The sequence below is a fragment of the Asterias rubens genome, chromosome 4, assembly GCF_902459465.1.
Source record: "Asterias rubens chromosome 4, eAstRub1.3, whole genome shotgun sequence".
In the NCBI taxonomy this organism is placed as follows: domain Eukaryota; kingdom Metazoa; phylum Echinodermata; class Asteroidea; order Forcipulatida; family Asteriidae; genus Asterias; species Asterias rubens.
This window is the reverse complement of record NC_047065.1, coordinates 7,774,996-8,040,052: the sequence shown is the minus strand read 5'-3', so window position 1 is coordinate 8,040,052 and position 265,057 is coordinate 7,774,996. Positions and strand designations below refer to the sequence as shown.

Genomic DNA, 265,057 nt, shown 5'->3' with positions numbered 1-265,057 from the left:
TACCAAGTAAGGTTTTATGCTAATAATTATGTTTTAGTAATTACCAATAGTGTACATTGCCTTTAAAGCCATTGGACCCTTCCGGTAAACAGTATTGTCCAAGGCCCACACTTCATGTATCACAACTTCTATATCAAATAACAAACCTGTGAAAATTTGGGCTTAATCGATCATCGGAGTCTGGAAAAAATAATGGGAAAACCCACCCTTGTATCCGCGCTTTTCGCCGTGTCATGACATGTGTTTAAAATAAATCCGTAATTCTCGTTAATGAGAATTGATATTGTTTTTACTGTTTTCTCAAAAAGTAAAGCATTTCATGGAATAATATTTCAAGGGAAGTATTTCACCACTACCTTCTGTATACCCTGTAAGTTATTTGTAAATCTGTACCGAAAGGGTCCAATGGCTTTAAATGAGCAAAAAACAAAGCTTTCGGCATGAAAATCTGCAGATTATTTTTAATTGAATATATGTACTTTTTGCCAAAAACAGAATTACCTCAATGTCTATTCATGTAAAGCTAAAATGGAAGCGGGGATTGTTGCTTACAAATGGCTGTTGGGTAGATTAGCTCGCAGGATTGACACAAGAAGATCAATATCATTCAGACCTTCTTGGCACATTTCTAATGAAGACCTCTGGCTCAAGTCTTTTGTGGTTCTACTCTGGCATCAATATACAACACCTGCAAATAGTTGATGAGCAAAGAAAAAAGAACTTTGATTCTCTTAATCTTGCCAGAGAATTGGGGGAAATCTTTTCCCCAAGACTTAATGCGGATGCATGTTTTTTCTTGATTTGTAGAAATGTGATTCGGAAGTAGGTATTTCCTATGCAGCAAGAAGCACCTGTTTTGAGTATCTTAGTCGTCTTTTGCCTGTGGACATTGAAGGGAAGAATTTGTTGTTGTGTAAGGAGGTTTAACACCTAAAACTACATCTTGGCTAAGCTAGCAGCATTTCTTAAATGGATGTAACTCTATGTTTAAATTTTCTTTTTATATCATTTATTTGTTCTTATATAGGATTTGAGGCATTGCATGGTGAGGTATCAATGTATATTTGGTTTGCGGTAACACCATGTGTGTATCTACTTGCCAGGTATAGACCAGCGGGCGTAGCCGATTATCGTGCAGTTTCGCGACGCATATCTGACATGAGCATTTTTATTATCTTGAATTGAGAAGAAAAATATAGAAATCAACGTACCATAAATCCAAAATCGATCTTTTAGCCAGTTTGCTTGTAATGGGCACTTTTAACTGCCATTTTTGCGAAGAAAAGTGCGAGGCTGGGGACAAAATGACCAATCAACGACGACTTAACAAGACCGCACGGCAGCGGTTGCGATGAATTAACCAATAGCGGTAGAGCTATTATTACGTTCACGAGGTCACGACCTCTGTACAACATTTGGAGACGAACAACAACCCAGACTCCGTCGTGGTGTGAGAAAAACATGTCACAAAAAAGTGTCTTTGTGCATTTGTCTAGGGTTGAAACGGAAGCTTTTCCATTTTCGGAAAAGAGTTGAAGACATTTCTTTGCATGTATTTGAAGAAGGAAAAGAATTAGAGTACGGTCAAGTGTGAAAATGTCATCAAAGCTGGGACAATCGCTGGCCCAAATTACGGACACGTAAAACACGACGATTGACAACTGTCACAGACGGAAGGTCGGTAAGATCCTCCGATCTTTATCACAGGTAACGTCAAGACAACATCACCTTTTTGAACTTAAATTTAAAATATTGGAACCTTATCGTATTTATGTTATAGAATTGATTAATTTCCTTGTTGTTCATTCGTAAATGATTGTTGTCAAACTTTCAGTGTGACTAGACTACTACTAGGATTATGACATGAGTCTTTATTTTATGACAATTTCAATCAGTCTCAATCTGTCAAAACGATTTAATGATTCTGAATATTATTTTGTCCGACATGTCCAGTTACTCACTGACTGTCTCTCTAACCATCTGATCATGCTGTTTTGGCTGTATAAAATACATAGATCCTGGCGATATTTTCAAGGAAAAAAAGGCTTATAAATTGTTACTAGATCTACATTCAAATCGGAAAATGAAACAATTTGTTGTTCAATTCTTTATTCTTTCTTTCATAAGTTTCAATCTGACACAATGTCAATGATCATGAAGCAATGGGCATGATTTATTTTTGTATTAACTCAAATTAAAATGATTTTTTGTTATTTAAAATATAACTTGTTTCATTTGTATTTATTTTATTTTGTTATTTGAACTATGGGGGGCCTAAGGTTGATTGTTCCCATCTGAGTGAAAACTTGCTTGTTTATCATATATATCCATACGATAACGGTGAGGCACCAATTAAAATTTGTTTGTCTGAAACACCCCAGTTGATTAGAAACCAGTTTAACTGTTTTTCTGAGGGTCGATGTCCATTCGGGAATGATGCAGCTAGAAATGTGTTTGACATGGCTGGCCCGCTGCCAACTCACGAAATGTGGCTAGTTTAACATTCTTGTGACAATACCACCATGGCTTTAATTTTATTTTTTCTCAACAGACTGTGTTCAGGTGAACTTTCAACTAAAAAGGTGTTCGACTGGTTATATTACAAGCAGAATTGATAATAGGCGACTGCGTCAAATGACCGAACATACCCACTAACTATACACTCAATGGATGCTGGCTGATGAGGACATTTTCAGAGTTGAGGCGTTTGTCCCCACATGTGTAAGGACAACATGATTGTGCTGATGTTAACATTGCCAGGTAACTATGAAGTTTTATCGGTGTTTTTATCTTTGATGTGTATACTACAAAGTATGCGTTCAATTTGAATAAATGCAAACCGATTCAACAAAAACTGGTCCAAGTTCATGAACTTATTTGTCGTTGCTTCATGATAGATGTACAATATGTAATTATTGGTGCAAAAAACAAACAGCTGAATTTCCATTATATAATTGAAAATAGTAATTTAAAAAGGGAATTTATTTTAAACAATTTTGTTTATGTATCTTTTAAAATGACAGATCGTAACCTCTTTTGAATGGGACACTTGATGAGACAGCATAGCAACGCCAACTAAGTAAGGATACAGTGCTGTTGAAAAAGTTCCAGATGTACCATCTCCCTACGTTAGTCGAGGCTGGAAGGTAAAGGATGAAAACATTGTGCCAACTGGACAAACCTACTCCAAGCGCTTGACAGCATTCTATAATAGTTACATGTACATTGCTCACGCAAAAGAGTAGATGTGGTCGAGGCAAACTTTGTTCGGACAAAAATCTACCGTCCATATACTTAAATGCAAGTGCACAGACTGTGAAAGTGTAAAAACTAAAGCTCCAATTAAAAACAGTGATAAGTCTGATAAAGAATATTATTTTTGGCAAATCATAATTCAAATTGAGATAATTATGTATCTTCATGTAAACAGATGAATAAAGCTATAGTGCAAACCTAAAACCACAAACAAAAATTAATAAACAATGTCGGTCTCTCTAAACTACTTACTTTCAAAGTTTACTGATTTTTTTTTTAATAGTTACAAAATATTCTTTGAAGATTCAATGCAAAAGCAGAAGTGAAAAAAGGGAAATTTTTCTTCTCTTGAAATAAATTTTTCACTGAACAAATTATTACTAGATGTGGATTCTTCATACTTGATGAACAGAGTATCATGTTAGGGCAGAGATTGTCCATGCAGACAGAGGACATGGAGTATTTGTTATTATCAAAACAGGATGGGAAAAGCCTGAAAAAGGGTGACCATGACGGAATAAAGCAAAAATTTTATAAAAAAGAAAATGGTGTTTTGCGTTAACTTATTATTTGTAGGGATATTAATTAAGATAAAGTTTGCATCCAAAGATGTTCTGTCATAGTAAACATAGTACATGTACATGTATATTCATATTAAAACATGTGGGAGAGATAGTAGTTTTGCATAATATGACCTGAACAATAATTTGTTAAATATTTAGATGGTCTCTAAAATGTGTTGACAGTAAATCTAACTGTGTTTGGAACAACAAAATTAAATGTTACAAAATAATACTTCTCTGTTTAAGGATAAAACATTTGTATTTTTGAGTAGACAGCATTAGATCCAACCCTAATGGGTCATTTTATTGCAACTCTTGACTAGGGGAAATCCTAAAATAGATCACCCCTTTCATGATAAATAATTCCTTGCATCAATGCTCCATTGAAATGTACACAGTTTTCTGGCCAATAGAGGGCGCTATTTTCATATTGATGCAAATATTAAAATGCAAATAACTTCCAAACTGGCTAGTTTGACGATTGTGGATTTATGTATTGGTAATCAGTATGTAATTGTCTATTAATTAAACCTGTTTCCACGCTCATGCAAGAGGCGCGCCACGAAACTTCATTTCTAAGCACATTTTCACTGCACACCCTGTGGTCTAGTAGAGTTGTTCTTAGAGAACTGTCTTGCTTTATTCTACTGCCGCGGAGTAGATAATCAGAGCATTTCTAGTCTAAAAGAGACAGGCTTTGCGCGGGTCTTTCTTAGCTAAATACTGCTAGCTTTGCCTAGTCGTGGTTTTCCTCTTGGTTTTTGTTTGCATTCCTTTTTTGTTTTTTCCTGTCATTCTCTGAGCGCTTTGTAACCTTTGGAAAAGGCGCTTTATAAATGGTATTATTATTATTATTGACCTGCAGTGGATCCACTGAACCCCTATAAATAAGCCCACTCTTCTCTCACCTCTTCAGTCTCCTGACGATGACTAGAGCAAGCTAGTCGAAACGTTGAGACCAATTCAGAACTGACTCTGTGGCAGTACAGTTAATTACGATCCTATAAGCTAAAGTAGTAGTCCAGTCTATTTTCTATACCATCCGCCCTGGTAACAGTTAAAAAGCAGGACAGTTCTTTTCAGAACTGAGAAGTCTCCCGAACCTCTGATTATCTACTCCGCGGCAGTAGAATAAAGCAAGACAGTTCTCTAAGAACAACTCCACCTGGCAAGTAGATACACACATGGTGTTACCGCTTACCAAGTATACATTATTTGTTCTTGTTGTGAAAAAAAGGACTGTCAGAAAAGAAAGCTTAACCACTAGCTAAGATCCCAATGGAGAAACTGGAAGCTTCAGTTTTAGATGTGGGAGGAAAACACCAGATAATTATTCAGTGAAAACCCACGCAATCAGGTAGGGACTGAAAACCCAATCCATATAGTGCCCCTGGCAGGACTCACACAGGGATCCCTGAGGTAAAGGGTAGGAAAGATACCACTTTGCCAACCTGAGTCCATCTGATTTATATTTATATTTTTATATTTATTTAATTTCTCAGGAAATGAGTACAATAATACACATTAATGAGGTTAAAAACATTGAAAAATACAGCAAAGAGCAATTAAAATACACTAGGATTCATCAAAGAGTTATTTAAATACAGTAAAGAAAGAGAAACAGCTAAAGGATTGCCTTAAAGAAACACAGTTCCTGTTAAGGCTCTCCTCTCCAGCTGATCCTTAAAAAGAATAATACAAAAGTAGAATAATACAAATCTAAAAATGTATAAGTATTCTATATAGCAGCAAAAACAAGCAAAGACGCAAAAAATGGTCATACAAGGGCAAACAGGCAAGGTCAAACCATACAATTGATAGTTGTATGTGTTGGGTATAGTTAGCCTGAATAAAGTACTGCGTACAGTACTTATATAGGCCGTGAAGAGCATCAAGAGGTACAGATTTTTCTGAGTGAACTAACCTGCAACTGTTGAATCTTAAAATGTAGACACACTATTCATAATAATATTTTTGTAGTTGACTGCAGTGTTGGGACATGCACACCATTCAATCCCTTATACCTCTTGCAGATGCATCACAATCACTCAATCCATCAGATGTGTTTCAAAATAGTGCTTCCAAATAGTGTTAGACTTGATGACAAGTCGTTAGGCGCTGCCTATTTGTCTACCGTTCATGCAACAGTCACAGTGCGATGTTGCACATGCAACTGTCGTAGGTAGCGTGAGATGTGACTGACTCACACACACACATACTGGGATTGAGGGTGTGTGTATCGTCCCCGTAGCTACGCCGTGCTGTAACTTACACACTGCGCTTAACAATTACCGTCTTGACTTCAAGACTAAAATAGTGTGGGCACTCTGAACTCTACACCCAGCCAGGTTCCTGTAAGTGTAAAGTACAAGTTTACACACTTGATGACAGTTTGTGCATTTGTGCATTTCAATTCCAAAATGTCATAGCAGTTGCTGCTGTCATTATTTGCAGAAAAGGAGTCTATGCTCACTGTCTGCGTTTCAAAGATTGTAAAAGTTCATACAGGTGGCTAAACTAGTGTATTTTCTTGTGGGTACATCAGGACATTAAAGCTTTATGATTGTTATGTTAGATTTCAAAACATATTCATAAATACCTCGGACAGTTTCGCTATTCCTGTTGGTGGAGAGCGCGTCACGTGGGTGTGTATAAACCTTTGTTTATGACCGGTAAAAAGTGTTAATTCATGGGCGTGACACCCGACCTTGCACCTGCTCTTATAAGACAGTTGTGCCAAATCACGTGATACGCGCGAGGCGCACAGCATTCCCTTATAAGGAGTTGTTTACCCGAGGGCGGCGGAGGGCTTTACCATTTCATAGTTGGAGGGGTGTTATGTTGAAAGAAATCATTTTTACTGAAATTTATTTTACTTTTTGACCAAAAAGTGATGATGTTTTGACCGATAGGTATTTATGAATGGGAAACAAAGTGTGTTGAATCGATTTTCAACTAGGCCTGGTTCTTGACAATTTTCCTGGACTTCGTCTCGGTAAAATTATCAAGAACCAGGCCTCGTTGGGATTAAACCACTAGTTGAAAACCTCATTGTTCCCTTAATCAATCTGATCCTATCCTCTAGTTTTCAACAAACACATCACACAGCAACCAAGTATACTCATATAAATCGTCAATGTGTGTTTTCTTGTGAAAATTTCAACTGGTTACATGATGTCAGTGCATCCAGGGGTTCAGGAAGGAGCACAAAGACTTGCGCCCCCCCCCCCCCTATACAACAGGGATGAGATAGTTCAGACATTTATCTGAAATCAGTCTACCTGTTAATCACGATGCTGTATTTGTTCTCCAAATTAATTAATGATGCTCTTGTATCCCGAAAGCTCGTTGGAATCTTTAACTCAAGGGTGGTCAAAAAGTACAATCACAGTCATTTCAATTTTACCTCCTAAGATCTGGATATCAGTTTCAGACTTTTTTGTCCGCAGTGACTCTCATCCTTGTACACACACCTACAGCAAATGAATTCAACGCCTGCCTTTATGATAGCACACTGGATTAGTTGCCGCCCAACCCCCTGGCATATCACCTTGGCCGCCCAGCATCATGGATCCCCCTCCCCCCCCTGCTCAGAGGGACAAACATATGTAACTGTTCAGTAGGTGACCACATGACAAGTCATGAGGAGAACAGACAAGTATAATGGGGTTAGGGTGTAAACTGGTCATATAATTATCAACTATCAGTTGGTCGTTGGAATAAGAGTTGTTACTGTGCAAGTTCAACGGCACTCAATCAAATCATCTGAAACAATGGCATATTGTTTCCTTCCTCCATGTTCTGATTAAAATCCTTGACGAAACTGACATTAACTTTGTTGTGAGTCTAAAATCAAATATATAAAAATAATGGTTTAATTTAACCTCTATTGTTTTCTACTTCAGCTTCTGGCCTAACACCTTTAAATTTGTGAACATTTCTGTTCAAAGCATTCCTTAAGGCAGGACTTTCTAATACAAAATAAACACAATATAAACAAAAACGATTGTCAAATGAGTTTATAACATAAATAGTTGTGAAAGCATGTGAATGGTGCCTGAGTACTGTGTGTGGGTTATGTTGGAATAACATGGCAAACAAGAATAAGATCTAAAAGAAAATTGGGTATGTACCTGACATACATCTGTAGCTCCATTTAATTGCTGAGATTGATATACGTGTGTTCACATGTTCACATTTTTCCACATGTGTCAAATGGTAGCCTGAGATGGAGTTTTTTAATCAAGCACTCACAAGTACATGATCACACTGGAGTCAAATGTCTTATGCTATGGTGCCGCTGGTTCAGAGTGTACAAGACAGAAGGAATTGAAATTGCAACAACAATTACCTACATGTCCGAATGAAGATTGAACAATAATTGCCGTGTTCCCCCTTAGATAAATTCTTCTGCAAAAACATGTCCTCAATCCATTTTCTTTATACTGTAATGAAAAATCAATGTTTAAAATTTCTGTAGTACAAATTAGGAGTAATTTTCTTAACCTGGGAGGGTTTTGTTCCCCCATCTAACTTGCTAAGATGCCGCTGGCATTGAGGAGTCGTCATTTTGTCCAGAAGTCTGGGGGCTGTTCTCCTAGCAGGGTACCCTGTATGCACAGCTGTGCCTCAATCAATCTCATAAAGGCATCTGTGTTTTGACAGGTTATCTCACCATGGCCACAGTCTCTGGCAAGGTTTAGGCAAGAAAAATTAGACAGGTATAACTGAATATTTAATATTTTGTAGCGTTTGCCATTTCTGTGTGTAGTTAAGAGGAAGAGAGGCTGGGACAGGTGATGGACTGTCAGTTATGAAGCTTCAGATGCTACTGATCAACTTGACGACAACGAATGTTGCACGTCACAGACTTCTTGGCTGAATTCAATCCCAGGATCTTCTGACTCAACTCAAAGTTTTTGTGTCATGATTTTTTTGGGTGTGTGTGGCTGAAGTTTGAAGGCAGCAAGAATCAACAGAAATTGGGATATGGCACCGTAAAATGAAAATATAACAGCAGTGCTAGTGTGATTCATTGTAATATAAAAGTCACTGTTTGTAACTCATAATGATTGTGCATAAAGCTGAATAACCTTCTGATGAAGATAAATCCGCTGCTGTTTTACCTGGAATCTGTTTAAATCTGTAAATGTTGACAAGAAGTGCACATGTCTACCCGCTTGAAGCATGACAGATTTGTTTTCATCTATCATACTTAATAGGTAAAACCAAATGGATTTGGGATTCTGGAAGTTTTGTTGAGTGTGTGACCCTGGGTCATTGGAAATATTATTACATCATTCATAAATACCTCAGACAGTTTCTATTGGTGGAGAGCGCTTCAAGTGGGTGTGTATTTGACCGGTAAAAAGTGTTAATTCATGGGCGTGACACGCAACCTTGCACCTGTTCTTATAAGACAGTTTCTTCATTCCAATTGGTCGGGAGCGACGGCTGAAACAGTTGTGCCACATCACGCGATACACGCGACGCGCACAGCATTCCCTTATAAGGAGTTGTTTACCCGAGGGCGGCGGAGCTAGGGCTTTACCATTTCATAGCTGGAGGGGTGTTTGTTGTGTTAAAAGAAATCATTTAACAATTATAATTGTTGCATTTATTTTACTTTTTGACCAAAAGTGATGATGTTTTTGACCGAAAAGGTATTTATGAATGGGAATCAAAGTGTGTTGAATCGGTTTTCAACTAGCGAGTTTAAACCTGCCACTACAAAAGGGCATTTATGGGAATAAAAGAGTGCTGACTTGATTTTGAATGACCAATTAAAACCTTGCAGGGTCTCGGCCATGGACGGCTCGGGCCTTTATCGCTTGGCAATGACCCTGCCTATTGTAAAACACCCATTTAAGAACCCGTTGCCTACTTTTATTCCCTTATTCAAAACCTTGCTGGCTCATAGCTAGACAATAGAGCAAGGCCTGGTTTTTAACGTACCGCCATGACCCTGTCGGTATTAAACTGTCAGCCCATTAGGCCTTTATTCAACCCACTCTATGTAGGAATCAAACGCCACACTCTTCCTTGAGCAAGCTTCAGCTGTCATGGAGTTAAACATGTGGAAGGTTAGGTTTAATACCCACCCAAGCTATTTGTTAATTATTCAGTTTAGAACTGAGTAGCCAACTTGATTTTATAGTTGGGTTTACTGAGCTGCAAACTCTCCCTAATTCTTCTGAAAGTTCCCTGAAAACGAACCAATCTGTCCATGTTCTAGTGAACACATTGTCCTTAACATGTCAAATGTTATTCCCCTCTGATTGTTGAACAATCCCCCAAAGATGCACAAAATTCTTGCTGGCATTCTCATGGAGGAAGGAAATCCACAAGCATGCAGTACCATACAAAGCCAAGAAGGAGTGATCCATTCTTAAATATGTTTCACACATAATCATAAATTCAAGAAGCACCCCTTTGTCCAATGCACGTACCTACCACATTTGGCATTAGGAGGCGCACATTTATTTGGGGGTAAGTTATAAATTTTGATTTTTTTTTCGAAAGTGGGTGTTTGAACTTGGGATAAATTTCTAGATAATCTTAATTTTATTGAATTCTATTGTAAACAAAAATAAATGTTGGTACCGAACTAACACTGGTCAAGACTGTAAATGAACTTGTAAAGATCTAGGACTACATATATAAGTGGGTAAATATTCTTTCAAGATACATTGCTAAAAAGTCAACCCCAGCCCACCCTGTGTCCATAACAACATCTCGAATTTGACTGCAATGCATGAAACAGAAGTAACAATATAAAGATGCATTGTAGCTGAGATTTAAAAACTGATTCTTAAAACAAGTCACACTTTTTAGTGCAAGCAATTTTTGTGCGGATCATTGCCACATATCTATGTGGATCAACCTCTGTCAACACAGAGCTGACAGTTCCTGCATAAAGGAACCTTTCTAGAGCATTGGATAGACCAAGTTCAGGGCCCAATTTCATAGAGCTGCTAAGCACAAAAATTTGCTTAGCATAAAATTTCTTCCTAAAAAACGGGATTACTAACCAAATTTCCATTTCTTGTTAGTGGTATTTAGCTGTTGTTTGCTTATCCTGAAAATCATGTGGAAATTTGGTTGGTAATCCTGTTTTTATCAAGGAAGAAATTTCATGCTGAGCAAATTTGGGGGCTTAGCAGCTCTATGAAATTGGGCCCAGGTCCGCAAGCAATCGTGACGCTAAATTTTTGATAAAAACATTATATGAAATATTCAACAGACATTTGAGGACCACATACGGATGACACTTTATCACAATTATCACAAACTGCATGCCTACTGATTGAACAACACAAAAACTTTCTTTCAAATATTAACACAATGTTATAGGCATCACCTTGAGCTTCAAAAACCAACAAACTTGAAAACACAACATCACATGTTACTTAATTGTTGAAATGAGAGACTCCATGACCGTAGAAGTCACTGAATTTGACCAAATCAGCTTGAAATCGAGTGGCTTCTACCATAGTCATGTCTCTATGCTTCTACCAGTTAAAAAAAATGACTGCGATCAGGATGCCATTTATCTACCAGTAAAGTAACCGGGCATGTGATTAATGTAAAATAGGTCTCTAAGATTTATTAAAGACTCTGCACTGTTTTTGAATACCACCTTTTGAAGAACTTAAGCTCATTACATTTTTAAAACTTAATGATACAAATGTTCCCCTAACATCTTCAAAGGGTGCAAAGTTTTCTCATTAATAATGTGTACAGTTTGTGTGTATATAACAACTGATATGTTTTCAAAGCCAAAGCTATTAGTAGGCCTATTGATTAGTTTTAATTTGAAACCAATCTTCTTTAATTTTGGGTAAAGTCATAAAGTCAACTGAATTAAATCCTAAATTTGTTTTCATTAAAATAGAAAAGTACTTATCTTGATAAAATAATGTACAATGTACAGCCACCATGTCAAGAACTGTACTTCACAAACAAAACGTGATTTTAATTCCCAGCGGTTTGTTTCACCAACTCCCTCTGCCGATAATTATCTGTAAATTCCCCCACCCCCAAAAAAGAACTAGAGCCTCTTGTGGTTGCAACAGTATCCAACAGTGACGTGTGAATCTTGGAGCCTATCTTGCAATATGTAATTCATGTTATTATTGCACAGGTGCCTCCAGCCCCAATCACTATTGGATTCCCTGCCTGCAAAGATAATGATTTTTCCCTGGGCCCGAGCTCATCAGTCTAGTGTTAGTTGGAGATTATGCCCAGGTGGCATAACACCTAAGACGAGACAGACAAACCAGGGTCCCCTCTACTTTCTTTCTATTGATTCTAAGGGTGGGTCTTGTCATACATGCATTACCCAGCCAAAAATTGGATAACGCTATACCCATCCGAGCATGTACGCCTTCTTATTTTATTAGACAACCATTCTAGTCCTGACAATGTACTTCCGAGACTTGTTTTTATTGACAACTAAATAATCAGTTAAATTTGATAAAGTGAAAGGAGAGTTGGTTTCATTGCATTTGTTTCAGGGCTGAATGATAAGACTTGGTGAGCTTTGCATCCATTTATTCAAATCCCTGTTTTCAAGAAGTAAATCTTTAGATATTCAGGTTTTGACAATAATTTTAAAAACTTTGCTTGCACATTTGTAATAATGGCTCTGTTTGATAACTGTTTTTAACAGTTTTCTTGTTTTTAGAAACCTCATAATATTTTGAACACAAAAGAAAGAAAGTAAGAAGGAGGCGTAACCTGAATGGGAGAAAATATGTAAACTTATTCCTTTTTTTACTTTTGTCAACACTCCAAAATGGCACTGTGTTTCAATTAAGGCGATCTTCATCTTCTAGACCCAACCCCATTTCTAAGTCACATAATTTTACTTTATGGAGTTTACAACTTGATAAAGTGGTATACGTAGTTCAGCCTTTGTGTGTTTTCTGGCAAATACAATGTATTCCCTTCAAGAATAAAACACAACATTTGTTTTTGGTTGAGTACAATAATTCCTACCATGCATCTATAGGCCTACAGTTTTTAAGAAATACACCGTTTAACTAATCTGTGACAGGTGCAAATTTAACATTTATATTGACTTCTATTATAACCTGTGACAATTTCATTAAATTTGGTGGTTGCGTTTATTGAAGACAAAAGTGCTTATGTGTTTTTTTGAATGCCGCTTTTGAACCCAATATTAATAGAGCACTGAGAGTGCCAGATGGATGGGGGAACTGGAGCTCTAGTATTGTTTGAATGAGAACTTCATATATTGGGCGCAATTTCAGCAAGCAAATGTTTGTTGTTTCATTTATAGCAATGGACATTGTTTGCATTGATCTATTGTTGCATCAAAAGAGTTCCTTTCTGGAATGGCGTCAAGTGTACATATCAGCTTGAAATCTCCATCTTGTGCCTTTGGCACTCGTTAATCTTTGTTTTGAGCTTGCAATTTGTGGGTTCTTTAAAATAATGTATTTTCTTGACTTGGTAAATTAAACGTGAAATGTCTCTGGAGGATTCGTAATAAACTTTATAGTGAGTGAGCTTTCAGATTGAAACTAATAATTTGTGTTCAACATTCATGCTTTTGAGAGAGAGGCTTCTTTTGTGGGGTGTTGGAGAGCAGGCAGCTGTAATCTTTAGAGGTGTTGGGCAAATAAAAACACTCCATTGATTGAGTAGACTTGATTGATATTTCTAGTCCTTGCATTTCAATTGGCATTCTTCATATTTCTTTGAATGTTCATACATATTCTGTATTTTGAGAACATTATAGTGAGTGCAATACTTGTTTAAAGATACTAGACACTATTAGTAATTGTCAAAGGCCAGTCTTCTCACTTGGTGTTTCTCAACATATGCATAAAATAACAAACCTGTGAAAGTTTGAGCTCAATTGGTCGTCAAAGTTGCGAGATAATTGTAAAATAAAAAACACCTCTGTCGCACGAAGTTATGTGCTTTCAGATGCTTGATTTGAGACCTCAAAATCAAAAATCTGAGGTTTCGAAATCAAATGGAAAATTACTTCTTTCTCGAAAACTACATTACTCCAGAGGGCCGTTTCTCACAATGTTTTATATTATAACACCCCTTACCAATATTCTGTCTTTTCATTGGTTTAGAGGGCATCACATGATATGTCTTAGTTTTGCTAGATGACAGCCGTGTGATAGTGCATCGGTTTGCCGTGCGCTAGTCCGAAAGACTAGCACACGGCGTGCAGTACCCAGACGTCCGTTGCGTGTACGAGGATGATAAATTAATAGTCTGTAACCATTTCGGATTACATGCAGAGCACAGTAAAAGTTTTCGCAATCTGTATTCGCGTCGGCCGTGGATTGTAGCATTCAGGTCTGTAAAGTCTGTACATTATTTAGAAATGTTTGGGGTGTTATAAAACAAATATTGGCTGCTTTTACTCGTGCAATGGTTTAAACTATGACTCCCTCGGTGATCCCTGGAGCGTTCTATTTTCCCTCGGCTTCGCCTCGGGAAAATAGAACGCTCCGGGGATCACCTCGGGAGCCATAGTTTTAACCATAGCACTCGAAGCAGTCAATATTTGTATACTATCAACAGCTCTCTATTACTCGTTATCAAGTAAGTTTTTAAGCTAAAAACTATTTTGAGTAATTATTACCAATAGTGTCCACTGCCTTTAAAGGTTTTGATCTAAGATTTGAAGTTATTTTATCCTTAGTAACTGTTTGTAAACTGTTTGTAAAAAAGCATGACAGGTATTTGTCAATACTTCTACATCATTTACTTAATTTGAAGGAATACTGACTCAGGTTTTACATAACTTGATTTACTTTTGTTTAAAAAAAAATATCTTTGAAGGTACTTTACATCATTGCTTATTGTTTTTATTGCAACACAATCAAAATAAGCAACTGCGAATAACGGGTGTTTCCCTGCTATTTCCCGTGATTGTGACAGTATTACAGACTGGAATATTTCCCTTGAGTATTATTACTTTTAAGGTTTTATAATGCCAGATAAAAACCTGCCTCGAGCACAAAGGGGTTGGTTCTAGACAAGCATATCTCATTTATGTTGTAAGACTGGAGGACTTGCAATCACAAGGTTGTTGGTTCAAATCCATACCAAGCTCACCCTATATAGTTTCACGGTGATTAGAATAAGTATTCATAAATACCTCAAACAGTTTATCCATTCTGATTGGTCGAAAGGGCATCAAGGGGGGTTGTTTGAACGGATGAAATAACACCCTTAAAAAGTGTTGAAACATGGGCGTGACACGCGACCTTGCACCTGTGCTTATAAAACAGTTTCTTCATTCCTATTGGTCGAGAGCAACGGCCAGAACAGTTGTGCCACATCACGCGATACGCGCGACGCGCACAGCAATCTCCTTATAAGGAGTTGTTTACCCGAGGGCCTTACCATTTCATAGCTGGAGGGGTGTTGTGTTGAAAGAAATCATTGAACAATTATAATTTTTGCATTTATTTTTACCTTTTGGCCAAAAAGTGTTGATGTTTTTTGACCGAAAAGGTATTTACGAATGGGAATCAAAGTGTGTTGGAGTAAGAAACTCTGACGTGCTTGAGCTCGGTACGTCCGTGTGTTGCATTGTTATGACTGAGACAACAGTTTCCGGATCCGTTCGTGCTCGTATAGTCTTGGTGCAAGACGTTCTCGTTTTCTTCTCACACACAGCGCGGCCAACTCACCGACAACGCTCGCATCGTAACAAGAAACATCTTGCACCAAGACTAGCATTGTATCCAAAAACAGCCGGCTATAAACAAAGCTCTAGCTGGTCATTGTCAACTGCTTAAAAACCCCCACGTGATGCTCTTTCAACCAATAGGAATATCGAAACTGTCCGAGGTTTTTATGAATGTATATTAATAGGTAAATCTGCAACTTATTTTTGGACGATGCTTGTATCTCCTGGAGAAGCTCCAACTTGCCCAGCATGCTGTTGCATGTTCTTTTGCATGTTCTGAACTATTAATATAACCCAAGTACACACAAAGCATTGTATTGGTTACTCGTCAAACAAAGGATTACTAACAAAACTGCTGACTGCAAAGCACTTCATTGTCAACCCTCAGCCTAAATCTGAGAATTAAGCTTCATTTCATCTGTACCCAGGCTATAGAATGATCTCCCTTAGTCCTATTGACTCAATACACTTGAATTTGTACAAAAATTAAAACCTAGCTCAAGACACATCTTTTTAAATCTGCTTACATTTTTGGGGGGTACAATTGTCATCTCCCCGTGAGACTCTTATTGACTCTTTTTGGCAAATTTTGTTTTCACTTCGCTATATGGCCCAGGAGTATAGAATAGTTGCGCTCCCAGACTGCCTGGTGACATCATTCAGGTATTTGGAGTAAGTTCAGTATTGTATTGTAAGAACAGCCTTGGAGCCTTGTCAATGCCTAGAACTGGTTCATACTGACAGCTCTTTTCACTCCATGGTTGGTGGTCAGAATAGCCTCATCTGCTCTACTGACAATGTATCAGATGGGACTGAGATTGAACATCACTGCAGGGATGAAAAATCCAAGGGTTTGCTGCAGTTTCAGTTTGAATAGACCCTGACCATTATAGCCAAAAAGGGGGAGAGTTAGTTACTATGCCAAAGCTTCAAATCGAAATATCAACTGGCCCAATTTCATAGAAATAAAAATGAAAGTGTAAAGCTACATGATCCATGAATAAACTTGAAAGGTAACATTGAAAACATGGATTTACAAACTATCAAATCAGCCAAAATTTGGCGATGCATCTTTAAAGTGACCTGTTGCCTTGGATTGGGCGAATTAGTCCATAAAAACTGTTTGAAATCATTTTTTTATCATATTGATATGATTAGAATATAATGATTCAGACAAACGTACCTCGAAATTGCACGGTTTTCCTTTTACTTTGCGAACCAACAGGGTTGGCATTTTTTACTCTATAACATGGGTTCCGTGTGAGTTCAAGACAAAAATGGAAAATCGTGCAATTTCGAGGCATGTTTGTGTGGATCATTATTTTCTACTTTTAAAACATCACCGGTTTCAAACGCTTTTCATAGACCAATTCGCCTGATCCAAGGCAACATAACCCTTTAAAAGTGGTAAGAGAAGTAGAGTAGCTGTCCCAGTTATGATTGACAGAAGGCAAACTTAAGATCCGAGGTTTCCGGCAAGACAGCGTTTGATTAATTTTCAAACAAAAGTCTTGCAACATGATTGTTATTTATTCAGTTGCTAGAATAAGCTGAAGATTGGATTGATTTACTGTGCACACCATTCTATGAAATCTTGTCTACTCTCAAGTGTGTTGTGTACTCTAAAGAAAGCTGTGTTTGGGCTGTACCAGTGTACTGATTGGATTATGTCATCCTAGCATTGATCCAACTGACAACAACTCATCTCACACTGGTGCCCGGATCCCATTTCATCAAGACTTGTATCAGTTGATGCCCGCCAGTAACACATTTGCATGAGGATAGATTTCAACCTTGTGGGGGTTTTGTGGGGGTTTTGTGGGGTTCGAATTTAACAAATGAGGGGGTAGGCTATGGATGCTGGTATTAATGTTATGCAGACTGCACTTCCCCTTGGGGGTGTGCTGCTTTATTAGTGGTGCCCTTGCATTGTTCATAAGGCTGTGAGTGTGCAACAGTTATTAATTAGAACCTAACACACTTCTAGGCAACTGAATCACAACTGCTTTATGCTGCCTTTGTCTCAAAAACCATCAGTTGTTACTACAGTTCAAACAAATTCATTAATAATATGACACACAACTTTCATAAGCACACAATTTTCACAGATAGTAAAAACATGCATACATCAACATGTTATTATCTAAATTTTTAAAATTCATGCTTTTATTTTCTGTATTTTTATAAACATGTATGTTTTTTGTTGGAGGGATCTTGGAGGGCACATCGCTTTGATGGCTTTGATGACAGTTTTTAAAACTTTTGCCTTACCCTGGACGGCCCTATGGGGGTGCCGTCTGTCAATTAATTGTTTGGCATTTTTAAGGCATGTTTTTACCGTGGTTTATAGCAATTAGATATGTAAACCATAGAAAGTACGGCCCCTGCCAACAAAGAATTATGTCCGAAGATTTAAAATAAAAAAATTTAAAATAAGTATTTGTCCCAATGTACAGCGCCCTCGCTCACACAATTGCCAACTATAAGGACCCTCCCCTCAAATATAATTGTAACCACCATCCACCCTGTCTGTACTTTAATTCCTGCACTAAGACAAACACATCTAAAAGCCAGGTGATGCGGGTGGATCGAACCTGCCTGCAATTGGCCACCCGAGGGAGCCGCTTGTACAGCACTGATTAAGCCTGTGTTGCGTACCCATTGATGCTATTTTCAGGTGATTTGTTGACTACTAGGGCATAATCACAGTCTGCAGCTGGCCAGCTGTACATACTTCAGCACCCCGTCTTTTCATCATCAGCGGACATGTCTCTGTCTTAAACAAGCCGAGCTGAGAGCAAGGGAATATTAACACACCTGCGGGAGGGGCCTGATGACAATCCGCTGAGTGAGTCTAAGAGATGAAATCTTTCCTGGATTTAGGTATAGGGGTGTGTGAATGCGTGCTTGGGAAGCAGGATGATTCAATTTACGACTTAATATCTCCAGAATGCTCATGAATAAATACATCCAATAAAGAGTAAAGATTTCAGTTCTCATTCTATGAATAAACTGCACGTTTCACAGATTGAATATTTCAATGACAAGAAAGTGTTCAACAGTAATAAAAATAAAAAAATAAAAAAATAAAAACAAGAGCTGTTTCGCTGCGCTACGAAAACAGCTAAACAAATCTGCAGATAATTGTCCCGTTATATTTAAAAGTATACGATGATTGTTTTATTAACTTGCATGTTTCTGTAGACAGGAACGTTCTTGATTTATTAAACAATGCTTTGAGCAAGTCTGGAGACTTTCAGAGAAAAGGACATGCGCCATCATGACCTAAATCAAATGTAATAGTACAAACCACAAATCATGACAACCTCCCCATCCACATATCAAGCTCAATTCATAAATTGTGCAGACAGCACATTTCTCGGTAGGGTCACTGCTAACTAGGGGGCCTGCACATTTCCCAATAATAACTTGGTGTGAATTTATTAAATATTGATCGAGTATTGACGTGTCATGTAAATTAAATACCTCAGTTTCTCCACAGAGCTGTGTACTTATTTAAGAGAAATTTTGAGGGAATTTATGTTACCAATAATCAATTTTCTTGTTAACATTTTGTTTGGCTTGTGTATGGCTAGGAAGACAAACATGAACGAGGCTTTTCTTCATTCAGGCTCAAGAAATAAGAGTGAAAGGTTTTCTAATTGCACTGATGGGCAGTGAGAATTGTTAAAGTGTAAGGCCACACCCATGGGTACACTTTTTGTAAATGTTTGTAGCTTTTTCTGGATCTTGTATTCAACACACTCACACACTTTTTTTTCATCATTGACACAGCGTTTTTAGTGTAGTGAGGAGGCTTTCAACTAGTAGTTTAAACCCAACGAGGCCTGGGGTTTGATAATTTTACCGAGACAAAGTCGAGGTAAATTATCAAGAACCAGGCCTCGGCAGGTTCAAACCACTAGTTGAAAACTGATTCAACACACTTTGATTCCCATTCATAAATACCTTTTCAGTCAAAAAACATCAACACTTTTTGGTCAAAAAGTGAAATAAATGCAAAAAATTATAATTGTTCAATGATTTCTTTCAACACCCACGTGACGCGCTCTCCACCAATAGGAATAGCAAAACTGTCTGAGGTATTTATGAATGGTAATAAACGTTGAGGTAACTGCCATTTAGTGGATTTCAAACTGTTGTTTATAAAATGAACACAAAGACATCATGTACCTACGGTGCTTAAATCTTTGAAGCCCAACTTAATTGCAGGGGTGGAAGATTGACATTAATTATTATTTTCTTTAGAGCCTGCAGCCCGCATACAAACATAAGTGGTAACTTTGAAACACATAGAATAAACTTACATATAATATGTTTTTATAAAGCCATTGGACACTTTCGGTAAACAGTATTATCCAAGGCCCACACTTCGTGTATCACAACTTATATATATAATAACAAACCTGTGGAAATTTAGACTCAATCGGACATCGGAGTCTGGAGAAAATGACGGGAAAACCCTACCATGTTTTCGCACATTTCGCCGCGTCATGACATGTTTTTACTATAAAACCATAATTCTGGTAGTTGAGAATTGATAATTGTTTTAATGTTTTCTCAAAAAGTAAAGCATTTCATGGAATAATATTTCAAGAGAAGTCTTTTACCATTACCTTCTGTAAACCCTTTATGTTATTTGTAAATCTGTGAACTTTTTTTTTCTGTTCTGAAAGTGTATAATGGCTTTAAGAAGAATCTGGTGTGTACTTTGTTGTGATGTGCAAAATGATTCATCTGTTTGTTGATGACGAGTGCATTGTGACAAACATTCACAGTGTACTAATTACAACATAACTTGTACATGACATTTGATTGTGACTGACATTTCCATGTGTCATTGCACAGTTGTTGTAATGTGTCTTTAAGCCAGAGAAACTTAAACAGCAGCTGGGGGTTTTCTCCCTTGTATAATGAGACCTGCTCTGTCCTTTATTGGATCAAATTAAAAGATTTCCTGAAGTTTGTAACTCAGTGTTGGTGAGAACGGCTTTCACTCCTTCGTAAAGAAACTGATCTTAACTTCCTGACCAAGTAATCTTCTTGACACTTTTGTCACTTTCAGCAAATCAGATCCTCTCTGAAACATTTCTATTAGGTCTCCTTACTTGTGAGAATTTTTTGAACCCGATCAAACATTTTTGTTGCATCATCCCATCTGGATTCTGTCATGGATATGTTTAAGAAAACAATTGTGAAAGTTGGATGAGTTGAGCAGCTGTATTGTTTAAATGCCAATGTTGCATCAATGGAGGAAGGACACTGCATAGTGGTTGTACCACCCCTTCATGATGCGACCTAGAGATATACAGATGTTTTAATTATATACTGGCTGCTTGTAGTGAAATTGTACTTTGTTACCAGGAAATAAGAAGGAAGGATTGAGGTAACTTGATCACTAAAACAGTTTTTTGGCACACTACTCAAAAAGAGATATCCACATGGTGTTATCCCAAACCTTACTTGCTGACAAGTACTTGGTAAAGAAAAATTGGTGTACTTGTATGACAAAAAGATAAAACTGACACAACACATGGGAGTAATTGAATCACAAATAGTTAACGGTATAAATCAAAGAGCAAGGACCAGCGCGCAGAGGTCCAAACCTGGGGTGGATTTCACAAAGAGTTAAGACTAATCTTATCTCAAGCTTAGGACAAGTTAAGCGGCCCTCTATGCTTGTACTAACTTAGGACTAGCCATAAATGGTGTTTTAAGCTTTGCATGGTGTGGAGAATAAGAGCAACTATAAATATAAATATGAATAGTCAAACTAGAGAGAGACCAAACCGGCTCTTTTCAGAGCCACCACTCATTCAAAAGAGTTTTTACCCATGGTTGTACCCGCAAGTTTACTTTTAATATTTATATTTATAGTTGCTTTTAGGACTAGCCGTTTAATACCTCCTAGTTATGACTGTCCTTGTGAAATCATGGAGGGAGAAAATCTATGGTGAAATCAACCCCTGGACAGGTTGAGAGAAATGCGTTTGGTCAAAGTTAGCACAAATCAGTCATGACCAAGGAAGAGTAAAAACTAAATATCAATGTTGGTACAAAACAACAAAGTTCCCCTGCTTTGTACAAAACAACAACTGCTTTGTACATTATCGCATTTCCTACCATAGCATAAGCTATATCTATTAGCTTGTATCGTGGGCAGAGCATTGTTCTTTCTTTTTCCGTAGCGTTTAAAAGTAATAAAATTACAATTTGTTTATTTTATTAAAACTTGCTCAAGTGAAGTAGTTTAAATAGTTTTCACTATGGTTATCACTGAAGAAGAGTCTTTCAGGGAATTCCAATATATCACTTTGACTGAAATAAACTGGTATTGTACCCCTTTCCCCCATAAATATGACTATTCTCATCTGATATGTCATCTTTTGACGCTTTGAGACATCACGCCAACAGACTACACATCATCATTTTTTTTTGTTAAGTCACTGCTAGCATTGTCTTACTGCCAGTATATTGTTGGCACCTGTGGGTTACTATAGTCTAGACCTAGTGGTAGCATTGGTAGGCGCATTGTACTATTCTAATTTTGAATACAATCCCCCAGATTAAACAACCATTGTGCAACTGTTAAACCTTGTTGCTGCTTACTCAGCATCCATTGTTTAAGCCTCTGTTACCATGGTGATCCAATCAAGAGACAACCAGACTGATGACTAGTCTACTGGCACAATTTTTTTTTTTTTTTTCTTGGGGGGGGGGGGTAATTAAAAGATCACACGTTATGGTGCAGGGCCCAGCACCTTAGGTGATGGGCCTATTATAGCGTTTTACTTGGCGCCCTGCTTGTGATTCAAGGCCAGTGCTACAGTCCCTGTGTGACTGGTACCCCATCACCTGTTGTAGTTGTCATATTTGGATTGGCTATTGTAGACTAAACACCTGTTATCATGGCATTTATCACAGCACTCAGCATGCCACTCCTTAGCGCCAATGTGTACTAGTCATCAGTGAAAATTGGCAATCTAGATTGGTTAGATTTGGAATATAATGTGTTCGAATAGAGGTGCGAAATTTAGATTTGGACTATAATGTGTTCGAATAGAGGTGCGAAATTTTGCACAGTTTGGCTCCTTTAATCCCATCATCAGAATGCAACAGAAGTGTTGCAATCAGACAGTCTTAATACAGATATAACACACTGATTACATTTAGCACCATGTTCTCTTTCTATGCATAAATTGCACCTCTTATGAAGGTAGTGTGATTGTGCCATCCTTAAAACTGTAATATGACAGTAAAGAACACATAATGGACCTCTATTATTACTGTACATGTAGGTCTACAGGTTGAGCACAGGTGAAATATTGTGATTGGTCAAAAGGTTGAGCAATACAGGATCTCAAAGTCTCTATCTTGTTCTAGGATATTCTTGTTCCAGGATCTTCATTTTTGGGTCTTGGGTGGTTGGTGGAGTTGGTCTTTGGCCTTCTGGGTGGTTGTCTTGCACTGTTCTTTGAACGTCATGTGGTGTATAGATTGTGGTTTTAGGCCTTCTGGTGATGGTCTTGGTCTTGGACATTTGTGCCTGCAGCCTTTTTGGTGGTTGTCTTTTCTTCAGACTTTTGGCCAGTTGTCTTGGTCTGCAGCCTTTGGATGTTGTGTTCTTCAGCCCTTGTGTGGCAGTATTGGTCTTGTACATTCTGGTGGTGGTTTTGGTCATGGATGTTTGGGTGGTGGTCTTGGTCTGCAGCCTTTGGGTGGTGGTCTTGGTCTGCAGCTTTTGGGTGTTGGTCTTGGTCTGTAGCCTTTGGGTGTTGGTCTTGGTCTGCAGTCGTTGGGTGGTGGTCTTGGTCTGTAGCCTTTGGGTGGTGGTCTTGGTCTGCAGCCTTTGGGTGGTTGTCTTGGTCTGCAGCCTTTGGGTGTTGGTCTTGGTCTGCAGTCGTTGGGTGGTGGTCTTGGTCTGTAGCCTTTGGGTGGTGGTCTTGGTCTGCAGCCTTTGGGTGGTTGTCTTGGTCTGCAGCCTTTGGGTGTTGGTCTTGGTCTGCAGCCGTTGGGTGGTGGTCTTGGTCTGCAGCCTTTGGGTGGTGGTGTTGGTCTGCAGCCGTTGGGTGGTGGTGTTGGTCTGCAGCCTTTGGGTGTTGGTCTTGGTCTGCAGCCTTTGGGTGGTGGTCTTGGTCTGCAGCCTTTGGGTGGTGGTCTTGGTCTGCAGCCTTTGGGTGGTGGTCTTGGTCTGTAGCCTTTGGGTGGTGGTCTTGGTCTGCAGCCTTTGGGTGGTTGTCTTGGTCTGCAGCCTTTGGGTGTTGGTCTTGGTCTGCAGCCGTTGGGTGGTGGTCTTGGTCTGTAGCCTTTGGGTGGTGGTCTTGGTCTGCAGCCTTTGGGTGGTGGTGTTGGTCTGCAGCCTTTGGGTGGTGGTCTTGGTCTGCAGCCTTTGGGTGGTGGTCTTGGTCTGCAGCCTTTGGTCAGTGGTCTTGGTCTGCAGCCTTTGGGTGGTGGTCTTAGTCTGCAGCCTTTGGGTGGTGGTCTTGGTCTGCAGCCTTTGGTCAGTGGTCTTGGTCTGCAGCCTTTGGTCAGCCCAGTTCAAAATTCCAGTTGAACCTAGTTAACTGGGGTCAACTGGTTCAACTGGAAAGTGATCAAACTCGTCCATTTTCCATATTAACCAACTGGTTTGGACTAGGTTTAACTGTGTTCAACTAGGTTGAAATTATAAACCAGTTGGTCTCTGTCCATTTTCCAGATTAAACTAACTGGTTTTAACTGTGTTTAACTAGTTTATCAACTGGTTTCAACTAGTTCCAGTTAAACCCAGTTTAACTAGGTCCAACTGGAATTTCGACCTGGGAGTGGTCTTGTCTGCAGCCTTTTGTCTGGTGGTCTTGGTCTGAAGCCTTTGGTCAGTGGTCTTGTGAAAGTGAAAAAACTTACTGAATATCTCAAAATGCTGGGATTACTGTTTTTGGCAGTTGTGTGAACAAAATATTGCAGGAAACTTCATACATGGTACACAAAACAAACAAAAATAATAAATGTGCAGGTGGTCTAAAGGCGGTGACTAAAAACCCGTCAACAGACCCCACCCTGTAGGTCAAAGATCTTGTGATCCAGATTGAATCTATTTGTCTGCCTTGGTATTATAGGAATTGGGAAGGGAGTGTTGCGGTTACATTTGGGGCATTTATGATTTGAGATTTCCTGTTCAGCTGACTTTTCTTATTGACAGATTGTTAATTCTTTTAATTCAGGTTGAGTAAAGAAGTTGAAAAGAGTTATATTTGGAGCTTGACATTTGGAAAGTGTGTTTAGTTACAGGAGCCTGACGGGATTAATGTTAATAATGAAAACCTTGATGCAGCTGAGCAATCTATTTTCACCAATCGTTGCTATTTCTATTGATAACAAAATAGTGCAATGTTTCTGAAAGTTGATAGTTAAAGGGAAGTATTGCTTTGGTTTTTGGGAAAAGTATCATTGTTTTAATCTTATGAAAATATACAAAGGCCTACAATAAAAGTAACTTATTAAAACTTCAGGGCAAAAAGTGGTCACTTTTTTGTGAAATCGCTGAAAATCTGGAGGAATTATGTCCCGCACCAGGAAGAATAATTTGTAATCGGAATACACAATTAGAGGCGTTGCTGTCAGTGGTGCTTCTCAGATTCAAATATTTTGTGATAATTTTTTTTTTCATAACCACATTTATGCTTAAAGTGAAACGATTTTCAAAATGCATTTTACTATCGAAAGTGGTTGTTCTTCTAACCAATTAATGCTAAGAGTGATTACCAAATACGTACCTTCCCTTGAAGTTCATTGTATGGTCATACATAAATGCTGCAAAGACTGAGTGTATAAACAAAAATTAAAGTAGATGTTGCCACTCATTAATGAAACAAAGCATGGTCAATGTTTTTTTTTTTTTTTTTTTTTTTGGGGGGTTGGGGGTTGGGGGGAGATGATCGTCCCATCAAGGGAACTCAGCAAATTCCCAAAAGGGGATACAAACACCTAGCTGGCAACAGCCATACTCTATCACTCTTACAAACATTTGCCTAACGTCTATGGATTATGATTTATGAATTGCATAAATCAAGAAATTTTGATTCAGTAGATGCTAGACGGCAATACTTATCCTTGTCATTGTGAAGTCAGCGGTTAGCTTGTACAAGTCGAACCCACAACGTTGCGCCTGCAAGACCTGCCTTCTAACCACTGGACCACAGTGATTACGGTGACCACGCCTATGCGTGTTTTTATATCTCCATGGGTTTAATGCAACATACAAATTGAGAAAAACAGTTGTGCTGTTTCATTACACGTCTTCTGAATCCGTGCCAATGAAAGCCAGTATTATTAATGTCCCTTCCTTTCCCAAACAGATGTTTGGAACTCTTTTTTCCAAAGAGAAAGTTGTTGATGGATTTGTTAGTGAACATTAGGAGTCCTGTTAGTCGTCTGTCATGAGGCCACCAGTGGGGGTTTATTTGGAGACAGGTGTCCACAGGTGCACCTCCCCAGTGCTTGATCCCCACGAGGAATCCTGGCCATTGGGTGGCATCCAGAATCAGGGCTTTTCTGAAGTTTGGGGAGGGGATCAATTTAAACTCAAGCGAGTGGAGGACTGGACGTGTGGTGTATAAAATGATGATCTCTTGCAGTAATCATGTAAACTATCGTGGATGTTTAAAGGCAATAGACACTATTGGTAATTACTCGAAATAATTATTAGCATAAAACCTTTCTTGGTGACGAGTAATGGGGAGAGGTTGATGGTATAAAACATTGTGAGAAACGGCTCCCTCTGAAGTGCCATAGTTTTCGAGAAACAAGTAATTTTCCACGAATTTGATTTTGAGACCTCAGATTTAGAACTTGAGGTCTCGAAATCAACCATCTAAAAGCACACAACTTTAAGTGACAACGTTTTTTTCTTCTTTCATTATTATGTCGCAACTTTGATGAGCGATTGAGCTCAAATTTTCACAAGTTAGTTATTTAATGCATATGGTGAGATACACCAACTGTGAAGGCTAGTCTTTGACAAGTACCATTAGTGTCCACTGCCTTTAATATACGAAATAATGATTGTTTTAATTTGAAAGAGGGTGGGAAGAGTGGCTTGCTCACGTCAAACCATGGCGGAAGATACTCAAACCAGTTGTTGGTAGTTATTCCTCTGTTTCTTTTTCTAGAAATATTTAAATATGATCCGTTTGTCACTATTGATCTTAACTTAGTGATCTGTTATTGTAGGATTTTATACTTGTATGCACAAACCCATTGACATCTTTAGATGTACTTTACTTTGAACTGACCTTGAATTGGTTTGTGGGAGATAGTTGTTAATAATTAACACTTTGCATTTTAGTTCATCTTGCTTCAAACGCAACTTTTCTTTTGAAAAAGCTACCTGGATCTGTGGTGGCTCACTTGTCCAGGGCCTAATTTCATGGCTCTGCTTACAGCCCAATTCTGCGCTGAACGATCACGATTCCCCGCTTCTGGCAAGCGCCGAATTTCCTTGTAAGCCTAGAATGCGCGCGCAGAAGCCAAAATTCGTCGCTAACCCGTGAAATACCCTTGCCGTAAGCACAGAATTCCCTGCTTCCGTAAGCGCCGATTCTGTGCTTATGGTAAGCAGAGCCATGAAATTGGGCCCAGGTAATGTTCTGTTTGGTGGCAGAGTGATCAAAATATCATGTGCACTGACTTTCAGCTGGCTTCATGGTGTGAATGAAGTGTTAGCACATATGTATACCACACAGGAACTTATGTGGTTGGAGTGAAGCCAAGTTTTGTTGTTTATCAACATTAGGTATGTCAATCACATGCTGGTGCAGGTGTTTGAACATTGTTCCTTTGTGTTGTAAACATTTGGTGTCATTTAAACTTAGACAACATATAAAACATTGTGTTTGGGAACATACCAGCAAACATCGGATTTCATTCTGATGAAATTTGATCTTGGGGTCAAGAATTATCAGGACACTGAGAATTTAAATTTTGGAAAGCTTTTGTGATCAATAAACTTTAGTCACTCTTATTCAAACTGATAGTATTTTTGCACTTACCTTGGTCTGTTGACAACTCCAACATTTTGAAATAATTTTTGAAATTTTGTTGGTTTTGAATTTCCCTCTTTCAATGGTTTAAAGCCATTAGACACTTTCGGTACAGAAAAAAAATTAAAGTTCACAGATTTACAAATAACTTACAGGGTTTACAGAAGGTAATGGTGAAAGACTTCTCTTGAAATATTATTCCACGAAATGCTTTACTTTTTGAGAAAATATTAAAACAATATCAATTCTCGATATCGAGAATTACGGATTTGTTTTCAACACATGTCACGACACGGCAAAACGTGCGGAAACAAGAGAGGGTTTTCCCGTTATTTTCTCCCAACCCCAATGACCAATTGAGCCTAAATTTTCACAGGTTTGTTATTTTATATAGAAGTTATGATACACGAAGTGTGGCCCTTTGACAATACTGTTTACCCAAAGCGTCCAATGGCTTTAAGCTCACCTTTTTAGTTTTATAAAGTTCAAACTTGAAAAAAAAAAACTAATAATTTTGAAACAAGCATAAACATTTTAAGAGGCAAATAAATAAAAGCACAAGAGTTAACTTGACCTCCTTGCTCAGCAATCCTGGTGCCTGGAACGACGTCTTATTGCCGGGCTGTCTTTGGTGCTTGATACGGAAGATAAATGTTGCAGAAAGAAGTGCCATTTGCTCATTCCATTATGACGAAACATCAATTCTGCATCAGCTCAGATCTATTCAACATCGGATGGGAATTACTCAATTATATTGTCGTGATTATTTGACTTTGGCACAGGAAGGGCCGGTGGTTTTACCATTTGGATATTGTGTGTTAGAGCAGAGCAAGGTATCTTGAATGATGAGACTAAAGATGCCTTGATGAGTAGAGTTCATAGAATCAGGGTGATTGACTCCGGGTGACAGGGACATGCTGCACTACCGTTCACACATTCCGCTACCATTATTCTCTACTCATTAAAGGCACTAGACACTTGGTTATTACTCAAAATAATTGTTAGCATAAAAACTTGATTGGTAATGAGCAATGGGGAGCTATTGGTAGTATAAAACATTGTGAGAAACGGCTCCTTCTGAAGTAACGTAGTTTTGAGAAAGAGATTCTCACTCAAATATCAAAGCCTTTTTAAGGCATCTGAAATCACACACATCTATGCTTAAGGGTTGTTTTTGCTATCTTCAATGACTAATTGAGTCCAAACTTTTACAGGTTTGTTATTTCTTGCATATGTTGGGATACAACAAGTGAGAATACTAGTCTTTGGCAATTACCAAAGGTGTCCAGTGCCTTTAAAGGATTTGGGTACTTTTTCAAAATGTCCATAGATTTACATTAAACTTACAGGGTTTGAAGATAATGATAGTGGAAAGCTTTCCTTCAAATATTACTTACTGAGGTGCTGTAATTTTTGAGAAATGAGTAAAACAATGTAATGAAAATACGTTTGTAAATGATTAAAAAAAAATTCGTCTCATGAGACGAAAAGGATTTTCATGACATTGTTTTACTCATTTCCCCAAAACTGCAGCACCTCAGCACGTAATATTTTCAGGGAAGCTTTCTACTATCATTATCTTCAAACTGTGTAAGTTTAGTGTAAATTCAATTCAATTCAATTTAACGAACAATTATTTCCACAAAGGGTAATCACTTAATAAGAAAACAAAACAATAAATACAATAAAACTAATACGTGGAGGCATTACCCAGGAAGCCAAAGCTTATAAACGGAATGCCTTAAACACACAAAAAATAGACTTAAGTAAACACTAAAGAACAAGCAAAACAAAAGACAAAAGACAAAACAAAACAAAACAATGAAACAAAAACAGACAGACAAACGGAGTGGACATAAACTGTAGTAGTCATCAGACAGACATATGCAACATTACTACACGGTTATTAAAAGAGGTGAACATTGTGTTTTTTTGTCCTACAAAAGTTACATAGACCCTTTAAAGGGAACTCAAATTAATTAAATCTGGAATATGCTGAAAATAGTTGCACACTGACTGCTTTGAGCACCCAATACAATGAGATTTGTTTATACTACAAAAAATGACACAATAATTTGGAGTTTGTGTTCAGCTAGTACAATGCAAGTTGTATTGCTAAGGAAATATTTTTGATGGTTCCAATCAAATATCCTATCAAATGGTGAGAGCAATGGTGTTGCATTCTGGAATTACTGTAATGACCTGTAATGAAATCAAGCAGTCTCCCAGTTCCTAACAAAACTCTGACTTTTACCACTGAATGCAAATTCAAAGTCATAAAAGCATGATGCTTTTAGTAACTTCTGTGTATATTTGTTTGTCCATGTTTGTCAGACTTAACGTCCTTTGACTTGCTCTATGGTCATATCATGTGTTGCCTGCATCTTGTCTGTCAATAGGTTTTAGGGTACACAAGCTAACCTTCACCAAATAACAAACAAAGTCTATACTGACCATACCATGGACCTATACCATCACATTATCATAAACAACTTTTTTTAAAGTATGTAATTCTGATTTTTTATATGGTATCATAAATGGTAGTTAATCAACTTACAATAACAGCATTAAAATAATAGTGTTCAGATGGTTTAAAGACAGTGGACACTATTGGTAATTGTCAAAGACAAGTCTTCTCACTTGCTATATGTCAACATATGCATAAAATAACAAACCTGTGAAAATTTGAGCTCAATTGGTCATCAAAGTTGCGAGATAATAATGAAAGAAAAAACACCCTGGTCACAAGAAGTTGTGTGCTTTCAGATGGTTGATTTTGAGACCTCAAGTTCTAAATCTGAGGTCTCAAAATCAAATTCGTGGAAAATTACTTCTTTCTCGAAAACTACTTCACTTCAGAGGGAGCCGTTTCTCACAATGTTTTATACTATCAACCTCTCCCCATTACTTATTACCAAGTAAGGTTTTATGCTAACAATCATTTTGAGTAATTACAAATAGTGTCCACTGCCTTTAAGGATTGTCTATGGCCCAATGTAGGGTAGTTTAATTAGAATAATGCGCTTTGATACGGGTGTAAAGCATTACAATTTGAGATACGATTGACACAAATATTAGAGGCGGATCCAGGCTTTTTAGATGTTGTCTAGCACTTTTTCTGAGGGCATCACCTTATTTTATCTAGTATTAGCTATGCAGAGCTGTGTTTGAAATAAAAGACCCATTCATACATAACACATAATAAGCTAATGGTTTACAAGATGCTGTGTTGCAATCTGCAGCCAACCATACCAATGCAGCCTGCAAAAATAAGGGGGATCATTGAGTTTATGTTAATTGTATAAATCTAGTTCTTTTTATCATAGTACCAGTTTGTGTCTAGGTAAAAAAAAGGATGTATGTAGTTTCATTTCAAGATTGTTCTAAGTCATCATTTGAATCATCAGGGCCCAATTTCATGGCTCTGCTTACTGCCAAACTCTGCGCTTGCGATCGCAATTCCCCGCTTACGTGCAAGCGACGAATTTCTGCGCTAGCCCTGTAAGCGTAGAATGTCTAGTAAAGTGAAGTACGCACGCACAGAAGCCCAAATTCGCCGCTAACCCGTGAAATACGCTTGCCGTAAGCACAGAATTCCCTGCTTCCGTAAGCGCCGATTCTGTGCTTACTGTAAGCAGAGCCATGAAATTGGGCCCTGTTTATGCTGTCTGCCCATGGTTAGGCACCAGCTGTCATATAAGCTGTCTACAAAAAGAACTAACTGCTGATTATGCTCATCTAACATTGGATATGTTTTCCAGGAGTAAAACCTGGCCGGCTTCATTGAGAAGTGCAGGCCCCTAATAAGGCAACATGTGGAGTGCTAATAAAAGAGTCATGACCACATTTACAAAGCTTTGGAAACGAGTACAGCGATCAGTCTCCTTTTGATTTCATGAAAAATGTCAAATGTCTTCTACTCACTTATTGAAACTGACCTAGATGTGATTTGAGATCTGCCATCGATTTCACAAACGCTTGGATTAATCTTATCGTTTAAGAACGAGTAACCCGTCCTAACTTAGGATTAATCTTAATGTTTACATGCTACAGTGCAGGTCTGGGACTCATCCTAAGTCTTAAGATTAATCTTTAGTTAGGAAGGGTCTTGTGAAATCAGCTCCAGGTACCAAATGGTTTTGAAATTGTCTTGGCGCAAGCGTCCATTTGGAGATACTCACAAGTGTATTTGATCTAAAGTATCAAACTGGGCATGAATTGATGATGTTGTGATGAGGTCATTGGTCCATCTTAACAATGACCCTTCTTCTCAGATCTTTAGCCTTTGAACTTAGAACAAGGCATTGAACCTGAACCTTTGACCTATTTTCAGTCCTGACCTGTTGTTACCTTTCAGGTGTACTTGAGAAAACCAGTTTCAATCGTATCAGAAAGACTGAGTACTTTCGGCATACGTCGAAAAAGCAATATCGTTTGCTACAAACATCCTGTAAACAATTTAATATGAGAGATGGAATACCTGGAATTCAGAATAATCATAAAGTATTAAGAAGACAGATGTACCGAGCCAGTGATTGACAGTAGGTCTGGACTGCATGGTACCATGGCATACAATATTAAGCTTTATTTCAGAGACAAGAAGAGTAGGAAATTACTTTTGTATGAGTGTATTGAAGGAGCCCATCTGGTACTCTATGATGAGAGTAAAGGGGTCCATGCCTTCATGAGGAGATAAGATACACACCTTAACCAGATAATAGACAATGTGCCAATGAGTACATACACTTCAAATGCAATACTGCCCTATATAAAGGAACCCTGCCTTTTATTTATAGCAACACAATTTATGCCAAACATTTACAGTCTAGATCAATAGTAGGTTGGGATACCAAATATAATTCTTTTGTAAAGAGTGAGCAAGTATTCATACATGTAAAGTGTATAGGCCTCTGGGCTATCTGAAGAAATTGGTGTAGTAGCCAGTGTGTTCACCAACTAATGATCAAAGGGACAATGTTGTGTTGTCATTGTCGATGATATCACTTACCGTCTTCTAATTTTGCAAATCGACAATTTACTTTACAACTTAAGCCATGTTCCCATTGGAGTTTTTCTTGAGGGCTGCCACGCGGATAGTTACAGTGACTGGCTTTGTGGAACTCTTCCGTGCGTTCCCACACAAATTTATATTCAGCAACATTGCATAGAGTTTTGCAGCGCGGGCGCGATACGTAGGTTTACAATGCGGACAAACCTACGCGGACGGAGAGCATGTTTCTAAGTGTTATAAAAGTAACACTATACAGGTGAACAATTAAGTATTAAGATGGGCCCCCTTTCTTCATCAAAAATAGATAAACACCAGGCCATGAAATCTCCATAAAATATCAGATTTTATGTTTCCTTCCTCATGTGTGTACAACTTGTGCCTGCGGGAAGTCCAGGCTCTGTGGCTCTTTTGTGAACGTGATGTGACAGGTTTCATGGTCTATAGACAATATCTTTGATTTGTTTTAATCCTGTATCTCAAGAGTAACTTGCTTGAATGCATTCACAATCAACCAAAGACCCTCACTCCAATAGCTGATCTGAATACCAATCAGTGGAAAGAGAAGATCTTCCTGTTTTCTACTTCTCACCCTTAATCCTAATTAAAACCTGAATACCGACATGAATAATAAGTCTCAACATAGTCTGATTGAAACCAGTGAGTGTTTAAAACATTCCGTCAGCCCATCTTTGCTCCAACCTGATATAGTGTCTTGTGATATGTGTAAACAATGTAGGTGTTAGATTGTGGCCTTAATCAATTTTTCACAAGCTAGTCAGTGATGGTTTGGCTACTGCACCTGAGCCCACTACACTTCCATGGTCCAGTTATTTGCTCTGATTCTGGACATCATAACAGTCGCACACTAATGCGAGAGGGTGTAGCCCTCCACATCCGACTATTTAATGTGCATCAAGATTTAAATAAATTTTAACATATTTATGAAAAATTTAACATGTAAATGACACATTGTCACAAAGCCATACTTGCGTGGGTGCTTAATTGCATGCTCGATAGTGTTAAACCGAAACAAACATTTGGTTTTAAACAAGATTCACAATAACCTTCAAACATCTTTCCTCCATTAATTATACATAAAATACTTTTGACAAGGAGAGAACTTTGTGTTCAACTGAAACATGCAGTCAAGTCGAAGTGGATCTCTTGACTCAAATTCAAAGGAAAACCTGTGATTTTATATGAGAGTTTGGAACCCCCAAATTGTATTATCCAAAGCTTCTCAAGTTTTCTACGTCTACAGCACATATAACACTAAATGTACTTTCTAACTTTCTGAGACTACTTTAAGAAGTTGTTTACTTGCAAGAGGAATATTATGAAGGCCTAAGTAATAACAACTCAATGGATAGAGCATGCTCTGCAAGATGTTTGCTGCCATTCTATCTTCAACGCACATGCTCTTGACTTGAATATTCCTTAAGTTTTGCCTGTTGAAAGGTGGAGGTGAACATAACATATTGCGAAGTACTCCACAAACCGATTTGCTGCATATGCTAAAAATCTCTTCTCAAAGTTATTTTAACGCTGTGGAAATGGGGGAATGTACATTTTTGATCCTTCCATTTGGAATATTGCTTTAATATTGTTTTGATTGATAATGCAGAACCAAGACCAGTACAGTAGATGTGCATCTTAGATTTTGATTGCAAATGAGATAGCTCCAAGATGTCTGGTGAAAATCCCCAAAGGATTTTTTGTTGTCCAGCCCTTCTTGAGGAGCAGACAATTACTTCCAGATGGGAATAGGTTCAGTAAGCTTTTGGGATTGGATCAGTGTGTGGGGTCACACATTGCTTGGATCAATGTGAGTGGTTGCCATTAAAGCGAGTTTTTTAAAACAAAACAGTCTTTGATTAGACCGGGTTTTCATTACCCTTAAAGACTGACAGGCAGGAGAGGTATGGGAAAGGTATTTCACTGTTTATCAAAACACACAGATGGCTTCAATGTGCGGGAATAATCCTGGGGGTCAGTTAGGTCACCATGTTCTTTCAGCTTGCTGAAAACAATTGACCTTGAGAAATAACCAACTGCTTGTAATAAACTGGGAAGGGGTGGGATGTACAATGTAGTTACCCACTTAAGTACAATTAGTTCAATTTCCCAAATATTTGATATACCCCTCTGTTCCCTACTACTATTATTATTGTATGCACTTTCTTAATTCTGGGGCAGGCTACAATCAGGTCTGCAGTTGGTAGGTAAGGAACTTAAATCCATAACATAAGTTAGTATATCCGGACTTGTTTATATTAATGGTCCCCCTCCCATATTTATTTATATTTACCCCATTTCTCTTGAGGTCAACTTAAGCCAGCAGACATCAAAGGAACCATATGTGCAACCAGACCAGATTGGTGTCACATCAATAAATAGTTAGCATTTGGAATTGATGAAAGATGCAATATGACATCACTTCTCTACATGACTTCAAAGGGGGCATAAACGCATTACTGCCCCATGATGATGTATAAACCTCATTTTGATGGTAGCATTAGCAACCTACTCCCTCCATGTTCAAATGCACATTATGTCTAAAGACTGTGCATTTGGGAAGGTGGTTTAGTATGCACATGATCTAGTATGATTAAGGATGCTTTTAAGGGTGACGTAGCATAGGAGTCATAATAATAATAATAATAATAATAATAATAATAATTAAAATTTATATTGCGCCCCTTACATACAAAATGATCAGAGGCGCAGAACACTTGTTAAAAAGCACAGAGCGGAAGAAAAAGACAAAGAAAAAAGACTGGTCACCAGGCCAGTGCCCAAACAAAAGTATGGGGGTACGTCTGTCCCACCAACAGAGAACTAATTAATTACTTATTACATAGGCCTATCTCTGCTGGCATCGGTAATGTTTTGACCTTTTCAGGAGACAGACGCCTCTAACCCTAACTATGCTAAAATTCTAAACTAACTGGCAAGGTGACCATAGAAGAAGACATAAAAAGCAAAAAAGCGGTATTAAAAAGATAGGTTTTTATATTACATTTAAAAGAGATGAGTTTCAGTCATTCAGATTTTATAGCTTTGTGTTTATTGGAAATGTGGGTTGGTTGGTGGGTCAAAATGCTTTTTAAAGATTTTACCATGGAGGTAGAAATTTCTACCTCCATGGTTATATTCACCTAGGAAATGTATTGCAACAGTATACAGTATACACTTTTATTTTATTTGTCTGATAGTGTGGCCTAAATTAACATCACATTGACAAGAACAATCAAAGACCCTACCTTTAAAGACTCTGGACACTATTGGTAATTGTCAAAGATCAGTCTTCTCACTTTATCTCAACATATGCATAAAATAACAAACCTGTGAATTGTTTAGCTTGATTGGTCGATTAGCTTGATTAGTTGCGAGATAACTATGAAAGAAAAAAACACCCTTGTCACACCAAGTTGTGTGCTCTCAGATGCTTGATTTCGAGACCTCAAATCTTGGGGTCTCGAAATCAAATTCGTGGAAAACTTTCTTTCTTGAAATATACGTCACTTCAGAGGGAGCTGTTTCTCACAATGTTTTATACTATCAACCTCTCCCCATTACTCTTTACCAAGTGAGGTTCTCTATGCTGATAGTTATTTGAAGTAATTATCAATAGTGTCCACTGCCTTTAAATCGGGCTTGCATGAAGAGACCCTGTGTGAACCAAAGGGAATACAGTTTTCAGGGAATTCTTTTAATTGGAGGTTCTGCTTCAGTAATAGAGTATCACACTGTCCTAAATAAATTAAAGAGATCGTATGCCTTAAATGAAAAAGTAAAATGGGAGTGGGGGAGTTTAAATGTTTAATTGTGGATAATACTGAATGGCCTCAATCTGCTTCATTTGTACTGATCTTGAGTATTCCCAGTTTAGTTTATATGAGATATAATTATTCTCTTTTGGTGAAATTTAATTGTTATAGTTTTTATTCCTCCTAGCATATGTATTATGTAATCTTGTACAGGGGACAATTTATTAAGAAATTTAGGTTACATACATGTAGTTCTGTTTTTTTTAAATGCTTCAATAAGCTTACATATAGAACAACATCAGATCTGATCCATAACAATCATGCGTATATACTTTGTGTAAGAAACTGATTAAAGTTGCATCTCGCTTGATGGGTTTAACTTCCTTCCTACATTGTATGTCAATTACATGTTAAGTAGTGATTGATGGAGCGTGGGATAATTTTAGCTTAATACAGTAATCTGAAAACCAGTTGCTTGTTGACAGCAAGGACATACTCATTGAGACTGCACTCAACTTGTAAATATTATATTGTCCCTGCAAACTTAGCACCAACAAGAAACAGCTATCTAATATTAGTTCTGCCGTAGATAAAGCCTTTCTCTATGGTTCTGTAGAGTGTAGGTCAATGCAGCACAGCTAGGGTAAATATACACAATTTTTTATATTCATTAAAGTAGCCAAATGTTTTTTTGGTTTTTTTTTTTTTCGTCTCATAATTTCTTTCACTTTGCCCATTAATCTGTTGAATCAGTTAAGTTGCATCAATATTTTGTGGTTGACGCAATGTGCAACAATTCAAATGTGTAAACAAAATGTTAAATCTGAAAAGTTCAGCAGCTTAAGCAGAGAAATTGACTGCATAGTTTGTCAACAAAGACAACAATCCATTTTAGAACATAGGCCTATACCAGTGGTGATATCCTTTGTCAATGATGAAATTTCAGATCCATATTTGATAAAAAGCAATATGATTATACCATGGAGGTAGGATCTCCTCCATGATAATACACACATCTTCTGGATCATGTACCTCTTTGATTTATTATCAGCCAGTATTTAGCTTAACCAAATGATTTATCTTCAGTCGTATTCCCGTAATGTAACCATGGGAAGGTGCTTTTGGAGACACTTAACGGCCATGTAAAGCATTTCATGGAACAATATTTCAAGAGAAGTCTTTTACCTTCTTTAAACCCTGTAAATTATTTGTAAATCTGTGAACCTTTTTGTTTTTTTCTGTACCAAAAGTGTATAATGGCTTTAAAGGCAGTGGACACTATTGGTAATTGTCAAAGACTAGCCTTCACAGTTGGTGTATCTCAACATATGCATGAAATAACAAACCTGTGAAAATTTGAGCTCAATCGGTCATCGAAGTTGAGGGATAATAATGAAAGAAAAAAACACCCTTGTCACACGAAGTAGTGTGCGTTTAGATGGTTGATTTGGAGACCTCAAATTCTAAACTTGAGGTCTCGCAATCAAATTCGTGGAAAATTACTTCTTTCTCAAAAACTATGGCACTTCAGAGGGAGCCGTTTCTCACAATGTTTAATACCATCAACCTCTCCCCATTACTCGTAACCAAGAAAGGTTTTATGCTAATAATTATTTTGAGTAATTACCAATAGTGTCCACTGCCTTTAAGGAGAGACTGGTTGGGTGGAGTGTCTATAAAGGAACTTCCAGGCCAACTTTAGGAAGGGGTTTTCCATATCAGCACATCGAGTCTGCAGACATAACCGGCATCATTAAGGCGTCTGTAAACGCAGCCATTTTGAAATAGAGAATATTCTGTGAACATTTCATAATAAAGTTGTACAAAATTTTCAAAAATCTACTTTTTGTAAAATACAAAACCATTGAAATGTAGTTTATGAGTTTTGATTTTTAGGCCTTTCTATGATTTCTTGCTGACTAGTGCAAAACCCCTTTACAGGACAAATCTATATAATTTTATGCTTTTTTAAGAAAAAAACAATCAAGGACTGGTTGGATAACAATTAGTCCTGTGTACATTCACATTTCCATACTCATAGGCCGAGTTCGGGCGGTGTGTTCTTGGATGCTCAAGAACAAGACAGATCGCTGTTCTTGTTTCATCCGCTCAAACGACGATATGATAAAAGCGCCACGAAAAGAGGTTCGGTACTGGTCATGTGACAACGTGGTTCGTCAGTTAAATATGATGTTTTTAACAGTTGGAAACCGGACAGTGGAAAAGAGACCACACTTTCATTGTTTTCTTTGGGATGACTATTAACTTTCAACTTATCAATATTAACTTTAACATTCTATTTGAGAGTCATTTTGCATCTAATTTACTTATTTTCTTGATGTTGTGCTGCCATTTTGTGAAGTGTTGTTCTCGAAACCCCCGATGAAAGGTGGTGTGTGATCTTGTTCCGAGTGAATCATTCTCGGGTCATGTTCTCATCGTTCGGGCGTGAGAACAGCCCACTCGGGCCAAGAACACACCGCCCGAACTCAGCCCCTGTTCCCTCAGTTCTTCCCGCCCCCTTCCACCCCCACAAGCTGAGAGTGCACTGTCCTGAGGGACAAAGGTTCAGTTTCCTGGAAAGCCGTTCCTTCTCATCATTTCTAAAGAAGAACCCTATTTACCCCCAAGGTCCTTACTCTAGAGATTACACCAAACAATGTGTATTCAAATATCGTAGAACTGAGGCAAATCAAGATGTTATTTTCACATTGAAAATATGCTTGGTTCTGGAAAGACAGAAAAATGTTTAGGAGCTACTCCCAAACTTACTGCATAATTTGTGCAGTTTCAGTAAAATAAGTTGTATGTAGCCATTCAATGTTGCATTTTTGGTCTGGAACCTATGTTGGAATATTGCTCTATGGTTTGAATAAAAATGTTGTATATGTTTGTTCCATGCCAGCACACTATAGTCATAAATACCATTTACCCCTTCAGACAGGCCACTCAATGAGGGAGCCTTTAGAATAACACTGTCACAATTTAGTATTGGACAGTGACACTGATTTCTAAAATCCAACTAGTCAGGGACCTCCAACTAGTCAGGGACAAATGAGCTAAAGGGGCAGTGTTGTATTGCGATATAGTAAACATCTACTCGTTGAAAGATTCAATTATGAAATTGCTTTTGGAAAACACCTTCAAAATACTTGCCCATGCATCTCAGTTAACATTACCAGTGAAGTACACAATGCTTTTATCTTTTGCAAAATCTTCAATAACTTTTTTTCATAATTTATTTCGGACATTAATCTTGATGAACAAGTTTCAATTGGCATTTTTAGTCACGTTTTTGTTAATGTTCTTTTTAATACAATCAGAGTTTCAAAACTTCTTAAAAGTTGAATGATATTAACATATGTCATACCTTTCCTTTAAGATGTGTTATATAGGGTTCTTGGAACCTGTACAATGGGTTGGTTATTTTGTTGAAGTATTGCTGTAAGCAATTAGCCTTTAGCCTTACCCAGGGCAGTGGTTTATTTAATTTAAAGGCCAGGTGCATGATTGAATTTCTATGCTGGCGGTCACTCAAATTCCTACATCTTTAGCTCTCGAACTCACTGGTATGTTAAAGGGATATACTTACTCTAAGCTCTAAAATGGGCCTCAATTAAACCCAATTAACTATTGGTAGGTGCTTGGTGGTAGTAAAGCATGGTAAAGCAAGCTGTTCCTTACTATATGAGAGGAGACAAAGTGAGAGCATGGCAGTGGCACTGTAAATGGCCTGGATGTGATTTCTCTACAAAAATGGTATGGTGGCTCACTTGGATGGATGTGATTTCTCTACAAAAATGGTATGGTGGCTCACTTGGATGGATGTGATTTCTCTACAAAAATGGTATGGTGGCTCACTTGGATGGATGTGATTTCTCTACAAAAATGGTATGGTGGCTCACTTGGATGTGAGATTGGTAGGGATATCCCTACCAATATCACATCGAAGTGCAATAGCCACCTTACCAAAATCACATATTCACAGTGTGGTGAATCTTATGAAATACACTGCCTTGGGTTCTCTGACCCATACTTTCGTGTATGTGAAGTGGTGAATGGAATTTAAACATTGAGGTCATTAATTCATGGTCAAACATTGAAGTACCTTTTTTACTGATCACAACAAGATGTTGAGTGCACTTCTCATTCATGATCTTAGATATGTACCAGGGCCCAACTTCATCAAGCCTGTAAGAACAGTAATTTGCTTAGCATGAAATTTCTTACTTTCTTACAGGATTACCAACCAAATTTCCAAGTGGTTTTCAGGATAAGCAAACAGCTGAATGCCAGTAACAAGCAATATGCACCAAATCAAAATTTGGTTTGTAATCCTGTTTTTATCAAGGAAGACATTTCATGCTAAACAAATGTTTGTGCTTACAGGCTTTATGAAATTGGGCCCTGCTGTGTAGTCTGTCACAATGATTTGTTGACAATGACATCATGCAACTTTTAGTTACACCAGTTCTGCATGCTAAGACAAATAACCATCTCTTATATCAACTATACAATACCAGTGTCTACCCAAACCCTGCACTTTCTTGGAAAAGCTTACCAGTCAGTTAATAGTGCTTAGAGATCAGTTCTCTATGTGTTTTTTTAACCGAATACTAAACTTCATTTTCAAACAACCTTGAAATCTCTTCATGTGTTGCTCAAACCATGAAGCAAACCATGCAGGAAAGAGAACCCTCGAACCAGAAGCAGATCCTCAACATTCAAAACTTTACTTCCAAACATTTATTACAAGTCTTCATTGAATTCAAGCCAATAATTTTAACTCAAATTCTACCTCCCTGTAGGAGCTTCTGGGTTGTTGTATTTACTGCCAGAGTCTCTGGAACCATAATTGAACCATGGAGGTAAAAACAGATCAGTGGTGTCACTTTTGTCTAAATCCTAAGGGGATTTTGAGATGTTGAGACAATTCAAAACTACCTTCATTCCCTGAGGGTGGTAGACATAATGCATTTATCACATTTGGGTTTGTGTTGTTGGGTCTGAGGTTGTTTACAGGCCCATTACACACCCTCCCCCCCCCCCCCCCAATATGGGGGAATATAAACCAGATGTGAAAGGAATTTGTCTGTACTGCCATTCCATTCCCATATGCTGCATGTGGCGCTCTATTTATTGGATTGAACTCTTGTAGTGTCTGCGCCATGGCTGAGGGATGGCCTGCGCCATGGCTGAGGGATGGCGTAAACATGGTAGTTTGGGTTTAAGTATGGCCAGTAGCTATTGGCAACTTTCTATACTTGGTGTCAGGATGTCACTATCCTATCTTCTGACAGTGAACATTTGGCAACTTCACCACTTCCAAATAATTTTAGGTAAATTCTACTTTGGGGCCGGTATTTTTCAGCCTTGCTTTGTATTTATTAGGTCCTCGTCATTAAATTAAAACATTTCCTGGACAGTCATTTCTAATTTCTTTAATTTCTAACACTGTAATTTTATACCTTCTTGATCGATATTTTGGGATGGATTTTTAAGTCAAGTACATGTAATTAGATAAATCGTTGGAAATGAATAACCCCTGATGAAAGGTTCCATGAATAACTAAGGGGAAAACATGTTTTAATATCAAGAAAGCTTACATACTTTTTCGTTTTCACATCACACTTTTGTTGTCCAGTGCTTGTTAACAACAGTTTTCACCTTTCATGTGACATCACAATGATATCATTTCTTTGTATGGTACAATCAGTATTAAAAGCCTTATGTGTTTTGTTCTATTACCATACAGTGTACATTTCATCATCATACCTTAGTTTAAATGTTGCATTTGGGCTGACACTTTGCTATACTTAGATTTACCATAGTTCAGTGTCTGAACAAGGACCCATGGGTATTTAGCAAGGGCAGTTTCTTTGAGAGGTTGTAGATTAGCCTAGTTGCCGGCTGGCATTTCCTTTCAGGGGGTTTATGGAAACCAGTTTGTGAACACGGTGACTCCCAAAATATCCTCCATCTTTTCCAAGACATACTGGTGCAAATTAGTGTGGATAACGGTGAAATTAGTTGGCAAAATGCCGTTGTAGTTGTACTTAATGATTTAGTGCTTCATTTGGCAACTGGGTGCTTAAGACTGAAAAAATAATTGGGATCCACCCACCTCACCTATCCACCACCCTGTGACTACACCTCCCCCCCTCCCTGAGACTACAGTAATAACCAAACCACACTAAGACCATGGAGGAAAAATTAGTGTGCATCCTCTGCCCACATTCTGCATAATAACTGTCTGAATTAGTTCAAAGAGTTAATCTATTTAAAGAGTGATTACAAGTGGCTTTGTACAAAGTAAACACTTAACCTACTTTTCAATAGGATTACTTAACAATAGTCAAGTGTGGCTTAAGGGGCATTCACTCTCAAACAACCATTCATGGCTAAATAAAAGATCTTGTCTGCATTCTACCTACACCAGGGGCATTGGAGCATGAAAGTCAGCTTTGTTAATGGTTTGGGTGTCCACCAAGGATAGGCTTTTCAATATAAAAATAGCACAAGGAGAATGTAGGCTTTAAGTCATTGATTAGTGTTTGTTGGTTTTCAAATAGCTTATAATTCGGCTGGCAGTTGTTGTTCTTCATGTTTTATTTTAGTACTTGTAAAATTGGAAGAGTAGCGTGCATTTAGTAGTTTAGATAGAACTTTAGAAGATGGAATATACTGACTATGAACATCTATCACCAATTCCTGTTCACAGTTGATGGATACCTATTGAAGTGGAATGGCAAGGTGGGTCATAAAAAGGTATGTGGTGTGTGTTTCATGTAGTGTTCTTGCCTATCATATTAAATCATGGTTCATTTCAGCAAGTATAATCAATGTGTAGTTTCAGAATAACAAGAAAAAGCATTTACTTACATTTCTGACAAAATTCTGAGCAGCTGAGTTAAATCTCAGCGACTGTTTATATTTTAAGAAGGGGAGTGGGGGGGGGGGGTATTCTTGCAGTTGTTTGACCTCTCTCAGTGTGAGGTACATGTAAAAAGATCCCTGTTCAGTATAAATATTTGGCTGCAAGTCTTGTACTAGGCTTTTGACATGTAACCTTCATGGTTTTTATACAAGGCGTCCTGGTTGTTCTCACTTAGTGCTATGTGTTTCTAATCATTGTACGACTGTCATTCGTCTTGTTGCCCAATCTCTTCCTTACTTTGCAAGGTGTAGAATGATAAAGGCCATGTACATGGGGCAGGAATACAAACCACTAAGGGAGGGAGACGGAGGGTGAGGCTAAGAGATAGATAAGATATGAATCCTTTATTGCAGTCTTGACAACGCCTGATGTAAGACAGCTTGAGGCAACACGTGTTCATAATAATAACCAACAGTCCCAATCTGGCATAAATTACTCTTATCCAAAATGTCATGTTCCCCTGGTCCATGTAGGATATATCCTGCTGTAAACTATGGTAACCCAGTTTAGAAACACACCCACACCTCAAGCCTACTCTGTAAATATGTCCCAAAATAAGGTTAAAAATAAAGAGAAACTTCATCGCAATTCAGACAAAGTGAACAATAAGCATGTACTAGGCTTAAGGCTTATTTGTTGGTTTGTCAGATTTGCAATGTTTTATTTTTCTGTCAAGTATTTGTGGCTGATACTATAGTTGAATGATACGAGCACTATCATGTCAATGAAAGAAACGTTCATCAGGGAACCCCGTTTTGTATTGTATACCTGTAGCCTTCTTGCATAAGTTAATGGATTACGACTAAAAGTCAATATAAACCACAAGGGAAACTAACTGGGTAAATTTTGAAATGATTTTGGGGGTTGAACAAAGAATTGACTAGAGTGGGATTCGAACCAACGAATCCGGATTAACGTGCAGGGCTCTACCAACTGAGCTATCTAGCCCTATATTGCCGGTGTCCCTATTTTGTCAATATCTTTGTTCGGGGGTGCCAAGTCAATTTTATATAACTGACATACAGATCCTTGTCATTTGATTGGTGGAACTTACTTCACGTGACATTCACTATTACTCCAATCCCGTCAGCGATCAAAAAGAGCTATTCTCCCATGGGGAATAGCATTTCCCATTCAACAGTTAGGATCATCCTTGTTCCCAATGTTTTTGAGCAGTACAGCGCCGGTTGTGCATTGTATGATTTTTAGTTGTCATCAGTAATTTGTGTGATTTTTCATATTTGTTATACTTTTAAAATACATCAAATGACAAGGATCTAATGTCAGTTATATAAAACAAAAATTGAGTGGCTTTAATTCGTGGAATGGAAGGAATATTATCGCTCAGTAAAATTTGGACTGTTCCATTTCACGAGGCGCAGTCCAAATTTTACCTTGCGGTAATATTCCTCCCATTCCACTCTGAGCCACTCAATATTTGTATACTAGTCAATTCTTTGTTCAACCCCAAAAATCTTAATATAAAATAGTGCACTTTTGACTGAGATTTAGGTTTCTTGAAGAACAGTGGTTTGCATGATTCATTGGCAACAACAGCATAGTATGAATGTTATCTAAATAATGTCCCCTAAATGCACCATTCACCCACAGAAAAAGCTGTATTCATACCTTTATACAAAGACCAAAGATATTGACAAAATAGGGACACCGCCAATATAGGGCTAGATAACTCAGTTGGTAGAGCGCCGGCACGTTAATCCGGGTCGTTGGTTCGAATCCCACTCTAGTCAATTCTTTGTTCAACCCAAAAAATCATTTACAAATTCACCCAGTCAGTTTCCCTTGTGGTTTATATTGATATCTGAAACAAAAAGTCGCATCCCCTTAAGGTGATCCCCTAGCTGCCGCTTCCCAGGTTGTATCGTAATTTGGGTGTGATCCCTGGCTACACGGCACTTAACGGTTGTATGGCTTCTGACTGGCACCCCCGAACAAAGATATTGACAAAATAGGGACACCGCCAATATAGGGCTAGATAGCTCAGTTGGTAGAGCGCCGGCACGTTAATCCGGTCGTTGGTTCGAATCCCACTCTAGTCAATTCTTTGTTCAACCCCAAAAATAATTTACAAATTCACCCAGTCAGTTTCCCTTGTGGTTTATATTCATACCTTTATATTGTAACATTTTATAAAGATTTTGCTATTTTATAAATATCATCGGCCCTTTTGAAGCTCCAGCTCTATGTCAGCTGCGTCTCTTCTGCACAGTCTTGGGGGAAACACTATCATTTTAGGCCAAATTAAAAAAAATACCAGTTGATCGTCCCCGCCCGCATCCTATTTTGGGTCCGCATCCTTTTTTTTACTATTTACTATTTTTCAATTAGTGTTAACACAGGTCCTCATGCAACTAATAGGTATAAATAAGTTTGTGGTTGATTCAAACTGAAGAATTGGTGGCCTGTTTGATTTGAAACACTTGGCGGCCATCTTGAAAAAAAAATAGTAAATAGAAAAGCCCTCATCCCCCTCTTTTTTGAAAAATCCGGACGATCAACTGGTATTTTTTGTTATTTGGCCTTAGTTGTGTTTTAGTGAATTCTCTTCCGAGGAAATTTGCAAAAATGCACATTTATTATCATGGTTAATGAAAGGTTTGTGGTCTGGTGCACATCAGCTTGTTGTTTTGATTCATTTCCCAAATGATTAAAATCCAATTTGTGCACCCTAACTTTTCATTTGTAACCATCACAGATGGCAAATCAAGCAGGAATAACAAAGTCCCTTGTGAGGTCTGTGAGAGACATACACCACCCCAGCCTTCTAAAAGGCTGGACATCAGCTGTGAAAAACCTAGAGTAATCAGACCATCTAATCCCTCTTGTTCACCAACTAAAGTTAGAAACCATCTGAAGTCTAATATTAGCATGCAAGGAATATGTAGAATTACATTACTTCTGGAAGTGCGTATAATGTGACCTTGCTCAGTAATGAACAGCTTCAGTTTTTTCCCCTGCTGACATTGTGTGTTATTTGCATCTTCTTTATACATTAACTTGTCATTTTTTGTTGGTCTGTTCATACAGACCATCCTGCTTTTTAGCTGTGGTAATTCTTGAGGGACGCGACATTGGTTCATGAAATTGCTTGTTGTTTTGCAGTGGGTGTAGGATTAATGCCAAGTTCAATATGTTAATTCACACAGCTTTTGTTCAACAAAGTGTCATTCTCTGTTAATTGGCATGGACCCTTGACTTTGAAGACTAGACTGTTATAGAAATATTCAATTAGTTTGATTGACAATTACCTAGTGTTTAGAATGTGCCCCATCTCATGTGTGGAATATGCGAGAAGATTTAGTATTCATAAAATGCGGTGTAGTATTGAAATAATGTATCAAGTTTTGGATGTAAACAAAAAGGTGTGCATCTGGATTGTCCATTCAAACAGGTTTTGTGTGTCGTAGGAATTCCTAGTTATTAACACTGTATGCATGGTATGACAAGCAGTTGGTGTGCGCTGCACAAAGAATGCTGGCTGTTTTCTTAAGTATCCGAACTATCTTTCCTTAAGTACTTTTCTTGGGAACAGTCAAACAATAGAACAAGTTTCCTTATTGAAATGATTTTCAATAAATTGGGGTTGAAAAAAGACACATTTACTTGAGTCAGTGGGACTAAACATGCCAGCACTCTGCCGTCTGAGCTATCTAGCCCTAAATTATTTGTTTGATTTTCAATACAATAGTTTGCATTCCACCAAAATGTGTTTGACTTCCTTGAGGCAACGATTTCACAGTGTTTTTGTGAGCAAATTTTTGGCAGCTAACATATGTAGCAAAATATTTCATGAAATATAACCCACAGTTTTTGTTTCCTGCATACCATTTCATCCAGCTTCCGGATAACATGGTTTGTTTGTTTACAATAACTATTGACAGGAAGGAAGGGATTGTTTTGGTTTAAACAAATGCAAGTACAGATAGATTCACAAAGCAAACAAATTCAATTTCTCTGTGATAATTATGATTTGTGTATTTTCAATTTGTTTGTGCATATTGTATTTTGGATTGTGGTTTGTCCAAAATATTTCTTTCTATAGAAGTAAATTCAGATCCTCTGACAGACGCTCTCCTGTCTGTTTGAGATGTCATACTTTGGGTGACCGTCCCCTACCGTACCCTCAAGTGCTGAATTCGAGCCTCGAGCTCTAAGGGGACACCCCTGGGTGTGTCCCTACATAAGGTGTAATTTTGCAAGAGTTGTTCTCATATTGCATATCCTCCTTGGTTGATACAAGATGACCCATCTATAATTTCATCATCTACTAGGAGGAGGGAAACAGGCAGGAGCAGATGGCACTAATCAATCAATTAACATCAGCCTCAAATTGCTTTGCCTGGCCTTCTTGGTAGTAGACTAGCCGTACTAGTCAGCAGCTGTGTACTTGTGGAACAGCAGTTGTGTACTTGAAGTTGTGGAATAGCAGTTTTGTTATTTAATATCATCTATGTCCATAATACATGCACAGCCTTTCATCTGTAATTTGTACCTTTTGAAATGTGTAAGAAAGTAAACTATACAAACCCTAAGTTCCATATCTACAACTGCGACAATTAAATATAGTTTTTGATGTTCCACTTTTTAGAAATAACAATTAGATTTTACTTGCATATTTACTTCATCATTACTTTGTTTACTTTTTTCCATTTTCTTTTTAAAACTCTACCATCGAGAAAAGAAAAAATTGCATCAAAATTACTTTAGAAATTAAATATTTTGTAATCCATTTGGAAAAAAATCACCAAATAACAACTAGAGTAATCAGAAGAAGTCTTCCTTTCATACATGTAGTATTAAGAATTACACTGCACTGTGAGATGCTTGAAGTGTTGGGTGCAGATGCAAAATAATAGGAAAAAAAAATCCTGTTTCAAGTTAAAATGAGTGATGATGCAAGGAAGCAAATTGGATAAGCACGCCTGTATCCTTTGCATGGTGATCACACAACCAAATACGCCATCACATGTGCAAATTAACCTTCACTTCTACAGTGATTTTTATTACAGATGATGGGCTAATATCTGCTCTGATTAGTTTCATTCACAAACTTGTTTTCTAGTTGAGGAATATCAAACTTGGCTAAGGCCCAAACTTATGTTTCCTCAACTATTGTTGTAGGTAATGTATGGGATCAAAGTACATTAGGGGAGTCGGGTTTAATGTGTCTTAAATAAGATGAGAGATGCGAAAATGCAATTATATACCCTGTCACCCATTGGGTTTGTGGGTGGTGCCTTTTACTTTAACATTCCTAGTGAGTTGACAGTGTATGCAGGGAAAGAAAAAAATAGCAGACATTATGACTAGAATGAAGATGGATTACATCTACATAATGAAGCAATTTAACTGCGAGTGTATTTAAAATTGAGTACACTTTTGTTTTTTAAACATCCCATTTTTCAGCCTGAGGAGGGGGTTGTTTACTTTTGCTGTCCACTGTATCCGTAAGAAAAAACAAGAACCAATTTCCAGTTTATGGTTGAGGATTTTTCAGTAATGAAACAGAACAAAACACTGAAAGTGTTCTGTAGCCACTGGGTTCTATTTTGAACTTGTTTAGGTGGGTACAACAAAAATCTAATATGATGACATAGGAACCACAGGCAGGGAGGATTATCAGAGTAAACTGTATGCGAGTGTGAATGACAGGTAGTGAGTTGGGAAGTGGAGAGCTTGCTAGCCACAGGCCAGCTTGAACCAATCACACTGAGTGGCCCCCACGCAGTGGATATAGATTTATCACCTCTGATTATTGCATAGGACAGCTGTTCTGCCATACTCCACACACATATCCAGCAGTATGTCATGTCACTGTATTATGAACCCTTAACTCGTCTAGTATAATGCATGGCACAGCTAGTCTGGGCTCACTCTGTGCATGTGTTGCCACAGTGTGTCATGTGTCAGTAGTGTAGTCTGCATTCCTCTGCATATGGAACATTACTGAAACCCCCTCCATGTGCACTCTGATGGTACAGTTCTGAACCTGCTGGCCAGTGATTCCACATTATTGAGACGGCACTGAAGAAGCAACAACCATCGGCACTGATGTCCAGACTCTGTGATGCGAATTTCTGCCACGTTAACTACACCGGAATTAAGCTGTGTGGATTAGATGCTGTTACTTGTGGGTTGTCTTAAGCATTCTGAGATGATAAACATCTGCATTGCGGAGACTGTCATGATCAATCGCACATGTATGGAACTGCCCTGTGGATTCTTCAGCTAACTCTTCACTAATATTGGAATATGTACCACTCATACCACTGATACACAGACCAATTTCCCAATGCAAGACAGCTTGTGTCGAATTGAAATCCAAACCACTTGATTGCAGTCAGATCTAAGTAGGTTTTGAGGACTTCTATGTTTTTGTTTCACACCCTTCTGGAATTTGTTGGATATTGACATTACTGGAATCAGCACCGATGCATGACAAACTGATTCACTCGGAGGCAATGAAGAAGAACACCAGCCCAAGTGGTGTCAACAGTGTCAGCCCCACTGGGGTGAAAATTAAAACAGAGTGTGACAGGAGCCCCAAGTCGACACCACCGCTACACGGTGGTAACGTAGGTGCTGCTGTTGACACAGATATTGCCGAGCAGAAGCCAATATCACTGTCTAAACTGATGCATGCACGGGCTCAACGCAGTGACTATTATCAAGGTACAGGTGTATTCAGCTTTGAACTTCATCACCGACCAAGTAAGATTTAGGAACCCCTTATCCTTGTCTGTCTGTGTTGGTTGGGCAGATCTTTGAAAAAGGAAAACATTCTTTTTCTCTTCAATCTGCTTTAAAGCCTGTTATTTTTGTTGTTCATCATTTGTTGTTTGTATTGTTTGTTTATAAGGAATGACTAACTCCACAGTTACCAGTGGAAGAGTGTTTGTGAAAAGACAGTAGTTGCGATAACATAACCCTCCTCCCGACGACCGCCAGCCTGGCGGAGGGGTACGTTATCGCAACTAAAAAGACAGTTACTGTGTATTGTGAATTCCCTTCCATCCCACCGAAAAAGAAATAGATAACTAAATAATAAATAAAAAAAAGACATATGTAATAAAATGAAATTAAAACCAATGTTTTTAAAGCCAACAATTTTAAGCAATCATTAATGTCATCAATGCGTTGCTGTTAAATTGTAAAAGAATAAGACGTTTTTGATATGTTCAATGTTGGCAGGCATAAGGCACCAAATACATTGTCTTTCAATGCAACTGGGAGTTGCTCAAAATTTTACAAATAGGCCCTAATTGGTCAAATAGGAAAATTATGTTGAATCTTCTTTCAAGCTTTTTAATGTAACCAACAACTTCATTTACTTCAAACTCTGTGAGAAATTTAAGTTCAACTTCTCAAAATAGTCTTTAACCAATAAAACAAACCTCATTTTAATGAGGATTAACGTAGTAAAAGCAATTGTCACAAAATTCTCTGATTAATTAATTATTCGAACCCAGGCCTGGGTTAGTTGCGATAACTTAACCCTCCTGCAGACAACGAAGCCTTCGGCTCTGTCGTTGGGGGGGGGGGGGGGTTACGTTATTGCAACTAGGCCTTAGGCAAGAAGAATGTGAGATATATCACAAAATGCAATGATATGGATGAACTTTTTTTTTTACTGACTAATATTGGGCAGCAACACAATCGTATATGAGTCTACAATAATTGCTGAGAAAATAACTTGAGTTGTTGGGCTTCAAGCCACAATGTCCTTCAAAACTCCCATCTTAGTTGCGTTAATGTAACCCTCCTCTGCGCCGCCGAGAGGAGAGTTACGTTATCGCAACTACTCCCATTCATGACTGGCCTACGATTTATAAAACCTCCTCCATCCAGCCTCCTATGCATCTTGCATTCCAAGTTAAAAACAAGCAATAGTATACAAAACTGTCACATATACCATTCAGAGCTAGAGCATTTCTTATACTCTTTTTTTTTTTTTGGGGGGGGGGGAGTTGCTCAATTCAAAACAAATTTAGCTTTCTATTCTACTATATTTATACCATGTTTATACCACACAAGAAACTGTGTCTTCTTCAGCAAACCTTGCACCACGTATCTCTAAAACATATTTTGGTGTCACACTGTGATGCAAAAAGCAGATGTTTTGTCACCGTCATCAAAACCTTGCCGCCGCCTGTTTTCACAAAGTGTTCCCACAGAACGTAGGAATGAGTAAAAGTTCATCATAACTTTATATAGCTGATCATCATCATACTGCAAAGCCAACACAATGTAGTCAATAAAAGATAAAAGATGTTATGTGCTTATTATGTAAAAAAAGTTTCACTTTAAATGTGTCTATAGGCATACAGGGGTTAGGTCACAGTGTTATACGTAAAATTAATACACTGCTTTAAAATGACCAGCCCTTACACCTGTCAGCGTGCAAAATATGATTAGATTGTACACATCAGTTATAATGCGTGTTAAAATTTGCATATTGCACAGGGCTGTGTCTACATTAATTGCAGCCCATCTGGTAAGGTAAAACATCCATCTGGACTGCTAAACCTTCTTATTGATTGGTTTATTTGAATGTCGGTCTCATTGCTAGTTATTGTTCTGTTTTTCTAGTTTTTGGTCCATGGGCAAACCATATGTTGTTCTGCTTACGTGTTTTGTTCACATTCAAATAATGACATGCAAGCGTTGAGCTGTGTAGGCAACGGATTTCTTGATGATGCTTGACATTTTCTTTCTCAGGGTGTGCGTAGTTCAATTATGTATGTAGTAGGCGTAGTATAGGCAGGTTGCAAGTGTCGGATGTTCATCAGTTCAGACAATACTAAAAAACGATCTCTTTACGTCGCTAGTGTGCTTACAGACCTGTATACATTTCCAGTGAAATGTTTGAAATGTTTGTAGGCATGTTTAAGTATAAAGCCATACAGTATGCACTGTACATAGCATTTTTGTAAGAAAACAAACTCTGTAGTCATTTTTGTCCTGTTAGTGATCTCTCATGTAGTAGTCTTCAGGGTGGAGTGCTAAATTTAGTAACTTGAAGCTTATCACAAGGTATTTTTAGAGCTTTAAAAAATAAAATACAACAGACATGTGAATCAGTCTTAAAGGTCTATTTTGAATCATTACAAGAGCTTGGAAGTGAGATTTTCAAAGACCTCTAGCTAGTATCAAGCACATCGTGTAGCTGCCATTTTGTGTAATGTAATGCATACCACACTTTGCACTAAAACTGAACTTACATGAAACGCAGTAGTAACATGAATTTTCGATCAAATTATGTAGAGTGGGTGGGGTATAAATGTCATTTATATGGGCTTTATGATGCCTCTGTATATTCCATCTGCATTATTCCAATAATTTCCTAACAAACATCTCAGATCCAGATGACTAGAAGTTAGAAGTAGAGCATAGGAAAGCTGCCTGCAATTTATCAGTCACAACTTCACAAGCAGTCTTTGCAGACACCACCTTTAGCCCCCAACATGAAGCTAAGGAACATGCCCTGTATTACTGTATTTCTCATAACAGGTGCTGTGAGTTTTACAGGAAACATGACTAGGGTTGACAAGCCACGATTTCCTAGTGATCCATGAACATAAAGCCATACCTAGCTTCATTATTCCCCAACCCAATTACTACCCTTAAAGGGTCTCTATACACCATTTCCAGTATTAAAACAAATCATGGAGGAAGAAATGTCTTAAAAGAAATGCATGGTCAATTTTAAGAAAACAAAAACTTGATACTGATTATTTAATCTGAAATGAATCATTTACCGTAGGCTGCAGGTTATACATTTATTATTTTGTAAAAATGTGTAGGCCTATATTGACTTGACAAACATAAACTTGCCTATATCTTTCTTTTTAAAAGACTAGCCTAAACAAATTGCCTACATATTTATATCAACTGAAATTTTCTTTCAAGGGTACATCGTTGGTGTCTCCATATCCAATGTGTAGCCGCCTGTTTGTTCTGAACCTTGTTGTTTGGATACTGTTGTCATTTTGGAAAGTGTAGCTCCTTCCTATTACAGGCAGTGGACACTATTGGTAATTGTTGAAGACTAGCCTTTACAGTTGGTGTATCTCAACATATGCATAAAATAAGAAAACTGAGAAAATTTGAGCTCAATCGGTCGTCGAAGTTGCGAGATAATAATGAAAGAAAAAAACACCCTTGTCACACGAAGTTGTGTGCGTTTACATGATCAATTTCGAGACCTCAACTTCTAAACTTGAGGTCTTGAAATCAAATTCGTGGAAAATTACTTCTTTCTCGAAAACTATTGCACTTCAGAGGGAGCCGTTTCTCACAATGTTTTATACCATCAACCTCTCCCCATTACACGTCACCAAGATAGGTTTTATGCTAATAATTATTTTGAGTAATTACCAATAGTGTCCACTGCCTTTAAGGAAAGTTTGATTTCATTGCCTGACCAATGTAGTTTGACCATGGAGCTATTTTGAAGTTTCATTTGTGTGACCTTAAACCCATTTTATCTGAGCAGCTGAGTATGATGTTAAGTTGTTCAGTGAACAGCAGTTAAAACTTTTGAATTGCTTGTGGTTGGCATGACAACTTCCCCCATAGTGTGGCAATCATTATGTTATGGCAGGACCATGGGCATGGCTGACCAAAAAGCCAAGTGTCTTCCCGATATTAAATTTTAATACACAAATCTACATCTGTTGGTACATCTGTTCAGCATTAAAAGTATAAATCAATGAGCAAGGAACCAATCCTTGTATTGAAAGAATTATCTGTACATGGCAAAGGTCATTGAACAGTGTATTACATGTGATGTCCCTTCCCTTACCAAGGACAGTGTGTTAGGACCAGATGGTGGACATGTTAGCTTCACCTTGGTACCAAGGTGTTTGGTGTGTCTTCAGTGTTCAGTAATTGACTCTTGGAGTGGGATGCTGAATTTATGATTCACATGTCACAAACAGCCACAAACCATACCAAGTTCCTGTTTTTATCAAAACATCTGGAGGGGGAGGGGGGTTGCTCTGCCCTCAGCCCATGCTAGATTCCAAGTTGTTTCTTGCCAAATTAAGAGATGAATCATGGTGCTCTTTACATCTGTCTCTGCTATGGTTGTGATGGTCCACCAATCCTGCTGTAACCAACCCCCCATGCAGGCACCAGCAGTCACAGGCATTTCAGAAAGAAGTCAGAGTGACTGGTTGGTTTGGCGACATTTGGCAGCCTAATTGGTTAAGTGTGAGCTTTGATGGCAGCTCCCAGTCTGTGTCCTGCACCTGGTTCCTTTACTGTCACTACCTATATCCTGAGCTGGCATTGTGCACATGTGTCATCATCTCTCTCGACCCTCTGTTGTTTCCGAACTGTTCTTTGCTTGAAATGGCTGTTCTAATTTGCTTGTTCCATGCCAGGGTATTAAGAAATGTATAGGCGTGTCTGTAAGGTGCCATGTTTAAATTTAGCAGCACCTGGCTGCTTGAAGAAATATGCTTAAGTGGTACTATGGTAGTTAATGAACATTGAGCCTGACAAAATAAGCAATTGGGTATATCTTGTTGGCTCTCCAGCATTCCAATTTGAGGAAACAAATATGATGGTTAGATGTTTTTGTGGTAAGTGAGTAAATGATGACACTGTAAACCTAAGAAAAATTTCCTCAGACAGTCGCTACTCAAAACCTACTCTACTAAGTCCTAATGTCAAACTGAAAAAATATAATCCCCTTTTAGATCAAAAAAATATATAATTTATTGGCAATCTGCCTAAAAGAAGCATGAACTGTTCTGTGTGTGATGGGATGATGTACATGTACTTGACATTTTTGTAGGTCATTGTTTTATGGCACATGCTGGATTCCATCCCTTGTGTACATTCTTGGAATATGGGCAACATGGAGCACCACATGTGGCTTGCATTTGGTAGTTCTACTTTCTCACAAGCCTTTCCTGATATGGATGATTGTGGTATTTCAATGATACCTGGTTTGAATTAGTAAGGGGAGATGTGTTGTGTGGTGTGGGTGGGGGGGGGGGGGGGCTGGATGTTTGAATCTACAGAGTGGATGCTGTGTTGATTGAGAGAGGGTGCAACAATTCTTTAAAGTCTGTAATTGATTAGGGTTTTCCTGCTTAAAGGGTGGCCATATGATCTGCCCAGATTCACTCATTTCTGTGTGATATGACTTAACAAATCTCACAGGAGCTACCAGGGTTTTCCTTGTCCCTCGGTTTTTTTCACTAGTCTATATTTTATGTGAAATATGGATGCTTTTCAACACTGGACTAGCCAGCAGGATTACATGGTGAATTTTGACAAGTACATTGAATTTTGACTGGTGTTTTTGAAGGGGTTAACTAGCATATTGCCAGCAGGCCACTTAGCGCTATTAATCAATTTGTATCGGGGTTAAAAACAATCATTTAACACTAATAAACAATATTTTGGAATTGTGTGTAGTTTTTGCAACAAAAGTTTCTGAAATTAAGCACTATGAAGAGCACCTTAAGACACACTTTGAACAAACTTTTTTCAGATGAAATTTGTTTTTTTATATACAAGTCATCAAAATTACAATGCAAAGCAACATGGTGACTCCAGCGAGCTTGAACTGAACATTATGCAATGTGGACACATGGAGAATCAGTCTGACCAGAAGTAGTGTATTATAAATAGTAACTGGAGATGGGGAGCATCTTGATGCTATCCAAACTGGATGGAGCCAACACTGGTACCAATATCAACCAGATGGCATTCCTCAAGGTTGAAGAAATGCCTACTGATGTTCAGCAGTCATGACAAAAATGTCAAGCGGTACAGCAGCCTTACCAGCTCATGCCATAGATATGATGCTATAGGACCAGCCCAGGCCATGATAGCTAACTCTTCCATTTGTGTTTTTCCATTCAACTTAGAATGACAGGGGAGTCATATGCTAAAACAATCAGAGAAAAGTTTCTGCTTGTGTCATGGTGTCTGAAACTGCGAGGAAACTCAGGAATGTTTGTCTCCATTTGAATGTGGAAATGGAATGATCTCTCAGTCTTAGGGCCAGTGAATATGTTTCATGGTTAACTTGAATGTTAGGAAATTCTTGTATTAAAGGGAAGGTACACGTTTGGCAATTACTCAAAACAAATATTAACTTAAAAACTGACTTGGTAACGAGCATTGGAGAGCTGGTGATAGTATAAAACATTGTGAGAAACAGCTCCCTCTAAAGTAACATAGATTTTGAGAAAGAGGTAATTTCTCACTAAAATAATAAAAGACTTCTAGCTAGAAGCTAGAAGTCTTTTATTCCTATCTGAAAGCACACAGATTCGTCCAACAAGGGTGTTTTTTCTTTCATCATTGTCTTTCAACTCCGTTGACCAATTGAGCTCAAAATTCACAGGTTTTATGCATATATTGAGAATACTGGTCTTTGACAAATTACCAAAGGTGTACCTTCCCTTTAAAAGTACCATCCAAAGTTTTTTTTTCTTTCTTTTTTTACAAATTAATCTTAGAAATTGCTTCTTCATTTAGGAACATTGAACCTCATGTAATATACATTTCGTATCAAAAACTCAATGTAGAACTAATCAAACTAAATAAATAGTTAGCCTATGGCTGTAATGGAATATAGGATTCAGGGAAACGAGTTCAGAGAAGCTGGGAGGATTCATTTTGCTGGAAAGCATTATCGTATAATTATAAAATGACTGTTAGTGTTGAAGGGGAGTTCTGTGTTATTCATCAAGGAATTTCCTGTACTCATGGTTTGTTGTTATTATTATTATTATTTATTCGACCAATACAAACAAACCAAAGTTGCAATAGCACAAGACAGAACATTTTAACGGAAAAATAGTTATAAAAAAAGCAAGACATAAGGAAAATAAATACCAAGTTAAATAAATTAATAAATTATCGAAAAATAGTACAAAAAAATCAACACTGTAAGAGGGCGGCTGAGGGCATAGTTTGTGATAGTTCTTGGAATCCGGAGAGCTCATGTTCATAAATTCAGAATTCCAGACACAATATTGGGTTCCCACTGTATCATTATAATGTACTTCCTCGGTATCCATCTAAATTTTACAAAGTTATTGTTGTGTAGTTATGAATGTCAGCATAGGAATGTCCTGAGTGTCCAAGAATGATATGCCAGCACCAATTACTCCAGTGCCTGTTTTGCTCATTACTTCATCTGTCTCTGTTATCCATCACTGTCTTGGAGATGATGATAATGATGAATGCTTCTTATTGAGATGACTTGAGAAATGCAGGTCCATGGTTATCTTATCCTACTCTAGTTTGGACTTCAATGGTCACTAGGGAATGTATGTGCATGAGATATTTTTTTCAACTCCACCCATTGCCCTATTTTCAATCATGGGCCATGGGATGTACATGACTGGTTATCATATTGACTTGACAAGTTGTGGTGAAGTTTATAATTGACCTCTATTCTATGAACAAAAACACAATAATGAAATTGATATGAATAAGGGAGCTGCAAACTTGCAACCAGTAAACTAAACAGTTTGTTCTCTAACAAGTTAAGTGTTTTTGTGCTGGACATGTGGACCATTATGAAGATAATGTTAATGTACTGTACCAGTAGCTACTGTATCATCTAATGGACTATTATAACTTTTAACCCCTCCTGCAAATTAATAGAATATTATCTTTTTCAAACCATTCAATTCAACATGTGGCTTTTAGGAAGATCTTTTGAGCTTTCTTAAGATCTTCTTGATTTGTGAGGACAATAAAGGGATGCATTTAATGCAAACAGATTTCTTTTACAAAGAAGGGCTATAGTTTAGGTGATGCACACTGATTTATTCGTTTATTTTTCTTGCTTAAATTGTTTTCTTACTTAAATTGTGTTTTAAAAACCTTATCATGGATGGAACTTGTTTGAAACAAAGCTAATTTTTCTCACAGGCTGAAGTACATTTTAACTTCGCTAAAACCACCTTTAAAATTTGACATGTTTTTTTATGTATCTAAAAAGGGCAGCTACTCAACTTCCCCTCTCACCTTGACATAGCTTTAGAAGTTCAATGAAAATGCCAACCATTTTGAAGGACGTCATTATTTAAGAGCATCCTATATAGAAACGGGTTTGAAACTTGTGAGAGGATATGATTTAATCAGTTACTATATAGCTTTAAATCCTATTCAAATGCCAGCGACGCCCTGTGTGACTAGATCCAGATGTGCCATTTTGAAACCACTGCAGTGGGTATTATTGGTCATTGAATCACAATCTTCTTGACACAGATGCCTTAAATCGGCAGCGTGTGCCTCCATAATTAAGCAGTATTTGGTGCATTTGAATATGCCGACCTTAATTGTGTGCAAGGTGCTTAAATACTGCTGAAAAAACATGGGGGAAATTAAGCCCAATCTGGATCCAGAGCTGGTGTCGTATTTGATAAAATAACGAAACATTAAAACATAAAGCAGACTGGATCTGGTGGAGTCAATGACTTCAAATTAGACGCAAAACCATGTCTGTAAAGAAAAGAAAACAATGTGAAACGTCACAGAGCCATTGTTACGCAAAAATATTATTGTTTGGTAAATGCAGTCTGTGTGAAGAGGTAATTTTTGAGTGGGGCCTTAATATTGTCTTCCTTATCACCAATCTGTCAGTAGATTGTTTGCTAGCCTTAGACAAGTTTAGTCAGCAGATTGTTTGTTTGACTTGTACAAGTTTAGTTCCCAATAAATCTACCCCTGCTGATTCTGTGGCAGTTTAACAGCAAGGTTGACACCTTGACAATTAACAGCAATGAACAGTGATTAGGTCACTGCTGTATCTCATTAACATCTTATAAAGCAGACATCCCTTGTCAAATTACATTCACACACACACATAGATTTTGACCTTGTAAGTTGTAGTACTACTGCAAAGTAACTCATGGTAGTGTGTGACTGTAATGCCTGCAAGGTTTCTTTATGTCTTCCTTGATGGAATTGGCTTGATATAGCAGAGAGTTTCTTCCAGATGTGTACATCCTTTTTTAAGGGGAGCACAGGATGTCTTGTGAAGGATGTATGAATCATACATGTGATTGATCCAAAGTGTTCTTGGCTCTACTAAAGACTGTCCACAATTGAAACATTATGTCCACTTCTCATGCACTTTTATTTCAGTTATGGGAGAAAATGCATATTCATCGGGCATAGAAAATTGATTAGCTGATTTAAGTTAAACTGACTCCTATCCAGAACTCGACACTTTTGATTTCACATTGTGATTGACTTCAAGTAATAGCTGCCAGTAATAATTTAAATGATTTGTCATTATAAACTGGTGTTTAATCTTAAAATAGAAAGAAATTTTAGATAAGACTGACATAAGTTACAGTTTATAAAGAACAAATAGGCATATGTAGATCTCTTATTTTTTTCGAAAGAATAAATATCATCGGCCTACTATACTTGCATTCAAAAACAATAATTTATAAAATTAGATCTAAGATACTTTTTGAATGTGAAACTTATGGAAGTTATGTTACAAGTCCACAGCGCCCTCATGGAGGTCAATGAAGGCCTACCATTGGTTGATAGCCATGCACGGCAAGTGCACGCTATCATCGGACCTCATTAATGCCGGTGGCCAAGTGCAAGGGTTCAATAGGTTGTCTAGAAGTCAAGAAGAAATAAATTACAAGTGTCACTCCAATATGAAATATGACAACAGATCTCACGATAGAGATCTTTTTGTCAATTTTTTTATATACATTCCAATTTTGTTTACACTATACTAGTACTAATTTTCAACATTTGTTTCTAGACTTTGAGTTGACACCAATTTTACAGCAATTAAAGTCCCTGGACACTATTGGTTATTGTCAAAGACAAGTCTTCTCACTTTATGTATCTCAACATAAGCATAAAATAACAAGCCTGTGAAAATTTGAGCTCAATCGGTCGTTGAAGTTGCAAGATTATAATGAAAGAATAAACACCCTTGTGACACGAAGTTGTGTGTTTTCAGATGCTTGATTTCGAGACCTCAAGTTCTAAACTTGAGGTCTCGAAATCAAATTCGTGGAAAATTACCTCTTTCTCGAAAACTACTCCACTTCAGAGGGAGCCGTTTCTCACAATGTTTTATACTACCAACCTCTCCCTATTACTTAATACCAAGTAAGTTTTTATGCTGATAATTATTTTGAGTAATGTAATTACCAATAGTGTCCACTGCCTTTAAGTTTCTTAAGATTTAGGTGTTGTAGTGCAAGTTGTAGCATTGGGATGGTAGAGGTCATTCCCAAATTAGTGGCTTTGACTGCAGTTGGATCACTTTCAAACATCTATATAGCTATAAACTACAACTAGCTCAAATACTGCCATACAAGAGGTTTAACTTTGCTATTAAGTGTTAGCTATATTGTGTCTGCTGCCCTCTGCTGTTGAATTGTTGTCAATCATCCATGAGGAAATTTGGTGGACATATTGTAGATTGCAATACAACAAAATATGCAAATAATTTTTAATAAGATAATAACTGAAAAGAGGATTTTGTTACGATTAAAGTGTAAGAAATTATGCATCCTTGTTGAAAATGTGAGAGTTCACCCCCCATTGCACTTACTAAGTTACTTGTAGCTGTTGTGTGTATGGAGTAAGTAATTGGCAGTTGTTTGATGTGTGGGCTCAGGTGTTCCAAACCTAGTGTAATCATATTATAGCTTCAATAGATGCTACCCCATGCTCAAAGGTCCTCCGAGGATTCCAAATTGAAATGCTGGTTTCTACATCTTATTATAAGTAGGTCTGATGTGTCAGAGTGTAGGTGCATGGACCTCTTTAGCTTTAGTTGACCTTCCATGCTGCATGTAATGCATCATAAATGGATTCTGTATTCACTTTATTACTTTTTACGCAAGTAATTTTGAAGATTGATTGCCAATTTATTTTCTAATGTTTAACCATTCCTGTAACAGTAACAAACAAATGTACAAGCGGTACCGACAATTCTTTTATTGCCGTCTCCTGCATCTTCATTACTCTTATTTATCCACCTGAAAAAATATGTTTGAATTCTTTTTTTATACAGCACCTCGGGTGTCTAGTATGGATGTAAGGCGCTTTACAAGCATTATTTATTACTATATAAAAAAACACATCAGAAATAAAACTATGACTCTATACAAACCCACAATGTAGATTTCACCCTCACTGCATGATTTCACTTCTGTGAATGTTGTATATATATAGACCCTATCCATCAAAAGTAATCTATGACAAATTAAATATTATGAGAGCATGGATTTCCTTTGACAAAAATGTGTTGAGATTTTCAAAATGGCATACATTAAGATAAAGACCCCCCCCCCCCTCTGTGTCCCAATCTTGAATTTGCCTCACATGCTGTCTGTTCAGCATGCAGCATGTGTTGGTGATTTGTCACTCAGATCTTGGATTCTTTGCCAAGCCCTCCCGGGGCTCCTGCACCTTGCTGCTAGTATACATCATTTACCCTCCTCATCCACCTGTGCCATTCTCACATACCTGGAGGTTGGTGGGCATAGCTGGCATGCCAACATTCCTAGGTTAGGCAGTACATGGGCAGTGTGGATCCTAAAACTGACAACAAGATTATTATAGAATGAACTCTCAATTGTTGACTATCCCCCTAAGGGCATTCATTCATACAACTTTCAGGATTCTACAACTTTACATGTCTGGTGTTAGTATCAATCATTGTTGAAGAGCTGTTAAGCAAATTATAAAGAAATTGGTATGTTACTATCATAACATGAACGAAGTCTTCTTTGAGAAATTGTTTGCATAATATTTTTCCTGATTATGTATTTTCCTTTTAACATCTGTATTTCATAGAATGCGACCTACCTTGCTATTGTCACATTTCCCCAAATGTGAACATTGGCCCCTTTGACTGTTCAGTGATAGACCAATCCACCTCCGTGCATGAATACATTGACCAATCACAACCGGAAACACTAAAGTCCTGACACGTAAAGAACTTTCTGCATTTGAGTTACTTTATGATGTCTGCAACAATGAGAAATTCAGTTTAGAGATTTTTTGTTCATGCCAAACAGTTTCTTGTGGTATGCAGTTAAAAAAAAAAGACTTCAAATTATACATTATTTATTGCTTCATTACCAATCATACCTTTGAGTGTAACTTTCATGTTCCCCTTTTCTTTGTTGGCGAGGAATGACAAATATCCTTGTTCAAGTTGTTCTATAGAGCCTTTCAATTTAGTGCTAATAAAACTACTTCCAATTGGTGTAGGATTCCTGATGTAGGGGAACTGCTGGAGGGGCAATATGGTCAATAGTGAATCCCCAATAGACTACCCCAAAACTTCTGTAAAGTAACATGTGTTGATCTGCTGACATGTTTAACAGGAGGTAGCCCTGTAAAGTCCATCATCGCACAGGTCTAACCTGCCTTCTGCCAAGGAACTCTCCTGCAATTGAAACTACTGGCAAAGTCATCAGGATTACCTTCCAAGACTGATGACAATTGGTGTATTCATTCCTGAGTGAAAGTGGCCCATAGTTTGGCTGAGCTGGAGGCATATTTGTCAGGAGTGCTCTCTACCATTCCCAGTGGAGAAAGAGTTCCTAGTCCTAGAAATATATCTTGAGACATCAGCATTTTTTAATGCCTGTAATTCAATGGCTTTAACATGTGTTAGATGTGGCTTTGGACCAACCAGGCAGGGTGAATTAACAGGCACAATGTACTTGGGTATTAAAACTGCACTCCTGCTGGAAATTTAAGTTATATGATTAGATAAATAGTTAAAACTTTATTAGCCATCATTAAAATGGCCTTAACAAAAACTGGGTAACATGTAAATCAATTATTAGAACACCTGAATGGTTTCTAGATGGCATATCAAAAAACAAAGTATTCATAGGAATTACACATTTTTATAGACAACATTCCTTAAAGATCATGTAGCAATTCCAGTTCAATTACAAACCAGGAGGATTATTATGTAATGAGGAATGTTAGGGAATATGCTCTGTTTGGCCAAAAGCATATAGAAGGATGTCCAATGATTGGGGCCTGCGGTCAACTTTCAGTTTGGGAAATGATTTATGATCTGGGAAGTGGGGGGCCACAAAGAGCAAGACAGTCTTCATCTTCAAGATAACTTTAGCTATTTGAAAGATAAATTTAATTCAAGTTAATTTGATTGAACTGAAAAAATGTGATGTCTAGAATCCTGGGTAGTTATTGTGCCTGTAAAACATATTAGAGATGTTAAATTTGCATCGGAGATAAAGAATATTAATTTTGGTTGTTTACCCATACACCGATGTGTGTTTACTGTTAGCACTGTATACTCAGTACTTTCCCGAGTCCTGTGAAACAAATATCACAGGCATGTTACTCGGGTGGGATTCAAACCCACGACCCTTGCAATTCTAGAGCAGTGTCTTACCAACTAGACTACCGAGGTTGCCCGGTAGCTAGAGGCAGTTCGAATCCTATGTTTTGGCAGCGGGTACCGCAACGATATAAAAGATGTAAAATTTGCATCGGGAATAAAGAATATTAAACCATGTTATGACAATGCACAGGTTCACCATAACAGGTGGAGGTTTACTATGAAAGGTGGATTTGCTTGGGAGGAGGTTGAGGGACGCTGACCTAGAAAAAGCTTGGTTGTGGTTTTTTTTTTGGGGGGGGGGGTGGGGGGAACACCATTAGGCCCTACTTCTTAGGTTGTTCAGGGCAGATCTAAATTGCACTTTAAATATATCAGAAATAACCACATTCTAAAAGAATTGTTGTTGTTATAACAACATGTATGAACAGTATTAATTTTGGTTTTACCCATACATGGATGTGTGTTAGCACTGTATACTCCGTACTTTCAGGAGTCCTGTGACAAAATATCACAGGCATATTAGTACTCTACCTCCATGCTTGTATGAACAAGATTTGTATAAAATAAAAATCACAAGATTAAAGGGAAGGTACACGTTTGGTAATTACTCAAAACAAATATTAACTTAAAAACTGACTTGGTAACGAGCTTTGGAGAGCTGTTGATAGTATAAAACATTGTAAGAAACGGCTCCCCTCTGAAGTAGCATAGACTTTGAGAAAGAGGTAATTTCTCACTCAAATAATAAAAGACTTCTAGCTAGAAGTCTTTTATTCCTATCTGAAAGCACACAAATGCGTCCAACAAGGGTGTTTTTTCTTTCATCATTTTCTCGCAACTTCGATAACCGATTGAGCCCAAATTTTCACAGGCTTGTCATTTTATGGTTATGATTGGATACACCAAGTGAGAACACTGGTATTTGACAATTACCAAACGTGTACCTTCCCTTTAACAGTTGGTTGTTAACCAGACAACATTTTCATCATTGAGAAGCCAAATATAACTGACCTTAATGTCAAGGTTAAGGTTGAAGTATGTGGGATGTGTAAGTGACCTACAGTCACCCAGCTCTTTCCTTAAACACAGTAACACAGTAGTACCTGGCTCTTTGATCTACATATCAGACGGTGTAGGGTCGAGAGTGTCACAGTTTTAGGAAGGATGTAAATTATCTCTGGCTTTTTGGGTAAACCTTTTTCAAATGGCCCTCTGTTCTTTGTATAGACCTATAGGAATGAATTCAACTATTGAAAACATTGAAAACATTGAATAACTGAGAATCATGAATGGTTGAATATAAAAACCTTGATAGGTGTTTGTCACAGTTTGGACTCATTAACTGTTAACTTGATTCTTTTACAAATGGCAATCAAAACATCCTACCCCCCCCCAAAAAAAAAAAAAAAAAAAAAACTCAAAACATTGACAACAAAAATATAAGTGCCCTCACAAGTCCTCTTTCTTTATCTGAAATTTTTGTGGTTGTGCGATCCTTATCTTTACCACAGTTTTTTGAAAGGATTTTAACACTAACAGGTCGATAGTGACCAGTCGGTGTTTGAAAGAGTTAATGGTAGTATTAACAGTTGTGTCTCAGTTGTGAATGAGATATTTGTGTGTTTTTAAAAAATTTTTTAAGATGGGCTTTAAGTATAAATAATCTAGATTTTAATTTCAGTTCATTAATAATTAGTTTTATTTGACTTAAAGTAAGTTGTTATGATGAATATTATGATGAAAAAAAAACCCAGTATAATTTTGCACATTCTAAAACAAATCTCCCGCCTTGTTCAGTTGTCAATTGCAGACAGTGCTGTGTTCACTTAACATATTCTTGATATATTCCTGTGAATTAATTTTTAAACGAAAGTTGCCTACTCCTGTTTCCTGATGCGATGCATTTAATAATTAATTTTTTTTTCAGTAGGAAAGACCCCCAAATCATAGCATATTGGACCAGCTGTAGCAGCTGTGCATTGTAATCAAAGATTGAATGAAAGCTACAGTTGAGTGGCCAGACGGAGACTAGCTTGTATCTCACACTCTGCTTTGTCCACCTAGTGACCTGATTTACTACTACGGGTATAGCATCCTTACCTTCCAATTTAAGCTTGAGGTGAAGTGAAAGAAGAATGGGAATTATCTTAAAGCCATTATACACTTTCGGAACAGAACAAAAAATAGTTCACAGATTTACAACTAACTTACAGGGTTTACATGAGAAGGTAATGGTAAAAGACTTCTCTTTAAATATTATTCCATGAAATGCTTTAGTTTTTGAGAAAACATTAAAATAATTATCAATTCTCGTTAGCAAGAATTACGGATTTAAAGTAAACACATGTCATGACACGGCGAAACGTGCGAAAATGAGGGTGGGTTTTCCCGTTATTTTCTCCCGACTCCGATGACCGATTGAGCCTAAATTTTCACAGGTTTGTTATTTTATATACAAGTTGTGATACACGAAGTGTGGGCCTCGGACAATACTGTTTACCGAAAGTGTCCACTGGCTTTAATTAGCATAAATTTGCATACGTATGTAAATAAAATAAATAAATCTAAACCATCATTCCCTGATAAAAGTTCAAGTATGTTAAAGCTGAGAGTGCATGGAGTGGGTTTAGATTGAAACTTGTCTCCATAAATATCTTCTTACTGCAAATTATCACACTCCGTCAAAATAGTAATTGGCCCACAGTGATATAACTCTTGCCATATTTGGATACTATTTGGAAGCTTTTTATTTGCAATTCATTCGAACTAGAATCTCAAAAAGACAATGGTATAGAGAGATAAATAATGCCCTGTTGTGTTTTTCTGATATTTTACAAAACCTATAACTCGTACATAAATGCTTGTCACTAGGTTGAAAATCACAATGAGCACAAAATAAACACAGAAACTCACCCGACTCACACTCACACAAATTCTATTTAAAAAACCCAACATGGATAACTCATTGTCTGCCATGACATGACCTCGCCTCGTTCTGATATACAGGCATGTGAAATAATTATTTTTCAAACGCAGCTGTGAAGTATCAAAATTATTGTACAATGTTATGATAATGCAAAGAAATTCAACATGTTTAATATTATTGTTATTAGGCCAATTTTAATTTGTTTATATAACACTACCAAAGTTAATCAATTTCTCTACAGAATTTAGTAGAGTAAATGCTATATAAATTATCAATATCTTCTTGCCAAAAGTAACAGACATTTAAAGCCCTTTAAATAAATAATATTGGTCATAAATTAGTGTGATATAGCCTGAATGTTTCATTTTCATGCCTAAAATGGATCAGGTCTTCTTTATTTTTTATATTTTTTTATTTTGTAGCATATCCAGCTGTTAAAATTTCATTGACACATTAATTTTTATTTTCACACAACAAATTAAAGACGGCGCAAGTTTTTGGATGTATTAGTTTTCCAGGCCCCCTAAACGATTAATTTATACAGACAGAGCCATCGGTATTGGCATGTTTACCAGCCAGTGCTTGTAAAAAACACCAAGTCCCACATATGTGTCGGTTCTCAGCCTGCCTTTAATAGTTAACACTCAATCAGTAATAATATCAGTTTGGGGCTGTCTTTTGTAAACAGCTAGCGATCCATTTTGCAATAACTACTCTTGCTTGTCAATGGATAGAGAGATGAGGGAACTCATTATGGTGTGTGTAAAGCAACACCTGTTAGAATTCACTGATCCTAGGTGGGGACTCTAAGGGAGGCAACACTATGCAGGCTTAAAGGCAGTAGACACTATTGGTAATTGTCAAAGACTAGCCTTCACAGTTAGTGTGTCTCAACATATGCATAAAATAACAAACCTGTGAAAATTTGAGCTCAATCGGTCGTCAAAGTTGCAAGATAATAATGAAAGAAAAAGCACACGTAGTTGTGTGCGTTTAGATGGTTGATATTGAGACCTCAAATTCTAAACTTGAGGTCTCAAAATCAAATCCGTGTAAACTTGCTTCTTTCTCGAAAAGTGGTCACTTCAGAGGGAGCCATTTCTAACAATGTTTTATACTATCAACCTATCCCCGTTTCTCGTTTCCAAGTGATAATTTATGATATTATAATTATTTTTAGTAATTACCAATAGTGTCCACTGTCTTTAAACACAGTATTTTTTGTCTTCTTTTTTATATATAAGGAGCAAATGTGAACAATAGCCCAACAGACATTGACATGGTCAATGAACAGAATGAAGTTGAATCAGACTGAAGGATCTTAAAAGAAGAACTCTGATGGGCTAATCAAATGGTCCACTGCAGCTCAGATTTACCAGAAAAGAATAACAGAAAAACAAAGATATATGGTATCAAGGAAACACTGAATTGTGTAAGAAGGAGGTGTCCATGCACAGGGCATTTAAATGACTGAATCCCTTCCTCAGTATTGTTGCCGGTAATTATGAAACCGTTATCAAAGTGCATTGTACTATCCAAAGCTGCTTGGCTCTTCATTTAGTTGCCATTAATTTTCAGAGTTATTATCTAATGTATACCTTCCCTTTAAGCCTACTTTTGTTGTCTGAATAATCCTTCCATGCCGCCTCCTTCCATGAACAACAGTCCCCTTTTGTTTCTCCTAGATCAATTTTTGCTTCAACTGGTATTTCCTATCCTTTCATTCAACAATCTTGCGAAACACTTACAACAAACTGCTAAGATTGTTCATGGTTAATACAATTGATCCATTTTATTCATATGGAAGTCTCCCTGCTAATAATAATGAATAGCTGAGTTGGTAGAACGGTCTGTTTTCTGATGATAAGTGTGGGGGCGATGCACCATGTTGATCGATTCCCCCTTCTACTATAACGATCCATAGATTCGATAACCATGTGTGATCAATGCTACAGCGTACATGCACCTTCATTAGAGGCAGGGTTTACACTTCTAGCGTTGATCAATAGTGGTGACAATACCAGCTGGTCTGTCACATGCCTAGGTTTCTGTGGGATTGAGCCATCTGTGGAAGCTGGTGGCTAGAGGATTCATGGGTAAAGTGTTCTAGGGACCTCTCTTTGCTGCTTAGCCACGTGCTTAGCTAGCTCTATCAGTTTGCTGTGCATGCTGTGTTGCCTTGTTTAAATGTAAAGCTCTTCAACAACAAAGATTAAATTGATACAAGAGCTTGACGGGAACTTGGTCACCATGTTGTTAAGGCTTAGGATAAAGAAGTGAGTAGTGACCAGTCAGTAACTAAAATACAAATCAACTTCATTTACTCTCTTATGCAGCCATATGTTTTCCAATGTTCACCACAACCTTTAGATGGTTTAAAATAAAATAAAAATGAAAATTTTGCAAAATATTCATCAATAAATGATTGGATATTAAAATGAATTGTGAAGACAAGACATAAAAGGCCTCAGAAACTAAGTTCTCAATATAAAACAAATTGTAACAGGCCTATCACAATGTCAAAATTTACCTAATTTACCACCATCCTTTATCCTTTCCCTGCACTCTTCTTTACTCATCCTTATCAATTCTCTATCGTTCAACTCCTCCATGCCACTGTCTACATCCTCCATTTATCAAATCAGCCAACCATTAACAGATCAGGCTGATTGGTGTACTTCATTCATCAAGATTATTAAGAGCAAGTGCGTTGGGATCTAAGGATGCTGATTGCACTGTGTTCAGAACTGCATGAATTCAATATATCAGACTTATGAGAAGGGTAGCCTATTTTTAAAATTCACACAGTTTGGTGTTTATGTAGTTGCTCCACCACAAAAAGTCCTTGATACTTAATTAGTGTTTGTCAAAACAGTTAAAAAGTAAACCATTTTAAGTGAAATAACATGTGGCAGTTGTCAGGGTTTTAGACCTTTTAGAAGTAGGTCGATTTCCTTGACTCATTCATACCTGATAGATTCTACCAAAATGCAATACTGGTCAAGTACAAATATTTTAGCATTTTGTCTTTCAGTGACAAAATTGAAACAGTGGGGTTTTTTTTGGCCATAATATTATGATTAAAGGAACATTACAGAAATGGTAAGAAACAAAAACAGTGAAGATCACAGATTTACATAAAACTTACACGGTCTAATGATGATGATAGTTGAAAACATCCCTAATTTTGCGTATGAAGTTTATCGCTCAGTGAGCGTTTTACTCATTTTTATTATGTGGCATCAATGCAATGCAAAACTTGTAATTGTTTTTTTCACTATTCTTTTGTTTAGCAAAAAACAGTTGTTCCTGTAAAAAAAAAAAGAGAATATAAAAATAAGTATTTGATAATTGATTGGTTAAGACCAAAACCAATTAGTAGGGGGCCTATTACTTCACTACACATGTGTATGCTTGAGGAATGGTGCCTCACTATTAAAAGTAAAAAAACATGAAATCAGCATGTAATGTAAATCTTACTGGCTAGCTAAGCTCAAGCTGTGCACTACTACTCTCATAGACATTGTTATACTCAATCCATATAATAATAGTTTGGTCATAATATTTTGTTCTTGCACCTGTTTTGAGTCTGCAAGAGATCTAAATAATCAAATGTATTATTGATTCAGTTCAAGTAATTGATTCCTCTTAATTAATTTTTCTTGCCAATAAGCCTCTCTGTTTATTTTAAAATGCCGATATTTCTGTATTTTATGTGGTCAGTGTTTGTCTGAAATAAGTCCATATGGTTGTAAGTGGTGCAATTTTAATTAATATTCATTGATTGAATACTGGCTTGCCCCCTGGCAGTAGCTACATAAGAAAGATAAAGTGTTAGGATCCCGATATGTGTTTGTTCTAGTGTGTTCAATGTGTGTAAACTGATGATATAGCAAAATTAGCCAGTTCAGACTAGCTTTGGAAACTCATGATTACGCCCGAGAAGTCTCCGGAACAATCTGATAAATCTATTCCTCAGCATTAGAATATATAGCAAGACAGGTCTCGAAAGAACAAACTCTATCTGGCAAGAAGAAACACTGATATCGCAAACCAAATATATATTGATACCTCACCATGCAATGCCCTTAAAGACACTGGACACTAGTGGTAATTGTCAAAGACCAGTCTTCTCACTTGATGTATCTCAACATATGCATAAAATAAGAAACATTTGAAAATTTGACCTCACTTGGTCATCAAAGTTGCGAGATAAATATGAAAGAAAAAACACTCTTGTCACATAAAGTTGTGTGCTTTCAGATGCTTGATTTCGATACCTCAAATTCTAAATCTGAGGTCTTGAAATCAAATTTGTGGAAAATTACTTCTTTCTAGAAAACTTGTTTCACACAATGTTTTATACTAACAACCTCCCCACATTAACTGTAACCCAAGTAAGGTTTTATGCTAATAATTATTTTGAGTAAGTACCAAAATTTAATCATATAAACTTCACTCATAACAAGGTAACTTTCACCGTCAGTTTTCCATGATGTATAAAAGCTTTGTCTAAACGGACCAACCATGTGTAATGTTTTTCAGCAAATAATTAATATTTTTATTTAGTGTACAAAACCTGATAAACTATGGTCTCACTGTATGGTTGTACTGCATCCATCCAATGGTGTGGTTATCAATGCGTTAAGTGTTAATTACCAACTGAATGATTTAATGAGACTGGCACAATGACAGATGGAAATACCTTTATTATTGCCATTGCAAGCTTTATAACGACAATTGCTTCATGATGATTGGATGGTTGAACTAGTATACAATACTGTTGAATAGCTTCCAACCTTGAATTTATCACTCAATTGTCTACAATACCATTATTGCATCAGTTCTAGCAAGATGGATACATCAAAACTGAATAGTCTATTTCAATATTTAGATGTTATTATTAGTCCCTGCCCATAGAATGACAGTTCTGAGAAGCGTGTTTCCTCTAAGGGACAGTTTTTCATTAACTATTAATTGGTGTGTTAATGAGCCCAAGTCTCCCTGTCCGTAATAACGTATTTATTTTTAATCACTTTGGCCTGATGAAAGAGCCTTTGCAAGACGGAGTGTATATTGCTTCACATATTATGTCATTGTCTGTTATTTGTATGCCCCGTTGCTCAGCTATTGTAACTAATAATCTGTATTCATAAATACCTCAGATAGTTTTGCTATTCCTATTGGTGGAGAGCCCGTCACATGGGGGTTTAAATGGTTGAAAATGGGGGTTTAAATGGTTGAAAATGACGTAGTGACTCATTCTTAAACTGCCGTTTAAAACCTTGCAGGGTCTTGGCGAGGGCCATTATCGCACAACCAGAACCCTGCCGGTTTTAAACGGCAGTCTAATAACTTGTCCCTACTCTTTTATTCCCTTATTTATGAATCTTGCCAACTGGCAAATGGGTCCAATAGTATAATGCCTTGAGTGAAAATTTTCATGTCAGTATCATCATAATATAGAAATGAATTTATATCTACCATTTCTTAAAAGGGAAAACCAAGTTATTGAATGTTGTTGTTTTAACGGCAAAACACTTGCACAATCTTAGAAAGGGCTTATAAGACTTTTGCTATAATTCAAACTATGCTGATAACAGTTCAACTGCGTGTTTCAATGTGTGAGAATTGTGAGCTCAAAGTTTAAGAAAAGAAAAACTAACTTGACCTGGGGTGGATTTCACAAAGGTAGTCCTAACTTAGGACTAGTCCTAGGCAATGCTAAGAGATATGACCAGTCCTAAGTTAGGATGAGTTACTGCTAGGACCAGTCCTATCTCTTAGCATTGCCTAGGACTAGTCCTAAGTTATGACTACCTTTGTGAAATCCACCCCTGAGATTTAATAGAGACTCTATCTGAACTCATTAACTTGACTGTTATCAGAATGTTACAATGTAATAAAATCTCACTAGCTGAGGTGTTGTATAAATCCCCATGTGGTTTCATGCATTACAAGTGACAAATTATGCCATTAATCAAGTTAAGTAGTTGAACATCCTTGTCTTGAGAAAATTCTCACCAAAATCCTGGAAAGGCCCCTACATTTTGTGTTCATTATTCAATGCGTGGGGATTACAGTCCCTAAAACAATGCATTTATCATAATTGAGATCAGAATGTGGATAAATGACTTTCTTGGTGCTTATTATAACTTTCTATGGATGCTGTTTAGTATCCTGAGGAGATGGCGATGGTATGAAGTAAATTTTGGAAGAAAATATTGTTGTTTATTTGTTCGTTTTCAATTCTTTTGAAGAAAAAGTGAAAGTTTTATACTTAAAATAATAACACAATGATGGCAAAGTTCCGTTTTACTATATATTTAATTCAGTACTGTAAAAACTGCTTCACGATTAATTGAATTATTTACACTCTGGTTTTTTAAGTTCACACGACTGGAATAATTGACACAACCTCCCCATGCCCTTCCCCCCACCCCTAAACCATAGATATTCAGGACTTGTGTTATGCAAAACCTTTGGACATGCCTAAAAAGCTTGTTAAGGAGAGAGACTCTCAGGGAATTATATGCACACAGTTGCATTTCTGGTGCAGGCATATTTTGTTTTCTCACAATTTTGTGGGTCATTGAGTACTATATGGTGAATGGCAGACATCGTTTTTTTGTCTATCCCAAAATATGAATACAGTCTTGAACTTGGAGATGTTATCAATCTTTAACAGTCTGGTGCAGTTCATGCAGGTTGGGCCAAGCCTGAAAATGACAAAAAAGCCCTGCGAAGCAACTAGTTCGAGCCAAGGCATTCGTGGCAGTTGTGCATGGGACGGCTAGTGGTTGTGTGCTTACCACAGGCAAATCGACGACATGATTCGCACACCTTAGTGGTTCGGCCTTTCCCCCCTTCACATAAGAAGCAATATCCGTTCTTCAGTCTGCTGTGGCCGAGTCGGTCTGTTTCGGGCAGCGGCTGCCTGTGGTGTTGGATCTCATACCCGACTATCTCCAGGGCTGTGCGGGTTCTACGTGCCAGCCTACTGGCATTGCAAGCCCGCAGCATGTATTGCGGATGAATGAGCTCCTTTGCCAGTTGGCTGAGGAACGCACTTCGAGCACTGCCTTTAGGATGCCAGTCAGGGTTTTTCAGTCCGTAGAGGGTGTATGCATTGATGGCGGCCAGGTTCATGATGTGGTAGAAGACGACCATCGGCCAGCGTCTAGTGATGCGGGCGACGTTGTAGATGCTACACATCTGGTCGATGGTGTCCACTCCTGCCTTGGTGTGCATGTAGTCATGGATCATCTCCGGTTTTGAAGTTGTGTTATTGATGGCAGAGTCGTGATGCATTGATGATAAGAGGAGTACACTCTTATTTTTTCTGGGCACATAAGAGACAAGGGTCAAGGGGCCAGCAAAAAGAAACTTTGAGGACCTGGCTTCTCTCTTCTTTGATGCTTCGAGCTTAAAAGCATCTGGAACTTCACGACGCAATCCCTTAATTGTGCCCAGCAAAGTGAGGTCCTCTTGTAGCAGTTCTTCAGCGAGCTCACAGCTAGTGAAGTGGTTGTCAGCGGTAATGTTGCGGCCGGTTTTGAATAGCGGACGGACCATATCCAAAACAACACGCTTACCTAGTTTAGTTTGGTTCTCCTTTCCCAAGTAAGGCTGAATGTTTGTGACATAGTTGTGCATACTGTCTGTAGAGACCCAAAACTTAATACCATAGCGAGCTGGCTTTTGGGGCATGTACTGCCTAAAGCCACAAATGCCACGGAAAGCAACAAGTTCATCATCAACGGTCACATTCTCCCCTGGATTGAAATACTTCTTACAGTTATTTACAAACTCATCAAAAACATCTCGTATTGGCGCGAACTTGTCAGTTGCCTTCCGTTGCTCCCGTGTAGCTTTGTCATCAAAGCGCATCATTCGGAGAACCTCCTGAAACCGGTCCGCTTTCATGGCAGCTTGGCAGACCGGTCTCGCAAACATGCCCGGCTTCCAGAAGTCGCGAACCTGATCGTGTGCTGCCTTACACAGGCCAAGGAAATAAAGGAGACCGAGTACGGTCAGAAGCTCCATCATGACGAGTTTCACCCAGGAGTGACCTCGTTCTCGAACACCCTGCTCGTTTGTGTAGCAAAGGATACTATCTAGGACGCGTTCAGGAAAGAACAATTTCCAAAACTCCAATATTGAAGTTGCCCCTCCAATGTTACGTGGGCCTGATGCCTCTCGCAAGATGTTTGGTCGTGTTAGCCTTGCAGGGGACGGCTCGTCAACTGACCAAGTGTGCCCTGACTTTGCCTTGTAGGTGGTTGGGAGAGTAGGCTGTGCAGGTGTCAACCTCAGTCGCTTAGCAGGCTTTCTTACTTTGCTATCTTCAGTATCAGCATTATTAGCAGTGTCATCTGAACTTTCATTGTCATCCCAGTTGTCATCACTATCACTATCATTGATAGTGATGGTGATAGTATCGTCATCACCTTCACCACCATCATTTCCACTTTCTTCATTATTGTCACTATAGTCATCACCTGCAGGTATTTCATTATCGCCATCACCATCACTAAGAATCTCAGTAGTTTCGGAAATATTACTGTGGATGCTTCCATCACTATCACCGTTGTCATCGTCACTGCTTTCCTCGAGAATGTGATTTGGAACTTTAGTCAGAGTCATTGGGATAGCCATGTTTGATCTCGGGTCTATTATCATCAAGTGAGTGAATGACTGCTGTCTGTTCTTAACTCACAACCCTATGTATACTACATGGATAGTGTGTGTATATGTTGTATACAACACCAGTCCCAACCATAACAACTGTACACTGTACAGGTACAGTGATCCCCAAGACAAGCAGTGATGGACTAACCAGCTGTTTTTCCCTGCATGACCCCAGGCTAAATTCGGCGCCAATGTTGGCAATTCAACATGTTGGCATTTCAACCTTGATGTGTTGACAGATGCCCCATTACAGGATAAACTGAAATTGCAGGTCCAGTTGTTTTTTATTCTAGGGGTGGTGAATTAAAAACAAATTGTTTGGGGACAGCTGTTCCCATTGTGGCGTGTTCAGTGTCTATGCAGTTGCTGTGCCTATGGTGGTTTAGTAGTTAGTTGTTCTTTGTTAAGTTTGAGGGTGATTTAAGTTCTTCCGAAGACCTCTCTGATGTACTCTAACATGGTCCAGGGGACTTAAAAATTTAGTTTATTGGGTGTGTGGCTTTTCTCCATGGGACTGGCTTTATACAATTATACCATACACAGTACACTATCCATAGGGTGTGAATAAGCCTTTTGCGTGTTCATTAGCATAACGGCGCAGAGCCACGTACTACTATACAGCAAATCAGTGTGTAGTGCGCCCGCACCAGACTAATTGTGACCGGAAGTCTCAGCGAGTCTACGTTGTTGTCACGTGATTCGGGGCAAGCGTCTTCCTAGAAACCAACAAAAATGCAGTGGTGCGTGGTCTGGCTCCTGGAACTACTAATGCAACAATCAACGTAAAATAGAACAGCAGTCATTCAATCACTTGATGATGATACCAGAGAGCAAACATTGCTAACCAAATACTATGAACATCCGCAGGATACTCATAAAAAAAAGCATAAAGAAAGTAATTTCTCCACATTCTGAACTCAATTATGATATGCAAGAACATAATGGGAGCCGCAATGACCAAGCAGCGAGTCAAGGTGTAGGAGGGCACTCTCTAGGGGTTTAAAAACGAATTGGTTGGGGGGGACAGCTGTTCACTTGGTGACTGGTTCCAGCGGTGTGGTTCCAAAATGGACAGTAAACGTTGATGTGAATGCTCAATTCTAGCTTTATAGTATCGCTCAAACATTGCTAAGCACACTGTTAAGCAGAAGTAGATCTCTTTGCTAAAAGATAAAAATATTTGTTTCAAAAGACTACTTGAGACTTTGTAGAGACACTCAGCTGGGCTTCATTAAACATGTTTGCTGTGCAAGAGATTGGGGCGGAGCAGAAGGCTAAATAAACATCACTGGAGTCAACAACAACTGAGATCTCAATCAACCAATCGTAGAAACCATAGTCAGTGCCTTCCTCATGCACAAGTAAGCATAATGAGATAAGACTGATAATGATACGTGCGTCCTGTTGCCGATATGCAATTTATAAAGTTAAATGCTTGGTGTGTGTGTGTTTCTTAAAAAGAAGTTCACAAAAACTATTGCGACAAAACCTTTTAGAATGCTTCCCAGATTTAACAATATGACTTTTATAACCCAAAATTCACAGCAAGAGGTTGAGGGCCTCATTTTATTTAACTCGGTGTGCTTAAGGCCTTACTTCCGAAATTGGGGTCCAGAATTCCTTCCCCCCCCCCAACCTTAATTAAGACAAATCCTGATATGAACCCTGATTGTTTTCTGTTTTTGCCATTGCAGTGTTCAAGGTATAAAATTGACATATGTAAATACTTTTATCACTTGAAATTGTCAATCATAATGGCAGTCCTTATTTATATGTTAAATAAAGAAGTACTAATTACTCATTAGACTGGTACCACCACGTATAATTGGTCTGAAGGCTAAATATAACAGCTGAGAAGCGAATGTGAGGGACGGAGTGAGCCACTTTAATTTTGATAATGACGAGCGTTGATAAACGCAAAATCCACCCACTGTCCCCCGCCCCAATGTGATATCAATTAGCGTGGTCTAAATTTTGACACTCTGACAGCTTGCATAATTTATTGAGACTTTTGTGTCAGAATCAGTATTAAGTTTGCTTGGGCTCAGTTTGTGCAAAATTGTTATAATGAGTTCTGAATTGCAAGCTTGATATTTCTGCTGATTCTTTTCAAATAAATGAACACTATTTTAACAAAACTGAGGAAATGCCCTGGAAGTGTTAAAAGCTGAGCCAGGGTAGTGAAGGAAGATACTATTTACTTAGGTGTTTGGCAATGTGCATTAGCTGGGTAAACACAAGTACTACTCTACTACACCCATAGGATGCTGGCTTCCTATCCCCCTGCAGCTGAGAAATACCAGGTGAATAAACCCCCTACGTTAATGACAGTGCATTACCTGGCGCCATGTCTTGCCATTTATGTGACCAGCAGGCAGGTGAACCGCCCGCTCTTACTCATTGTTCATGGCGCTAGCTTTTTCCCGCGGCACGCTTGTTACTGTTGGTACAGGTCGACAAGCTTTAATGAATTTCCATAACTCAAGATGTCCATTGATTTATTTTGTTCATCCCCCTCATCAGAAATTGCTCCGTATCTGATCTTGCCAAGTAAGTTTTTTTGTGCTGTGAATGTTTAGTCATAGGGGTACAGTGTAGCAGCTGGATTCAGGATTAGAATTGTTAAAGGCATGTGGAGCTATTGGTAATTACTCAAAATAATTATTAGCATAAAACCTTACGTGGTAACGAGTAATGGGCTGGGGAGAGGTTGATGGTATACAAAAATTGTGAGAAACGGTTCCCTCTGAAGTGACTAAGTTTTCGAGAAAGAAGTAATTTTCCACGAATTTGATTTTGAGACCTCAGATTTAGAATTTGAAGTCTCGAAATCAAGCATCTGAAAGCACACCAATTTCGTGTGACAAGGGTGTTTCTTCTTTCATTATTATCTTGCAATTTCGATGACCAATTGAGCTTCAATTTTCATGGGGTTTTTATTTTATGTTTATGTTGAGATACAATAAGTGAGAAGACTGGTCTTTGACAATTACCAAGTGTCCAGTGTCTTTAAAAAAAAGTCCACTGGAGTTTGCTACACAAGTGTTTTTTTTTTTGTGTAAGATGTATCAATGGAACAAGACAAATGTTCAAGAAGTAAATCATTTATTTCAAGCAATTTGAAGTGGAAACTCCTTTATTTTCCCAGGCCAATAAATTTCATAAACTGCCAATTCTTCCAGAAAAACCCAAACGTCATTTATGATTCTTTTTTGTGGCGTCAACTTTTGAAAACCTTTGCTTGAAACATTATAGCTTTGTTCCCTGTATTGATTTAATTGGACAATGAGTTTATGTAGGAACACATGATAAAGTTGACTGACTTTTCAGTGATGTTCATATCTTAGGCCAAGTTAACACAAACCATTTGTCAACTAGAGGATGGTCTTGTTTGGTTACCCAACACATGTTTTGGAGCATCAGTACCAGTTATTTTCGGCCATCAGTTGACAAATAGTCGTTGTGCCAACTTGGCTGTAGTTGTTATTTTCTTCAGCTTTATTGGTATCGGCAAAAATGATGAAAGACAGTTCAATAAAAAGGGGCTTGATGAATTTCAGGGTTGAAGATTCAGTTTTCTTTTTATCACAAGTGTTTTATCTGACTTCAGCGGTCAGTAACACTTCACCGATTGATATGGAACTGAAATGGGAAAAAGCATATTTTCTCTTTTAGGAACACCACTATGTACCCACGCTCGCTTCATTTCATTATATTTTTTAGTAGGCTACTTACAAGTCACACCATAGTTTTGGTAAATGTGTTTTAAAGTGATATCCATTTTAGAATGCACTTGTTTGACACTTCTAGATACTACAGCTGTTGTTTTGGACAGTCCAGACTGTACGAATGATAACAATTCTGATAACAGTTTTATATAACAGACCTGGAATGTTGGCTGAGGAGGAAGGTTATTTTGTAAGGATCCCCCCCCCCTTTCCCATCTAACAAATTGGTCTGTTTGCAAAAACATGCTGTTTCGAAATAGTGTTTTCTTTTATTTCTTTATATTAGTATTGGTTTCTTTTAAGTCGAACAGCAATTATAGGTTATCACTGTTAGATTAGGTTTTGATGAGTAGCCTAAAGCAGAATATTTTTTTCTGCCGAAGGAAAATTTAATATAGAAAAAGACATGTATAAACAATTGTCACATACTGTTGTGTTACTTCTGAAAAATGTTAAATTATTTATATAGAAAAGAAACCCCTATCTTGTTGAAATAGGCCTAACAGCAAAAACATTCAGATATTGAATTAAATTTTTATGGGTATGCATTGATGGACTTCGTATTGATAATAGGATGGATGGTAGTGTGTAGGGATGCCTTATGTTACACTGATCAGAAAAACATACAAAGTTGTATTAAGTCAAAATGTACAACCTTAACCTTGTGGTAACTTCATATTTGAGCCTGTATTGTCAAGAGATCGGATGATAAAAATAATAACTTGCAATCATTTGAAGAATTCATTTAATCTCTCTGCTACACTATTTATGCCAGCTCCCAACAAAAACAACTTATGAACGAAACTGGTTGGCGTCTTATCTGTTGCTTAACCATGTCAAGTTATTCTTGATGTCATTCAGTTAATTCACAAGAAGATTTGTCAAAAACTAAAGCATTGTATGTGTTGATGAGTTTTCTTGTCTATTTTTATCGTGTTTCACACAGATTCAGCTGAAAGATCTCTAGACCCATTAAATAAAGGTAAGTTTTAAACATAACATCAAGTTACTACAGAATGTTGGATAATGAAATGTTTAATTATGACTTCTCATAATGAGACACATGTGGAAGTCAAAGACCAAGACCAATAGTTAAAGACACTGGACATTGGTAATTGTCAAAGACCAGTCTTCTCACTTGGTAACACCTGTGAAAATTTGAGCTCGAAAAAACACCCTTGTCACACGAAGTTGTGTGCTTTCAGATACTTGATTTCGAGACCTCAAAATCTTATTCTGAGGTCTCATAGTCAAATTTGTGGAAAATGACTTCTTTCTCGAAAACTACGTTACTTCAGAGGGAGCCGTTTGTCACAATGTTTTATACTTTCAACAGCTCCCCGTTACTCTTTACCAAATAGGTTTTTTGCTAACAATTATTTTGAGTAATTACAAATAGTGTCCACTGCCTATAACACCAAACAACGGAGATGTAGGTCTGTGTGCCAGTATCAGGTCATAAATATTGATCACAGTTAACATTTGGATTATTTAGTACATTGAAATATAAATGGGAGAGCTGGACAGGTGTGGAGCACAAACATTTGTTTTACTCTTGTCTCGCGGTCATTACCCAGGTCCAAATTCCAGTTGAACCTAGTTAACTGGGGTCAACTGGTGTAACTGGATAGTGATCAAATTGGTCCATTTTCCATATTAACCAACTGGTTTGGACTAGGTTTAACTGTGTTCAACTAGGTTGAAATTATAAACCAGTTGGTCTCTGTCCATTTTCCATATTAAACCAACTGGTTTTAACTGTGTTTAACTAGTTTATCAACTGGTTTCAACTAGTTCCAGTTAAACCCAGTTTAACTAGGTTCAACTGGAATTTCGACCTGGGTATCAAGCTATATTACAATCAGCTCAGGCTTATAGTGCCAGCTCTGTCATCTTGTAGTACAATTATGAGCTATGTTTATGGACCATGGCTAAGTGAGTACACACAACTGACACTAGAAACCATCCATTAACACAGTGCACTTAAAATGATCATCTATACACCCATCAATTCCCTGTTGAGCTATTCCGCTTGATCACATATCGGGGCTGATTGTATCACTAATGAATTGTTTTTATGGAGGGAGGGGGCTGAATGAAAGGGTTGTTTAAATTCATTAACTTGTACCCGCTTTTCAAAATTATTCAACTAGAGAGTTTGCTGTGTAGGTTTTTTTTTGTTAATAGAAAGCATCCTTTCAGGGGTTATTATGTTAATACGCTGGTAGTGTTCTCTAATGCTGACTGATTTTAATTATTATTTTTATAATTTCAAAACCGTTTCAAGCAACATGTTTGCCTACAACTAATGCACATTTTGATATTAGGTCAGTTTTTCTGAAAAATTACATTTGGTTGTTCTCAAATAAGTCATATTTGAAGTCTTTTGCTTGGTTTAACTAGTATTTCTATTTTGTTGTTTTTATTTTATTACAGTTTATCATTCTTTAGATTTATTTAATGAACAGCACATACTTGGTTGATCCATTTGATGCCATAGGTAAAGCTGAGGGCTGGGTGTATATACAGCCAAATACAAGAGAGAAAACACCTGTATGATAGACCAGTCTGGACACACTAAGCAGCTAAATTATAATACCTCAGGTTTTCTGAGTATTTAAAGACAGTGAACAACACTATTGGTAATTGTCAAAGACCAGTCTGCTCACTTGATGTATCCCAACATATGCATAAAATAACAAACCTTTGAAAATTGTGCTCAATTGGTTGTCGAAATTGCGAGATATTAATGAAAGAAAAAAACACCCTTGTCACACGAAGTTGTGTGCTTTCAGATGCTTGATTTCGAGACCTCAAATTCTAAATCAAATTCGTGGAAAAATATTTCTTTCTCGAAAACTAAGCATGCCTTTTCTTGTGCTTACGGTTAGCAGTGCTATGAAATTGGGCCCAGGTGTAGTCCTGAGGGATATAGCAGCTGAAAAGAAACTCAACTTGGGTCCCATCTTTCCACCACGTCTCTGTCATTCAGATTCTATAAACACCCACAAGGGGCAGCCATATAGAGGCACAATATTTGTCCTGTATATAAACACTAGGGCCATGAATGACTTGCCCTTTTCCAGCCACAGAGGGTGGCCTGGTTCTTACACCAGGTGCTTGTTGTCAAACAGGATTGGAAGAAAGACTGGAGAGGTCTGTTCAATTGCTCTACAAATTGGTGGGATCCAGGTGGTTGTTTGGATCATGACCTTGATGGGGTCACCCATGGTGTGGATGTCATATGCTGAGTTCACATACAGCTTGGTTGCATTTCAAATACATTAACTCTCTGGTTATTTTTGGTACAATATTATGAAGTAGCCAGAGCGATACATATTTAATATTTCCAGATATTTATTGATCTTTTGATCCTGACCTGAAATGGCAAAATGTGTTGTGTTGTATGTTCAACACTTTTCAGCTAAAACAAATTAATGCGAACATTATCAAACAAAATCAAGTTGTAGAGTTTTAAATTCAGTTTTTGAGTTAGGCAGGTGTGTACCGTCTGGAACAAAAAACTTACTCTGTTTTTATCTGCTGTTCATTACTTGCCTAAGGGGACACCAAGCTGTGTAATTTAAGGCGGAGGATTCCTGTTGATGGGAAGAATTTAAGTGTTTGGACAGGCGGCTTGCAAGGTGTTCTAACAAGAACAAGAAAACAATTTGCTCACATGACACACATTTCCAGGTGTAGGGCGTCTCACAATGGGAGAGCAACCACAAACTTTGAACACTCCTGGGAGTTTGGCGAAGTCTCTGCAACCATGGTGCAACATAGAGTAGCCTTTACATAATTTTGTGTATCATAGTAGTTGGTTTTTGTGAACTTGTTCATCTGCATCTTAAAGCTGTTTATATAAAGGATTTGTTTAACCTTTTGTAGAAAAAAGATTGAGTGTAATATAATGTTACCTAAAAAGTTTCAGCTTCTTAGTCGTCAAGTTTTTGAGAGAAAAAAAAATGTGAAAACCACAGAGCAATGTTTTCAGGAGAGTCACGTTGATATGTTGTACATGCTAAAATATTTTCGGGGGGACGAAAATTGTTTTGTTTTTTGTGACATTATTTGAATGTAAGTCTATGGACATTTTGTTTTGTGGCGTACAGAAAGTACTCAAACCCTTTAAGACTCTGCGAGGCAGCTTGTGTAGTGCAGCTGTCTCAGTAAATCACTAATTAGTGCACAACTAATTAGCTAACCCAATCCTTCCAGATGGTATACAAATATTATATGTACATTGTTCCTTTTTGTTTTCTGTTCTTACATATGTAAAAATCTTTGTTAAATGCCATTCAGTGTAGGTTAGTAGATAGTCGTGTTTTTAGTGTAGGTTTTTTCAGTGTGAATCCCGCTCTAATCAGAAAGCTGTAACAGCATGAGGTCTAGGGCTCGGTTAAGAGCCCTTGGAAAATCATGAATGGGACATTATTTTGTGGGACATTCTGAACCTCAGTGTGTTGTCTCCTCTGGGCAAAGGTTTGAACTTATTGTGTTTTTTTCCTTTATGGCTGCTCTCATTTCAAAGGGAGTATGTTGAGAATGCAGAACAAAGCCTACTATTGGTCTGTTCTTGAGGCTCTGGAAAATATTTGAAAATAAATGTTGTTTATGTATTTCTGGAGCCCTATTCGCACGAGAGCCGAAGACCAACGTCCCTTGTTGTGGACGCCAGTTGTCTGTCACAAAGGTTGTTTGAGATTTCATGACTAACATTCACACGATCACACACATTGCATTTCCGACATATCCCTTGTAATAAACGCTACACTTTCAGCCGTATCATCACAAAGGTTGTTTGAGATTTCATGACCAACATTCACACGATCACACACATTGCATTTCCGACCTGCCTTGTGTAAACGCTACACTTTCAGCCATATCAGTTGATTCCTGCTGGAAAATCAACTACCAATAAGATTGTATCCACACATTTTTCGTCCGCCAATCATCTTTGGAAGAACTGTGTAAAGAATTTTGTTTGTTGTAAGTATCGATTACAGTACCCTTATAATAGTGCATTTTGATAACAATAGCACATGTATTGTGTTGTGTTGTATGTAGCGAAAATGGATGAAGTCAGTGCCTCAGCATTAGGTGGTCCTACTGATTAAGTATTCTTACCCTGACCTCAGTTGGGGTTAATGTTAAGTCCTATTGTCTGTGTATTAAGTATTCACCAAGTCAAGTGAGGCCTGATCAGTGCAAGAAACAAACATCGCATGTCCATTAATAGTCATTACCATAATCACATTCATAAGCTTCCAAGCTATCATCCAGTAAGTGTTCCTTAGAATTTGATAGAGGAGTGTGGTGGTGCTGTTTATAGCCTTGTTGACATGTTAATTTCATTGTCATGGATTACCTGCTGTCATCCATCAAGGCCTCTCTTCAGTACAAGTGACTGTATGTAGTTCATGGTCAAACAATAAAACCTTTCGAAGATTTCATGGTAGGTCCAGACCATTAGACTTCTACTAGGGTCTGGGTCTGTTTTTTTAATATTTTTTATGCAGGGAGTTTTGTTATGCTGGGGGTTTTTCTTTATGGATTGTTGCACTTTAAGCATTGCATTCCAACCTATGTTTTCATTGAAAGCAACTTTTAGGCAGTCCCAGGTTGTATGGCTTCTGACTGGCACCCCGAACAAAGATATTGACAAAATAGGGAGAGTGCCACTGTATTACGGCTAGTTAGCTCAAATTGGTTAGAGTGCCGGCATGTTAAACAGGAGGTCGCAGGTATAAGTCCTGCCCTCTCTATAGTCAATTGTTCTTTGTTCAACCCAAATTAGGTTTTATTATAAATAAGGGAATTAAAAAAAGTGGTGACGAGGTCTTCAAAGGCAGTTTAAGACCGGGCAGGGTCATGGTCAGAACGACCAAGCCGCCTGAAGGCAAGGTTAGGTTTATTCCCATTTATAAATGTCTCTGTGTGATAAAAGTGGTGTATAATGTAGTAAAATCCTTGAAAATGAAACTTGTCTTCTACAATTATTAAGTTACTCCTTTTATGCATTTTTTGGATGTGCTTTCCTCTTCATGGATTCGAGTGTGGGTTCGAACCCCAATCGTGACACTTGTGTCCTTGAGCAAGATACGTGTACAAGTTGTTTTGGGAAGTTTATGCTTCATATACGCATTGGGAAGTATAAATAGACCAAATACGCCTTGCCTGCATTCAAGTTGAAGGAGTCTTGCCCCCCCCCCCCATGTGTGTTTCATAACGTAAGAACTAAACAAACCACTCGCTTTACCAAGATGCAATGTTGTCCGAGTACTCCCAAGATTTAGGTATATAGCCCCCTGTACCTTCTGCATTCTGTTGTAGTGGAGTTCAACCTCCATGCATGAGGCCAAGGGAAGGAATTAAGATTGTGAGCCCAGAATTCTGTCTGGCCATCTTGGAACGGTGTTCCATCATGGCTTCGTTTATCATAGCTTCATATTTGTGGATTCCCAGCTGCATAAACAGCGACTAGCCACATGGCTCCCAAGTTTGGTCATTCCTTTAATGTTTTTTTTTTTCATGACCTTGCGCCCATATCCAGGTCTTTTCATGACTCTCATGTTTCTTTCACTGTACAATAACTCACTAATTTTGCACTTGTTTCCTGAAATTGTTCTGATGACATTTTTTGCACCCCACCCCCCCCCCCCCCCCCCCCCCAAAAAAAGAGGAAATTTAAAGTCACCTGGAAATATAATTTTTATTTTTTCAAACATAAGAGTATATGTTACGTAACAATAAAACAATTTTATTGGTAATTGCTTTTAACGATTTATTTGTTTAAAAAATAGATAAAATTGTTTGGGGGGTTGACTCCACCTAGCCCTTTTGTGACGTCAATTGAGGCAGACTTTGCCTTGATGCGTAGAGTAAACACATGTGCAAAGTACAAGCAAGTCCAACTCTTAAATTTGTAAATAAGATAAGAACTAAATTTTTAGAACCTTAGTTAACTGTTTATTCACATTCCACTCATCAAAGCACATATTAGTGACAAAGGCTTTATTGTGACAAAATACCACTTCCAAGTGACTTTTAAAAATAGTAGGATCAAACTCATCCTTGCTTTCATTATTGGCCACCACCATTTTGAAATACACACAAACTGAACTTCTTTCAATTTTACATAATTCTCTTGCAACTCCTCCAGGTATAGGTACCCTCAACTTATTCCATCATTTTGTGCTGGTATGCGACTGTCTCTTAAGGTCATCCGCTTTTTTATTTTACTATTGTCCTTGTTTTCCATTTACTGATACCATCTCAAGTTATATATTTGTACTGTTGGGCATGTGACTAAGCTTTGGTGCCAGTGAATCATAACTGTTATAAGCAGGTACCACCATCTTCCCAAGCAATTCATGTGAAAACAAAGTTTGGTTTGACAGGAGGCTCTTTACAATTGCAAAACAGTTGCAGGTGTTATAGGACATCAAATTGAAAACACTTGCTTTTTTTTAGGAATCAATCTCCATATATTGTGAAACCCAAAGGCTACACAAATTTCTTGAGTTAAAGGCAGTGGACACTATTGGTAATAACTCAAATTAATTATTAGCATAAAACCTTTCTTGGTGACTAGTAATGGGGAGAGGTTGATGGTATAAAACATTGTGAAAAACGGCTCCCTCTGAAGTGCCATAGTTTTCGAGAAAAAAAGTAATTTTCCACGAATTTTATTTCGAGACCTCAGATTTAGAACTTGAGGTCTCGAAATCAACCATCTAAATCAACGCACACAACTTTGTGTTTGTCAAGTGTGTTTTTTCTTTCATTATTACCTCGCAAGTTCGATGACCGTTTGAGCTCAAGATTTTCACAGGTTTGTTATTTTATGCTTATGTTGAGATTCACCAATTGTGAAGGCTAGTCTTTGACAATTACCAATAGTGTCTACTGCCTTTAAATGAAACGTACAAAATTGATTTCAACATTACACAGCAGATCGAGTGCTGGTATATTAACATTTGTGAAAGTAAAACGAACTTCCATGAATTGTTACTGAGAAAACCACAGACGCACCAACATCATACACGCTGCTATGAAAATATAGGGCTGTACTTTTTGAGATCAATTTCAAATTGATTAGCTGTTCAGGACATGGAACCAAATCCCTTATCAAATTTTTTTTCCCTGCACACCTATAGTGTTTGTCTGTTTTGTCACAGACACTAATTTTCTCACAGCAGAACTTTTTTTCAAAACTATTTGTAAGAGATGTTTTCCAGGCTGTTCACTTTCTCAGATGGTGTTTCGTACCATGCTGATTGGTTGGTGAAGATGAAGTTAAGTTGTACAAATTGTATGCTATACTGACTCTTCCTAGTAAAGCAGGTCTGGGCCCAATTTCATAGAGCTGCTAAGCACAAAAATGTGCTTAGCATGAAATTGTTGCCTTGATAAAGACAGGATTACCAATCAAATTTCCTCATGATTTTCAGGATAAGCAAACAATAGCTGAACACCAGTAATAAGCGATATGCAAGAAATGGAAATTTGGTTGGTAGACCTGTTTTTTTTTTTTCAAGGAAGAAATTTCGTGCTAAGCAAATTTTCATGCTTAGCAACTCTAGGAAATTGGCCCCTGGAGAATAACATAAAGTCCACTGAAGCCTTGGCTGGTCCTGGCCTACAAAGGAAAGTTACTGAATTGGTAAAAAAAAAAAAATTGTGAAGATCACAGATTTACATAAAAACTTACACGGTCTAATGATATGATAGTATAAAACATCCCTTGAAATATTTCTGTCTGAAAATTCATATTTGATGACAAATAAATAATCATATTACGTGTTTAGAGTTTATTGCTCAGTGAGCGTTTTATTAATTTTTCTTTTGGCATCGATGCAATGCAAAATTTGTTAACGGTTTTTTACTATTCTGTCATGACCCAGATGGCTGATCGATCTCAAACTTCTACAGGTTTGTCAGTTAACATATATGGAGGACTACATAAAGTGCTTACACTGCCAGCAACTTTTTTTGCTAGCAAAACCAATTCTGTTATGTTCCTTGAAACGCCTATGGGGATGCAACTTTATTTTAATTAGAAAGTAACAAACCTCAAGAGGAAACTGACTGGGTAAATTTTAATTCAATATTAGAAAACTTGACAAGTGCAGGATGTTCAAAATGTTCAGTGCCTTCCCTCTTTTTATGAATTTATAAAGCTATTATAAAATGTTGTGGTTTTGATAGACGTTGCCGTTAAATTTATGGATAAAGAGATGGTTACTGTGTTAATTAGAAAAGGCTTCTTTGCCCCATTTGAAAAACTAGACCACAATGTGAACACCAGGGTCCAATTTCGTATAGCTGCTAAGCAGACAAAATTGCTAAGCATAAAATTTCTTCCTTGAAAAAAAAACAGGATTACCAACCATTTTCCATTTGTTGCATATTGCTTGTTACTAGTATTAATTCAGCTGTTTGCTTATCCTGAAACTCGCGTTGAAATTTGGTTTCTATATTCCTGCTTTTATCAAGGAAGACATTTAATGCTAAGCAATTGTTTGTGCTTAGCAGCTCAATGAAATTGGGCCCTGGTCTTCATGTAAACAAACAATTTTCCAACGGCAGAGCTTCAAAATGGTGTACAGCATCATTAAAGATGAGCATTATGTGTTTTCTTCTGGTCATTCAAATTTGCTTAAAGTATGGATACATGCTTATTGTTGCACAGGGCCAGTAGTAACTTAACTAACCATCAGTCAATGAGAAAATTATTGGCTAGAAACCTTTTCTCTCTTGCCACCTACACTTGCTTGCACTTAATATGAACTGAATTCTGTGCTACAAAAGAATATATAATTGTTAAATTTGTAACGGAGAGTACTCAATAAAGTTGCTGGTACAATTTCCTTCAGTGTTTGTAAACACACATAACGTATACATGGTACATGATGTGTATTATATTTTAGTAGGGGTATAAATGTAATTATTGGGCCCCTGGTTGAAGGCAACGCCAAGCAGCTGGCAGAAATGGAGATTGTTTGACGCATCTGTTTGTTGTATTTAATAGATGTTTGGTGTTACTGATGAAGTGAGTGCTGTAGGAAACTTGGCATGGTTAAAGGAACACGTTGCCTTGGATCGGACGAGTTGGTCTATAACAAGCGTTTGTAACCCGTTTGTTATAAAATGCATATGGTTGGAAAGATGTTGTAAAATTAGAATACAATCATCCACACACATTTGCCTCTAAATTGCGTGGTTTTCCTTTTACTTTGCGAACTAACACGGTCGGCCAGTTATTTGACTCCCATAAATGGCCGACGGTGTTTGTCGACGAATAAAAGGAAAACCACGCAATTTCGAGTGATACTTGTGTGGATCATTATATTCTACTTTTGAAATATCTTTCTAATCATATGCACTTCATAATAAATGGTTACAAACGCCTTTGAAAGACCAACTCGACCGATCCTAGGCAACGTGTTCCTTTAAACAAATCCAGTAAGTTTTGTGGTTACACTAGTGCACATTAACAACAATTCTTGTTTGAATTTTTTTGGTAGTGACTGTGGGAGTTCTGAAATGAAATAATTTGTCTTTATGTTCTTTTTGAGTCGTTAAATTGTGTTTCCGTTTATTTCTCTTTTAAAGTGCCTTTTTAGCGATGGGAAGGCCTGTATTGTACTAGAAGGATTTTCTAAAATGCTGCTTATTTAAACCTTAAAATGTAGTTCTTGGAAGTAAGAGCAGCAAAGTTGTAGGAAATGGCTTTTGTCGTTAGGCGAGACACAATTTGGCTTTGAAGTTAAACTAATTTTTCAAACCTGTTACTCAGTCAATGGAGTTTTGTTAAACTTCTTAAACCAAAATTAGTACGAACTTGTTGAGAAGTCGGTAAATTTTTGTGCCATGGACGGCTCTCGCTCGACTACGCTGCTGTTGCGAGCTCCCGAGTACTTACTGACCTGCTTATTGATTTGCAGAACCGAAATCTGGCACCTTTATTTATATATTTACACGTGTAGTATGTAGATTACCAGTGCTTAAGATGACCAATGAGACTGCTTCAACGAGCCCATGTTGTCGGTTATTTTTGGGGGTTGTTGGATGAATGAGTACTGAAACAGTTAATTGGTTATGACTGTTAAAGGCAGTGGACACTATTGGTAATTACTCAAAATAATTATTAGCATAAAACCTTGCTTGGTTACGAGTAATGAGGAGAGGTTGATGGTATAAAACATTGTGAGAAACGGCTCCCTCTGAAGTGCCATAGTTTTCAAGAAAGAAGTAATTTTCCACGGATTTGATTTCGAGACCTCAGATTTAGAACTTGAGGTCTCGAAATCAACCATCTAAACGCACACAACTTTGTGTGACAAGGGTGTTTTCTGCTTTCATTATTATCTCCCAACTTTGATGACCGATTGAGCTCAAATTTTCACAGGTTGGTTATTTTATCCATATGAATTGAGATACACCAACAGTGAAGGCTTAACTTTGACAATTACCAATGATAGTGTCCACTGCCTTTAAAGCTGTAAAGACAACTCATGAGTCATTCCCTACTGCTGTGCCTATAGTTACTCATACATCTCCCTTAGTTGCTGGAAATTCTTGCTACGCAATAAGCTTGAACGTACCAGTATGATATCAACAAAGATTTAACTATATAGGCCTAAATAAAGCATGGGGCTATTTGTAAAAATTCTGTTAGTATCATAAGATCAAGGATGTGTACAAGTCAGTATGTAATGCAACGACAGTACACTTAATTGCTAAACCTTTTTCAGTCAGTCTTTTGATGAATAATTAGTAGTTAATTGATTGTATTTTGTAATTAATTCAGATGAATCCATAATGCTCAAGATCTTTATTTCCATCATTTTTTGGTACCAGCAATTTTTGAGGCCGTAAAATTGTGATCATTTAAAAAAGTTATCTTTTGTGCCGGGCTGTGTAATGACCCAGGAGATAGAATATAAGCAAAGCCGACCATAGAGGGTTTCATATAGGAGACACGCACAGACAGAATGGCAGGTGAGTGTTGAACGAAAGCTGTGAAAGTTTGAACATTTCATTGTGGGTTATCTTTTGATGACGTTCCATAATTATATTATTTGTTTGGACAATGTTGTTGAATACACCTGTAGCTTCCTGGATAATGCTGTTAAGTGGGAAACTATGGATAATAACAAACCAGCGTTAGAGTCTGGGTAAAGGCGCAGGTCCGACCATAGAGCAAGGACCAGTCACTGTATGCGAGGGATATATTGCTAATATAGACTTTATGTTGTTTTCAGGGTTTAGTGCTTATACGTAGTTTGTAGGGTTTATTGCATTCAATTTAGGTTGGAAGCAGTTTTTCTTCTCATGGGAAATTAAGTTCAGTAAATTAAGCATGGTTTTGTGTTCAGTTCATCATGCCAGTACGATCAGAAACTTGTTGTATCTATGTTACTTGATAGATATTGTGTCTTGTAAGAAACGGTGGTGTCTTTCTAAAACAAAATTCATATTATTCATAAATGTTTACAATATCACAAAGCCTGAATCCATTTTGACATGTTTTTGATATTTTATGACCAGTAACGTTGGACAAATCCTCCGTAGCCCTTTCCCCCTGTCCTTTCCCTACCTGTGCCCCTTTCCCCCTGTCCTTTCCCTACCTGTGCCCCTTCCCCCTATCCTTTCCCTACCTGTGCCCCTTCGCACTCCCCTCCCTAGCCCTTTCCCCCTGTCCTTTCCCTACCTGTGCCCCTTCGCACTCCCCTCCCTAGCCCTTCCTCCTATCCTTTCCCTACCTGTGCCCCTTCGCACTCCCCTCCCTAACCCTTTCCCCCTGTCCTTTCCCTACCTGTGCCCCTTAGCACTCCCCTCCTTAGCCCTTTCCCCCTGTCCTTTCCCTACCTGTGCCCCTTCGCACTCCCCTCCCTAACTCTTCCCCCTGTCCTTTCGCTACATGTGCCCCTTCGTACTCCCCTTCCTAGCCAAATTTCCCCCTGTCCTTTCGCTACATGTTGTCCCCTTCCCCTCCTGCCACTGTCCATCACAACATAATAACATAAGGTTACGCTGAGGTGGTGTTACAAAACCCTGTACACGTAGCATGTCTGTTTATATGGAATAAGACAAATTACTTTTTGTGCAGGTCCTTTGACAGAATGCAACTTGCTGGTACCTTATTGCCTCGAACCTACCTGTAGATTTTAGAGTTTGGCACATGTGACCTGTTGACAAATAGTAAATTTATAAAAATTGAGGCATTATTGTACTAAACTTGAAACTGTTGCCAAGGCCATTCATTATGTATATTTGCATATATGCATTGTTTGTCCTGCATATGTTTGAAAAATACTGGTACATCTGCACGCAGGAATAAATCTAAAAGAAGGGTCTCTCTCCTGGGAACTTTATTTCCCCTCTCTCCTGGAGAAGTTTGCATGCAACCTTAAAATAAATGAAAAAAATCCTTTAAAATCTTCAACTTCTGATGCATATGATGCACTCAATCATTATTTGTTTCCTTATGAGAAAGGCATACTTCTGTTTCGATAAAATAAGGAAGGTAGTGGCAGCACTTTAAGGCAATGGACACCATTGGTAATAACTCAAAATAGTAATTAGCACAAAAACTTTCATGGTAACATGTAATGGAGGTTATCGGTAGTAAACATTGTGAGAAACAGCTCCCTCTGAAGTGACCTAGTTTTTGAGAAAGAAGTAATTTTCATCAAATTTTATTTCAATACCTCGGATTAAGACTTGGAGGTCTCAATAACCATCAGAAAGCGCACAACTTCATGTGAAAAGGTTTTTGGGTTTTTTCATTATTATCTCGCAACTACGAGGACCGATTAAGCTCAAATTTCCACATGTTTGGTATTTTTTTAATATTGAAATACAGCAAGTGAGAAGACTGGTCTTTGACAATTACCAATAGTGTCCATTAAAGACTAACTGTTATGAAATAGTTGGTAATACGAATGTTAAGTTTTTGTATGGAATCAGTTATTATTTAAGTACTATCACTACCTATCTATCAGACTAACATGGCTATTTCTTGGTGTTCTCCGAGGATAGCGCAGGTTGCATAAAACATTTTTCTTTGCTTCATCATCCTTTGATATTTGCTGGTACCGGGGTTGTGATAGAGCACTTTAAGTTGTCACCAGCATTGTGGCGACAACGGCATCTTTGATGAACTTAAGCATTGAAGCTAAAGGCATAAACACTTTGGAAAAAGAAAAACGTAGTCAGAGTGTCTCATGCACAAGACTGTTAAGTTTTTAAGAGGTCTCCATGGTCAAATGCAGTTTAATGATCCACTCATTTTCCAATAGAATAGAGTCCATAGGAACATTATCAAACTGGAATTCGACTCTAAACCTCACGTTTGAAACGGTCCAACATGCTACTGTGCAATTTTATTCTAATCCTGAAAAACCTTTTGAGTGCAATTTTTGACAAAATCTGAAAACATTCTTTGACGACACATTTCGAATATAAGGTCTTTGCCTTTTTTTTACAGAGAATGTTAAAATTTCACTTGGCAATTTCTCTGCATTTTACAGAGACTTTTTCTCCACTTTCATGGGAACCTTATTTGTTGGAAAATTAGTGTTAACAGAACAAACAAACAAAACTTGAACTTCTCTGAGCCCCTCTTTAACTTATCAATTTGTAATCATTTTGTTGACACATGTTTGTTTCAAACAGCATTGCAACAATAAAGGTACAGCATTGGTGATACTTGGTGTGTTTGTTAATATTGTTCTCACTACTCTTTTAGATAATGATGTTTTCCTAATTTAAATGTGGGTACTTGCCGATTGTGTATACCCACCCTGTACTTATTCCATACTGGAAACTTTGCCAGACTTGCTGGTTGGTTAGAAATGATGAAGCTTTTGAATATTTGCATTGTTGATGGTATTACAGATCTCATAAATCATCCTGTCTAACAACAAAAAGGCTTAGAATACAAATGACAATTGACTTTTGTTGGACCAAACTTCTGCCCTTCACAAGTTATACATGGGAGGCAAGTTACACTATTGGTAATTGTCTAAGACCAGTCTTCTCACTTGCATAAAATAACAAACCTGTGAAAATTTGAACTCAATCGATCTTCGAAGTTATGAAAGAAAAAACGCCCTTGTAACACAAAGTTGTGTGCTTTCAAATGCTTGATTTTGAGACCTCAAATTCTAAATCTGAGGTCTTGAAATCCAATCCGTGGAAAAATACTTCTTTCTCTAAAACTATGTCACTTCAGCGGGAGCTGTTTCTCATAATGTTTTACACTACCAACCTCTCCCCATTACTCGTTACCAAGTAAGGTTTTATGCTAATATTTATTTTGAGTAATTACCAATAGTGTCCACTGCCTTTAAAGGCACTGTACATGTTTGGTAATTGTCAAAGACCAGTGTTCTCACTTGGTGTATCTCAACATATGCATAAAATAACAAGCCTGTGAACATCTGGGCTCAATTGGTCATCAAAGTTGCAAGAAAATGATGAAAGAAAAAAAACACCCTTGTGTGCTTTCAGATAGGAGTAAAAGACTTCTAGCTAGAAGGCTTTTATTATTTTAGTGAGAAATTACCTCTTTCTCAAAAACTGCGTTACTTCAGAGGGAGTCGTTTCCCACAATGTTAATATTTGTTTTTAAGTAATTACCAAACCTGTACCTTCCCTTTAAGGGACTTGATGTTACATGGTGTATATATATTTGGTTTGCGGTAACACTAACACCATGTGTGTATCTACTTGCCAGGTAGAGTTTGTTCTTAGAGAACTTTCTTGCTTTTAATTCAACTACCGTGGAGTAGATTGCTTGGGTGATCGGGAGACTAATTCTCTGGATAACCGAGTGTTATTTTTCTGGTCTGGTAGCAATACAGGAATACATGTCTACAGATTGAACAAAAGAGTTTAAAAGGAACGTCTGTTTTTGTTTTTTAATAAACCGTTCCTATGTAAATTCACAAAACCTTTGGATATATCTGGACCAAGTGAGATCCCTGCAAAAAAATAAAACCCAAATATTTTACAAGAGTCAACTTCTTTGAGAGTTTCATTCAGTACATGTATGTACATGTATGTACATGTACATGTACTAGTAATTGTTCTATAGTAATGAGCATTAGGCCGTGTCCGAAACGACGACTTCGGCTACAGCTACGGCTAGATCGCGCGCGTCTGCCTATTCTTCAACACTGGTAGACGCGCTGATCTAGACGTAGCTGTAGCCGAAGTCGTCGTTTCGGACACGGCCTTAGTTTGCACTTCAGTGGGTTGAACCTGATATTATGTGTAACCCAAATTAGGAAATCTTAGCTAGGTGTATTAAAACAACTTGTCATTTCCCCTTTATATTAGGTTTTTGTGATTACTGAATTCATCAATCAGTGCGTAATGCAGGCCCTTAAGTTTGACATGTTTAAAATCTCGGTACATTGTCCTTTCTGTATGGTAAAACCAACTCGCTAGACATGCAGAGTGCTGTGTAAAATGTGGCTCACTGCACTTGTTCCCAAACCGCATTTGATGTTTTTTGTTTGCGGTATACCCCATGCGGTCGGTTGTGTACTTGTGGTTATCCACTGCCAGGCAGTTGGTTTAATGGGCCTGGCTTAATGGATTGGTCTGTTCATACATTTCCATCTGTTGACCTTCATCTATGCACAATAAGCTGAATCCCAAATATGCAAGAACAATTACTTTGCTGGATTATGCCATCCTTGCTTCTTTCTTTCCTACTTTCATTGTGTTTAGAGCCTCAATATGCCACACAGCCCGTATTCATTGTTATGAGAAAATCGCTTTTAAAGGCAGTGGACACTATTGGTAATTGTCAAAGACCAGTCTTCTCACTTGGTGTATCTCAACATATGCATAAAATAACAAACCGAGATAAGCTGCGAGATACTAATGAAAGAAAAAACACCCTTGTCACACGGAGTTGTGTGCGTTCAGATGCTTGATTTCGAGACCTCAAATTCTAAACTTGAGGTCTCAAAATCAAATTCATGGAAAAATCACTTCTTTGCTCGAAAAATACGTTACTTTAGAGGGAGCCGTTTCTCATAATGTTGTATACTATCAGCCTCTCCCCACTACTCCTTACCAAATAAGGTTTTATGATAATAATTATTTTGAGTAATAACCAATAGTGTCCACTGCCTTAAAAGTTTAACTGTCGCGGAGGCAGCTTACTTACTACTCGGTTTTTTTAATGGTATATTGACAAATAGACTTATAAAGCTGACTTCCTCCCTAAAGCTGACTGTCAAGTTTGTTTTTAATTTTACAACTGTTTTGGTGAGTTCTTCCTTTTGGTAAATAGGCCTACTCCTTTAAGTTGAAGGAGTGCCCCGTAATGAATAGGCCTACTCCTTTCATAAGTGATTCTCCGAAAATAAGGAAAGCTCTTTTGCAGACTATAAAATGATATTGCCTTGATCGGAAATAGTTTCTCCATACTTCTTTTGATGGGAGTAGAGTCGGAGCATTCATATCCATTTGTTGATGAAGATGGTAAAATTTGACCCAGGAACAGACAGTCATAAACACAGTTTTTTTTTCTTTGAAAGAATGGTTACAGTGTTTTGGATTTTTTATCTGTAATCTTACTTTATATGAAAAGAAGTGATACTGCCTGATGGTGTCAAATGTCAGGACAGTTGAAAACCAATGTTATTGTTATGTTGACTTGTGTTGGACTCCAGTATGGTAGGCTACACTATGGATCCAAATGGTTATTGGCGAACATATACCCATAGCAGAAATGAATGCATGGTATTTTGTATAGTTATTCAACCAAAAAGATCCATTTCCTGATTTTAGTTGAATTTAAATTAGACGTATGATTTAGGTTGGGGTGGTATTTTGCTTGTTAAAAGATTTAAAGACCTTTAAATTTTAAAATTAAACATTTCTTATAGAATGTTTGTCTATTTGTTTACCAAAACACAATCATCATTGTTTTGTTTGTTTATAATTTTGGTTCCCTTGTGTTAAAGTTAATTTCTGTATTAAAGTAGAACCATGGCAAACCATGGAGGATACACAAACCTTATAAGTTACAATATTTCATCTGCAAACACCTTCAATAATGATGAATTCAACCTGAGCAAATACTTCATTTTACATCCTTGAAATACTCCTGATGATCATTCTGAATTTGGACGGCCATTCCTGCTGTTTACTTTTAACCCTTCTGTGTAACCTTCATCCAGCGTGTAACCTTCATGGTAGCATATTAGCTTTCTTATAAAGAAACCTGGCTACACATGTTCCTTGTCTATAAAGAGGCCTTGGTTTGCGTATGGTGTTCTAATCAGACATTTCTCCATGGTCATTACCACACTCTTCTAGTTTATATACTTTATGACAGTTAAAGCAAAACCAGATGTCAGTCCAACCATGTGGTATTTCCATCTGGATTTTTTGTCTCAAGTTACCTTTGGCAGACCAATGAAATGTCTTCAAATTACAGGAGCTCTACTTTAAAGTGAGAGGGCTGCATGATTGAATATTATTGATGTGGTAATATTTTGCTGGCCATAAATGTTAACTTAAAAACTTGCAACTGGTTTGAGATGGTTTCTTAAACATGATAAGCAGTTAATGATCAAGCTTTTCACGTTTTGTTTTACGATTTGAAAGAGCTACTTGAGATCCTATAAAGAGTTATTCTTGCCTTTGAAAGTTTATTTTGAATCGGTACATGAAGCATCAGGCAAAGTTAAAATAACATTGGTGTAGGATGCACAGTATCTGGATCCACTTTGTCATTGTAATGCCAACTTTGTTGATTTTCTGTAAGCTAAGCAGATATGGATCATTTGTCACTGGAACAACATGCACCTTCAGCAAACTATCTTTATAATAACAAATTCTGCATTTCACAATAAACCGTATCAATGCGCTTTACATTAGTCCCTAGTCATTGGGCCAATCTTGTATTTCAAAGAACACATCGTTAAATTAATCAAACAAGTTCAACTGAATTTTTACCAATGGTATACTATTTTTCAAGATATTGACAAGATAAATGAAACAAAAATGAAATCCTCTCCACATTAAGACAGGCATCTACCCATCCACTGGGTTAAACACATAATAGCGCTCAATGTTGTTATGCTTTGTTATCATACTAGGCTTTGTTATCCCAGTCTTGTAATTGACAGAATTCCTTCATTGAATATAACAGAGTTTCAAACAAATACTCAGACAACTAATCCCCACCTGGTTTTAACAGTATTTTCCTGTTTTAGTAAATAATGAATAATTGATGACTTGGTGATAATGATGCAGTACAATTGGTCTGTTGCTTTGTACTCTCCCCCCTCTTAACAGTGTTAACAAAGACACTAGTCATTAAACCAATGTCCTTTAGATGAACCACTTTGCCCTGGCAAATTCACTTGATATTGCCATGCCTAAATTGCCCATAGTAGACACAATAACTGTGGTAATTGGCAGATGCATTAATCACTGTACTGTATACATGAGTCCAATGGTGTCTTTGGAGTAAAAAATAGTATAAATCACCCACTGCTCGTAGTTCACACCTCTACCAATAGTGGAGTAATCCAGAGGGTGTCTGTGGCTAAATGGGGCAGTGCAATTGGTTGACCATGGCTTGACAAACAAGCGCTACCAATTACAAGGGAAACGCACTGCAGGCAACAATGAAGCGCATGGGCATTTAGGGCTATGGGGACAACAATGAGCGGTGTGGTTTTCTTTGTACCATATGTGCAGTCAGCGCTTGGCTTGTTGGTTAGCTGCACATGTGGCCATCACCTGGAAGACTAGCTAACTGGCATTGACCTGTCTCATGAAATTTTAGTCTTGTTTAGCCCGTGTTGATGTGTCTAGCTACAGTGCAATAAAACTTAAAGTTACACAGTGAAGTCTTATTTCTCCGTGTTGGACAAAAGCTTTATCAACCCAGTAGTAATTGAGTCACGTATTGCACTCACTCCTCGGCCAAAACAAATAGCATCTTGTTTTGTATTGGAAGATGATGTAGTGTGTTGATACTGAAGGAGCTCTATTCATTATAAACTACTACACCACTGTGACTACTGGATCTCTTGGATTATTTCTCTTGATTGGTTGATGTAACTGTGATTTCAGTCTTACTCATGTACGCCGTCCCGATGGTGGTGAAGCCTCTATTTAAGGAAATAATGAAAGGTAAGATCGATGATAGCTGATACTCTAATAAATATTCACTAGTAGTAGTAGTAGTAGCTTCCAGAAATACCACAGGCGGGAAGAGGTAATGAAACCAATGGATAATACAGGGATTAGGTGATGTAGGTGTTTACGGTTAATATTTCCTTGTACTCTGAGTTTGTTTGTATTTCCCTAACGATTTCACTCATCAAAATTGGAAGGGGGTACACTTATCTTAACAAGCTCATCGGTCTTTTATAGAACTTTTTTATTTTGTTGCCAGTGGACCCTTATTTACCCAACTTAGATATGCACTTCACATTTGGGAAAATCAATAACAAGCATACAGAAAAGTGAATAATCTTTGAAACTGTGATTGGTAGTTGTGGAGGATGCAATGCCGTTTTTATTTTTGTTTTGTTTACTTGTGTTCATTGAGATTATTCAGTGTAGAAAATTAGTACTTTTCAAAAGTTCACAAGACGCCCAAGTCAGCATGAATTAGTTTGAGTGAGAAGTAATTTGTTGATGGAGCAGATGATGTTTTAGATGGAGTGATATAAACAGACAATATTCAATATGACTTATTAGTTCAAGCTGGAATTAATCAACAGCAAGACTCCATAGTTGTTGCGGCTATATGAGCTGATTGTATGCCATGAGGTACAATTGCTTCCACTCCAGTTTTTCATTATTAACACAGACACCATGTGAACCAACCATCTGTTGCTAATATCAATGGAGTAGGCCAATATGTCTGCCATTCACTATCTATAATCAATGCCCGATGCTTCCTGTAGATGCTGTTCTTTTATTTCTTTTATCTGCCTCCTACTTAACAATAATGTTAGATGGGAGCGTGATATTGGACAATTTGAGTGGAGTATCGTGGCTTTGGATCTGTACTTTCGGCAATATCATTAGAGCACACTCAGAACGTTAAGTCTGTCCCATGGTAGGATTAATCATGGATTTAAAAAAAAATGTTCCATTTCTCTTTTAATGGCTCAAATTAATACAATAAAATGTAAGAATGCTTTTAGCGCGACTGTTAAGCATCTCTGAAGGGTTGTTGATTGTAAGACCTAAAATTGAAATTCTCTCTTCTGATGTAAACATAATGTTTCAAAATCTAAATAAAAATACTAAAAAGTTGGTGTCACATATTAAACATTTGTAGGCCTGATTTTAAATTAATATTTGAAGGTACAATGGCAACTGACATTACAATGGCAATACAAATAGGGACTTTACACAAATGTGTTGTTCAAAGTGGGAACAATGTCTTGACAAAGTATTCTGATGGGGTTGTCTGCATTTCTTTGAGTAAGTTTCTTGTGATCCGTTTCAACCAACTGTTCCCACATGGAATAACTATCCCAAAACTCTTTAAAAATGAGTTGGTGTGTACGTGTTAACAATTCTACCTGGATATTACTACTGTTCTTATAGCCACCCTGGTAATGTTTTTTTTCTAACGATGACGGATTCTAGAAAGTGGTGTTTGTTTTAAATTATGAAATTTTCTGCAAGCCTGTAAAATTTAAAATTGACATTTCTCTTCTTAAAGATATTACATCAGACCATAATTTTAAAGGAGCGCGATCGCGCTTGCGCTCCTCCGCGCTCCTTAATGTTTTCCAAGGAGAGCAAAAAAAAGCGCTCCTTACAAATTACACAAGAGCATGTTTTTTCAATACCCTAATTGTTGATTAAAATAAGCCGCTTGAATCTCGGAGTTTATAAGCCTGCTGCCATTGAATGTTGCGAGTTGGCAGTGGCAAACGAGTCCTATTATAGTCTGCTTTGACTGTGTTTGCGTGCGCGCGTGCTTGATGACTACCGCAGCCGGTCACACAGACGAATGTGAGCGATTCCACACTGGTTGTGTTTTTGCGCGCACGTGCTTGATGTTTACCGCAGCCGGTCACACAGACGTATCTGTGTGGGGCCTATAGAATTCCACACTGGTGGGCGGGCTCTTACACTAAAGAGTGGTACCGCAAATACACGCTCGTGATTGGTTAAGTATTTTGTCATGATAAAAGTATGCCGTAAAGGGGGGGGGGGAATCTCCGGCCACCTGGCTGGACAAACGCATTTTGGAGTAAAAACAATTGAAAGGAACTGGGATCATGCACAGTAAACTAAGAGCCCCATGCTGCTCGATGTGAAAATTTTGTTTGCTTATGCTGGATTATGACATCAAGATGTCAAGTGCTCAATTATCAACATTCTTGAGGTGGAATTTGGAAAGTTATGGTTACGAGACGGCACCAATAAATGACCGGGTCATGGTAACCAAAATTTGGTGTAAGGCTTGTCGGACATATATCGACAAAATCAAGCAGGATAAAAGAATTCGTGGACAAGCCCAAGACATGAGCTAGATAGAACGCCAAGGGACAGCCGACCGGAACTACTCCCATTTTGTGCATTTCGTCCGATACTTTTCGTGGATTCATGAAAACATCGTCAAATAATTATTCTCAAGATATACCTGCAACTTTAAACACTTTTACAACCCCACAGTGATAAAAAGGTACACTGCTTCGAATAATAAATACTTGTTGCTCACAAAAACGCTGTTTTAATGGCGAAAATGTGTGTCAAACTTCATAAAAAATGTCCCGCTGAATTACACACAAAATGGTGGCCATTGAGAAAGTTTTCGCCGTGACGTCGTGAGCTTGGGTCTCACTCACTCACACAGCTTTGACGTCAAAGCTAATCGAACGCACTGGGGATGGTCAGACCTGGGTTGACCCGGGAAAGCTAATCGAACGCACCCGCAAGTAATTGTATGCCCCCCCCCCCAACCCAAAGGATATTTTTGGCTCCAATTCAAGTCCCGCCTGCCCAGCTCTCGAGCCCAGCCCTCAAACCCCTCGTACATTTTAAATAGCGACATTGCAACAACTACTGCCAGCGCGCGTCCTTCATTCTTGGCGCTTGCAACGCCGGTCCAATCACAAGTCACATAATCGCGTACTGATGCATATGGAAGATCCCGCGTACTACCCATTGTATGCAGATATTATTCCAGACCAATCACAAGCACACATGGTGTTGTAGCTCATGCATATGGATAAGTTTGCACTGTGTGTAATAATTATGTACTGCATGTCCAGTACAAGTGTACAAAAGTATGGTCCGTGGTCGGCCCTGTGTGCAGTATGTGAAGCTGGCCGTGCCAAGGCAGGCTAATCAGTCGCGGTCATTTTGTGGCGCGATCGACGATCGGCAGCAGTCGGTGGTTCCCCACACCGATTACGCTGACGTACATGTACACACTACGGTGCCGATGCGCACATCCACAGACAAGAATGTTTCTTTGCTCTGGAGAGAGCTACAGACAACTACAGTATTAAACAAGCCCCAAGAAATAACAAAATAATTGAAAAATAGCGGACACAATTTTTTTTTTGACAGTTTTTCTGTTATCTTTAGGCAAATTCACAAAAGATAATTACTATAAAGTGAAGACAATTTCATTCTCTGCCATATTTTGTACTTAGGCCTATTCTTTTTTTTCTCAAAGGGTGGCAACATTAACAGCGGATAACCAAACTTTTTATTTTTAGGGGGGGGGGTGCCTGGGGGATATACATAATTGTGGGGTCTATTTAATTTATCGAAACATTCATTTTGATTGCAAATGTTGTTTCATGATTAAAGTAAACTCATTAAATTGAGTAAGAAAAAGTTAAACAACTGGTGAACTTTGTGTTCATTTTCTTGAGTACGTGTTCATTAAACTTGGGTTTTGTTAGCGAGAGCAAAACGCTCTCCTTAATTCATTTTCTTGAATTAAGGAGAGCAATTTACAGCTCTCCTCGGATTTATTAAAATGAAGGCCTGTTGCATTTGTTTCGATAAAAATATCACAGTTTATTTGTAGTAGTCAGAAGCAGGAGTTGGGTTGAATTTTGTAACTATTACCAAATTCACCCAACGACAAGTACTTCTGGCAAATATTTGTCAATATTTCATAAAAACAGAGTCAAATTAAACTTGTTTGACATTAACTTGTGTTCTTAAGCGGTATTTATGACTGAGAATGCTCGACATTGCATAATTCAGTATTTATTTGTATTGTTAAGTGGTAAGGTGTTGTATGACTGAGTGCACTGTAATTGATACTCTTGCATACTGTGGGTGTATAGTTTTGTGGTTTTCCTGGACTATGACAGTGTTCTAAGAAAATGATTTCTCATGTTATACAGTTCCTCTATTCACTTGGAATAATAATCTATTATTTCTGCGGTGGACATTTTTACTTTCCTTTTGTTTTTCTGGATTGCTTCTGGCTTGTTTTGTTCTGTGGTTTCTGAAGATCACACAATACTAGAATGTTAATAATATTTTTGAACTGCCAACACAAATCCCATGTATTGGAATTTAATGAACTCATGAGAGAAAATTGGATTTAAAACAGGATTGATAGTTCTCAGAGGGTCTTCTATGATTTTACAAGTGCTAACCCAGTCAGCATTTTGTACTATTCAGGTTGAATCAAGGAATGATTTAATGTGTTTTTGGATTAGGGCATCAGGCTTTTTGTAGCCTATAGGCTATACGATCGATATTAATAATAATATTAATAATGATAACCGTATTTATAACGCGCCTTTTGCCAAAGGATACAAAGCGCCAGGTATTACTGCTGCAAGGAGTGGAACGAAGTTTGATATATAAGACATAATCCTTAACTCCATAACACAAGTCCACTGCTACATAAAAACCTTCTAGAATATCTATATTCATAATCATAGTAAGCGAAAGTTGTTTTACTGAAACATGAAATATTCATACTGCAGTGCCTGCCACTGATTACAATAAAACTATAGGGTTTCTGTTCCTTCTTGGATTACATCATCCTATTTCAATATGCTATTTCCGGAAGCTGTGGAATTACCTATCCTTATCAGATCTAACCAGGTATTTCAAGTTGACCTCTATGTCAAGATCATTTACATATACAGAATGACAATGAATGTTAGAGTCATAATGCCGAAGGTTATCGTACTCTTGAGACAATTTGAAACCAAATGCGTCAGGAGGAAGTACGGTATGAAGCTCACAACACGCAATCACAACCTTAATTTAGAAACACTTTAATTGCAAATACATACGTTACTTTAAAAAATGTATATAAAAGACAAAAGCAATCCAGTGGGTAATCAGAGACCAATTGTTGTGAATGTGGTACATCTAAAAGGATCATTAGAATTTTCAACTGAAACGTATACATCCATGTTTTGTAACAAGCGGCTTAGAAGATTTGAAAAGAGTAGAAGAGGTAAGTTGAGTGCCATTTAGGAACAGTTATGATTTGTTAGTTTACAAACAATGTGTGAACAGTACAGTTTTTTAATCAAACTTGATAAGAAATGGTGATTTTTCTGTACTCTTGTAGATACAGTAAATAACGTACAAAGTAATGTTTTTTCTTATCTAAAAGTAATCAATCATGCCATAGAAACCATTTTGAGTGTAGGGAGGATTCGTACTCAGGATTTGTGGGTAGATCCCACCAAATCCTCTCTACCAGCTGCTGTGCTATCAATTAGTATTCAACCTAAAGGAAATCCTACAATGAAACAACTCAGGAAACCAAATCTGCAAGGCAAGGTTGAGAAGAGATTCCCCCCATAAATTGCTTTATCAGCTGTCCTGCTGAACTGCTAGATTAATAAAAAACAGCATAATGCATAAAGGTTTGGTATTATAGGCTTTCAGAGCTCGCTCGGTGCTCTTGGTTGTTCTGGCTAAGAGTTCTGTACAGGCTTGATACTTAAACATTATGATTAAAACAAAAAGTTAATTTCAGAAATATACCCTCTGTTGTTGAATAAGAACAATTGTGTTTATGTGGCACATTTGTACGGTTGATTAAAAAATTAGAAAAAGAGGTTATTAATGTGAACGTCAGTAAGAGTTTCAGATGTAGTGTTGTTAAACATGCTTGATCAAACATGCAGTGTAGCGCTTAGTGTAACTCACGTTGCATGGCGAGCTCATACTAAGCTTTAACCATACAGCTGGTCCAGACTCAACCATTTTACTGATGAAAGGAAAGCCTGATCTGCTATGCGTTTCCATGGTATTCACTCATCATTATTATCATACCAAATACGGAGCCAGATGGCTGAGATTAGAGTCCCAAAATTACCACTAATACGGCAGTGTGGGGTCCAAGCTGTTAGTGTATTGCAAGAATATTAAAAGTAACTGTGTAACTAAGTAAAATGAATGACAACTCAGACAGACCGACTGCCCAGCCAACAGATGTCATAATCAGATAATTATCCTTAGTCACAGGGAACAGGGTCAACTGAGCTTTCTTGGGATAAGTGGGAAAGTTGAAAGTCTATGTACGCGTACCCCCCTGTGGTTAAGTGCTACATAAAGGCAATGGGTTGGGCCTTGTGCTATTATCAGCTCCTTCATGAGAAGAAGGTAGACTAGGCTTGTCGGACCATGGTCGGACATAGTGAGTGTAGACCATCTGCCTGCTTCTAACCATTGGCTAGCATTCCCCAAGACATGACAGGTCTTTACCACTCTACTGCACTATATCACTCCGGGCTCTTTGTCACACCATTAATTAATTTGTATCCAGTCCTCTGTCCATTCCATCTTTTGGATCCAAACCCTTGCCAATAGCTAAACTAGAAATAGGAACTCTCCACTCTGTAAATTCACCCCCAGGTTTGTCAACATTTAGTAAATGGGTGATGGATAAATTGCATGGGTGTAGCCATTGATCTAAGTATTAGTAGATACTCATATTACATTAGTTTGTGTTACAACTGAACCAGCCTTGTTAATTTCCCATGTACGCTTTCAAAAATACAATCAATTTGTGATTAAAAAAAAGCATGAGTGAATGAACTTACTTTATCAAGATTTGTCAGAGACAATACTGTGCAGAAAATCCCTCCATAGCAATTACAGCGTATAAACTGATATTTGTTAAACATTTTAATTATACCCAATTAGCATTATTACCGCAGCTCTGTCCCATTGATACTCTTATAAAAAATTACAGTTGTCTGCTGAACAAGACAATTTAAACAGAGACGATAAATTAAGTCCAGTGCGCAAAGGAAAATTGATGAAAATTTAGGAGAGTGGGGAGGAAGGGGGGGGGGGGCTTTCCTTTGAGCTGGGGGAGTAAATTAACTAATGAGATACTAGAGGAAATGAAACATCGAATGCCCCTTGTGACATGGCCTGCCCAGCCCTGGTCTGTCCATTACAGTAAATTAATTGATGACAGGCTGACAACCCATCTGCTACACACACTCCTGCCTGCCTGGTTGTCATCTAAGCACTCATGCAGGAAGAGCAAGTCCACACAACTTAAAGGGCAACTCTCTCGCGTCTCTAGCATAGAAATAGAACCCGGAGAATGATGAGCTCGGCCACCCTCTGTGTCTTCTTTGGATGCGGCGTATCAATACCGCGCGATACGCGTATGGCAAAACTATCATTGCGTGAGACGCGTGTATGGCAAAATGGCAAGATGTCAGCGCACATAGACAGTTACTAGCGTTTTCATTGGTCAATGATGATGTCATTGTATGGCAAAATATTTTGCCACACACGCGTTTCAAAAAAGGCGTATGCGCGTCCGTAAAAATGGTCTCTCAACTAAACCGCACGCACAATGAGACACTCGGCGTTCTCCGGGTTATATTCCTATAGTCTCTAGTCAAAACACAAGGTATGGTTTATGTACTTCTTTTCCAGAAGTACAAACAGAGTAGCGTCACAGTCCCTTAGAAGATGGAAACACAAAGGACAATATCAAGGGTGGGAAGAAGTGGGAAAAAAGTAATTAATTAGTGAATGTGGCGCAGGCTAAAAGGAGGGATATCTGTGGGGAAAAGGTATATTTTGTGTGATGTTTACCTTTAACGGCTGCTAGAGAGGCAGAAGTACTAAGATGTCTAGCTGCTACTGATCATGTGTTATTGATAGGCCTGATGTCTTCAATTACACTTAGTTCCCCATCATTGAATCACTGGCTACTCACCCCATGATTAAAACCTTACCAATTTGATATGAAGGTAAACTCCTAGCACTAGGCTGGGCTTTCAATAAAATAAGACCAAATATCTTACATCTGTTTGGAAATGGAAAACCTTTGTATTATTTCCTTTTGTGCATTGTTTACATCTCAGTAGTTTCTTGAAGAGCCACTAAAGTATCTTTTTCCAGGATACTTCTCAACTAAATGCTACAATATACGATTTCTGAAGAAATAAAGCTAAATAATTTTGCATGAACCATGTTTCTCACATTTATCTTGATACAGATTGATACTGTATTTCTCTTTCTTTAATATTTATTTATTCAATTTTTAGTTCGGTATTTTGTCTCGTTGTACTTATTAAAATGATTTGTGGTATATATACATGTATAGTACAATTATTACATGTTATGATTTCACTAACACAACGGTAGTTTGACTTCACCTTTAAATAAAGAATTACAGCTGGCATAGGTCATATTTCCCCGTGGGAATTAACTGGTAACCAAACACTGTAATTGTACCCAACTTTTATTTCATTTGTTGTATTAGTCCATCCTTTGTAAGATACCTTGTTTGATTTCCAATGGTATATCGTTTGGAGTATAAAGCTGAAGCACTACTTACAAAGATGGATGTTTGTTCTGTGATATTGGAAATTTATTTAGGTTTATCAAGATTTCCGTTTTGTAACTGTGAATGCAAAGCCAGCAGTCCAGGGGTGGATTTCACAAAGGTAGTCCTAACTTAGGACTAGTCCTAGGCAATGCTAAGAGATAGGACTGGTCCTAAGTTAGGACCAGTGACTCATCCTAACTTAGGACTGGTCCTATCTCTTAGCATTGCCTAGGACTAGTCCTAAGTTAGGACTACCTTTGTGAAATTCACCCCTGATGCTGTCAGTCTACCCTCTTTAATTCTGTTGGCAGTTTGCCTACATGGTGAAGACTCTTGTTTTGTCTTGTTTTTTAAATAAAAAGGAAGCTTAACCATAGAGCTTATCAGAGTGTACTGGTTCTTTCCCCCTTGATGTTTAAATTTTAAATCATCAGTTTTGCACAGTGCTTACATGTACACAGTGCTTGCACTGTTTTCATATAGCCAATTCCTTGGTGTGTAAATACAAAAGGAGGAGAAGGTTGCAGTATGAGCACCTCCTGTCCTAGTTGTCACTTGTCAGTAGTGCCAGATATTATTGTGGCAGTCATGTCTCTGTCTCTAGCCCCAGACTGGAACATCTGTCCCCTGGATTGGATTGTTGTAGTCTCAGTGATACTCACTCTAGGTTATGTCAATTACCATGATGCGCAGTACATCCTCTACTCATCAGTTGATGTCACTTGTAAATTGATTTCTTGGTTCTTGATGAGGGAGCCAGCACAAAAACAAATTTTGTTTCTGATAACTTGATCTTAATCATTGAAGACCATTGAAAAAATAAGCATCAAAATAAAGTATTTAATACAAACATTTTCATAAACTTTTTATGTTGAAAAAAAAATGTGGCTTAAGTGAGACTCGTCGTAGTCTGAGTCCAAGTGTTTTACCGACAAAGTCACCAAAAACATGACTCAATCCAGACACGCTTGGACCAGATGTTTTACACTTCAAAAGGATGTGCTAAAACACTGCTTTTCAAATGCATATGAGATCCAGTCATAACTTTATGTTTTCCTGCAAAAGTCGTAACTGTGACCAGCAAACAGGTGATGAAATGCCATCGCATGAATATGGCTTTGCCCCCCCTGCCTCTCCAACCCACTTCTGGATCCCCAATCATTACATAAAGACTGCCTGTGGGTTCGCAAGGTAGTCGCATCAGTCAGAACTCATCTTTCAAATGATGACAAGTTGTATGTTCAAACCCATTCTATGTCCATGGCTGAAAGGCAGAGTTATTCTTCTCACACTGTGTTTAAAGGCAGTGGTGCTATTGGTAATTACTTAAATTAATTATTACCATTAAACCTTATTATATAACACCCAAGCAGATCCTTGTCATTTGATTGGAGGATTGTCCGTCACGTGATAGCAAATAAAAGTACCATTGCACGCTGAGTCACTCGCCATGCTTTTGCATTCCATCCGAAAAGTACCATTGCACGCTGGCACGCTGCCAGCGTGCAATGGTACTTTTCGGATGGAACGAAAAAGCTGAGTAAAAACATCACTGCGTGCGCGTGTCTTTGGTAACGCAGCAGGTGTTACTGCAAGAAGGCATAGTAAAATTACTAGCATTCGGCTTCTACAGTTGAAATTGTTTGTTTTGAAAGTTGTTTCTTTCAATCAAAATGACAAAGTTCTACTTGGATGTTATATAAAACAAATAATGAATGTTTTTCATTCGTGCAATGGTGCGAATATGTTCATTCGTTGAAAGCTGGAATGTTCCATTCAACTCGGCTCCGCCTCGTTGAATAGAACATTCCATCTTTCAACTCATGAACATATTCGCACCATTGCACTCATAAACATTCATTATGTGTATACTAATACTTGGTAACAAGTAATGGGGAGCTGTTGATAATATAAACATTGTGAGAAACGGCTCCCTCTGAAGTAACATAGTTTTCAAGAAAGAAGTAGTTTTCCACGAATTTGATTTTGAGACCTCAGAATTAGATTTTGAGATCTCGAAATCAAGCATCTGAAAGCACACTACATGTATAGTGTACTATAGTGCACTACTTAGTGTGACAAGGAAATTTTTTCATCCATTATTATCTCGCAACTTTGACAACCAATTGAGCTCAAATTTTCGCGGGTTTGTTATTTTATGCATATGTTGAGATAAACCAAGTGAGATGACTGGTCTTTGCAGTTACCAAAAGTGCCAGTGTCTTTAATAAATCCCATGTACATAGTTTGGGTGAAGTTGTTGGGAGAGATTTTCAGCAACAGGTGTTTTGGCACTAAGTGGGTGTGAATTGTGTGAGTAGTACAACTGTTACCTAACAGATGTATGCAACTCATTCTATTAACTGATTGCTTGTCATTCTACTTGATGACAAAGAGTGACACCATATGTGACATTGCATTTATTGATCGGTTCCAAAACCATTCATTTATTGGGAAAATATTTTGAAGAGAGGCTGCAACTTTTGTGTCTATGTAAATTGTTTTAATACCATTCTTGATTGCACGTAGCATGTGATAAGTTCTAAACCTGCAACCTTTACTGAGCATAACAACTGTGATTATTTTTTTGTAAAAGTCTCAATAAAGGTGTAACTCTGGAAGTGTACTTAAAGGGTGCTACCATTATTTGCAAGGTTTCTTGGGTGAAATCATTTGTCTGCAAAACTTAGATTTTTCTGCAAAATACTCATTTGAGAATTGGTTTAGGTTTGAACAAAGGAGCTTCTCAGTTTCTCTGAAAGACAAGTTCCTTTAAAGGCAGTGGACAAAATTGGTAATTACTCAAAAAAATTATTAGCATAAAACCTTTCTTGGTTACGAGTAATGGGAAGCTGTTGGTAGTACAAAACATTGTGAGAAAAGGCTCCCTCTGAAGTGGAGTAGTTTTCGAGAAAGAAGTAACTTTCGGTGAATTTGATTTTCGAGACCTCGGATTTAGAATTTGAGGTCTCGAAATCAAGCATCTGAAAGCACACACCTTTGTGTGACAAGGATGATTTTTTCTTTCATAGTTAGCTGGCAACTTCCAGGACCATTTGAGCTCAAATTTTCACAGGTTTGTTATTTTATGCACAGGCTGAGATGCTGAGATGCACCAAGTGAGAAGACTGGTCTTTGACAATTACCAATAGTGCTCAGTGTTTTTAAGTAATAGTTTGAACATCTTGGCCACCAGAACTGATGGACTCCTGCAGTAGATTTCACCCCTCTTTAAATCCCAAGGCCCTAGCTGGGGTTTTCTTTAGTGTCACTGTCTCAAGACAGAGCTTGGGTGTACAGTACATTGACCAATGAGCTGTCAGCTTGGGATCTTCATCAAGCGTTGAGGCTGAGCGATACGAAGCATTGATTTTAGATTTCCTAGACAGCTGCGTCTCTCCTTTGATCCTGCCAGGTTGACCATTTTTGTAAAAGGCGCTTCACCTTTCTCCCTCTTGATCCTTTATACCATCAGCACCTGCCGTCGAACCATGCTAATATCCGATCTGGTGGACAACGCAAGGGTGTCCTGTTTTCCCAAACACCGAGATCTGTTTTCCTTTAACATCTCATTTTCGCACTCTCATTTCCCGACCACCTGCTACGAGAGTGGATATTGGTATGTTGGATATTGCAACATTAGTTTTCAATTCGATATTCAGCCTCTCTCTCTATTTGGTTGTGTCTTTTCTGTGTAGATCATAGCGATAGCAGAATGCCTGAGTCACCCATTGAACAGAGTAGCATGAACAAGCATACTGCTCAGACCTCACCTAGTGCTGTAGCTATGGCAACACATCCGAGGTCCCTCTCTACAAATTCAGCATCAGGTAAGCTTTTTTGACTAACTCTTAGTTGTTTAGTTTTATCATCTTAAAACAGAAGTTGCAGACATTATGAGGTGGAGAATACAAACCATGTCACAACAGTTTGTGTTGAACACATAGAGCTATATATATTGACTAGAGCGCTAACACCCTGTTATACACGCACTAAGGTTTTGAAGCTGTGTGGGCGCATCCATGTTTATGTACAAACCAATGCAAAAGCTTGAAATTTTGTACGGCAATTGTACGGCTATTTGCATGATAGTGTGTTTGTTCTTTTCTATGTGTCATCGAAGCAAAAAATGCAGCAAATGTGAACGCACAATCTGCTGATGAGCGTACAAAACTGCGAGCGCCATGTACGTCATGTTTAAAAGGCGCGTATACTTTTTTTAGTACATCAATCAAGTCGAACATACGGTTTTCGTAGCGTGGACATGCGCGAATGGGCAGTCGCGTACGAAAGCGCACATGCCGAATTAAAAACAAATCGCGGCAATGTGTGTTCTCTTAAAATTAAAATCGTTCCGTAGTCACGCAACACATCAAACATGTCTGCGCTCAGGGTGGTTTCAAAACGCGGAGCAAGTTAGCGCTCTAGTCAATATATATAGCTCTATGGTTGAACATGACTTTTCATATCACCCTACATTGTCGCACTGCAGAACTGAGCCCAGGTTTCTAAGCTCTGCGTATCATGACATCCTACAGCCCAAATAATAGTTTACTGGGTGTTGTTTGCGCAGAATTCTGTGGTAATTCATTAAACGGTACCCAGTGTTGTCTTGGTCAACCATCTAAAGACGATGTGACCTGTGACATCATTACAAAAGAGCCACGGAGCCTGGACTTCCTGCAGGCACGATTTGTACATAACCTAATGGAAGAAATCATAAAATCTTTTATTTTATGGAGATTGCACTGTATAATTCTTGTCAACTTTTGATATGATGAAAGGGGCACATCTCAAAACTTGTCTAGCTTTTGCTTTTCATAATTCTTGGATTTACATGGAAATTGTGACACTGAATGTCAAATTTCCCATATGACCTGTGCAGTATTGTGCCTGCCAGAATACTCAAAGAATGTACATGGTCACAATTATTGTTACCAAAGTTTACATGGTCTATACAATCAGCTTGTTACATTTACCTGAGTGGTGCACTAAACACCCTGAAATTGTTGACCCCTTTTCAAGAGTTGATTATTTTGTGTAGATCTTGAGTCAACAAAGAGAGAAAGCATTGCAGTTCCAGAGAGTAAACTTATCTAGAGACTTTGCAGTGCATTGAGTGAGAAAAGTTTAACCAATGTGAAGATGGCTGAACTTTTGAAATCAATATTGAATTTGTTTTGGCCAACGTCCTGTCAGACCCGCCTGTCATTGTCTTGAGCTGATACCTCTTAACCATGCAAACGACCCTTCATCCTGTGACAGGTTCACTGGTGAATGGGATGCATTCACCACACAGTGTCAATAGCACCCCATCACCCCCTAGCAGTGTCAGTGGCATGACACCCGCTGGACAGGAGCTACCCCCAGCCTGTGGGGCCAGACAGCTCAGTAAACTCAAACGATTCCTCACTACACTGCAACAGTTTGGCTCGGATATCTCACCCGAGATTGGAGAGAGGGTCAGGAACCTAGTAATGGGACTAGTGGTAAGTCTTGATTGAAAAGGTTTTCAACTAGTTGTTTAAACCCGCCGAGGCCGGGTTCTCGATTATTTACCTCGACTTTGTCTCGGTAAAATTATCAAGAACCAGGCCTCGTTGGGATTAAACCACGAGTTGAAAACCTCTTCACCCCACATTGATTCCCTTTTTAAACACACTGGACACACTTGGTAATTGTCAAAGACCAGTCTTTTCATTGGTGTATCTCAACATATGCATAAAATAACAAACCTGTGAAAATTTGAGTTCACTTGGTTGTCGAAGCTGCGAGATATTAATGAAAGAAAAAAAACACTAAGTTGCGTGACTCCAAATGCTTGATTTTGAGACCTCAAATTGTAAATCTGAGGTCTCGAAATCAAATTGGTGGAAAATTACGTGTTTCTCGCAAACTACATCACTTCAGAGGGAGCCGTTTCTCGCATGGTTCTAAACTATCAACCTCTCCCTATTACTCTTTACCCAAAAAAGGTTTTATGCCAATAATTATAGTGACTAATGACCAATAGTGTCCACTGCCAATAATAAGGACTGCAAAGTCTACTAAAGCCTTCACCAGGTATACACGTACATAGGTATTAAGCCCTTGTACCAAATAAAATGTTCCTACATAAAGCCATTGGACACTTTCGGTACAGAAAAAAAAAGTTCATCGATTTACAAATAATTTACAGGGTTTACAGAAGTTAATGATGAAAGACTTCTCTTGAAATATTGATCCATGAAATGCTTTACTTTTTGAGAAAACATTAAAACAATATCAATTCTCGATAGCGAGAATTATGGATTTATAGTAAACACATGTCATGACACGGCGAATGTGCGGAAACAAGGGTGGGTTTTCCCGTTATTTTCTCCCGACTCAGATGACCGATTGAGCCTAAATTTTGACAGGTTTGTTATTTTTTATATAAGTTGTGATACCTGAAGTGTGGGCCTTGTGGGACAATTTTGTTTACCGAAAGTGTCCGATGGCTTTAAGTTATTACTTTGGTTTTTGGTCAGTAATCATAAAAGTATTTTTGTTGGTTTTTTTTCACCACAATTCATCTCATCTTGTTACATTAATATTATTAATTCTCTTTGATACATTCAGAATAATGCATTGACAGTGGAAGATTTCCACAACAAGCTTCAGGAAGCAACCAACTTTCCCCTCAGGCCATTTGTCATACCATTTCTTAAGGTGAGTAGAAGAATCTCGACTCTGAGCTTACAGCGCTGCCCTCTACTCAGGATTTGTTAAGTCACTGTCTTCTGTGATTTCCATAAGAACTATACACATTACCGAATAAGCTGAATGATTTCATGGGTTGTTTTTCTGTACAAATGCTTGTGAATAAACTCACAGACCTTAAACTTCACTCAGCAATATGCCACTGGTACTACATGTATAAGGGGCACCAGCTTCTACAGGGAAAGTTTTTGGAAAAACTTTGAGTTAATAGTTAACTTGCTGGTACAATCATGTGGAAATCTCTTTTAGTTTTAGTTTGTATTGGAGCCTTGCAGGGGACACCACAGCAAAAGCACAGGGCACCAGAGCAATAGACCCTTCCCATGAAATATGTAAATTGCACATAGCACTTGCGCACTAACGTTTTGGTTGGCAAAATGAGGGAACATCACGCTGTTTTGCACACAGACGCGATTGCGCGCCTGCTTAGTGCACAACTCTATGGCGTTTGCCAACCAACAGGGTCTGTACGCATGCGTGAATGTAATTAGCATATTTCATGGGAAGGGTCTATTGCTGTGGGTTATTTTTAGGCCTGAAATCAGGCCTTGTTTTTTTTTTTACTGCAGTCTGGCTGATTTTGAATGATGCTAGACAGTTTCCAGCTGAATTGTTAAGCAATCTTATTGGTTGTACTTTGCTCTTCCCATCAGGCCAATCTTTCCCTCCTCCAGAGGGAGTTAATACACTGTGCCCGCATCGCTAAGATGACTCCGTCCCAGTATTATATGCAACATGAGCAGCAGATTCTGGATGGTAAGACCATGCCGGTAGAAGGAGAAGCAGTCGCTGATATTAATGAGAATGGTAAAAGAAGAACACCTGATGATAGGTAATCAGCAGTCTATAGATCATGTCCTTCTCAAATTATTTTTATTTCTCCAGTTTGGAGTCAAGTGTTATGTGATTTTTTTTGCAACAACCATTACAACCGATAATGACCAATTAGAGAGTTCCTATTTGTGCAAGTGCGGTACAGTCTGGTAAAGACCGGATTGTTACTCAGTTAGCAATGAGTGCACCATTATTCGTTTGTTTCCGCTGTTTATACACACAAAATTTGCCTTCTCAAATTGTCATTTTGCAATTCATGAACGCGTTTGATGTTTGGGGAAAGATGTCTGTCAAATTGTTAAGATTTCTAAGATTACAACCATCAGTATATAATGTAATTGTAATACGAAAACAAACTAGTACCAGTCTATTTTATTTACAGCTTAAGTACATTTTCTGAGACCTCATTTCTCCAGTTTTTTTCTTTAAGCGAAATTGCAATTATAAGCAGGCTCATCTTCCAATTCCTATTTGTAAAGTTAAGTTAGTTGTTCACGGTCAAATATTGTATCCAGTCTTATTTCTCTGTGGATTTTTTCTCAAATATGGGTTTAAAAGTTAATATCATACTTATATTTAAATACTGACTTCAAATTGTTTGATGAGCATTCAATATTGTTTTGAGAAGATGGGACAGTGTGGGTTAACCTGTTGTGTGTATTGAGCGATTCCATCGTCAGACGACCAAAGTACAGTGTACTGTCAGGTTTGCGGAGCTGAAATATGATACCTTATAATGGATCATTCAATTCAAGATGATAAAGGAGTTCCAATGTCTCTGTACTTTATTTCCTATCTCAGCTAGATAATGTGATGAAATTCATGATTACAGTCGACAATGTAATGGGAATTTATTGCTAACATGCGGCTTCTTAAGCTTGATTGATGAAGTTCTCTTAAAAGGCATTGCATTGCCTCTCTTAATAATGATGTAGGCAAATGTACTAAATATTGTCGCGGATGAGATGAGAATATCTCCCTTCATTATTGACCAATGTATTTTTTTGGCCAATGTTCATTGTCATGACTATCTTGTAAACCTTTCTCTACATGTCTTTCCATTTTTGTAACTTCTGGAGCTGCAATTGACTTAACCCTGATTAAATTGTCTGTATCTACAGAATAATGGGTCGACCAAAGGAGAATGGGGCTGATCACATGACCGAGGTACCTCTCCCCAAGAGACACTGTACAGTGAGTCCAGGTAGTATTCATCTAACGACCCCACCCCAAGCCCCCAACCATTACCCTCCGGCTGCCATGCCTCATCATCAAATCCGTATGGAGGACCTTGCTCATGCTAGAGAGATGCGAGAGATGGCAAGAGAGAGATACGAGAGGGAGCGGGAACGACACCCTGGATACAGTGAGTAACGTATTTGCTTGTCACTAAATGAAGATAGTGTTTGCATAATCTGCTGACAACTTACTACTATCTGTACACTTTCAAAGTATTTCTTGAAAAGTATATAATAATAATAATAATAATAATAATAATAATAATAATAATAATAATAATAATAATAATAATAATAATAATAATAATAATAGTGGCTTCTTATATAAAATAGCGCTCAGTATGCACCCGATGCTTTCTTGAACAAGCCAGATAAGCTTAAAGGCAGTGGACAATGGTAATTGTCAAAGACTAGCCTTCACAGTTGGTCTATCTCAACATATGCATAAAATAACAAACCTGTGAAAATTTGAGCTCAATCGGTCGTCGAAGTTGCAAGATAATAATGATAGAAAAAACACCCTTGTCACACAAAGTTGTGTGCTTTTAGATGCTTGATTTCGAGACCTCACATTCAAAATCAAATTCGTTGAAAATATTACTTCTTTCTCAAAAACTATGGCACTTCAGAGGGAGCTGTTTCTCACAATGTTTTATACCATCAACCTCTCCCCATTACTTGTCACCAAGAAAGGTTTATGCTAATAATTATTTTGAGTAATTACCAATAGTGTCCACTGCCTTTAACATGTTCCAGTTTTTCTATGAGTTACTGCTGGAGTGTTACTAGGCTGACCCTACATTTCAGAAATTTTGCATATTTGGTATCTGTTGTCAAGGCCCCTCAAGAAATAGTGTGTCAAATTTGGAGTCCTAGCATTTCATCTGTGGGTGGGCAGGGCCAATTTCATTTTGAAAAGGGCACTTCCACTGGAAAACAAATCTCAAGTCTTTGGGGAACTTTTGAAGGGACACCAAGGCAAAATACCAGGGACAATCAGAGGTCATGACCTCAGTGTAACTCCAGGCCTGATACTTTGTGGGAGGGGAGAGTTTTTGTGTCATATAATGTAGGCATCTGTAGGCATTTCCCTGATTTCAGCATGTTTACAAAATCCATTCAAATGATCTGGAAAGAAGTATTTAAGCAGTCACCAACACAGATTTTGTCCAATCCTCATGTTTGGTTGTTTGTGGAGATTTACAGAACTTTCTTTATGCACAGTTTGTGAACCTCCTGAATTGAAAACATCTGGAAAGTTCCGAGTCTAGAATAAGGTTAACCCCAGGCCCCCAAAAGACACTTCTCGGGAATGTTAACATTCACACAAATATCATCCCTGAACATAAACCAGTGGATCAGTTTCAGTTTACATGTGTGTCTGGTTACAGACTGGATTTATGCATCCCTGTTTGGAAATCTGATACATGTAATTTTGTATTGGATCAATTGGCCTGGTTTTTGTACAAAGACCATAAGAGGCTGCTATTATTGGACCTGCCCTACATATTGATAAAGACCAGATTTGAAGTCTTTTATTCCTTGTTGCTGTATCCTTCCTGTGATATAAAAGGGAAGCTTGGGATTTAAGCTGGAACAATCCGCTCATATAAGTGGCGTGACAATTTTAGAACCAACAGAGTTCCATTTAACTTGAGAGCTAATCTAATTGGACCATTTAGAGCTTTTATAAGAATGGTTATTTCTTGATAAACCTAAAATTGAGTTAACAATTGAAACAGCCTCTTTGCAAATCCCGTTACTGAGTGTAAAAGTCCATTAGTCATCTAAGGGTCAAAGGTGATGTGTGCACGTGTGCCTTCCCATATGCTTGGCATGCATTATACATGCTATGAAGGCAATTAAGCTATGTTGATCAGGCAATTTCCTCTGCAGGTAATTCTCAATTATCTTTTTTTGCAACTCGTGAAGTATAAATTATCGGTATAAATCTTGAAGTGATATGCCAAAATCTCTCATTTCCGGGGTTGATGTCACAGCTTGTCATGCCGACGATGGACAAGCTGAAAGATTCGCAAAATAACGTCCAAGTTTGAGTGATTAAAAAGTGAAATTAAGCTCTCTGAAGTGCTTAAAATTCTAAATATTTATAAATGCAATCGCAAATTGCATTTAACAACCTTCTTTGCTCAGGTCAAAACAGATTTGTGCATGATGCCATTTCTCTAAAAACAGCCTCTTAATATGTTTTAGGAATGAATAAACAGTAGTTGAAAAATAGTTTCTGCTATTTCACCACATCTTTAATTGTAATTTTTGTTATCTTACACTTTCTGTTCAGCGCTTAGAAACCTTGTATTAAGCACTATATAAATGCATGTTATTAGTATTATTAATAGGGAAATTTCTGAGGATATTGCTTTCAAAATTACAGTTAAAGAGTTTAAGAAGTATAACTACACAATTGTTATCAACTTTGATCGTCTATGTCAACTGCGTACATGTATTTTGAAAGCATGTTAATTATTTTTTTAATTGTGCACAAAAGAACCCAAATTGTTGCCGCTATAAAAGCATTTGGACACACGGTGTCTAACAATACAGTATTATAGTAAGTAAATCTGTGAATTCATTACAAGCATATAGGCAGTCATGAATATATTGAATGGTTCCTTGAATAGACTAAGTTATAGCAGCCCTATATGGAAGATGTAACCGGATCAGGGGGGCTCAAATTAACAAGACCAGGTACACACCTGCAGGCTTGGATTCACAGCTATTCATGTGGCTATTCGCTGCTAAACAGCACGTGGCTTGCATGTCTGGAACCTCATACGCTGCTAAGTCCATCCATTGGATCCATTAATTAAAACACAGATAGCTCTTGGCATATTTTCTTGAAATGCGTTCATACGTTGAGTTAGGCTTAGTGAACAGAGCAAAGTGACTTGCTATTTGTATTGTCACTTCAGAAGCGGTTAATCACAATCACATTTAACCCTGGTGTTTCTTAATCCTTTTTTCCTTTCACTTTTTTTTCTTATTCGTTAAATGCATTTTTCATGCCTTTAGGCTTTTGAAAAACATAAAGACATTTCCATAATGACGGCGCATTGAAGGTAGTGATTGTATTACAGTAGCACATAATTCTACCAAAATAACAATAAACTATGCATTTTTATGATATTTCAGTTGTGGGCAATTTGAAGATAAGGAAAAGCTTAAGATGTGTCTATGGGTTGTTATGTAGTTTAATTTGTTGTTTTACGTACAGGTTTTCCAGCAAGGGAGCATGTCTACCCTGACCAAATGTTTCTCGATGATCGAATAGAGGATGACTGGAAACACGTTGACACGGTGAGTCAATTCTCTAGAGATTTCAACCAGAAGACAAAACGTTGTTATTTTGGGCTTAGTACGAGGCAAAACAATACAGATACTTCCTGTATGATGATCTGGTAAGATTGTAGAATCTGATCTCGCAATCTGTGCTCAGATTTCCCCTGTTGAATCTTCTGCTCGACTACATCAATTGGATGACGATGAAACGGGAACGGAGATACGCCATTTCATCTTTCAAGAGCCGAGGGAAGTGTCCTATTACAGGGAAAACCACTGTGTGGAAATTGTTGACACTGAAATTGAGCGGTGTAAATGGCTGCCTTAATACGGGGAGTTAATGTGGCTGAGTGTGTTTATAATGAATGGGAAGTGGTTGATCCCAATGGGTAATGTCATATTGTTAGTGTCTGATTGCTGAAGCGTAGAGGCAGGATATCCCACTACAAGTCAACATTACTAGACTATTTATTATCAATATTTTCATATAGGGTTACTAGATATCAATTAATATCCAATCCCTTTGGCATGGGTCAAATAGGTTATCATGAATATATGGGTTATCAGAGCTGAAGCCGTAGAGGTGCAGTATAAAGCGGTTGTTTAAATAACTATAGGGCTGGATATTCCTCATCTTACATTGTTTTCTTTTGTTTCTGATTTTTCTGTGTGGACATGAAGTTGATATGTGTAGTACTTGAATGTTCATATGTCTGACATAAACCAAGTCTGACAGTATAGTATTGAAGTGGAGGGTCAATGAATGTTTATTACAAGCATTATGAGATTTTTTTTATGAATACTCACGTTTGTAATGTTTATCAGAGCAGATGGAATTGATGACGAGAAATTATATTGCTTGAGAAACTTCCATTTGAGGGAAATATAATTGTGCCTAGACCTTGATTTTGGGATGGCAGTTGTACAAATATTTCATGATGAATGTTGGTGTTTCCACCTTACCTGTTATTGATTCACGGACATGTTAAACCATTCCATGAAATTGTATTTTACTATCCATGTTCAGAGCCTATCATTCAAGGTCTTTCTTGGAAAAGTAGAATCTAGCCTATAGCATCCATTTTGTATGGCAACATGAACCCCATTGTTAAGATTCCCGATTCATGAATGATTTTGTTTCAGATGTTACAATGCATTGTTGGCATGGTAGAAAAGACCAAGCGTGCTCTGGCTGTGCTTCACCAGCGCAGCATTCAGGATCGCGAGGAGCTCTCTCTATGGGCGCGCCGTCACACCGAGAACACAGAGCAAGATTTAAAGAAACGGGCTGGAGAGATAATGACCCATTCACTTCGGCAGAATGAGGAACGTGTCTCGGAGGTGAAGCGAAGGACTGGTATGTCCAGGAACACTCTCAGACTCGGTGATTGCACTTTCCCACATCTTTCATTCGGTGTGTGTCCTAAGAGACTAGGCTTCTTTTTCTTATGTCTGTGTCTGTGTTGATAAATGACGCATCAAACAGTGTCCTTTATACCCCGGGCTTTCATGATTGTGATACAGTTAGGACGGAAATATCTTTTGAAATATACAGCAGCACTTTGGTGTGTTCAACACGGTTCAAAATGTTTAAGAAAGAAGAACGTGATTCTAATAATTGATTTTTTTGAATTTTTTTGATTTTTTTCTTTTTTTCATGAAGGCATTGAAGGTCCATGACCCAAGTGAGTCTTTGAAGATGCTGTTAAATAAGGGATTTGGGGCACTATTTGATCCGTCAGAGCATGTTTTGTCATTTTTTCAAAGTGTTGTGTATTGATAATGGTGAAGTGTTCAATCATCGTAACCAGTGGTTTAATCCTTCCATTTGCAAATACATCTTGCATGCTGAATGTATTAAACATCTCAAAACAACTCAGTTCATCAAAACCTTTAGAAGATAACTTGTTTAAAATTGTATTAATCATCATAAAAAAAAGTGAATAATTAAAAACCAGCATTTCTGACTCCTTGTGGAGATTGTTCCCGGGGGTTGTAAAAGAGAAAAGAGTTATCCTGGTAGGACTTATGCATAATCCCTGGGTAACCTTGGGTAGATTGCCATATGGCACCGGCACCATACAATCAAACAGTATTATTTAGTTTTATACTGACCAATTTATTGCCTAATTGGTATTGGTGAATGGTAGACCTAGTTGAACAAAGTAACATATGTTATTAAAAAACAACAGCCATCAGTCCAGCCAGAAAATTAAACAGAAGCTGCGCTTATTAGATTGTCCTAATCGTTCCACAATACATTTAAAATACTTTATTAATCAGCAAATGTAAACAGAAAGGACAATTGCCATCGGTGAAAATTATAATTGTATCATTGACAACAATGTACATGTACAACACAATAGTTGTATTTTTTTATTTTATTTATTTTTTATTTGTTATGCAAGTCTCTTGACATACAAGGCCTGAAGGCCACTTCAAGGTGTGGGCTACAATTATTTTTGTCCAGAGGCTGTTGCCACCTACTCCTAGGGCTGAAACAGGGTTTCTCAGTCCATACAAATGTATTGTATTGAGCTTAGCATGTTACTGAAAATTGCATGCTTACATCATAACATGAATTAGTCAACCTTGAAATTTTCTAGCCTGAAAAATATAGTTTTTAATTCTGTTGAATCATCATTTGATTTTAAAAGAAACTGTGAATAAAAAATACTCTTATTCCACGTTTGATTACATCAACAAAGCACTCTGGCCAACAAATAAAATATATTAAAAAAAAATTAAAGTGACATCTATTCTGAAATGCAAATTTATGCAAATTTAATTAATTTTTGTTAATGCAAATGAATCTATTATCTTTTATTATGGACTAAGCCTACCTGCATATGTGCCACATAGGCGGTAATGCTTATTAATTTTTATTTGATACTAAAAGGTTGATTACCTTTTTGTTTCGCTTAAAATTTAAGGTCCACAAATATTTTCACATCTTGTAAGCATATTGATTAACACACTTTAATTAACCCAATGCTGTTAAATGTTTACAAAAATACCAACCTTTTTTAATTGATAATATTAAAAGGTGTACAAACACCAGAATGCAATGATTTAAATGCAGAGCCTTGGAACGTGTGCCAAAAGCTATTGCCTGGTTTCAACACGAAACACAAAAGAGCCTAAATTTGTCCCTGGTAAGCGTAACGGGGTCAGGTTTGTTTATCCAGGTGCAGACCGTACTAGTATGGAGCATGAACCCTATAACCCATACACTGCTTAGTCTTCTACCACAGCCATTCCTTGCTGTCGGTGAAATGAAACACAGCTGTGCCAGGCTGCACATCAACACTCATTGCTGTGCATTCAATCATTTTAGGACAAAATAACTTGAAGAGCTGACAGGCCGTTTTTATAGGCATCCTGGGATATGCCATACATCTGGCAGTCATTTCGCTCTGAATCTCAACATGTTATGAGTTCAGATGAAGAATGATGGATTGAAAAAAATAAAATGTTTTTTAGTAACAAAACACCCCACTGGCAATTACTGTAATGTTCCACAGATGACAACTGCCTCACGTTGTCCAGATTTCTTGTTTTTGGACCACTTGTCCCAGGAAAAAAAAATGAGGTAAAAAGATGAGGCATGTAAGACATATGGCTGGCAGGTATTTTGTTAGACCAAGCATGTTATGGCTGAGCTGATATGTGCTACCAGGCTATTCATAACACCATGCTTAAAATAGAAGCCATGTTTATTGGCAATATGCAGATAGTAGAACCATATGGTCCTTGCCATATTGGGGTACCCTGCTCCCAAATAGTACACACAAATTGGTTTTATTTTTATTACAAAAGTTGTATTAAATTAATGACTGAATATTCCCAAAGTTGCGTTTGTTAACTATAATTACTGTTTCTTTTAAAAGAAGAAGCTGTGAATGAGGTAAAGCGTCAGGCCGTCTCCGAGCTGCAGAAAGCTGTTGCAGCTGCAGAACAGAAAGCCAATGAGATGGTGAATGCTGAGAGGGCTAAGATTGACCAGGCTGTGGTGGATGCTCGCAGGCAAGCAGCAGATAATGTGGTTTCTATGCTCAATCATCAGGAAGATTCCAGTGAGGTGAGTAACGACCTCCCTCGCTCTGTTCCCATCCTAGCCCCCACCCTGTGGTGTCCCACCTCCCACCTCCTTCCCCCCTCCCCTCCCAACACACCATCATAGACTGGTTATGTAACACAAATATTGCTTGTCATTTGCCATGGCGAATCAGCCTTGATAGATGTTAGCTATGGATGTTAGCTATAGTAGAAAGCTTTTCCGAGTTAACTTACATTTGCACTTCTGACAAATTTCAGAACTGCAAAAATATGTCCATCGTAATTAGTCTTATTTTGCAAACAAAGATGTCATTTGGTTTAAACTTGTGTATTTTCAGCCCGAATCCTTCTCTAACCGCACTTCTCAACAGTTGAATTTTTTACTACTTGTTTTTTTTTTTTTATGGAGCTGGAATCCAATTATTTTTGTTTATCGTACATTATCTTAAAAAAACAAAATGTGAGCACTTCCCTTTTTAATTCTTATATTTTTATTTATTTTGTTGTATGTCTTTTAAACTCAATTTAGCCCTTGAGCTGCGATGATTGAATTTTTGACGAACCAATAAAATAATTATAATTATAATTTTGGTCGAGCATTGTTGATCAACAATCAAAGAATATAGCCATGGTACAATCAAGACAACATTTCCAAATCTGGAGGGTAATTTATGTGTACGTGTAAAATCAGCAGTTTTTGGTAGCATTAGCGATGTTACATCCTGACTTCACTTCCACACTACACATCAAAGCGGTTTTAGCAACATTCCAAATGCTGCATTTTATCTTAAAATTACAAGTTATTGATAACTGATAAGGATATCATTGGAAAAGACAGACTGTAAAGCTTGGATGTGGGAATTGGCCACCTGCACTGCATACCTAACAAATGATGTATGTTAACAGTGAACTATTTCACCTCATAATCTTGATAGCTGAGCTTAACTCGCTTGCTCTCATTCACAGTGAAATTGGCTGCAACAATAATTGGAGAACGTTGATAGATTGTGGATCTGTTTGTAAAAAAACATAATAGATTGCAAATCTTGATATTTGTATTTTTTGTTTGGCCTTTTGGAGTAACTTTTACTCATCATAGTTCCAAGAATTTAATATTCCACAGTGAAATGATTTCAAAAGGATTATTTGTCCCCGTTTATATTTAAGAGTTTGTTCAGGTTAAAGGCACTGTACAATTGGTAATTACTCGAAATAATTGTGAAAACTAACCTGGTAATGAGCAATAGAGAGTTCTTGATAGTATAAAACATTTTAAGAAATGGCTCCCTGTTTTAAAAGTAATTTAGCTGTTTAAAAAGAGGTTATTTCTCACTCAAATAATGAAAGACTTCAAGCCTGAAGCCTAGAGTATTTTTCTTTCATTCCTCTCTTGCAAATTTGACGACCAATTGAGCCCAAACTTTCACAGATTTGTTATTTGATGTATATGTTGGGCTACACCAAGTGAGAAAACTGGTCTTTGACAATAACCAAAGGTGTCTGGTACCTTTAAAGGCAGTGGACACTATTGGTAATTGTCAAAAACTAGTCTTCACATTTGGTGTATCTCAACATATGCATAAAATAACAAACCTGCTCAATCGGTCATCGAAGTTGCGAGATAATAATGAAAGAAAAACAACCCTTGTCACACAAAATTGTGTGCATTTAGATGGTTGATTTTGAGACCTCAAGTTTTAAATCTGAGGTCTCGAAATCAAATTTGTGGAAAATTACTTCTTTCTAAAAAACTATGGCACTTCAGAGGGAGCTGTTTGTCACAATGTTTCATACAACCTCTCCCCATTACTCGTCACCAAGAAAGGTTTTATGCCAATAATGATTTTGAGTAATTACCAATAGTGTCCACTGCCTTTAATGATGTAGAATATTTTTTGCTGATTGGTTTTTTTTTTTCTTCTACAGAGTTGTTGGAATTGTGGACGTAAGGCAAATGAGACCTGCAGTGGTTGTAATACCGCTCGGTACTGCGGGTCATTCTGTCAGCATAAAGACTGGGAAACACACCATCGTGTATGTGGACAATATGCAGCACAAGCTTCATCATCGGGTCGTACTGATGGTACACCAACACCAGCTGCAGCAGGTAGTAGTGGCAGTAAACCACCAGCAATTATAACAGCATCTTCATCATCAGCAGCAGCAAGTCCTGCTGGATCTAGTCATTCTAATATCTCTGCTGTTGCAGGATCACCTCCCGCTGCCATACCATCAGTTACTACTGAAACAGCACGGTAAAAAAAAAACATGGATACCTGACGCTTCATTGGAAGATGAGATATACGTCTTTGATGTTTGATGTACTCTGTGTATATTCCTTGAGACATTGCTAAGACTTGACTTTATCCTTTGTGGATCTCAGCATGTTTTTTTCCCATCTACTGCGCATTGTGTCTGCATTTTGTACTATGTAAATACAGAGAAATAACTAATATATATATATATAAATATATATATATGGAAAGAGTATTTTTGCTTTCTTGCCAGCTTCACCGTTGTGTATAAAATTTGCTGTAATCTCCAAGTCTGGCAACCCATGTAATGGATGGAGATAGGAGTGACCAAGTTGGCTTAATTTGTGTAGAGTTTTTGTGTTTGCTGTAGGCTGTCATTCACATGCTGTGCTTCAAGTATAACTCACCCTGGACAATAAATGACAACTACTCTAGAATGAGGGATTTGTTAGCATATCTACAAGACCACATTTCTCCTCCAGTGTAGCTGACCACACCCCCCATTATTCTTCTTCTTCTTCTTCTTCTTCTTCTTCTTCTAAGATGTTGTCTAAGACTGTTTTGACACTATTTCAAAACAGTTTACATAGAGCCATGGCTCTTATTGCATTGTTCCCTCTATAGACCTTATGCACATGACGTCATTTCAGTAGGGCGCCCTCACCTAGTGGTCAAAAGGAGGTTGTTCATTGGCCAATTATGTGCACCGCGCGTACAAATCTGTGCGTTTCGATTGTTTCATCACCGTTTTTCCACTAAGATGGTCGCGGGATGATGTTAATGCATGAGGTCTATTGGGGTTGGTTGTGTCCATATATATTGGGATGTAGTTCATTCTTGTAACTGTCGCGGGAGGGGTGGACTAAGGGGCGGGGCAGGAGGGGATGGGGCAGGAGCGGGAGGTCGGAGAGGGTGTTGTATGAAGCTGTGCGTAATATGGTTTGTATGGACTTGGAGACATGGCTCAGCCATAATGCAGGACATATTTCTATATAACACTATGGATATGCCTCATTTACTTCAGGAAGAGTGCTCTGCTGCTAGCACACACATAGAAATAGAATGATGGATAGTCAAATGACGTCTGCTAAAGTAACTCAATGGCCGGGGATAAATGTCAAATACACGTTTTTCATAAATAGGGATAGTGTAAAATAATGGCAGTGAAAAGGCAGTGGGTATGCCTCCATATTATGACATTAAATCTGCATTGTATGTATGTTAATTGGGTCCAATCTATGTTTGTTTGTTTTTTTTATGATTTGTTTTTTTATGATTTGTTTTTACATTTTAAACGTCTCAGCAGGTAAAAATATTGAAAAACAGGGAAGTTCATAATCTTTTTTTATTATTATATTAAATTCATTAAAACAAAAAATACATTATTTCTGAATTCAAAAGATTTGTATAGTCGGGAAAGGACAAATGAATTCAGGACTTAGACCATTTAAAAATCAGTATTTTGGTGATACATTTAAGTTGTTTAGAAGGGAAAAGAACAATTATAAAACTGTTATGCTGATGATTGGATAAATATAAGATTCTATTGATATAAACAAGAGTTATCTAGCCGACTGGTTCATTTCAGAAAGTTATTTAAAACAAGAAGTAGGAGGAATGTTCAGTATCAAATCAAAATATGTCAAAGTAGTTGCTCAAATGTCAATTGAGGGGACAAGTTTATCTTTGTACATTTAATATAACAGCACCAATGAAGTACCTTGCCTTAAAATAACAGATTATTCTTTGAAAATTTTATTGCACCTATCTTTTGGAATTGGTTACACATGTATTGATACTTTTTCATTCAGGACTTATAGACATATCAATTCAAGCTTAGTTTTGGAAGTTAAAGAATCGGGGGTTGTTAAAAAGCGCAGTTTAATACTTGAGTCCCTTTGGTATTATGCAGCATGTTGGTCAGTATTAACACATCTGTAAATGCTGCAGAGTTGTATGCTCTCTTTTACATCAAATATTGCTGAATATAATGAGGAGCACTTTGTATCACCAACAACCACTTTGTTGTTGTCTCTTAAATTGCTGCCCAAAATTATTTCAATTCAGAAAGGGTTTGTGAATGGGGGGAAAAAAACCAGGCTGTGCTATGAAGTGTGGGTGGACTGGAGTCTTGAGTATGTTCAAATAACACTTTAGCCAGAAGCAGTGATTGAACCAGTGCGCAGTGGAAGCTAACACCCTATTCTTCCATTGAAGGGATTACAATACAACCCTATGCCTATTCTTACAGGCCCCTCATTTTCTTGCGTCTGCGTTGGACCCTTTTGCACCTTACAGCAGCTGAGCAGAGACTCAGTCCCTCTCTGCCTCCCCACTGAGGCAGATGAGCTGCTTGCAGACTCAACGCCAGGCTAGTTTCCTTCTTCTTATCTACATCTTGCATACATCCAGGCAAGCGTAGCACACCATCACGTGTAAAGCGGTTAGATTGTGCCTTCTCCCCCCCTTGCCCGCCCGCCCGCCCGCCAGTCATTAGCTTACGTCTTCCTGTGCAGCTGCAAGCCAGCACCTGCTTCCTATAGCCTAGTCAATAGGCTAGTCACGACCCTTTGTACTTGAGACAGGTGCTGCCGTCACTGGGCCAAACCATTTCTCATACAATGTTATAAGCCAGCTTCCGTTTTTTTCCCCCGATATGAAAATATATAAAAAATGGTACACCCTGACTAGTCTGTAAGAGCCTGGGGGTGAGGGGGTGGGTTCTGTAGTCTAGGTCGTTAACCTTTGGATAGTTGCACTGACGAGGTTTTATATTAGAAGGTACAGCCAAGAACACACTTTAGTTTGAGTGCTTGTTAAAATATAATACATTGCATAGGCCATAGTGGGGTGGAGGGGGCTTACATATATAATGATATGCCTGATTGCTATTGAGTCATTGGTTTCCTAATAGTTGGAATATTTCTCTAATGCGGACTACAACTAGATTCGCAAGATAGGATCACCGGAAGCATTAGGTGATAAGAAATCAGCTTTTATCCAATCACTAATACGGATAACAAATTCCTTGAGTTATTTTCCCTGAATTTTCTGTTGATTTAGGTTTGCTCCCATAAATAAACACTGAGTTTTGTTAGTTTAAAGGAGAGGTTTCTATTATATTTAAACGGGAACAAGTGTTGTCCTTTTACTTAATGGATGTTAGCTGCAAGCAGGAACCCTTTCTAATGCAGTAAAACATATTTTTATTTATGCGTAGCTTGTAAAAGATTTGTTCTTTGTTATTCAATTGTCTTTTTTCTTTTGTCTCAAAGTTCAAAATGTTCCCCCATTCAAAAGTGAAAACAATCTTTATCACTTTTAAAACAATTCTTTTGCCATTCATAATAATTAATAATGAAATTATTCTATTGAAGTCAGTTTGATTTTGAATGTTGTTTATAGCTTTGGTTATTGATATAATTAATTTATGTTTAAAACCAACTGCCCCCAAGTGTAGTACGATGGTATGACCCATTCCTCTTGCAAAGCCTTCCTTGCCGCGTTCTCATTATAGACTTGTATGTCCTTGCTATTGAATGTTGCCATAACTTGTATTGTGTGTTTTGGAGGGGTTTTTTCTTTCTCTAAATTGATAGACACGTGAGGACATGGAGTTGAGCACCACCTGCTGTTAGAGCCAGCTGCAGACTGACCTTCTCTTATCTCTACATCTAACCCCAACACTAAGACCATACTATGCTGGGCTTAATCTTGGGCCTTTATTCACCCTTTACTAATGTTCCTTGCAACTTTTAACAAGAGCCCAGCTGACTTGTTGTCATGTCCTAAAGCAGTCCTCTGAATCTGGGGCTTACAGTTATAAGCATTCTTTATGTCTCTGTATGCTCTATTTTTGTTATGGCTTGTAGGTTTTTTTTTCATGGGGGAATGAACATGTTTTGTCCTATTGTGGTTTGCTTACAAACGATATTACAAAAATGAGTGAACTTCTTGTACACATCCATGAACAGGTTGTTTGATTGTGAGTAGGTGTCTGCCAACAGATGGCATTGTATAGAAGGGAGGTCATTTAACATTGTATTTGCATCCTATTAACATGATAATCCTTTAGTATGATGTCCAGCTGTGTTCCTGGTTACCAGGTGTTAATTGAGTGACAGCTGGTAGAGGCTATTGCTGTATAATGGTGAAGGGCATAAACTTGGCCCATATTGGGGTTCAATTAATTCACGATGAGTAAAAAAACACACCCTTTCCTGCTCGCTGCATCAAAATGTGTCTAGCATACTCTTCTTGATTAAGCACAATTTTATTTTGGTTTTTAGAATTTGGTCACAAAAATTATTATGTTTGAAATTATTTCATTTTGTTTTAGCTTTTATTATGTTTACGATTTGAAATTCTATAACTGAATGGTCAAATTTACCACTCTTTTTCTTCTTCAAATTAGAACAAACAATTTGTTTGGGAATGATTCATTCACACACTAGAAATGTAACTTCATTCATAGTTCACGATGTGCTGACAAATAGTGCAATATTTTAGCCAGAAGCAAAAAGAAGACATTGAAAACAGTTTTTTTAATGTACATTACTAATTTTGTTTTTTTTACCCATACACCGATGTGTGTCAGCACTGTATATTCAGTGCTTTCCCCGAGTCCTGTGAAAAAATTTCACAGGCATGAGTAACATGCCTGTTAAATTTTTTCACAGGAATTTTACAGGCATGAATAACATACCTGTGAAATTTTGTCACAGGACTCGGGAAAGTACTGAGTATACAGTGCTGACACACATCGGTGTATGGGTAAAAAACCAAAATTAATATTCTTTATCCCCGATGCAAATTTAACATCTCTTAAATGTACATTAGTTAAATACAAAAACATAACAAAAACTGCTCATGAATTGGTATTTTTGATGCACATTGAAATTACAAACGAAATCTCATTGGCATTATCATGCTATTATCAAGCATACAATGTCTGAATCACTTAAAAATACAGTCATATGTAAATAAAATATCAATCTCCATTTTCCTGTCAGACAAACTCATTTTGAAGCCTTTTGAATTACTCTGAAATAATTGATCTTGTTCTTGAGAAGCTTGTTATTTCTTGTTGAAAAAGTGTACAAGTTATTTTTTGCGATTTCACCAAGAAATTGCACTTATATGAGGGATTTCTTATTGATACTCAAATCATGAAGGACATGAAATTGGCAAACAAAAATAGTCATAAGAAACTGGGTTTATCTTCAGTATGTGTTTTGCTTTACAAAGTAAACGACGAATGAATATTGAAACAATGTCTGACGTGAAATATTTGTACTGTGGCTGCTGTGTTAATTCCCATGTGTGCAAAATATATTTTAGTAAGTTTTGCTTTTTTTCCTTTTTGTGAAGAATTAATTGCACATTTTATCAAGATATTTGAATTCAAATGTTGTTAATGCGCCTTATTTTTGACCGCGCGAGGGCGCTATAAATAGTATTTTTATCACTTCCGGGGGTATACGCGATTCGCCCTGCACAAATCAATACGCGTTCAGTCACTTTTGTTGCGCCGTAGTTTCAATTTGCTTTAGAGGTGGATTATAGCGGCTCCTTTAAAAGTCTAATTGTCTGTGATGGATTAGATGTCTGTGGTGGTAATGTGTTCCAATCTTTAATAACTGTTTTGGGTATGAATGAATATAACCCCGGAAGTGATTAAGAGCGCCCTCACGCGGTCAAAAATATGGCCCATTCAGTGAACACTGAAACAAAAGGGTATGGTTGATTAAAAAAGAGAGTGATGTGGATCCTTCTCAATAGGATTGTATTTCATCATCTGGCAGTATTCCTGTAAAGTTAATGATACATTTATTTAATTGTATTACCAACATGTGGAGTAAAATGCCACAATGTCAAACATTGTTAATGTACTAATCTTCACATGGCCAATGTGTCCACTATGGGGGCTTTTTGGTTAATTATTAAATTATCAAATGAGCATTGTTATCTACTGCTGTTTGAAATAAAACTATTTGTACATATGGTTATGCATTATACAAAAAAAAGATACTGTTTCTCTTTGCATGGTTATTTTAGTGTTTGGTTCATTTAAATTTAAAATTCATTTATTAAAGACTCTTCACTTAGTTGTTCACAATGTGTGGTGAAGAGGTTTTCAACTTGTGGGTTAATCTCAACGAGGCCTGGTTTTTGTTAATTGTACCGAGACGAAGTCAAGGTAAATAATCAAGAACCAGGCCTCGGCAGGTTTAAACCACTAGTTGAAAACCAATTCAACACACTTTGATTCCCATTCATAAATACCTTTTCGGTCAAAAAAACATCAACACTTTTTGGTCAAAAAGTAAAATAAAAGAACCAGGCCTCGGCGGGTTTAAACCACTAGTTGAAAACCGATTCAACACACTGTGATGTCATTCTTAAACACCTTTTCGGTACAAAAACATCAACACTTTTTGGTCAAAAAGTAAAATAAATGCAAAAATTATTAATTTTTCAATGATTTCTTTCAACACAATACCCTCCAGCTATGAAATGGTAAGGCCCTCGAGTAAACAACTCCTTATAAGGGAATGCCGTGCGCGTCACGCGAATCGCGTGATGTGGCACAACTGTTTCTGCCGTTGCTCTTGACCAATAGGAATGAAGAAACTGACTTATTTTATAAGCACAGGTGCAAGCTCACGTGTCAGGCCCATGTTTCAACACTTTTTACTGGCCATAAACAAAGGTTTATACACACCCACGTGACGCGCTCTCCACCAATAGGAATAGCGAAACTGTCCGAGTTATTTATGAATTCCTCATAAAGTTAGGTACAACTAGATTATACATATTCACTTAAAGACACTGGACACTATCGGTAATTGTCAAGACCAGTCTTCTCACTTGGTGTATATCAATATATGCATAAAATAACAAACCTGTGAAAATTTTACCTAACAAAAATTGGTCGTCGAAGTCGTGAGATAATAGTGAAGAAAAAAAAAACCTTCTTTCAGATGCTTGATTTCGAGACCTCAAAATCTAATTCTGAGGTTTCGAAATAAAATTCAAGGAAAATTACTTCTTTCTCAAAAACTGCATTTTAATTTAAATTACTTCAGAGGGAGCCATTTCTCACAATGTTTTACACCATCAAAAGCTCCCCTTAGGCCTACTTGTCACCAAGTAAGGTTTTATGCTAATAATTATTTTGAGTAATTACCAATAATGTCTACTGCCTTTAAAACCTGTATGGTTGCATCTTGTTAAAGGCAGTGGACACTATTGGTAAATACTCAAAATATTGATTAGCATAACACCTTTCTTGGTATTGAGTAATGGGGAGAGGTTGATGGTATAAAACATAGTGAGAAACGGCTCCCTCTGAAGTACTGAGTTTTCGAAAAAGAAGTAATGTTCCATAAATTTGATTTCAAAACCTTAAATTTAGAATTTGAGGTCTCGAAATCAAGTACTGAAAGCACACAACTTCGTGTGACAAGGGTGTTTTTTCTTTCATAGTTCTTTCGCAACTTCGACAATCAATCAAGCTCAATGTTTCACAGGGTTTTTATTTTATGCATATGTTGAGATACACCAAGTGAGAAGACTGGTCTTTGACAATTACCAATAGTATCCAGTGTCTTTAACCAATGTAGTGCACTTCTACAAAGTCCCTAAGATTTTTCTGTGCCTGTTACAGGTAACCATTTGTTGACAGAAAATTCTGAATCAACTAAAAGTTCTCTATCAGTGTTAAGTTGATTGACAGTTCTCCTACTGCAAACCAAATATACATGAATATTGACACCTCACCATGCAATGCCTCAACTCAGAAATTATTCAACTATAAGTTTATTATAATTACTAACACTGATATTTACTTTGCTGAATGACATAAAAAAGAACAGAATCACAGGCAAGACCTGCAGAGTGATTCGATTCCAGGGGGAACCTTTTCAGAAGGCTGGGTGGACAGCAAATATAATAAATACATGGGCAAGGGTTAAATTTAATTCATATACATGTACATAGATTTTTCTTCAAGTAAACTTGAATCCTTGAATCTGGTTGGTCAATCCATAGCAACAAGAGTCGGACATAAACCCTTTTTAAACAGCCCATATCAATTGTACTATTTTACATTTTAAGCTATGCCAAAAGTTTGTTTGCACATCACACATGAAATGAAATATGGAAAGATGAAAGTGTGTCTGGTCCCATATCCAATGAGGCAGAGAGAGGATGGGTCCCATAGCCAATGAAGCCGAGGATGTAGAAAAGCTAAATTTTTCCATTTACACTCAAGCTTGTAGGTTGTCATTCGATGTCAACTTGGTTCAAGTACCATTAACAATGAAAGCACTATGAATTCTCAGAAAAAAAGAAGAAGACAAAAACATTTTGGCTTGAATTTGTAGATAAGCTGTCAGCAAGTAACCCTTTCAGAGTGTTAAGAGAAGGTACACATTTGATAAATGTCAAAGACCAGTCTTCTCACTTGGTGTATACCAACATAAGCATATAATAGCAAACCTGTGAAAATTTGAGCTAAATTGGTCTTCGAAGTTGCGAGAAAATGATGAGAAAAACACCCTGGTTCGATAAATTTGTGTGGTTTCAGAGAAGAATAAAAGACTTGGGCCTATGGCTAGAAGTCTTTTATTATTTTAGTGACAAATTACCTCTTTCTCAAAATCTATGCTACTTTAGAGGGAGCCGTTTCTCACAATGTTTTATACTATCGACAGCTCTCCAATGCTCATTACCAAGTCAGTTTTTAAGTTAATATCTGTTATGATCGGAGATTACCAAACGTGTACTTTCCCTTTAAACCAAATGACCATTAATTACCCATCATTAGAATTATGGTACAGGTAAATTTGAAAGATAAGTCCAATGTGGAAGACAATATTGTCATTGTTTTAAACTTTACTAATTATCACAAGTTTGAGCAGTCGAAATCCATCAAAATAATCTTTGGCACTGTGTATTTACCAATAACTTTCCTGTCATGACTGCAATCGAATCTAGCTTATTTGAGAACACTGAGGGCGCTCTTTCATCAAATCAGCAGTTACTTGAGCAAAGAACCAACAGATTTGAAGATCATATGAAATGTTTGACAAAGAACAAAGATGCCTTTAAAGCCATTATACACTTTCGGTAAACAGTATTGTCCAAGTCCAACACTTCGTGTATCACAACTCATACTGTATAAAATAACAAACCTGTGAAAATTTAGGCTCAATCGGTTATCGGAGCCGGGAGAAAATAATGGGAAAACCCACTCGTTTTCCGCCTGTTTCGCTGTGTCATGACATGTGTTTAAAATAAATCCGTAATTCGCGCTATCGAGAATTGATATTGTTTTAATGTTTTCTCAAAAAGTAAAGCATTTCATGGAACAATATTTCAAGAGAAGTCTTTCACCATTACCTTCTGTAAGCCCTGTAAATTATTTGTAAATCTGTTATTTTTTGTTAATGTTTTTTCTGTACCAAAAGTGTATAATGGCTTTAAAGGCAGTGGACACATTGGTAATTACTAAAAATAATTATTAGCATAAAACGTATCTTGGTGACGAGTAATGGGGCGACGTTGATGGTATAAAACATTGTGAGAAGCGGCTCCCTCTGAAGTGCCATAGTTTTCGAGAAAGAAGCAATTTTCCACGAATTTGATTTCAAGACATCAAGTTTAGAACTTGAGGTCTCGAAATCAACCATCTAAACGCACACAACTTCGTGTGACAAGTGTGATTTTTTCTTTCATTATTATCTCGCAACTTCGATGACCAATTGAGCTCAAATTTTCACAGGTTTGTTATTTGATGCATATGTTGAGATACACTAACTGTGAAGGCTAGTCTTTGACAATTACCAATAGTGTCCACTGCCTTTAATAGGGATTTACTTCCTGATTGAACTTATGAAAAAGGCCATCTCTAGATCCACCCAAGTTCTATCTGCGGTACACTCTTACAAAATTGTAAACAAATAAAAACATAAAATGTCAATCCAAGAAAAATAGCGGAGTCAGCTGTTAGTTAAACTGCCATAGGGCTTTTGCAGCAAGCAATATTTGCATAACAACTGAATGTAATAACATAATAGTTGATGGAAATAGTACAGATGGGGAGGGCCCCACAGTAATGGCTGGACTCAACACCACATATTGTGATAATCACTCTTATTATTAACATTTCAGTTTTTAGAGTGCAGCTGGCGCTATTATTTGCATGACTTGATAGCCCGAAGAAGGTCCCAGGTTTATTGACAATCGGTTGAGTAACTCCAACATCTGTTTCTGCGTGGATAATGTGCCATAAATTCCCTGATAACACTGATTTCTGATGATCAGCCCGCCCAGAACGTTAAGTTTGCCTCGACAGGTTTAAAGGTAAGGTTGATAAGAAAAACAGCTTTAAATAGAGGTGGGAAAGGAGGTAGCAAACTTTGGATGGAGTATGCCAAATGTAATCACGAGCACTAACATATTGCTAATTGAAAACACAAAATAATAAACCACAAGGGAAACCGACTAGAAAATTTTAATTTCAGTTAACTTATTTCGGTTGTGAAGTAAGGACTCTAAGAAAAGCGAACTTAATTGTTGTACTAGCCAAGAACCGAAATGAGGAGAATACAAAGGAGGAAGTTTCAGATTTGGATGCGGGAAGAAAACCCAAGAGAATAATTCCAGGGAAAATGATGTAGGTAGGGACTGAAAACCCAATCCATAGTGCCCTGGCTTGATTCGAACCAGGGTCCTAGAGGTGGAAGGCAAGGAAAGATAACAGTACGCCAACCTGTCCACCAATTGGTAACATATTACAATATCTGAGAAGGAAAAAAAGTTGCAAGTCCTATCCAATAACAACAGTTGGAACCTCATTATTTTATACAAATACCAGCAACATTCACACTTAGAAAATCTATTTTTTCAATGTTCTCATCTCTTAGAAGTAATGATTGAATATGTCAAATAAAAACACTTGCTTATTGAACTAAAATTGGCAAATAGCAAAACATATAATTAAGTGTGGCATAACTTTTAGCCACGTCTGAATAGGTGACTACAGCTATGGCTGGATTGCCAAATCATCATGCGTTGAGGCAATGGATTTCCATAGCATTAGAGCACCCATAGAAACAGTGACAGCTGTAGTCATAGCAACCAGTTTGGATATGACCTTATTCTCTGGACACTATTGGTAAAAACTCAAAATAATTGTTAGCATAAAAACTTACTTGGTAGTGAGCAATGGAAAGCTGTGTGTGAGAAACTGCTCCCTCTGAACTAGCATAGTTTTTGAGAAAGAAGTAATTCGTATTAAAATGAATTGAATTCGAGACCTCAGCTGAGGTCTCGAATTCAAGCATCTGAAAGCCCACAACTTGTGCACCAAGGGTGTTTTTCTTCCATTATTTACTGGCAATTTCGACGACCAATTGAGTTCAAATTTTCACACAGGGATTGTTGTTTTATGCATTTTTTGGAGACGACACCAAGTGAGAAGACTGGTCTTTGACAATTATTATTACCAAAGATGTCCAGTGCCTTTAAGCCTTTCAGCAAAATATTTTACTTCTAAATTGATCATTATGGACACATTTTAATTAAAATTGTTGACTCGTTTTTAATGGCAACCCACCCCATAACACTAACAGGTCACAATAATGACTTCAAGAGTCCTCTTTCCTATCTGAAAACTGTATGGCCATGCGATCTTAATTGTTTGTTTTACAACTATTTTTCTGAAGAGACAAAAACTAGCGACCAGTCAGCGCATGAAAGAGTTAAGTTGTATCTTGAAACCTGTGGATTTGTTTTAATGAATCTCCCCAAACCCTTTTGGAGTAAAGTGGTGTGTAAAAAAAGACTAGGATTAATGTAAGAATAAAAACGTGGACAATACTGCTGCTTTGGGGATTCAGTGCAATAATGGTACAACACAACCAACCATGGAATATTCCAGATCTCCATTTTCCGTTTTTCAATTGTATTCAATTCAATGGTCATACAGATGGAAGAATTCTCAAGCGAAACGATGATGAAAAATCGAGCCATATTAGCAATACACAGGGGACATGAATTAAAGGCAGTGGACACTATTGGTAAATGTCAAAGACTAGCCTTCACAGTTGGTGTATTTCAACATATGCAAAAAATAAAAAACCTGTGAAAATTTGAGCTCAATCGGTCATCGAACTTGCGAGATAATAATGAAAGAAAAAAACACCCTTGTCACACGAAGTTGTGTGCGTTTAGATGGTTGATTTTGAGACCTCAAGTTCTAAATCTGAGGTCTTGAAATCAAATTCGTGGAAAATTACCTCTTTCTCAAAAACTATGGCACTTCAGAGGGAGCCATTTCTCACAATGTTTTATACCATCAACTTCTCCCCAATAACTCGTCACCAAGAAATGCTAATAAACATTTTGAGTAATTACCAATAGTGTCCACTGCCTTTAAGCTCAACAACCACACAGGTACACTGTATGAAAGTCGATGTTCGATAATGAAGGGAAATGCCCCGATAGTAGTAAAGTAATTCCTGCTTTCCAGTTTCAATAAACACACAATTCAACCAACATGTTTACATTTCATCAAATTTAGTGATCATGTTTCAGTGGGGAAAAAGGGGGTTCTGAAGGACGTTGTGCTTATTAGTTTAAATGGGACCTACATGTACAATTTGATTGCTGCAACTGAAAGGGTGATTTTAGGGCACCTCAAGGGTACGGGTACTTTTTGTTGGACAAAAAACACAATGTCCATAGATTTACATTAAACTTACACAGTTTGAAGATAATGATAGTAGAAAGCTTCCCTGAAAATATTACGTGCCGAGGTGCTGTAGTTTCTGAGAAATGGGTAAAACATTGTCATGAAAAATAATTATTGTTTCAGTGATCATGAGACGAACACATTTTGAGCATGTAAGAACAGATTTTCATGACATTGTTTTACTAATTTCTAAAAAAACTACAGCACCTCAGCAACTAATATTTTAAGCTACCCCTTTCTACTATCTTTATCTTCAAACTGTGTAAGTTTAATAAAAAATCTGTGGACATTGTGTTTTGCATTACAAAAAGTACCCAAATCCCTTGAAGGGAATATCATACCTTTGGTAATTACCCTGAAAATGAATGAACATAGAAACTCTTACTTGGTACGAAGCAGTAACTGTCGATAACGTAGCATTTTGAAAGGAATTAGATAGAGAGATTCAAAAACCCGGATCTGAGAAATGTTTCTGCTTCAAACATTTCTCAGATTGTATATTTCAATCGCAGATTATTTATATGCTGCATTTTCAGTGATATCGCCAAAACTGCTGCCGCACTTTTAAAATAAAATTTTCACAGGTTAGTTTTATTATGTATTCATTACTACCTCAGACAGTTTCGCTATTCCTATTGGTGGAGAGCGCGTCACGTGGGTGTGTATAAACCTTTGTTTATGACCGGTAAAAAGTGTTAATTCATGGGCGTGACACGCGACCTTGCACCTGTTCTTATAAGACAGTTTCTTCATTCCTATTGGTCGAGAGCAACGGTTGAAACAGTTGTGCCACATCAGGCAAAACGCGCGACGCGCACAACATTCCCTTATAAGGAGTTGTTTACCCGAGGGCGGCGGAGGGCTTTACCATTTCATAGCCGGAAGGGTCATTTAACAATTATAATGTTTGCATTTATTTTACTTTTTGACTAAAAAGTGATGATGTTTTTGACCGAAAAGGTATTTATGAATGGGAATCAAAGTGTGTTGAATTGGGTTTCAACTACCCGGTAGTGGCTTAAACCCGCCGAGGCCTGGTTCTTTACAATTTAACTCGACTTCGTCTCGGTAAAATGATCAGAAGAACCAGGCCTCGTTGGGATTTACCCACTACTTGGAAACCTCTTCACCACACATTGATTTCCTTATTATCTACACTTATGTAGGATTAAAACATTTCAACAGCCCCAAAGAAAATACCTTGCCTTTAATATGCTATTTATTCAACGTTGAATGTATTTCAATTGAAAATACTACTCTGGAGAAACACTGCTGCTATGCCCTTTGTTTTATCAAAAGTAATTAATTTTCTTTCTTTTCCAAATCAACAATTCTGTATTTGTCCGTCAGTTTTAAGAAATATAAGACGCACGACTACCTGGACATTTCATCAAAATGCTTCTTTAAGATTTACCGATTACGTGTTTCACTAGGATTTGTGTGTGTATGTGCCTCGCAGGCAGCTTTTTTAATTTGGCCAATCCAGTGACCTCTTTCTTCGGATGAGAAAGCAACTCAAGCGGAAACATTTCTCAGGGGGATTGGAAATCCAACCAACTTGAAGTGAGATTTTGGTAGACTTATTTTATCAATTTGGAAACCAGGACTGAGCAATGGCTTAAATAAGAATCAGCCAGTCCATCTACTATCCCTCCAGTAAATTGGATTTCAAACTAAACCAATCAATTTTTAAATAAGACAACAATTGCTTCTATATTCCTTATTTTTCAGAGAAATTGAGGCACTTCAAATGGAAGGAAAGGCTTAAGGTTTCATTATTTGTATATCTGGCATGATTTTAACTTGGAATTGGATTCCCAACACTTCATGTCATGAGATTGTCAACATATTCTACTAGACATTAATAAATACCCCAGACAGTTTCGCTATTCCTATTGGTGGAGAGCACGTCACGTGGGGGTGTTTAAACAGTTGATAAAGACACAGCTGTTTAAGAGTGGCTGGCTTCGCATGTTGAGCGCCCAAGCTCGTATACGCCAATTTAAATTACTTGGAATGCAATTCATCTATTTCAGCGCGTAGTGTGTATATGCGCGCATGTTTCACCGACAGTCACGCAAAAAACATTTGGACATAAGTTTTTTTAAATTTGCGAACATCAAAAAATTCACGAAAGAAAGTGTCACATTGTCTATAATTGTGAAATTATTTCGCTTATTTTACATAAGGGCATTTATGAATGGGAATAAAAGAGTAATGACTTGTTACTAAGCGACCGTTTATGAACTTGTCGCAGACTATTTTATTCCCTTAATAATACCCCAAAATCTACAATAAATACCCATAAAAAAAAATAAATACAAAGTCGCATCCCCTGGCTGCCTCTTCCCAGTTTGTATTGTAAACTAGGGTGTGATCAATAGCTACACAGCAACAACTTAAATGGCCTCTGACTGGCACCGCCAAACAAAGATATTAACAAATATTTAGCTCAGTTGGTAGAGCGCCGATGTGGCAGGATCGAGATTCTTTGCCCCCATACGGTAAACTGTGTAAACTGTGTTCTTTTGATAGCTCCCTCTTTTAAAACATCCTCTTTCAGTCCACGTTAGTTTCCCTCATGAAGGGCGACAGAATCTTCCCTAGGACACCATTTTCCCTGGTGGGGGGCCCACCGAGATTTGTTATACTTCGATAACAAATTGTGAAGTTTCATTGGTCAAGAAAGAATCAAGTGGTGCGAGACAAAAACGCATGTACCATTGCTGCAGAGGGCGGAGGGTAACACAAGTTTTGTTTACCAGTGTACATCACCTTGACCATTCCCATCGTTGGCGGATTTCCAGTGCTGTGTATGATGGTATGAAACACTCGCGGATTCGAGGGAACAGTGAATAAGTGTTTCTTATTTAAACAACTGTTCGTCTGCGGTGCATACTCCGTCGTATTTGAAGATGACAACAGAACCTCGAGAAGAATAATTTTAAAATATCACCAAGGTATAAAATTGTTGCACGCTGTGACAGGGTCCATGGTGTTTTGTAGACCCGAGGGTAAAAATGGCACCCGAGGCAAAGATTTAATGACCGGGATTGTAGGTTGGAGTATGTTTAAATCTATATGACAGTGGCTGGATGGTTGAAACCAATCTATGCTACTTACTGGCGAGCAACAATTCTGCATAGAACATCAACCATAGTACAGACCATACGCCATTCTTAGTAAATCCATTGTTTCAGCAACAACTTACTATCTCAACAGGTGCTCATGATCCGTTCTTGTTCTTGATGCGACACTTTATTTCTTGTTCCTAGATCACAAGATCCTATCACATGCCTCTCTGTAAGAATTGTCCATCATATGACACTATGCCGGGATCTCATATGATTGCTATCATGCATACGTTCATACATGTACATCACAATGAGGTAAAACCCAACCAGACTAATGTACAGTATTAATATCAACACCATAACATTGAAGAAAGTACAGAGTTCATGAAACAGACGTTTAGTTCTGTCGTCAGCAGCCTCTATCAGGTGTCACCTTGCAAAGTGGTTGTATTCAGGTGGAGTCTGTCCCTCCGAAGGGTCTTCATCAAAGAAATGATGATCAGATGAGCATAGCTTGGTCAGACCTAGTACTATAGCCACGAGGCACAAACCAATGACGGCTGTTGACCAGTAGGCAGAGTATAACTCCAGACGAAAACCCAATATTCTGTAACCAGAAAGAGAAATAGAACAGTCTTTATTAACGTTCAGTAATACCCAAGACGGTTGAGGCAATCCAATCGGTTTAGGGGTGGTCACATGACCTATCATTAAACGCAGAGTACCCTTTTGGTATTTATTCCACCAGTAACTCGTGCATGCCAATGCGCCAAACCTGTTATGTGCTAAATGACACGTGGTGCAAGATGTAAAGAACATTGTAATTAATCCTCGCCCCCGCACCTTTCATGCTAGCGCCCTCTGTTGACAAGTTGTGTGCCATATAGTTGTTAAATAGAAACATAAAGATTATTTTTAATGGAAGCGTAATGATGACATTCTATTTATAAAATTATCACTTGAGAATAACCAGAAAGAAACGGCAGTTGATTGTCTAGCACTGCCCAGCCAGGACAGAAGTGTAAAAAGTAGGAAAGTAACTCTTCACTGTTGGATCGTACAACTGACTCCGTGCTTCCAGTCATTAAAAAGGGAAGTCACAACACTCATATCTTGGGATAATCTCTCGCCTGGAAAGCTCTCACATGAGGGTTCCAATTGATATTCGCAAACTAAGAAGTTTTACCAAAATAAGTAATCAAAACAAGTTCTTTGTACCGTCACTTCGGCTAAAATACTACCCCAGAAGACAAAAATACTTATATCCAGTGACTTCCTGCCAACTCAAATGCAAGACAGCTCATCTCACTACTTCCTGGCTCATTTTTGGCCAAAAACAAACCCTCTGTGCTTCAAGATTTTTCGCATTTGTGTGAGCACTGCATTCTCGTCAGTTTGCAGACTGCTTAAATTGTACTTCAATCTATACTTTGAACTTTTATCTCTTCATAACTCAGTTCATAAGCCAGGAACAACACTGCTTATATAAATGTGGCGTATCGTGGCCAAGCGCTCTAGTTCACCAGACCACAGCTCTGGTGTTGTCAGCAGCAGAGTGTGGGTTTGAATCCTAGTCATGACGCTTGGGCCCTTGAGCAAGGCATTTAGACATAACTACTTTGTAAACAATTTGGACAGGTAGTGCATTCTGTGCATTCTGCTCTACCAGCCAGGCTCCTAGAGGATGACACCCATGCCTACATCCTTGCAGACTGTGAAGGGAGTAACCCTGTTTCATCCCCATGAGTAGGTGGCACTGTGTCCCTGGTCACAGTTGATCTGGGTCCGACAGCCCAAATCAAAGAAGTGTAGCTCTCACCTTAAAGTGGCCGCTCAGCCTGGTAAGTTGGGCGTTATCTCATATAAAAAAATATATATATGAAAATTATCAACGGTTCCGTCATATGGCCATGCACTTAATGGATATTCATAAATACCTCAGACAGTTTCACTATTCTATTGGTAGAGAGCGTGCCACGTGGGGGTGTTTAAATGGTTAACAACCAGTTGGAGCTGTTTATAATCGGTTGTTTTTTAATACTACTCGCTAGTCTTGATGCACAACTTTTCTCGTTACGGGCGATGCGGGCACAGTTGGTGAGTTGGCTGCACTGTGTGTGAAAGGAAAATGAAAAATGCCTTGCACCAAAACTATACGCGGCAGATGCATATCCGAAAACTTGCACCACACGTACGTACACAGCTCAAGGACATCGAAAAAACGGATTTTACAGAGTTTCTTACTTTATTATGCCTTTTAACAAAAAATGCATTTATGAATGGGAATAAAAGAGTAGTGACTCGTTCTTAAACGGCCGTTTAAAACCTTGCAGGGTTGTTGCCCAGCGATAAAGGCCCTCACCCTGTACGAGCAAAGGCAACAACCCTGCCGGTTTTTTATTCCCTAAGTAATTCCTTACCCTGAGGAACATTGTAGTATAACATCATTGTAACCATCTGAGTTGAAGTCTCCAATCACTAGTGGTGCAGTTGGTTGACATGGCAGAGAATGATGTGCGATCTGATGACCATCTTCTAATGATAGAATATCAAGATGATCCCAACCAACTAAGGCAACAGCACCCTGGGAAACAAAACATAAATATTTGGGCCGATAAATGAGTAGATTACGCTTATGTAACCCGGAAAAAGGGAACACTAAGAAAAAGAATGAATAAAGCTAAATAAAAATGCTAACTATGGGGGCACTCAGTTAAACCAGAGTTAAATCTAAACCTGATACACAGTTAAACCAGAGTTAAATCTAAACCTGAAACACAGTTAAACCAGAGTTAAATCTAAACCTGAAACACAGTTAAACCAGAGTTAAATCTAAACCTGAAACACAGTTAAACCAGAGTTAAATCTAAACCTGAAACACAGTTAAACCAGAGTTAAATCTAAACCTGAAACACAGTTAAACCAGAGTTAAATCTAAACCTGAAACACAGTTAAACCAGAGTTAAATCTTAACCTGAAACACAGTTAAACCAGAGTTAAATCTAAACCTGAAACACAGTTAAACCAGAGTTAAATCTAAACCTGACACACAGTTAAACCAGAGTTAAATCTAAACCTGAAACACAGTGCCAAAGAAAAGTTACAAATTAAAATCAAAATGGCGTTAGGATACCGAGTCCAGAATAGCAGAAAATTCTTGAAACAGGCAAAATTACATGATGAAGAAAATCAACACTTGAAGAAGAGAGCTAAGAACACATGTGCTCCCTGCGCTGCCAGGCTGCTATCTGATTATTTACAATGCACTGTATGGGTGAATACACTACCAAAGGATTAAGAAACTGTTTACCAACATGTAACAACAGACTTCGTAGAAATAACAACCTACATGTACAGGGGTGCAATAAAACAGCTGAAGGGACAATGTAAACAGGAAAGGGCAATTAACTAGAACCTGGAATTAACTAACTTGAATAATAATACAATGAATTTTCTACCCCTACTACACTTACAAAAGAATGACAACTTTTAGTGCCATAACACCACTTTGGAAGGCATTGTGGTATCTATCCTTAAAAACTATCTATCCATGGTCACTATAAACTTACCAGTTTACCTAACACCTTAAGTGCCAAAACCTGCATACCGGGCTGGAAGGCATTGTGGTATCTATCTTTAGTAACTATCTATCCATAGTAACTAGTAACTTACCAGTTTACCAAACACCTGGAGTGCCTTAACCTGCATACCGGGCTGGAAGACATTGTGGTATCTATCTATAGTAACTATCCATAGTAACTATTAACTTACCAGTTTACCAAACACCTGGTGTGCCATAACCTGCATACCAGGCTGAATGGCATTGTGGTATCTATCTATAGTAACTATTAACTTACCAGTTTACCAAACACCTGGAGTGCCATAACCTGCATACCAGGCTGGATGGCATTGTGGTATCTATCTATAGTAACTATTAACTTACCAGTTTACCAAACACCTGGAGTGCCATAACCTGCATACCAGGCCGGATGGCATTGTGGTATCTATCTATAGTAACTATTAACTTACCAGTTTACCAAACACCTGGAGTGCCATAACCTGCATACCGGGCTGGATGGCATTGTGGTATCTATCTATAGTAACTATTAACTTACCAGTTTACCAAACACCTGGAGTGCCATAACCTGCATACCAGGCTGGATGACATTGTGGTATCTATCTATAGTAACTATTAACTTACCAGTTTACCAAACACCTGGAGTGCCATAACCTGCATACCGGGCTGGATGGCATTGTGGTATCTATCTATAGTAACTATTAACTTACCAGTTTACCAAACACCTGGAGTGCCATAACCTGCATACCAGGCTGGATGGCATTGTGTGGTATCTATCTATAGTAACTATTAACTTACCAGTTTACCAAACACCTGGAGTGCCATAACCTGCATACCAGGCTGGATGGCATTGTGGTATCTATCTATAGTAACTATTAACTTACCAGTTTACCAAACACCTGGAGTGCCATAACCTGCATACCGGGCTGGATGGCATTGTGGTATCTATCTATAGTAACTATTAACTTACCAGTTTACCAAACACCTGGAGTGCCATAACCTGCATACCAGGCTGTATGGCATTGTGGTATCTATCTATAGTAACTATTAACTTACCAGTTTACCAAACACCTGGAGTGCCATAACCTGCATACCAGGCTGGAACGCATTATGGTATCTATCCATAATCTCTTTGGGGAAGTGGTGCTTATTCTTAAAGATGGTCATGGCAGTATTCCATTTGATGTTTGTATCAACCTACAGAATAAGGTAAATCAGGCAGATACATTAAAAACAATTTTACCTCGGTCTTAGGTGGTTACTGAAAAAATGATTGAACGGACTGAACAAACATAGCCACACTATGGTGCTGCCAACTTCAATGATTATCAGAAGCTCATAGAAAAAACATTGAGCTATAGTTATTCTGTTTAGAGCTGTACAGTAACCAATGGTTTTCAACACATAATCAGGTAAGAAATTAATTCACAATTTTTGCACAACACAACAATTAGGCTGAACAAATTTTGTGTGTAAACTGAAAGCTTATTATACAAATCTAAAATGGTTTGATGATGGACAGTGGCTATTAACTCCCTGGGGTATTAGAAATTCAAACTAGTTCCCACTTTGGGAACTGTTTGTCAATTTCTACTGTTCAAGTTCAAGTTCTGGTGCTGATTCAACGGAGTGTGGGTTCGAATCCCGCTCGTGACACTTGTGTCCTTGAGCAAGATACTTTACTATAATTGCTTTAGTTCACCCAGGGGTATAAATGGGTACCTGCGAGGGTAGAGGTTGATATGGTGTATGAAAAAGCCACAAGGGCCTTACAGGCAGCTCAGGGCTGTATACTCACCAGGGAGCTGAGAAACATTACGGGATGTTATTGGCCCTATGCCCAGAGCACAGATGTAAAGCGCATTGATACGGCTATTGAAATGCGCTATACATGTATAAGATTTTGTTACTATTATTATTATTAATATTATTATTATTAACATTTAAAGTAATTTGAGGGACTTCGCAGCACTTTGCAATGCCATAGAAAGCATCCAGTAAAACATCTCACCTGCCAATTGATACGACCTGATGGACCATAGCTGGTAACCCGACCATTACTGACCAGGAATATACTATCAAGTCTACCTCGTGATTTCTGCAGCATACTGGTACCCAGCAGGTGGTTTATCACTCCTGACTGCTTAGCAATACTGCAAATTTAAACAAATTCAATGTATTAGTTACAGGCTAAATACAATACAGGTTTGTGTACTGTATAATCAGGCTTACTCAGTCCATCTAAAGGGGTCTGCAGAGAAATAATAATAAGTATAAAAATATCAAAGTCTTCTATAGTGCAAGTATTTTCCAAACAAGGTACTCAAGGCGCTGAGTATAAACAAACTTACAGAAAGATAGGTTCTATGGCTGTGATGAATTCTGAGACCCAATGGTGTAGCACCTTATAAGGGTTTACAAGGTGCTACGGCGCATACAGCAGCCACAGCCACCAACACCGGGACGAACCCCTTTTCTTTGGGTTCTTTTACATGCGTTGCACAACACATGGGACCAAAAGGCTTTACGTCCCATTCGAAGGATGAAGCAATGGTTAAGTGTCTTCATTAAGGTCACAAGCGTCATGGTTGGGGATTCGAACCCACACTCTGCTGATCAGAAACACTAGAGTTTGAACTTGGTGCTCTTAACCGCTCAGCCACGGCACTTCCACAGAAACAACTCAAAATTTGTAGACCTCAAATTGTGTATGGGTGGTGGATATACAATCAAGGGACGTTAATTATGGCAAGATCTTTTGTAAGAAAGCCTTTGCACCTCTTAAGAACAATGAGCATGCGAGTGCACCAAAATAAAACAGCTGAATTTCTCAATGAGTCTATTACTCTAAATTATGCTACACTAAACTTTTCTTCTGCACCACCGATGAAGCATTCACATGTCTTACCACATTAATGGTGGACATGTTGTCATACTGTACTTAAACAGTAAATATTATATACATTACTTTGGGAATAACAGTGTGGGAAGCTGGCCTATAATAATTTGGGGGATAATCATCCTTTACTCGCAGCTAAGAGCTGAACTGCAAAGGACGCGGCTGCAACGTGTTCGAGAAGCAGGCATGCAAGGGCGCCTCTGGCTGCCAGCCACATCAACCCATTATGACCACGGAGCACAGCCAAGATCGAAAGTGTTTGATTTTTTCCGAGGGAGGAAAATCGGATGGTCTGGAAAACCCTAGTGGCACAGCAGAGAACCATCAAACAACTCAACTCACATATATGGCCCTGGCCGGGAATCGCACCAGGGTCACCTTGGTGAGAGACGAGCGCTTTACGCACACGCCAACCAAGCCACCCTATACTATCTGGTAATGACCGGTTTGGTGGCTGGCTGGTGGCTGTTAATGAACAGAGCTTGAATACTTTCCGAGGTTCCTAATAAAGTTGTTCATATGAGCAATAACTTGATGTTAACGTGTAACATACTTAGTGATTGAGAAAAAAAGTAATGTAGATTGGTGCCTTACCTTGGAACAACAAGTGGAGCGATGGCAAGTTTCAAGTTCTCTTGGATGATTGTTGTCCTTCCGAACAATGACCCAGCTAAGTAGGACAAAATCATAACTTCAGTTATTCTTGAATACAATGGGAGACTTTTGGGACGCTTGGTGGCAGCAGACCTACCAGGTAAAATCCATTGTTCTAGGTCATGTTCTCAGAACTACATAAACAATGGAAATTTACCTGGTAAGTCTGCTGCCACCTAGCGTCCAAAAGTCTCCCCTTAGCAATTTGATTCTTATCCATTGCTTAACCCAATCGAGTGCTGGGCTGTGACCAGGAACATGTTTGAACTTTGGCAAGTGGCTGTGCGTTATTTTGAAATTCTAGTCACAGTGACATAAATATCTTTTCAGAAAAAATATTGCAGAGTTTTTGATTCATTTAGGCTCAGTTTCAAGTTGGTGTATTTGACAAGTTGAAACCAAGGGTTCTTTTCAGAACCACCCCAACTCATTTAGAGAGAGTCATTACATGGTGTTACCGAAAACCTTTCCATATTATATTTCCACCATGCAAAGTTTCAAATCCTACTTAATTAAGAAATGTTTACCACAGGGACTCGAACCCACTCTGCTGAACAGAATAACAGAGCCTGATCCTGTGCTCTTATATCCACTTTGGCCACGACATGCCATAAGTTTTGTAGGTTATGAGAAGGATCAATCAAATTTCCCCCTGTCTCATAGGAAACCCGAACAGGAGATACAAGCTCATGACGAGGCTACGGGCTACCAGTCAAACTAATATGTTCTCTATACACTTGGTTTTTTTTATTATCAGAGTCAGGAATATAAACAGTGAAATGGACAGATCGATTCTTGATGTTGATGTTACAAAGGTGTGAAAAAGCTTTATAGTGTTGTCTTTGTCAAGGTAGTCCCTAATTGTAGCCTCACTTAATGTTGAAATCGAGGCTAACAGACCCTAAGATTGGTCGTGGTATGGTCAGAATAGCTTTGCAGAGCTGCCAACATTGGCATCTTGCAATCAGGGAGATTTTGTTCACCAATCAGGGAGATATCTAAAACTACATTCATAATAATAGGGAAACAGTAAACACAACCAGAAAGATTGTCCACTTTGTTCTTTAACAGATGACAAGATAACTGGCTTATTTTCAGGGAACTTTCTGCAGAATCAGGGAGAGTTTTCAGCTCTGGCTATGTCAACAAAGCACAAACAAACCCGCAAAAACATTTAAAGGCAGTGGACACTATTGGTAATTGTCAAAGACCAGTCTTCTCACTTGGTGTATCTCAACGTATGCATAAACTAACAAAATTTGAGCTCAATAGGCCGTCGAAGTTGCGAGATAACTATGCAAGAAAAAACACTCTTGTCACCCGAAGTTGTGTGCGTGCAGATGCTTGATTTCGAGACCTCAAAATTTAATTCTGATGTCTCAAAATCAAACTCGTGGAAAAATTCTCAACATTTCTTTCTCAAAAACTACGTCACTTCCGAGGGAGCCATTTCCCACAATGTTTTAAAAAACCTCCACCCATTACTCGCTAACAAGTAGGGTTTTGTGCTAATAATTATTTTTTTAGTAATTACTAATAGTGTCCGTTGCCTTTAACTAATGTCAAAAGCTCAAACTTTTTCTAGTTGGGGTCACCTAAATCCACCAACTGGTTGAGTTTCAATCGCAAGATGTACGAATGAAAAACAAACAAAAAATAGCAAAACATTACTTCAACTTTACCTACTGCATCCATGTATGCATGAGCTTCACAGATTGATCCATTGAAGAGCATTGTGTGAGGAGGGATACCAGACTTGACAATAGCCATGCAGTTATCTCTGTGTGTACTATCATCGGTGAAAGATGCTGACAAATATGCAAGAAATAACAATTATTATAGCAACTGAACCCAGTGTTAAATGATTTTGGACGTAAAGCCGTTAGTCCCATGTGTTGTGTAAACGCATGTAAAAGAACCCAGTGCACTTATCGAAAAGAGAAGGGGTTCGCCCCGGTGTTCCTGGCTTGATTGGCAGCATATTGCGCCATAGCACCTTGTAAACCATTACATGGTGCTAAGGATTAGGTCTTATATCTCAAAATTCGCCACACTCCCTGCAGTAATAATACCTGGCGCTTTGTATCCTTTGGCAAAAGGCGCGTTATAAATAGGGATTCAAACCCACACTCTGCTGATCAAACAGCAGAGCTTGAATCCGGTGCTCTTAACCACTCGGTCACGACACTTAATGTAAAATGATAAAATCTGTACTTTACAACTATCTAAATGTTGTTATATTCTAATAATCTTTTGACTGACCTCTGACCTGGTCTATTGTGCCATCATTATCTACATCGGCATATGTAGCTACATCATTGGATAGTTTCAGTCTGGTTAACGGTCTGCCTGTTGCCAGATCTAGCACTTCAATACCCTGCCAGGAAAAAGAAAACTAGCATTTAACTAAAGTCAAGTTTTACTAAAATAAAGGACAACAGACAATATCACTCAATTGTGCTTATTATAAGCTGTCAAATTAAAGACATTGGACACTATTGGCATCAAGTAGAATGACAAGCAATCAGTTAATAGAATGAGTTGCATTCATCTGTTAGATATAGATAGATAAAATGGTTTATTACAAAACTGTCCTCGCAGCACAAAGGCTGAATTACAAATACGCATGTATCATGACTAAAGTAGCAACCTACGCGTAATGCACAGCGCGCCGGGTAACATGAAAAGTGATGTACACCGGTGTACATCACCTTGATCTTTCCCACCGTTGGTCGATTTCCAGCGCTGTACGAAACACACGCGGGTTCGAGGGAAAAGGTGAAGACTTGGTTCTAATTTGAACTGTTCGTCTGCTTACTAACCCAGATTTAACTATGCATTGCTCCGTCTTTATAATGTTTGAAGATGACAACAGAACTTCGAGAAGAGGAATAACAATGTTACCAAGGTATAACAAAACAATTGTTGCACGCTGTGACTGGGGTCCATGGGTTTTGTACACCCTCGGTGGCAAATGGCACCCTTCGGCTTCGCCTCGGTTGCCATTTCCCCCCTCGGGTGTACAAAACGCCATGGATCCCGTCACAGCGTGCAACAATTGTATAATGGACTCTGAACGTTTATTAGTTAGTTGGTGTCTACAAGCAGCAGTAGAGCTTCTCTACCCATGCAGCGGCCATCCATCTGAATGTCGACCAATCTTGGAGCCCTCTAAAGCCACAATGTCAAGTTACAACCAGGCATCAAGCAACACTTCCACAAACTACCGACATAGACACATGAACTGCCAAGTATATCTCTCTACGTAAATTGGGGAGGTAGTGCTTTCTGCTCTACCGGCCAGGCTTCGGACTGATGATACCCAAGCCTAACGTATGGACTGTAAAAGGGGTAACCCTGTTTCAGCCCTTGGAGTAGGTGGCAACGGCCTCTGACAAAAAATAATTGTAGCCCACACCTTGAAGTGGCCTTCAGGCCTTGTGTGTCTGGCGACTTGCATAAAAAATATTTTAAAAAGTACCGTGCCACAGCCATGACAGGACTACACGACGAAATTGGCCACATGGAATACGATCACACAATCAACATGGTGCGAAGCCGGTTCTTCTGGCCCAAAATGGCCGATGATAGCAATGGTGTGAGACTTGCAGAAGAGGCTGCCTTTGCAAAATGCCTGTAACAAAGACACGAGTTCCACTAGTCACCATCAAAACCAATGAACCGTTACAACTCATATACATGGACTTTCTCAAGCTGGAGCTATCCCGAGGTGGACATGAAAACATACTAGTGATCACTGACCATTTTGCGAAGTATGCTCAGGCCTTCCCAACTCGTGATCAAAATACAGAGACAGTCGCCAAAATCCTGTGGGAGAACATGATTCAACACTATGGTTTTCCGATGCATATCCATGCCGACCAGGGCATAAATTTTGAAAGTCTACTGATCAGTGAACTCTGCAATGCTACAGGTATCAAGAAAAGGCTTATGGGTCAACTCGGTCCCAAGTCAACTTGGTCCCCAGTCAACTCGGTCCCCAGTCAACTAGGTCCCAAGTTTAACTCGGTCCGTATGGTTGATTGATGGGAAGCGGAAACAAAAATAACTGATGTCCTTTGACTTGGTCTATGAAACCGGACGAGTGTGCACCAATCTTCAGAGTATATTCAATGCCTCAATAGCGCCCCATTTGTTTTTATATTCAACATATGTTTGTTTCACTTTTGAAAATTACCAAATCTGTGTTGGGCAATAAATTACAACTGAAAAACAATGTGTTCAAATGTTTCTTTGCTTGCCAGCAGAGTATTGTTTTCTTTATGGCTATCAACAACAACATTAATTGACAATTGAATCCTCTTGATTTTTTAAGTGAAACAGATTTTATTTTATCAACCAATTTTCTCCAAAAACACATAAAATACGTAATAAAAAAACAGTACACTTTCTGAAAAAAAAACACATGTGGAAATTACATTGTAAGTACAAAATAAATATAAATAAATATTATCAAGTTTTAACTTGATAATATTTATTTATACTTATTTATATTTATTATTAAATGTAATGTAAAAATTACATGTAATAATAAATAATATCTAAACAGTACCAATAAAATAAAAACTAAAAAAAGTTTGGTTGAAAATAAAATTGAGTAAACTTACCAAGTACAAAATGAAAATTATCAAGCTGAATTACATGTAATAATAAATTAATAGTATCCAAAATGTACTAATTAAAAAAAAACTAATAAGGAAATTAATGTTTGGTTGAAAATAAATAACAAATATAATATTGTTCTAGTAAGTGGTGGACCCTTGGAGTCAAATTCTCAGGCGCTTCAAGGCGCATGCGCTTAATCATTCAAATTCACTTTTGGACAGTCATTTCTGGAATTTTTGAAATCTAAAGAACGTTTGGTTGAATGGAAAAAAGAAACACCCCCATCCAAACACATTACAAAATTAGGTTGTTGTCAGTTATAATGATCCCCGAAAATGACTGAGAAAACAAACACAAAAGTGTATTGCAAGTGTAAACCCCAAATTCAAATTTAAACTGAACCACAAAAGTGCGAGCACGCACGCAACACCTGCTGTGGAGTTTTGGACTGCTCGTCGAGATTATCCCGCAACCCGAATAGTCTTGCGTGAACCCGCTTGTATGTCTTCTTCTGGTATCGTGTCAGCTTTCTGTCGTTGACCAGCCTCATCTGGAGGGTCACAAGCTGTCCTTGTGTGTGTAGTAAGGTTAGAGCTTGTAGAACTCAACGTTACCGGGTTCTAGCAGCTGTGTTGAGGGCTCTGTGCCAGCCCTCAATGTCGTTGTTGGTTCTGCACGTCTGGCGGTATGCAGTCCAACGCGATGGTTCCCATATATCGGAATGTATCTAGTAATCTTCGACATACCGAAATACCTGTCGCAAATTAAACATAGAAAAAGACAAATAATAATTACATACAATATAAACAACTGGCTTACCCTGTGGAATAGGCGGATGCCCCTGGTAAATTAATTGCAACAGTGCTTGGAAGATGACCCTGTGATCGACATTTGCATAGTTGTTACCCAAGACTACCAATAGGCTAATGTAATTAACAAAAACAACACAAAATGCTCAATTTACAACAAAATGAAAACATTCATCAAACTCACCCTCTTAACCATGTCACATCCAGCTGCCTTCTCCTTGAGGTTCTCGAACAGAACAGGTATAACCTCACTTGGTAGGTATGGGAGGGCCAACAGCTTAGATACAAGTTTGTAAACCCCATCCTTGTTCTGGTAAGCAGCTTGAAGGCCAGCTCCTTGTACCTGTCTCCAGACTGCCTGCTTCCAGTGGAAGACGCATCCGTGATAGGACACGTCGGGGAAGACATCTGCCAGTGCTCTCCAGCAGGCAGCCTCGAAATTGAGAAGGCACTGCTCCACCTTTATATCCTATGGGACAAAACAAAGAATAAAAATAAATGTGTTGCCGAGCGCTCCGGTTCACCGTCTGGCGATCTATGATAACAAATATTGTTTTATTACCGAGGAGGCACTGCTCCACTTTCCTATGGGACAAAACAAAAAATATAAATAAAGTAGCATGGCCTGTTAGGCCGATAAAGGTTGATAAAAAATAACAACAAAGTTGATGGTACAATCAGGTGTAAAAAGTGCAATATATATCTTACCCCAACCATGTGAAGCAACCACCCCTTCAACTCCCGTGCAATATACATCTTACCCCAACCATGTCAAGCAAGCACCCCTTCAACTCCCGGAACACTTCCACGTAGTCTTTCTTCTTTCTCAAACTCATCAGGACAAAGCACAACGGCACTAGTTTGATGTTATTGTCACGGCGGACAAAACAATGAATTGAAAATAACTGAGTGAAAGGCCTCTTCACCACCTTAAAGGTCCCATCAACATTCCATCTCTTGGCTGCAGCAAGAGTATGTATCTGTTGATTGGTCGCCAGTATTATGTGCCGCTGTCGCCCACGACGGACATCCTTTCTGAGAAAGCCTGAGGGGCAGAAATAAAAAAAGTTTATTATCAACAATTGGGAACCATACATTAAATGTAAAGTCACTGAAGTCAGGTCAAAAGACATTTTTGTTTAAATCAAGTCAAGTCACAAGTCATTTTTGCTCAAGTCATGTCAAGTCACAAGTCATTTCTACTTAAGTCATGCCAAGACACAAGTCATAAACTGTCCTAAACTAAGTAAAGAAATAACTACCCTCTGGAATGAAGTCTTCTCGGAGATCGAATGTAAGATCTGTTGGGTCTTCCGGCCTCATCCTCTGCCTCTTCCTGTTAGCTTGACGAGCCAAATGTGAGGGATTGGGCAGCCCTGGCAATGGAAAGTCACCAACTGCCTCGATCCAAACTTCATTGACAGTTGCAGGTGCCGGTCAGAAAGTCTGCCACAGCTTCCTCTTTGATGTCTACGATCAGATTCGCAACCCGTTTGTCTCCAGGCTTCCCAGGGTGCTCATGGTTGATTGGGCCCCAACAGAAATGAGCGCCCGCCTGCACAACGCTGGCGCCACGTGTCAATGTTTTATTTCGGAGAGCACATCTGCACCAAAATAAATAATCTTCATGTAATAGTCTTAACATTGTCAATGGTCAGTGTTCGTAAAAACAAACACTTTAAGTTTAGGAGAAGAAAACGTAATGAGCGATTCACGATGATGATCTCAATTGGCGATGAAGATGCGAAAAAATAATAGAGGAAAAAAACAAAACACCCTTGTCGCACAAGTTGTGTGCTTTCAGATGCTTGGGAGACTTCTGGGACGCTAGGTGGCAGCAGACTTACCAGGTAAAATCCATCGTTCTCGGAAATGTGCGCATGCTCAGAACTACATAAACAATGGAAATTTACCTGGTAAGTCTGCTGCCACCTAGTGTTCAAAAGTCCCCCATTGATTTTCCAAGCATATGATATTTCTTACCTTTCTGTCACCTTCTTGTGGTGTTGGAGCTGGAAACACATGCATTCCGTGCAGGTCCATCGGCTTGTCACTGATGACGGCTGCCCGATAAAACGACAACGTGATCGCTGCACAGACAAAAAAAATACTTTATGCTTTAGGAAATCATTGTGTAAAAAAGTATTGTACATTATGTATATTATACCATCAAAACTTGTTATAGGTCATAATAATATTATATCATGGTCTGTTTGAACAGGGTTACATGTAAAATTCCGCTTCTCCCCTTATTTATATGCGAATTGAATCCGCTAACCAAAACTTTGAAATTGTAAGCGTCTTTTATACTCTAAATTATTCAGTATTACTTATGCCAATTTGGTCTAACGAAAACCTCCAAATTGTAAGTGTACTTTATACTTTAGATTATTCAGTTACTTATGCGAATTTTAATGTCACAAAAACTTCCAAATTGTACTCTGCATCATATTAATTGTAGACCTATATGACTTATGCAGTATTAATTCTAAAGAAAGCTTTTGAAACTGACATTGCATCATAACCTAGGCTGTATAAGGAGACATACATGTATCACTTTAACTTTTTCACTACTTAGGGCCTACCATATGCGATTTTAATTGAACTTACCTGTGGTGCAACATTTGCGATGCTGCCAACGGCGACAAACATCGCACTCCATTGCATCCTGTCGCCCGGCGACTTCTTCCTTGCAGCTCATGCAAGGGTAGTCCGCCTGTTTCTTCTCCCATCTACCACCCTCTCTGGTACAGATTGGCGTTTTGACTCGCGTATTCTAGGTCCTTTCTCAACGATTGCAAGAAGCCGAGTGATGAAAATTCCTTAAAGGCAGTGGACACTATTGGTAATTACTCAAAATAATTATAGGCAAAAAAACTTACTTGGTAACGAGTAATGGGGAGAGGTTGATAGTATAAAACATTGTGAGAAACGACTCCCTCTGAAGTGATGTAGTTTTCGAGAAAGAAGTAATTTTCCACGAATTTGATTTCGAGACCTCAAGTTTAGAACTTTAGGTCTCGAAATCAACCATCTAAACGCAAACAACTTTGTGTGACAAGGGTGTTTTTTCTTTCATTATTCTCTCGCAACTTCGACGACCAATTGAGCTCAAACTTTCACAGGTTTGTTATTCCATGCATATGTTGAGATACACCAAGTGAGAAGACTGGTCTTTGACAATTACCAATAGTGTCCATTGTCTTTAACTCCTTCGAGATGCAACTCATCAATTTGCCGACAAAGTAACCGACTTAACATTACAACCATTAGTGAAGGTGGTCCAACTCCAGTGTCATTGTGTTAGAGTTGACGAGTGTTGCAGCTAACAATCACCAGTTAACTCCATCAACCTCAAAGGACTGCCGTGGGTGTCAACTCTTTTTGAGTGCCCACGGCTGCCGCAGACAATAGAATGCCAAAATCAGAGTACAACCAACTATATTCTCTCAACAGTTCAAATAACATTATACAATATGATGGATTCGTTGATGATTAAGATGACACACAAAATATCTTAATTTCCTTTTAATACTAAAAGAACAATTCACCTATAGGGTCTGGGGATTTCGCTCATACAAAAGTATAAATCCTCAACTTGAACCACAGGTGGGGGGGGGGGGTTGTCACTAAAAACTATGTTTATCACACACTTCCGCAAATGAAGATTGCACACCCGGGACAGAAGATTGTTCAGAAATTAATACATGAAACATGTTATTGCCAAGATCGAGAAAAAACTTGACTAAATTAAATGATTATAGAGAGTTACAGTGGTTAAAGGGTTACACCAGACATGTGCCGACCGGTGTGGCTACCAGCCTGCTTTACATAGACCTTATCGCAAATACCAATGCGCAAGCGCAGACTGTTGAATGAGGTGCATTGTGGGATATATATGGATCAAATTTGGATACAAGCTAGACCACAATGCACCTAATTCCAAGCTTTACGCACGCGCCCCGGTATTTGCGAAAAGGTCTATTACGCTGCCAGCATATACTGGCTGGCTCTAGGATGCTGTAAACCCAGTCTGGCTCTCGCACAGTGTAAAAAGTGCACCTTTTTTTTCTCTCTTTGCACCCTGCACCAGCGACCAATGACGTCACCAACGCACCATCCCAGCTAAGCTTCCTAAGTGAGCTGTATAGGGATTATTCTACTCAAGACTCAAGACCCCATAATTTGAATGGTGATCAAGCTCTGTAAAGTCTACATGAATATTCATCCTACCTCATGCATATGAATGACTACAGCATTAGGATTCTTGACATGCTCAGTAGGGCTGTGTGGTCTCAGGCCTCCAAAGTGGTATCCAGCAATGTGTTCCCCATCCAAGCCAATCACTGAGACCAAAACAAAGCAACAGTTGTTATGTTTCGAACAACGAGCAAAATAAACCCTTTATCTGAAAGCTTTCTTGATAAGTAAAGGTTTAACTAGTAATCAGGAGAGGCTTGCCTCATTTGTTATGAATACATTTACAAACCTAAAGGGAAGGTATAGGTTTGGTAATCACAATTGAAATTAATAGTGATAACAACTTTCGGTTAGAAGCCTACATCAGCAGCTTAGTATGAAGCATTTGAGAAACATTTCACTTCGAAGTAATGTGGTTACGTAAACAGCTACCAGTTTTTGCACCCCAAGATTGGAATCTGAGATTAGGGATTATTTCTTCCTGCGACCTGCGTGGACATTTGCACCAGTGATATCTCAAAATCGAGACACCTTTTGAAATGAAATATTCACATGTTAGTGTTATTGTAGAAATATATTTATTAGGCACTAAAACAATCAAACAGTTCCAAAAACTTAAGGTATACTTTGCCTTTAAAGTCATTGTTACAAATAGTGCAATCAAAAGGCAAGTGGGATGTTTTTTGCTTCTCCTCTCAGTAATATTGTTACTGCTACTAAATCTAGGGTGTATATTGTTGAGCAATGTTGCACTTTTATCACTGATAAAAACCAAAAATATTAAGAATTCAGCCGTCGATTTCACAAAGAGTTAGGACTCGTCTTATCTCAAGTTAGGACTAGTTACTCGTCCTAACTTAGGATTAATATTAAGGTCTGCATGCTATCAGTGCAGGGTTGGAACTCGTCCTAAGTCATAAGATCAATCCTAATTTAAGAAGAGTTTTGTGAAATCAACGACAGGCCTGAAACCTCACAGAGGCAACAACGGCTTTGACATCTATGCCCCCTGGACATTGCCTTGGTGCCCTTGAAATGCTCCAGCAGAGAGTTAAATTTCCTCATAGGGTGCCCTTTACCAAGGAGAACATGCCTTGATGCCTTGACAGCCAGCAGCAACAGTTATACTCACATGATGGTAGTGTCACTCCATCGTTGGATGTGTCTACCTGTGGGGTTTTGACGTTGTCTTTCACAATGCGAGCTAGAAGAAGGGAAGTATCATAACCTCTCTGCCACCGATGAGGCTGTTTACAAATTAGTCATATCATTGAAATAAGAAGCCTGACATTTCCTTTGTAGTTTAAATACACTGGACACTATTGTCAAAGACTAGCCTTCACAGTTGGTGTATCTCAACATATGCATTAAATAACAAACCTGTGAAAATTTTGGCTCAATTGGTCGTCAAAGTTGAAAGATAATAATGAAAGAAAAAACACCCTTGTCACAGGAAGTTGTGTGCTTTCAGATGCTTGATTTCAAGACCTAAAATTCTAAATCTAAGGTCTCGAAATCAAATTTGTGGAAAAATTGCTTCTTTCTCGAAAATGACTTGACTTCAGAGGGAGTCGTTTCTAACAATGTTTTTAACTATCAACAGCTCCCCATTACTCGTCACCAAGTAAGGTTTTATGCTAATAATTATTTTGAGTAATTACCAATAGTGTCTACTGCCTTTAAACAAGCAGAGTAATTACCAATAGTGTCTACTGCCTTTAAACAAGCAGAGGAGCAAAGCTAATATATTCCTTGACATACTTTGTGTGAAAGTGAAAGCAAAGCCGACTGTGATCATATTTTTGTTTGCAAGTGATTTATGAAAGCAATACCTTATTCTAGGAATATTTTAACACAAAAATCTTTTGTTTCAATGCAAAGATTCACTTCTGTTTCATATTATAGAGAAAAATAAAACCACTATATGTAAAAGTTTGTTCTAAAATCAAAAGATGTAGCTTTAAATATTAGAAAGCCTAGAGCTTGAAAAAGTTCTTAAAACCTTTACAAGTCAAGGCTTTTTGTGAGCAACAAAGCACATACCTCACATTCCCGTCTATGGTGTTTGGTTCTGTTTGAACCCTTTCATTTTTGTAGGCAAGCCAGTTAAAGTCTGATAAATGTAATTAGCTAGTGTTCACTCATGCGGAACAGCTGTCAAAATTAAAAAGCTAGGACCTTACTTAGTGCCAGATTTTTGTAAACTTATACAAAATCCATTTGGTATACATGTCCATTTTTCTTAATGTACTTTTTTTTTTTAAACACCCTGTACAACGCGCATGTCCATCACTCAGTGACGAACAAGGCGCTTTAACATACAGTGTTTAGGTATGTGGGACTACGTTTCAATTTAGAGACCTAGTCCTTTTACATAGCACCATGTAATGGTTTATAAGGTGCTGTGGCGCAATATGCAGGAACACCAGGGCGAACCCCTTCTCTTTTCGACAAGTGCAATGGGTTCATAACACAAGGGACCAGTGGCTTTACGTCCCATCCAAAGGATGAAAATGAGTCTGTGTTCAGTAGACTTCAACAAGGCTAGTCCTAGCTCTATGCGGATAAAACAACAGTGTTGTTTACCAATTGTTTGAGGATGGCATGAGTGTACTGATTCCACTGCTGCTCCCCTGCGTGACTTAAACCCTTACGCAGGGCAAGCTTGAAATGATGAGCTGAAAATAACTCCTACAGAAAACAGAGAAAATAAAACAATAACATTTAATTTTTGCACAAATTTGTAAGAAAATAAAATTAAAAAATGTGTACATTTTTGTTTCAATGCACCGAATAAAGAGATACTTGCAAAAGTAGTTATGCAACCTAAACTCAAGAGGTATGTGAAGTAATGGTGTGCATAGTTTTATATGTTCTTATTTGATAACCAAGATCGACAAGGCGTGGAGGAGGAGTTGGACTACTCTTCAGGACTAACTGCCATGTTTCGGACTACCTCTTCCTTGGCGGAACATAAATCTTGTTGAACTACTCCAAGCTTCCATCACAGCCGATGCTAGCTCTACCAATGTTGCTATGATATATCGCCCATCGGGCTCTTTATTCCCTTTTAGCACTTTACTAGAGGATATTTCTACCCTTTTGGACCAGTATCTTTTGCTGCCAAGATCTCTGATCATCAATAGAGATCCTAATATTCACATGAATGAGGATAATACCCAATCATCGTCATTTCGTGATTTCATTCAGTCTTCTAGACGTCGACAGATGTCACCGGGCCTACTCATACGCGCAGCAACACTTTGGATCTTCTAATGTAAAGGAATTTGGACATTAAAACGATCTCAAATCCTCAAATTATCAGGCTGAGACAGATACAAGAGGACACAGTTTGAAGCTGTTCAAACCAAGACTAGACAAGTCACTAAACAGATCTGACTACTTTTCGCAGAGAGTAATAAACCAATGGAACAAACTCCCAAAGTATGTGATAGGAGCAAAATCAACAAATGCCTTCAAAAATGAGCTAGATAGACATTGGAAAGATATGGGGTATTTATAGGCATAGCCTACCATTTCCCATCAAATTGTTAGTGTAAGTGTAAGTGGGGGAATTTCCGACCACTCATCAGCCATTCTCTGCGACCTTCCTCTCTCTAAACCCGAACCAGGGCTTAAGATGATCACTTACAGGAATTTCAAATCAATTGAACTGCTGAAATTTTCAGATGATCTTCACAAGATTGAAATCGCTCAGCAGTGTGACAATGATGACCCTGACATTGCTGTTGGCAGCTTCAACTCCATTGTTCTTGAAACCCTGAGCAAACATGCTCCTGTGAAGACCAAGGCTATCTGTATCAAGCGCTGGTACAACAATAATATAGCTCAAGGAAAGCATGTCAAGAAATAAATAGAGAGACAATGGAAGGACAACAGGGCTTGTAATCCATCGCCAGAACGTGTCACATTCCAATCGATGTTTCAGCGGCATTTGACACGGTGAAGCATTCTGTCCTGGCTGCGCGGCTAGAGACTTTTGGCGTCACATCTTTGGCGCTGAAATTGTTTACCTATAGCGACCATCATCAGTATATCTCAGTCAATGGCACAAGATCCCGCTTCAACTTGTCTAATACCTGGCGTCCCCCAAGGCTCTGTTGGAGGATTGCTCTTGTTTTCTGTTTACACACAACCACTTGCAGCTGTCGTACGTTCGCATGACATTAACTTCCTTTCATAAATACCCCACTTCTATTGGTGGAGAGCACATCACGTGGGGGTGTTTAAACGGTTAATAATGACCAGCTGGAGCTGTTTATAACCAGCTGGCTTCCACGTGTCGGGCGCCAATATTATCACAAGGTCAGCACAATTCATAGCTATATGTAACAGCGCGTAATCTATTTCTAAGCGCGCGCGTAATCTATTTCTAATCTTTTGTTTGACGTGTAGAGGGAGATTGTTACATAAATGAGGTGCAGCAATCTGAAAACTACGTTGACCATACACTTTGGTGGCAACATTACGGATAACGAGGGTGTCTTTCTTAGCAGAACGGAGGTTTCTAGCAGGAATGTATGAAGTGAGTAGATCTTTCAGGTAAGTTGGTCCACTTCCACGACTGTATTGAAATGTTTGAAGGAGAATTTTGAAGATGATGCGAGAATGAATAGGAAGCCAATGGAGAGATTGCAAAGCTGGAGTAATTGAATCGCGTTTTCTTAACCGGGTGATGAGACGAGCCACTTAGTTTTGAATGATTTGGAGTTTTCTGAGCTGTGAGTCGGGCAATCCATAGATAGACTATTGCAGTAATCGGGATGACAAATTACTAAAGCATGGATGGGAATTCGAATCAACTATATCAAACTACCATAAAAGGCATTTGAAAAAAAACTGATAAGCACTTAAGGGATTGAATATGGAAAACATGAGAAATCTTTGGGACACAAATAATGAACTGATGCTCATTACCTCCTGTGTAATAGTACGTTCTCCAAAGTCACCAGGTAAATGATGCCATCTGATGGAGCCATCGTGACCACTCAGTGCAAATGTAGAGAAATGATTCACCACAGGCTCAGCTTTCTAAAGATAAAACATTTAGTTTAAAACCATGAAAGAAAATCTACCATACAAAAATCTGCTACGATTTTGTATGCATTTTCTTATGAATCAAACCCACACCATCTAATCAGGAATGATTTTGTTTTTTGCCTTGATTTACAAACTTGCTAATAAAGATACATAGCTTTGTCATTTGTCTATGCATTGAACATGTGAATGTGTACTGCTGGAAAGTGCCATTAAAGAAAGAGGCTATAGATTAAAACGTCATCCTTTGCATTTGACAACTAACACCTGTTATTATCTCCATGCATTTTCTTATGAAAACCGCACCATCTAATAATGGATGGTTTTGTTTTTTTGCCTTGATAAAATTCACAAGTTTGGTAGAAAAGATATTCGCATTGGACATATGAATGTGAACTACGGGAAAGCTCTAAAGATAGAGGCTAGAATAAAACATCCTTTTCATCTGACAACTCGCACCTGGTATCTCCATGTAATACCTTCACCGAACAGTGGACTTAAATGGATCATGCACAAACCAGTTGGGCTGCTGACTGCCCCAGGCAGATTAACTGCAGATACATCAAGTTTAATGACCCAAGTTATTTAATGTAAACTAATCTTATGGTGAAAAGGAAGTATAGTTTCCAAGTTTTGTATGATGAACCTCATAAAATCTTGAATGGAGCTTTTCCATGACAGCACACAAGATGGATGAATGTAAATGAGAATTCTTACTTTCTGTCCTTCTTCATCTTGGTCCTCCTCCTCATCCTCTTCTTCTCTGTGAACGTGGCGTTGATCTGGTTTCTTGTGATCATGCCTGGACACAAAACAATCATTTTGAGTCAATTTCTTGAGAATGGAGATAACAAAATCTTAAGTGGGTATCAATCTTAATTGCTAAGCAAAGAGCTATGTCACGACACAATCACTATGGCTACACTGACAACTCGTCATGAGATAAATCTAATAGTGCTTTGTGAAATCCAGCCCCGTTCACACAGAAAAATTGTGAGTTGTATTGATGGTAAACTTTACAGGAGCCAACGTCATAGAACTCCAAAATAAAGGAAGCGCAGGAAGCTTTAGACTGGTCCCCTGTAATTATCAAGACAGGTGGTGGTCGCAAATGCATTAAACTTCAATTTGAAGCACAACTACCAGACTAATAAAGCACACCGGAGTATTATATGCGTACTATGGTATGACATGTATTGCAAGCAAAGTCAAAGGTACATCTGACAGGTACCTGCCAGGTTCTTTAGGCCTGATCTTAATCAAAAGCTTTGAAATTTGACGTCAAATGTTTTTTTTTTTTTGGGGGGGGGGACTAATATTTTTCTACTCACTCGCTAAGTTGAATTCCTGTGTGCTTTTTTTGCAGCCTCTTTTTTAATGCCAAAACCCAATTTTGATCTGTCTGTATAATTTTAATGTTTTAACTGTAAATTTTATAAATTCAATGTAGTTTTGGCTATGTCAACTAATTTAAATGTTTTTAATAAACTATGAATCTTGTTACTGTAGCAAACAACCACAGCAATCAATTTAGGCTAGCCATACTCACCGAATTTTAGCTTCCTTGTGATACCTGTCTCTTAGGCTAGCTCCTATAATCACCAATCCACCATCATCAGCTTTAACAATATGACTAGTCACCTGTATGGATATCTCTCTGTGGAATCAAAGTTAATACCTTATTTAACTCATCATAATGTACATGCAGGTACAGGAGAACCAGCTGCATATTATAAGTTCACACAAGCGCGAGTGGAATACGGAAAAATATAGCACTTCTCCGTCCCATATCCAACGAAGGCCGAGTTGGATATGGGACGCAGAAGCGCTTTTTTCCCGTTTTTTTCCATGAATGCGCGTGTGAACTTATAACATGCAGCTGGTTCGCCATATTTATCTTCAAGCAAACTTGGCGCGTGACGTAGAACACACAAGACACAGGTAGTGATATTAGCCTTGCAATGTAGGTTTCTATCACCACTCCATTCTGCGAATCTGATTGGAGGATTAGCGCATACTTGAAGATAAAGGTTGGTTAAACCATAGAGCTACTGTTAATATTTTGTACAGCTGTTGTTGCAAAATTTCTCGCTTTCGAAGTGTTCTTTTCAAATTAAAAACATTCCAATGTCACGCTCATATACATGTAAGAAACACGTCTGAGCCAAGTAGGATAAGAAAATGTATATAATTGGAAGCTAGCACTCTGGTCGACATACATCTAGGGTTGTATGTGTCACAGTTAACCCTATGCAACCGTGATGCGAAAGACAGCTTGCTAACTCTAGAATAAAAGTCTCTTCGACAAGATATTATATTTACAATTATTTTACATTTATTTACAACAACTGGGGAAACTGCCCCATTTCTGGAATCTGTACACTGAATAACTTTATCTTTGATTCTACCGAAATTAATAATTGAACTCAAAACACTTTGTCTCAATCTTGTCAAATAAAGCTTATCCTTAAATCAACAATGTGTGTATATGTTTCCTGTAAAGTTCAAATGACAATTCACACCCTAACAAATATTACAAAACTAAAGGGTGAGTCTCCTTAGACTATAATCGATAATGAACATACAAAAGAAAAGGCGCTTTAAAAACTCCTCTTACTTTTGCAACGCTTTGCTTTTTGCGTCTTATTAATACCACTCTACTACCTTCAATTCAATGTCTCAAAATCAAGTTAATCAACAGTTAATCAAATTTACACTTGAACAAAAGTGACTCTCCAGTCTGGCATCCTGCCTCAATTCAACTTCAACTCCGATTTAAACTCTAACTTCAACTCCGATATAAGTTCTTACTTCAACTCTGACTTCAACTCCGAATTCAACTCAAAATATTTGGTGAATAAAATTTGCCCACCCTGAAAACGTCTAAAGGTTAAACTGTCTTCGGTACCACTACAGCGTCTTGCTCCACTCTTCCTCTAACACTTTATGTAGGCACGTGTCTTAGACTCTCCGGCCTTCCTCTTTGTCTGTCTCAGAACTTCACGCTTCTCACTCTATGAGGGTATAGTCCCTTTAAACTTCTAGGAGAGGGTTAGATTCCCTGCATCAACATCATGGCCATCTATAAAATAGTTATTAAAACAAATACAATAATGCCTGATGCTCTCCTTCATGTTGATAAATACACATGCCCTTCTCAAATCATTTCTTTGTCTGATTTCTGCTTCCAAAAAATGGTGCACTACAAATTCAGAGTATTCAAATAACAAAGCTATTCAAATCCAATGCTCCATTAATACAGCATGAAATACAAATTTCCAAGAACAATTTAATTCAAGAATTCTCCTTAATTAGAATCGATATCCTCCAAAAACAATAAGCAAATTTTCAACTTACGTTTTTCTCCTCGTTTCCCAACTTAAACTGCCGATCTCTGCCGTCTCAGTTCTCTGCCAATCAATTGTTTAAAATAACAGCCTGAATAGTCTGTTTCTGATTTAGCATTAACATTGCAGTAAAACAACAACCTCAAAGGTTAACAATTGTAGCGTGACACTGTTGAGATATAGGCACTTCCAAATACCCATTCAAATTCTCTCTATCTTTCTCTCACTCAAAATTTCATGATCCTTCTTCCATAAGAACCTATATGTGAGACTACTGCCACTCCCTAAAATCTTGCATACCACACTTCATGCAAAGTAGCTCAATCCTTCAATGCACAACAAGACATAATTATTCACACCAACCTGTGTGACCAGACAAGTACAAAGGAAAGTGAAGGCACTGACCTCTGCACTTCTATTCATAAACCAAGTTACAAAATTAGCATAATAACAAGAGTTCACAACCGCTGGGGAGAAAAATGCATATTCATTAGTGGATCTGCCCCTGTAAACTTAAACATACATATTCATTAGTGTTATCTGCTCCTGCAAAAATAAACACCATACATTAGAATGGGGGGTAATTCTGACAGTATGTCTACAACAAGTGTGTTCAAAAAAAGGTTTGGTAGGTACAGTTTTTCAAGCAGGCTAAAATGCAGGCTTTTCATCCTATGCTGTTAGGTATTGGTCTCAAACTTCAGGTTTCACCGAGTGTAAAATCACAGGTTACAAATCTTGTTTGTTCTACTTATTTAAAGACACTGGACACTTTTGGTAATTGCCAAAGAACAGTCTTCGCACTTGGTGTATCTCAACATATGCAAACAAAAACATACCTGTGAAAATTTGAGCTCAATTTGTTGTCAAAGTTGCGCGATAATAAAGAAAGAAAAAACACCCTTGTCACAATGTTGTGTGCTTTCAGATGCTTGATTTCAAGACTTCAAAATCCAATTCTGAGGTCTTGAAATCAAATTCGTGGCAAATTACTCCTTTCTCGAAAACTACTAACCTCAGAGGGAGCCGTTTCTCACAATGTTTTTTTTACTATCAACAGCTCCCCATTACTCGTTACCAATAAGGTTTTATTCTTATAATTATTTTGAGTAATAACCAATAGTTTCCACTGCGTTTAATACAACTGACCCAAATCACCTGATGACATCATCATAATCTTGGTTGTGCCTTTTTGTGAGTCAATTTCCCTGTGTGTATTATAAAGTGCAGTGCACATTATTATATGATGCAGTGTTTACGGACAAACCAGTTTAACCAAAAATGAGCAGACGCTGGTGTCAAGATTCATTAAAAAATACTAAAATACATGTATAATTAAGTAGTTCAGCAAGTGGTTGTTCTTACCTGATAAAATATCTCTCTATAGATACAGTCATAAGCTTTGTTTCCCACAGTAGATTGAGATTGTGATCAAAACATAGGACAGTCCAATCAGCAGTAACAACAACTATCACCTGTTATAAAAGAAATCAAATGATGAACCAACAAAGAAAATATTTACTAGAGTGGAATTGTGTCAATTAAGCTTGGGCGATATCACGATATTATCTATCGAATATCGCGATACCAATTTGTAAATGATTTCGATATCGGATCAATTTGGTTTAAATCGAAATATCGATATATCGCAATATATCGTGATATATCGTGATATATCGTGATATCGATTAAATATCGCAATATCGCGATGTATTTCCTAGCTGAGACATCTTGCACCCCATAGCTTTGGAGTGAAACCAAAAGAATAGGTCATTAGAACACCTCTCTTGTGCTATGACTGTCTCTTCTACAACTTTCACTGGGAGTTTGAAGACTGATGAAGTCAAATTTAATTAATCGCGATTATATCGAATATCGCGATATATTGTCAGCGATATATCGTGAATAAAATAAATCGATATCGCCCAAGCTTAGTGTCAATATCAGTTAAGCGTAAGGACTTAGCCTTGGCCAAGAATCATTACTCTCCTTGGGGACACCAGGTGACAACAGACTTACAAAAAAAACCCATCCTTTTCAGAAGTTTCTGCAAGCTCAGAACTACGTAAAGCATGGATAATTGCCTGGGGTCAATTTCACAAAGAGTTAGGACTCGTCCTTAATCTTAAGGTCTGCATGCTACAGTGCAGGGTTGGGACTTGTCGTAAGTCCTAATATTAATCCTAAGTTAGGAAAAGTTTGGTGAAATCGACGGCAGGTACCATATCTGCAGCCGTCAGAAAGTCCAATTTTATCAACTGAAACATCAGGGCCCAATTTCATAGAACTGATTGACCAACAAAAAATGGCTAAGCACAACAAAATTATGCTCGGCTGATTATGGTTATAAGTCAAAATACCATGTAACATGTACCATCTGGGATCGGTATCCTGCTCATTCTCGCTAAGCAGAAATTATAAGAGACGTTAAATTTGCATCAGAGATAAAGAATATTAATTTTGGTTTTTACCCATACATTAATGTGTTAGCACTGTATACTCAGTACTTTCCCGAGTCCTGTGAAAGATATCACAGGATGTTACATGTACTCGAGTAAAATTCGAACCCACGACCCTTGCGATAACAAAGAATAAAGAATTGTAAGGGTCGTGGATTTGAATCTCACCCGAGTAACATGCCTGTGGTATTTTTTCACAGAACTCGGGTAAGCAGAAATTGTGAAGCAATATTTTCTGCTAAAGTGTAGCCTTCACCTTGAAGTGGCTGTCCGGCAGAGTTAGGCAACCTCTCATACAAAAAATTACAAATAAATATAGCTTAACCTCAGTACTAACCTGTTTCCGGACTTGCAGCATAGACTGGTACGGCTCCAAATAGCCCGTTGCTAATGCTTTCGGTTGTCTGTCACTAAGGGAAGCATTCCCTGTAACCAAGGTTACCTCATTTTGAAGTTGCATAAAAGGGAGCACCTTAGATTGCTGAGAATGCTTGGGAATCTTAAGAAGCTGCAGGTTGGGTTCCTTTGTCACAATAAGAAGTTCTGAAATAAAATAATATTAATAATAACATCGAAACATTATAGCGTACGTATCTACCAAACAAGGTACTCAAGGAGTTTATACAAACTTTCAGACAGATAGGTTATTGCAGTGATGAATTCTGAGACCCAATCATTTAGCACCTTATACGTGTTTACAAGGTGCTACAGCGCATACAACAGCAACAGCCACAGCCAGGAACACCGGGGCGAGCCCTCTTTTTGATAAGTGCACTGGGTTCTCTTATGCAGTACACGACACATGGGAACAATGACTTGACGTGCCATTCAAAGGACGAAGCAATGGTTAATTGTCTGGATTCAAACCCACACTCTGCTAATCAGAAACACCAGAGTTTTAATTTGGTGCTCAGCCACGACACTTCCACAGTGTCATGTATAGAAGACCTAAGACTTACATGTATCATCAATACAGGGCATACAAAACTGTCATATTAGATAAAACACAGAAACACAGAAACACAGAGTACAACTATTAAACAAGAAGCTGCTGATATAGCCAAATCCGATGCCCTGAATTTATAACTGAGATTTATCTCAAGCTGCTACTCTTTTGATCAGTGTGATGTAATTTCATGTTAAGCCACTAACACCAGACACAAACTGGCTCTAATGACAACCACAGGTGCATCGAAAAATATATCAAGCTGGTATTTATCTACTAAAATCCGAAAAACAAAAGATTTGGACTTTGCAATATAGCTAGAACTACATACAAGTGATATGATTTTTTTGTCAATTTGGTAAACTTACCCACAAATGTAGGCCTATAATGCCATATTTTGCGCTTAAAGCCAATATTGGACTGTTTCAGTACAGAAACAAAAAAGTTCACAGATTTACAAATAACTTAAAGGGTTTACAGAAGGTAGTGGTGAAAGACCTTTCTTGAAATATTATTCCATGAAATGCTTAACTTTTTGAGAAAACAGTAAAACAATATCAATTCTCGATATTGAGAATTACTGATTTATTTTAAACACATGTCATGGCACGGCGAAACGTGCAGATACAAGGGTTGGTTTTCCCGTTATTTTCTCCCGACTCCTACGACCGATTGAGCCTAAATTTTCACAGGTTTGTTATTTTATATAGAAGTTGTGATACACGAAGTGTGGGACTTGGACAATACTGTTTACCGAAAGGGTCCAATGGCTTTAAGTAGCAGAAATGTTGTGCCTGCAACCAATGTACATACAGGGTTCATGTGTTGACACAAATGACTTAGCAACAGGAAATAACTTTGAATCCTGGCCTGAACTTTAGATTCTTTTGCAGCAGTCAAGTTTGGTTTCTTACCATTTAATTCATCGCTTTCAACATCAGTAACGAGAGCAGAGGGTCTGAAAGAGAATCACATGACAACAGTTGGAGGTTATTCTCATAGACATAAACTGCAAAAAACTGAAGCATTAACCAAACAACTTCCTCTCTAAGAAGAATTGCCTCAAATGTGTGAGGATGAGATCCACTGCGTGTTGCGCACAGGTCCAAGTAAAATAGTATGAACTGCCATCAAGTGGACAAATGTGTTCAGATAGTGAGATAAAAACAAAAGGATGGTGTTGACGAACTACTTCAGTTGATGATACCTGAATACCTGTATACCTTTATACCTGTAGATTCGGGCTCTGCATAATGAAAGCTAAATGAAGCCTTATAAAAAGCCTATCCATATTCACACAAAACTTACTGCAAAAGTACTGAATGCAATGGAAGTAGCAAAGTCAAATGTGAGAGCAAAAGTGAATGAACTTAATATTTCCATATGATCCTATGGTGAACATCCTGCAAATAAAACTATACATATGTCAATGATCCCTCAGTGCGAGTTTGAAGGCATTGAAAAATTTTTCTTACACTGGGTTTACCGCAAGACTGTTCCAGTCCTGAAAACATGGGAAGGAGTAGTCAGTGTACACTGAAGACTTAGTGTAAGGGGTGACGAAACAGGATTTGTGATCTCTAAGCTGATGTAGTTGGATGGGTGTGAGGTATTGGTTCCAGGCAATGTCGCTGTGACACTGTGTAGTGGATGTTGTACATCATGGTCAGGTGACTTTGAGTGCATCGCTCCTGTACTCTGTAAGGATGGCCAGTTAAGTTCTTGAAGTACAGCAGAGACACTTCTTGTCCTGTGATTACACCCGTTACACTCTGTAGGGTGCATTACAAAGAACCTGTTCTATCCCATAGACCGGCTCCTACTAGGACAGCTTGCCAAGCCTTGCAGTCAGCGGCGGCGAGTACATGCACTTCCTAGTTCCTGAAAGGTTTACAGTCTCTGTCAGCAGCCACCATCAGATGTCGTTTGGCCACGTCAAAAGTCTTGGCCTGCCATTTGGGGTGTAATTATATACTGCGCTTCGTATTAAATGGTGGCCGACATCTTGGGTCAAGACTAATCCACATCTGCCTTCTGCGTAGTGGTTGTGTTGACGGCCAGTTGACGGCTGTTGGCAACAAGTTGACAGCAAATAGTAGGACCAGCCAATTACAATACCAGTTGGGCGTGGGCTGTCTTGGCAGTGCGCCATCGGTCTTAGGAAGGTGAAATAGTGAATTTTAAAGAAAAAAAGTATAGGCCTACACATATCTTTTTAATCTGTGCAGTATGAACGAAGTAATGTTACATATTTGTGTGTAAAATTATCCATTTTATGTTGTATTGTAACATGTGTAACCAACATACATAGCTTATAATATTAATCAAAATACCACTTCACTTGAATCTTGATCACTTGCTGCACTTGCATAATTCTTAATTGAAGGCTCATCTTATCACACAATTTGTGAGTTTAAAAATGCTCAATTTGTATTTAAAAAAATTCACTCACATAATTTCCCATTGTTGTGCATAATGTCCATTCACATACAACGACTGGTCACTGTCAACTCGCCATGCTGGTTCAATGCTGTAGCTGTGGCGGACACGAAGTAAATACGTAGCCACACAACACAGGCAAAATAACGAGACTTCTCTAACACCTACAGTTATTGACTTCAAGCGAAGAGATAACTCATCCATTTGTACTCTTTACTAAATTTTGACACTATGTTATTTTTTTTCTAAACAGTCATCTCACAATATTTAAGAACAAGTGGAAAACTACCGTTGTCAATATTTTTAACAGAGTTCACTGTTTACCTATTACGTCTGGCACCTTCTTACACAGGTTCAAAATAAGAGGCTTGGTCCAGAAAAATGGGTGTCTGACTATTTAGTCTGATACCTCAATGTGTCTGCATTTTTAACTTAGATATGTGTAGTTTGAAGTTCAGGAACAAGGGCAGTTTAGTATTGTGATTTCTTACTGATTCAATTCAACTCGGGGTTTAGAGAGCTCATTTTCTGCTTTCGAGTGTTTGGTTTTTGTTTCGAAATGGCAGTTCCAGATCAACAACAGCAACAGTTCCTTTGGAATGTATTCAGCAAGTGAGTTAAACATTAACTTAATTAAACACTCTGAAGTACCTGTCAGTGTATATTTACTTACATTTGTGAAAGTTAAATTTGTTTCAGAAATGGTTTATAAATATAAAGTAGACTATAATAACTTTAAAAATCCAATGGCTTATTCAGGAGTAATATAACTATAGAATACAGCATTACATGGCCACCCCTAACCCTAACCCTAACCCTGTGTAGTGCCAGTTGAAGCACTGCCGAGAGGACTTGGTAAATCTAATGTGGCCTTGTATTCTATATAATTGTAAAAGTGTTGAAACATGGGCGTGACACGCGAGCTTGCAGTCTGTGCATAAGACAGTTTCTTCATTCCTATTGGTCGATAGCAACGGCCGGGACAGTTGTGCCACATCACGCGATATCACGCGATATGCGCGATGCGCTCAGCATTCCCTTAAAAGTTGTTTACCCGAGGGCGTCGGAGGGTCTTACCATTTCTGTTTATAGCTGGAGGGGTGTTGTGTGGAAAGAAATCATTGAACAATTATAGACTAAAACAGTTATAATTTCTGCAGTTATTTTACTTTTTGACCAAAAGTGTTGATATTTTTTTACTGAAAAGGTATTTATGAATGGGAATCAAAGTGTGTTGAATCGGTTTTCAACTTGTAGTTTAAACCTGCCGAGGCCTGGTTCTTGATAATTTACCTCGACTTTGTCTCGGTAAAATTATCAAAGAACCAGGCCTCGTTGGGTTTAAACCACTAGTTGAAAACCTCTTCTCCACACATTGATTCCCTTAGTTCTATTCCCCTAAAGGCATTTTAGGTTAGTTTGGAAGGGCAATTTTTTTTAATACAAATAATTATTCATTTGACCCACCCATCTCAGCTTAAAGCTACCTCCAGGAGTCATTGTCTTCTTCTAGGGTGGTATGGGTGGCTTATGAGTAAAAGCACACGCCTTCACCACTTTGGCCCTGCCCTCGTTCCAATTCCAAGGGGAGGCGCTCATTGTATCGCAATACTTCTAAAGTTCTACTCGGTATACTATATTACTTAGACCCACCCAGTAACTGGGGCGCTGTATTCCTTTTTCGAAATTTTTGCATTTTCTGTCATATTCCTTTTTCAAAAATTTGACATTTTCTGTCATTCTAGCAAATTTTGACATTTTCTGTATGTTTGTACAAATTGCAAGTAAAAAAAAACTGTGGCTGCTTTGTGAGCAGCCACCACTCCCCAGAATACCTCAACTCTGAACTAAAAGGCAGGCAAGGCAAAGATGTTGCCGGGGAAAGAAATCCACCAGATGATGATTCTTGGGAAAATGAGTTTGGGAATAGACTGTGTTTACTTGGGTGGTATGACCTGGTATTACATTCAGATGATTGGGCTAAGGTACAATAGGTCTGGATTGACTGCAATATTTTGGTTGTGGATTTTGTGGTGGCGGAGGGTGAGGCTGGCTGCCTGGCATGGTCTTTTTCTGTCCTTTAAATCTGTGTAACAATCTAATAGTTGCATTGTTTTATTCTTATGTGCCAATGGAAACTAAATTTCTGTATATTTATGATGCGGATGCAGACAATATACATTCTAGTTCTAATTCTAAACCAGTAACTGGGGTGTTGTATATATCCACTAATGTGGAGACGAGCGCAGAACGAACCGCTTACTTCTAGTTGGAGTACCCACAAGTTGAAGCCAACGCCAATGGCATTAGCTGTATTGGGCGCAATCTTTTAAAATGGCAATTCGCGCAAGCCAATTTTTTCATTTGCGCATACGGGGGACAGGAACAGAGTTAAAGTCTGCCATCTCAAAAAATTGCGCCGCTTCGAGACACAAATAATGTGGTTTGCACAAATAACTCCATTTAGGATACAGGGGACGTCGTTGTCATCATCAGACTAGAGACTCATTAAAAAAATTATAATTAGTTATAACAGAAAGTTTACTTTCAAGTTAGGGCCTATTCATTTATCAATTATACAAATTTAAGATCTGTGATTATTGAGCAAGAATATTGTGTAATGTGTACACACGCTCAGTACCTGACTGTGATTTTGGTCAGAACATTTTCATGAGGCCTAATTAATGAGTGAAAAAGTGGTGGTTGCATCTAAGTCAAATCGCCTATTTATTTTTTCTGATTTATAACTACGTGTACACTGTACACAAAAAATACATTTTGTATGGACCAATGAATTCTTCTGACTTTTAATTTTTGAACTCTTTGCAGGGTTGACAAAGACAGAAGTGGAGCCATTTCAGTGGATGAACTTCAACAAGCTCTATCAAACGGTAAGTTTGTGCACACCACAGTTTAGTTTATAACTTGATTCTAGCAAACTGTTTGAGCTTACACTTTGTGGCAGTGTCATGGCCGAGCGGTTAAGAGCACCGGATTCAAGCACTGGTGATTGATCAGCGGGGTGTGTGTTCGGATCACGGTCGTGACACTTGCTGCATGGGGGATGTAGTGCTTTCTGCTCTACCGGCCAGGCTTCGAATTGATGATACCCAAGCCTACATTCGTATGGACTATGAAAGGGGTAACCCTGTTTCAGCCCTAGGAGTAGATGGCAACAGCCTCTGGAAAAAAATAATTGTAGCCCACACCTTGAAGTGGCCTTCAGGCCTTGTGTGTCAGGCGACTTGCATAAAAAAAATATTAAAAAAACACTGTCTAGTATGTGTGAGCAGAGAGAATCAGATACATTGGAAAATTGCATTAGTTTGATGAAAAAATTTGCTTAAAAATTACTTATTTGGGATATTATAAAAATTTGAAGGCTATAGTGCCTGCCTAGCGCTGACTGTATGTTCGCTCGGCCCCAGCGGCCAGTCTATCCAGGACCGCTGGGATGGGCTAATCGCTTGCACAGATTCTTGTTCAGGAAGTACGTCATGTATGCAATGCATAGAAATATGGTGCAGTGTGAGTGTGATACATGATGGGACTGCGCATTATTAAACCAATGTGCGTGCATGATACGTTTGCCCATCCCAGCGCCTTTGGTTAAAGCAAGGCGCTGGGGACGAGCGAATGACTGTATGTTGTTTTCCAACAGGTACAGTTTGTTAATTCTTTTGAATGCAACATCCCATGCATTGTTCGCCCCGTGCAAACATGGGCAGTCCATAGCAGTTCGTCCAGTTCTGTAAGGTGGCCATTGTTCAGCAGGGAGCATTCGGTGATGGGTTTGAAAGGGGAGCTGCTGAACAAAAGATTATCAAGAACTTGAACTTTATTGATCAAAGACCAACCATGGTTTCCTGTCCCACTTTTAAGAATAAATGCTCTTTAGTCACCTACTCCAACCTTATACCTGAATTCATTCAACCGTAACTTTATTGTATTGTATTTCACATAAGTACTTGTCTTGTCCCCTTCTTTTGAAGCATAGCTGTTGATATGAAAGATGCATTTGTATTTAACACACTACATGTATTGGTACACACTATTGGTACACACTATTGGTAATTACTCAAAATAATTATCATTATAAAACCTTTCTTGATTCGACATTGTGAGAAACAGCTCCCTCTGTTGAAGTAATTTTCCACGCATTTGATTTTGAGACCTCAAGTTTAGAATTTGAGGTCTCGAAATCAATCAAGCATCATAAGCACACAACTTCGAGTGACAAGGGTGTATTTTCTTTCATTATTATCTCGCAAATTCGACGACCGGTTGAGCTCAAATTTTCACAGGTTTGTTATTTTATTCATATATTGAGATACACCAACTGTGAAGCCTAGTCTTTGACAATTACAAATAGTGTCCACTGTCTTTAATTTTTGTTAGCCTTTAAAGTGGTACCACTGTCTTCCTTGTTTTATTCCTAAACATTTATAGGCCTAAGTGTCCAGATTCATTTTACTGTTGGGGTTTGATAAGGCCAGCATTGAGAAGGCCAGAATCCAACCCAGTATGGACCGTATTAAATATGACGTCACGCGGCTCAAATATCTGACCTACAAGATGGCGTCTGTGCGTTTGCGTTTGTGTGTGCGTGCATGTCCCATAGAAATCAAACCGAGAATGTTGCGTGCTGCTTGCCTCGATGATGTATGCGTTTGGACGCGCATACGGTTTACCCTACAAGATGGCAGCTTTTCATAGCAAAAAGGGGTTGTTCAATACGGTCTATTCTCATGATGACAACACTTAAAGGATTTCAGGACTTGTTGTAACACAAAACACAATGTCCACAGATTTACATTAAACATACACCGTTTGAAGATAATGAAAGTAGAAAGTGTACCTTAAAATATTAGTTGCTGAGGTGCTGTAGTTTTTGAGAAATGAGTAAAACAATGTCATGAAAATACCTTTTTAGATGCTAAAATAATTTGGTCTCATGATCACTGAGACGGAAATTATTTTCAAGACATTGTTTTACTCATTTCTTGAAAACTACACCACCTCAGCAAGTATTATTTTCAGGGAAGCTTTCTACTATCATTATCTTAACACTGTGTAAGTTTAATGTAAATATGTGGACATTGTGTTTTTTGTCCAACAAAAAGTACATAGACCCTTTAACTGGGGTGTGCTGAACTGCCAATTCATAAAATCCCATAATTGTCTCTTTCCTCAGATCATCCAGAAACCCAAAGCTTTCACTTTTACTCAAACTGAAACCCTGTGTTCTTTATTGTACAGGAACATGGACACCCTTCAACCCAGAAACTGTTCGCTTGATGATCGGAATGTTCGATAGAGACCACAGTGGAAATATTAACTTCCAGGAATTTGGTTCACTGTGGAAGTACATCACAGACTGGCAGACCACATTCAGAAGCTACGACCGAGATAATTCAGGATCCATTGATAAGAATGAGCTGCAACGTGCCATCGTCAGCTTTGGTAATATGCCTGTCACGCTGTATTGTAGAGTGATATTTTTCATGGAGCATCTTTTCTAGGGGTACATGTTCTGTTCCCTACAGTCTGCAGGAAACATCGCTTTGATTTACAATTAAATTATTTTGCTAAGTTTTTCTTTTATCTTTCTCTCTTCTCCCTCGTCAAACCAAAATCCACCAATTAATTAGGCCACTGATTCTAGCCATAAGTAATAAGAAGATTGAAGATGTCACCTGAACCCAATTTCAAAAAGTTGTTTAAAGCAGAAAATACTGCTTGACAAATTTCTTTGCTAGGCAAAAATTGAGTTGGGTACTACTAGCCACAACAATGCAAACTTAACTTTGGGTGGTAACCTGTTTCAGCTAGCAAATTTACGTGCTTACTGGCTTTATGAAGCTGGGCCCTGAAATCAAACTTAGTTGTTGACCCTGGAGCTACTGTGTCCTTAGTAATTATGGCCTTATCAGTTTCATACTGGTAATGCTTTAATGCAGTACTCTGTCATCTCATCTCCCAAATATTAAAAGACTTCAGACCTGAAGCCCTTTATTATGGATCTAAATGCACACACATTTGTTCAACAAGGATGTTTTTTTCTTGCATTAGTCTCTTGCAACTTCTATGACCAATTGATTCAAAATTTCCATAAAAGACTTGTTATTCGATACTACTGTTGGGATACACAAAATTAGAGGACTGGTCCTTGACAATTACCAATATTGGGTACTTTCCCAAGTCCTGTAAAAAAAACTCTACAGGCATGGGTTTTTTTCTGTGGATTTTTTATTCTCAACCTATCCCCATTACTCTTTACCAAGTAATGTTTTATGCTAATAATTATTTTGAGTAATTACATAGTGTCCACTGCCTTGAAACACTAACACAGCATTGTTTACCATTAATGAGAGGATGTGTGACATGTATGTAAAGGCTTTATTTCTTATTTTTATACTTTAAGGGTTTCGTCTCTCAGATCGCTTCTTCACTTTGCTCATACGAAAGTTTGATCGACAAGGCAAAGGCTCTATTGCTTTTGATGACTTCATCCAATGCTGTATTACCCTCCAGGTCAGTGCATCTGTTTTATATTGGACTGTTTATTTCTCTCTCATTAATTTCATTAATCTTCACTTCCTTGGTGTTCAGGCAATTATAAATGATGAAACCTAGGATGCCTTTTAAGTAAACTTATCCATGCCTTTTAAGTAAACTTATCCACTGTAGCTCATAATAAGCCTGAGTACCGTAGTACCCCCTGCCCATCCAGAACCCTTGCACATTTCCCCTCCCCTCCCCTCCCTGAGAAGAAAATAATGCACAAATGAATGGTATGGTACAACTTGCAGCCCAAATTATGTCTTTACCCCCTGCTTGCCACTATGACGAGCGCCTCCAATTGATCAGAAAGTTTCACCAAAGGTCACTCGTTGTTTACACAGTCATGCAAAATACGTGTGTTTAGCACCCCCACAAGTGTTACTTTGACCCTGCCATGGCCGACAGAAAGTTGCTTTGTGCAAAGGGTCTATTGGGAGACTTTGTGGCACAAGGTAGTATACAAATATTGAGTGGCTCGGAGTGGAATGGGAGGAATATTATCGCAAGGTAAAATTTTGACTGTTCAAAACAGTCCAAATTTTACCGAGCGATGATATCCCTTCCATTCCACGAATTAAAGCCACTCAATATTTTTTTATATAACTGACATATAGATCCTTGTCATTTGATGTATTTTAAAAGTATGACATTATGAAAAATCACACAAATTACTGACAACCAAAAATCATATAGCGCCGCGTAGCGGCAACAATGCACAAATCGGATCACAACCTTTTGCACAGGTGCTCCTTTATTTTAGCAGCGATGCGGCGGCTCTGTACTGCTCAAAAACATTGGGAACAAGGATGATCCTAACTGTTGAATGTGAAATGCTATTCCCCATGAGCGAATAGGTCTTTTTGATCGCCGGTGTGGATGGGAGTAATAGTGAATGTCACGTGAAGTAAGTTCCACCAATCAAATGACAAGGATCTGTATGTCAGTTATATAATAGCAGATATTCCAGGACCCAACTTCATGGCCCTGTTACTGCGGAGATGCACGCTTACACCTCACTGTGCATATATTTTTATCGGGCGCTGTAAGTACATAATTCTGTAGTCACATTGAATTGGGCCCAGGTATTTTTCAATTTTTTTGCATATTTCTGAACACATTTCCATTAGAACAATAATAATAATAATAATTGTGGCTTCTTATAAAGCGCACATGTCCGTCACCCAGTGACGCTCCTGGCGCCGTAACATACAGTATTTCCTGTCAGAGTGTGGGACTACGTTTGAATTGTGAGACCTAATTCTGATAGCACCATGTAATGCTTTACAAGATGCTGTGGCGCAATTTGCTGCCAATCAGACCAGGAACACTGGGGCGAACCCCTTCTCTTTTTCGATAAGTGCACTGGGTTCTTTTACATGCGTTACATAACACATGGGACCAACGGCTTAACGTCACGAGCCCAGAAGCCTCATAATAAAACTGTTCACACACTGATATACAAAATGTAAGCCTAAATCTTTGATGTGAACATTTTTTATTTCAGTATGACTAAATTGGTTTTGTTTTTGTTTTTTGTTTTTTTATACAGACCTTGACAAACTCCTTCAAAGCCTTTGACACAAACCGCAACGGTTGGATTGAGATTGGATACGAACAATTCCTGACTCTGGTATTTTCTATGAAATCATAAGGAACACCGAACATTGTGCAGCTTTTTTTAATGCTTTTACGTTATGTTCATAAGTTTTGTACATAATATTAAGTCATTGTCTTCTAGGTACCTAAATTTTAAGGGGGCTTATTTTTCTGTTTGCTAAACCTACTTGATTCTTACACGAGCACATTTCTTCTTTTCACCCAGTGTTCTCTCTTCTCGTTACATTTCACTCTCTGACTTTAAAACTGCTTCCATATCACATGTAATGGAAGACTTTTGATAGGTGGCAGCAGACTGGCCAGGTAAATTTCCATTGATTACGTAGATCTGGGCATGCGCACTTAACCGAGAACAATGGATTTACCTGGTAAAGTATGTGGCCACCTAGCGTCTTAAAAGTCCACCATTCTTGTAGAACATAACATATAAAATCTACTATAGATTCAACTGATGTCAACTCCACTAAAGTGGCTTCTTACTTTATGAGTCTTTTTCTATATGTTACATTTTGCAACTGCCATGCCTCTTAAAGTCCGGTTCATACTTCCTGCAAATGCAAAGCGAATTTTGGTGACAATCGGTACGCGCTCCATTTCCTTTTATGACGCAGATAAAATCGCTTCGCCTGAAGCATTCGCAGGAAATATGAACCAGGCTTTATTCTCTTAATCTCAGTGATGAGTCAGTTTGGGTTTAGTCAATGATTCATTTGACTCTCATAGAGTCATTGATGCTCTTATAGTCATTGGCTCTCTCAAAGTCAATGACTCTGTGATGATACATGTAGATATAGTGACTGAGTAAGTGACTGTGTTAGTTATGATGACTCTGTTAGTGTTGGTGACTCTGTTAGAGTCATTGACTCACTTATAGAGTCTTCAATGAATTTTATAAAATTTTACTTTCTGATTAATAAATCTCCTGAAGATAGAGTCATTGACTCTCTTAGAGTCATTTTCTCTTTCAGACGCAATGACTCTCTGATAGACTCGAGATATTGACCGAGTCAGTGACTCTGTGAGGGTCAGTAACTGTGTTAGAGTTCTTGACTCTCTTAACCCTGGAACAAGTGACAGCTGTCACTGGCCAATTGGTTGCAAACCCTGGAAACAAGAACCACTGGACCTGCTATTTCAGTTTATCCTGTAATGGGGCATCTGTCAACACCTCAAATTTGAATTGCAGACATTGGCGGCTATTTAGCCTGGGGGGGGTGTTAGGGAAAAACAGCTGGTTAGTCCATCAGTGCCGATATTGGAGATTACTGTCCCTATATTTAGATTTTAATGGTTAAAAAGGTGTTTTTAAACATTTTCTTCCAAAATTAAATAAAAACTATTGACATCTCCTCCTCGGGATACTTAAAGCAACCTTAGAATGTTAGAAAAAGCATAGAAGAGAAAAAACACAAATTTTTCCACATTCTGAACTCAATTATGATATGCAAGAACCTCATAGAGACTGCAATCACCAAGCAACGAGTCCATGTGCGCAAAATGTAGGGACGCTCTGGTGTCATTGATGACTCTGATTAGTAATTAAATCTCTTAATGATAGATTAATTGATTCTCTTATAGAGTGAATGACTCTCTGATTGTCACTCCCTGCGTAATTGACTCTCTTGACATTCATAAATTCAATCTGTGTGTGAAAAAGTGTTGCCTTACAGTGTTAAGCCCGGAACATACTTCCTGGGAATGCGAATGCGTCACAAATTCACAACGAAGTTCGCACTGAGTTGAGCTGGGCTCAACTCTCTTGCAAATATTGCAGCAAAAAAAGGGGTTGTGACGTCAAATTCACATCAAATTCGCATCGCATTCGCATTTGCAGGAAGTATGAACCGGGCTTTACCAGGGCCCAATTTCATGGCTCTGCTTACCGTAAGCACAGAATCGACGCTTACGGAAGCAGGAAATTCTGTGCTTACGGCAAGCGTATTTCACGGGTTAGCCGCGAATTTGGGCTTCTGCGCGTGCGTACTTCACGTTTCTAGGCATTCTATGCTTACAAGGCTAGCGCAGAGATTCGGCGCTTGCACGTAAGCAGGGAATCGCGATCGAAAGCGCAGAATTTTGCGGTAAGCAGAGCCATGAAATTGGGCCCAGGTATTACACACAGTATTTTGCCTCATTCCATTTGAACATTTGTATAATGTTATCTGTCTCCATTCTAGCCTTCATCTGACACATCTCAAATAATAAACTTCTCTTAGTCCTTTCTCATACTGAGACTGAAATACTTGTAACCACTGAGTGTTGGTTACAAGTTGGCACAAACTAGTATTCAACAGAGTAAAATCATGAAGACCTTGTTGAGAATTTGCTCTTAAGGGTGCTGTATGTGTTGTGGGGATTTTTTTTATTGTACCTTTTCATGTAACTGAACAAAAATACCATTATTAAGTACTGTTAATATTTATAATTAATAATATTACTCACCTTAACTGAGCTTGCAAATTAATAATGTTGCTTCCTTTATCAGCTACAGTCGACTAATACATAAATTACCATTTCCAATTAAGACTACTTATTAGATATGTATTCAATCAGGTGTGACACTCTTTTTGAACCACTGCAAGTTGTTTGAAATATTGTACTGCACTGAATAGAACAAATCAACAGAGAATTTAACAACTGTTAACAAAGATATCAACAAAATCTGATGAAGATCACCGGCGGCCTAACCAGGGGGGAAAAAAGGGTTTGGAACTGAGGGTTTGGTAGTACTTATACCACACTGGACACAAAGTGTTCTTTTAGATTATATGAAAGAAATTTCTCATAACTTCACTCCCGTCTCAATGTTTCAGAGAATGGATGACTGTACCCTAAAACTAACTGAAAGTCAAGGATATTGAAATGAGTAGTTAAATTGAAATGGTTTCCCAAATGAAGCACTTCAGTGTTCAGTTGAATGGTCCTAAACTTTTGAAGAATGTTTGTCACCAGTGATTTCTGTGTACCAACTGTTGTTCATTAGTAATGTTTTTTCTATTACAGACAATGGAATGGAACTGTTCAACCATGACAACTTCAGTGTTTTAAAATGTTATATCACTTTTTTGACATGATGTATTATCTGTTTACCGTTTAAAGTAAAACATGGGTCTTTATTTTTGTAACATGTCAAATATTCAAACACATCTTTGTCTTTTTGTTGTATTGTATATAAGATACAAAAACTAATCTGTTATCGATTTAGAGGTTCTGTTTATCCCTTGCATATGAGGTCATTAGTCAAAACCGCGCCCTCACTGGGGGTCGATGGAGAGCTTTGATTGGCTGAGAGTTGTGGGCTGGGCGTGTACACGTTTCCCAACCTCGTTCCTATGGGTGATCGATCTCCCCGCGCCATTTTTTCCCAGCATGCATTGCTCGATCATAACCCCTGGAAGTGTAACTCCCAAATATCCAAATATATGGGATATTACATTAGTCCTGTGGTTGATCCATTCTGTGTTGGGCGTTAGTGGCGCACACGCTGGATGCGCTGTGGGTAATAAAAGTCATTGACTTGCATTGGCGTTCAGTGTTGCGTGACAAAAAACGTGAATACGTACATCTTTATACGCACGCGTTTCGGCGTATGGAGCTTTTTGAAGATGCACAGCGTTTCATATTTTGTGCGTATATGATAGCCAATCAAAGACACGGATTGGAGTTTCCCCTCCCAGGGGTTACAGATCTACGCAGGGCTAGCGGGTGAAACGGCGCGCGGTGCTATGGTAGCGAAGTTGCATGTTTGTATTGTTTGGCCACAGCGATGGCAGCTAATACAATGGGTCTGAGTGATTTGTAAGTGTGGGGATAGTGTTTTGGCTACAAAGCTGATGGAGTAATATCTTGTTTTCATTCGATTGTATAAAAGCTCAAGCCATTGCTCATTTCCATTTTTGTTCATGTTTGTTTATGTACCATAAAAATATCATGTTCTCATCATAAATTTAATAATTGGGGTCGTACCATATTCAGTAAATAAACATATGTCTATTATTATATTTCTGAAACTGACTTCAAGTTATATTTTAATTGTTAGTGGCGTGTAAATATACCTTTTAAAACCATGAATGTCCATTAACAACATGTCACTGATCATCTGACTCCCCTCATAGAAATTTAAACAACATGCAATTTAATGCCAGGTAAACAAATTCTAGTCTTTTATTGACCCCCCCCCCCACCCCATGGATCGTTTTAAGTGCCTTTACAACGGGTATCAGCCCCTCTGTTCTTTGCCACTCAAAATTCTCCTAAAAATCGTGTCAACAAAACTTGTAAAGAACTGACACAACCAAAAGTTTGTCACATTTATTTTAAAGGCAGTGGACACTTGGTAATTACTCAAAATAATTTTTGGCATAAAACCTTTCTTGGTAAAGAGTAATGGGGAGAGGTTGATAGTATAAAACATTGTGAGAAACGGCTCCCGCTGAAGTGACGTAGTTTTCGAGAAAGAAGTAATGTTCACTCTGTCCTTACTCTATGGTTCAATGAATTTGATTTCGAGACCTTAAGTTTAGAATTTGAGGTCTCGAAATCAACCATATATAAAAGCACACAACTTCGTGCGACAAGGGTGTTTGTTTACTTCATTCATATCTCACAACTTCGACGACCATTTGAGCTCAAATTTTCAATGGTTTGTTCTTTTATGCATATGTTTAGATACAGCAAGTGAGAAGACTGGTCTTTGACAATTACCAATAGTGTCCACTGTCTTTAACTACTTCTGACAAACCTGCCATAAATTATGAAATTACAGAAAACTAAACAAAATATTAAACTGTATCTTTGAAATTGATCTATTCTGTGTGAAGGGAATTTGTAATTTAACAGAATAAAAAAAGACTGAAGCAATTTGGATTGTTATCACCAAGGCCCATCAATAAATACCCACCCACTACAATCCGGATTAAAATTCTTCCCCTGTAATAAAATAAACTGATAAGCTTCAGGGTGCGTGTCTGAAGAAAAACGTGTTCATCAAACAACTAATAGGATTATGTTTGCATTGTTTACTGAGGGGGTTTGTTTGTTTGTCTGTGTTTTAAGAACTCTGATGAAATGGCTTAATTATAGACGAATTCGAACATGTTTCGATTCCTTTCGTCTACTTTTTTTTCTCAACACAATTTCTTTGGATTCGAGAATAATTATCAGTGGCATCATGGCGGGCAGGTTAGGCATAGTTTATAGGCTTGTCCTAAAGGTCGGCGATAACTAACTCTTCTTAATTTTTTAACTATGTAGTGGGCGTGTTAATCTGTCAATCTTTAGCAAATAGTCAAGCCTACTGTAGTCCGCTTGCGATGGGATGGTCTGATCATCGTAGAAAATTAGACCATATAAGACTAACCCCACCCCAAGTTGACGTTCTGGCACAATCCATTTTTTGCGAAATTGTAATTCACTCTGATAACTCGATAGGATTTTCCGCTAAGCTAATTTCTTGGCTAAGATCGGACATACGAGTCGCTGTCATGATTACTGTAAATTCTGGCTGGTAACCTGGCTGCAGTGATCTGTTTTGGGGTTCTTTTGAGCAGTGGTTTGCACTTATTTATCGGGGTCTCAATGTGGATTCACCCAATGCAATTACCAGTTTGCTCATAAAACAGAGAAAAATAAACAAGAAACTTGTCATTGGACGAGGGCATGCAGACGCGTTTAATTTATTTGTAGTTCTACCCCCCCGATCATTAGTTCGTATGTTTCGGATTCGAAGCCTTTTATCTTCGGTTTGGAAAAGTTTTTTTGAAATTAATTTAATGTGAACTTCGAAAAGGGGGAGTGACTTCCATGTTACTGTTTTTTAGAGAAACACGTGGTGTCTCTTTACCTTTTATTGTTAATTATGCATTTTGTGTGTTGACGTAAATAGTATCACTCCGCGCATCACGGCCTCGCCATTGCATTATGCATGCATTCTGCGTGTTGTTGTTTTGCACACTTTTTGCTGCATTGGGTCACGTTGGATCAGTTAACAGGTGTTGAATGTGGATCCAATTCCACACAAGAATGTTTACACCTTGACACCCTTTCCATTTGGACACGCTTCAATTCATTTCTCCAGTCACCAAATATGGAAGATTCTTCATGGCGATACAAGATTTACAATGAGATTTTAGAGGCCCAAGAACAGCAAGACAGTATCGGTCATTTGGAAGGGGAGAGTTGGTCCGGAGAGAGGGAAACGACGCTAAAACCAAAACCATATCACCCACAAAAACTTGGTGAAAATAATGGGAGTTCGTACTCGGATTTTAATGACGATTCTGGTCCTTCTTCTGTAGCAGGTTTGCCTCAAAATGATGGGAGAGATTACGTCGATTATGTTAGAGCTTCAGATTTGAACATTGAGAGTGCAAATCGTGGATATATGGGAGAAAATTTACATGGGAATGACCCATATCTGTTGGATTGCCAAGGTAACCACCGCGACGCGGATCGACCTCCATCGTACAGCGCAGCGTACCCTGTAAACGCCCCACCAAATCAGGAACAAACACACGATTTTTACGCAGATGGCGGGTATATCCTCAATTCACATGATCACCATCACTCTGGGAATGATTTGAAAGCAAACCCTTGGAATGACAGAGAAGAACCTGACCATTCTACCTCAAAAACCAGCTTCGCGCCATACGGAGACGGATCCAAATATGGCAGCGAGAGGTCAAACAACTTGGCCAATCCCCAAGCCGACCGCAGCCGATGGCAAACGGGTTCAGAGGGTACAGCACGGATGCCACTGCCATTAGTCACTGGTGGTAGTAGCAGTGGTAAGTCACACAGCTACAAAGACAGTCATCGAAACAGTAACAGTGATTCGTTCTCTTTCAAAGAGTCTCAACAATCATCAGGAGTAACACTGGATAACCGCAAGTCATCTTCGACAGCTAAATACAACGAATACGATTACGAGTATCAGCCCGGACGCGAGGCAAACGGTACCGGCGAGGCGGATCGAAGAAGGGGAAACGGCACAGAATTGCCGGGGAATAATTGCAGGCATTCCTCGGCGGCAGTTGTGGGGGAGGGAATTCCTCGTGCTGAAGAAAGGAAGGACAACCATCAACACAGTGCACGTCAATCACAAAACAAACCAAGATCACATGAAGTCAGTTATGGTCCGGAGATACAACAGGATACTCGAGAGCAACATGCTGCATCAAGGCAGTTTGACAATTTGTCAGAATCTTTAAGATCATCTGACAGACAATCTGCATTTCAACCTCTGCAAGAGAATAAACCTTCTTCAACAACAAGAAGACACTCGGGTTCTGGGTCCAATCGTTCGTCCATAAGCAGCAGCTCAGCTGACACCAGCTCTGGTCATTCACAAGATCGAGACTGGACGAAGAAACAAAGTAACAGGAAAAGTAAATCCGAAGAGTACAGAAATCCCAGCTCCATTAAGCTACCAAATCCAGACTTAAACCAAGATTGGTACAGACTTGTTGAGAAAGCTGAACGAGCCGCACCAGGGGAGAGTCCATCGAAATCTAGTTACAGATCATCATCGTCATCAGAAAAATCTCCATCAGTAGATTCGGGGTTCTATTCTCAAGACAAGTACAATAAAGATAAAAAAATGAATATGGCAGCACCCCTTCCCCAACGTAACAGCCAAGAAACAGCGCACAGTACAAAATCTGGCCATAAAATTGGTGGGAACATCAAACAATCTGGATCTGCAGTGACAAAAGGTTATGCCTCAGCCCCCGTCTCAAACGCAACCAAAACATCAAGAGTGACTCCCGAAGTTACGTCAGTGCCCTTGCCTAAGAAGAATCCCCTCCTTAGGTACGATGTGGTTCCACCTAAGGCACATGGCCCCTCGGAAGCGGAACGTAAGTTGGAAGAGCTCACTCGTCAACTCGAGATAGAACTTTCAGAGAATCCAGATGGAGAGGAGTTTGGTGAGTGCAAGTGGATCGGATCTTTAATTTGTTGCGATAATTATAACCCTCCATCCTCTTGACAGTCGCAGGATGGATGGCTATGATTGATTGTTATGTAACCATTTCTACACCACGTTTTCCACACTTAAGTATCAATATCATATCATATTGTGATTGTTCGAAAAAGTTACTGTATGGCCCCACCACTTTTTCATTTGATATGAAAAAAATATAGTATCTAATTTACCTCAATGAGAAATCCCTTTTATAGAAATGGGTGAAAATGTGGTGGTGCCATACGAAAAGTTATCCAATGGTTCCCCTAGAGCTATGATGAGGTTAGTTCTGCTATAATAAAGAACCATAACACTAACAGATAGTTACAATAAAGCATAACCGCATCATCCTCTGGAGGATTCATGAGGGTTATATCGTTACTGGGCCTATCGCAACATCTCTGTCAATGCATTTTCATTTTTTAAATTAATTTTTATACATGTTATGTTGGAAGTTTCACTTGGCCTAAAAGTTAAGTTGCGATAACGTAACTCTCCTCCCAAGGGTGAAGCCGGAGGCCGTCGGGAGGAGGGTCACATTATGCCAACTAATCAAAGTTGGACTTGATAAGTTGACAAAACATGAGATCTACCATGTAGGTCAGTTATTTGACCATACAATGAACTGGGATGACAGTTTCCTCTTAATAGCATTAGGATTTGCGTCAACAACTTCCCATAGGAAGTACTTAATTTACGAAGCCCAAGTAGTATTTGGGAGAAGGATGTAGTTTGAAGTGGTTTGCTCGTTTAAAAAAAATGGGTGGGGTGGGGGTTTGAAGTTTGAATTAAAATATATGCCAATGAATTTATAATGTTGATTGCAAAAAATTTGTACAGTGACAAAGATTCACATATTTGTCTTTTGGGTTTAACCGGTTTCTTTGTTGTTTTTCCTTGACGGATTAGTACCGACAGGGAAAAACAACAACAACAAAACAAACAAAACAGATAAAGGGTCATATTATGGATTTATATAATTTGACCCTTTATAAAAAAATTTTTTTTACACATTACAACATCTATAGCAACAATGAACAAAGCAATGAGATGGTCTAACATTTTCACATTAAGATACTGTTGGCTATAACCAGATGTCCCTTGACTTGCATATTCAACGAAAGTGCCAAAGTTCTGGCTGAGGCACAACATCTAGCATGTTTGGACAAGATAACGAGTCATGACTAACTTTGAATGTATCTACTTTTATTTCAGGTGGCTGTGTTAAGTGTGGTGAGAAGGTGACTGGTGCAGGGCAGGCCTGTCAAGCTATGGGAAACTTGTACCATACAAATTGCTTCACATGTTGTTCTTGTGGTAAGGTTTTAATAGAAATGGCTCTTTTTTTTTAAGAGCATAACTATAGAAATGTTGTTCATTATTATGCACATATTGACTGGCAATGTGGTAACTAGGTAACTATACGTCTATTCCCCCGAGGGACTTTGAGTGACCAGAAGAGCGACCTATTTCCCGGGGCGGAAGGCCCAGGGAAATAGGCCCCTCTTTTGAATTATGCCAGTCAATATGGGTTTTATAACACAGCTCGGTCTTAAATGTAAAATAAGAACAGACATCTGGAAAAGAAATGAAGTTTTGTAGTTACAGTTCACTGTTCAAGTCAAGAGACGGCGCTGTAACCGGGCACTATTTTCAAAGACTAGTTCCCGCTCGGGTACTAGTTCCCGCAAAACACGCGCGCGCGATCACTAGACTATATTAGTTCATCCAACCTGACAGTGTTTCAGCCAACCAGAATACAGAAAAAGCAAGAGGCGTGTTATAAACAAATTTAATGTGGGTTGTTGGTGTCCCATTATCTCTGCTGTATTCTGCATAAATGCTCCTAGTGAGGGACTGCGTTTTATCTGATCCTGTAAAACTGTGGCATCGATTGCTTCCCACCGAATTACCTTCAGTTATATTTTTATCGTTTTAATAACAAAATGTGCGTTATCATGGGGTTGATGTCAGTGATACACATCTGGTTTTCTTCAACAAAGGATTTCTGGAAGACTGTTTAGATGTTCTCTGACCCCATATATCATTGTGATGACATGCAAAGACTCCCATGATATATTGTTATTGTGAAAGTCATAAGGTCCGGTCATACACATTTCTCCCAATATCTTGGAAAATTGCTGCACAATTGCTCATGGGGATTCATGTTCCTTCAACTTCTCCAGTTGTTATGAGTCTTTCTTATTACCTAGAGTCACTGGTCACAAAAGACTCAAACTTGAAGTCTGATAACTTACAAGCAAAATGACCCGATCTGAAGATCCGGTTATGTTGGGCCTATAAGGATTCGCTCAATGTAGATTGTTGTGTAATTTTCTTTGTGCCACATTGTGGTTCAGCTGAGAATAACAAAGCAAAAGCTACAAAAACATAGACTCACTGTGAAGAAACTTCCTTCACAAAATCTAAAATATTATTTTGATGTTGAGGTTATTGGTACTACACCTATTACAATTATTGAGAAGCTTTGGCGACTAGTGAATTTCTCACACAAACATGACCCCCAAAAATTATAAATCGTCAGGGTGCAACTTATCGCAATTAGATTAGTTGGCAGCATATCGTATACTACAAAATGTCGAACTCTCCAAAGATCAACCAATCATAGTTTAGAAGGATCCAAACTTTAAAAACAAATCAACCAATTATATTTTTATACGACCCCAACTGCTTATTTCAAGATGCAAGATCAAACTCTTGGTAGTAAGGCCGAATTTAAAGTCACCTGGAAATAATTTTTTTTTTTTTTTAAACATAAGAGTATATGCTTACAAACAATAAAACAATTTTTTTAGTAATTGTTTGTCACGATTTATATGTTTAAAAAATATATAAAGGTGTTTGGGGGCTGACTCCGCCTACCCCTTTTGTGACGTCACTCGAGGCAGACTTTGCCTGCAATGTGTATAGTAAACACACGTGCAAAGTACATGTACGTCCGAGTTTTTTTTTAAACGTACAAACTCACGACTTGGTCCGTACATGTACTTTGCAATTGTGTTTACTCTACGCATTGCAGGCAAAGTCTGCCTCGATTGACGTCACGAACAGCGCCCTCTCGGGTTGGGGTCTACTCTTAAATTTGTAAATAACATAAGAACTGATTTTTTAAAACCTTAGTTAACTGTTTATTCACATTTCACTCATCAAAACACATATATATTAGTGACAAAAGCTTTATTTTGAAAAAATACCACTTCCTGGTGACTTTAAACATTAGTTAAATAGTGCATCAAAATTGGAAATGAAAAGAACACCTTTTACTTTGGTGCTGATATTAGTGTCAGTTACTTGTAGTAAAGGTTTGAAACCTGCTACCATGGTGACTGACATCATATGGAAGTTTTATTTGACTGCTTGTGTACATTTGAGTGTACAGGGACAGTACATGTAAAGGGGACAGGATGTCTGTCCTATATTTTGGTTTATAGACACAGTCAAAGTTTATCAGTGTTGCCATTTGATGAAGTCAAGTAGGCAGAGAGTCAGTCATACCTTATTGTGATCATGTCAATGTCATATATTATACCACACTGACGAATAACTGATAACATAGTGAGACTAAAATCACTGCTACATATGTGACTGTCAAACAGTCTGAATAATGAGTCAGATGTGTAAGCACTGTGTGTTCTTCCCACTCAATTTCAACCACTTGCATCATGGCGCTGTTTCCCTCTTCCATGAGTAAAACAAATATTGACAGTTCACAACAGCTTTTTAGTCCAAAGGTCTGTGTTGTTTCATAGGCATTGAATGCTCTCTTTTAAACCCTTGTGTTGTAAAATACATCGAAAATTTATTATTTTGTTGGCCCTCAAAAATCTGAACCCTAATAGCCTCAACATTGAAATTCTACCTTCATGGTTAAAGGCAGTGGACACTATTGTATTGGTAATAACTCAAAACAATTGTAAGCATAAAAACTTATTTGGTAACAAGCAGTGGAGAGCTGTTGATAGCATAAAACATTGTGAGAAATGGCTCCCTCTGAAGTAGCGGTATATAACATAGTTTTCGAGAAAGAAGTTAATTTCCGCGAATTTTATTTCTAGACCTCAGAATTAGGTCCTGAAATCAAGCATCAGACAGCACACAACTTGGTGTGACAAGAGTGTTTTTTCTTCAATTATTATCTGGCAACTTGCTTCAACGATGAATTTAGTTTTGTGCATGTGTTGAGATACACGAAGTGAGAATACTGGTCTTGGACATTTGCCAACAGTGTCATGTGTCTTTAAAGATTGCACTTTTACAATTGACTGAAGATTATTAGCCAACATAAACATACATTCAGAACCATCAGATCGTTATTCAGTTGGGCAGATTGTGATAACTGTATGTACACAGTTGTACACTTTTGCACAGAAAGGTTTCACTTTTGATGCCTTGGTCATTTCAGCTAGTTATGTAGTATGTAGTCTCCCCCCATTATTGATTTGTGCATTGAGCTTTGCTCAATTCCTGAAACCACAATCCTACATTGTTATGAATTGATTTCTAAGCTTCCTTTCAAGCTGTTCATTCGTGCATTGTGTAATCATTGGACAAGTGTTCTTTACTGTATTGTGTGATATACAGAGCTTGAAGGTTAGGCAGTGAATACATACAGATGCAAAACTGTTGGACTAGTTACAGGTTTCTAAACAGTACCTGTACACATGACTTCCTTTTGCAGGTTCAAACCACAAAGACAAATCATTAATGAATACATGTATACATCTCACCTACATTTACAATGTGATTATACTATGTATGGACAGTGGACATATATACTCATTTGCATTTAACAGTACATTAGATTAATTTATTGAGTACTGTACATGTAATGTACTTGCCAAGAAAAACTGAGCAATCAATGTATCATTTGTATGCAGTTTCCTACCTACAGTGTACATATACTAAAAGTTTGTAATATCCAATATACTTTAAAAACACCATATTTGTGATAAGTTCACTCAAATAACAAAAGCATTGTAGATCTTGTTGATGCTAAAGTACTCTCCAAACTCATGGACACTATTGGTAATTGTCAAGGACCAGTCTTCTCACTTGGTATATCGCAACATGCATAAAAAACAAACCTGTGAAAATTTGAACTCAATTGGTCGTCAAAACTGCGAGACAATAATGGAAGAAAAAACACCCTTGTCACACGAAGTTGTGTGATTTTGCTACCTCAAAATCTAATTCTGTGGTCTCAAAATCAAATTCGTGGAAAATTACTTCTTTCTCGAAAACTACAGTACTTCAGAGGAAGCCGTTTCTCACATGTTTTATACTACCAACAGCTCTCCATTGCTTGTTACCAAGTACGTTTTTATGCAAACAATTATTTTGAGTAAGTACCAATAGTGTCCAGGGGTGGATTTCACAAAGGTAGTCCTAACTTAGGACTTGTCCTAGGCAATGCTAAGAGATAGGACCAGTCCTAAGTTAGGACCAGTAACTCATCCTAACTTAGGACCAGTCATATCTCTTAGCATTGCCTAGGACTAGTCCTAAGTTAGGACTACCTTTGTGAAATCCACCCCTGTGTCTTTAAACTATTGCATGTACATGTACATGTACATGTAAGCCTACGTGCCAGATTTTGTTTTGTTCTACTTTGTTCATAGTCATTTCGTTGGTTTGCTTTACTATAGAATTAAAACAGTTCGATTTACAAATTCAGTTTGTTCTGCAATTATTTAAAAATATTAAATTTTTGTTGTTTTTCAGGGAGGACGTTAAGAGGGAAAGCTTTCTACAACGTTCATGGCAATGTGTACTGTGAGGAAGATTACTTGGTATGCATGGAAATAGGTTACCAACTATATTTAGCAATTTCAAAAATTCAACAATACTGCATTTACAATTTGTGCATGACAGATGTTTAGCCTACTGTTTTATAAAACCTGGTGTCGATTTCACAAAGAGTTAGGACTCGTCTTATCTCGACTTAGGACGAGTAACTCGTCTTAGGATTAACCTTAAGGTCTGCATAGTACAGTGCAGGTATGGGACACGTCCTAAGTCCTAAGATTAGTCTTAAGTTAGGAAGAGTTTTGTGAAATCGACGGCAGGGATAAAATTTCAGTTTCATCCCTGATCCCTTTGTAAAAATTTACAAAGTGGATTTTTTTTGGGGCTCTTCATGAAGCGTAATTCCAGTGGTTAGTGTTTTTACCATCAACTTTTTAATCAAGATCAGCATAATTAAGAAACTATTTGAGTTTGAGATAAATTCATGTAATTGTTGGATGTTGATCAACTAAAACCAAAATCTAAAACATGTAGACTTTTCCAACAGATCCTTCATAATGAAATATTTCATATTTTGTTGACACTACATGAAAAGTGATGATGTGTGTACCATCCAAAATGAAAGCTGTTTTGGAAACCCTGAATCAAATTATTTGCAATGGCTCCTATGATGGTTGTGTGTATGTTGTTGGTATATTTAGCACTACCAGCATTTAATTTTGACGACTGTGTTTTCTGTTGATAGTACTCAGGATTCCAACAAACAGCAGAGAAATGTGCAGTATGCGGCCATCTCATTATGGATACAGTAAGTACTAGCCTCAATGGCTAATACCAACTACAATAATATATGAAGATTCATTTTAGAAATGCCAACCAGTGTTTGCAGGGATTGGATGAGGGGATATTGAAAAAGTGTTCAGTTTGTGCGCTTGTGATGCAATATCTGCACATTGCATAGCACAGCGTTTCAGCATTGGTCCTCAGACGATCAAGTTTTTGTGTCACTAGCCCCAACATGTATGCTGGAAATGTGGGTTGTGGAATCTCCAAATTAAAATCTTCCACTTGACAGTTCTCTGTATTTAAAAACGCATTTATAAGTAATTGTTTGAAGAAAAAAAAACAGCATTGAATGTGGTGCAGTTATCAACTCTTATCAGCTGGAAGTAAACTTCCGAACTACAAATTTAGTCAGGTAAAATTTTCTGAACAAAAAATTGCTAAATTCGGGTTGCCATTCTACTCTACTCCTAGAAGATCTTTAAAGTTGTGTTTGGGTCAACGTTGTGGTCAAAGTAGCCCACATAAAGCTGTTGTGTACCTTTCCTATGGAAGTTAATATACACATAATGAATGTTTATGAGTGCAATGGTGCGAATATGTTCATGAGTTGAAAGATGGAATGTTCCATTCAACGAGGCGGAGCCGAGTTGAATGGAACATTCCAGCTTTCAACGAATGAACATATTCGCACCATTGCACGAATGAAAAACATTCATTATTTGTTTTATATAACATCCAAGTAGAACTTTGTCATTTTGATTGAAAGAAACAACTTTCAAAACAAACAATTTCAACTGTAGAAGCCGAATGCTAGTAATTTTACTATGCCTTCTTGCAGTAACAGCTGCTGCGTTACCAAAGACACGCGCACGCAGTGATGTTTTTACTCAGCTTTTTCGTTCCATCCGAAAAGTACCATTGCACGCTGGCAGCGTGCCAGCGTGCAATGGTACTTTTCGGATGGAACGAAAAAGCACGGCGAGTGACTCAGCGTGCAATGGTACTTTTATTTGCTATCACGTGACGGACAATCCTCCAATCAAATGGCAAGGATCTGCTTGGGTGTTATATAATACATATTATTTCACATGCTATACAAGAACACAATGCATTCATCATCCAGGTTGACATGTCCAGTTAGAAGTTATTACACAGTTGTCCGTAGAGAAATGTGTACACATACCAAAGTCAATGGAGATTACTGAAGCGTAACCCAAAGTCCTAGCTCTGCTGATTGATAGTGTACAGTGTACAGTGTAGATACATGAACATTATGTGAACTTGTAGACCTACATCATGTACATGTAGGCCCAACATTAACGTGAACATCTGTTGGCATAAGTACATGTCCACATATATTTAGCATTAATTCATTGTTATTCAGAGCATGCACATTATTCTATTGAGGGAATTCTCCATCTCGGGAGAATGTTTTATAGATGTATAATGGTATAGTGGACTCTGGGAAAAGAATGTGCCCCTAAAAAGCACACAATGCAAAATGCTAAATGTTCTACAATACTCAAACAATTATTAATATTATAAGTGCTACAGCTTTTTAAAGTAAAAGGAAAATTATTCATTGACTCTTTCAAGAAATGTAATCGTCTGCTCAAGTTGATATATATGGGAAGTCCGAGCGACCATCGAGTTATTCTCACTTCAAATAATAATACCTGTACACTGGTGTAGCTTTATCATTTGTCTGAGCATCAATCTTGACAAAATGTTCTACATCTCTCAGCAAATAGGACCACTTATTTCAGGGCTCACTACATGTGTATATTTCATCCAAAATACCTCAAGTTGGAAGTCAACAAACCCCAGGTCACAAGGTGCAAATTATTTTACACTGTATCCCTTTTCTTGGGCTCTCAAATCTGTCTATTATTATAAGGCTGACACTTCCTATTCCTCCCTATTTAGTGCGGTGCGCCCTGAAAAGGGATGTTTCTGTGATCAAAAACAAAACAGTTAGTTATAATTTGGTTAATAACAGATCAATGTTTGGGCTAATGATTATTAGGGGGCCAGTATTATACCTGAAAGAGATCTTCAATGATGTTTAATAATGTTGATGACTATTGTGTATTCTAGATACTACAAGCCATGGGTAAATCCTACCATCCCGGCTGCTTCCGCTGTGTAGTGTGCAACTTGTGTCTAGACGGTGTCCCATTCACCATTGATGTGGATCACAAGATATACTGTGTCAAAGACTATCATAAGTAAGTACCAGATGCTACAAATTATGTCAGTATAGCCCTCGACATCAATTTATCAAAATATTTACCCTATCGGTCACTGAACTTTTAAAATCAAAACTGGTTTTTACTTTTTGAGAAATTGTTCTGTCAAATGTCAGTACATGCTTTTGTACATGTACCTTATTAAAGTAAGTGGACGCTATTGGTAATTACTCGGAAAAAAATATTAGCATAGAACCTTACTTGGTAACGAGTAATGGAGAGAGGTTGATAGTATTTAAGACATTGTGACAAACGGCTCCCTCTGAAGTGACGTAATTTTCGAGAGAAACGTATTTTTCTGCGAATTTGGTTTGAGACTGCAGATTTAGAATTTGAAGTCTCGAAATCAAGAATGTGAAAGCACACAACTTTGTGTGACAAGTTTTTTTCTCTTCCATTATAAAGCTATAATATCTCGCAACTTCAATGACCAATTTTGAGCTCAAATTTTCACAGGTTTTTTATTTTATGCATATGTTGAGATACACCAAGTGGGAAGACTGGTCTTTGACAATTACCAATAGTGTCCAGTGACTTTAAGTCATGATAGGTTTCCCAAAAGACATTCCCAAATTGAAAAAGGTTTGTATTGGTTGAGATTTTGATTTGCAGAAGTAAATGTCGCCGTTGAGCCTATATTCACATTTTTTTTTTTTTTTGTGGTGTCTTTTGATTTATTACAAAACAGGAGTCAAATTCTGTCTGTGATATCAGTTGATATCAGTTTTGTGTTTAAATTTATAAAAAATGAAATTGATGATAATGAACAAGTGATCATTGAGCGAGTGTGTGGATGTATAGAGAGAGTACTACAAAGTGCAAACTTTTTTTTTGGGGGGGGGGCGTTTGGGGGGGGGTTTAATTATTACTTTTGCAACTGGAATGCAAAATAAATTGAGCTCGCCAATCAGTTTATTGGTTTCATATAGAGGATGAATTACTTAAGCTATTTAATATGTTATAATGTTTAATATGATCAGATCAAGTGTCTTACTTTTCAATGTGATAAACCAGGGCCCAATTCCATGGCTCTGCTTACCGCCGAATTCTGGGCTTAGAATCACGACTCCCCGCTACATGCATCGCTTAATTTCTGCGCTAGCCTTGTAAGCGTAGAATGCCTAGTAACGCACAGTACGCACGCGCAGAAGCCACTATTTGCCCCTAACCTGTGAAATACGCTTGCCGTAAGCACAAAATGTCCTGCTTCCGTAAGCGCCGATTCTGTGCTTACGGTAAGCAGAGCCATGAAATTGGGCCCAGATGACTTGAAACATTTCCACATTGACGATAATAAAAAATATTTTAAAAAGTCTGCCAGTAATGAAGACATGCTCCATCTAGCCGTAGGTGTAGCCAAAGTCGTCGTTTCGGGCAAGCCCTTGTTATCCAGGCCTACCATGGACTCTCGTTTTGAGAGTGCAACGCCATTTTATTTTTGCTTAGGGCACATTTATAGGAAAATCTTAAAGTCTATGCAAAACATTCAAATGGGCACCAAGGCCAATACCAGGATTAGAAGAGGCTGTGGCCTACGTGCCTGCAATTCCAGGCCGGAATATCACATGCAAGTTTAACAGCTCCCTGCTGATGCTAATGAAGTTGTCTGTAGTGATGATATACAGAGTGTTCCATGTAGAAATCTTGATGTATTTAACTAAGTGCCATTGAGATTGGATCTTAAAAGGTCATCTCATAATCAATGCTAAGGCAATTACTGGGTGAATTGCGCATTTTACATTTGTGATGAGAAATTTGTTGAAGTGGAACGATGATCAAATTTTGTTCTTGTTTGATATTGACACTCAAAAAATCTGGCTTAAGAGAGAGGGGTTCAAAAACATTTCAATCTTGAAAAACGTTTCTCAGACTTTTTATTGTAATTACGGATTCTTCCTGCAAGAACATAAACCCATCCAGATATTCGTCAATATCTCAAAAGCATTACTACCTATTGAAATAAAATTTTATACATGCATCTACATTTATGTTGGATTAATACCTTCAAATGCTTCAAAAAACCTACTTAGGGGTAGTGTACTTTACAGTTATCCTACTCAATCTAACTTACATGTAGAGGTGTTCAATAGAGTGGGAGTGTGTGTCACTGAAAGAGAACAATTTAATCACATTGCGTTAATCAAAGTTGTTTTGAATGAGACTTACTATCTAGGCATTGTATGTTTACTGTGATGTAGTTTTTCTAACCTCTCCCATTTTTCCTTTTCCCCATGCCTTCCTATTACTCTCATGATATCAGGAAAAGGTAAACTGTTACCCATTATGCAATTTCTGTCTCAAACTTATTTTATTTTAGTCTGTTTTCCTTTGTGAATTTGATCAACTGCTTGTTGTATATGTGAGTTGTTTTTACTGTATTTCAAGTCAAAATATTTCTCCAAATAAGCAAACGATCAGTATACTGTGGTGTTCATAGAAATACACACAAAATAGCTGATTTTATTAATTTAATTATCTGAAGTCGCTGAACATATAATACTATTTAGAACTGTTCACGGTGACATTTTTGGTGATTTGGTGGTTGAGCTGGCATAGTGGTGTCTTTCCTCGCCTTCCACCTCTTGGACACCGGTTCAAATCACGCCAGGGCACTACATGGATGGGATGGTCAGTCCCTACCTGACTGAGTGGGTTTTCCCTGGAATAATTATCTTGGGTTTTCCTCCCGCAACTTAAACTAGAACTTCCTTCCTCAACTTCTCTTAATTGGGTTCCTGGCAAAAGCAGTGATTAAGTTCGCTTTTCTGACATTCTTTGTCCTCAAAACCAGATTAAATGAAATGTACAGTGTAGCCCTTAATCACGGACGATGTGGTCATCTTGATTTGACTCCATTCCAACTCACTGTTTTGTGCTATTTTTGCTGTATGCATTATACCTTTCACTGTACTTTTATTTCATCAATCAACATTGTTATTGTTATAAAGTAAAACCAATTAATTTATATTTTAAAGGGTCCAGGCTTTTTCCTGGTGCCCTCCTCGTATCACCCTTTGTTTGTTTTTTCTTGTGTATTATGATTATTTATTGTGATATTTGGAAATAAACAAACAAATAAACAAACAAACAAACCAAACTGAGGCTAGACGAAATAATGGTCTGGTGCCATGCACAATGAATGTTAGCTTTCATTACTGTTATTGGAAACTGGGCACATGACCAAGATGGTGACAGCATGAGAAAGGTCTATGATGCTGATCAGTTCATAATTGCTCACTAAATACATTACTTATAATGCATATCTTCATAAGGTACATCCAATGACTGCTCCAGTTGTGATTCTCAGTTATTGTATCCAGTGTGTTCAGCCAAATGCTGCACATGTGTCATTTAATTAGTCCAGTTCATGTATAAACTTATCTAACACAAAATCTTGTTGTGGGTTTTCCCCATAGATGATCCTTACAAATAGAATTTTTGTTTTTCCGATTTTTGCAACAACTTATAAAAAATTTAAAAAAGTAAAAACCCCAGAGTATATGGCGCTTTGATTAAACTCAATAAATGTAAACACAGGTAGTTTATTTTACAAACAGTACCACATTTCATGTAGGCGTCTGTTTGTGCTGCTGATATTTGGATGTTTGCATTATTAAGGTCATGGGATATATCACTAAGAAAATAGCTTGAACATTTGTTGATACTGAAAACAGGCACTTGAATCCATATCCAGAGTTTTTTAGGTCAAATCCCACTTATGTAAACTTTTCTTCGTTCAACCCCAAATCAGTTCAAATTTACCCAGGCAGTTTTTTTGTGGTTTATTATTTGATAAAACAAATACTGAATGCATTTTTGTTTCGCCTCCTGAAATGCAAGAATCCAGATTTCTCGTGATTATATTATGCCACAATGCTCACACATGAACAAGAGCATGTGCTTTTTGTTTGGCCATTTTTGTTTCGCCTCCTGAAACGCAAGAATCCAGATTTCTGGTGATTATATTATGCCACAATGCTCTCACATGAACAAGAGCCTGTGTTTTGACGTACTGGAGTATGTAGGACATTATGCAAGCCTCAGGCAGTCTAAAGTACATTAATTAATTTAATGCACTAAATCAATTTGGTTAAAACATGGTTACATAGCTCCATGGTTACATGTACGTACATTTAGATCTGTTCTCATGCAACCAGCTACTGGATACCCCTTTGAATGTCATTTGGCATTGAATGGCATTTCAATATTTATCCAGTTATATGTACATGTAGCATGGTCACCAAATACACCCAGCCTTGAGAGGGCATCAGCTGGTGCACAATAAATTGAAATCTTTTTGTTATTTCTAATAATAATACACAAATGGATTCACTGTTTACTTTAGTGGCAGCAAGTATGCAATGCATGCACATTGACTGTACAGTGTAGGCCTACATGTTCAATTCAATTAAGTGTTCCGAATGCCTCGACTGTTCTAAAACAAAAAGTTGCATCATTACATAATTTATGAGTATGTGAGTTATGGTATGCAAACTTGAGAGCATGTGAGGACTTTTTCCCAACAGTTTGAATTTTAATAACAGTGACATGTTTGATCCTATTTGTTGCTTGTGCATTCAGAATATGGCAAATGTTTTTGTCATGGTCCAGTATTGTTACCTGACAACATGTAAATTCAAAATAAATACTTCACTACTTCGTCGCAAATCTTAAGAACTTTCAATAATTACAAACTCAATTTGTAGTGATACACCTGTGACATTCCATTTACCTCATGTATGTATACACCTAAATTTTGTTGCAATTTAGTGTTATAGTATTGGGTTTTTTAATCGGCATACTCATTTAAAGGAACATTACAAAATTGGTTTTGCTAGCAAAAAAGTTGCTGGCAGTGTAAGCTCTCTATGTAATCCACAATAAACATAAACTGACAAACCTGTAGAGTTTGAGATCGATCGGCCATCTGGGTCACGAGAGAATAGTGAAAAACCGATTACAAATTTTACATTGCATCGATGACAAAACAAAAATGAATAAAACGCTCACTGAGCGATAAACTCAAAACGCGAAATTAGATTATTTATTTCTCATCAAATATGAAATTTCAGACAGAAATAGATGTTTTCATCATTAGACTGTGTAAGTTTTATGTAAATCTGTGATCTTCACAATTTTTGTTTCTTACCAATTCTGTAACGTTCCTTTAAGATTCTTCAATACTTTCTAATCAAGTTCCCAACTGGTTTGAGATGTAACAGTTTGTTTTGTGTTTTTTTCTGTATCTCAACTGATTCAGGAGAAGGTAAACATACAGTACATGTTCTTTATTACTTGTCAAGATGGTTTTTTTGTACATATTTTTTATGGTGAAGAGGATCTATCATTTTGTTTACTCGTTACATTTTTGTTGGTCTGGTATATAAAGCCAATCTTAATGAATGTGATTGCATGGTTATCTTTTTTGAAATTGGATTTCCAATTTTCCTGCATGATCTGTGTAACATGTCAACCCACTTGTGTCTGGTCAATGATGTTTTAGACTACGTGTGTATAGCAATAGCATGTACATTGTACCCCAAATCTCCACAACCCATCTATCAGGCAAGCAAATTAACAGCTGACCTTTTAATTTTCTTGTTTTTGGTTTATCGGTTGTGCTATTTAATAATAATAATAATAATAATAAGACATTTGTAAACACCGAGTCTTGCTGAGCCAGCCTGGAACTTTCCAATTTTGTGAAAAACTGCAGATTGCATTCCTTGAAAGGTCTGACTTGGATTGATACCGTTCTGTAAAAGACAAATTACCCTGGTTTTTGCAAGTGCAGTGGATGGTTATCATGGTTCCCCTACAACACTCGTAGTGGAATTTTGTGTCTTGCTTCAAACTTGATTGCCCAATGGTCTAACTATGTGCTTATTTTCAACCACTTGGAATGAACTATATTGATTTCAAACTCACTGTATTTGGTATTAGAGTTGCATGAAGTTTTGTCCCTTATATCTTTCTCTGTTGTATGCTGTGGCACGTCTTGCATGTACATGTATTTCTATTCATTTGTTCATCTAGTCACGTATTTTGATTCAAGATCACCTTTGGAACTGACAATTTCTCGTTGGTGTGGTATTTTGTTTCTCCATAAATTTAAGTTTGGGTTTGGGTTTGGGTTATTAAATTTGTAGGTATGTTGGGTTTTTGATTTTGTAGGTTTTTAAAGTAATACTACATTGTAACATTGACCTGGAAGTAGTTTAAAACAAGTTTTGCTATCACTCCATTCTAAAACAAACTCCAGACTGTAAAAGTTGACAGTTGTAAGAGAGACTTGCTGTTAATCTTTCATGTTGATGAATTCACGTAAAGTAATTAGTTGAAGTGGTATTATGGTGCTGCATTAATTTCTATATCACATTCCATAATCTTTTTGGAGCTTTTCTATAACATCAAAACTCCTCGTTTGAGATAAAATAATCTACACTATATCCTGGCAAATGGCTTAAAGAGATATTGTCACAAATTTGTTCTGTAAACATTGAATTTCCTCACTGACTAAAAAGATTGATAACACTTGTACTACAGTGTCAAGCAAAATTGTACATGAAGGTATCGTTCTCAAAATAACTCTGTGTGAATGGAGTCGTTGATTCACTTATTTTCACATTCATTGGAGCACATGCAGGTATGTTCAATATGAACAACCCTGTAGGCTGTACGTGTAGCCTATATCATTCACTCGTTCATCTCGATTCTCACAGTCACACCAAGGAGATTTCTTGTTCCCTCAAACAGTTTTTCGAAATGAGTGTTGGGAGAATTTTCCTATCGACAATTTGTAATCAATGAAATTCTGCTTTGACCGTAGCTAGAGTTGGAGAATATGCTTGTTGGTAGCAAATGCAGCCAGTGTCCAATTTCATGGCTATGCTCACTGAAAAATTCTGTGCTTACGTTGCGCTGTCAAGCATACTATGGGCTGTAAGCGCAGAATTGTGCGGTAAGCAGAGCCATGAAATAGGGCCCTTGTGGTAGCACCCTGAGTGAATTGGGGAAAGAAACCATTTGTGTCCCAAAAAAATTGCATGGGCAAATACATGGTGCCAGACTTGTCTGTGTCCATAGGGTTGTGCTGCAGTTGTACCGAAAATGGTGTCCAGCAACCATTTGACCGAAGAAAACTAGTCCCTGTATGTGACAATTCTCTTAATACAGAGCTCGGGTGTAGCCATGTAACATTAAAGGAATATTACAGAATTGGTTTTGCTAACAAAACAGTTGCTGGCAGTGTGAGCACTTTATGTAATCCATCATAAACATAAACTGACAAACCTGTAGAAGTTCGAGATCGATCTGCCGTCTGGGTCGCGAGAAAATAGTGAAAAAAACTATTACACATTTTGCATTGCATCGATGCCAAAACAAAAATGAATGAAATGCTCACTGAGCGATAAACTCCAAACGCAAATTTAGATTACTTATTTCTCATCAAATATGACATTTTAGACAGAAATATTTCAAGGTATAAATTGTACTATCATCATCATCATTAGACTGTGTGAGTTTTGTTTTATGTAAATCTGTGATCTTCATGATGTTTGTTTCTTACCAATTTTGTAATGTTCCTTTAACTTGATGCTACCACAGAATCTGTCTGGCTTACAACAAGCTTCTACTTATATGAGGGTAGTTCCAACCCTTTATGAACTTCAGTTTTTACATTCATTAAGGTAGAGAAAAACTGTTCATGTGAGAGTTTCTCATGTAGGTTGACGTGGTGGTGATAGTGGTGTGAATACTGTGTGAAATTGAAATAGAAGTTAAAGGTGCGACTGAGAGTGATTAACAGAATTATAAGGAAAGTCTGATTTGTGTTTGTCCTTTTGTTTGTTAACCTTGTCTTGTACTTTGAGCTAAAACTTCATAATACCATTTGGTTGAGGAGCCATTGTAGATAGAAGCAACTTTGATTCAGTTAAAGGGTCACATTGCCTTGGATCGGGCGAGTTGGTCTATGAAAACATGGGAACCTGTTTTTTTTATAACATGCATATGGTTTGAAAGATGTTTTAAAAGTAGAATAAAACGATCCACACATATACGCCTTGAAATTGCATGGTTTTCCTTATCGCTGTGAACTAAACACGGCACGCCGTTTTGTGGAGTCAAGTTTTTACTCCATAAATGGCGACCGTACTAGTTCGCGAAGTAAAATGAACTCCACGCAATTTCGAGATTTGTTTGTGTGGATCATTATGTTTTACTTTTAAAACATCTTTCTAACCATATGGATTTTATAACCAATCAGTTTCAAACACTTTTCATGGACCAACTCGACCGATCCAAGGCAATGTGACCCTTTAAAGCCATTATACACTTTAGGAACAGAAAACCAAAAAAAAGTTCACAGATTTACAAATAACTTACAGGGTTTACAGAAGACAATGGTGAAAGACTTCTCTTTAAATATTATTCCATGAAATGCTTTACTTTTTGAGAAAACATTAAAACAATTATCAATTCTCGTTAGCGAGAATTACGGATTTATTTTAAACACATGTCATGACACGGCGAGACGTGCAGAAACAAGGGTGGGTATTTCCGTTATTTTCTCCGATGACCGATAGTGCCTAAATTTTCTCTGGTTTGTTATTTTATATATAAGTCGTGGTACACGAAGTGTGGGCCTTGGACAATACTGGTCACCGAAAGTGTCCAATGGCTTTAATTGTATTGATTTGTACAAGAGAGCAATTTGACTAATACTTGTTTGCTTTGTATCCTCGACAGAATGTTCGCCCCTAAGTGTGCAGCCTGCCTAGATGCCATTACTCCGGTAGAGGTATTTCTTGTATTTGCTGCTCCACTCTGCATCATGTCATGACATCATTCTGCAGAGTGGAACCACCCTAGCCTTCATTCGCACCCTTTGTTTCTTCTTCTGATTCTTCTCTGATACCCATCAATACACCTATCCCCCCCCCCTCCACCATTCCCCTGTTACCAAGTTCCTCATTCAGTTACATGTAGCAGAAAATCCAACATGGTTTGTCACCTTCGGTGATAATATAATAATGAACACTTCTAGTGCGCCATGTCTATCAATAATGACACTCCTGGCGCAAAAAAAAAACAAGAACTCTGCTAATACACAATGACACAAGACAACCAAAAGTTTGGAGGCTACTGTTTGCGAAATAGATATGTTTTGAGATGATTTTTGAATTTGGAACAAGTATCTGCTTTTCTGAGTTGAAGTGGGCACTATTCCAAAGAGATGGCCGGGCATGTGAAAAACAGCGATCACCCCATGGTAATAGACGATCTTACATACAAGCCATATTTAGCTATCCTGTATGCTGTGGGTGCAAATAAAACTGAAGATAATGTGCACATATACTATAGGAGTTACAAATAATCATACATACACATGTGTGAGTTGCATAAATCTGTACATGCCAAAGCATATTTGACCCAAAGATGGCACTAAAGAACATACTAAGCTTAGGCGATATCAATTTATTTTATTCACGATATATCGTCGACAATATATCGCGATATTCGGTATAATCGCGATTCATTAAATTTAACATCGTCAGTCTTCAAACTCCCAGTGAAAGTTGTAGAAGAGACAGTCAAAGCATAAGGGAGGTGTTCTAATGACCTATTCTTTTGGTTTCACTCCACTAGGACATACAACGCGATGTTGCGATACTTAATCGATATTGCGATATATAGATATTTCGATTAAAACCAGGCTTAGAACATACAACAAACTTTATCAGCTGGGATTTGAGGAAGCACCAATGTGTAAATTTGGTTTTAGTAGTGTTGGTTCTACCGGGGGTTTGACTCAGAATGACCACTACTCAAAATGAGATCTGAGCTCGTTTCATATTTCCTGCGAATGTAAAACAAATTTTGACATCACAGGGCTGTTTTTGCAACGAGTGTTTCACAGGAGTTGAACGCAGTTCAGCTGTTGCGAATTATTGGTTGTGAATTTGTGCGTCCATATTTGCTTCGCATTTTGCATTTGCATTCGCAGGGAGTATGAACCGGGCTACAACAAACCGCAAACCTTAGAGACGGTATTGAATAACCCCTTTTTTGCTATGAAAGTCCCCATCTTTTAGGGCAAACTGTATGCAAATCCAGCTGCGTACATAAATTCAGCATGCAGCATTCCCGCTTTGATTTCAACAGCACATGCACACACGCGCAAAGACGCCATGTTGTAGGACAGATATGGTGACGTCAATACGGTCGACAATCCCACCATGCAAAGTTTCAAATTCCTACTTATATACAAGACTAAGTAATGTCATTACAAATTACATAGCTCAGTACTGCTGTGCTGTGCTACTTTGAGGACAAGTGTAACATCTCCAGCAATTGTAAATGAGCTGGTGGATAAACACAACTTCACCAGTTCATACTATTTCCTGATTTTACTGTTTTACAATGGCTGTGTGGAAGACACTAACATTGTGCTAGAAGAAGTTGTCCAACCCCGTCTCCCCGCCCTCTCATTTAAAAATTTTACATTCAATTTGGAAAGGAAGAAAACTCTCACTGTCATTATATGATGACAACTCGAGAAAACCTCTCAAAAAATCAAGAATAAGACTGAAACATAAACTTTGTCTTGCTTTTCAACTTGTGAATCTTGGCATATCTGACTAGAAGCTTTGTAAAATATGCCGCTATTTTGTAATTATTCTATTAATTTGTAGGCAAGATTTTAATCAATCATACTTGAGGTTCAGCCTTCCTCTAAAGCTTAATCATAAACATTTACTAATCCTAATCACTTCATTCAAATCTTTGCTTAAACAATTATCAACACGGTTTAATGCTGGGAGTTGGATGGCCTACTTTTCAGTTTCTATTATATCTGTTAATCAATACTTCAAATGTTTGAAATTAAATGAAATGTTCCCTGTTTCAGCTCAAACTGACTGATCATTTCTCAAACTTTTGCAATTTATACCAGAATTGTGATCAAACAAATGGATAATTAAACAATAGTGTGGAGACCGCCAGCGTAGGCTTAGATAGCTAAGTTGGTAAAGCGCAGGCACGTTAGTCTGGAGGTTATTGGTTCAAATTAGTCAATTTGTCTGTGTTCAACTCAAAATTATTTAAAAATTTACCCAGTCAGTATCCTTTGTGGTTTATAACTTGATATTTAATACTTGTATACTTAAATACAATAGTGTCCACTCCCTTTAATGTGTGATTACAGACTTGTAATCCCCCCCCCCCCCCAATTTTTTATTTGGACTCTCTCAATTTGAAGATGAGTGAATCCCAAAACTGAATTTGACCAAAATTCCCTCTCTAATAAAACCATGTTTCTCAGAAATCAAAGTGCGTAAGTTTTGACCAAATTACTGATTAGTAAATTCCTTACTTGATGTATTTTCTCCTCTGTTACTTTTTCATATTCATCGCTAACAAGCACACAGATCATTTGCACAGGTCATTGGCACCAAACATTATATTTTTTTAAAGGTGTTTTTATAATGCAAATAATAAACAAGTTGCTTTGTGATTATTTTTACAGGGTACCATGGAAACAGTGCGAGTCGTCTCAATGAATAAGGACTTCCATGTTGAATGTTATCGTTGCTTGGTAAGCCTCAAATTAATCAGTAAAACACAAGAAGATACTTTGTTTGGGTTTGAATGTTGGTGATCTGGCAGATACATTGGAAAAGGTAGAGGAGTTTTTGTTGGTTGACTGGGATGTCCCATAAGCTGTACTCGGGATTGGCAGCTACAGCTATGGCTTCGGCTGTTGGTAAGGGTGTTGCTAAGGACATCCTAAACTTCAGTGCATAATGACGCAGTGACCCAGCCGTAGATTAAGTCATAGCCTCCAATTCGTACATTGCCTTACTTTCAGTTGACCCTAACAGACTAAAATTGCACTATTACTGAATAACATTAGAATTGTGGTTTCACCATATTATTATTTATCAATATAAACCACAAGGGAAACTGACTGGGTAAATTTTGAAATAATTTTGGGTTTGAACAAAGAATTGACTAGCGTGGGATTCGAACCATCAACCTCCGGATTAATGTGCCGGCGCTCTACCAACTGAGCTATCTAGCCCTAAATTGGCGGTGTCCCTATTTTGTCAATATCTTTGTTCGGGGGTGCCAGTCAGAAGCCATACAACCGTTAACTGCCGGGTAGCCAGCGATCACACCCAAATTACGATACAACCTGGGAAGCGGCAACCAGGGGATCACCTTAAGGGGATGCGACTTTTTGTTTCAGATATATCATTATTAACTACATTTTGGTTGTTATAGTCAGAGTCAGGCAGCTGCACTTGATTAGGAATCACTATCCAAATTTGTCCAGCATTTATGTATAGACCCAGACCAATCGCTAGGCGCTTGTGATGTACTTTGTGCCGCTATTGCTGGAATGTTGGCAGGGCAAGAGTTTGTACACATGCGTTTTGTGCTTTTTCTGCTAAGTGTCTTCCTCAACGATTTGCTCAATTTACTGACAGGACAGCAACTGAACAGAAAGCAATTACTGTGGGTGCGTTGGTTTAGCTTCCCTGGGTCGACCCCGCAGTGCTCACTCGGATGAGCCCCTGACAAGAGCTAATCGAACGTTCACACTCGCCCTCTCGTGGTGACGGCATGCACCTCAGGTCACCCCCAAGTGACCCACTCCACAAGCATGGCACTGGGGGCTGACCCTGTTGAGCCACGTCAAAGCTATTAGAACGTACGGTGGCAGACCGGGCTAAACCCAGGGAAGCTAAACGAATGCACCCTGTACTGCAATTCTGAAAAAAAATCTTTTCTGATGGAACGCACTTTAAATTGACCTTACAGTTTCCATTTATATCACACTTTTACTTGCCTATCGTCTGCACAGTTTCAGGATTCATTTTTTGTTTAGTTGCAATCATTTGTGGGCAATTATCTTTATCATTATGTCTCACTGTCTTGCCTAGGAGATTGTGTTACTCATTTAGGAAGACGCTTAATTTGCATAAAAAGTGTGTACAAAGTCTTGCTCTGCCAGCGTCCCAGCAATGACTGCACAGAGTGCTTTACTCTCTCCCTCGTACATGTATTTAGTTAGATTACATCCCTGTGGTGTCCCAGTGCACTTACAGCCCTTCAACATGCAAAGCCTCAGACTTTCAAACAGAGCTTGAATTTTGTTTCAACAGAAAGGAACTTTGTAGCTGACACTTCTTAACTTACAATCTGTACAATTTACTGAGACGAAGACTAGCAGAGAGAAATATACTGCATATATAATGCTATGCATGAAACTGAGCCTTAAACATTGCTGATTTTTTTACCATATCTGTTCAATTTCAATAAGTGGCTTGTTTTTGTTTAAGGGGGTCTATGTACTTTTTGTAGGATAGAAACACAATTTCAACAGATTTACACTAAACTTACACAGTTTGAAGATAATGATGGTAGAAAGCTTCCCTGAAAATATTACTTGCTCAGTAGCTGCAGTCTTTGAGAAATGAGTAAAACAATGTCATGAGAAAAAGAAGAATCTCAGTGATCATGAGACAAAAATTATTTTAGCATGTAAAAACGTATTTTCATGACATTGTTATACTCATTTCTCAAAAACTACAGCACCTCAGCAACTAATATTTTAAGGTAAGCTTTCTACTATCATTATCTTCAAACGGTGTAAGTTTAATGTAAATCTGTGGACATTGTGTTTTGTTTTACAAAAAGTACCCAAATCCTTTAATGCAAGTTAAATTCCAACTGTTTTTAAATCCCTCTGTTGTTGTTTTAATTTTTCAGGACTGTGGGCTTCAGTTGTCAGATGAAGATGGCAGGAGATGCTACCCCTTACACGATGATCTTCTTTGTTATACCTGTCACATCCAGCGAATATCGCCTGGTGCTTTCCCTTACTCTCCTAAAAACTCCAGTCCCTCCGAGCAGTTCTCTCCAGTCTTATCACCAAGCACCACAGTACCTACATCAGCTACCCCACCAGACACCCCTACGGAGCCTACCCCAGGAGGTACCCATTACCCAAAGAGGGCGTCATCAGCAAATGGTAGAATGATCCCACCAAACTATACCCCCTTTGGAGGAGCTAGATACCCAACGCCCGGAACGCCCCCGCCCGATCCCCCACCATACTCCCCACATGACCCTCTGAGAGACATGTACCCCTCCACCCAGAGGGTTAGCCCTAGAGAGTACCAGTACAGAGGAGCCAAATCTGAGCAGCAGGGTAAACATTCCTACCCCTCTAGGAACCCATCTGCATTGGGTAATGATGCGGATGGGGGTAACCCATCTGGGTACGTTGTGACCGATTTATAAGGCATGGGGCCAGCTGTGCATTGAACAAAAATCAAAATGTGTTCTTTGGGATATTGGTTATCAAGCAGTTGTAGTCAAAACTAGTAAGATGTTTTTTTTTTTTTTTTTTAGTGTCTCTATATATTTTTTTAGAACATCTGTAGAAAACATAAGTATTAGTTAACATTTAGCGAGTGCAGGTTGAATCATGTGTTATGAGCAGTACTTTATTGATTTTTAACGGTGCAGCCGTCGTTGTCACTTATCCAAGGGTGGAAGAAAAAAGTTTGTTTCCTTATTCAGGTGCACTAATACCTATGATTTTATTCAGGGAACTAGACAGTTGGAAGTTGCAAACCGCAAAATGTAGGTCTATTTTTCCGCATCATGTGCTGTAGACATCTAGGGTCCCTGTAATGCGTGTGATTTAAACATGGTAAGCATCAACATTCAAATATTTTTTATTTTAGCCTGTAATTGTAATAAGGTTCATTGCAACTTAAAGGCAGTGGACACTATTGGTAATTACTCAAAAAAATTATTTGCTTAAAACTTTAATTTGTAACTATTAATAGGGAGAGGTTGATAGTATAAAACCTTGTGAGAAACGGCTCCCTCTGAAGTGGTATAGTTTTCGAGAAACAAGTAATTTTCCACGAATTTGATTTCGAGACCTCAAGTTTAGAACTTGAGGTCTCGAAATCAAGCATCTGAAAGTACACAACTTCGTGTGACAAGGGTGTTTTTTCTTTCATAGTTATCTCGCAACTCCGACGACCAATCGAGCTCAAGTTTTCACAGGTTTTTTTGTCATGTACATGTTGAGATACACAAAGTGAGAAGACTGGATTTTGACAATTACCATTAGTGTCCACTGCCTTTAAAGGCAGGGTGTATATTTTTGGTATTAGTCAAAGACCAGTAATTCTCCCTTGGTGTATCCCAACTAAATGCAGCAAAAATAATCAACCTGCGAAAGTTTGGGCTCAATTGTTTATTAATGATGCGAACAAAAAATAATGAAAAAAACAAAAATACCCTTTTTGCACAAATGTGTGTGCCTTCACTTGCCTCGGCGGAAAGGCTTCAAGTCTGAAGCTTTGCTGAGATTCAAATTTTAAGGTGAAAAAATTACCTTCACCACTAGTGCATGACACTAGTAGGAGTCTGCTACCTACATGAGTTGTGCCTGGCATGGTTGGCAGGGCAAAATACTTGACAACAATTGATGACCACTGGGGTTCATGGTAATTAAAATAATGGTTTGGTTAGAATTGACATATTGTCTTTTAAAAGGTCAAGGTTCAAACTCTTATATTTATACATGGTATTTGTTTACCATGCTTGTTTATTTTAGGTCATTTATACGAACCGAAGTGATGTTCTTCTGTTTCTTTTAAGATGTATAAATAGTTTTCACTGGTCATTATTATAATAGAAACCAAAGTTGTCCTTACTATTGTCAAAAAAATTCACTTTTTAAATATCGGCGTGATTTTAAGTTGTACAGAATTGTTGTTTTCCAGTGCTGTATTCATGTACTCTTGTTAGAATGCATTATAAGTTATTCATAAATACCTCAGACAGTTTCGCTATTCCTATTGCTGAAGAGCGTGTCCTGGGGGTGTTTAAACCTTTGATAATAACCAGTGTTTATAACCGGTTGTGAGCAGAGACTCCACGCTAGTCTTGATGCAAGACGTTTCTTGTTACAGGCGATGCAGGCGCTGTCGGTGAGTTGGCTGCGCTGTGTGTGAAAGGAAAACTAGCGAATATGCACCAAGACTATACCTTGCAGGGTCGAGTTGCCGTGTATAAAGGGCCCTCGCCTTCGGCTCGGGCCTTTATCATGCGGCAATTCGACCCTTCCTATTTTAAACGGTCGTGAAAGAACTAGTCGCTACACATTTATTCCCTAATTAATATACATGTACTATGTGATGGTCAATCAGCAGGCTGAGTGTACAGCCATTTTGCTTTCCCTCCATGCCAAAGTGAGGCTGTGAGGGAAAACAATCCGACCTCTCTCTCTGAGGTTTCAAAAAAGAAAAATGCTGAAAATTGTGATGGCCCAAATATTGTTGGATTTATCTAATTGGAAGTTTACTATTTAAAAGAGTTCCATTTTCCTCAGTAGAAACAAAATTACATGTTTTATGTAGTACAATTATACTTAAAGGCACTGGACACCTTTGGTAATTGCCATAGACGAATATCTCACTTGATGTAATCCAACATACATAATACCACAAGTCTGTGAAATGTGTGACTCAATGGGAGACTTTCAGGACGCTTGGTGGCAGCAGACCTACCAGGTAAAATCCATTGTTCTCGATAATGTGCGCACGCTCAGAACTACATACACAATGGAAATTTACCTGGTAAGTCTGCTGCCACCTAGCGCCTCAAAGTTTCCCATTGGTCATCGAAGTTGCAAGGGAATAATGAAAGAAATGACACCCTTGTACTAAGTTGTTTGCTTTCAGATGGGTAAACAAATAATTTATTCAGGCCGGAAGCCTTTTATTATTTGAGAGAAAACTTACCTCTTTCTCAAAAACTATGTTACTTCAGAGGGTGCCAGTTCTATCAACAGCTCCCGATTGCTTGTTACCAAGTAAGTTTTTATGTTACCATGCTAGATGGTAACATTATTTTAGATTCGGTGCTAACCTGATGTTCAGTTCTTTTATATTTTTACAACTATAGGCCTATACCCCTGTACAGATACTCGGTTTCTTAAACGTTGCCTTGGATCGGTCGGGTTGGTCCATGAAAGCGTTTGAAACCATTTGTTATAGAATGCATATGGTTAGAACGGTGTTTAGAAAAGTAGAATATAATGATCCACACAAACATGACTCGAAATTGTGTGGTTTTCCTTTTACTTTGCAAACTAACAGGTCTGCCGTTTTATAGAGTCAAAAACTAGACTCCACAAAGTGGTGTGCATTGTTAATTCACAACATAATATAAGGAAAACCGTGCAATTTCGAGGCATGTTTGTGTGGATCATTATATTCTACTTTTAAAACATTTTTCTATCCATATGCATTTTATAACGAACGGTTCCAAACCCTTTTCATGGACCAACTCGACCGATCCAAGGTAATGTGTCCCTTTAAGGGAAACACAGTTAGTTAGTGAACGGCCATTATGACAAATATTGCAGTCTTATCGGAGGGTTAATACTTGTGTGACCACTGGTTTCTCCCAATACAGGCAAACAGGTACTGATTTACAATTATGAAGTAAGTGTTGTTAAAATGCTTTATGCTGCATCAACCAATTAATAGTTCTTCGACAACATTTACTGTTCAAATTTCAAACCATGTTTTTGGAGAACCTGTTCAAACTCTCATAATTTGTGCGTGTGTGTTGTGTTTGAATGTTGTGTAAGCCGCATTTTTTTTAATTTTTTTTTTTAACAAAGTTGACTCTTTTGATCTTAAATTGATCAATGAAATCTTTTCAAATAATATTGTAAGATCAAATAAAGCATGAACTTATTTTGATCGTAATCTTAGTGATTCTAATACATTTAAAACCTACAAACATGTATGTTAATTGAACTCGTATCATGTAAAGCAATAACATTATATTTTACTGATAATTGTACATATTATATTATTTTCATTCATGTAAAATAGATCAATTTAACCCATTATGATTATTGAAATCTTTTGATATGAATTAATAAATGTGGAAAGATCTAAGCAATTTGTGAAGCATTTTAGTTCATTTTTTATTGTTGAGAATTTACAGGCAATGGACACTATTGGCAATTGTCAAAGAATAGCCTTCATAGTTGGTTTATCTCAACATAGGCATAAAATAACCAACCTGTGGAAATTTGAGCTCAATCTATCATCAAAGTTGCGAGATAATAATGAAAGAAGAAAACACCCTTGTCACACGAAGTTGTGTGCGTTTAGATGGTTGATTTCGAGACCTCAAGTTCTAAATCTGAGGTTTCGAAATCAAATTCGTGGAAAATTACTTATTTCTCGAAAACTATGGCACTTCAGAGGGAGCCGTTTCTCGCAATTTTTTAGACCATCAACCTCTCCCCAATACTCGTCCCCAAGTAAGGTTTTATGCTAATAATTGATTCGAGTCATTACCAATAGTGTCCACGTGTTTAAACAAACATGGCGCACTGCAAATTCAGAACTTATTGGGGACGAAAGTGTGTATCAAAGTGAAAACCACATCTAGAATTGTAGCGCGTCTTGCGAGAGAGAGAGATAGATTTTGATTTTCCCAATCTCAGTTTTATTCCCGTCTTCATTAAAAGTGAAACACAACAAATGTTGGAACACCAGTTGAGATCAGATACCAGTCATACCAGTATGCGTGATGAATAATAATAACAACAATAATAAATAAATAAATAAATAAATAAATAAGTAAATTAATATATAACGAAAAATAATTTTGGCTTTTACCCATACACCGATGTGTGTTAGCACTGTTTACTCAGTACTTTCCCGAGGCCTGTGAAAAAAAAAGTATAACGGGCATGTTACTCGGGTGGTATTCGAACCCAGCACCCTAGCAATTCTAGAGCAGTGTGTTACCAACTAGACTACCGAGGTTGCCCTGTAGCTGTAGGCAGTTCAAACCCTATGGTTTGTCAGCGCTTACCGCAACGATATAAGAGATATTTGGGAAAAAACTAAATCAAGAAATTTAATCATACAAATTATTTAATCTAGTGGAAAAATATAAAAGGTTACGCTCCGGAATTGTCAGGCATTCAGGCGCCGGTTCAGTTAATGGCACACACTGGCCCCTCCCCTTTGCCATATAGAACCCTTCAGGACTTGCATCCGACCCAGAGCACATCCCCCCCTGCCTCGAACCCTAGCCACCACGCGGGCCCTGTCCCTTTAGGGGAAAAAACAAGGCAGATCCCAATCACACTGTCCCATCAGGGGCAGCAAAAAGCCTTGAATCTATATTAGAGACAGACGGTATTCGAACCCGGACCGGGTGATCCGAGTTGCTGAAACAGTCCCAGCACCTTACGCACTGCGCTACAGTGTTGGTACTTAAAAACTGGTGTTTTCATGGTCATAATCAATATATACCGATTGCGCTCCGTGCCTCACGTGACATAGTGGGTAAAGTGTAAACAAACACGGCGTACTGCATATAAACGTGCCATAAGAAGACACGATTACTGTTGCAATGTTTGGCTCAATAAAGACTCAATTCTTGAAATCACCGAAGAATATTCCGGAGTATGTCATAATGAGACCTTACCGATGGCTAAACAATGCCAGCATGGGTAAACAAAGTTCCACCAAAAAAAGGAAATTCCAAGAGAAGTTCACACGATGGCATGTGTTTGTGCACGGAAAGTGTGGTTATACATTGCCCCCATTCTAATGATTTTCCTGTCAATATTTTCACTAAAAAATCAAATTATGAAGCTGCAAATCCCTTTATTTTCACCCTCAAAATTCTTTATTGGAAGGGGTAGCTGTCAGCTATGAGTCGGACAACTTCGCGATCTCCATTATCACAGCCCAACTTCACGCCGTGCACAACGCAACGGCGCGTGAGGAGCTCGCTCAAACCTCGGTAACCCTTCTCTCAAAATAAACCTCGTTTGTAGTAGAATACTGGAAACATCAAACAGCGAATGTGATTTAAATCAACGTAACAATATTTAACTTAATAAAAAGGGCTCCGTGTTTAGTTAAAAGTGTTATTTATTGAAAATACAGCCAATTGTGATCCATCGGTACGAGTCTTTACATGTCTTTACTGTGTAGCGGTGTTTTTCTATACCCACTATAGGGCACGTGATCACATGTAAGCATTGCGTAGCGCAATTGGTATATTGGTATCAGGATATGGACAGTTTTCCACAAGAGTTTCCTACATCTGAATTTGTTGAACTCTGTTTCACCTTCATGTCATTGTTGAGCCCGTGCTGAGCGTTCGGTGCTTAATATTTTGTGTGAATAGACCACGTTGTTGGGGCGATGGCTCTTCTTTATCATCGGTCTAAATGGCAACTCTGATAAAACCGATGCTAAAAGAGAGCCATTTTAGCCCAACTATTGTAGTGGGCTATTGTGTCTGCGACTCTGCGGTGTTCAGGGAATCTGTCAGGAATCTCCGGAATTTGTCAGAGGATACATTTCGTTTGTACAAAATGATTACTGGTGTTTGATGGGAACATTTGGGGGGCACCTCTGCTACATATCGGCAGGTCTTGCTATTGCCACAGGCAACTTGGAAGTAGTTAAATTCTCGGCATGTTAAAAATACACACCGGGAATTTTAAATAAGTGCCTTACTACCAGCCCTTTAAACACGTTTTTCGAATCAATCAGGGAACACTGTGGAGTTGTTTTTAAGAAAACCGACCTTGAACTTTAAAACTTTTAAAACCCAGAGTCTCCCCATCTTACAAACCCCAGTTCCGCAGTTCAGAGAACCTAGGGCCAAGGGCTCGATTTCACAAAGCAATAAAATCCATCGCAAGACAAATTTTCAGTATCACCGTAGTGATTTGCATTGTGACATCACACTGTACTAAGCAACTGACTGATTTGCAGTTACGATCAATTTTAGCTCTTTGTGAAATCGGCCCAGCTCGTAGGATACAGACTGAAAATGGACAAATAAATAAAAGCAAAACAAGCATGTGAATCCAACTTTTGTTTTAATAAGAGTAGCAAATAAAACTAAACATATTTATAAACAATTAACGCACAAGTTTCTTTGAAGCAACAAGAAAGTTATGTCAAGTTAAAGGAGTATAATAGACGGGTTATTTGTCAATTCTGCATGTTGCCAAGTGTGTATGCCTATAAACCAGCTATTTCAAAGTTTGTCCCACGAAAACATTTTACAGTGCGCCCTCTTCAATTGTTTAATTTAGATGAGAGAAGTTGCAAAAGGAACGCATGGTATAAATGCAAAACAATTGTTTAATGGCCTCAAGAGAAAGACTCTGCAAGGGTCGAAACGGCGGCCAATAAATATTTGATTTGGGTTTTAAAATTATATTAGCATCTGTAAGGAATCGTGTGTATGCGTGTGTGGGGAGATGGAGGGGGGGGGCTGCACCTCGGCCAGGAAAAAAAATTGTGCCAGACTAGCCAGCCAGTTGTAAAGAGATGTGGACATTGGGGAGTCATAAACGTTCAATGCATATAAACTACCATAATTCATGTATGTTGCATCTTCAATGCACAAATCGGATCACAACCTTTTGCACAGGTGCTCCTTTGTTTAAGCAGCGGCGCGGCGGCGCTGTACTGCTCAAAAACATTAGGAACAAGGATGATCCGAATGGGAAATGCTATTCCCCCATGGGCGAATATGTATTTTTGATCGCCGGTGCGGATGGGAGTAATGGTGAATGTCACGTGAAGTAAGTTCCAATCAAATGACAAGGATCTGTATGTCAGTTTTATAATACCTACTATTGTAGTCTGCCATACGTACCTGAGTTAAGATCTCAACATTGACCGTGTTGATAAGTTTAATAAGGAACTTCACACGCACAGGTCTCTTGCGTACAAACTGAAGAAGGCGACAACTTCTCATCGCATACTCTGTAAACACAATTCAACGCTAACGTTAGTTTCGAACCCCAAAGTCTCTAGAAAGCACATGCTAGACTCTTCCAAAAATCTATGACCCCTTCAAAAATTGTAGCAGAATATTTGACGTGAATTCTCTTTAAAGGAACACGTTGCCTTGGATCGGTCGAGTTGGTCTTTGAAAAGCGTTTGTAACCGTTTGTTATGAAATGTATATGGTTAGAAAGATGTTTAAAAATTAGAATACAATCATCCACACACATTTGCCTCGAAATTGCGTGGTTTTCCTTTTACTTTGCGAACTAACACGGTCGGCCATTTATGGGAGTCAACAATTTGACTCCCATAAATGGCCGACCGTGTTTGTCGACGAGGTAAATGGAAAACCACGCAGTTTTAGTGATACTTGTGTGGATCATTATATTCTACCTTTAAAATATCTTTATAATCATATGGATTCTATAACAAACGGTTACAAACGCTTTTCAAATACCAACTCAACCGATCCAAGGCAACGTGTTCCTTTATAACGTGTATCCTCATCCTCCATGGTCTGCCTATATGCGTCAGTGGTAGTTTCTATACAGTTCTATATGATGCGATCAAGCTATAAACTATAGACGTTTGTCGAAAATATCAGTATGGACGGACAAGCCAAGACCAGGGGTGAAATTTTCAAAAATGTTTTGTTTGCTTGTACATTTAAAATGTCAAAATATAATATGTTTTATATTGATACTGATAAATAACATCAGAATAGACATTGAAATCAAATGTGCCAATGTATTGCCAATAAACAACTCGACATTAGAGCCTATTTTCTTGTGCATTTATTGGCGTTTCTACTTCCACAATTTTTGAACCAAAGGTGGTATCAACAGCCTCCTCATGCGGTTAGCGGTACTAGTGCGGATGACTTGTGTGCACAGTAGTCGTACGATGTGACAGTGTGTATAGTGTTTACGGGTGGGTCATGCGGTGTGATTATACACGCACCACGCAAGGTGTTTACAGCGGCGTCTTTTCGGAGTGAATAATGCGACTGCCTTGAGCAAGGCTAGTATAGATTATGCTCCTTTCAAATCTATATTTTAAAAAAAAGGTACAAATTACCAGGGTCGACAAACGACTCATTGCTTGATTGCATATCAATTTGTAAAAACCGTAATGATACTACTACTGATGAAAACCATGTACATTTATGTTAAAGTGTACCTTTCTGCACGAAAGGTTATGGGGGTAGGCCCTAAATACGTTCGGAAATGATAAATGAGCGCCAACCCGCCAAATGTATCTAATGGTTTTTTTAAAGGCAGTGGACACTACTCAAAATAATTTAAGCTTAAAACCTTACCTGGTAACGAGTAATGGGGAGATGTTGATGGTATAAAACATTGTGAGAAACAGCTCCCTCTGAAGTGACGTAGTTTTCGAGAAAGAAGTAATTTTCCACGAATTTGATTTCGAGACCTCAAGTTTAGAATTTGAGGTCTCGAAATCAAGCATCTGAAAGCACACAACTTCGTGTGACAAGGGTGTTTTTTTCTTTCATTATTATCTCGCAACTTCGACGGCCGATTGAGCTCAAATTTTCATAGGTTTGTTATTTTATGTATATGTTGAGACACACCAAGTGAGAAGACTGGTCTTTGACAATTACCAATAGTGTACACTGTAATATTCTGATAGTTCAAGCAACTATTATACATAGACCTTTCCACTGCAGTGCACTGTAGCCCCTGTTGCTTTTATCTGCGCGAATTAAAGGGTCTGTATACGTTTAGTAATGACTCTGAAAACTAAATGCCAATAAAAACATGCTTGTTAAAGATGCTTTGTCAGTTTTTTGGCCGATTTGACCCAAAACTTTTGATTTAAAATTCAATAGGTATTTTGATGGGGGTCGAAGTTACAAGCTTTCATTTTGAGCCATTGCTCGAAAAAGTCAATTATTAGTAGAAGTGAAATAAAGTGCTCAAAATAAGTTTTTGTCGGGATCCCGACAATTTATCACGTGACCAATTCTTATGTGTTTTATAAGAAACGTTTTAAATTGTTGTCATAAAAATATGATGGTTTCTGACCATTAAAAGTAAAAAAAAATTTCGTTAGAGCGGTGATACTCTGTGAAATACCATTCACTCAAAACAATCTATATTTTTTTATGTTTGGGGCCAAAAATCTGACATAACATAAGAAGTACAGGCAGATTTGGGCAATGGTGAAAAAAGTTAATAAAATTAACATATGCATTATATTCAAATTTTGCATCTAAAGAATATCATTCGCTTTTGCCCTTCCAAGAGCAAAAAAAACACGATTACTAATTATTGAAATGTAATTATAATATTATAGAAAGGTTTGCGGTAACACCATGTAATGAATATCTCTAATGAGTTGGGGTGGTTCTGAAAAGAACCGTTGCTTTCAACTCGACGTTTCGATCAGTATGCTTTGATCGTCTTCTGGAGAAAGCTGGACTCTGATGCTGCATGCTGCTTAAGTAATGTGGAGGTTGGTGATGCACGAAGGCGGGAAATAGAGGCGGTATAATAATAAACAAATAACGCCAGACAGAGACAAACAAACAAATACATATTGCCTCCAGACATAACAAAACAAAACAGACGTCATAACACAATACACTAAATGCATGTACAAACAATACTAAACATACACAAAAGCATTCCAAACTGACCGTGGCACAAGGTACCATGGTGATCGATTATAACAACTCTGTGGTGATGAAAATTGGCGCATAACTAAAAATAATAATGGGTTTTAGAGATGGTTGCAACGAAAACGTCTGATTAAGATTTATAGGATGGTGATGAAGATGTGGTGAAGCTGATAATTCATTGTTGTCACTGCTGACTATGGTGACTTCAATGATGATGGTGGTTTATATGGTGAAGTTATCACACGGAGATTGCGGTGGTAATGGTGATGGAGAACTGCCAAGATGGTGATGATGTGGCGGTCATAAAAAATGATTGTCATAATAGTGAACGATACTCATAATGACAACAACAACCCGAACACCAGAGGCGTTCTATACTCTGTCCTCACACAAGCATAATTTCCCCCATTGTCTGTAGTTTAGGGTATTGCTTGGCAGTAAACGATATGCCAAAGGCACGTGCCTTAACTTATAACCCGTCTGTTGGTAGTCCGTGTGTGCATTCATATCAGTCAGTACACTCGCACGTTTCTCTACATCATCCAGATGCTGCCTTGGGCAACACTGCGTCCCTTTTTCTACACAGTCGACCTGCTCCTGCTAAAGAAGGACGAGAGGCATCCTCGGGAGTTTTATACGCGGTAAAATGGACGAGAAATACTGGAGAATAGACACTAAACAGAAGTAACCCAGGAGATGTGCACAGCAGTCATGTTGTTTTCTTAGAGTGTTGTGAAGGTGCAGTATCTGGTGCAAAAATGACTGTCTGCGATAATCCATCTAGAACTCTGAGCAGCAGCATCGGTCGCGGCGATGTATGCCGTGACGTTGTCATGCCAATCAACAAGACAGTATAGTCGTAGCATGCACCACACCTTGCTATATACGTGCCCCTCGCCATACGGACGGCTGTGTGTACAGCAACCAAACTCATTTACTCAGCATTTACGTCACAGGACAACCCTACGATATATCAACGCGCGTTGGACAGGCTAGCTAGACGTCACAGGGCTGACTAACAGCGGCTCGTACTGGACAAAATACGGCCCGAATTCGCTGGCTGTTTGTTGCATACGATTTGCTCTGTGCCTCACCCTAAACAAGATGGGCTGTACTATGAGTGCGGAAGATCGGGAGGCCGCCGAGAAAAGCCGGCAAATTGACAAGACTCTAAAAGATGACGGGTTGCAAGCAGCCAAGGATGTTAAGCTACTACTACTGGGTGAGTTGACAAACCTACCCGCAAATCAACCCGGACCTCACACGCTCTGTATATTCATGCAATGATTTGAGCACATCGCGGTATTCACTTGTTAGTCTTCACGACGTAGATATTTTTTTTATATCACGTTGTGATATACAAGACTCTCTTTCAGCCACCTGGCTAATTGTCCATATTGCATTGTTGCTCAAGTGGGCTTGTCATTTTTCTTGTATGATGCATTGTGTTGTCAAGTGTTCTAGTCACCACTAAGGATGTTGCAGCCCATTCAAAGCAACGGGATTTGAGTGATTTGCTTTGCCATTGCAAGCAAGGATGTTTACAAGTGGTCGCGAGTATTATAATGGCCTGCACGGCCGTCAGTCAAATTCGTTCGCTCCATTAACATTTTACCTCATTATGGGGCCGGGGTCTAAAACCCGTTTCTTATTCGTTCCACAGGTGCCGGGGAATCGGGGAAAAGCACAATCGTCAAACAAATGAAGTAAGTCAGAGTCCATTTCTAAAAAATGTGTATCAAAAAAAAAAAAACACCGGGAGTAAAATATCTGTATGAGTGATTGAAACGCGAGTCTAGATGATAAGTATTATTATTACGCTTTTACATGTTAGAGCGGGTTGTGTTGTAGATAAGACACATTGGCCAGCGCCCCTCCCTCCAACTGGTGCCCGCGAGCAAGAAAACGGGTCAAGCTCGCTGGGCTGACACGATCAGCGGAAACCCAACAATGGCGACCTGTGCCTTAGATAGTCTTCAATTGAGGGAGAAAGAGCTGTCATGCTGTGCACAGTGTGTCGCCGGCTTCGTGTTCATTTTTTGTTGTTCTGCCATCAGTATATGAGGTTTCTCATCTGAGCATGCATAAATTAATTCAGCTACATCATCGTATAACACTAGTGTTAAACAAACACCTAAAAACCCCAACGCTAATGTTTTTACAAAATACACATACATCCTTACGGATCAGGTCTAAAGGGTCTTACATTGAGAGACCTAGAGTGTTCCTTTTCAAAACAAAAGAACTTCCTTGTGGGGTCTATTGTTCCGATTGAGATTGCATAGTGCTATGTTGTTGTCAGGACCCCCACAAGTTCCAGTGTGTAAGGACACTGAGCTCTGCGTTGGTCACTCTGTGGACACTCATTTTGTTTCGTACATTTTAAAGGAAATCTTATTCTTCACACTGTTAAAAAAAATACTGTGTGGACTGTGGACGTGTGAAAGTCCACAGAGTGTTTTAAGTGCCTACATTTATGTGGGCATGTTTTGTATGTAGCTTAAATACACACGAAGCTATGGCTAGTAGTAGACTACATGCATCCAGTCTACAAGCATCCCTTCACTCTTTCAGCCTCTAATCTTTCACTTCATCGTGAAATCAATGACGTTTCCACCACGGCATTCTCATAATACCATTTCCTTCCTTCGTTTATTATTATGCCTCGGTTTTTCCGATATTACATTTCCTTGTGTTGATGGCACACACCGATCGTTTGCATACATGACGACCAGCCTAGTTATTTACCATACAACCATGATATCTGACTTAGGGACTACTATATTCATCCTATCCAAATGATTAGCAATTTCTATACCTAATCAGATAATTGGCAAATTGCCCTTTGTACGGTTGACCTACAATATGATAATACATTTTTTGTTGTACAAGGTGAAATAATTGACGTGATGCAGTACAATAATAAAAGATGAGCTAGAATTTGGGATTGATTTGATTATCTGAAAGACTGTATAAACCTTTATACTGGTGCAGCCATCTTGAATTACTCCCATTTATATCAATGTTACCACACCGAGGCTGGAAGAACAAAATAGTCTGGTTCTTAATTGCGAAATGATTATTAGCATTCATTATCGTTATTCGATACGAGGAATATGACCAAGATGGAGGCATCATGATAAAGGTCTATTGTGATATGTGTTACCATTGCATCAAACCTCTGGGTTTCCCGATCAACCCAAACGTGACATACTGACACAATACCGTGGGACTTTAAGTTGAATCCAGTTTTTGTTCATATGCGAGAACGTGAAATGCATTTCATGCCGCTATCATTATGTCTGCCTCATTATAATTACTGATGCAATTCGTGCCACAAACTACATGCAGGCGGGTTCAATAGAGATTGCGAGTCAGCTTGAAAATGAAAACATTTCCGTGTATAGGATGACCTGTTTATTTCAAGTTATGTATTGACACTGAGTAAGTGAATGAATTTCATACAGGATGTATTTTTGGCCTAAGGCTTGGCGTTGTAAAACTGTCTTCAACTATACCATTTGTATAATATGTCAATGGCTTTTACGGGTTTAAACATAAATTCAATATTAAACATGTGTCAAGTTTTTAATCTATCTGCACTAGTGCAGCTTTTGTTGAAGACATGTAATTCAGTAAAATATTTCTTTAGAAAAAAAGAAAAACAATTCATCTTGGAAAAAATGTTTGGAATGTTGTGCACTTTAAGATTTTATATTCCTGATAACAAAAACAACATTTACTCTCACCCTTTGTACATGTACGCTGAAGTGTTTAAGTCTTGATTTAAACATCGAGTAAAATCAGCGAGTCATATAAGCCAGTGTGTCGTTTGATTAAAAATGATTTATTTTATCTTAGAGAAAAACAAATTAATAATTGTGAATGATTGTTAGCACTTTGAAATATCTATATTTTTTGCAAAGAGCCTAACTATAGTGCGAATAGCATCTGCTCAGTTAAAGGTTCTAATGTACTTTTTGCAGGACAAAAAACGCAATATCCATAGATATACATTAAACTTACACGGTTTGAAGACAATGATAGTAGAAAGCTTCCCTGACACTATTAGATGCTGAGGTGTTGTAGTTTCTGAGAAATGGGTAAAACAATGTCATGAAAATAATTTTTGTTTCAGTGATCATGAGACGCATTTTGTAATTTTGAACATGTAAGAACATATTTTCATGACATTGTTTTACTAATCTCTAAAAAAAAAAACCAGCGCCTGAGCAACTAATATTTTAAGCTACGCTTTCTACTATCGTTATCTTCAAACTGTGTACGTTTAATGTAAATCTGTGGACATTGTGTTTTGCGTTACAAAAAGTACCTGAATCCTTTAACCAATGTTCGTCATTAATAAAATGCACCCAACCGTCACATTATTACGAACCATAGTATTAAACAAAAACCTTCATAAAATGAAAGTCATAAATGATTTAAGATAATTTGAGACAATCTTGGTTTATAGCAGAGTGCATTAATTCCAGTCAATGGGGAATCCATCGAATGTTACCAAATGTTTTATGTAAAATATTACCCGAATTATTGACAGCCATATATAGCACATACACAGAAATATTTCAGATACCAGTTTTGTAGTGAGTGCATCATGATACAACTTGAACACCCTTTCATGTAGTTGAAATTTGAGTAGTTTGAAGAAATCCACTTCCTTTTATTCCAGTGACATTTATCGAGAAAGTAAATATCGAGTGAGAAACTTCTCTTATTGTTGGTAAATGTATCCAATGTTTAAGTTAAGTCAGATTCTTTGGGGTGTTTGGACTCGTAAATTGATATCAAAATTTGAAAAAGCTAGTTAATATTCGAGGTAGGTGTAAGCGTTATATAAAAGTATATCACTAGCAAATCCTCAAGATTAGTGGTAGTTTATAGTTATCGGGATCTCGACATTAATTAACGTCGATCATCATCAGTCAAACCCTTTTTGCATGTGTCATGTATTCTGTGGATTGTCTGTGATGCAAAAGTATTTGTATGCTTTTCGTTTTGAAACAGCAGCATCTTGTCAAATTCGGACAACAAATTATAACAAATCGGCAAAAATTAGAAAATGCAACTTTAATAACCAGAGTGTATAAGGACAAAATAGAGATGTGAAAGTCTCAGATTATGTAAACATCTTATCTTCCCGTTCGTTTTCCATGCACAATTAGGTCAATACAGATATTGCACTTCCTCATAGCTTTATAAAGGAGTATTTTTGGTGGGAACGAAATTGTTCAACATGGCACAAGTTAGGCCTGTTGGTAAATTTAGTTGGCGACTGCAATAATTGTTGCAGTTCACCACAGGAGCTATATCTGCTTTTTACGATGAGGTGTTCTGAAATAACAAGTTCGTCTGTACTTTACTGCTGCCGTTCTGGCCAGACGTTTACAATTCATCATGCAGGTCACAGTGGTTATTTATAAAATAACCTTGGGTTTATGTTATTATGCACATTTATTACACGAATGTTCATGAAGTATACAACATCACACAATCATCTGGACACAATGTTACACACTCGTCTAATATTACCTCACATCAATCAATATAATGTTTGCGAATGATGTTATTTTCGTAAAACACACCACCAACTTAACACATTGGAAAGACATTCATGGCTTTGGGGAAATGTAAGTGTAGCTGACTGCTGCTAAGAGCAAAAATGGACCCGAATAGCTAAGTGGGAGAAACATATGGATTTCCTTGTTGTGGAAACTTAGCAATCAGTCTCATTTTTTGAGTGATTATTCGCATTAATAGATGCATTTTTGCAGGCTCGTTATCTCAAATCAACAAATGTCTAAGCTAGTTCCAGACCAAACACACACACACACATCTCTTAAAATTAGTTCCATATTTGTTCATTGACCTCAAGATCACAACCTCCTCCCCATATTTGCACGTTGACCTGACAAGAAGATCATGACCGCATCCCCGTAACGTAATTTACCTCAATATCAGAGCATCCTTTCCATATTGCCAATTGACCTCAAAAGCAGACCCTCTTCATAAACTCCCCATTGACCTCAAAATTTAGAAATTGCACATGGACCTCACTATTACAGCCCTTCCATTATTGAACTTAAGACTAGAACCTTTTTGCGCTGCTGCCCTTTGACCTCCAGATCGGAACCACCATTCACTATGGCATACTGGCCTCGATATCAGAACCACCTCATGTTGTACATTGACCTGAAGGGCATAACCTCATATTCAATATTGAACTGGAGACAAGAATCTCCTCCCCATGTTGCCAGTTGACCCCAAGATCATCTATATCCGATGCCCATTTACCCTAAGATCCCAATCTCATTCCCATTGCCAGTTGTCCTCAAGATCAGAAATAAGGCATGCTGACCCCATTATACCAGAACCTGCTTGTTTCGCCATTTGACCTCAAGATCACGAACTCCTCCCTATATTTTCCGTTGTCCGCAAAATGAAAAGAATCATTCGATTATAATCTCCTGGCCATAGGCATATTACCCATTAGCCTCAAGTTAAAAACCTCTGCCCTTACCCATTGGCCTCAACATCGAAACCTCTGCCCATAATTATTACCCATTGGCCTCAACATCAAAGCCTCTGCCCATATTACCCATTGACCTCAACATCAAAACATCTGCCCTTACCCATTGACCTCAACTTCAAAACCTCTGCCCATGTTACCTATTGACCTCATCATCAAAACCTCTGCCCGTATTACCTATTAACCTCAACATCAAAACCTCTGCCCATATTACCTATTGACCTCAACATCAAAACCTCTGCCCAGGTTACCCACTAACCTCAACATCGAAACCTCTGCCCATGTTACCCATTGACCTTCACATCAAAACCTCTGCCCATATTACCCATTGACATCAACATCAAAACCTCTGCCTTTATACCCATTGACCTCAACATCAAAACCTCTGCCCATATTACCCATTGACCTCAACATCAAACCCGCTGCCCATATTACCCATTGACCTTTATATCGAAACCTCTGCCCATACTCATTGACCTCAACATCAAAACCTCTGCCCTTACCCATTGACCTCAACATCAAAACCTCTGCCCATGTTACCCATTGACCTCAACATCAAAGCCTCCGCCCATACCCATTGACCTCAACATCAAAACCTCGGCCCATATTACCCATTGACCTTAACATCAAAACCTCGGCCCTTACCCATTGACCTCAACATCAAAACCTCTGCCCATAATTACCAATTAACCTCAACATCAAAACCTCTGCCCATATTACCCATTGACCTCAACATCAAAACCTCTGCCCATTTATTACCCATTGACCTCAACATCAAAACCTCTGCCCATATATTACTCATTGACTTCCACGTCAAAACCTCTGCCCATATTACCCATTTACCTCAACATCAAAACCTCTGTCCATATTACCCATTGACCTCAACATCAAAGCCTCCGCCCATACCCATTGACCTCAACATCAAAACCTCCGGCCATACCCATTGACCTCAACATCAAAACCTCTGCCCATATTACCCATTGACCTCAACATCGATACCTCTGGCCATATTACCCATTGACCTCAACATCAAAACCTCTGCCCCTATTACCCATTGACCTCAACATCAAAACCTCTGCCCATATTACCCATTTACTAACATTTACCTCTATTGCCACACAAGGGAATCTCTCGGAATCTCCTTCCGGTGTTGCCGTTGACCTCAAGATCCAGAACTTTTCACCTATTTCCCAGATACAAAACCTCGCTTTTGTACCTTTAATTGAGAGAAACACGACTGGGGGTTTGCAATCGGTCTTATTCCATTGTTATTAATCTATGTATATTTTTAAGCTACTGTTAATGCTTTATACGTGGTTTTGTATTTTAGATTTTAGACCTAATTGCAGCTTTAATACTTCAGTAATTCTATTTACTGCCCAGGGAGACTTTGGAACGCTAGGTGGCAGCATCCTTACCAGGAAAATGTCCATTGTTTATGTAGTTCTAAGCATGCGCACATTATCGAGAACAATGGATCAACCTGGTAAGTCTGCTGCCACCTAGTGTCAAATTTTTTGTCCCATTGACCCATCAAGATCAGAACCTCCCACATTGCCGATTGCCCTAGTGGTCAGAACCCCCTTCACACATTGCTTCTTTACATCAAGATGAGAAACTCCACGTTTTGCAATTGCAAATTGACCTCGAGACCACGCCCATTGGCCTCAAGATCAGAGCCTCCTTCCCATACCCATTCATATAGCTCCAAACCATCATTACACATCGACCTCAAGATTCAAAAGTTCCTTTATTTGCCAATTAACCTCCGGATTGTTGACCTTCTTTCTCTATTTTAATTGAACTCAATCTCCAGAGTGTTCTTTCCAATGATAACCAGTTTACCTGATGATCAAGCACTCTCCTTCCACGAATATAACTTAACCTCGTGATCTATAGGGCATTGTTGTTGCCTATGTGCATATCAACCTCATGCAGCCTTGATTCAAACCGGCCTTTTCATTCTTTCAACCATCTTCAAATTCAAAGCCTCCTTTCGGTTTTAAAGATTCCACTCAGCATTACTCATCAATACCACTTGTCTCAAGACATAGAACCTCCCTGTCTCAGTCCAGATCTGAAACGTCCTTATCATTGTACCTTCCTTGTATTTTCCACGTTACCCGTTGACCTAGGATCAAGGATCTCTTTACTAAATATCCCATTATCCATAAGGATAAAGCACTCCATTTCCATGCCGCAATTTTACCTTAGGTTTCAGAGTTTATTTGCCCATCAAACTTGGTATTCTGGGTCTCCTTATCCTAGTGCCAAACAACCTCCATGTCCAAAGCAGAAGTCCATGACCTACAAACCCAGAGCCGCTTGCATTATCTTTATTCCCTATTGACTTCCTGAATCCAAAACATCCTTTACAGTCACCATTGACCTTATAAGATCCACAGCCTTTGAAACCCCGTGCTTGCGACTTCCATTGTCAAAGCCTCTTAACAAAAGTTCCCTTTACCTCCAAACCAGGATCTCCCTATACCATCGGCGTAATTTACCTCCCGATGTCCGATTCAAGTGCTCACTGATCCTCAGATCCAAAACCACCCCATACCATATTGCCCAAAGAGTACCACATCCATCAGATAGTCCCATACGTTTGTCATGAACCTTCCATTGACCTCCAAATAATGTCCATTGCTCCCCATAGATACCCAGTAACATTGGTACCTCCATAATAGCCTTCTATGTAGCCTCAAATGTCCTCAATTGACCTACACATAACCTGGATTCCAGATAGCCTCTATTGACTTGAGATTTCCTCCATTGAACCCAGATAGCATCATTATTAGAGTTAAACATGTCCTTCATTGGCAAAGTGCTCACTAATTCTCGGATCCAAAACCTCCCAATTTTCCCCAAAGAGTACCACATCCATCAGATAGTCCCATACGTTTGTCATGAACCTTCCATTGACCTCCAAATAATGTCCATTGATCCCCATGATACACTGTAACATTGGTGCCTCCATATAGCCTTGCATGTGGCCTCAAATGAACTTAATATCCTCAATTGACCTCCACATAACCTGGATTCCAGATAGCCTCTATTGACTTGAGATTTCCTCCATTGAACCCAGATAGCATAATTAATAGAGTTAAACATGTCCTTCATTTGCAAACTAATTAATTTGAATGAGCCTCCGATTGACACAACACAAGTATCCTGTATAAAGCCCATTCCCCCACTTAAAAATGAATATCCAGTATTCACATGACAATATTTTAAAGTGGTAATAAAATTCCTCAAAAATAATAACTTTTTGTGATAGTTTAAACAAATAAAAACACACTCACAGAAAGAACCTTTGCTATTTGTTTCCTTCCTTTCGACATTTAAAAACAAACGGAAGCAATCATACAGAATGTCAACGTGACTCTTTCCATGTGGGTTTTCTGTAAGTTCATTAAAGACACTGGGTATTATTGGAAATTTTCAAGGACCTGTCTTCTCACTTGGTGTATTTCAACATATGAATAAAACAAACCAGTGAAAATTTGGGCTCAATTGGTAGTCGAAGTTGCGAGGTAATAGTTAAATATAAAACACCCTAGTCACACATAGTTGTGTGCTTTAAGATGCTTGATTTCGAGACTTCGGGTCTGAGGTCTCGAAATGATTTTCGTGGAAAAATACTTCCTTCTCGAAAACCACGTTACTTTAGAGGGCGCCGTTTCTCACAATGTTTTATTCTATCAACAGCTCCCCATTACTCGTTACCAAGTAAGGTTTTATGCTTATAAATATAGTATTTACCAATAGTGTCCACTGCCTTTAAGCTGAATATTGTCAGTGCATAATTTCCCTAACCCCGTACAAATCAACGCTACAAACAGTTATTAACGTCGATGGCTGAATAAGACACATTGAAACACGAACTATGATAACATTCATGGGTTGAGAGCACTTCATGTTGACGTAGGCCCCCTACAGTGTCAAACAAAAGGATGGTACAACAGCAGCTAATACTCCACTATCCACTGTACCCCATTCATAATTCTAATTCTCCAGTTTAAAATAGACAATCCTAAAGAAAATTCATCGAAATGCATTTTCGAAAACACCGCGTGAAACTCAAGTTTTATGACAATACTATATTCGACGAACGGATATCCGACATTTTTGTTTAAAATTGCTTAACTTCAGTTACCGGTGTTGGACCCAAACTTGATTATTTTAAAAAGTATTTGTTCATTTGTGGTATAATACAGCCATGCCCACAATATTGTCAACTGAGCAAGTGTGTTTAGAGGTCGGGATTAGTTCACATAGGCCCATTGTAAAGCATTCGCACAACATCGGTAAACAGTATTGTCCAGAGGGCCAACACTTCGTTTATTGACACCTTGAATGTATAAAGTAACAAACTTCGCCGTGTCAAGACTTGTATTCAAAATCAATCCGTTATTCTCGATATCGAGAATTGATAATTGTTTCAATGTTTTCTCAAAAAGTAAAGCATTTCATGGATTAATATTTCAAGGGAAGTCTTTCACCATTACCTTCTGTAAACCCGTAAGCTATTTGTAAATCTGTGAACTTTAAAAACAAAATTGTGTCCGATGGCTTTGATGTTCTGTGCAAAGTATCAACAGCAGCCATGTATACTCGTATTTACTTAAAGATAAAATGCAGGCAAAACAAACAATTGTTAGTTTCAAAGCTCACTATAGTTATAAAGTTCGATCAACCAGCACCAACTCTCCAGAGAAAGATCTTCGACTAAAATTTGTCAAAATAAAGGAGCCATGCGTATAGGATAATTATAACTTTAAAATAACTGCAAGTTGTATTGATATTGTCGTTGCTCAATAATTATAAAGTTCGAACCAGCAACAATCCTTGAGAGACAGACTTCCATCTGAAATATTGTCAACATTGAGAAAATAGAAACCGTACGTACATATGAACATGTGCGTAAGACCACTGACAAATCACAACCCGGCTTTCGTTGGTTTCAATTAACAAGCTAAGTTGAATTCTGTGTAAAATGGTCACAGCACAGGTTGACTGGATCTTGTATTGTTGTGTTTATGGAAATAAGAAGATGGAAATGAATGTACTTTTTTAAAAACAATGATGTTATGTACCGCTAATGACGTATTAGGATCGGTAATTGCCAGAATAAACCTTATGCATGACGTCATTTAAGTAGGGCGCCCTCACATAGAGGTCAAGTCCTGTGCGCCGCACGTACAAATAATGTGCATTTCCATTGTTTCATCATTCTGTTTACCTTTAAGATGGCGGCTGTATGACGTCAATGCCTACAGGCCTATAACAAATTTGTTTTTATTCTAAAAGCCTACAGGCCTTTACTTCATATTAAAGATGTATAAAGTGACATTAACTAAATTTAATTTAAACAAATTCTTTCAGAAATTTCCATTCAGATTTTCGTTAAGTAGGCCCTAAGTATGATCTGAGATTAAAGAATGATCTATATATTTTGTAGAGTAGAAATTCCAGTTCAAATTTCATGTATCAAACATTCCATGAAGATGTCTCATAATGGCTCTGAATGATTTGATATCAATTCACGATGTTTTAAAACGAGTTCGACAGCGTTCTTTAAGAAGATATTTATCTTGTATAACCTTGACAAACATAAGGTAAACACATAACAAGATTATGTAAATGTTGTTGTTTGTTTTTTTCGTTTTTTCTTTCTTTTTTTCTTCCTTTTTTTTTCTTTGGGGGTGGGGGGGGGCTTTTCATCTTATAGTACAATGGTATCAGAGCGATGGCACGAGATGACGTCACCGATATCCCTTTCTCCTGATCTCATCGAGAAACCTTATTCTGAAGGTTTTTAAATAGGGCCTTTATTCAGTTTTGCTGGCAAAATATCTACCAGATACCTCACTGTTTTCATTAGCAAATAATAAAAGTTAGATTATGGACGCCTATGAGCATCTCTAGTTACACGCTGTGGCAGTGGCTATACGTGATTGCTATTGTCCTCCTATTTTGCCTCAACCCTAACGTGGAAATAAGTCCATACCCGCTCACTCAAGCACAGCCTATTTCTGCGCTACACGTTAAAAAAACTATATCAGGACATAATGTAGAGGTTCTAAAGTTTAAAGGCAGTGGACACTATTGGTAACTACTCAAAAACAATTATTAGCATAAAACCTTACTTGGTAACAAGCTATGGGGAGAGGTTGATAGTTAAAAACATTGTGAGAAACTACTTCCTCTGAAGTGACATAGTTTTCGAGAAAGAAGTAATTTTCCACGACTTTGATTTCGAATCCTCATATTTAGAATTGGATGTCTCGAAATCAAGCATCTGAAAGCACACAACTTCATGTGACAAGGGTGTTTTTTCTTTCATTACTATCTCGCAACTTCGACGACCAATTGAGCTCAAATTTTTACAGGTTTGTGAATGGTTACGATGAGATATACACCAAGTGAGAAGACTTGTCTTTGACAATTACCAAGAGTGTCCACTGTCTCTAACATGATAGCTCATCATATTCGCACATATCCAATAATGTAAGCAGGGAACCCATTCTGGACAGTAATCCATAACATTTGCTGGTTATCACATTTCTGTGCTTAGCAGTTGCATACTAAAACAGACCCATGTGCACTGCAATCCAAATGATGCCGCCTCACGTTGTAGTCCTAATTATATAGCACCTATGATCATAAGGAGAAGACCTGAAATGAATCCGATCATGTTTTCTCTGATAAAAACCTTCTTTTATATTCTTTTACACTGCAAGATCTAGGGTGTTAAAAATAGACAACTGGCGTTCACTTTGGCCAACTCGACTTTTATTATTCTAACACCTCAGCTTTGGCAGATTGTACATCCAAAGACATGGCACAAGCACATGATGTGTTGACAAAATTGCTTCATCGAAACTTATATTATGCCTTCTCCTCTGATAGGAATCAAGATACCCTGTAAAGGTCTCATCACCCCCCCCCCCTTTTTATGAAAGCTGGTACACATATAGAGAAGTTTTATTTATAGTTTTGCAAAACATAATTTTAAAGTGAAAGTGAAAGATGCTTTACATTTTTTTTTTTTATATCCCGGTTTGTTTCCCTAGAGCACCAGTTAAAGCAAAATTAATGAACAGCTATACGGTATAATCCATCCCAGATACCACGTTGTCATGACAAAAGAACACTGCCCCTATTGTCTCACGCAAGAAACGGTATACAATTATTAAGACCTCTGACGTACAAGCACCTTTGCGCTGGTTGTAAGATGTCATTTCTGCGTTATCAGAATTAAAGGAAACGTTGCCTTGGATCGGTCGAGTTGGTCTTTGAAAATCGTTCCGTAATCGTTTGTTTTAAAATGCAAACGGGTAGAAAGATGTTGTAAAAGTAGAATACAATGATCTACACAAAAATGCCTTGAAATTGCGTTGTTTTCTTTTTACCTCATCCATCGACTAACACGGTCGGCCATTTATAGTTCGCGACGTAAAAGGAAACCCGTGCAATTTCGAGTGATACTTGTGTGGATCATTATATTCTACTTTTAAAACATCTTTCCAACCATATGCTTTTCACAACAAACGGTTTCAAACGCTTTTCATAGACCAACTCGTCTGATCCAAGGCAACGTGTTCCTTTAATGTGCAGTTACATCGATACATACCGACTTAGGGAGAGAGAAGCTATTCAAGCCCTCTTTTGACTTCATAATTTATCGGCTTCTGTGGCATCAAGATTTCAGGCAGATTACCACAGTCATTTTTATCTCAAATAATAAAGATTTAGAGATCAATAAAGATTTGTATTACCACAACAACTATATCAAACCCTAAAACAAATGGAAATGAACAGCTAAGAATTCCTTTCGAGGCTTCGTCGAGTAGCGATGCTATTTTCTATCAAACCCTAAACAAAATGGAAATGAACCGCTAAGAATTCCTTTCGAGGCTTCGTCGAGTAGCGATGCTATGGCTGAACAGGTAAGAATTCCTTTCGAGGCTTCGTCGAGTAGCGATGCTATGGCTGAACAGGTAAGAATTCATTTCGAGGCTTCGTCGAGTAGCGATGCTATGGCTGAACAGCTAAGAATTCCTTTCGAGGCTTTGTCGAGTAGCGATGCTATTTTCCTTTCGAGGCTTCATCGAGTAGCTTTCGAGGCTTCGTCGAGTAGCGATGCTTTTTTCTTTGGTATAATAATGATCTGTTGCTGCTCTGGTTTAAATGAAATAACCGCAAAATTGTTTGTTCTGAACTGTCACCAGATCATAATCTGCATTACAGCTAAAAAGGCATACTACCATTGGATACTAGACGCTAATTATGAATTGACCAAGCTGTCGGACTCAAATGGCGCTGTGTTGTATAAGCCGCTTCGATTTCAATTAAAATATAGACAGCCGAATTTTAATTTCATATGCAATGCACTTGGCCTGACTGATTCATGTATCATGGATACTGAATTCATTTGCGTATATAGCAGCTACGATGAAGCGACATTGAGCGTTGTTGTTTTGCTACCGGCCAAGCGTAACCGCACAGATGTCACAATGACCTGTAATTGACCGAGGCCGTGGATTTCATCAAGACGTGACGCAATATCATCTTGACATTATTCACAGTTACCCATGCGGTACGACGAGTTGTAGACCTGCTTTTTGTAGAGTGCAGTTAATACGTTTTATATCTATGTCATCTCCATATTGACAGTACTGCAAAGGGGATCTACATGATGACAACAATCTAGTCTACAGTATAATATATATAATATAATTGGTTATATTTTAGCAATTATTGTTTGGAAAACATATCTAATTGTAATTTAATGGTTTCACTATTTACATAACCATAACAAATCATTCCCTCTTTTTTTTTCGTTTTCGCGTTGTTGGTGTGAAAAACCACAATTAGCATGGCAAGCTTGCATTAGCATTAAAATAAACGTTATTGCAGTTGGAAATACTTGTGCTTCCCATCCCAACGAACTAATTGAATGGAGTTGAACATAATTGCCGTTAAGTTCTTTTTGACAGTTTATCGGGCGTCATCGTGTTTAAAGGGAAGGTACACTATTGGTAATTGTCAAAGACCAGTGTTTTCACTTGGTGTATCTCAACATATGCATAAATTAACAAACCTGTGAAAATTTTAGCTCAATTGGTCATCGGAGTTGGGAGAAAATGATGAAAGAAAAAACACCCCTGTTGGACGAATTTGTGTGCTTTCAGATAGGAATAAAAGATTTCTAGCTAGAAGTCTTTTATTATTTTAGTGAGAAAATAACTCTATTTAAAAATCTATGCTACTTCAGAGGGAGTCGTTTCTCACAATGTTTTATACTATCAGCAGCTCTCCAATACTCGTTACCAAGTATTTTTTTAAGTTAATACCGCTCTGAGTAAACACCAAACGTGTACGTTACCTTTAAGTTAGGTATTCCTCCATCTTTTCCTTTCTCATGTGCAGAAGGTATTGTATACCTTTGCCTGAATTTCCAAGTTGAATATTTTTACGCACACAAGTCTCAGTTCTGTATATGATATTATGGTAACAGTTGGTATCCTTATTGAAATCATAAATCAAAGTGGGTGGCGTATGTTTACCATCGCTCTGAATACCTGAATGGTAAAGGCCGGTTTATAGTCGGTCGCGCGATGGTCGCGCGACGGAAATCTTGCGCGCAATCCTAAGACTGAGGCCTAAAAACCGTGTCTTTTATGATCGCGCGTCAAGATTTCCGACGCCCGACCATCGCGCGACCGACTATAACTCGGCCTTAAGAGCCTAAGGCCTGAAATTTGTTTATTTCATTGATACGTAATAACATTTGCTGGTATCCCGCTAAGAATCGTGACCAAATCATATTCAGGGAGCAACAGAGCTGCAAGCCTTGACGGGGTACCCGTGAGACTACGCTTTTTAAGCGCAAGATTCAAGCAAACACATTTTGATATTTTGTTTATGATTTTTGGTATGACCCTGTTGCTGTTGAAGCACTGTGTGAGAACCTTACTGGCGATTTTCAATTTCTTACATGACGTACGCTGTGACTTCATAAGAAGATTATGATAATAGGATTGTGAAACAGTCTAGTCGCAGATCCAGGGGGGCTCAAAACTGCATAGCTTCATCAAGTTCGCAAGACCGGAACTATCTATAATAATGAGTTTGTCATGAAGGCCAACAGTTTTGATGAAAGAATGCTCAGTTACAGATCATATTTTAAAAAAAACTGTGTAATTGTAGGAGCCATCATAAATGGCATTTTGATATTTTCACCTGGACCAATTTACCGGATTACGGAAAGGAGAAGTAGGCCTATTAAAGTATGTGGGATATTATTTCGTCCAAAAACTACACCATCATAAAGGTGACAGCACTACACCATCACAAAGGTGACAGCATGTACTTTGGCCGTTTCATGCTATAGATCATCATGTCAATGAAGTATTACGCAAGTTCTCAGAACAGAAATAGGCAAACTCGGTTGCACTTTAACCTTAAGCCTGGGAAAGTTTATCCGAAAAAATCGAAGAAAAACAAAATGGCGGAACTGTGATAGCTGCTTAAGATTTAACACAATAAGGCTGTTTTTGTTTTGTTTTGTTTTGTTTTGTTTTTGAAAGCGTGGTCACTGTATAGCTTGTACGTGCCTTTTTGTGTCGTCTGTTTTGCTCGTTAGGTTGATATACATACATTACTGGAATGATTCTTTGATTTTATTTTCATATGGGTTACGGTGTTTAGCTTTAAGGGTAACCATGTGCAAAGAAGAGGTAACCATGTGAATAATGTTCATAGTCACCTAAATATATTTAGAACGAAAATGCAGATTGTATGATTTCTGTCTTATAATTTCATACAACCGCATCTGGTTAAAACATCTACATAATACCGCAATTATATTTCGTTTTGTTGTAGCTAGTATACTTGAAGACGATATATAGTTGTCTCATTTTTAGTATTAAGCTGTGTGTGAATATTTTTAGTGAAGGTGATTTAGGTTTTTAAACTTTGGGTATTCTTGTGTGTTTATGGCGGGAGGAAGGTGTGTGCTTGATATTGGTTCGCGCCAATTGGCGTTGCGCGAGTTTTGTAGGATTAATAATAATGACATTTTGCTTCAGAGGGTTTGCAGACAATTTGGTTTCGATTATTTTCTTCTTTTGGTTGTTTATTAGGTAATTACGTTTTTGTCTGATTTAGTTTTGGTTATAGGTTAGGTTTGTTGGGTCGGTTATGCCCGAATAGTTTGGTTTAGTCTGGTTTCTGTTTTGATTTGTTTTGGTTTGGTTTGGTTTATGGTTTGGCTTGGTTTGGTTTGGTTTGGTTTGGTTTGGTTCAGTTTGGGTTTTTTGGTGTTTGGTTTGGTTTGGGTTGATTTCGTTTGGGTTTGGTTTGGTTTGGCTTGGCTTGGCTTGGCTTGGCTTGGCTTGGCTTGGCTTGGCTTGGCTTGGCTTGGCTTGGCTTGGTTGGTTTGGTTTGGTTTGGTTTGGGTTGGCTTGGTTTGGTTTGGTTTGGTTTGGTTTGGTTTGGTTTGGTTTGTATTAGCTTGGTAGGTTTAGTTTGGTTTGGTTTGGTTTGGTTTATAGTTTGATTTGGTTAGGTTTGGTTTGGTTTAGTTTGGTTTGGTTAGGTTTGGTTTGGTTTGGTTTGGTTTGGTTTGGTTTGGTTTGGTAGTTGGATTGGCCCACTTTGGTCTTGCACGGCTCTGTGTTGCTTTTTATTACGTTCGATAGGCCAATGCAGTACTCGGCCAAGGCGATATTCATTTATCAATGGCGAATTCTGATCAAGAGTTGTATAACAAAAAATTACTCAGAAGGTTTCACTTGTGCTTTAAAATATAAAATAAAAACAGTAAAAAGTAGAGGCATAAACAAACAAATTAATAAATAAACATACAAATAAATAATAAATTAATTTATCAATTACAGTAGTTGACTACATTAATAAATGAATGAACAAACAAGATTAGTAAAATAGAATAAACTTAAACAATTATTTTGTTATTATTATTATTGGAACCATTGTTATCCGCTGACTTGCATATCATGTCATATATACAGATTTCATATTTCAAATTTGTACTTCGAAAAAACACGCGGAACATTAGAAGATGCCTTCTTTGATTGATCCATGATTTTAGACCAGAAGACAAGGGGTATAATACGATATTATTCAAACACTTGTTTTGCTCTGAAATAATTCACACGACGTCTGATCGTATTTCTTTTACCGAGAAAGCTCTTTAGTTGATAAAATAACCGCTTGATAATCAAACAACATTTACCGAGTTGTTAAAGCAATGCAAGAGATACGGACTGTAATGGCCGTCTAATTGTTCAAGAATCAGCCATGTCACATGCAACATTGCATCCCGGCCCATCTCCACACAGTGATGGCGAGTTCTAGCTATCTCCAAACGAATATCTACGTCACAAGTCTACAAATGCAAACGAGGCATTTTCTGGGCACGAGGAAAATACTGTTTGTAAAATGTCACCTTCGGACTGACAGCATTGGTTGATTGAATGAACAGTAATGGCCGCGCCGGCATTACGACTTAAAATTCTCAAGTGAACTGGGGCGTAAAGAAATAATAATTACATTTTTTTGTTAGCATGCTTTGGGGCAAAATGGACTGCAGAAGCCAACCTTAATTTGACTGTTGTTGACATTTGTGTGTTGGGTTTATTTCAGTGTGGAAATCATTATAAGTAGGCTGTATAGAAACACAGCCAATTTTGTTTTGGTTATCAACTTCATAATTAAATTTTCCGCCGTGTGATGTATGGGGCTTACAATAGATTTGCCTGTAATTGCTATAACAATGTGAGTACGGTGCTCACTACAGGCCACATCAAAACATGGCAAGAAAACAGCTCCCTCTAAAGTGACATAGTTTCCGAGAAAGAAGTAGTTTTCCACGAATTTGATTTCATGACCTCATTTATTTACAATTTGAGGTCTCGAAATCAAGCATTTGAAAGCACACAACTTCGTGTGACAATGGTGCGACAAGGGTGTTTTTTTCTTTCATTAATATCTCGCAACTTTGCAACCGATTGAGTTCAAATTTTCACAGGTTTGTTATTTTATACATCTTTTGAGATACACCAACGGTGAAAACTAGTCTTTGTATGTTTATTGTAATTTCTAAATAGAATGCATAATAATGAAGTGTGTTGACTGAAATCTGTCTACCATTCTTTAGAGCCGTTGGTTTTATTTTTAAATTTCCCAAAGTTGGGAACGCTTTTGACATTGATTTCGGTTATTCACCAAAGAATTATAACGCACCTAACCTAAACGTGAACGTATTTATGCTATGCAATATACATGCGACATGAATTCATGTACAAAGTGAGCTTGCCTAGCATAAGAAGGCCAAATGATACAAGAACCCTTGGTATACGTAGGCTGCGTGGAAGGTAATGAATTAAACATAATAACCCGAGTCCTACAAAACACTGTCTAGCTATACTTGTCGCTATATCAGTGCGTGGGCGGTAGGCATGGCCTGCCATAGCTGGTATATTATTATATAGTTCAAGATTATAATGTATTGACCTATATTTGTTCATAAACAGTGAGCGGATTTTACTTACGCGCCAGTAAACCATGCTTTCATTCACCTGTGACAAATTGGCCATGTTTGGAAACAATTTGACGCAGTGTTGACAATTTACTCCAGAATGACAAAACGAACCTTATTTTTTAATGTTGTATTGTTTCACTGGGCGGCGAAAAGTGCATCTCTTGTACATTGTATATTAAAATATCCAACGTGTATAACTGATAGTATGACAGATTAATGTGTTTGGATACAATGACTGATTCGTATCAAATAGTAAACCTCATTTATTATGAACCAGACCGTGCAATCTTAATTGACGACTGCCTCAAACTATCGAGCCCCCCCCCCCCACCTCACTTAAAAATGTCCGGATACGACTATTCAACTTCTAAGTGACATTAAATGTTTAAAATACCAATGTAACATGTGAGAATGGTTTTACGCCTGTTTTTAATTATAGCAATTACATAAAGCAACTTTAACAACAACAACTTTAACAACAACAACAACAACAACAACAACAACAACAACGACGACATCGACAACGACATCGACAACGACAACGACAACGACAACGACAACAACAACAACAACAACAACAATTAACAAATTTGATGTTCAAATTTTTCACAAAAAAAATTTGTTTCCTTTGGGTACTTTTTCTAACACAAAACACAATGTCCACAGACTTACATCAAACTTACACAGATTGAAGATAATGATAATACAAAGCTTCCCATAAAATATTAGTTGCTGAGGTGCTGTAATTTTTGAGAAATAAGTAAAACAATGTCATGAAAATACGTTTTTAAAAGCTTAAATAATTTTCGTCTCATTATCAGTGAGACGAAAATTATTATCATGACATTGTTTTACTAATTTCTCAAAAACTACAGCTCCTCAGCAACTAATATTTTCAGGGAAGCTTTATACTATCATTATCTTCAAACGGTGTAAGTTTAGTGTAAATCTGTAGACATTGTGTTTTTCGTTCTACAAAAAGTACATAGACCATTTAAGCCCGATTTTAAGTCACCATACCCAGTGAAAAAACAAGAACAGAATTGGTTTAAGCAGGCCCACCTATAAAACTTTCAGTTTATCAAACCAATAGCTGTTTTATGAATCGTTCTTGGAATAAACAAATGAATTATTTAAATATATTGGCCTGCATTGTCGATAAATTATATAAAAAAATAGTAGACCAATCTACGTTGTCAACGCGTTGACCTGTACAAAAATAAATGTATATACAGATGTAGGCCTATACATTTTGAACACCTTTTTTCTGAGTTTAAAGCCATTACGCTTTCGGAACAGAAACAAAAAAAGTTCACAGATTTACAAAGGACTTACAGGGTTTACAGAAGGTAATGGTAAAAGACTTCTCTTGAAATACTAGCCCATGAAATGATCTACTTTTTGAGAAAACGTTAAAACAATTATAAATTCTCGACTACGAGAATAACGGAGTTATAGTAAACACATATCATGACACGGCAAAACGTGCGAAAACAAGGTAGGGTTTTCCCGTTACTTTTTCCGACTCCGATGACCGATTGAGCCTAAATTTCCACAGGTTTGTTATTTTATATAGAAGTTGTGATACACGAAGTGTGGGCCTTGGATAATACTGTTTACCGAAAGTGTCCAATGGCTTTAACAACTCAGAAAAAGGTGTACCCTTTTTTTAAGTTTAAAAACTCAGAAAAATGCGTACATGATAATCTGACATCCTATGTTTGTTGTTGCCGCCGTTATTTCTTTTTAAATAACCTACAAATTAATGAGGTCAATTATCATGCCTGACCGATTTACATAAACGGTATAATTTAATAAGTTGAAGCAACAATATAGTTTAACAATATTTACACTTGTAAATTCTACATGGTGTGATTTTTTAAATGTTTCAGTGCAATCACCTTTTTATATTGTGTAGGCCTAACTGGTTTTACACATCTTTTGATTACAGTTTTTATACTTTTGTTTTAACCTTGACAGCCCCTGTACAACTTGTAACTATTGTGCATGTCTAAATATTTTAAATAAATAAATTAATAAAATAAATTCATTCGGCAACCTCCCAATAAGTACTCTCAACTGTACTATAACTGGTCAGTTCAATGTTAAACCATGGGAGCATGTTTGAAAATGATAAATAGAAATTTCCCTCCACACAATTGTTTTGATAAACCTGGAATCAGTGTATCCAGAATGCCCCCTTAATTTGCCTTGATTTATTTATATAGTACGCAAATTTTTATATACGGAAGAAGAGCTTCGCGTCATCCATTCAATGAGAAAATAGAGTCGATGTCACGTGGAGGTCTAAAAACCAAACTCTGTCTGAGACTGTTTTCCCTCAACGTTTTTTTTCGTGAATGATCCGTGATGTGAGCATTTTTTTTTCCAATGCCTTTATGAAAAACTGTATATTTAATTCACTACATATTTCACTAAACCCTTAAAGACAGTGGACACTATTGGTAATTGTCAAAGACCAGTCTTCCCACTTGGTGTATCTCATTCTATACATAAAATAACAAACCTGTGAAAATTCGAGCTCAATCGGTCGTTGGAGTTGCGAGATAAAAAAAACACCCTTGTCACACGGAGTTGTGTACTTTCAGATGCTTGATTTCGAGACCTCAAATTCTAAACTTGAGGTCTCGAAATCAAATTCGTGGAAAATTACTTCTTTCTCGAAAACTACGTTGCTTCAGAGGGAGCCGTTTCTCACAATGTTTTATACTGTCAACCGCTCTCCATTACTCGTTACCAAGAAAGGTTTTATGCTAATTATTATTTTGAGTAATTACCAATAGTGTCCACTGCCTTTAAAAACACCCTGTTTAATAAGGGGCATCTACTTCAAAGGCACTTTTTAAACGATGCCATTTGACATGTTGATGTATTTTAGCTTGATTTTTGTTATAAATATAGCCGGAATTGCAACAGGTTAAACAAGTTATGTAAATACGAATATCACCCGCACGAAACCTCATTGGAAAAAAATGCTTAAGCCGAGCATGCACAAACCCTGGCGCGTATTCAGGTAGATGATACATTAGGCCTGCTGCACCGCTAAATGTCAAAGTGCCAAGCTTGGAACTAGTGCACTTCGTGTTCACCGCAGACAACACGATTCCCGCCAAAAATCTTTGCATAAATAGACAGGTATAGTATATTATAGGTAAGCAGATGGTAATATCTGGACGATGGTGTGTGTAGTACGGCACTGATCAAAAAGACTACAGCGTGGTGAAACGGTAAATGAGAGTCTCTTTGGGAAATCCGTAATCACGACATTTTGGAAAGGGGAAACATTTTCAAGGATTGGTGATTTCAGGTTCGTTCTAAAGACAGTGTGCATCAGGTTGAATCAAAATGCCATTTTACTGCGAGGTGTTTGCCATCCGTGTGCGGCTAATTAAAGCAGTAGACCTAACGTCGTGAACTTGATGCTTTGTGCGTAGTTTGACTGCCCGTATCTCACATGGATTGAGTTAGGAATCCCTTTAAGTGCATTATGCACGGCATATAAGGAAGGTCGAAAGCCAACAACACTGTCAGGCATTTTAAAGTAGGCCTACGTGAATTTATGAGAGGTATGACAAATAGTAGCATTTCATAAACAAGTAGCCGTTTGATTTATTGTATTTTTTTTCACGGCAGCTTTTATATCAGTCTGGTTTATTGACTGTTTGGCACATCATGCTGTAGATTTATACTATTGGATGAATGAGCTATTTGCATAATCACCACACCAGTAAACTGTTTAATTAATTTGATGTCCACTCTCTTTTGGTGTATAGGTATATAGGGCCTATATCAAAGTAGTATATGCAGGAAATTTACAGTGTTATTGGAGTAGGCCTATATGCCTAAAATAAAAAGCAAAAAAGGTCTGCATTGGGATTTTTTTGTAAAATAAACCACCACACTAACCATCCTGCCTGATTAAATTGTATTTTCTATTATTTTCTATTATCGGTTGCTTAGCGGGCAAGACAAATAATCAGCTCAAGTTATCTGCAGCTTCCCGAACTTTCACCAGAGTTTAAATGTAAATACTCTCTAGTTTAAAAAAAAAATAAAAATATTTCTATCAATCTGAATTGATTTTATTGGGTTTGACACAAAACCATCGCAAGAATCTGAACTGAATAACACAACAAAACGAGTTAAAGTTTTTGTGCACCTAATTCCCAAACCAGGCACTTCCTGACAAAACTCAAAACTTGATCATTTGCTCAGATAAAAAAAATACTAGGTGAAAAGAGTTTTGAAGACTAATTGACACTCATAAAAATCTGACTTTTGGAAGATAACTGAAATAAAATTTTAAAACGTTTTTGTCGTACTCAAATTCGTCTATTTCCGAAGTTTTGAACAGCTCTTTGTTTCATATTGGAGAACTATATGACATTGGCTTAGGCATGTTTTGGGGTGAAGGTGGGCGTCCGCATGGGACAATGGGTGCGTTCGATTAGCTTCCCCGGGTCGACCCCAGCGTGTGGCGTTTTCTTTTTCCAGGACGAACGTGTGTAGATAATTACCCACATTCGTCCTGGGGAAAAAATTGCCACACACCGGGGTAGACCAAGGGGAGCTAAACGAACGCACCCTATATCACTGTTTCTTATAGTGGATTGAAGACATCCTCATTATCATCTAAAAAAATGGTTATAGACAATACCAGTAACTTAATGAAAGCAATTACATTACAAACAATCTCCCTTGGCTCTACCTCTACTTCGCAATCCAGAAAAACTTCTTTCATTTTATAGGATAAGGTTGATTAGGTTTAACTGCAATGGGTTGTTACACCTGCACCAGCGAGTTGACCTGTAATTTCACACTTTCTCCATAGGACCACGTAATAAGGCTGTTGCAGCCAAGCCGCTCTTCCATAAACTCAGAGTTTAAAGGCAGTGGACACTATTGGTAATTACTCAAAATAATTATTAGCATAAAACCTTTCTTGGTGACAAGTAATGGGGAGAGGTTGATGGTATAAAACATTGTGAGAAACAGCTCCCTCTGAAGTGCCATAGTTTTGGAGAAAGAAGTAATTTTCCACGAATTTGATTTCGAGACCTCAAGTTTAGAACTTGAGGTTTCGAAATCAACCATCTAAACGCACACAACTTCGTGTGACAAGGGTGTTTTCTTCTGTCATTATTATCTCGCAACTTTGATGACAGATTGAGCTCAAATTTTCACAGGTTTATTTTATGCATATGTTGTGATACACCAACTGTGAAGGCTAGTCTTTGACAATTACCAATAGTGTCCACTGCCTTTAAAAAATATAGTTACCCTGGCAGACTGGAACTGATTCTATATGTGGCGAGCCGAGTATCCCCCGTACCTGGCTATAAACGATTTTGCATGAGAGTTGTCAACAAGAGTAAAGGAATCAATACAGGTTGGGACGAAATTCCTAGAACCCGTCAGGGGCCGTGTGCCCAGGGTACGTGGCTCCTTCACCGCCGAGTGCAATAGCTAATCACATTCTAATATAACGGGATGTAGTACCTTCATGTTCGTTGTTTTATAGTAATGAGGGTCGTATGAGATGTGGAGCATGTAAATGAAATGGTGCAAGGACTTTAACCTTATTGCTGTCCTTGGTTTAATTAAGATTTCAGGTAAATACACATATAAAACAGATCTGTGGCAATTGTTGAATGGTGACATTACACTCGTATTTGTACATAATGTGATAGTTTTACCAACATCAAATGACTTATTTTCTTTAAGAGCTCCGACAACTTATGGGTTTTGATACACAAGATTATGCTTAATTCAGAGCATTGTAACATGGGATTGTTCGAGGAACCTATCTTTCTTTATCGAAGATTACCACCAAAGGATGCATGTTCGTTGAACTCTTCTCATCGGCTAAGATACCCCTGCATTGGGCGCCATCTTTGATGAAACGTGCACGCGTGAAAGGCTATATCATTGCCTGAGAGTTGTGCGCAGTCGCGTAAACGCGTGCACTTCCATTCTTTTACATCAGAGATGGTGGTCAATGTCGTCACGTGCAATTCAACTATAGACCGTACAAGTCTCGCGCATAAATTCAAACTTTTTGGGACCACCTTGGTCCCACGTGCATAACTTTAAAGGCACTGAGTACTATTGGTAATTGCTCATAATAATTGTTAGCATAAAAACTTATTTTAACGATCATTGGAGAGATGCTGATAGTACAAAACATTGTGAGAAACGGTTCCCTCTGAAGTAACGTCGTTTGCGAGAAAGAAGTAATTTCTCACTAAAATAATTATTTGAATATGATTTCCCTCAGAACTAGATTTTGAGGTCTCGAATTCAAGCATCTGAAAGCACATAATTTGTGTGACAAGGGCTTTTTTCTTTCATTTAATATTGTGATACATCAACTGAGAAGAATGGTCTATGAAAATAACCAAAAGGTGTCCAGTTCTTTAAACACGTGAAGGAATCAAACTCGCTCACGGCGAATGTTCGAACAAACAAGCGCGATACTTGCACAGTGTGTTCACTTTTAACAATAATCTGTTTATTTGATTTCTTCCAGAATTATTCACGAAGAAGGATTTAGTGATGAAGACGCCAAGGTGTTCAGACCGGTCGTATTCAGCAACACGTTGCAGTCAATGGTATCAATAGTCAGAGCCATGGAGAAACTGGAAATATCCTATGGAGATCCAGCGAGAGAGGTAGGTTGGGAACAAGACCTTCATATAAAAACTTTGTTAATCATGCAAACAAAATTTCCTCAAAACATGAACCATGGTGAAAGGCCAATTTTCTTACCAGGCATTGACATTTGACCTGCAATCTTTGAAACTCAAGGAGAAGATGTATTTATTCAATATCAAGAATATTTTATTCAATAGATTGAAATATCAGTCAGAAAGTATTTACAAGTGTGCAAATAAGTCACACGCAATATTGTTTAACCTGGTGACAGCAATGGTGTCAACATGCACAGTGTATAAAAATGTCACTTGCTAATCACCATGCAAGACTAGGCCATCTGTACCTTATTGGGGCTTCCGTCTCCTTGTAGTAAAAATAGAGAGTTCACATTTTTAAAATGTACCATTAAATTGACGTGTTAAGTCAAAATAAAAATTGTAGTTAATTCACCAACAATAGGGGTGATCGTAACGGGCGCCCTCTTTATTTCCGCCGACTAAGGACAAGTTTTGTTAAACGGCAAAAACATCAAATTTCTGATTAAAAAAAATGGGCACAACAGGTACAACGATATAGGCCTAGGCCAAGTTTTAAAACGATTGTGAAGCGTCATAGATTGCACCGGAGAGCTAATAATGTTTAAATTTCTCCTGGGGTCTAACCAAAGAGGGCTCCATACCCAACATGATTTGTGAACTTATCTTAATGCAACTTATGTTGCCACAGGTATTTGCCATTTGCCTGTGGTCCCCCCCCCCCACAACTGTACCCCATTGGAATCACTGGTACTACTCCCACCACAGACCGTCTTACCATTGCTGATGTTTTGAGTTCGGTGGTTATCACAACCCAACCATTCTCGGATGTTGTCTATACCCAGGCGTTTTGGTTGATCCATGGAACAATGGCATCCCCTGATAATGAAACTGTCCTACTTAGAAAAAGGTCCGCAATGGGAGTCTTTGAGGCGCTAGGTGGCAGCAGACTTACCGTCTAGGTAAATTTCCATTGTTTACGTAATTCTGAGCATGCGCACATTACCAAGAACAATGGATTTTACCTGGTAAGTCTGCTGCCACCAAGCGTCTTGAAAGTCTCCCATTAAAGTTCACTCTAGCTCCTCCGTCTGAAATCTGCCCTTGATCGAGTTTTTAAAAATATATTTCTGCAATTATAATTGCAAGATGTTGATTTGTTCCATAGAGCTGTACACACTTCTTGCATGACAATAATTGAGGTTTGTTTTTGTGTAACCAAGTGTTATATCACATGGTTTTACCTGATCTGTGTTTCTAAAGAAAGACAGTAACCCCTTTTGAAACATTTGGACTTTCTCGCAAACAGGATGATTGTAAGATGGTGCTGGACATCGTAAGCAAGATGTTAGATTCTGAACCCTACTCCTCCCCCCTGCTAGGCGCCTTAAAAAGACTCTGGGTCGACCATGGTATAAAGGAATGCTTCAATCGATCAAGAGAATATCAACTGAATGATTCTGCTAAATAGTAAGTCGTTTTCATTTAGCCCTGACATTCACGTTGAAAGGGTCTATGTACTTTTTGAAGGACAACAAAGACAATGTCCACATTAAACTTACACAGTTTGAAGATAATAGAAAGCTTCCCTGAAAATATTACTTGCTGAGGTTCTGTAGTTTTTGAGAAATGAGTAAAACAATGTCATGAAAATAATTTTCGTCTAAGTGATCATGAGACGAAAATTATTTTAGCATGTAAAAAACGTATTTTCATGACTCTTCTCTTACCTATTCAGTCTCCTGACGATGACTAGAGCAAGTTAGTCGAAACGTCGAGACCAAAAACCAAAACCCTTTAGAGGGAGGTTTACCTTTAGTAATTGATCAATAAACTATAAGGACCCTAGAAACTTACTGGAGGAAAAGAACTTCAGCTGTTAAAAGGAACCAATCCCTTCAAAGAACTGGTTTTAGAGATAATGATTAAAACACATTTCAATATGAGAAACGTTTCTGGATGAAACGTTTCTCACATTGTATATTTCAATTACGGATAATTCTTCATGTGTGGACGTAACTGCTCTAGATCTTCACAATATCTCAAAAGAAAACGCTACCATTTGTTGAAATGAATTTTACCAGGTTAGTTTTAAAGGCGGACACTGTTGGTAATTATACTCAAAATACTTGTTAGCATAAAACGTTTCATGGTAGTGAGTAATGGGGAGAGATTGATAGTATAAAACATTGTGAGAAACGGCTCCCTCTGAAGTAACGTAGTTTTCGAGAAAGAAGTTATTTTCCACGAATTTGATTTCGAGACCTAAGATTTAGAATTTGAGGGTCTCGAAATCAAGCAACTTCGTGTGACAATGGTGTTTTTTCTTTCATGCTTATCTGTGACTTTGACGACCAATTGAGCTCAAATTTTCACAGGTTTATTATTTGATGCATTCTGTTGAGATACTCCAAGTGAGAAGACTAGTCTTTGACAATTACCAACAGTATCCAGGTCTTTCAGTGTAGGATTAAAATAATCGAACGGTTTATAAAAATTGACGGTAAACTTTGCCTTTATGCTATAGATAGATTAAGGAAATGACTCAATTTAAGTGGCTTTTAAAAGACTGCAATCATTTATACTTTCTTGTTTTCCACGAACACATCCTACGTTAACTTCTTTGGAAAATGTCATCAAATTAAGTCCTTCGTTTCTTCGTTACGCAGACCACTCATGTTTTTCAAATGAATATCTGAACAATTTTAGGAGATTTTTTTTCAAATGAAATGTTACTTAGGCGTAGCATTAAGCTTCCAGACTTGATACTATAGTTCTACATATGCAGAAGTTAAACAGTTAAATGTATAGAAGTTTAAACGAATGAGGAGCTATTTAAAGTTCATTGTAATTTTCGTTGACAAAAAACAAACGATGGCCCTGCTTTTAATAATCTGAAAACGCATGTGACAATTATTTACCCACTCATTTGGATTTAACTAGACCGAATACACATTGTTACTGTATGCTGTTTGCCGTCTCCAGTGTAGAACAGTCGCCTTCGGAAGTTCTATAATCTGATAAAGTCTCTTCACAGTTTATTGGTATAAATGAGTTTACAGGAATATTTTTTAAATACTCTTTAAAACCGTAACAAACAAAAACAAAAATGACGTATGGGGTGATAATTCAAGTAACAGTTTATTTTAACAGACCACTGTACCATTTCTTCGTGATGGCCATTTCGAACATCCTTTATGACCAGATTCAACCCAGTGCTGAGGTTCAATTTTGACCCTAATCGATTCAAAAAGCATGTTAGATTTGACCCCCTAGAGAGTTAGATTTGACTCCGGGTGAAGAAAAACGTACATTGAACCAGTGAACCAGTTAGGAGCAATTGGCATTCTTCTTGATTTTTATATTAGGATGGTCTGTTGGAATGAGCACTTAGCTATCCCTAAGGAATATTATGCTCGTTTTTCATGGACGTACCCATTAAAAAAAACTTTAAAAACAGTCTCCTTGGCTGTGACCATTTTTTGTATAGTAAATTTCGTGTATCGGGCATGCTTACAGTTTTATCAAGTTTGTTTCTAACTGGACCCAAGTTGTGACTCAAAACAGATGAGTCGGGTATTCCTGCTCTTGTCTGATGTATTAGTTTATCAGTATATGAAAGAAGACGATACTAATTTAAGTTTCTATCAAACATGCATATCAATAATCGTCTTACCAAGGAAACCAATAGTTTACTCTTATCTGAAGAATTCCTACTCAACAGAAGCCTGGATACAGCGTAATTAATATTAAAATTCCATGGGAAATGGATGCTTGGAATTCCGGCATTGAAACCTTCTCAAGAACAATACTGTTTTTTGTTGGGTTTTTTTTCGTTTCACGATAATGAGCTATTTTTCAATGACGACAACAACATCCGCTCGTCCATGATCTTCCTTGATTCTATAAAAGATAATCAAATTCTGGCCATCTTTTACCACATGATTGATCGGTAGATTGATAAATGATAACGAGTATAGAGAGAGGAGGGCGATGTTATAACATAACCTGACGTCCTTCTCTATTCAGTCTACGTCGTTTAGTTTCCTCTCTAGCTCACTTACAGGAAATGTATCGGTCAAACTTAACGTCTTTGGAAAGATGAGTCCGATAAAAAGGCTTGGAGAATCTATAAATATGGCAGAGGCTGAAATGAGTATCGCCTGAGGCGGGTTTTTGTTGAAATGTACGAGGTGATTTTGTCTTTTTTTTATGGATAGATAAAGTCGCGGTATCATGTGTTCTGGGGGACATTGTGGGACGGGAATCTTCGGCAGGGGTTTTGTGTTTGAGATGTCGTTATGGTGTGATAGTTATATTCTCACTTTATGTATATCCTAACATAAATGATATCTAACAAAATAATCTTTGAAAATTTTGACTAAATTTGTCAGAGAACAATACAAGAAAAAACACCATTGTTGCACAAGTGTGCTTTCAGATGCATAATAAAAGCCTTCAGGACTGAAGTTGTTTGGGTTCGAATCACCAGCCGTGACACGTGTGTCCTTAAGCAAGACACTTAAACATTGCTTCGTCCTTCGAATGGGACGTAAAGCCATTGGTCCCATAAGTTGTGTAACGCATGTAAAAGAACCCAGTGCACTTATCGAAAAGAGAAGCGGTTCGCTCCGGTGTTCCCGGCTGTGGCTGCTGTATGCGCCGTATAGCACCTTGTAAACCCTTATAAGGTGCTTACTTATTTAGTCTCTTAATTCATCACTGCAACAACATATCTTTCTGAAAGTTTGTATATACTCAGCGCCTTGAGTACCTTGTTTGGTAGATACGTGCACTATATAAGACTTCGATATTTCAACTGTTAACTATAGATTTCAAAATATAATTGGGTTTGAGTACTATGTAAGTTCTGACAATTTTTTATTTTATTTTGTGGATTAGCTTTTTAGACAGTTTGGACCGTATCGGTTCGGACGACTACCTGCCTAACGAACAAGACATTCTACGGACGCGAGTCAAGACAACGGGCATCGTTGAAACACACTTCACCTTCAAAAATTTACACTTCAGGTGAGTCAGTTTCTTAAAGGCAGTGGACACTATAATTGCTAACTACTCAAAATATGTATTAGCATAAAACCTGACTTGGTAACAAGTAATGGGGAAATGATGATGGTATATAACATTGTGAGAAACGGCTTCCTCTGAAGTGACATAGTTTTCGAGAAAGAGATAACTTTCCGCGAATTTGATTTCGAGACCTCAGAATTGGATTTTGAGGTCTCGAAATCAAGCATCTGAAAGCACACAACTCCGTATGACAAGGGTGTTTTTTCTTTCATTGTTATCTCGCAACTTCGACATCCAATCGAGGTGAAACCTTCACTTTTTTTAACTTGAGAAGGTAGTGTCTTATTATAAATACCCAACAAAAAAAGAGATCTTTAACTTTTGCTGCCATCCGATGCTGGGTTTACATGACCCAAAGTAATAAAAGTACTGTACATACAGGAGGCTATATCCGCTGGTAAAGTAGAATAGCAAATACATATAAATCAAGATATCATAATAATCAAACATTTAAAGACGATACAAGCCAAATCGCAGCAGTATGCAACTAAAACAATTCAAATACATCAGAAGTGGTGGCCTTGTTGACGTAGTGGTATCTGTCTTCGCTTACCACCTCTGGGACCCGATTCGAATCCTGCCGGGGCACATAATATGTGGATCGTGTTTTCAGTCCCTACCTGACTGCGTGGGTTTTCCCTGGAAACAATCTCGAAGGTTTTCCTCCCACATCTAAAACTGAAACTTCCTTCCTTGCCTATCTCTTCATTGGATTATTGGCTAATAGCCTAACAGCGATTAAGTCCGCTTTGCTGAGAGGCCTTGACTTCACACAATAAATGAAATAAAATGAAAGAAGTAAATTTAGAAGTTTCTAACTGGAATAAGGTTACAGCTAAAATTGTAAAATATGCAAACTAACGGAAGGGAGGCGGGCTAGTGCATTCACCCTAAGCCAAGATTCTCAGCATCTGGCCTGTACAGGGGTAAATCAACCGGGGCAACCTTGAGTGCATCGTGGAGGAAGACCATGTTGATTCCGGTGCTGTTTGATACTGTCTTTGAATCAAGATATGGTACAGCATAATGAGGGTAACAAACAAAAATTGTCCATTGTTACTTCCTTTGGATCGGAAGGGCAACTCAGCGCGACAATGTTGATGATGGAAATTTGCACCGGGGATACCAACCTACGCCGATGTCTCTTTAGCATTGTATTGGCTACACTCCGAGCTTTTTTTTCGAGCCCTGTGAACAAAACCACATGCACTGTTTTACTCGGGTGGGACTATATAGCTTATTCATTCTTTTATATTGCACCGAGATATGTAAGTCAGCAAAAGAAATATTGGCAACACTATCGCTGCAATGGTTACTGAAGCGTTGTTCCATGGCCCTTCGAACCCATTATTTTTGCTGAATCATTTAATATGTATGGTCTCGTTAAAAAAAAAGTTAGAATTGTAAATCTTTGTCTTTGAAGAACCCAGTACCTGTATTTGTTTTACCGAATCACTCGTCATTTTGTAATAAACCACTCTACATGAGGTTTAATGTGTATAAACGTACAGTCAGTCGTTGTTTACGATTAAGTTAAACGTTCTACGTACTAAAATTTTAACTGTTGATTTATACTGCACACGCTGAAACTTACAGTCAGCTTCTTTACTGTCCATTAATTTGTTAACAATTTCAGACGTCGTATTCAAAAAGGTAATTACATCAATCTTGCACACTGTCAATTTTATATATGTAACACTGAGTTCTATAGCTGTTTCTGTAAAATTATTGTACAGGCAACTTATAAAATCATATTTTCTTTAACTGGATTATTTGAGTGAGCCTTATTTATAAATACAAATACTAATAAGTTATTACAAAAAGCTATAACAAGGGAAGGGAAACTGTTGACAGAAGGACATGATTCCCAACACATAATACAGTCATACAAAGACTTATTCAGAAACAAACAACACACAGGTTTGTGTAAAGGTTGAAAAAAGGTACGAGTACCCTGTCATCATCATATTAAGGTCGCGATAACCTTGATAATTGAGCTTGCTGAATAGTCATCCCCACACTATACATTACCACGGTAGAGTGCCCTCAGAACCCACTATAACTATACCTCACTCACCCTCCCATTAGGAGCAGGGACGGCCATCAATTCGATTACATAGCTTTAACTTTGGTGCATTATGCCAAAACAATTGATTGATAACTGAATCAATGGAGTCGGGCAAGACAATGATTAGGGCCTGCATCAAGTACAAAACCACTTTTCAACCAGATAATTTATCAATTATTTAATTTCGATTAATTTGCTCGCACACAGCTCTTACTCAAGATAAAACATAACACGGTTGACATAAAACACTCAACAGGCGCAAGTTATCACAACAATTACAAACGGGTCTTTTTATTTTTTTTTCTCAGAAGAAAACATGTATTTGAAATGGTTTCACTCTTTTATTATATTTCCTTCTTGAAGTTTACCACTTTCGAGAAATGCTGTTTAAATTGTTGTGTAATATCCAATGGTTAGAATGTTTAAACAAAGCAATACGAATAATACAATTTAAATTTAAATAAATAACTATTTTAAGTATATTAAATACATAAGACGAAAGTAGCAACAACAGCAGCAACAAGAAACAAACAAACAAACAAACAAACAAACAAACAAACAAACAAACAAACAAACAAACAAACAAACAAACAAACAAACAAACAAACAAACAAAAAAACAAACAAACAAGCACTAATGACGGGTGGTTTGTTTTTTACCAAAACAAGATCGACATGTAAAATTTCAATTTACCACCCGGTGGGTAATGCAAGTCTGGCATAATATAAATTCTAGTCATAGCTTTTCCAGCCTACTATGACGGTAAAGGTAATTTAGCTATCTTAGGTAGATAGCACACCGTTTCGATGAACTACTCGTGATTTTAATCACAAAGCCTATTTTAGCTCACACAGTACACGCAGGCCCGCGTGCACGAGTCACAGCACGTCATGGATGTTATCCTCACGATGTTTGGTCGGATTTAATTTTAATTTTAATTTTCCCTTAAGTCCACAACATGCACAACACAGCAAAATATAAATTGCACTTGCGATATTAGCGCAGCATATTGATAAAATAGTCTGACAAGCCGCGTTATTATGGCGTCAGTATATTACAAGGATGCATGCAAAATAAAAACAAGAAACGGATGCTATCATTAGTGCACTATTGAGATGCATTATGCCCTAATAATAATAATAATAATAATAAGACTTGTAATGCGCACATATCCACCCTGCTGGGTGTTCAAGGCGCAGAACAATACTCGTCTATAACGAGGCTAACCTTTATGTTTCATTGTTAATGAATTGGCTACGTGAAAAAAAGATGACTCAACAGGGGTATACTCTGACGTAGTGAGGTCATTCTCAGGTCATTAAATGTTGATGACGCAGCCAATGCTACTCGCATTTTGAAATCTGCCCAATTCGTGGTCCAGCAATACATATCAGCGTTACAATCTCATTACGCGTCATTTTCTCCTGAGACCGTCTGTGGAGTGGGGAATACATTACGCGCATGGTGCTTGAGTCCCTCTAGCGTTGACTCATTCAACAATATAACATTTTCGTCGCTTTCTCGCTCGAATTGCATGTTGTGATGCGAGATCGATGTTTTGACTTGTTCTTATTGTTGTTATGAAAAGTCATGATTTTGGAACTTCTATAGAGTCCTTGACCTTTGATGCAACAAAGATTTTTTAAATGAAAATAAAGACATTTTACGATGAATAAAAACACACACTGTCAGTTTCACTAATGAATGTTAATATATCAACGCAAGTGTACATTTTGAACCTATGCAAATTGCAGAAAATTCAAATCTATTTAATAAATAACAGAGCTGTACTGAAGGCAACGAAAGAACGTCATTCTTTATTTGAATGACTATTCAGCACCGATTCAATGGGCCTTTTTGGAACATGACGGATATCTACAAATGCATGGCCAAACCATATTTATAAACACGGCCCCATTGGACCTGTGTACGAGTATAGACGGATGCAAAGATTTGGAACAATTTGTTGTGTTGTTTGTATTTTATTTTTACTTTAAAAACTTTAAAAGCAAATGGTTTCAAAACTACCACCCCACCGATAGTTACGAATAAAAAGCCTGAGAGACTTTTTGAAGTTGTAATTTGTATAAGCAATATTCAAACTGCCTTAAAAATTCTCACTTAGTGGTCTACATTTATACCTTGCCCAAAATAAATTTGAAGGATTAAACATAGAAATAGAGTCACAACATTTGGACTGGGGTAAACACTTCATCAATATTCTACAGCAAATAAAAAAATTCAGAAGTCGTCCACATTATGCTTTGGAGTTCTGTCAAGAAATACCCGACAAAACGACAACAACAACAACAACAAAAACAGCAACAACAACAACAATAACAACAACAACAACAACAACAACAACAACAACAACAACAACAACAACAACAACAACAACAACAACAACAACAACAACAACAACAACGACAAAAACATAGTTGAAAGTTGGGGTGTTTGAGGGGCTGTATGGGTCGGGGTAAACCTCGACCATTGAACGGGAGATGTTCTGGGTTTCGCCTGTAGTTTTGTGTTCCTGTAGGACAAGTCTCTTGCTCGTCATGGAAGCGAGCATCATTTCAGAATGTTTTCTGCTCAGTAAAAGGAATTCGATTGCATCGTGACATGGTAGTCACTTATTTTCATTGTAAAGTATTTGATATTCTCAATAAATATTTGTATTATTTTTCTTACTTTCTCAAAGGCTATTTGACGTTGGGGGTCAGAGGTCAGAAAGGAAAAAGTGGATACACTGTTTTGAAGATGTCACAGCAATCATATTCTGTGTAGCATTAAGTGGGTATGACCAACGGTTGCTAGAAGACGACACAACGGTAAGGCATTTCTTTCAAACTATAGTCATGTGTTTTACTAAGAAATGTGCACTCCGATCTTTTGCCGAAAGACTGTTTTACAACCTTTTTTTCTAGACAGAATGATGTTGATCTTTCCAAACGAAAAAAAAAATCAAATACTTTCGCGTATGCCAGTCATAATGTTCATGTACATGTATATCTCCAACTAGTCCAATGTTCTTGGTCCAGATTTCTTCATTGTGTTTATCAAGTATCCGGTCTTACAACTAAATTACCCGTTACCCTGGTAACCCGTGGTTCACTTAAGAGAACACGGTTATACTGTCTAGGTTGGTTGAAAGTCTTGGTTTATTTATAACATCATTTTTAATAATGAAAATTATAAGGCAAGGCCTTTCATCACGAATTTAAATCAGTTTCTGCGTGCTATTGATTTTTCTTCACCGTTTTTTTATTTAATATTTAGTGATTTTAGTATTTGGTGCATGTTTGACCGTGTCAACAATTTGGTACTTTTTAATTTGTATTGTTCTTCCATTTTTGTAAACATTTTATTGTGTTATAAGGTACTTTTAGATTGTCTTTTTATGTTTGTAAAGCCGGCCCAATTTCATAAAGCCTGTAAGCATAACAAGTTGCGAAGCATGAAATGTCTTTCTTGATTAAAACAGGGTTACCAACCAAATTGCCATGTGAGTTTCAGGATAAGCAAAGAACAGCTGAATACCAGTATCAAGCAATTATGCAACAAATACAAATTTGGATGGTAATCCTGTTTTTATCAAGGAAGAAACTTCATTCTAAGCAAATGTTTTTGGCTTTATGAAATTGGGCCCAGCGCATTGGTGCCGCTGCTTATGCGATTTATAAATGGTTGATATTAATATTAGTATTATTGTGAACTACACTGGTGATATTAATCAACCTAAATATTGTACATTTTGCTTACTTTGGTGTTTTCTCCCTCGTTTATTTTGTTTTAAAGGGTGTATGTACTTTTTGTAGGACAAAAAACACAATGTCCACAGATTTACACTAAACTTACACAGTTTGAAGATAATGATGGCAGAAAGCTTCCCTAAAAATACTACGTGCTGAGGTGCTGTAGTTTTTGGGACATGAGTAAAACAATGTCATGAAAATAATTTTCGTCTCATGAGACGAAAATTATTTTAAGCATTTACAAACGTTTTTTTCATGATATTGTTTTACTCATTTCTCAAAAACTACAGCACCTCAGTAAGTAATATTTGAAGGGAAGCTTTCCACTATCAATATCTTCAAACCCTGTACGTTTAATGTAAATCTATGGACTTTTTGAAAAAGTACCCAAATCCGCTAAATTATTGTTATGATATTATGTGCAACTTTTGTGTATAAAAAATATGAACTGAGAACCGTTCACTTCTGTTTACAGAATCGGATGCATGAAAGCCTTAAACTTTTCGACTCAATCTGCAACAATAAATGGTTTACTGACACGTCAATCATCCTCTTCCTCAACAAGAAAGATCTATTTGAGGACAAGATTGAGAAATCTCCTCTCTCCATTTGTTTCCCAGAGTACACAGGTAAGAGGTCAAAGGTCATTGTTTCTCTTTAATGAGAGACTTTCCAACGCTAGGAGGCAGCAGACTTACCGGGTAAATTTCCATTGTTTACGTAGTTCTGAGCATGCAAATAATTCTGAGAACAATGGCTTTACCCGGTAAATCTGCTGCCACCTATCGTCCTAGAAAGTCTCCTATTGACCCCTTACACACAAGAGATTAAGTTGAACGTGTCTGATTTTAATTCTGAAATGATATATGTTTAAAGGTCGGCAATTCAGTCACCATTAGGAAATTTGTATTCATAAACAAATTTGTGTTTCATATTTATATAAACCACGGATACCTAACCCAGTCAGCTTCCCCTGGCTTATAATATTTATATCTGAAATATAAGAAGTTGCATCCCCCCTTAAAGACAATGGACACCTTTGGTTATTGTCAAAGACCAGTCTCCTCACTTGGTGTATCTCAACATATGCATAAAATAACACACCTGTGTAAATTTGAGCTCAATCGGTCATCGAAGTTACGAGATAATAATGAAAGAAAAAACACTCTTGTCACACGAAGTTGTGTGCGATAAGAGGGTTGATTTCGAGATCTCAAGTTCTAAATCTGAGGTCTCGAAATCAACATTCGTGGAAAATTACTTCTTTCTCGAAAACTACGACACTTCCGAGGGAGCCGTTTCTCGCAATGTTTTATTCCACCAACCTCTCCCCATTACTCGTCACCGAGAAAGGTTTTATGCTAATAATTATTTTTAGTAATTGCCAATAGTGTCCACTACCTTAAGGTGATCCCCTGGCTGCTGCTTTCCAGGCTAGATTGTAACCTTGGGTGTGATCCCTGGCTACATGTCAGCTATAAGTTATGTGGCTTTTATAACTGGCACCCCAAATTGACAAACATATGGAGACCGGCAACATAAGGCTAAAGATAACTCAGTTTATAGAGCGCCGGTGTGGCAGGAGATTCTGTCCTTCCGGAGATTCGGTGTCCCCCCCCCCATGGTGAACTGAGTTATAAACTACTTCTGATAGCGCCCTCTTTGTAATCATCCTCCTCCCACGTTTTTTTACTCATGGGGGGACAGAATTCCCCGGGGAAACCGGCACGTTAATCTGGAGGTCAATCTGGAGGTCGTTAGTTCGAATTCCACTCTTGTAAACGTTTTAAGCCCCAATTCGTGTATCTCATGACGTACTGTAGGCCTATAGTGAAGTATTTTAATGGATTTCATAGTTATGACAGGAAAAGTTTATTTAAACTGGGCAATAATTACCGGAATTATTTGTGTCTTATTGAACAGGTGAGAATGAATACTTAGCGGCAGTCATGTACATCCAGTCCCAATTTGAAGCACTTAACAAGAGTAGCAACAAGGAAATATATACACACATGACGTGTGCTACGGACACTACCAATATTCAGTTTGTATTTGATGCCGTCACAGATACCATCATAGCAAACAACTTGCGAGGATGCGGCTTGTACTGAGGGCCTTTCTGGGCCTCCGTATACAAACGCTGTATATAAAGTTGTACATTGGGCATTTGAGGATAATAATGGTCCGTTCGCTACATACGGCGGGAGAACAAGCCTTTGTGCCGATGTCGGTTGGGGTTGCGAGTCTGTTACGTCACGCGGGAAATAAACGCTAAAAAAGTGGCGTTGACAAATGCCCGATTGCCTGATTGCCTGTGCGTGTGAAACGCATGGGAGAATCCACGCAAGTAACCAGTGAGGTGGGCAGAATATCAAGATCTTCTGCTGTTTTGGAAACTGAAGTTTGTGGACATCAATTCTAAGTTGGGAGTGAAGATGGTTGGAGTTTATTTGGCAGTTGCCAACTTCAGGATTTTCACTTACTAACAGCGAGAGAGAGACAATAATCGACGCAGACGTGGAATAAACGGGGACACAACCAGGTGACAGATATTTTAAAAACTAAATTTTCCCGCCTTCGGTACTCGTTGTGACTATTTAAAACAAAACTGTTTCATTAAGAAAAAATGTGAACTGTGTAGTAACTATTACATTTGATATACTGATGAATATTTGGATGCCAATAACCACTCTTCTTGCAGCAAGTTGTTTATTTTAAAATTCATTTTGCATGTAATCATGTATTGTGCCGTTCGTATTACGACAATCTGTTGCTAACTTCAATGCAAGGTTATCCCAAACTGTGGTTAGTGATTATAAGATGGTCTACTTTACCAAATTTGTATAAAAATCGAGGACATTATTGTAGGTTTTGATTATAGCCACAGGCTTTCATGCATTTTGCAAACAATAGCAAAGAAATCAGGTATTTCAAACCACGACAATGAGACTCTGACAAATTTGTATTATTGAAGAAGAAAAAAATTGCTTTTTTGAAAAAATACATTAAATGAATTCCCTGTTATATTTTCAAATGACGTGTAAAGTAACCTAATCAGTTGACCAACGTAACGTATATTGTTGACAGGATACCTGCCTTACGTCTGAGGACCACCGAACACGGGCACCAGGCGAGTCGGTTTAGAAACCACTTTATATAGTTTCGTGGCATTATACTTGTATACTTTTGTGAATTTTTTTTAGTGATTTTTGTTGTCACCTTCAGGTGTTTTTAGGCCACAAAATCTTTAGTATCACGTCTGTTTAGTGCACAGTAAATGGCGACATTTGGCAAGAAACATTTGAACATTGCATTGCAACGTTAAGCATGGATACCATGTAGGGAATTCAGTTATTCTGAAAACTGCCCACATTGCAATTCTTTTCAAGACACCGGACACTATTGGTAGTTGTCATAGACAAGTCTTCCTATTTGGTGTATCTCAACATATGCATAAAATAACAGGAGAAAATTTGAGCTTAATTGATCCTCGAAGTTCCGAGATATAAAAAACACCCTTGTCATACAAAGTTGTGTGCTTTCAAATGCTTGATTTCGAGACTTCTAAGACTAATTCTGATGTCTCGAAATCGAATTCGTGGAAAATTACTTCTTTCTCGAAAACTACGTTACTTTAGAGGGAGCCGTTTCCCACAATGTATTAAACTATCAACAGCTCTCCATTACCCATTACTAAGTAAGTTTTTATGCTTAAAATTATTGAGTAATTACCAATAGTGTCCACTGCCTTTAAACAACTCATCTTTTAAATTCACTATGACCTGAGATGCGTTCCTCACTGAGGTAATCTTGTGTCATCCTTGCATTTAACCGTGCCCGTCAACAATGTGTTTGTGTCCAATTAATAAGTGAACAGTGACGGTACAAATTCTAAAAAGGTTGGGGAATAATAGCAAACATTAATGTGAACATTCACCAGTGAGTAAAACGCTTTAAATGGTAGGATTGTGATGATAAGAAATTACCTTGGCTAATCTGTGCAGATGATACAAACATTTTAGGATACACTGTAATCAACAGTATATTAATTGGTATTTGTCACACTCAACCAATGGTGTGTCAATATCATTCTGTCATATCTCCAGGTGTTTGACGGGATAATGAATAAGTTAATTTTAATAGAATTGAATGGGGTTTTTTGCCCAATAAAATGTTGCATTTTGGGGGGAATTGATATGAAAATAAAGTCTGCTGGGAATTGGTCTCTTTACACGCTGTACTGGTTCATCGTGAGGACTTTTGCGAAACCTCATTGTCAGAAGGAAATATCCATCGGAGTAAGTTGGGTGACAGAAATCGAAGCATTTTCTCCGATCTATTGTAAAGCTTGCTGATAAAATGTTTTCAAACTACCACTAAGAACCGATTGTCCGTACGTTTTAGGGTACATTTCAAGCTATAGACACGGGTACATCCATCGGTACATCCATCGGGGCCCACTTTCTGTCAATCTTGCTGCTCAGTCACCTGCACGTGCTGTGCAGTATATTACCATAACCAGAGTTCCATTCTCTCAGATTTACTCTTTCAGGTTAAGCCCTATATAATTGAATCTTCAAGTGTTACCGGACAATCCATGCTTGGTATAAAGCTGCTTGATAATGACGATATTCCAATTGGAAGTGTTTCAGATGTTTAATTTGAGATCAGAAATAAGCACCTGTTCCGAATTTAGGATCGAGTAGACCTACCATGTTCTATGTTCTGGTTTAATTG

General features: G+C 38.0%; 5 protein-coding genes across 14 annotated transcripts; 4 read left to right on the top strand and 1 right to left on the bottom strand.

The window, feature by feature from the left end:
- The first annotated feature begins 90,985 nt into the window (after window positions 1-90,985).
- Window positions 90,986-126,938, top strand: LOC117289071 (protein CBFA2T1-like). Of its 7 annotated transcripts, none has more exons than XM_033770014.1 (10): window positions 90,986-91,000; window positions 111,515-111,646; window positions 113,082-113,305; window positions 114,417-114,506; window positions 115,211-115,389; window positions 116,513-116,757; window positions 119,865-119,947; window positions 121,073-121,343; window positions 123,820-124,010; window positions 125,915-126,938. In XM_033770014.1, exons 1-10 carry the CDS (start codon window positions 90,994-90,996, stop codon window positions 126,245-126,247), a joined length of 1,755 nt encoding a protein of 584 aa, XP_033625905.1. In that variant the 5' UTR covers window positions 90,986-90,993; the 3' UTR covers window positions 126,248-126,938. The 7 variants fall into 7 exon arrangements, with proteins under 7 accessions (XP_033625905.1, XP_033625904.1, XP_033625902.1 ...); XM_033770013.1 differs by lacking the exon at window positions 90,986-91,000 and adding an exon at window positions 98,517-99,175; XM_033770011.1 differs by lacking the exon at window positions 90,986-91,000 and adding an exon at window positions 104,258-104,459 and having other exon boundaries at window positions 121,073-121,286.
- Window positions 126,939-140,117: 13,179 nt separating this feature from the next.
- On the bottom strand, window positions 140,118-173,434 carry LOC117288891. Its single transcript, XM_033769759.1, has 17 exons — window positions 173,105-173,434; window positions 171,567-171,610; window positions 170,044-170,249; window positions 168,613-168,722; window positions 165,450-165,557; window positions 164,618-164,702; window positions 163,781-163,894; window positions 161,429-161,533; window positions 159,975-160,089; window positions 158,876-158,988; window positions 151,470-151,584; window positions 150,890-151,015; window positions 149,148-149,223; window positions 147,666-147,807; window positions 146,711-146,851; window positions 144,498-144,661; window positions 140,118-142,684 (listed from the first exon to the last, which is right to left on the bottom strand). The coding sequence occupies exons 1-17, from the start codon at window positions 173,293-173,295 to the stop codon at window positions 142,507-142,509; spliced, it is 2,133 nt and encodes a 710-aa protein (XP_033625650.1). The 5' UTR covers window positions 173,296-173,434; the 3' UTR covers window positions 140,118-142,506.
- A 119-nt stretch (window positions 173,435-173,553) lies between these two features.
- On the top strand, window positions 173,554-183,099 carry LOC117289627 (programmed cell death protein 6-like). Its single transcript, XM_033770833.1, has 5 exons — window positions 173,554-173,703; window positions 175,921-175,982; window positions 178,351-178,554; window positions 179,516-179,625; window positions 181,205-183,099. Exons 1-5 carry the CDS (start codon window positions 173,651-173,653, stop codon window positions 181,304-181,306), a joined length of 531 nt encoding a protein of 176 aa, XP_033626724.1. The 5' UTR covers window positions 173,554-173,650; the 3' UTR covers window positions 181,307-183,099.
- A 4,157-nt stretch (window positions 183,100-187,256) lies between these two features.
- On the top strand, window positions 187,257-212,895 carry LOC117289105 (Wilms tumor protein 1-interacting protein homolog). Of its 4 annotated transcripts, none has more exons than XM_033770071.1 (10): window positions 187,257-189,197; window positions 190,451-190,552; window positions 194,978-195,045; window positions 195,747-195,809; window positions 197,885-198,015; window positions 200,297-200,302; window positions 203,297-203,302; window positions 206,788-206,833; window positions 209,567-209,635; window positions 211,816-212,895. In XM_033770071.1, the coding sequence occupies exons 1-10, from the start codon at window positions 187,358-187,360 to the stop codon at window positions 212,347-212,349; spliced, it is 2,865 nt and encodes a 954-aa protein (XP_033625962.1). In that variant the 5' UTR covers window positions 187,257-187,357; the 3' UTR covers window positions 212,350-212,895. The 4 variants fall into 4 exon arrangements, with proteins under 4 accessions (XP_033625962.1, XP_033625961.1, XP_033625965.1 ...); XM_033770070.1 differs by having other exon boundaries at window positions 206,788-206,839; XM_033770074.1 differs by lacking the exons at window positions 200,297-200,302; window positions 203,297-203,302.
- A 10,044-nt stretch (window positions 212,896-222,939) lies between these two features.
- Window positions 222,940-263,782, top strand: LOC117289234 (guanine nucleotide-binding protein G(o) subunit alpha-like). The gene is made up of 8 exons (XM_033770257.1): window positions 222,940-223,798; window positions 224,240-224,282; window positions 249,247-249,388; window positions 250,716-250,876; window positions 254,309-254,437; window positions 259,267-259,396; window positions 260,796-260,949; window positions 262,244-263,782. Exons 1-8 carry the CDS (start codon window positions 223,681-223,683, stop codon window positions 262,429-262,431), a joined length of 1,065 nt encoding a protein of 354 aa, XP_033626148.1. The 5' UTR covers window positions 222,940-223,680; the 3' UTR covers window positions 262,432-263,782.
- The last annotated feature ends 1,275 nt before the right edge of the window (window positions 263,783-265,057 follow it).

What these genes read in the sequence shown, in the direction of transcription:
- LOC117289234 (XM_033770257.1), top strand. Translation starts at nt 223,681, where the DNA reads ATGGGCTGTACTATGAGTGCGGAAGATCGGGAGGCCGCCGAGAAAAGC. An exon ending in ACAATCGTCAAACAAATGAA is followed by an intron (nt 224,283 to 249,246) that starts GTAAGTCAGAGT and finishes GATTTCTTCCAG; the next exon opens with AATTATTCACGAAGAAGGAT. An exon ending in TTGTTTCCCAGAGTACACAG is followed by an intron (nt 260,950 to 262,243) that starts GTAAGAGGTCAA and finishes CTTATTGAACAG; the next exon opens with GTGAGAATGAATACTTAGCG.
- LOC117288891 (XM_033769759.1), bottom strand. Translation starts at nt 173,295, where the DNA reads ATGGATGAGTTATCTCTTCGCTTGAAGTCAATAACTGTAGGTGTTAGA. An exon ending in TGCTGCAAGTCCGGAAACAG is followed by an intron (nt 168,723 to 170,043) that starts GTTAGTACTGAG and finishes CTTTTATAACAG; the next exon opens with GTGATAGTTGTTGTTACTGC. An exon ending in AAGATGAAGAAGGACAGAAA is followed by an intron (nt 163,895 to 164,617) that starts GTAAGAATTCTC and finishes TTTTATCTTTAG; the next exon opens with AAAGCTGAGCCTGTGGTGAA.
- LOC117289627 (XM_033770833.1), top strand. Translation starts at nt 173,651, where the DNA reads ATGGCAGTTCCAGATCAACAACAGCAACAGTTCCTTTGGAATGTATTC. An exon ending in TCAACAAGCTCTATCAAACG is followed by an intron (nt 175,983 to 178,350) that starts GTAAGTTTGTGC and finishes TTTATTGTACAG; the next exon opens with GAACATGGACACCCTTCAAC. An exon ending in ACGTGCCATCGTCAGCTTTG is followed by an intron (nt 178,555 to 179,515) that starts GTAATATGCCTG and finishes TTATACTTTAAG; the next exon opens with GGTTTCGTCTCTCAGATCGC.
- LOC117289105 (XM_033770070.1), top strand. Translation starts at nt 187,358, where the DNA reads ATGGAAGATTCTTCATGGCGATACAAGATTTACAATGAGATTTTAGAG. An exon ending in GCCATCTCATTATGGATACA is followed by an intron (nt 195,810 to 197,884) that starts GTAAGTACTAGC and finishes TGTGTATTCTAG; the next exon opens with ATACTACAAGCCATGGGTAA. An exon ending in TTGAATGTTATCGTTGCTTG is followed by an intron (nt 209,636 to 211,815) that starts GTAAGCCTCAAA and finishes TTAATTTTTCAG; the next exon opens with GACTGTGGGCTTCAGTTGTC.
- LOC117289071 (XM_033770007.1), top strand. Translation starts at nt 104,306, where the DNA reads ATGTATATAAAAGACAAAAGCAATCCAGTGGGTAATCAGAGACCAATT. An exon ending in AGAAGAACACCTGATGATAG is followed by an intron (nt 115,390 to 116,512) that starts GTAATCAGCAGT and finishes CTGTATCTACAG; the next exon opens with AATAATGGGTCGACCAAAGG. An exon ending in ACTGGAAACACGTTGACACG is followed by an intron (nt 119,948 to 121,072) that starts GTGAGTCAATTC and finishes ATTTTGTTTCAG; the next exon opens with ATGTTACAATGCATTGTTGG.